Source organism: Phoenix dactylifera, chromosome 7 (genome assembly GCF_051530095.1).
Source record: "Phoenix dactylifera cultivar Ajwa chromosome 7, Ajwa_hap1_PhDact_Kaust_v1.1, whole genome shotgun sequence".
NCBI classification, from domain to species: Eukaryota; Viridiplantae; Streptophyta; class Magnoliopsida; order Arecales; family Arecaceae; genus Phoenix; species Phoenix dactylifera.
This window is the reverse complement of record NC_143196.1, coordinates 1,915,492-2,166,581: the sequence shown is the minus strand read 5'-3', so window position 1 is coordinate 2,166,581 and position 251,090 is coordinate 1,915,492. Positions and strand designations below refer to the sequence as shown.

Genomic DNA, 251,090 nt, shown 5'->3' with positions numbered 1-251,090 from the left:
TTCAAAGAGGGATTCGTTTTTCTGTTCGACTTGCATGATTTAGGTGAACCGGCCATATTTAAGCCTCGTGGCTCACTATCACAAGTTTTCGGCATCATCTTAACCTCCTACTAGCTCATTTATGCTGTGAGGGCTGGCCACATCTACAAGGTGACGATTGGAGGCGAAATGACCCTGGTGCATTTCGGGAAAAAGAAAAAGGAGAGCAAGTTAGTGGATTTCAAAGGCAATAAAAGGTATTAGGTGAGCGTCTACAGCCGACTTCGAAAAGAGCAATCATCTTAAAGAGTCTGAGATACGAATAATGGGGTTGGGCTCTTGTAGAGGAACATCTTTTATATGAAAAACTCTGAGTGGGCCAGGATTATAAAGTGGTCAGACAGGAAGATAAGGGGCATTAAAGGAGATATGTGTAATGGAATAAGGATTGTAAAGCAGGATCGGCAACTGACGGAGGTGGCAAAAATTGTACCTCAGTGCTTGAGTTTGATTTTAGTGCAATTTGATCATTGACAGCAGCTGCAGAGGCCCTTCTTTTTGCCCTGCTTCTCACTGGGGTGGGTTTAGAAAAGAGAGAGGGAAAAGGAGAGGGGTGATGAAGAAAAAAAAAGAAAAAAACTATTAAATTATTGTTTGATTAAATTTTTTTCTTTTTTTGGTTTTTATGTAATTTGGTTTACCCCACTCTTGATTATACATCCACATGGTAGGTCAATGGGCACAACTCTTTGAGGCAGGGGAGGCCGTAGGGGAAGCCGCTCGTGCGACACATAAGTTGCTGCGATCACTATCGCTACGGCTTTTGGCATTTATAGCAGAATAAGATGGTCTCGCGGTGTTGGTGATATGCGTCGTCAGCACTGCCATAGGCTTGCCTTATCAAGCAGCCACGTAGCCGCTGGATTTAAAGAGGGGTTCATTCTTCTGTTTGACCTATGTGATCTAGGTAAACTGAATATTTTTAAGCCTCGTGGCTCACCATCATAAGTTTCCAGCATTATCTTACCTCCTCTAAGCTCATTTATGCTGTGAGGGCTGGCCAAATTTACAAGGTGATGATCAGAGGCGAGATGACCCAGGTGCATTTTGAGAAAAAGAAAAAGGAGGGCAAGTTAGTGGATTTCAATGGCATCTAAAGGCATTAGGTAGTCGTCTATAGCAGGCTCCGAAAGAAGCAATCGCATTACAGAGTCTAGGATACGAATAATGGGGCTAAGCTCTTTCGGAAGGACATCTTTTAAATGGAAAAGACTGGGTGGGTCAAGATTATAAAATGGTCAGACAAGGAGATCAAGGGCATTATAGGAGATATGCATAGTGGAATAAGGGTGGCAAGGTGGGATCAGCAACTGACAGATGTGGCAGAAATTTTATCCCAATGCTTGACTTTACTTTCAGTATAATTTGGTCCTTGACAACAACCGTAGAGATCTTTTTGCCCAGCTTCTCGCTAGGGTGGGTTTAGAAAAGAGAGAGGAAAAAGGGAAGGGGTGATAAAGGAAAAAAAAAGAAAAGGAAAAAAATTCTTAAATTATTATTTGATATAATTTTTTTTTTATTTTTTCGATCTTTGTGTAATTTGGTTTGCCTCATTCTTGATTATACATCCGTGTGGCAGGTCAATGGGCACGACTCTTTGGGGCCAAGGGACGCCGTAGGGTAAGCCGCTCGTGCGACATATCAGCCGCTGCGACCACTACCGCTGTGCCTTTTGGCTTTTATCGTAGAACAAGATAGTCATGCGGTGTTGGTGATATGCATTGTCAGCACTGCCATTGACTTGCCTAGTCAAGCAGCCACATGGCCGTTGGATTCAAAAGGGATTCGTTCTTCTATTCGACCTACATGATCTAGGTGAATCGACTATCATTAAGCCCCGTGGCTCGCAATCACAAATTTTCGGCATCATCTTAACCACCTCTCAGCTCATTTATACTATGAGGGCTGACCACATCAACAAGGTGACGATCGGAGGCGAGATAACCTAGGTGCATTTCGAAAAAAAAGAAAAACGAGGGCATGATAGATTTCAATGGCAATGAAAGGCATTAGATGGGCATCTACAACCGGCTCTAGAAAAAGCAATCGCGTTACAGAGTTTGACATACGAATAATGAGGCTAAGCTCTTGCGGAAGGACATCTTTTATATGGAAAAGCCTAGGTGGGCTAGGATTATAAAGTGGTCAAACGGAGAGAACTAGGGCATTATAGAAGATATGCGTAATGGAATAAGGGTTGTAAAGTGGGATTGGCAACTGACGGAGGTGGCAGAAATTGTACCCGAGTGCTTGAATTTACTTTCAGTGTAATTTGGTCTTCGACAGCAACCGCAGAGGCCCTTCTCTTCTCCTGCTTCTCGCTAGGGTGGGTTTAGAAAAGAGAGAGAGAGAGAAGAGGGGAGGGGCAATGAAGAAAAAAAAGAAAAGAATTCTTAAATTATTCTTTATTTAATTTTTTTTTTCTTTGTTTGGTCTTTGTGTAATTTGGTTTGCCTCATTCTTGATTTTTTATCCGCATGGCAGGTCAATAGGCATGGGTCTTCAGGGCAGGGGAGGCTGCAAAAAAAGCCGCTCGTGCGACAGATCAGCTGCTGCAACCACTACCACTGTGCCTTTTGGCGTTTATAGCAGAACAACATGGTCTCGCGATATTGGTGATATGCATCGTCAGCACTATCATAGACTTGCCTTATCAAGCAACCACGTTGCCGCTGGATTCAAAAAGGGGTTCGTTCTTCTATTCGACTTGCGTGATTTAGGTGAACCGGCTAGCTTTAAGCCCCGTAGATCGCCATCACAAGTTTTTGGCATCATCTTAACCTCCTTTCAGCTCATTTATGCTGTGAGGGCTAGCCACATCTACAATGTGACAATCAGAGACGAGATGACCTAGTTGAATTTCAGGAAAAAGAAAAGGAGGGCAAGTTAGTGTATTTCAACAACAATAAAAGGCATTAGGTGGGCGTCTACAGTCGGCTCCGAAAAAAGCAATCATGTTACAGAGTCTGGGATATGAATAATGGGGTTGAGGTCTTGCGAAAGGACATCTTTTTTATGGAAAAGGTTGGGTGGGCCAGGATTATAAAGTGGTCAGACGGAAAGATCAGGGGCATTATAGGAGATATGTGTAATGGAATAAGGATTGTAAAGCGGATCGGCAACTCATAGAGGCGGCAGAAATTGTACCTAAGTACTTAAGTTTGCTTTTAGTGTAATTTGGTCCTTGACAGCAGTCGCTGAGGACCCTTCTTTTTGCCCTGCTTCTCACTGGAGTGGGTTTAGAAAAGAGAGAGGAAAAAGGGGAGGGGTGATGAAGAAAAAAAAGAAAAAAAAAGGGAAAAATTCTTAAATTATTCTTTGATTGAATGTTTTTTCTTTTTTTGGTCTTTGTGTAATTTCGTTAGCCTTATTCTTGATTATACATCCGCATAGTAGGTCAATGGGCACGGCTCATTGGGGCAAGGGAGGCTGCAGGGAAAGCCGCTCATACGACACATCAGCCGCTGCGACTATTATCGTTGTAACTTTTTGCATTTATAGCAGAACCAGATAGTCTCGCAGTGTTGGTGATATGTGTCGTCAGCACTGCCGTAGGCTTGCCTTGTCAAGCAGCCATGTGGCCGCTGGATTCAAATAGGGATTTGTTCTTCTATTCGACCTGCGTGATCTAAGTGAAACGACTATCTTTTAGCCCCGTGGCTCGCCATCACCTATTTTCGGCATCATCTTAACCTCCTCCCAGCTCATTTATTGTGAGAGTTGGCCACATCTACAAGGTGATGATCAGAGGCGAGATGACCCAAGTGCATTTCAAGAAAAAGAAAAAGAAGGGCAAGTTGGTGGATTCAATGGCAATGAAAGGCATTAGGTGACCGTCTACAGCCGGCTCCGGAAAAAGCAATCATGTTAAGAGTCTGAGATACGAATAGTGGGGCTGAGCTCTTGTGGAAGGATATCTTTTACACGGAAAAGCTTGGGTGGGCTAGAATTATAAAGTCGTTAGACGGGGACATCAGGGGCATTATAGGAGATATGCGTAATGGAATAAGGGTTGTAAAGTGGGATCAGCAACTAACAGAGGTGGCAAAAATTGTGCCCAAGTGTTTGAGTTTGCTTTTAGTGTAATTTGGTCCTTGACAGCAGCCGCAGAGGCCCTTCTTTTTGTCTTGCTTCTCGTTGGGGTGGGTTTAGAAAACAGAGAGGGAAAAGGGGAGAGGTGATGAAGAAAAAAAAAGAAAAAAAGAAAAGGAAAAGAATTCTTAATTATCTTTGATTGAATTTTTCTTTTTGGTCTTTGTGTAATTTGGTTTGCCTCATTTTTGATTATACATCTACGTTGTAGGTCAACGAGCATGGCTCTTCGGAGTAGAGAAGGCCGCATGGGAAGCCATTCGTACGACACATCAACCGCTACGACTACTATCGCTGTGCCTTTTGACATTTATAGCAGAACAAGATGGTCTTGTGATGTTGGTGATATGCGTCGTCAGCACTACCATAGGCTTGCCTTGTCAAGCAACCATATGGCTGTTGAATTCAAAGAGGGATTCGTTATTCTATTCGACCTACATGATCTAGATGAACCGACTATCTTTAAGCCCCGTGGCTCGCCATCACAAGTTTCTGACATCATCTTAACCTCCTTCTAGCTCATTTATGCTATAAGGGCTGACCACGTCTATAAGGTGACGATCAGAAGCGAAATGACCCAGTTGCATTTCGAGAAAAAGACTATCTTTAAGCCCCATGGCTCGCCATCACAAGTTTTCGGCATCATCTTAACCTCTTCCCAACTCATTTTCGCTATGAGAGCTAGCCACATCTACAAGGTGATGATCAGAGGCGAGATGACCTAGGTGCATTTTGAGAAAAAGAAAAAGGAGGGCAAGTTAGTGGATTTGAACGACAATGAAAGGCATTGTGTGGGCATCTACAGTCGGCTCCGAAAAAAGAAATCGCTTTACAGAGTCTGGGATGTGAATAATAGGGCTGAGCTCTTGCGGAATAACAACTTTTATATGGAAATGCCTGCGTGGGCCGGATTATAAAGTGGCTAGATGGGGAGATCGGGGCATTATAGGAAATATGCATAATGGAATAAGGGTTGTAAAGTGGAATTGGCAATTGACGAAGGTGGCAAAAATCATACCTGAGTGCTTGACTTTGCTTTCAGTGGACGTTTGTGGAGACAATCTATTAGTTCTACATGCAAGGGGGATGATAGAGGTGTTCTGGGGTAGCGCTAGACACCAAGTGTACTTTAGATACTAATGGGGAGGTTGCATGCCTAAACTCTAGTTTCGTGTTTGTCTTTGCAAGGGGTGTTTGCCTGCACTAGACTCTTCAAGTTCAGTCCCTGGGCACGCGCCAACTGGTGTATCAAGCCACTAAGGACTAGGATGAGGTGTCCTCTGTCGCAGTGGCAAATGATGAGCACTTGGCCTTCTGATCATCAGGATTGACTTTGTTGAACCTTTCAAGTATATGGCTCGGTGTATGCTATTAGATATAAGTTAACTGGATGCTAGCAGTAATATATACAACAACTTTTACTTCTTACCAAGGGTTGAGTTGGTTTCTTTCATCTTTTATGTTTTGTCTGCTTAGGTTCAGTTGTCCACTGACATATCCTGCATCAGAGGCCTCACCCTGTTATTCTGTTGTGGCTGAGCATCTCATTCGAAAATCAGTTGATTTGATCTATCCTTACCAAGTTGTTCTGAGTCCCTATCTCATCGCTGCAACTCATTTTTGAAACTAAAATGATTATTGTATATTCTACTTCATCATCTCTCACTTTGTTAGAAAATGAGGAAGAACCCTCAAGAAGGTGATAGAAACTCTTAAGAACAAAGTTCAGAAAAAGGATAATTTTTATTCAACTCACCCCTCTACAAATGGAAGAACCTTGTTGCCACTTTGACCATAAAATTTAAAAAGAAAATAAGAAACAGAAAAGTGAACACCCAAGCACTTGGATGCACTTGTAGCAATGACAGATGTTTGATAAGATTGTGCAAATTTTTACAGATACAAGCTGTGTTCACCAAGCACCTGGATCCATGTTGATGTAGCACCAGTGCGGGGGAAGAGGAGAAGAAGGAAGAACAAGAGAAGGAGAAGGAAGAAGAGGTTGTAGAGACGCAGGAAGAATAGAGAAGGAGAGGAGAGGAAGAGAAGAAAGAACGTAGGGAAAAGAAATTCTTAATCATTCATTAACCCTAATCAACATAAAAGTTCCCTATAAATAGGGCCCAATAAGAACACTTAAAATAAAACCCCTTACACAAAATAAAACCCACAAATAAGCCCTAAAATGCAAATGAGTCCAGAAATAAAATAAACCACAAATAAACCCCTAAATGCAAATAAACCCAGAAATAAAATAAACAAATATGCAAATAAGATGGGGACCTAGCTGATGTCCCCATCAACTCCTCCCGGGTGAGAAAAATTCGACCCCGTCGAGTGTATATCGGGTCGGCTGTCGTACTGCTCCAGAAGATCCGGGTCAAGGCGCTGCAACTCAGCTCGCGAAATCCACGACACATCTGATTCGGATCGACCTTTCCACCGAACAAGGTAACGTTGGTAGCTTCCTCTCCTGGTAGATATAACCTGCTCATCTAATATATGTTCTATGTGTTCTCTGCGTGCATGAAACTGTGGAGGTGGAGGCTCACTAGCATGTGCTAGATCAGGGTGATCAACAACAGTGGGTGTAGCAACAAAAGGGTCAGAAGGAATGAATGTTGATATTTTGTATGGGACTAACTCTTCAATATTAAATGTCGCACTAATCCCATAGGCTTCAGGAAAATTTACAACATAAGCATTCGAACTGATTTTCTTTAGGATTCTGAACGGTCCTGCACTACGGGATTGCAACTTTTTGAATGTTTCCGAAGAAATCCGTTCAGGTCTAATTCTCACCATGACAGAATCTCCTACATTCAACTCTTTATAACGTCTGTGCAAATCAGCAAGGAATTTATATTTTAAGTTATTAGAGTGAATACGTTTGCTGATTTCCTGATGCAATGAATGCAGGTGTGATGCAAATGATTGTGCAGACTCAGAGACTTTATGTTGATGAGACATGAGAATCAAGTCTATGGGTTGCCTAGGTTTATATCCATTCACCACTTCGAAAGAACTCATGCCTAAGGACCTATTGACCGAACTATTATATGCAAACTCGGCGGTCGGTAACACTAAATCCAAAGTCCTAACATAGGCCGACGAAAATTTTAATTTAGTGCCAATCATGTGCCTAAGAATTTTCCTAAAGGAGCTCACGAATCTAACATCTCTTTCATATATAATAGATTTTGGAAGGTCAGGAGGTCTAACGACTTCATTGAAATAAAGTTTGGCAAATCTAGAAGCGTTAGAAGTCTTAGGACATAGGAGAAAGGGAGCCATATTTGAAAAATGGTCCACAACCATAAATATGGAATCATGCTTGATATAGGTACTAGGAAGTTCTAACACGAAGTCCATACTGACATCTTGCCATGGGATCGTGACACTAGACATAAAATCTAAGAGGTCGTCCAGCCTAAGAATGGAAAAATGATACTTAACGATTTTATCAATGGCACGGCTATCAATGCACATCCTCCAAGAGTCATCTTTCTTGGGAGTGAGGAGTGCAGGTACAACACAGGGGCTCAAACTCTCACGAATATACCCTCGGGTGTGGAGTTCGTCAACTTGACATTGCAGTTCAGTGTGCTCGTTTGGGTTGAGCCTATGATGGGGAAGATTTGGCAAGGGTGCTCCGGGAACGAGGTCAGTCGCGTGCTGGATATCACGCATCGGAAGAAGTGTATCTGGAAGATCCTTAGGGAAAACAGAGTGGAACTCCTCCAACAGGGGAACTGTTGCTGGTGAGTGCTCAAGGTTCGACTCCATACTAATGGCTCTAGCCACAAGGGCAAACACAGATGATTGGCTTTCGATATCTTTCATTACCTCTTTCGAAGTAATGATGTGAAATGGTTCATCTTTTCGTAGAGTGTCACTCTTCTTTTCAGGGGTGGACTCTCGAGGAGGCAATGAGTTCAGTATAATTTTCCGACACTGGAACATAAAGCTACACGAATTCGAACGCCCATGAAGTGTGACGTCCATATCGTATAGCCAAGGCCTCCCTAGGATGACTTGACCTACATCCATCGGAATGCAGTCGCACCAGATTTCGTCTTTATAGGATAGGAATTGAATCGGGACGAGGCATCTTTCCGACACCGAAAGAGATGTCTTATCTACCCAAGCTACTTTATATGGATTGGGATGAGGGGTAGATTTCAGGCCGAGGCGGGAGACAACTCCGGAAGCAATGGTATTAATACAACTTCCGCTATCAAATAGGATTTTGCATGTTTTATCATTGATCTTAATGAGTGTGTAAAATAGGGAGGTCCTACGCCAATCTTGTTCGGTCTTAGTCTGAGTTAGAGTGCACCTAACCACATGAAGCCTAGGATTTTGGTTATTTGGATCAGTGGGCTCCTTTTGGGGTTCAGCCTGGAGAAACTCTAACCCGGTCTGTTCGTCTCCAAAGTCTTCTACAAAATCCTCAATGTTTGGCTCATAGACTTCTTCAAAACATTCATTCGCTTGAGTCCCAACTTCTAGTTCAGTCATGAGATAGGTCTTGGCATTACATTGGGATGCTATATGGCCAAATTTTTGGCACCTAAAACATTGGGTTTGGCTTCTAGAAGGAGGATTGGGACCTAGTATGCCCTTTTCTTTATCATTTGAATGGTTCTGGACAGGTATCGGGGATGTCCTAATCGGTGCTTGGCTAGGGCCGGGCTGGTTAAAAGGATTGGGAAACTGCCTGGGTTGTGCGGGGTAGTTTTGATTAGGTCGGGTTCCTGGAGGTATGAACCGAGAGTCGGTACACCTCACTACAGGGGCTTGTAAGAAACTATCTACATCTTGAGCCAACTGGTATGCTTGGCCAAGAGTAGTAATCTCTCGGAGGATTAGTTCTTTCTGGATCTCCTCGTGGAGTCCTGCCCGAAACCTAGAGAGAGTAACAGTCTCCTCTTCGATTACACCGCACCTCATATGAAACTCCTCAAATCGTGCAATGTAATCAGCAACGGTTGATGTCCCTTGAGTTAGTTTCTGCCACCTATCCATAAGGTGTTGTCGGTAAGAGAATGGCAGATACTTCTCATTCAGCTTTTCCTTCATATCCTCCCAGGTAGTGATACGAGGAAGCCTTTGGGTCTCACGCATATGTTCAACATTATGCCAGTACCAGTGAGCTTGCCCAATAAGCTTCATTTTAGCGAATCGTACTTTTCTATCGTCAGTCATTTCGTACCACTCAAAATAGTTATCCATGGCTGCTCTCCAATCAAGGTACACACTCGGCTCTAATTGACCAGCAAATGTGGGGACATCTACTCGTACGGTACGAAGTAGTCGCTCATCAAGATCGCGCTGGTGATCAGGAGGAGGTTGGTTCCTAGGGGGATGGGGAAAAGCTATAGGTGGTGTGGTCAAACCAAGCTCGGGATAAGCTGCAATTGGGGTTGACGGTTCAGGAGTCCTAGGGTGTTGCACTAGAACACGGATCTCTCGTTTGAATTCGTCACGATCAGCTCGTAATGCAGCTAATTGTCCCAAAATATCTTGTAGAACGCTGGGGTCCATGGTGGGTAAGGGGTCTGAGAGTCAGTGAGGAGGTACTCTCTACCACTACGGGTTGGCATGCAGGGACTACTCTAGTTGGTGATATGATATGCAATGCTACTAATGAACCCTAACTTACCAAATGCAATGCAAGACAACCTACTACTGCAATCTACTATAAATTCGGAAATCAACAAATTTTCACAAAGATAACTTAAAATTAAATATTACTAATTTGTACTTTGGTTATTTCAGAGTTAAAGTAGAAAATTAATCACTATGAGAAATTAGGTTGCAAGCACGTATTACAGTCGTTCTAATCCTAAAGTAATCTGATCGACGGATATTGAGAATTATCCTGTTGCCAAAGTGTGCTAATTTAATATTTAGATTTAAATGGTGGGTATGATGGGTGTGGTAGTAAATGTTCTAGGTTTTGCAGTTTGACAGGAAAGTAAGTTTTCAAAATAGGACCGTCATGCAAGAGAACTAGAACATAATTAGATAAACAAGCCCAAAAGAAAGAACAACCTGTTACCTGTGGTGGATACAGTCAACCGGAAGTTGTAAAGTCTCGAGCACGAAGTTGGCGCCGAGTGAAACTAGCTGGAGCTGTGGTCCTGGATCTGCAGCACAAGGGGCTCCTGGAGTGGGCTGAAAAATGGCTAGATCGGGCCTGAAACAGGGTCTGCGGCTGATTGGGCTTGGACCGCGCTACAGTATGGCGCACGGGCTGGGCTGGCGGCCTGCTGAGGACAACTGGGCCAGGCCGGTCGGGCTCGGATGTGGCCTGATGCACCTCTCGGCTGGCAGCCTGGCACACAGGGGTGTCCCTGTTCGCGGATGAGAGCTGGATGGGAGCGGCTCGGACGAAGGCTCGGCGATGGGCGCTGCAAGTCCGGAGTAGGCAGCGGCCGACGGCGCACGGCGGCAGTGGTGGAGCACGCGGGCGCGGGGAAGGATGCAGCGGTGGTGGCAATCGGGCGGTTGCGGGAGTGGCGGGGACAGCGATGGCGAGGCGGCGGCAGGAGACGGCACGGGCGGAGGCGGATCTCGTCGGCGGAAGGAGGCGTCACAGGCGGAGGCGGCAAAGGCGGAGCGGCACGGGCGGAGGCGGCAAAGGCGGAGCGGCACGGGCGGAGGCGGCGAAGGGTACGCAGGTGGTGCGGCTCGGCGGGGAGGGCGTCGTCGGGGCTCGGTGACGGTCGGCTTCGATCGTCGGCGGTCGACCGCGGAAAAGAGGCGCCCGAAGGAGGCGTCGCACGGCGGCGGGCGTGGTGTCGCAGCTCGGCGGAGACGCGGTGAGGGGCAGCCGATCGGGGAAGATGAACAGGTAGGGTTTTTTTTTTTTTTTTTTTTTTTTTACGCACGTGCAGTCACGTGCAAAGGTTTTTTTGTTTTTTTTTTTCTTTTTTAGGCGGCACGTGCGGTCACGTGCGTCTTTTTTTTTTTTTTCCTCCGGAACGGATCCGGGCTAGTGGGGCGGGCTAACGGGTCTGAGACTTACCCGTTGCCCCAACCTTCTTCAACCTCCCGACGGATTCGGGAGGGCGTCGATCTTCACGGCGGCGGCTGCGGGCCGAGGCAGGGATCACAACGGCGGCTCCGCGACCTGCGGCGGCGGCGAGATCACGGCCACGGCTTCGTGGCCAGCGGCGAAGGTCGGCGGCGGTCCCCTCTATGGACCCGACGCCGACGGTTGGTGGCAGACGCGAAGCACTCGGGGCAGCGGCGCTCTCGTGGGGACGCGACGATCTCCGGTGGCGAGTCGGTGGCGCTGCGAGGTGGGGCGGCAGTTGGCGCAGACACGGCGATGGGCAGAAGGGGAAATCTATGGCGGGGCCCTTCCTTTGTTCTTTGTGACAACCGAGAGGGAGGATGGGGACCTGAGGGAAATCTATGGCGAGCGGGAGTGATGGTGGTCGCGGGTGTGTCGGGCGGTGGAGGATCCCGCTGCAGGGGTTTCTTTTTTTTTTTTTTTTTTCTCTGGTGAAAACCGACAGAGGGGAGGGAGGGGGGGGCTGGTGAAAACCGAGAAAGAGAGCGCCTGGTGAAAACCGAGAAAGAGGGAAGAAAGGTAACGCTGGATCGTGGCTTTGGCAGCAGTGGCAAAGCCGAAGCTCTGATACCAAGTTGATGTAGCACCAGTGCGGGGGAAGAGGAGAAGAAGGAAGAACAAGAGAAGGAGAAGGAAGAAGAGGTTGTAGAGACGCAGGAAGAATAGAGAAAGAGAGGAGAGGAAGAGAAGAAAGAACGTAGGGAAAAGAAATTCTTAATCATTCATTAACCCTAATCAACATAAAAGTTCCCTATAAATAGGGCCCAATAAGAACACTTAAAATAAAACCCCTTACACAAAATAAAACCCACAAATAAACCCTAAAATGCAAATGAGTCCAGAAATAAAATAAACCACAAATAAACCCCTAAATGCAAATAAACCCAGAAATAAAATAAACAAATATGCAAATAAAATGGGGACCTAGCTGATGTCCCCATCACATGTCCTTTTCTTTTCTTTTTATATTTTTTTTTTTTGAATTGCAAATCAACATGAACAATTAAGCTGAGAAGAGCACTTGATGATTGATAATAATCTCATTAACCAATGACATGTTTAAAACTAGTTTTTTTTTTCCGCTACTAGTTGATGTCGTTATGCGCACATATATTGCACTTGGAGTTAAAAGTTTCATTGTTTTATGCAGCCATCACCTCGATGGGTTACCGTATTGAAGATTCTGATAAAACAAATAAAATTATAAAGAAACAAAATTAAAATGGCTGCTATTCAACAATTTATATAATGATTAATTATAATTCTTTATATGTATGTTCATCCCTTATTCAGGGAGCATGTTCCTGAGGAACTGGCATACTGATAGTTTACTATTTTTTTTTAAACAAATGGCGGAAAAATCCACCACTTATTTCATCGAGAGGATGAAATGAGTTCATTATGCTTTACGATTCTGGAAGCAATAAAACATGATAACCAATGATTTGAACTTTGATTAAAATGGATGAAATCAAGCTGAAGCACTTGGTAGTGACAAATATTACGCGGAAACATTGATATATAAACATAAGTTTCTTGTACCCTAATGCTGTTATATCTCCTCCAAGGGATCTGCGGTTTCCACTAAAAATAGCCATGCCACATATTAGTTCGACAAAAACTGACTGCAAATTGGATGACTAAGTGACTTCAATATACCCATTTCCTTGTGTTCGAATGGAGTCCTATTATGTTAAGGCTATTCTATACAGACTATAATTCAGCTGTTAAGCTCAACATTAATTCTCGCAGCATAGAAGGGGAAATGTGTGGAGTTTTAATTATAATTTAGAACTGGTGAAGCCGGAGGGAGGGGGGACTGGTGGCTGCTGTTGTTGCTGGTTCTGGCATGAGAAGCGATGAGTTTGTTGGAAGTTGGCGGAAAAAAGGGGTGTGCATGGGATAGGCATGGAGGTGGCAACGTTTGCGGTGGAAGGCAGAGACTTTCATGTCTCTCTTCCTTGTGCAGCTTGGAAAAGTGGAAGAATAAGGAAGACATGCGATGAACCCACAGCTTCAGGATAGGCTTCTTAACTTTTTTAGCGTCTAGATGAGGGACGGGTGGGTCACGGTTCTTTGCACCATCTCCAAATAAATATCCCGTCTTGTAGTTCTTTTGGTATAAACCTGCTGTTTTTCCTTTTGACTCCAAGAAGCAGATGATACTTTAGGAGCTGAAAAAGCTTCAGTACTTTACATCGACAGAGTGGTAAAATATCTGTGGTAGTAATGATCTCAGGAGTAGCTAAAGGGATAAGTGGATAAGCCTTGATGGGCCACAAATGAAGGATGAATTACTGCCTTGTAAATAACACTTTTTTTTTTTTTGCTAAGGGTAAATAACACTTTTTTGGGCTGAGGGAAGGATAATGTAAGATGAAAAAAGTCTATTATTCATGCTTGTGCAAGTTAACTTTTAAGTGTTCTTCATAATCACAATGGAGCTGTCCAGGGCATCTAGTTCCTTTGGGGGGTTAAATACAAGAAGCAGCTCAAGCCTAGGTGGTAACCGAACAACTCTTTGAAGAATTTAAAAAATTTAGACCTAGCTCATGGATGGATGGCCATATGATATTTTGAGGGACCATTTTCTTAGTGGCAACTTGATAGTTATTTTATTTTTAGTTCATAGTGTATTTGTATAAAAATAGAAATAACTTTGTATAGAAATACTCATCACTTATGGAAGCAAGTCTCATTATGTGCTAGCGGTTAAATATAAAATGCCAAATTTGGAGAGGACTATTTGTAAATTAGCAATCAAACAATGGATTGGATATTAAGTTTCCTTGAAAAAATAACCCACCTCTTATCTATGCGGACTCGATTTTGAAGGGATTTCATTATCAAATGCATCTACAGTTTCAACCTTCTCTCCTCTATACCTTTGCACTATATATTAGAGGGTGCTATATACATATCTCTTTCTTAATTAAAAAAATATGTTATTGCTGTTTTACAAAAAAAAAGGGAAAATGTGTATTAGCTACGGTGGGAGTCTATTATCAAATGGTGATACATTTGTTAGTATCTTCTCTTTGATAATCAACACCAAAAAGCTCTGGAAGGTAACTTCTCAACATGTTAAGTTAGCTAGTTAGCACGCACAAGGCTATACAAGGAGCCAAAATTAATTGTTTTGGAATAATGTTTGAAAAGCTTCTCATGAGCGTACATAAGAACTATTTTATTACCGTATGGCACGATACGATCCAAATGACTAACAAAAGATTAATGTCATACTTGAAGAATGGTTAAACATCGATTTGCCGAGCAAGTATTATGTGTGTCTAAAACGAATTTTAGCGTCTAGTAAAAAAAATGTAACGGATCAACCTGCCATTTGTACCAACAAAAAAAAAAAAGAAAACTGACGCAAAATGTATGCACCATGTCACAAGATCATCACGTAGGTGATTAATGATCATGTCAAGCGCTGCCATGAGACATGACCCATCACATTGAGTTGACAATCTCAGTAAAACTTACATCAGGTCACGTCGTAAAAAAATCGCCACCAATTGATTTCCATTTACGGTCGCCCTCGCATCATCCATACTTCGTTAAATCCCAAGCGCCGGGACAAGGCCTTGCTATGGTGCGCCGGGTGCGCACGAGAAGGGCTGGAGAGAGAGAGAGATTCCCTCCCCATGTCCCGCACCCACCCTGCATCGCACTTATTAATTTATTCAACATTTCAACCTCCTGAAGGAGAAGGGGAGAGAGAGAGAGAGAGAGTATTCTTCTTCCCTTTTTGTCGGTTGCCCGCTGCTCCCACTATCAGCATCATGCCCTCCTCCTCCTCCGCTGCGGCGTATGAACTCCCTTTTTAGCCTCCACCGGTCTTCCTCCTCCCTTCTTCTCTCCTTCTCTTCTATATGCAAGCTTGGGGAGGAAGCTAGAAGAATACGAGAGCCGACATCTTCTCCCTCGGCCTCCAGCTCCCAAGCCCTTAACCCTGTCCCCAGGTGGGCTCTCTTCGCTATCCTCTCTCAGAGCTCTCGTTTGAACTCTTGTTCTTCCCCGTTGGGTCTTTCTCCGCGGCGGACAAGACTCCCCCTTGGCTCGCCCGTTTACCGGCGGTTTTCGCTTCGGATGAAGCTGCAGAGGACCCCTGTTTGATCCTTCTGGTTTCCTCCAACTTTTTCCAAGGATTGGAGGAGACCCCAACTCTTGATCTTCTCTGGCTGGATTTCATCGTCATGGAGAGGTTTTTGCTCAATCTAAACCCTCTTCGGTTTAAGCAGACGGTGTTGATGAGAAACACAATTTCGCTCGGTTGACTTCTCTCGAAAAGGTGACGTTTTTTGTGGGGGAGGGGGGTTGGGTTGTTTCTTTGTTTATTTGGTGGTTCTGGTTCAAAAAATTGGTGTTTGAGCAAGCACGGTTCTTAGATTTTGAGGAGGGGGCGGGTGTTCCGTTTGAGTCAGGAAACCTTAGCTGCTGGTTTGAGCTCTCTGAGACTTTTGCTGGAAATCTCCCAACGTTATTGCCTGTTTCAACCTTTCTTCCTTCTGATTCTGATGAAAACCGCTGGTTCTGAGATTTTTGAGCTCGTTAAGCTTGATGTTTTATGGTTTTATAAGAGGTTTGGAATGCTACTTTGATCCGGTGTTGGTGTTGTTTGCCGCCATGACATCAAACTGTCCTGATTTTGTGAAGTGGAGGGAGGAGTTCATCTCACAGGAGCGTGGAAGCCGAGTCGTCCACTACTACCTGGACGACTTCGGGGGCGATTCCCATCTTGCCGTCATTGGCACTGAAAGGAGCTTGAGGCACATGCTCTATGTGGTTTCGGAGGAGTTCAGTCAGGCCTACGGGCCTGACAAGTTGGGGTTCTCTTGCCTCAAGTGGAGATCGAGAAGAGAGGTGGTAGATTGGCTGACTTCATTCCTTCCAGCAAAGACCTGCACCCAGAGTAATTCAAGTACATATTCTCTCTAAATGCTATTCTGTACTTCAAAGTTCAGTTTCACGTTTTTCTGGGCATTTGGATGTTGAGTGGGTTCTCTTCGCTTGTTTCTCTACTTGGGAAATTCACTTTTAGATTTTATGCTTGGTTTGGTGCGTTGATATGCATTTGTGGTATTGCTGGAAAGCTGTTTAGTATACCTTGTTTGCATTGTCCTATTTTTTCCATCATTTGCAAACCATTGTTTCTTATATTTGAAGTGTTCTTGCTCTATATCTTTTGTACCTAGTAGTTGATGGTAATTCACCATGACAGAATGTTGTTTTGATCAAAATGCCTTGATATATACAGCAGCTTTTACTTCTCACCAAGGTTTGATTTGGTTTTCTTTCTTCTTTTATGATTTTCCTGCTTAGTTGGTGAAATGTCCTCCAAGACATTTATCTTCTGCTTAGTAGTGCTTCCTCTAGTGTTGTTGTGATAATATAAAGGATATGAGAAGCATGATTATGGTGCCATTCCATTGTTCGTTTGGTGGGGAATAAAGAATACATACTATGCTGATAGATGGATTTCTTAATGCTAAACCTTCTATGCTTAGACAATTTTCAAGATTTCAAGCCATAGGTTTTTTTCATCTAGACATTAGAATATGTAGAGTGTTTATACCTCTGAAGATCCTTCCTTGTCCCTTCTTTTCTTAGAAGGTAACTTATGAGTTTGAATGATGTAAGGTGTTAACAAGTGGAGCTTGTCAGCTCCGAAGTCTGCCTCACTCATGCAACACATTTTTCTTATTAGAGTTACATGGTGAATGAGACCTGTTTCTAGCCTTAGGTCCCCTTTGTATCACCCAAACCTGAACCTGATGGTTGGAATTTCAAATTCAATATTATGTGTATATACACTGTCGTGAGATGCAAATATACTCTGTAGTCTAAATAATCAATGCAATTAAGTCTTGTCAAGATCTACAACAACCACAATATTCTATTGGTTGTTTTCATATAAATCTGCCATGTCAACAAAGCCTCTTCATCTGTATTCCATGTTTAATGCGATAACTAAGCCTAGGAGCTGAAAATCTTCATCTCTATGCCATGTTGATCACCTGAGGTGAACTTCATGATTGTCATTTGCACCAGAGTAAACTCTGTTCTTCAAAATCTTGTCCAGTCATTAACAATATGGCAAAATTTTTCTCTTAGGCTTCAGCCTTCTGGCTAACCTAAGCGTAACTTAAAGCATCGTATCTTACATCAACATACCAATGCCTAGTGGTCCACATGTTGGTTTTTCCCCTGTTTTTTGTGGTCCTGTAGTATGTGAATACCTTTTGCTCTAATCCACATTTATGTGTGGCAAGATGCAATATGCTAGATTGGCTATTCGGAGATGTTATTATTTTGGGGGAAAGGCTAGCACTTGAAACCAGTAATTTTTATTTTACTAAATTGATAGTGATATTAATCATTATGGAGAGTCAGTCTAGACTAATGCATTTCACCCATATAAAGATCTAAAACTTGATTAATATCTGAAATATAAATTTGATTTTCTGGTTATTCTCTTGATTTCTGTAGTCTAGGTTGCATTCATGACCAATGAGGCAACTCCATTTCCAAATCCTGAAACATCATCTTCAGAGAGAAGGATGAGGAAGATAGTTTTGAGTTCATTTTCTATGAGCAGATCCTCAAATTACAGAAGCAAGACTTATCTTAAACTAAATACCTACCTTCTCTTTCTAATCTTGGGCTATCCACATAGTGTCTTCCTGAAGTCCTCTTTCAAAGAAAAAATAGAAGAAAAACAAAGGTCTCAAGAAGTCAAGATCAAGGATTAGGGGTTAATAAGGACTCAGCCAGCAAGAGATTTCTCTATTATGACTGGCCCTGCAATGTGGCTGCCCCTTATATCTCACGCTGCACATAATGTATGGGATTTCTATTTATGTTCCCTGGCTCATTAAATTGTTTCTTTTGGTGAGAAAATAGGCTTCTTGATGCTCACATGGTGCTGTAGACTTAAAAACTAGAACCAAAAGGACATAAAAGGAGTATTGAGGACTTCTATTCTTTGTCCTTAATCAACTAAACATCTAAATTTGACCCATTAAAGTTCTTCAAAATTAATTTTAAACTGCTATCAAACTGAAATCTCAAAAATTAGTTCTTTTCTGCTGAAATCTCTTTCTCTTTTCATCAAGCATATGAAATCTTCAAACTAGTCTAAACTCCAATATCAGCTTGAATGCTTGATGGAGGGTGAGTGGTATTTTTTTGCAACTTTGACGAATTGACGTTGCTACCTCTTAGTCACCAGAATCAGGAGCTGGTACAGGAGTGGATACAGTGTAGGTTCAAGGAAGCAGATATTTTAGAAATACTTTCAGTAAGGAGGCACTTAGGAAACGGGTTCAGGCTGGGAAGATTTCTATGTGGGTGTCTACTAAGTGTTACTTAAATCTACCCAATTAAAGGACAGTGAATATTTTTCATATCAAACAATTCTTGCTAACATAGCTTTTAGCTATCACTTTGTTTTGAGGCATTGCAGTGCCAGGGAAGCTTTTCTAATGATCTACACCACATAGCAAGGTCATGCAACTAGCAACTGCTTCTCTTGTCAACTATATTTTAAGCACCTTTTTGAAAAGAGAGAAACAAATCTGTTAGTCTGCCTTGTGATGAAAATGGCATTGCAAAAAGCTTCCTGCTTATAAATCAGGATTATGAAGGTGAGGATGGGATCACATGATCAGCCTCTGGCAGATACTGAGGGAAGTCCAATATCAATAGTTCCTGCAAATACTGAACACTTTCTGACATCAAATATGACGTATAAACTAATACTTCTCCAATTTTACAAATGGCTAATCGAAGAATGAAGTCACATGGTTGCCATATCTTGACTGCCAAGTTGGATTTGGCATTAGTGGCAAAAAAAATATAGCTTTCTGGTGGGAGATGATACTCCGCATTAGATGGTCAATTAACAATTGGTACACATAATTTTCTTGAGTGTAAACACTATAAAATATGTCATGAGTCTCCTTAATGCTGCATATTACCAAGCACGGCAGTTGTTTCCATGACCAGCATGAACATGACAAGTCCTATGTGACTTCAAGGGTCTTGTTTATCCTATTAAGCCATGTGCCAACTGGCGCAATGTTAAACATCACACGCACGAATATAGGTGTACCTGGCGAATCTGCTCTTATATTTCCTTGTCACAATGTCGCCGAGTCATAGTCCTTGATATTCTAGTATTGAAGTTTATATTGGTGAAGATTTTGGCAATTTATGTATCTTTTCTGTTTTATTAAGTAATATCATACTTCAAAGAATAACTATGCAATTTATATTGGTGAAGATTTTGGGAGGCTTTTGTTCTGGCAGGCCATTTAATTGTTCTTGCTCAATAAAAAGTTTTACGTGATTCAATTGAGAAAACTTACTCTTCCTATTATGCTGTGTTTGGCAATATGAGATCATTACTTAACTGTCTTTTACCATGTTACATAGAATCAGCAAAATATGAGTCGCCACAATCTTTGATTGCTGATGTAGAGGTGAATGAATTCGATGAGACTGGAGGATATCTATTTAAACACATGGTAATCAAATGTTGGACAAATTTGAATATTTACATGTAAACTTTATTAGCTTATTTGTTGTAACTTCTTAATTCTTTTATCTTAGGATAAAATCCATAATTCAGATATTATGTGGTCTGGTGTTTCCTGGACATGTGGCAAGCAGCTCAGGCACTACCAAGCATTTTGTCGCAACAGAACCATAATAGCTGTAAGCACCATCATTTCCATGTAACTTAATTCCTACAGAAATATTTTGGTGCCAAACAAAGATTCTCTGCTGTGCAGAACCATTCTTTTGTTCATGTCTTGTCTGAGGAGGAAAATCGCTATCTTGCTTATTTAGAAGATATGTATGAAGATAAAAAAGGGCAGAAGAAGGTTAAAGTACGGTGGTTTCATCAAGATCAAGAATTTGCTTGTACAATACCGCCACCTACTCCACATCCCAATGAAGTCTTTATCACACCTTACTCTCAAGTCATCAGTGCGGAGTGTGTGGATGATATAGCTACTGTTTTAACTCCCGACCACTACGAAAAATGCTTGGCCTTGCTTCCATGTGGTTCTTTAGCTGGAATCTGTTTGTGCTTTCGGCAGTACAGTAAAAATAAATTCAAACTCTTTGACTTAAGAACTTTGCGTGGATATTTTTATCAAGCAGTTCTCATGCGCATGGATATAAGCGCTAAGTTTAGGAAGGAAGAAGAAGAATCTGGTCATGGAAGAATCATAAAACGTGCTGGACCCAAGAGAATTAGGTTCATCAAGGGGAATCAGAGATTTTTGGCAGACTGTTTAGGTGCAAAGATGTCAGGCCATATGACAGCCTGCAGACCAGCTTATGAAAATCTAAGATACCAGTTACCTGTTAGAAGATCACTATCAGTGAAGTTTGTTGGACCACACAATTGGCCTAGCCCACGTTTTAAGGTTGGTGAGAAGATAGAGATTCTCTGTCAAGATAGTGGCATCAGAGGCTGCTGGTTCAAATGTACTGTTTTGCAATTATCTCATAAGAAGCTGAAGGTTCGATATGATGATTTGCAGAATGTCGATGGCTGTGGGAACGTGGAGGTAAAGTATGGGCACCGACCCTGCGTTTTAAATTTTGGCAACCATATATTTAAGGAAAAGAATTTTTCATTTTTCAGATTTCATATTGTACAGATGAAGGTTGGATATCCAGATTTTTCTTTCTCTTGTTTATAGTTACAATATGATATTGTTTATGTATTACATGCATGGCTTTATTCATCTGAAAACAAATGGATATATGAACATGCCTACCAAGTAAGCTCAAACTACTATAGGGCCTCGAATTTTATATGCAAAGATTGGTTTACATAATTTATGAAAAAAGATAAGAAAATGCATTGAAACAGCATTTGGTATCTTCTGTATGGAACTTTGACTATATATTTATGAAAAGAACATACCGAATGGATTTCATATCATATAGGTGTGGGCAGATATTTTAATTGTTCTCTTTATCTTGCTTCCATCTAAAATTTATTGTTATGTATTATTACATATTCGCTGATTAGGATACAGATATACGTAAGTGGATATCTAATAATATGGACACTAAGCTGGAACTAGGCAAAATATGGAGCCTTAAATTTTTATATACACAAATTAATTACAAACTTGCAGCTACTATTATTCCTGAAAAATATTATCACATTGTCTCATGAACAAGAATTGCCACATTTATTAAAATACTTTCTATTAAAAATATATTTTTGGAAATATTTCTGACTTTGCTGAATATCCGAATGCTTCTCTGCTCAATTTTTCAGAGAGCTTTCTGGACAAATGGTCCCCGAGCCGCTCCACATAGGACCAACTGCCAAGATAGTTGCTTTATGTCGTATGGCCACCTAATAGGTGCCTAAGCAGCTCATCTAGGCTTAGGTGGCTGAGTTAGGTCAGCTTTGAACTATATCCTATGGTGGGTTGGGTATTAGTTGTGACAAAACAGGGTATTACGAGTGTTAGATGGTGTAATAACCTAGATTTTTGGGCTCGTGGGTTGGCCCAGAGTGGCCAGGCCCAGCCTGTGGGCCAACCTGAATTGGCCAGGCCCAAACCTAACCCGTGCTCGGCACGTGAGGGGATCAGGGAAGAAGACCCCGACTAGGAGTCTTCTTCCTCCCCGATTGTGGCGGAAACGACAACTCTCTGATGGCAATCCAAGTTCGATTCGAACTCAAGGATCTTGCCTATTTAACTCTCCTCCTCAGGCCGGCCCAAACCCAACCCGTGCTCGGCACATGAGGGGATCAGGGAAGAAGACCCCGACTAGGAGTCTTCTTTCCCCCGATTCTGGCAAAAACGGCGACTCCCCGAGGGAAATCCAAGTTCGATTCGAACTCAAGGATCTTGCCTATTTAACTCCCCTCCTTTGATTTTCTCCATCCAAATCACCGAGAATCGTCGTGATTCAAGCTCTTCTGTTCCAAGCCTCCTCGATTCATCGCCTAAAAGGGCTGCTGGAACCATGCCGGACCGAGAGGGAGAGTTGTCTATGCAAGGTCTTGATCGGGGTACTCTGTATCCCAGCTTATAGACTATGAGGCGAGTCAGTGATCATTATATTAGTCAATCTTCGGTAAAGGTAAGAATTCCTGTACCTGGTCACTAGTTATATATATATATGTTTATTGATTTGTATTGCCGGGTTTGCATCATGAGATTTGTATCGGTTTGGCATGTGACGATATGCTTTTATATAAATTTCAATAAAAATATATTTATGTGGTTATTATACACATTAGATATTGAGTATATGATTATATAAACAAAGATACTTTGAAATTGAGAGAAATTCATTGTATATGTGATAATTGATTTGACAAGAGTAATAAGTAAATCAGACAGATAAGATATGGTTTGGACTAACCTCGTTATAGCGCCCATGGGCTGACACATGGGAAGCCTCCACGAGCTTATGCGTGGAAAGCCCCTACGGGCTATAACGTGGGCCGGAGAGCCCCCACGGGCTTTAACGTGGGTCGGATGGCCACCACGGGTTATAACGTGAGCCGGATAAGGCTATAACGTGATACAATATTAGTCTTAGACTGAGTCATGATCTTGGTTAGTCCAAAGCCGGAAGTTAATTACTAAGAAATCTAGAAATCAAGTTAATGAAAAACGGATGACATGACTTAAGAATTGGTGTTAAACAATTAGTTACATTTGATATATATATATATATATATATATATATATATATATATATATATATATGCTTCTTTGAAAAAAATGATAATGAGAACTTATGTGCATGTTATTTATGAGCTTTCTGAGTATTGATACGATATTCATTTATCTGGTATTGTTAATTGATTATTTTTTATTACTTATGGTATAACGGTTTGGGATTTTTACTGGGCTGGAAAAGCTCATACTCTTCTTATTTTTTTCAGAGTCACAAGAGGCATAGTTTCAAATGGGAGGGACATGGAGTTCGTACAACTAATCATTAGTTAGTTAGTTATTTCTCTTATTTTACTGATACGGATGGAAATCGAAAAATTTGTAATTGAACTAGTTGATGATTTAATGTTGGTGGAGTGATTTAATTATACTTGTTGGTATTGTGTGAATTTCATTCATCTCAAGCCTAGCATATTCTCTATGGCTCTGCCTTAGGGAGTGTGTGCCCGTGTTACATGCCCGCACCTAGATGTTAGGTTCAGGGCATGACAGATGGATAGTTGAACTATTTTTCAATTGGCACTCAGACCAACTCAGTTATAGTTTCTAGCAATTCTTTGATTTTTTTTATTTCTTTGATTGAGTATTCAACATATACAGACTTGCTAGTTGCATGAACCCTCTTGAATAATTGATCATGTTTCTATACATGATAAACTAATACTATCCTATGGTTTGTGGGGACAACCTGTAATTTCACTAATTAGCATGCAATGTTATGCTGATTTAAGTGCTCCAATAAATGTGAATATGTGATAGTGTTTCCTTAATTCACTTTTTCTCTTTTATCATATTTTCTTATTTTATATATAATTTTTTGTTATTTAAACTGTGTTATTCTTTATCGAACTTTGGTGATCTTATAATCCATTGCTAGGAATCTGCCTTCTTCCTAAGCACTATATCCCTTGATTGCAAGATCTATTGCAAATGCATTATTGAACAGTGTCTCTGAATCTAGGAATTGATTGAAGGTTTATTTAATTTGATACACCTGTCTCGCTAGATTTTATGTTTGTCAGTTTGTATGCTGTAGGAATGGATCCCTGCCTTCAGACCAGCGGCTCCTGATAAATTAGGCATGAGATGCTCAGGCCGCCCAACAATTCGTCCTTATCCCACATGTGATCATTTTCTCGATAGTGTTGCATTTCTTAATGGAACCCCGGTGGATGCATGGTGGAATGACGGCTGGTGGGAAGGGGTTGTGGTTGGAACAGACAGCTGTGGAGATGATAGTCGGCAAGTATATTTTCCAGGTATGTGCTTCCTCATTTGTTTGAACTTTGAGTTGCTACACTGTTATTCCCCCTTTTTAAGACATTTTTGTTCATATGGTTGTTCTGTTCTAGCTGCCACCCATTCTATGTTTTAGTTGAGAATCTGGGGTGAGTATGGTAGTGAGACACATCTGCTTGTGCTATTGATTTCCAGTCTCCCATAGTGTCCCTTCTCACATGGTGATTTGAAATTATTAGTAAGAAAAAGGATTTCTAACAAAGGGTCATTGCCTTAGCCAAAAAAAAAAAAAAAAAACAAAGGGTCATTCAGGAGAAAAGAACAATACTTATGTGAATAGAGGTTTGCATGCAGCGCATACCTTTAACCAGTTATGTAGAAATGCATTATTTATTTTACTCAGGAACCTTGTCTGGAGTTGTTAGTACCTTTGCCATTTAAATTGTATTTTCAGATGAGGTACCACATAATTCTAAAAAAGAAATCCTCCTTTTTGGCTCTGATGATTTGGCTCATGCAGACAAGGTACTAGTGTAGGATGTGAACTAATTAGGCACCTTTATCACTCACCAAGGAAAATTCCTGGAATCTTAGATGAAAGTACATAACATAAAGATGAACAAAAACCTTCCATAACCTTTTAGTTTTTAACAAATATATACAAACCAACCATGATATGCAATCAAAATTTCAACGGATCAATATTGGAATTTTCTTATCGACCACTTGCTGTCTTCTTGCAACATATGCTTGATTTTGATAAGTAATATGCATCAAATGCTTGTCTGGGACTGTTCAACTGGCTCTCAGAGCTGCAATTTCTAGTTCTGTTTTTAAGAGCTCAATTGACAGCTCAGAGCGGGAGAAATGATATATGAATTTCATATGATTCAGGTGAAGATGTCTTCTTAATATGCCAGAGAAAAAAATTAAGAATTTCTAAAGACTGGGTGGGGAACCAGTGGGTCGATATCGTAGCTAAGCCAGATATCTTGTCAGCAATATCTTCAGTTAGCCATGGAGCAAAGGTAACTTCCTCCTCACTCTTCCCTAAGAGGGTGGAATCAGGTAGTTCTGCAATGTCAGACCAAGATGTCATCACCACACAAGCCAATTCAAATGAAGAAGATAAACAAGCAGAAACCAGCTTGAGTGATAAAACTGATGTAAACATGAAGCGAGTTAATTCAAGAAAGCGGCTGAGGGATGAAAGTTCTGAGGAAGACTCTGAGGAAAAGGCAGGCATAGGTGGTGACTAGAGTTGAAGGCTGGCAAATGAAGTTGGACCAGGCCTGCTTTAATTTTTTTTGTATGTAAACGTGTGCGTATAGAATATCATATATAATCAAGATGATGTTACTTTCTGGGGCCAAATTAACTGCACTGTAATTCGGACAATAATGGAGGTGAACTGACTGAAGACTTGGCGTTCTTTGTAACTTTTTTAGTTTAAGCTTTTGCCATCTTATCTAGCAATTTAATTCGAGATTTAGGCCTTGAGTATCTGGTAAGAATGGCCCCTCTTCCAGCTTTGTTCCAATTGTGCCACTAGTGCTTCCAGGTGCCCCTGTCATGGGTGCGCCGTGTTATGGGAATATAATCCAAGCCTACATTAATTTTTCATGGTAATTTTATATATGGAACTAATTATGTCTTGTTTTCTGTTGACAGTTTATGTATTCGTCTCTCTATGTGATCCTTGGTGCCATCTCATCATTTTTGGCCCTATCTGCAGCACTATGTAGCTAAACTAGGAAAATGTCTGAAGAACAACAGAGACCAATTTGTTATCTGTAGACAGGTGAAGTTTATCTGAACTTGTGGAACCTTGTAAGCTGCCACAATCTTTATCCCGAAAGCCTTTGTCCACTGTAGTAGTATGTTGGATGTTTGCATTAGCGGCTCAGCAGCTGTGACTGGATGTTATGGTCAGTGAAGTTATCACCTATGTTACTTCTCTGGTCACAGATGTAGTGGTAGTGGTGTTTGATGGTCTTTTTCACCTTCGAACCATTCCCCCTTCCATTTGAAGTCTTGCAATAAAGTCCCTGGCATTCATTTACTTCTACAAATCATTTGTCCTGCCACATGGCTTCATTCTTTATCTTCTTTTAAGGAAAGGCTCCATACTGATGTTATTACCTACACTAGAAAGGGTGTCACAGCATCCATGCTCTGTTCCTTCTTTCTTCCGGACTTACAACTACTCTGATTGAAATGGTTAACAGACCCATGATGAGCATTTTCGTTCATCACACTGAATGGTTTGGACTATGCTGCATGAGATTGTGAAGTCCCTTGTTGATGTCAGCAAAAGATAGCATTATGATGGCCGATGCATGATCTCGTCGATTGGCAACCATCATCATCAATTGGTATGGACTTGGTTATGGAAACGCATGAATGAAATATAAGGCCTCGTTATGGAAACGATCACCTTCTCTCTGCAAGAATCCAAGTTCTGTGATGTCAATATGTGGAAAAGAGGAACCTCCAGGCAATGAGACCGTGCTCTAATGAAATACAGAAATTAACAAAGGCTTCTCAATTGGGAGGCTGCTTTGCAAGTTTTTGACACAAAGGAAGGAGTTAAAAAAGTAGAACAGTTTGACAATGCAAGCTACTACGGAGAAAAGAGTCGCACATCACAAATTTAAAAAGCCTAGAACAAAACAAAGTAAAAACACTCAAACCAAGCTAAAAGAAAAGAAAAATGAGTAAACTACTGGCCAAAACAGAACTCGCTGACCAAATGACCAGCGCTCACTTATAAACCTAAATACATTTCTAGCTAGCTTGAGGACCTAAAGTTAACGGATAACATTCTTTTTTTTTCCCGAGTTTTGAAGGTATAAACAATGAGGACTGATGAAAAACATTACGTAATAGCATCCTAATCTCTTAAAAAGGATGAAACACTCAAGCTATAGAAAAAAAAACAAAAAAAGGATACAAAGATCATCAAGTACATTGCATAATCCCATAACGGTCTTCTGGCTTCTCCGCACTCACCTATATACAAAGAAATAAATATCTTCACTCTCTCCCTATTACCATCTGGAACCATAGTCACCGCTCCCTGCACCGTCGTCGAATCTCCACACCCATCCTGCGACACCAGGATGACCCGACTGTGAGCCCCGTCCTTAAAGTTGAAGTTCCCGGAGTAATTCTCTGCACTGAAGTCATCCCAAGAAATGAAATCCTTGTACTGCATCTGGGTTCCCGACAACTCAAGACCCTGCAACAAGCCACAACAAAAAGACTGAAAACAAAGAAGTCCCTCTCTCTCTCTCTCTCTCTCTCTCTCTCTCTCTCTCTCTCTCTCTCTCTCTCTCTCTCTAACGCACTGCTTTAGAGGCTGGCATTCTTCTGGGTCTTATCGAGTGTGGAAGTTATAGAGAGAGGAGGCGTTGAAGGGGTGGAAACGGATGATGGTATTAAATCAGTTTTTATTATTGAGGCTGGTATTATATTCGGAAAATTAACAAAAAGTGCAGTGGTCCCATAATGGAATTTTATAAACGAGTTACAGCAGCAATAAACATCGGGGAAATCTCGCTAGTTGAACCAATTTGGTAATCTAGCCATGCTATTGTGGTAGGTGAAGATCTGGTCTTCCTCCAGCGCGAAGCTCACATTGCTGCTGATCAGTGTCACCTCTCCTGTTCTCAAGTCGTGGCGCAGCACCCTCACTTTCTTCTCTATGCTATTCCCAGCCCTCACCCAGAGGTAAAGCTCGTCCCCTCCCTCGAATGCCAATGGCTGCATGAACCACCGCGAGAACAGCCGCTCCGACAGGCTCCTGCCCCTCAGTCGCATTGTGTTGCAGAACTCGGCGAGGACATGCCGATTCTTTTCAACCATCTGCTCCAAGCTCACTCGATATCTTCTCGACCACGCCTCGCTGCTACGGCTGCCATCCTCGATCACGTAGACCTCCACCGCATCCCCCACCACAACCGCGCAGGTCAGCCGACCCTCCGTCGACGCCCCGAGAGCATGCCGAGCTCGTCCTGATACCGCTGCTGGCAGCAGCCTCCAGCCTGCGAGGTCCTTGCATGGGTCGAACCATATCAAATACTCGACGCAGTCCCAGTACAAGACTCCTCCAGCGAACGCTGGAGTCCCATGACGCCACCGGAAGCCACCGACGGCGACCTTCTGGCTGGACTGCACCCACTCGCCCGTACAAGAAGAGAAGACCACGAACTGGTACTCGACTTCATCGACAGCGCCCTCGACGTTATCCCGTTTGGGGTAGACCAAGGAATAATGAGCCGGCGAGGTTGAGGGGTCGAAGGCCAGCCCGACACCATAGCGACGGCGCTTGCTTTGAGGGATGGGCTCGTACTCCTCGGTAGCCGGGTTGAGGACGCAGAGGAAGTTGAAGTAGAGGGCGTGGACGTAGACGCAGAGGAGGCCGTTCGTCGAGCCGACGAGGCTGATGCGATGGGAGCTGAGGATGGAGAGGGAGGGGTCGGGGACGCCGATCGGGGTGCCGGGGGGGGACAGGAACTCGAGGCCGCGCCAGCTGAGGAAGACGAAGCCGGAGGAGGTGGGGGAAGGGCGGCGGGACTGCTCGAGGGCGAAGAGCGGGCTGTTGGAGATGTAGCCGTGCCATGCCTTGCAGACGTTCTTGCACCTGGAGAGGGACTTGAAGGACAGCCTTGGGAGGATGTTGAACCGAAAGAGATCATCATATAGAACGCGAGAGCCTTTCGCTACTTCGCCGCTGCCGCTGTTGTTCTTCGGGGACCTGTTCTTCCTGGATTCCTCCATGTCCATGAAGAGAGAAGGTCGAGAGCCTGAAGACGAACGAATTAAGTAGCTATAGTCGTAGCGGCCGGGACCCCTCTATATGGTAGATTGTTTGGGTTTCCTGGTAATAGGAGTTCGAATTTCTCTAGGAAAGGGCCGGAGAATCCGACGCCCTGATCGACACGAATTCTGATCGTCCGAAGTCGACGCGGAGTAGGACTTTGGATATACTTCCCCCCCACGTCTTTAGGATTCGCGCTACCAAAGGTAAACGGAGGACGATGGTCCGTTTCAGAGCGGACAAGGTCTCTCTCTCTCTCTCTCTCTCTCTCTCTCTCTATCTTTCGATATTAACGGCACATCCTTCGCAATCTAGCATCACTTCTGGGAAAAGATTATTTGAACGTAACTGTCATTGTTTTGGGGTGTGTTTTTATGGAAGATGAGAATAAAACCTAACAACCAAATAAAACTCTAGTAGGATCCAATTAAACTTATAAAAGGATTAGTGCCAACTCGAAGTTAGCTGTGATTGAAAGAGAATCCTAAAATTTTTTGACTCTAGATTAAGGAAAAGATTGTTTGAACCAAAGTGCCATTATTTTCATGTGTTTTTTTATAAAAAGATTGAGCAGAAAACCTAACATCCCCCAGGAAAAAAAAAGATGGCTGCCAAATAGAAGTTAGCTATAATTGAGAGAGAATCCTAAGATTTTTACCATGATATTCATTCACCATCCACCAGATATTGTGATTGTGATATGTGATGATCGAAACCATTTTCTGTTTTATATCAATTGAGACAAAATAATAGTTGTCGCAAAGGCTAGCAAGCAGATTTTTCTCATAAAAAGAAATTGTTGAATGGAAACATAATTTCTCAAGCGTAGGATGAACTAAATTTAGAAAAAGAGATCAACTATCAAAATGTGCAAATTGAACTTTGCAAAGTTCTCTTTCCCCTTGTAGGGTTTCAATAGAATTTGCAGCGATACATAGTGAGACAGATTTTTTATCTCTTCTATAATTTTTTTATTTCTTTTCTATAATAGTTATCTCAGTAGCCATTCTAACTAGACAATGGCACCATTAATATAAGAGAATTATATTTTGCTTCTCTTTATAGCATTTCATGATTGTAATTTAGCCAGATAAATATATCTATCTTAAAGAAGATTTTGTTGGCAAAATTCTATTTTGTAGATAGTCCTGTATCAACATGTATGTGATGCACACCACCCATAACCCTCCAATTTAAACTCATCATGGTTGTCCATGTATGAAAAAAAAGGATCTCATACATAATCTGTAATAAAAGGATCTGATATGGAGCAGCCAGACAATGAAACCCAACTCTAGGAATAAAATAATCTCTCACTTTGCTCTGTGTCTCTCTTCTTCCCCAACCCACCCCCCCCCCCCCCCCCCCCCCCCCCCCCCCCTCTTTTTTTTTGCTACAAAAATGCATTCCCTTCATATAGCTGTAACTGAGTTGAAATGCAAAAGCTGATCTACAGGGGTTACACTGATGCTCTCACTTGTTGTACCAGGAAAGCAAACTGGAGAATCTAATGACATCAGAGAAGTCAAAGATTATAAAATCAAGTGTAATGACTAATGACTGAAGTAATTTGTAAAGAAAACAGGCTTCCTAATGCACTAGTTGTAAAATTAAGAGAATGGAGGTGCTGAGTATAAATGTGCATGCCGAGGAAGCAAAATAAAATTGGCAGGGAACGGGACATGCTCATAAAAAAGAATAGGTTCAAAATAAGGCTAAAACTTGACAAAGAATCTGGAGCTGGGGGAAAAAGATACTCAGGAGAAATCAGACACTGAAAGAAACTATCAAAGCATTATTTAAAGCTCGTGCAAAATATAGAATAAGTTTTAAGTCATCCATCATCCATGGTGCAATTTACTTTGAGCATTTGAAAGATACTAAAAATTTGCCCAAAACTTTTGATATGATACCTTTCGTACATTTATAAGTATATGGAGGCTACCTATATCTCAACTCCTAAACAAATTACATTTATGTGAGAAAGATTGCAATTTTAGTAAACTAGAATTTTTTAATTCCTTAAGTTTCTAAAATATATTCATCCTTAAATGATTGATCAAAAGGGAACTAACCTTTAGATGAACGGATAAAATAAAATTATTCTTCTATTTGTTTAAAACTTTTATAAGAGTCCGAATTAGAATTTGGTTTGCTTGATCAGCAAACGACAGAGGTAGAGAGAGAGAACCGGACCGGGGAATGGGCCGGTTTGCAGCGTTTCCCGTCCGACTGGTCGCGGTCGGGCCGGAAAACGTGGTAAAGGGTTCCCGCTGCCGACGCAAATCCTAGGGTTTTAGAGATAGAACATCAAAATCGCTCTTCCTCTTCTTCCCCATTTTTCGCAAATTTGAGCTTTGGATTTCGACTGCAAGAATGCCTTAGATTTCGCAAATCTTCCTCCGAGAGCATCGGATAAGGTATTATCTCCTCCATTGCACCATCTAATTCACCATTTTGGGAGGCAGTTGTCTTCTGGGTTATATGTAGTTTAATATATGCTAGTGAATCATGAGATTTAGATAGTTGATTCATTTGTTTCCGTATTTGGAGATTTTTCTCTCGAGATTTCATGTAACCCAACTTTTCTGTTTTCTTTTGAGTTTGGGAATTGGGGAAATAGCTTTGGGGTTTAGGAGTTCATCTTCTCTCTTTACTTACTTTTTATTTTATTTTTTTGAAGAGGGAGGCAAAACCACTCGGCCTTTGTTAGAAAAGAAAAGTTTACATTAACTAATCTTCTCTCTTTACTTAAAAGTGAAAGGTTCAAAGTTCAGCATCTTAGTAAAAAATTGATCTTTGGAAAAGAGTGGGCAATGAATTATGGAAAATTTAAACTATAATTTATCCATTGTTTTTTGTTCTCTTCACTTTCGTCTAAGTAATGGTTATAACAGTAAGTACTAACCACTCGGGTTGTCCACTTGATTGTTCTACTTTTCGGGGTTGTGATGTAAGTGGTTACGCGAAAGACTGCACTCTGATGACATTTCGTAGCATGTTTGCTTTTGTTTATTCACTCTTTCTTTTAATTTCTGGCTTCTAGATCATGAAGCAAATTGTATCAAGTACTTCTTTGTTTAGCTGATTGTCCACTCTCATGTGTTGCATTAGCTTTTAACAAACTTATGGATAATTCTAATTAACAAATTTCACAGCAGGTCTATGCTGCATTGACTTGCCAAGTTCTTTTGCCCCTTGCATCACTCTGAGTTTTGTGGAACAAAACTTTTAATTGTACTTTGGTTATAAATAAATGTTTTCTTCTAGGTGATTTGATAGTTTTGATTTCTTGCTCTAAATTCGGACTCCCTCTTATTTTTCTTTTTTTTGCATTTAATTGCTTTTTTATGCTTTGCACAGAAGAAAAAAAGAAGTCCTCGTAGTTCCAACAGTGAGCAATCCAACCCTCTCTATCTCATTCTCTTTTTTCTTCTTTATTGTTCTGAATTCTTCTTTCTTAACATCCCTACATATATCTATGTATATGGTTGAGAATATTTCTTATTATCGTTATAAGAACTTGATTTTTGGCTCAGATCCTAAACAAATCAAGGCTACTACCATGGATCCAATCCAAACTGTTCATGTCAAGCTTATGGCCTCTGATCTCCTCTCCTTAACTGTCTGGCCCTCAAACCCTCCCTGCTTCACCCGGAAGGGAAGGCCTATATCTCGTGCTGAAACTGTAGGCATGGTGGTGAGCCGTGAGCACAAGGACAAATTTCTGAGGTTCCTGGTGGATGATGGGAGTGGGTGCATCCCCTGCATCCTCTGGCTCAACCACCACTACCTCACTTTCCATGATGGTTCATCTAATCTCGAACTTATGGCTGAAATGGCACTGAAGCAATCTGAGATAGTTCAGCTGGGGGAGCTAGTTAGAGTCAGGGGGAGAATCACAATCTATAGGGGGATGCTACAGATTACAGTGAGGGATGTGGTGGTGGAGAGGGATCCAAATGCAGAGGTGCTACACTGGTTGGATTGCATCAGGTTATCCAAACAGTGCTATGACTTGCTGCCTGCTGCTGCTCTTCCTGGATCTGTTCTGAACCCACATCAAGATGGGTCTGACCGTAAGATTCTAAAATTTTTCAACTTTGATATTCTTCCATCAACTCCTACAAAGGCATTTGATTATTCTTTTCCCAAATTTGTAGGTTAGCTGCATGGTGCCCTTCAAAGCACGCCAGCCTGGATAATTTGTTACCTTCTTCAATCTTATATTATGTCTCATAATCTCTTCTTGCATGGATTATTTTTCATTCAAACAACTTTCAAGTGTTTCTTGTGGGATTCGTGCATCTCCTGGTGTTACGATGAATCTACTGAGCTACCAGGTCCTTAGGAAAAATGTCCATTCTTTTCAGTCAGTCAATGGAAGCGACTCATATAACAAGGAGATGTCATTGCTTTGTTTTGTACCTACATTATGGTTATGTTACAATCTGTGCAAAATTTTAATGTTGATTGCAGCTGATTTCTGCTATTAAGCGTCAGCAAGGTTCTGATATAACACCAACCAGTTTTTTCTTTTTTTTTTTTTGTGGGGTGTTTTTCTTTTTTTTGGGGGGGGGGGGTCTCCTTAGGACAGTGTTAGAATTACTTGTATTCTCTCTGATACAAATATGGTCAGGACAGTGTTAGAATTGCCTGTTTTCTCTCTTATACAAATATATGGCTGTTATTTTGAATGAGGAATACCCCTGGATCCTTTTCTCTCTTTTTACCCATTTTCCACTGATAATATTTTTTTGAAAAAAACATTGATAATAATTTACCATTGTAAATTGTGAAGCTTATGAAGCCATGTACCATGATGAATAGGTAATACCTCTTATTACCGATTGCACTCTATACTGCTAGCAAGAGGCAAAGAACACCAAGAAAAAGGGTAGGGCAAAGGGAAAAGATGGTTCGAGCCCCTTTAAAGGATATCAATGTAGTATGGAAGTTATTTACCAACATAACGAATGTTATTTATTGACAAAGACAATGATTTAGCATTTTGGCAGTGTGGGAGCACGGTATTCTGACAGCTCGATAAGCATAACCATAATTATCAAGCTTGTCCTAGTTATTTGGGGTTGGTATTATCGATCCCCATTTGCCAGGCCTTCCTTTGATGTTGTTCAAGCCACCTCATTTCATTTTTCACAACTACCACCTATGTCAAGACATCTTGTTACTTATTCAAATGAAAGCCACCAGAGCAACTTCAAATAAGAAAGTTGGGAAGGTTTAGGCAAATGAGGGCATGTAATGTGATAACGCAAATTGTTCCATGATCAAGATTATTTGAGTTGAGGGCTCAAATTGATATTCTGAGTAGTCATGAAAGGATACGGTATCAAGTCCTAATTCCTAAAGTAGAGTGAAGCAGTTGACCTGGAGAATGGGATCGATATAATGTGAGAAGTTAAGTGCATGAGAAAATAAGAAGAATACATATGATTAAGATTATGAAGGGTAGAGCTGCCCTCGTGGTTGGATTAGCACTGCTTCGATGCCAATTTGCCCCCATATTTGTTTGATGCCAAAGAATGAGATATCAGATCAAAGTAAAGACATGCCACAAGTAAAAAATTAAGACATTAAATTCCTGTCAAATGTACATAAATATTACTAAGAGATGTTTCACTCTTGGTTTCTAGCACATTGTAGAATTAACCCAAAAAAATGTTAGCTTCTTTTTGGGTGTGAAGCAGCGTCAAACCAAAATACCCAACAAGCATAAGCATTAGCTCTCCCTGAAAAGGAGGTGAGCTAACATAATGACACCGAGCCCTTATTGCAGCTGATGCTACTGAATCCGCTGCTTTAGTTTTTGTACGTTTGCTTTGTAGCAAGGAGCTCCGAATAGGAAAGGCTTCGAGAGACTGAAGAAAAGCGCCTATGAAAGGCCTCGACGAAAAGATGGAAAGGATGTGTCTGTCCTGGTTGACAAAAGTGGATTTTTCTATCAAAGAAAGGATTGGCTTGGAGTACGCTTAGCCCTTTTTTCTCCAGCCACTTTTTTCCAGCCATGTTTTTTCGCAGAAAAAAAATCCAACAAAAAGCAAAAACATAGCCATCCATAGAACATAGAGGAAAGTAATAAGCACACCATTTTAAGCTTAAGAAAGTTAAATCAACTTCTTGGAGGATAAAGAGAATGGGATTAAGCGAGTCTGGTTTCTAGAAAACTTAAAAATGAGCAAAGGATCTCCAAAAGCTAAGCAGTCTCCTGAATCGAGAAATACACAAGTTCGAATGAGCATTTAGAAGCTGGTTGTAGCTTATGTAAAAATTTCATGACATTTACAATTACAAAATTAAATCTGAGCCCAATACCAAACCCAAAATTTAAAAGTTGAAAAGAATCTGAAACTTTAAAACTGCAAAGCAAGAATTACAATGGCTTTATGTGAATGAGTGAACGGATACACACACGCAAAACAAAATTGTGATAAGGGATTTTGTAGCAAGTGATATGGGGAATCTAAACTTAATCTGTTAAATAGTGCTGAATCAAAGATATTAGTTTCTTGTATATTGAAAAGCCCATTCATCTCTAGCGCAACCTCAAGTTTTTGAATCATAAGACAACTTCTAATGCGGAGTTATTTCAATCTTAGGGATGCTGTATAGATAAAGAACAATTTCATCTCTATAAAAACACTCATCTCTATGCTCAATACCGGAACTCCTATGTTGGTTAAGAGCTGACCATTATTGCTATAATTTATTGGACTTGGAAACAAGGTCTCATTCACTCAATTTACCATATTTTGATGTCTGCGAATGATGATGGGTGGTTATTTCACATATTTTCACTCTTTGCATGTAATATATGGTGGCAATACACTTGTTCGACTTATCTGAACCCCTATAACACAAGAAATTCTGGCACAAAAATTTTGCTTTCCTGTTCAAAGAATTTTTTCTTCAAAGAACTATATAATTCAATGAGTTAGTGACAAAAGTGGATGATCAGGGAATGGATTAGTCTTTCTGATGGCTAACAGGTTTGTAATCACGTTGTTGGTAGTGCCTCGGCTTGTATTATTTTATTCCTTGTCGGTTCCTTCTTATTTCATTATGATACTAATTATTTAGGGCAGAAAAAAAAGGACTGTCAAGTTCTGCTTCTTTATACCATAGCTTTGCATTTGCTTATGTTGTTCATGTGCAAAGTCAATTATGGAAATGTTTACCATTTGATATTCCTGATGCCGTTAGTCACTAATTCTTAGCAGATGGGAAATTTTTAATAATAGGCTTGTGAGCTTACATCCTCCTAGTTATTGATGTATGGTCTTATGTATATTCTACTTTTGATTTGTTTATTGGTAGATATTGCTTGTTTTCACGGCATTATTTTTTAAAATATGCTTTATAAACATGAGCATATTTTTTACTTCTGCATTTGTAATAATCTTCTCTTTTCTTTTCTTGGAGTTTTTGAGGTATGTATTAGCTCCCTAATAATGTTCAATTTTATCGTATCTTTGTAATATTAATGTACCCCTGTTTTAGTCTAGTCACTCTAGTGCATTTAAGATGCACCACGATAGCTTGTCATTTTCTCAATTTATAATTCCTTCTTTTTTTTTCTAGTTCTTGACGAAATGAAGAGAACGGTTTTTCCAATGAAACTGTGGCACTGTTCAAGGAGGGAAAGGGAAAGGGGAAGAACTGAAAATTTATATAGAAGGACACTTGGTAGTGTTTTTTTAATATTGAGTTTGACTAATAAAATGTGCGGGGCCCTGCCAACTAAATGGAGGAATTTTGGATGCGAGATCTAGTTCCTTGGAAATGTTGGGTGGCAAGGAGGAGATTCTGCACTAGTTTCTTTTGAGGAAAGGGGACTAAGCCGTTTTTTTAGGATGGATATCTTTTATGGTGTATTTTAGGATTTTTAATAGAATTTGGCGATCCTTTGTGTCCTCCCTTCAGCCATTCCCTCCATTGGTACCCGGCGCCTAAATCCTCTCCCCCTCTCACATGAATTGCAACATCATATGGACATCTAATAGTTAGCAACATTATTTTAAAATAGAATAACTTTCTATTTATAATATTGACCAAGATTCTTTATATAATGTTATGTAAGAATTACTAATAACAAAACCCTCCATTCCCTTGGTTATGGAGATAATCAAGGCCTATAGGTATTATTTCCCATACGAGACATAAGACTAAGTTGAGTTTGTCTATAGATGCAGGGGTGTCACTAACCTCACCCATGATCCTCAAGGTGTGTGGTGAGGCAAGCTTCAGATAAACATGTCTGAATGATGCCATAAGCTTACATTTGACATATTCTTTCTTTTAAATGACTGACCCTGCTTCTCAAAAATCTTTGTATACAGATCTTTTTTTTCCCCGGGAGGAAGTTTAAACATGTTTCTTTGTTTGGAAAGCAGAAGTATCTTTATGTATACAAGCGGGGATTCGCTGCTCTTATTTACGGATAAATTGCTGGAGCTAATCAAATATCTTTTTCCCTTCATGATCTTTCCTTTTTAAAAAAAAAATTGTGCTTTCAACCTTTAGCCCTGTATTTGACCATTTTTCATTCTGCTATATCTGATTATTTTTTTTCGGATTAAGGCCGCGTCTCAAAATTCTGATCATATCATATGTAATTTTGTTTTTAATATAATCACATCGTAACATTTTATATATGGGTCAGGTAATGGATTCAAGCATCCGTTATATCCCAGGTATATCAAATTGGATCCAAACAACTGTGTAATATATGATTACTTTCATTTGGAATAATAGACATTGCTTCATTCTTAAAGATGAAATCGCAGTCTTCCATTCCTTCCACTTGGAGTAAGTTTTGAAATTGTTGGACTTTTAAGGAAGGCGAACAAAATATTGTGGTTACCATTTAACTAGTTATGCATAAATTTGTTTTAGACATGCAAGTATTGTAGGGTAAGTTGTTAACATTTTATTGATCATAAGCACACTAACCATAAGAGGGCAAGCCTTGGCGCAACGGTAAGGTTACTTCATTGTGACTTGGATGTCACGGGTTTAAAATATTGAAACCATCTCTCTGTACGCAAGGGTAAGACTGTGTATATCTAACCCTCTCCGAATCCTTGCAGTTGTGGGAGTTTCATGCACTAGCATGTCCTTTTAAGCACCATGAAGCATAAAGAAGTTATTTTCTTAAACACAGACCTAACAGAATTACTATTTGTTTGATATTTTCGAGAGGGCATGGAGATTAATGGAGAGTTGCGTAGGTTAAAAATTTAAGGGACAAAATCCTGTATGTGTAGATTGATTTTTCTGTACTAGGGGCCTTTATGGAATTTGGGAACTAGTCGTGATTCCAGAGAAGGCTAATGGTGTTTCCATGGCTGGAAACTGCACATTGCATTTGAAAGCTGCATTATGTTGTCCTGTAAAAATTATTAGACATGGCTCATGGCTATTATATATTTGTCAAAAGCGTCCAAATTTTGTATGTGAATAAGCTATCAAGCAGACTAGGTGTGAGAAAGCTTGCTGATATATTTAATTTATCTAAAGACAACTGGTTTTCTGTTTGCGTTTTTGGTTATTTAAGAAAATAATGAAATAGGATGCAGGTGACTTGGCTGATCCAGATTATAACTATTCAGATAGTGCCAGCAAAGTATTGTTTATTTGCAGTTTTAAGAATACTTCAAGAAATAGATGAAGGATATGTGAATAAAAGTTTCTGCTATTTAATATAATTCTGGCAGTTCTCATATATCTTGGACTCATTGGACCTTGATGTAGCATAACATGCAAGTATTCGACAATAAAAAGTGCAAATCATGATGAAATGGCAAACAAATGAGATTTTTTTTTTTTTTTTTTTTTGCAATGGATCTCTTGATTATTTATACTTTTACGGAGTATAGGGCTCTCTTTATGGTTGCCCAGCATTTTGAGGCTTTTGTTGTAACTTCCTCATGCTGAGAGATAATAATTGTTTATATCATATTCAACTGCAAGTTTTTTATCCCATCCTCTAGTTGGAATCTCTGCATAAAATTGAGCATTTTTATCTTGTGAGTTCTTTTGGTTGCTTCCTGCCTTTGAAGAAATGTTGCTAATGCGTGGGATTTTCATGATTTCCTCCTCTTTGGTATGGCCTGCATGAAGCTTCACCCTTGTTTTTTTGAGCTTATGTGTCAGTTTGAAGGTTGCCATATTTGAATAATTTGTGATATAGTTCTCCAATGAAAATCTGACCGTGGCAATTTGTTGCAGAGGAATCACGAGAATTGGGCTTGTTATTTCAAGCCAAAAGGTAAATTCATCGCCCTTCCTCTTTCTTCCTCATTCTCATGCAATCTCTGTTGACGTATTTAAAGGATTTAATTTATCTTATAACTTAATAAATTTACATTCTCCTCTGATTTCAAAAGTGATTTTACAAGCTTCATGAGATCAATATGCTTACTGACTTGTAGCCTGAATGAAGAGAAGCAATGAGTCCCTTGATTTTCCTGTCAAAGAGTGTACTTTCTCTAAAAGCTTTTGCATCCTTCAAACGAAGTAGGGGAGTTATGCATCATCTAGCAGAATGCAACTCCCTTACCGAGACAAGGCTGTGGAGGTTTATCTTACCTTCAATGCTGCTCAGGGATGCGCCTTCACCAAGCACCCTTATCCACCCACTCACCACCTTAATCCCGGTGACCCTTCCTTTTCACCCATACAATCATCATGTCCTCCCTTCCCTCAGCCACCAATGGCCATGGGTCCCCCACGGCATCCAGAGAACCCATCTTCCACCAAGATGTCCCACTCGTCTCCAGTATGTGAATTTCGACTCTCCCCTTTGCCATTCCGGTGCATATCTTACCATCCATCTCTCCGATCTCCCAACCTGACCATTCTCCAGTTGCTACTGAAGATGGAGTTATGACATGATGCTTATCCACAATAGGAGACTACGGTATCTTTGTTGGTGCCACCCCACTAACAGCCATGCTAAACCAGGAGCTCTCCGCAGCATTTGGGCCCTCTCTGGAAGTACAACATTTGATGTACGCCATTTGCCTTTGAGGAGAAAACTTCAAAGTGGTGCTTGGTGCAGATCAGGTGGTAATCGACACAGAAGTTGAACATAGAAGGTTGGAAGATGAGCACGAGGGCACCTTTCAGTTGTGGATTGGCTCTGAGAGGACGTGGGGTAGAAGAGGCCCTGCAGGGTTGGGACTGGGCATGGGCGAAGAGGAAGGGATGTGGTTGTTCTGGACTGCGGGGATCGAGCAGAAGTGGAGAAGGGACTGGACAGGAAGCTAGTAGAGGGCATGATCTCCAATGATGTCTGGAGTGGGTCGTTTTGTATCTTGATTATATCTTTGATGTATCTTAGCAGCTTCTCTCGGCCTAGCAGTGGACTACTTCTCTTCATCGATCACCGTCTTCACTGACTGTGTGGTCTGAGGAGACGGCTTGCTCAAGGACTCTATTTTCATGGTCATAGTAGCAGGTTGTGGTGGATGAGGTTTTGGAATTTTATAGCTGGAGGCTGGTTTAGGGTGCATCTTGGCGGGGTCATTCTCTCCACTTTCAGTTTCCTTTGTGGAAAATTTCACCAAGCTAAGCAAGGTAGGGTAAGTCCAGTTCGTTGACTGCTGACTTGGGAATTCCTGGATTGTCGTCACTGTTGGTTAGGGAATAACCACAAAGTGTTGTTCAGATCTTTGTTTTGTACTTTTGATCAGAAGAAATCTAAAGGTTGTTAAGTAGCAACCTTAATCCAATGTGGCATGTTCAGTGCAGTACTTTTGATTGGGGAATGCTTAATGGATGAACCCTAGTTACAAAAATATAAGTTTTTTTGTGAAAGAGGCCGTTGTGGATTAGTAATCCCAGAAAGCGGATTTTTTAGGAATTGATTGAAGGTTTATTTAATTTGGTACACCTGTCTCGCTAGATTTTATGTTTGTCAGTTTGTATTCTGTAGGAATGGATCCCTGCCTTCAGACCACTTGACACAAATCCAACACCCACCCGCCCTCCAAATAAAAAAAAAAGGGAAAAAAGGCCCTTTTTATGTCAACCTTCCCAGAAAACAGAAAAGTTGTATAGCTTTTGGATAGGAAATATCTTTCAGGAGAAGAGTCACGCAATCATCTCATTACTTGTGAAACAACTTTTACATGATGTTACTCGGCTGACAAATTGGTATTTCAAGATTGTAGTTACAGTATAGCTCTTCGTACATGCTTGCCTCAGTAATCTTTAACTTGAAAGATACATTTGAAATTTTTAATGGGCTAGTTTGAAACTTGACACGTTTACATTCACTTCACATATAACACAGATTTCTAAAACTACGAAACCAAGCTAAAACTATCTGAAATCAACCAAGACCAGTTGGCATTGGTGTTCTTCCTGCTGGGTTGTTTTCAACCTGTTTCGTCAAATGTTTCTGACCCTGTGCGAACTGAAACAGACAAAAGACCATACTTTCTACTTACAGTTTAATGTTATAACGCTTATCTGATATAATAACATTAAGTAATGATTTCAGCACTTCTTATCTTCTTCACCACATTCACATTTTTCAAGCACATCCTAGGTTGTTATCATCTAGAAAAATTGGACTGTCTCTCCCTTTTCACGCTCTCAAATCATTCTGCAGTCTGGATGTCTGTTAAGTCTGATTTGCATACTTAGCTAGCCAATTTGGTGAAATAATTATCTTGACTGCATTTATGTTTTGTTGTCTGGACTTTTGCATCAATAATTCGGAGGACATGTTGATCTAAGGCCAGTTTATGTAATAATCTGTACTTGGGAACAAGTTATCCCATGTTATCAAGGTTCAGGCAGCTGCACATTAGGATCTATAAATCCGAAACAAAATTGTCAGGACAAGGCTAGATGATTTATCAAGGTTCTGATGATTTGGCTCATGCAGACAAGGTACTAGTGTAGGATGTGAACTAATTAGGCACCTTTATCACTCACGAAGGAAAATTCCTGGAATCTTAGATGAAAGTACATAACATAAAGATGAACAAAAACCTTCCATAACCTTTTAGTTTTTAACAAATATATACAAACCAACCATGATATGCAATCAAAATTTGGAATTTTCTTATCGACCACTTGCTGTCTTCTTGCAACATATGCTTGATTTTGATAAGCAACATGCATCAAATGCTTGTCTGGGACTGTTCAACTGGCTTTCGGAATCAGGTAGTTCTGCAATGTCAGACCAAGATGTCATCACTGCACAAGCGGATTCAAATGAAGAAGATAAACAAGCAGAAACCAGCTTGAGTGATAAAACTGATGTAAACATGAAGCGAGTTAATTCAAGAAAGCGGCTGAGGGATGAAAGTTCTGAGGAAGACTTTGAGGAAAAGCCAGGCATAAGTGGTGACTAGAGTTGAAGGCTGGCAAATGAGGTTGGACCAGGCCTGCTTTAAATTTTTTTGTATGTAAACGTGTGCGTATAGAATATCATATATAATCACGATGATGTTACTTTCTGGGGCCAAATTAACTGCACTGTAATTAGGACAACAATGGAGGTGAACTGACTGAAGACTTGGCATTCTTTGTAGCTTTTGAAGTTTAAGCTTTTGCCATCTTATCTAGCAATTTAATTCCAGATTTAGACCTTGAGTATCTGGTAAGAAATGGCCCCTCTTCCGGCTTTGTTCAAATTGTGCCACTAGTGCTTCCAGGTACCCCTGTCATGGGTGTTATGGGAATATAATCCAAGCCTACATTAATTTTTCATGGTAATTTTATATATGAAACTAACCGTATCTTGTTTTCTGTTGACAGTTTATGTTTTCGTCTCTCTGTGTGATCCTTGGTGCCATCTCATCATTTTTGGCCCTAACTGCAGCACTATGTAGCTAAATTAGGAAAATGTCTGAAGTACAACAGAGACCAATTTGTTGATCTGTAGACAGGTGAAGTTTATCTGAACTTGTGGAACCTTGTAAGCTGCCACAAATCTTTATCCTGAAAGCCATTGTCCACTGCAGAAGTATGTTGGATGTTTGCATTAGCGGCTCGGCAGCTGTGACTGGATGTTATGGTCAGTGAAGTGATCACCTAATGTTACTTCTCTTGTCACAGATGTAGTGGTAGTATTTAGTTTGATTCAAGCGCTTATTTTTAGCATTTAAATTTGATGAGTCAGGATCCATTATACCCATCCTCATTGGAGTCACGGATTCCTTTTGTCAGGCATATATACTGTGGTTTGGGAATTGGTAGGGACAAGTTGTTTCTTTTTACATTATACCCATCCCCCTTCCATTTAAAGTCTTGCAATAAAGTCCCTGGCATTCATTTACTTCTACAAATCATTTATCCTGCCACATGGCTTCATTCTTTTTCTTCTTTTAAGGAAAGGCTCCATGCTGATGTTATTACCTACACTAGGAAGGGTGTCACAGCATCCATGCTCTGTTCCTTCTTTCTTCCAGACTTGCAACTACTCTGATTGAAATGGTTAACAGACTCATGATGAGCATTTCGTTTATCACACTGAATGGTTTGGGCTATGTTACATGAGATTGTGAAGTCCCTTGTTGATGTCAGCAAAAGATAGCATCATGATGACCGGTACATGATTTCGTCGATTGGTAACTATCATCATCAATTGGTATGGACTTGGTACATACACTTTCAGGGATATGCCTGGAAGGTGAAACAGCACAAAATTATAAGATCAGCTCAAAAATAAGGAACTACAATCGAAGCCATTGATTGCCATGAATGTAATTCCGATCTAGGAAAGGCCGTGCTTCATCGTAGTTGAGTGATCTTGCCCATTGTACCCTCTTTCTCAAATTGGCACCCTTACCACTGCAATTGAACTCTCCAAACCATGCTGTCCTGCAAAATTGAGATCAGTCAAGTCCTCTTAGAGTCAAAATTGGTTTCGAGTGAATGAACTAACATAAGCTGCCTCAAAGGCCTATTACACTAGTAAACAAGATTATCCTGTGGAGTTTTTAATGAATGGCAATGGCACTTTAATAACATGGTTGTTGCTTTTAACTATCCCTCTCCTAATTGCCGTTGGCCTCCTTTTTTATATATATAAGAGATGCTTATACCTTGTCCTTGATGGATCTCCCCAGTCACTCCATCCTTCAGGGATGATGATGCCTTCCAGTTGGCAGTAAGAATAGACCACTCTTGCATACCGTCCCCAAGCTCTCCCTAAGTACAGAATCCCAGAGCCATCCAGCCTGCAGTCCAGGAAAGAGAACCCGGAATCATCCTTTGGTGAATTCCTCTGAGAAGCTGCGACTGCTCCATAGCTCATTGCAACTGCATGAAGTGTGCAGCCCTGCTCCACATCAAGACATCGATGAATAGATAGATATCCAAGACCACAAGATCTAAGCAGAACAATTTGAGCATTTCACTGTTCTCCAATCGACCCGTACAACAGTGACAGATTTTTTTGATCTAAATCAGTATAAATAATCCTACTCAGGGTATGAAACTAGCAGCAACCATTCTTCAGCATACATTACTGATGACTTGTTGAATTTAAAAAAACAAAATCAAAATTTAAAAATCAAACTTGGAAGGAGAACATCCTGCTTTATAGAAAAATTTATGCCAACCAATTCAATGTCGAAAGAGTTAAGAGAATTCTGCAGTCGATGACTGAATTCACAAAGATAATGCGAACTTGCACATGCTAATATAGATGGCTGACTGAGAAAAAGTTGGCATAATTGAGAAAGAGAGAGAGAGAGAGAGATTTGTTGCTCGGACATAACCTGATACAAAGATCTTGCATTTCCAAATATGAAATCAATGGATCCTTGGACGTAGCATTCCAAGAAATAATGCCTGCCCATGTGATCGAAGAGTGTGTCTTGAGATCCCAAGATCCTGCATCTGTATACAATGGCCTTGTCGCCCGACAGTCTCAGCGCCACCGCTTGCATTCCTATCGCACCAGGCACTGCACCTTGTGCTGTGTTCTGTCACTCAAATCCATTTCAAGCTATCAGAACCAAAGAACGTCAGAAATTTTCCTTTGTGTGCATCTCGCATTGCATATCTAGCTTTCGCTGGGGATTCTGGGTACCTCAAAAGTAATTCCATTTGCGCAGAAGTAATCGGACTCCACGGCAACTGATGCAGAGTAAAAGGTCCCAATTATCTGGCCATTGTGATCTCGATCAGATGCCCTGGAATGCCACGAGATAACAGTTTCAGAGCTTCCGTTCCCAATGAATGAAATATAAGGCTTCGTTATGGGAACGATCACCTTCTCTCTGCAAGAATCCAAGTTCTGTAATGTTAATATATGGAAAAGAGGAACCTCTAGGCGATGAGACCGTGCTCTAATGAAATACAGAAATTAACAAGGCTTCTCAATTGGAAGGCTGCTTTGCAAGTTTTTGACACAAAGGAAGGAGGAAAAAAAGTAGAACAGTTTGACAATGCAAACTACTACGGAGAAAAGAGTCGCACATCACAAATTTAAAAAGCCTAGAACAAAACAAAGTAAAAACACTCAAACCAAGCTAAACGAAAAGAAAATTGAGTATAAAGCACTGGCCAAAACAGAACTCACTGACCAAATCACCAGCGCTCACTTATAAACCTAATTACATTTCTAGCTAGGAGTAACACAGCACTCACCTATATACTCCTGGAGAAATAAATATCTTCACTCTCTCCCTATTACCATCTGGAACCATATTCACCGCTCCCTGCACCGTCTTCGAATCTCCGCTCCCATCCTGCGACACCAAGATGACCCGACTGTGAGCCCCGTCGTTAAAGTTGAAGTTCCCGGAGTAATTCTCCGCACTGAAGTCATCCCAAGAAATGAAATCCTTGTACTGCAACTGGGTTCCCTGACAACTCAAGATCCTGCAACAAGCCACAACAAAAAGACTGAAAACAAAGAAGTCCATCTCTCTCTCTCTCTCTCTCTAACGCACTGCTTTAGATGCTGGCATTCTTCTGGGTCTTATAGAGTGTGGAAGTTATTGAGAGTGGAGGCGTTGAAGGGGTGGAAACGGATGATGGTATTAAATGTTGGGAGCGTGGTTCTTGCTCTACTCCTCTCTATCTAATGTTGGATTCTATAAGACTAACGGTTGGATAAGATAAGAAGACATACAAAGAGAGAGAGGGGGGGGAAGGTCTCCCATGACATGAAGGGATGCCTTCGGGTGGTTAATGAGTAGTTAGATTTTTTGAGACGCAACGGTTACGTCATATATTGTAACTGAAACAGGAATGTGAAAAACTCTAAAGCCCCGCTCTCTCTCTCTATGTGTGTGTATATATATATATCCATATTAATGTTGTAAGTTACGTGAAGTATATTTAGGCCATTCGGTCGATCCATGCATGATACGAAGAGCCTAAAGACTAATAGAAAGAGAGAGCGCACACATAGAGAGAGAGAGGGAGAGATTGTGAAATCCAATTAAACCACAAGCAAAGTTTAGCAGCATTCAACTTTTAGGATGGGAAGCAGAGTCTAGGTTCTAGTCAAGATCAATGTACATACAATTACATAAATGGATAGAAAAGTGAAAAAGATAAATTCCTTATAATGAAATCAGAGGGAGAACTGATGAAAAATTAGGGGACACGAGAAACACATGGGAATCTTCTTCAAAAGCATATATCACATCACTATTTTGAAGGATTTAAAGTTTGATGTGTGGTGGCAGAGGATTGGGTTCAAAATGAGGCTTAATTTTGTCAAAATCTAAATCCCAATCCGATTTACAACTCTACTTCTATACCTGGGTGGAACTCTCATGTGTACCATGCGTGCGGCTTAATTTACAAATAAGTATCAGATGGATTTTAATAAAATTTTGACTTAAGTGAGAAAATCATAAATTATAAGATAGACATAAATGATCTGATAGATTATAGATACAAATAATCTAATAAATTTTAAAACGATAAAGATGTCAGGTTTATTTCTAAGAAGCCCGATCATTTGACAGTTTTTATTCTCTCTCTCTCTCTCTCTCTCTCTCTCTCTCTCTCTCTTTTAACATTTAGAGATGTGGAGTTTATTTTTAGGAGCTTCACCCAACTATTAAACTTTTCTACACATTCTTTTTTAAAAAATAATAAATTAAAACTTTACTCAAAAAATAAATATATCAAAATACAAGCGACTTATACCGTCAAACGAATTTGATAAAGTTTTGATTTCAGTTTTCAAACCCATTTAATAGTTTATCAAGTTAGGATATTATTGTCTTTTATTGTTCCTAATCCTAAATAAACCTTGTAGCACTTCATTTTTTTTGAAGTTCCTCCTATGCTTTCAAACTTGGTCACTTGATACATGCTAGCCACCTCAATTAGAAAAAATCTCAAACCATAATCATAACATTGAGAAACTACTGAACAAAATATTTGCGTGGCTGGATAGGCCGGCCTTTGGCCTCACTAAGAGGTCACTTGGTCGAACATTGATCAAAAACATATCTAAATAATTAAAATAACTAAAATAAATACTTAAATATTGAAAAAATAAATAAATATCATGTTTGAAAGATGCTAAAAATATGACCATATTTTTTGATATAAATCCTTTTATACATTTATAAGTATATGGAGGCTACCTATATTTCAACTCCTCAATAAATTAATTTAGGGGTTGTTTACGTGAGAAGGGTCGTAATTTTAATAAACTAGAATTCTTTAATTCCTTAAGTTTCTGAAATATATTCATCCTTAAATGATTGATCAAAAGAGAACTAACCTTTAGAACGGATAAAATAAAATTATTCTTCTATTGTTTAAAACTTTTACAAGACTCTGAATTAGAAGTTGGTTTGCTTGATTAGCAACCGACAAAGATAGAGAGAGAGAGAATCGGACCGGGGCATGGGCCAGTTTGCAGTGTTTTCGGTCCGACTGGCCGCGGTCGGGCTAGAAAACGTGGTAAAAGGTTTCCGCTATTGACGCAATTGCTCTTCCCATTCTTCCCCATTTTTCACAAATTTGAGCTTTGGATTTCGCCTGCGAGAATGCCTTGGATTTTGCAAATCTTCCTCCGAGAGCATCGGATAAGGTATTATCTCCTCCATTGCACTATCTAAATAACCATTTTGGGAGACAGTTGTCTTCTGGGTTATATATGTAGTTTAATATATGCTAGTAAATCATGAGATTTAGATAGTTGATTTATTTGTTTCTGTATTTGGAGATTTTTCTCTAAAGATTTCATGTAACCCAACTTCTCTATTTTCCTTTGAGTTTGGGAATTGGGGGAATAGCTTTGGGGTTTAGGAATTCATCTTCTCTCTTTGCTTAAAAATGAAAGGGTCAAAGTTCAGCATCTTAGTAAAAAATTGATCTTTGGAAAAGAGTGGGCAATGAATTATGGAAAATTTAAACTATAATTTATCCATTGTTTTTTTTTTCTTCACTTTCATCTAATTAATGGTTATAACAGTAAGTACTAACCACTTGGGTTGTCCGCTTGATTGTTCTACTTTTCGGGTTTGAGTTCTAAGCGGTTACACGGAAGACAACGCTCTTGTTTATTCACTCTTTTCTTTTAATTTCTGGCTTCTCGATCATGAATCAAATTGTATCAACTACTTCTTTGTTTAGCTGATTGCCCACTCTCATGTGTTGCATTAGCTTTTAGCATGTACAAACTTATGGATAATTCTAATTAACAAATTTCGCAGAAGGTTTATGCTGCATTGACTTGCCAAGTTCTTTTATCCCTTGCATCACTCTGTGTTTTGTGGAACAAAACTTTTAATTGTACTTTGGTTATAAATAAATATTTTCTTCTAGGTGATTTGATAGTTTTGATTTCTTGCTCTAAATTTGAACTCTCTCTTATTTCTCTTTTTTTGCATTTAATTAAAAGAGATATTTATTTACTTTGGTTGTCCATGTAGTTCCAACAGTGGGCAGTCCAACCCTCTCTATCTCATTCTCTTTTTTCTTCTTTATTGTTCTGAATTCTTCTTTCTTAACATCCCTACATATATCTATGTATATGGTTGCGAATATATCTCATTATTGTAATAAGAACTTGATTTTTGTCTCAGATCCTGAACAAATCAAGGCTACTACCATGGATCCAATCCAAATTGTTCATGTGAAGCTTATGGCTTCTGATCTCCTCTCCTTAACTGTCTGGCCCTCAAACCCTCCCTACTTCACCCGGAAGGGCAGGCCTATATCTTGTGCTGAAACTGTAGGCATGGTGGTGAGCCGTGAGCACAAGAATAAATTTCTAAGGTTCCTGGTGGACGATGGGAGTGGGTGCATCCCTTGCATCCTCTGGCTCAATTACCACTACCCCACTTCCCATGGTGGTTCATCTAATCTCGAACTTATGGCCGAGATGACACTGAAGCAATCTGAGATAGTTCAGCTGGGGGAGCTAGTTAGAGTCGGGGAGAATCACCATCTATAGGGGGATGCTACAGATTACAGTGAGGGATGTGGTGGTGGAGAGGGATCCAAATGCAGAGGTGCTACACTGGTTGGATTGCATCAGGTTATCCAAACAGTGCTATGACTTGCTGCCTGCTGCTGCTCTTCCTGGATATGTTCTAAAATTTTTCTACTTTGATATTCTTCCATCAACTCCTACAAAGGCATTTGATTATTCTTTTCCCAAATTTGTAGGTTAGTTGCATGGTGCTCTTCAAAGCATACCAGTCTGGATAATTTGTTACCTTTTTCGATCTTATATTCTGTCTCATAATATCTTCTTATGCGGATTATTTTTCATTCAAACTTACAAGTGTTTCTTGTGGGATTCCTGCATCTCTTGGTGCTATGATGAATCTACTGAGCTACCAGGTCCTTAGGGAAAATGTTCATTCTTTTCAGTCAGTCAATAAAAGCAACTCATATAACAAGGAGCTATCGTTGCTTTGTTTTGTACCTACATTATCGTTTTGTTACAATCTGTTCAAAATTTTAATGTTGATTACAGCTGATATCTACTATTAAGCGTCAGCAAAGTACTGATGTAACATCTAACAGTTTCTTCTTATTGTTTTTCTTGTGGGGTGGGGTGGGGTGGGGGATGGTCCTCAGGACAGTGTTAGAATTACTTGTGTTCTCTTTTATGCAAACATGGTCAGGACAGTGTTAGAATTACCTGTTTTCTCTTTGATGCAAATATATGGCTATTATTTTGAATGAGGAATATCCCTGGATCCTTTTTTCTCTTTTTACCCATTTTTCACTGATAATATTTTTTTAAAAAAAAACATTGATAATAATTTACCATTGTAAAGTTGGGAAGGTTTAGGTGAATGAGGGCTTGTAGTGTGATAATGCAAATTGTTCCATAATTAAGATTATCTGAGTTGAGGGCTCAAATTGATATTCTGAGTAGTCTTGAAAGGATATATTATCGAGTCCTAATTCCTAAAGTAGAGTGAAGCAGTTGCCAAGTAAGAAAATTAATCTATTAAATTCCTGTCAACTGTACGTGAATATTACCAAGAGCTGTTTCACTCATGGTTTCTGTGATCTAGCACATAGTAGAATTAACCAAATGTTAAATAGTGCAGAAAATATATCCAGCAAAAAGCAAAAACGTAGCCATCCGTAGAAGATGAAAGTAATACCCAAGGGCACACTGAACTCGTTACTAAATCAGTTTTTATTATTGAGGCTGGTATTATATTCGGAAAATTAACAAAAAGTGCAGTGGTCCCATAATGGAATTTTATTAACGAGTTACAGCGGGAATACACATCGGGGAAATCTCGCTAGTTGAACCAATTTGGTAATCTAGCCATGCTATTGTGGTAGGTGAAGATCTGGTCTTCCTCCAGCGCGAAGCTCACATTGCTGCTGATCAGTGTCACCTCTCCTGTTCTCAAGTCGTGGCGCAGCACCCTCACTTTCTTCTCTATGCTATTCCCAGCCCTCACCCAGAGGTAAAGCTCGTCCCCTCCCTCGAATGCCAATGGCTGCATGAACCACCGCGAGAACAGCCGCTCCGACAGGCTCCTGCCCCTCAGTCGCATTGTGTTGCAGAACTCGGCGAGGACATGCCGATTCTTTTCAACCATCTGCGCCAAGCTCACTCGATATCTTCTCGACCACGCCTCGCTGCTACGGCTGCCATCCTCGATCACGTAGACCTCCACCGCATCCCCCACCACAACCGCGCAGGTCAGCCGACCCTCCGTCGACGCCCCGAGAGCATGCCGAGCTCGTCCTGATACCGCTGCTGGCAGCAGCCTCCAGCCTGCGAGGTCCTTGCATGGGTCGAACCATATCAAATACTCGACGCAGTCCCAGTACAAGACTCCTCCAGCGAACACTGGAGTCCCATGACGCCACCGGAAGCCACCGACGGCGACCTTCTGGCTGGACTGCACCCACTCGCCCGTACAAGAAGAGAAGACCACGAACTGGTACTCGACTTCATCGACAGCGCCCTCGACGTTATCCCGTTTGGGGTAGACCAAGGAATAATGAGCCGGCGAGGTTGAGGGGTCGAAGGCCAGCCCGACACCATAGCGACGGCGCTTGCTTTGAGGGATGGGCTCGTACTCCTCGGTAGCCGGGTTGAGGACGCAGAGGAAGTTGAAGTAGAGGGCGTGGACGTAGACGCAGAGGAGGCCGTTCGTCGAGCCGACGAGGCTGATGCGATGGGAGCTGAGGATGGAGAGGGAGGGGTCGGGGACGCCGATCGGGGTGCCGGGGGGGGACAGGAACTCGAGGCCGCGCCAGCTGAGGAAGACGAAGCCGGAGGAGGTGGGGGAAGGGCGGCGGGACTGCTCGAGGGCGAAGAGCGGGCTGTTGGAGATGTAGCCGTGCCATGCCTTGCAGACGTTCTTGCACCTGGAGAGGGACTTGAAGGACAGCCTTGGGAGGATGTTGAACCGAAAGAGATCATCATATAGAACGCGAGAGCCTTTCGCTACTTCGCCGCTGCCGCTGTTGTTCTTCGGGGACCTGTTCTTCCTGGATTCCTCCATGTCCATGAAGAGAGAAGGTCGAAAGCCTGAAGACGAACGAATTAAGTAGCTATAGTCGTAGCGGCCGGGACCCCTCTATATGGTAGATTGTTTGGGTTTCCTGGTAATGGGAGTTCGAATTTCTCTAGGAAAGGGCCGGAGAATCCGACGCCCTGATCGACACTAATTCTGATCACTTTGGATATACTTCCCCCCACGTCTTTAGGATTCGCGCTACCAAAGGTAAACGGAGGACGATGGTCCGTTTCAGAGCGGACAAGGTCTCTCTCTCTCTCTCTCTCTCTCTCTCTCTCTCTCTCCTCTCTCTCTCTTTCGATATTAACGGCACATCCTTCGCAATCTAGCATCACTTCTGGGAAAAGATTATTTGAACGTAACTGTCATTGTTTTGGGGTGTGTTTTTATGGAAGATGAGAATAAAACCTAACGACCAAATAAAATTCAATATAAAACATTGGGGTGAAAAGAAGAGAAGGATGGTGCATGAGATTCACAGGGAATGATATGTGAGAAACAAATTACTTGGAGATATTATATAATGCTCACAAAGTGGATACATAATTTCATGTCCTACAGAAGAGGATAATATGAAGCAGCCAGTCCCCAAAAAGCCAAATCCCCACTTGAAACGCTCTGCACCAACTACTACAACCGTGCTAAATTCTCAAGATGTATACGAGATTGAACTCGGAGCTGCACCCGAGAGCAAATCATGCACAACCCAACATTCATGATGTGGTTGTATTTACCGCTTCCGAGCATAGTTCGGGCAGTCTAACCATGCTGTTGTGGTAGGAGAATACTCGGTCTTCAAATGGTATAAGCCTGATCCCGTCGCTGATCGATGTCATCTCCCCCGTTCTCAGGTCGTAACACAGCACTCTTTCCTTCTCGTTCGGCATCCACGCAATGGGCTTCAGCGCTATATAGAGCTTGTCTCCTCCGTCGAGCGCCAGCGGCCGCAGAAACCACCGTGAAATCAGCCGGTCCCATAGTCTCCCGCTCCTCAGCCTCATGGGGTGGCAGAATTTAGCGAACACTTCCGGATTCCCTCCGACCATTGCTTCGAAGCTTGCCCGGTGCCTCCTCACCCAGTTCCCGCTGCTGCCGTTCCCGTTCGTCATCACGAACACCTCTACCTCCCCGTCCCAGGCTTGAGTGCACGTCACTCGACCCTCCCATACGCCGATCCAATGCACGCCCGCACTCGATGGGTCCTCCGGCAGTGGCGTCCGTCCTGCAAGGTCCTTGGAGGGGTCGAACCATATCAGATAGCTAATGCAATCCCAGTACAAGACCCCTCCAGCAAACACCGCTGTGGGCTCGCCCGACACGAAATCATCGACGAGGACCGTCTGGCTCGAGACGACCCACTCGCGGGTCTCAGAGGAGAAGACATGAAACCAATGCTGGGTCTTGAGACACCCCTCGATAACGCCATGGCAACGACGGAGGCAGACCAGAGCGTAACGGCTCGGGGAGTTGGAGGGGTCGAAGGCTAGCCCGATGAAGAAGCTGCTGTGACTTTGGGCCGCAGGAACGAGATGGGACTCCCTGGTTGCGGGATTGAGAACGTAGAGCAAGTTGAAGCAGGGACCCCCATCATTAAAAAAGTTGGAGGCCGGAGCGCGGATGAGGCAGCAGAGGAGACCGTTGGTAGAGGCCACGAGCTTGAGGCTATAGGCATGAAAAGGGATTTCGAGGGAGGGGCGGGGAACGCCAACTGGGGTGCCCGGCGCTGAAAGGAACTCGAGACCGGAGGAGCCGAGGTAGACAAAGCCAGAGGAGGCGGGGGAAGGGTGCAGGGACTGATCGGCGGCGAAGAGGGAATCCTCGGTGATCAGGGCACGCCAACTCTTGCACACAGACTCGAACCTGGTCAGAGACTTGAAGGAGAGACGGGGGAGGATGTTGGAGAGAAGAATGTCAGGTGGAACGTGAGACCTCGCTGCTACGCTCTCGCTCCTCCGGGCTTTCTTGCTCCTGGATTCCATGTCGATGAAGAGAGAAGATGAAGACCTCGCTGCTACGCTCTCGCTCCTCCGGGCTTTCTTGCTCCTGGATTCCATGTCGATGAAGAGAGAAGATGAAGACCTCGCTGCCACGCTCTCGCTCCTCCGGGCTTTCTTGCTCCTGGATTCCATGTCCATGAAGAGAGAAGATGAAGACCTCGCTGCTACGCTCTCGCTCCTCCGGGCTTTCTTGCTCCTGGATTCCATGTCGATGAAGAGAGAAGATGAAGACTTGGCAGAAGCAAGTGGCAGGGGGACCTTCTATATATAACAGATAGTGACGCTTTCCTGGCAATAGGAGTTCGAATCCTCCTGGGAATCCAATACCTGGACGAACGAGTATACCGGCAGCCGTTCGAAGTCGACGCAGCCTAGGACTTTGGATGCTTCGCCCGCGGCTTTACGATTCGCGCAATCAAGGATTGACGGACGACCATGGTCCGTTGCAGAGCGAGAAATCTGGTGGGGCCCGTTAGCCTATATCTATATAATTTAATTGAAAAGGTACTAAAGGTCTGGCAACGAACACCAAAAAGTTCGATTTGCAAACTAGGACTTCAAGGATCATTTCACAAAATTAGACTTCGGTTTTCATTGAAATAACTCATTCTTTCTGTACCAATGTACCTTCAAGCATTATTAACAACGTATTGCCAAAAAGCTTGATAATTCTTTATATTATATAGACTTCCAAGGATGAAAAGTGGCGCATGAGATTCATAGATTGACAAGCGTCAACGAAAACATATGAAGATAATATACTAATCCAATTCTCATAATCTGTTACAAGTTGGGAGCATAATCATGGACCAAACTATTAGAATTCATCATAACTATGTCTTCAAAACATCAAGTGAAAAAGAAGTAAAAATCAGCACGAGATTCATAGAGTAGCATGAGCCAAAGAAAACATGTGAAGATAACACGCTAATCCTATTCTCATAATCTCATACATAATCTGTAATAAAGGATCTGATATGGAGCAGCCAGACAATGATACCCAACACTAAGAATAAAATAATCTTTCAGTTTGCTCTCTGTCTTTCTTCTTCCCCCCTCCCCTCTTTTTTTTTGCTACAAAAATGCATTCCCTTCGTATAGTTGTAACTGAGTTGAAATGCAAAAGCTGATCTATAGGGGTTATACTGATGCTCTCACTTCTTGTACCAGGAAAGCAAACTGGAGAATCGAATGACATCAGAGAAGTCAAAGATTTTAAAATCAAGTGTAATGACTAACGACTGAAGTAATTTGTAAAGAAAACAGGCTTCCTAATGCACTAGTTGCAAAATTAAGAGAATGGAGGTGCTGAGTATAAATGTGCATGTGGAGGAAGCAAAATGAAATTGGCAGGGAACAGGACATGCTCATAAAAAAGAATAGGTTCAAAATAAGGCTAAAACTTAACACAGAATCTGGAGTTGGGGGAAAAAGATAATCAGGAGAAATCAGACACTGAAAGAAACTATCAAAGCACCATTTAAAGCTCGTGCAAAATATAAAATAAGTTTTAAGTCATCCATCAACCATAGTGCAATTTACTTTGATTAATACATGAAGTCGTGTGCCAATTTGTTTTAGTTGCATGAGATTAAAAGCAAAGTGCATCAGTCATTCCCAATGATATAGCAAGACCGCGTATCCATGACTAGTATGTCATATATGCCTATCAGGTTTAAAACACCCTTGAAATTTTTCATCAAACCCAGATATTCCAAATAGGTTTTGATTACACGTAAATCTCAACATTGCTGGTTGTCAAACTAAATCCCAAGTCATACCTAACCACTTTGTTCTAAGACAGCATAACAAGAAATCTCAAAGGCACCACATGCCACTTTGATTAAGGAATGTTTTAATTAAGCTGCTTGTTGCTTGGACTTTCTTTTGATCTCCTGCGACATTTACTGGAATATAGTATATTCAAAATCTTGAATGGCATGGACTTCTTATTCGATCCAATATGTTTTTATCTTTTTTCAATTCATTCTACCTAAACACTTTTATCTGTGCCCATCAAAATACTGAAACTGATATCCATGCAACAACAGCAAAGCAAGTTTGCAGATATGTTCGTCCATTAGTTACATTAATAAAGGATATAAAATTCAGAAAGCCAGGTGAAGGCTCCACAGTTACAACTACAGTAATGCCTATATAAATTCACAAAGCCAGGTGAAGTAGTCTTAAGAGCACTCACTTGGCAAACTCTACCTAGCTTCCAATACTAGTTAAAACGAGTTAAGAGTACAATAACGACTCATTAGTGTAATTTATAACTATGTGGCATCTTGCAAAAGCTTGCCTTGAGCATGCACCCAGAGCTAGAATTTAGAAAGCAGGAAAACAAATTTTTTGCATGATCCTGCTTAATAAGGAAACAACCTTGGCAAACTTCGGTAAGTCAGCTGTTTATAGAACATTGCTCAACAACAGAAATGTTGGGCCGAAGAATATTTGCTGCAACTTATTGGGCTCCCATTGATGAGAAGGCTGACGGCTTCGCCTTAAGCCCACTTCTGCCGTCCCTTTGAAAATCATGCAGCTCAGCATTCTGCAGAAAGATATTCAACATACCCGTTATATTCCTTTTAATTAATGCAGATGATCATCCAGGAAGAATTTGAGAAACTAGCACCCCAACAAGGACAACTGGAATGGTTCCAAATCACAATAATTGGATTTAACGTGTATATATATATATATTATAAAACAAAGGTCAATTACAGCAAGTCAATTGGAGGCCAACATCAACTAAACAGATGAAGCATAAGAACCATCAAAGTTACAATCTTTCGTTTTTTGGTCTTTTAGAGGTTTTGTTTCGAAAAATTAACTAACACGGAGTACAATTTCCTGACAAAAGTAAAAACGAATTAAATGGCACATTGATTTTGGATTCTGAGAAATATAATCACATGAAGGTTTAAGGCAAAAAAAAAAAAAAACATTTGTAAATTGAATCTAAAGCATACAAATGATTAAGCGAGCTAGAAGCTAAAACAACCCAAGTAAGTAGATGTCAATAACAAACTAAACACGTTAAAAAGAAATATTACATTCTGACTATTAAAACGCAAACACAAACAAGCTTTGATGTCATCTGTCTGCTGTCAGCTTCTTTTAGCTTTTTGCTATATTGTCCCCTGTTCATCACTGGAACCATTGCAGGACATTCCTGAACCTTTGACCAATGCAAAGACCATCAAACAAACTGAACCATACAGAAAAATCAGATCTAAAGGATGTTAAATGCATTAGCCTTCCAAACCTCGAAGAAAAGCAACATCATCTATAAGTGAACCAAAAGTTCATCTTATAATTGAGCTCATTCCTAATTCACACAATCCAACAAGTAATTTGTACATATATGACAAAAAATGAACTATAGAGTAGATATTTCATATCCAATCTCATCATTCTTGTGTCGATTTCATGGATTGCACTTCAAGAACAATCTCAGTTCTTTGAAAATTTCAATAAATAAAGTTTTCCGCAAAATTCAGCCAATACCACATCCCTCGAAATAAGTTAATTAACAGAGGATGAGATGAAAACGCTGAGGTGAATTTCCGAGTAATTCATAGGACCTCAAAAAGCTCGAATAACAAGAAACTGAAAGCTTAAGAATGAAGCTAACTCCTAACTCACATAATCCAAGAAGCTATAATAACACATAGAAAAATTAGAAGTCGTATAAGCTCGAACTTTCAGCTCTCATCTCATCTCTCTGGTGTCAAGTTCATGCATTGAACCTCAACAGCATTCTAAATTCATCATTGATCCCGCCACAAAATTTCCGCGAATCTTCTAACTGAATCAACAAAAGACACTGAGGGAAATTCCTAGGTTGCCGAATATATTCGAACAAGATGTTGAAACTTTTAAGAATCACAAATGCCACCAACGAACAATTTCACGAAATTAAAAAGAAACCCTAGCGAGCCGGGTTGGATTTAAACCTTGGGATGGCGAGGCGGGGGCTCGAGATCGACCATCCGCATGGACATCCGGGCGATCTCGGAGACGGCGGCGTCCCGGACGGCCAGATCGTCGCTGGCGAGCTCTTCGTAGGCCGCCTCAAAGGCCTCCTGAGAGAACCGCGGCAGCCGGATCCGGAGGCTGTGCGCGTAGATGTCCCACATGTGCCTCACAACCTTCTCCCTCTCCTCCATCTCCTGCAATAACGATTTCAAACAAGAGGAATGCTTGAGCGATCAGGGAAGAGAAGAGATCGTGAAGAAGAGATCGAGATCGCGGGCGAGGAGAAGATTGGGAATTTGCAATCGGACCAGGACATCGAGATCGGCGTCGCGGAAGGGGGCGCCGAGGAGATCGTCGGAGAGGCGGTTGAGGTTGCCGGCGGACCATTTGAGGGTGACGGTGCCGGTGAGCATTGACCAGAAGGCAAGGAGGATGATGGCGGCGAGGGCCCAGAACTTGTATCGGCCCTTGCCGAAGAGGGCGGCCTCGGCGGCGGACGAGGGCTTCGCCGCCGTCGTTAGCTGATCGCCCTCCTTCATCTCATCAGAGACCGGAGAAAAAAACAGCCTGCTTGCTCTCTCTTTCGCTTTCTATTTCGGTGGGAAGAGAACGGGAGCGGCCGCCATCGTTGAGTAGAAGAGCGGAGAGTAAGATCTGGGAGCTTCTGCGTTTCGCTCGTTGAGTATTACAGAGAGATGAAGGGACTTGGAAGTCCGCTTCGGCTTACAGAGATGGTAAAGTTGAACGTGGATACTCTTTTATTTGGTTATTATAAATTATACAAATTTACGTGCTTTTTTTTTTTTCTTCTGGCACAGGTAATTTACGCGGTTAAAATACAAAGTTCTGGAGCCGGTTATGCTTGGAGAACAATATTTATACTTGATGTATTCAACAGCGTTAGGCATGGGACGCATTTTACTTTCATGCGAGAGATAAGTAAGATGGATAGGAGAAAATTTGAAACCGCGTGAGCCAATCCTGCTGAAGTCAAATAGCTGGTGTGAAAGGGTACAACCCCCAATGGAAAAATTATACCCTACTCCAGGTGCGCCACCCGGGCGGTGCAGCAAGCGAACCACTTTTGCAGCTCATTTCGAATTGTCGCGTATCAAATTGATCCTATGGTGCATTATATTGCAATCTTTGTGCAATCCCAATCTTGAACAATACATGCTAAAGTGGGCCAGGAGGCTCTAACCCATCACTTGGGTTAGCTGATTCGTCGTCCCATGGTCCTTCGTTGTGAACTTTTTCAGATTTGGTAGACGGAAGTTCAGTGAAAAGATCAGCTTCCATTGAGATTCGTCTTCTTTTTGGTTTTTCTATGATCCGTGTGAGAACAAAATCCCCATTGCCATTGATAGAACCCTTGCTTGAGGATCGATTTCCCACATTCAGCTACCCTCTCCCTCTCACACTATCATTCGCCATCCAAAAGCCCTTCTCTCAACCAAGCAAAAACCAATCAAGCACTTCCATTAGGTGGGTGCTTTAAAAGCGGTGCACCACACCAACTATATGTCTCGTATATGCGGGCTCCATTCATCATGTGCCTTATCTTGGATTATCGCCTCGTCACCTCATCTCGGATTGTTTCTGTAGTGCACCGCTGACATGGTGCACCTGGCATATGGTATAATTTGCCCTGGGCCATGTCTATACTCTCTTGTATTATACACTAGGAAAATTAATTCATGTGAAAAGAAGAAGATCAGCATTGAAGATGACGGCAATTGGCACTAGAATCAGAGTTAACTAGAATAGTGTGCTAAAAAGAATTACATGTGCTACCCAATACTAAAATGCTACTCTGCTGCTCCGAAAGCCAATATCCTTATCCCGCAGGAGTTCAGCCATGGTGTCTTTGAGGACCAACCACCACATTAAAAGGAAAACTCTTAAAAGCTTCAGACATTGAGACATTCGAAACCCGCCATTTTCTGAGGGAGGGAATAGGCCAACACAGCAGGCCCACAGATGAATTCCTCCATTCCATTCTCAGCTGGATAGGGCCATCTCTTGCATGGATTTCTGCAGAGAAGCTGCAGTAATTGGCAGAACCCACAGATGACTTCATTAATTTTGGCACTTTGAATTGCTACACAAAATCTTGGAGTGACAGCCGCAGGGAATTGGAAAGAATCTTCCAACCGATATTCTCCAAAGAAAACAAATAATAGAATTCAAAAAAAAGAAGAAGAAGCAAGCATGGGAGCATATTATTAGGTATGGCTGGGAATTATTAGCATGTGGACTGCATTGGAATCAAGAAGCAGATTAGATCAAATTTAAAAGCAAATGCAATGCATAAATAAGCTATAAGGATTCTGCATACAAGCAAGATGTAACCATCACACCTAATCCATGCTTAAATGCTTTGTGAACAAATAATCCATTTGCAGTGGCATGGTGTCATATGTACATGGGTTGCTGGTGCTCTCTCAGAATCCGGAGGTGAAAGTTCTCCTTGGAATCACCACTAACAGAAAATTCACTTTTATGACATCGAGAAAGATTGCATAACCTAAAAAATTCAAGAGCGAACAGTTCATGTCTAATAAGAAGATTACTTTCAGATGCCAAAATCTGCTCAATAAATTATGGGTCCTTTCAGTTATTCCTTCTTGGACTAACAATATTTGAAAAGCTTTTATAATGGTAGCTATGATTGTTATGACAGGAAATAATGGACACTGAATAGAGAACAGAAAGTCTTATTTCCAACATCTCCTAAGGGACTTATGGCACATAAAGAGTACCATCCCCGACTGTCTTATTTCGCACAACGCACGCCTTCCGAGAAGCAAAACAATCAGCTGATTCGGTTGCTGGCAGGGGGCTTCAGGAGGATTTTCACTCCCATGCTGAGATTCCTCCTCGACTTTCATTACTTGCCAATGCTGAATTCATTGGTTGTATTTTTAAACACTGTTGAGGTTTTCAACCTCACATATTACCAAAATAAATAAATAAATAAAATACTTGGACCAACTGGTACGGAACAAAATTTGTTAAATGATCACTAAGATAGTTGTTGTTATGATGGAATAACAGACAAATTAAGGCTATTGTTTAAATTCCCATTATTATTAGATATAATATAACGTATGGTAGTTATTATTTTTTCAATCCTGGTCTATGCTCTATAGACAACCCATATCCAATGGGAAAATGCTGGGATGTTGAATATGACGACGACAACTTCTGGGACCAAAAAAAAAAAAAGAATGGATTGACATAACAAGAGGCTGATAGATAGCACCTAGGAATGATGCCAGCTGAGGATATGTACATCTATGGTAAAGGGAGGTGGAATCTAGTCTTGCTCACATGGAAGCAGGTCTAAGACCAACGAGAGGATCCTTTCATTGCAGGGTGCTGGATTGGCAGAATTTTTACTGGATGACTTGGGTCTTATAATGCAATCCTATATCCCATTAATCCAGTCTTTCCAAGGAAAAGAAGATAAACCCATCCAACAGCAAATCTTTCGACATATTGACATGGAAATGCTATAAAGGGAGACTAGGAGTGTTTAACTTCTTTCTACAGCTTAACCTCTGACCTATTTAGAAAAAGAAAAATAGCAGCATGCCTATTTTGTAAGTAAATTATGATATCTAAGGTACAACCACAGAAGGTCTAAAAAAGAGTGAAAAGGGGCAGAAGGCAAATATATAATCCAAATAGAGCTAAGCAGGATCCAACCAACATTACATTAGCATGGGGGTGGGGGAGAAGAATAGCAGCTAGAGGGACCACGATATTGTTTGCTAGAGGACATGTATATTAGGTAATTTATGTTAAAGAAAGGGAGTCCAATCGAAAAGCTAAAAGTAGCTGTCAAACAAAAGTATATGAAATAAATGGAGAACAAGTGCAATATCAAGCATAAATTGAAAGGTGGGGAGAAAGAAAGTAAATAAGCAATTTGACAAAGGTTGGATCAGAAATTAGTGATGGCACTAAACCAAAAGGAATGGCAGAAAATTAAGAAGGCAACCTGAGGACACCTTTTCCAGAAGGGTTTGTTACTGAAAAGATGACTTTCCAGTTGAGCTAGATAAGGACCTTTACGAACTAGTTTTGTCAAACAGGATGCCAGTAGAATTTCTTAGAGCCAGTTTTGTCAGGCCAAACAAGTAAACATTTTCCAGAAAAGCAAACAAAAAATGGCTGCATTAGAGTTGACTCTAATTGTGATCTCGCAGTAAGCCTAATTCAGCATGTCTGCATCTCCCACAAAAGCTGATGCTGTATTTGATAGATTGCATTAAAATTATGGATATCAAGGAACTGGATGAAACACAATGCTTCTAATATGACTCAGGTCTTTAAGATGGCTTAAGCTAAACCCTTCCAAGCAGTGACAAGGAGCTGTCAACATGGTGATGACAAATGAGTTAGGAACGATGATAATAACAGAAACCTCCAAAGCCACTGATTGCTATACGAGATTTTTTTTTTCCAGATTATTTTCTTATAAGAAACTTGAATCCATGTAATGAATGAGAAGAGTCTACAACTATGCATCTGCAAAGAAAGTATTATGATTCATAGGATATACAGAAAATCCAAGATAACAGTAAGAAGCTGTTTATAGTTTGTTAACATTGTAATTAGATAAATACACAATTTCAGGAACACAATTCATCTATTTGCTAACACTTCCAGCTGTATCTACTAAACAGAAAGCTTAGCGAAGAGAAATATAAAAGTGGTTCTACAAGCAAATGCAGTCGTAGGAAATTAGTGATTTTGCTTAGAGAATGGTGACAGAAATTTCAAAATCCTAAGTATTTACTTCATCACAACCTTGATATAGGAAGAGAAACGTAACAGCACTGGAATTTGAGCCTTTCACATTTAGATTGATCATTATGAGGACTAGGAGAAGGAGGGAAAGCTAGAAATAGATATGGAAGGAAATGTCAAATTTAAAGCTTAAAGCGATGGAACAAGCTGTCAAACAGTGATATTGAAGTAAACTGAAAAAAAATTGTAAAACTTAGAGCCGTCCAAATTTCTAATTGTTTACGCAGATATATAGACATCAGGCAATCCCAAAGTTGAGAATATTAATTTAAGTGAAAATGATTCAACAAGAGGTTGAATCTGTGCATAACAAGCTTTAACTTTGAGATTCAATCTGAGCTTTAACTGCCAGATAGGTCACAGAGGTAATGACTTGCAAGAATTTTTATTGTCTTCCCAACAAACGAAAATTTGTGATAAATTGAAGTCAACTGGAAAATACATATCCCAAGTTCTTAGTTGAATACCACACTGAACTACCTAGAGTGACAGGAATGAACATAATTAAATTAATGAGGTAAAGTCAAAAAATTACTAAGAGAAGAAAAGATTAAAGGGCTTATGAGGGCAGATATCATATACCAATATACCTTTTTCATTGGAGTCAAGGTTCATATTACTCCTATCAGGTTAGACATACCAAAACAGAATGGTGAAAAAACTTGTGTAACTCCCCAGAAGGTTGGTGCCACTAATGGCCTCTCCATTTAACTAGTGAAAATCTGTAATCTCCAGCCATAGAGAAGTCATTAATCTTATAAAAAAAAAAAAAAAAACTTAATCACAAATCCTTTCATCCCAGGAGAACTATTGTAGGCTGGGACATTAAAGCTATTGTTGGTGCCCCTGACGGTAAACAAGTGATCAAGTTATCAGGATGCTTCGAAAAAAGTTGCACTATGTTTAGTGTTTATCAGAATTAGAGCCAATAATTATGGGCTTAAGCTTTTGTCAAGCTAAAATACTCTTAAAGATCTTTAATGATTCAAATGTATATGAGTACAATAGGAGACTGTTGTTAACAAGAGAGCAGCCTATTTTAGCATTCAGTTCTGTTAAGTAGGTTAATGAACTATATATCAATGTCACTTCAGCTGTGTGATAGATAATGTAGATTAATCAAAAGACTATTCAGAAGTATGGTACAAGAGAAGCCAACCCAAGCAAGAGTTCTTTCAATCAAAAGGGAATGGGTTTTTTAGTCACAGAGATCTTGGCCACCACAGAAGGAGCCCCTTTCCAAGATGGACATATATCTTGGTCTATCTGCGCCGAGATAATAGAAATTAACCAAGTTTTCCAAAAAACTCAGCTGATGGTAGGGGAACTGAGATCTCAGTTAATATAGTAAACCTGGCTTAACTTCCATGTTAAGATTGTGATATGAATAATAAATAATTAAAACATCAATTTAAGATCCAAAAAGGCCGATTAGGAAGTCTTAGGCAATATTTGGATATTAAATCATCCTCTATAATAAGGGCCAAGATACATGCCTGTCATACAGGTGAAAGAAATATACCAGCACAAACCAATATCTCAGCCAAGATATAGGCCAAGATGAAAACCTTAAAGAGGGTTTGGTTGTTGAAGGCCGGACTATCAAATTCTATAGCTGAAGGGCCCATGTCGGCAGGTGTGTCAAGTGAGACTTCAAAATGCTCTTGAGATTGATGGAGAGTATTGTGATCAGGTTCTACTTAATGTTCAGAGAGAACGGGGAACCAAAAGAATGCTCATCCATGTTTTTCGTTCAAGTTTAAATAAGTATTTTTGGTGTATATAGGTTTATTTGAGTGTTAGTTGCTACTCGATCAGTTGTTTAGATGCTAAAGCTGGCCAAACTGACAGCTGACTAGGAATTCTGGATGCAGTTAACCATGATTAGCCAATGTAACAAAAGTCAATTAAGCCAAGTTTGGGATTAGTTTGGCAAATGAAGTTCTTAAACTAGGTTAAGCAAAAGAAATTATTTGGAATATAATCTGTAAGAGAATCAGGCCTGAGATAAAATCAGAAAACCAATTATACCTCCATTAAAAAAACAAAAAAACAAAAAGATGGAATACTCCAAAAGATTCAGTAAAAACCAATAAATGGTTTCACATAAATCAAGAAAATAGTTACAATGTTTCATGATTTTTTCTTGTTAAGCTACTAAGATTGTGATTACGTATTTTAATTCCAATAGCTCATATGAACTCACAATAGAACTTTCTATGACCCACTAAAGCACAGCTCCAACACATGCTATCAGTCCAGGGATCTACAACTTTACCTAGATAGGATCCTTGTTTTACACAATTTTTCAGTAAAACGCACTCTTGTAATACATCTCTGGATAATTCAGAAGCATCGTAAAGATAAACGTCATTTAACGATCCTTAAATGATATGATTATCAACAAAATAATCTCTCCGATGCTAATTAATTTAACATTCTTAGGTCTTCATGTATAAAGGAACAATCTTGAAGTCATACAACAACAATCCATAGAGGATCACACACCTATTGAGCTCCATCTTCTGAAAAGCGGGCATCGAAGGGGGCGGAGGTGTGGGGATGGGGAGCGGTCCCGGCGCCGTGCTGGAGCTCGATAACGAGCCAGCGGACGGCCTTGCTCATCTGCTCGAGGCGGACGGCGCTGATGGGCGGGATCCCGGAGGCGGCGGGGGGTCGGGCGGGGGCGGGGGCGGGGGCGGGGGCGGCGCCGGTGGCCTCGTCGACGAGGCATTCGGAGCCGATCCGCTGCTTCATGGACTCGACGAACTCCTCGGCCTGGTCGCAGGAGACGCGGAAGAGCTCCCATCGCTGCTTGAAGACCTCGAGGGCGGCCTCGGTGGCAGCGGTCTTCTGGCCGCCGGACTGCTCCTTGGCCTCCAGGACGCCGGCCGCCGCGGCGACGAACTCCTGGTAGGCGGCGCTGAGCGCCTCCACGGTGCTCTCCATGGCGGAAGTCCGAGCCAAGGATCGGATCGGAGGGTAGTCAACGGAGCCGGTAGAGTATTACCGCCCTTAAACGGATTTTTTATCTACGATTATTTTGCTCCCCCGTTGATTAATGGTAACGGAAGTAAAATTTGATAAAGACATTCATTAGTTGAAAAGTTGTCTTGTTCCTTTGTGCTGTGTGCCGACTAGGGTTATTCTTTGCATAAGGGGAGCGAGGCCCTTTTCTACTAACTCTTTTCTACCTATGATGGATGCTTGGAGATAGACAAATTAGTGGAGCATGCTTTATTTGGCTACTCTGGTGTGGCAGCTAATTGGAGCTGACTGATATTTCTTGCTGTCTTCGACTCTACCACGGTAACGACATACCTAGCTTACAGGAAGGGCTCTATGGAGAGACCCGCCAATGTGGCTAATAGTGTCAGATGCACTTATATAACTTATCATATTTGGTTGAATAGAAATACCAGAATCTTTGAGAGCAGAAGGTAGAGGTAGAGGGTTATTGTCGATAAGGCGCTCATCTATTCAGCAGAGTACATTCAGCCTGAAACTATTATGCGATATTTATGGGTCTTTCCCTCCCTTTTGTTGTCTTCTTCTTCTTAATTTTATCGAATGTACTCGTACTAGAATGATACATAGTACTGTGTGTTACCAAAAAAAAAAAAGGATTAGCACTTAAAATTTAGAAATATTTGAAGGCTTGGATTGCACCTAATTTGTGGAATGAAAGGTACGATGATTTACTTAGGCAAAAAAATTAATATTTGATGGAAGGGCATGATCATACTTATATTAAAGGTTTAAAGTACATACATGCTTTCTCATCCGGTCCATAATCATTTCTTGTAATCAACATAGAAAGGTACGTGTGCAACACTTTTTCTCATGCCTATAACCGTGATGTGAATCGGTCTGGGCCTTCGAATTTGTTCTCACCAATTTGCCCAAAGGATCCTTAATAGCTACGAAAATGTAGCTCTCTTGTCCAGCAACTCCTGCACATTCTCATATGAATTTTGGCCCCATCATCTGGCTTTCTTAAAATTAACTTTGATGGTAGCATGAAAAGGAATGGATCGGATCAGTGAAGGATGCTGGTTTTGTGATAAGAAATTATGGTTCCACCTTTGCAGCTGCAGGTGGATGTCAGCTTTTTGACACTAGCGTACCTCTCGTAGGGTTGTAAGCTGTTTAGGAGTATCAAATATAATAATGGAAGGAGACTCCAAAACTACCATTCTCATGGATTTGGGATTGGACAAACTAGAAAGACAATGCCATCGTTTATAGAGACTTATCTCTTCGTTAACTATTTTTGAAGCAAAACATATTTATAAAGAGGCGAATAGCATAACAGATTAGATAGCTTCGCATGTTACTAATCATTCGGGTGCAGGAATCATCTTCCAACATTCTCTACCTGGTAGGTGCAATTTTGGTAGCAGACTCCTGTGGTTGTACATATTCTAAGGCTAGATAATCATTGACCTCTTTATGGGCAGAAAGAGAGAGATTTATTAAAAAAATATATATACATGAAAAAACAGGATAAACCAAATATATGAATATGGGTTTCAAAAAAAGAAAAAATTGTGAAGATATGGGTGAAAAAAATAATATTTTTTTAACAAGTACTAGGGGCAAGACAAGATGGACCACAACCTAGAAATTTTAAATCATACTAGACAAAGATAGATAACCAAAACTATGCAAATACTGTTAATATATATATATTTTAATTTACTATATGCTATATTCGACCTATTGGATAAACAATTATTTTATCTAGGTTTTAAATCATAATAAACAAAGATAGATAGCCAAAACTATGCAACATATATTTGGGAAACTTTGCTCTTGAGCATGAAAATGCTGTTAATATGTTTTTTTTTAATTTACTATATGCTATATGTGAATATTGGATGACCAATTCTTTTAAGTATTTTTATACAGTCACACACCCTCAGAGCTACCTATAAAATGGGGAATATATACCATCTTACAATATCATGAATAGAGGTAGAGACAAATTTGATTAAGAAAGGATAAGCATAGCTACGTGGTGATCATATTAAAGAGCTGCTTAATTGTCACTAAGCTTTTCTAAAACAGATATTATAAAACATGATTTCTATAAAATATATTTTATGAAAAAAAGAAAGGGGATTATTTTTCATAAAATTTATTTTTTTTCAAATTTTATGACTTACCAATTTTGGCAAAAAAAAATTATGTAAAACAACCCAACAACAATTTTTGTAAAACTTATTTATTTTTAACTTTTTATTGTGTTAATAAAACTTGTCATCTAGTCTCTGGGAGTGCCCGAGAGCTAAAATTTTAACAATCACCTGAGAATGATTATACATGAGATCATTAAATTACAGACTGCTTCTGCTTGCTGAGTAAAGGCTTTGAATTTCTAAGCTCAGAAGTCCACTGGAGACAAAGGAGACAGCCAAACCACCAAACCTGCAAATTTTAGGGCAAGTCCACCACTTAAAGTGTGGAATGCCTGATCGATGAACTCTGACAGGATACCGTCTGTTTTCTAACTAATATTCTGTTTCCAACAGCCCATCAATAAGTCCAAATTCTAAGGCCTGAATGGAAAGCAAACAAGAATGTGAGAGCACTTCAACAACATGATGACATTAGTCAAAGGATTGTTATAAGTTATAACATATCTGTAGCTCGACATTCTCAAAGAATGCAAGTACTGAAATACCTCCGAAGAAGAGAAGAAGCGATCCCTTTCAGTATATTGCTGCACCGTCTCCAAAGGTTGACCAGTAAAAGCAGCATACATTTTGTCAATTTTCTGCATATGTTGTTCCATATGTTTAGATCACAAAGAATTTATCAGAAATGTAAAGAGGCGTTACAGGGGTTTTCCTTTGTTTTTCTAATTTCCAATTTTTCAATGCTCAATATACAAACTAATCTCAGGATCATGATTCAGATGAAAAATTTGGCATGGTTAAGTCCATGTAGCACACTGCACAAAAAGTCCAATGGAATGCCCTTAGCTCAGCTGGTAGGCACCCCTCCCAGGAGTGGTCCGTGGTGTTTGAACATAAGTGGTGGTGTCTCCACCATGTCTCTCAAAGAAAGAAATCCATTGAAACACGACCAGAGTAACTTGATTACAATTAACTCTAGACACAGTGTCCTCAATACAAGAAACTTTGGTAAAAGTGCATATGACATGCCTACTGACTTTACTCATTTTTCCAATTATTCAATTAGCTAGGCTTTTCGCTACTTTTATGCATAATCAGACTTCGATTTAGATGAGGGAGGAAAACAGATAGCCATCCAACATAAAATAACATGAGATTCCACTCAGGCGCAATTAGAACTTGCTTCTAAGAAACCCATAAGAGAAACTCACATGACGAGATTGAACAGCCTCTTGCACTTGCCGCCTAACATCCTCCACATGACCCTGAGATAAGATGGCACGGACAAGAGAATAAGAATAAATCCCCTAAAGGTCAGCAGCAAGAATGACATGTTAACACTTACTAAAATCAATTCTTTCAATATGATGCAATGAACTACAGGATGATATTAATGCATACCCCACATCCACTTTGTGGTTGATGTATCATTATGCGAGCATTTGGCATCGCATAGCGCATTCCCTTTTCACCCCCAGCAAGAAGAAGTGCTCCTTGGCTTGCAGCCACCCCAAAGCATACGGTTCCCACCTTAGGCTTTATCTGGTTATTCAGTGAGACAGAGATCCATCATTTAGTTTCTAACAGTTAGTGAACATTAATACTCTTAAAATTGAAGTTAAACAACTATGAAGAATATGAGCAGATAAACAACTATCTTGTGAATAGTAAAGTCCCCAAGATTAAACTGGATCCCTGCATGCCTAGATTTGTGCTACATCTGATCATTAAAGAACAACAAATGATACTATGTGCTACCTTGTAAAGTCGAGCAAAAAAGGGACAAATGTTATTGGAAATAATGCAACTATTTTGTTTTTTTTTTTTTTTTGAAAAAATGCAACTATTAAATTGATAGTGTTTCACAAAGAAAAAAGGGGGAGGGAAGGAACATATAATATGTACCCAAAATTATAAAACATTAGAAGATCCTCCAGTAAATGACTTTCCTAGATACTCATGCTGATATTCTACTGCCAAGTAATTTTAAAAGCTTCGGCACTGTATATGTTGGAGCACATTAGAAGAAAATGCTGTGAATATTATCCATTGATGCAGTAGTGAGATGAAATTATGGGAAGGTTATCTTTGTAGTTGAAGTCAGCAAGCAACAGTATCTCACTTCAAAGACTGACAAAACTTACCTTCAGAAAATTGATAGAGAACGAAAACAAGAATGTGTTATTTGTGGTATCTATCTAAAATATAGTTGGCATTGCACATAATTATAACCATCAAGCACTGGCACAAGTATTTCGGGTCAGCTTCAACACTGTATTAATCAACATTTTATTATTTTATAAAGCAATAATAATCGCTCATATCTAATAAATTTATACGGAACCATGTTCTTTCCCTATTAACAACTAGCCATCTCTACTATGTTTTAGATATTACATTTTTGTAGTTTGTATTACATACTAAAATGTTAGTATGCCTATATAATGTATGCTGCCATATATATGTGCATGTATTATGAAATGTGTGCAATATTTATCCTTCCATATGTGTAAGAAAAACTATTCTATGTATTTCATAGTTATTCGTATGTAGCATGCCTGTGTTTGTTTTATATAGAACAGGAGCTATGATTGACTCATCCTATTGATCTTCATTATATACTATGACCCTTTTTCCTAAGACTTGCAACTCAACACGGTGGTAGTGGGGGAAAGGGCCAAATGACAAAGGAAGCTACAATTCCTTCTCTCTTTTTACCACCTTAATTTTCCTTAGTTACGAAGCATGGAATGATGAACAATTGGGGACTGAGTCATGCTTGGGTCATATCAAAAATCTGGATGCAATGCCAAATTGGTTTCATGTCAAAAATCTGGATCTAGTTCAGCCCAGTTAGCTCATGGAATCAAGTTGGGCTTGGGTCAAAAACTCAAAATTGAAATTTGCAAGCTAGACCTTCCCTTTTTCTCCTAAGTGATGCTAGTCAACTCTAGTCTTTTGAATTTTAAGTACTCTGCTTCAGTGTCTTAAATAGTAGATGTGGGTGGTAGCAAAGATATGATTATTCTATGACTCACATGACATCTTGAATCCAAACAATCTAAACAAAACCCTAGGTACACAGGATAGTGAGCTTCATGAATATCCAAAAATTGATATATTTGACTATCATTTGGATGGAAATTTTGGTTGCTATTGGCATCACATCAAACCCAGAGCATATAAGCATGACAGAAAATATATTATATTGTCTATATGCCCCACATCGACCCATATAGACAATAATAGCAACAGTACAAAATTTGTCGAGTGCCAACTTGACTTGTGCTGCAGCCTAAAGCACTTAATATTTTGACAGTAAACTTCATGATTGTCATGGGAAACACAAACAAAAGTATAGAATTTAGAACAAGGTTCGCGGTACGGTACAAAATTATTTTGGCATATCGAGTATCAGTACGCCACCCGTACCAAGTACCAGTACAATATGGTATGCTCCGTACCACCCGATTCGGATTGATACAGCATACCATGATTCAAAACTTTATTGATAAATTCATACATGCAAAAGAGGCAGAGAGAGAGAGGGATAGGATATCCAGCTTTACACTAAAGATCTGGAGCATGGTCAATCATGCAAAAAATGATACCAAAAAATTGACAAAATTCAAGTTATTACCCATGACATACAGTCGTAAATTGCTAAGACAGAATAAGTGCTTCCACCGGGGCAGTTTAGGTAGACCTGTAAAAAAGGTGCATCTCCAAGTTAACCTCAGAAATTGAGAGAGGTGAGCAAAAAGGAATATAAGTCTGGTGTCGGTTAAAAGAGTCTGCTCAAAAATTTATATCAGTTAGTCCAACAAGAAAAGATGGAAAAAGGGTAGAAGAGGTATTGAAATATTCCTCACCAGAATATCGGCATCCTCATCAATAGAAGCTAGTGTTAAAAGCTGTGATATAACACGTTGTGCCACTTGTGAGCTAATAGGTTGTCCTATGAAGATAATACGGTTGCGGAACAATACAGATGAAAGATCCAAGGGTCCTCCTGGAGTCATGACAGCAGGCATTATAGGTGGGTTCCCCTTTTTTGCTTCTATAGCTGCATCATATCTGTATGCATAACAAAACTTCCTGACGAGAGAGAAATCCAAACAAATAATACAAATTCTAGTATGAGAACCTTGTTTCAGAAATTCATTTGGAACATTGCAGTTTTTCCGAATGGCACTATCATAGCTAGTAGACAATTCAAACAGCTGATGCCAGTTATTAATACGATGCTCTTCTTCACCTTGTTTCAGAAAGAGGCATAGTTTCATCCAAGAGACAAAGTCTCAGCTGTTTCAGATGAAAGAGACCAAACAAATATATTTGCCCAGAAACCTATGAAATAGAAGCTATCAACCCATGCTTAACATACAGAGTCACTTCATTCCACATATAAATATTTCATTCGCCAAAACATGGCCAGGATCACCAAAGGTAAGGAGACCTAGCATCTTTAATATATTGCAAGTTCAGATTGTTGAAGATGCACCACCCAAGACTTGAACCTAGGACTTCCGCTTATTAGGCGATATAACTGCAGCAATGTGCAGTTCACACCAGAATCACCGAATTAAATTAAGATAAGGAAATCTGACAGACCCTTTTTTTTATTGAGCATTCTACAGGATTTCCGGTCTGAACACATGATTCTTACACTTATGTTAGAAGATGTCTTAGATCTTTCCCCATTTGACTTTTCATGCATGTTCTCTATCCATTTTTTCTGGTTAATTTACCTTCTTTTAGCATAATTCATTTTACTTTCTGGTATTGTCCTAGCAATTCAGTTACATGCTGCTCATGTACGACCCAAGACCAACCCAGTGTTTCCGAAGATTAGATAAAGAAATACAAAAAAATTGTAAATTTTAAAATCAAAAAGAGAATTCCTTCAACTCAAGAGATATGACTAAATCATTCGACACAGGGAAAGAACCAAACCAGATATGCAATTCCATGACACAAGTTACCACCTCCACCATCAGAACTTTATAATCCAGGAAGTCCTAAAATAATAAATTACTCAGCCATTGTGAGTGAGATTGCATTGATTCTGGCCTTTTTGGTAGCTAAATCTAGTCTCTGCCAGAGCTGATGGACAGCTTTATCCTTTATGGTAAGTTCATGGCTTTTACTTGATGCAGAAAACTGTCAACAATTAGGCTGTTGGGAAGAATTAACATTGCAGAGGTGCATGGTTTTATTTGTGGCTCAGTCTGGTTTCTAATGAATGTTAAAAGGAAAAGCGATAAAATGCAGGTAGATTGTGCTTAAAGTGATAGAATATTTATACCCCATCTTCATTTTTCTTTACCTCAGTTTCACAACACTGAAATATATACATAATTATCAAACAAGTTACCATTTTTTGTCTGCTTCTTAACAGATCAAGGTAAATGGATTCTACAGATGCAAAGAAATAAGACATAACAACATCAAAATATTTGCCATAATAGTTAAGTAATTTTTGTATCTTCCATGTCCACTTCTTAACAGGTCAGGGTAAATAGATAGATGAGTTAGGATAAGACATAATGACATGCTACAAGACAACGATACATGCATCAAGGAGAAGGTTCTCTGACACAAATACAATAGGACCAAAAAGACAAGCTTGGAAGAGAATTAGAGATTCCCTTGCGATAGATTCTACCCTACCCTAGCAAGTAGGTCTGCAAATTAATTGAGACTCTATAAACATGATGAAAGGAAACAATACTCTTGAAGAGAAAAATGAAGAAAGAAAACTAAGTCATTGCTAACAATACTAATAATGTCATACAGTCCCCTAAACTATCCTTCTCCCATGAAGTAGGGTTCTATGAGTCACCATCTAAATATTATTGGACAAGTGAATTGTACTTGGACCATCTAAGAGCCTTCCAAATATTACCTCACTGGCTCACATACACAAGGAAGTACCCTAAAAGCCCAGTTTTGCTATTTTTTTGAGAGGCATGCATCCTGTTTCCTTCTGTAAGGCCTTGTATCCAAGATTCTGCATAGCTCTCAAGCATACCAATCAATATGCAGATATCTAGCTTCTTTCACAAGGTATCACCCCATGGAGATACCCTGCTATTTTCTTAAGGATTTACAAGGCTTTAGTTTTCAAATAGTCCTTTATTTCTTACAGGATTTATTTTACAATATTCCTTTCAGCCGAAACAAGAAAACAATGTTCTTTCTCTAATAGGATCTACACGAAGACTTACAACATGCCCAACAATAAGAGGAGATTGTTACTAACAGATCTAACGAACCAAACAAGATGAAGAAACTAAAATTCAAATCCAAAGTAATTAGCTTTGACTAGCAAGATATAAAATCATTTACCCAAAAAATTATGTGCTGAATTTAGTGGTTAAAAGTCTTGTATCCATTGATCTGCAGTTGAAGATGATGTTTCACCAATTAAACATCTGAGATAATGTTTTGGATTTTCTTGATCTGAAAAGGCTAGTTTTCCTCAATCATTGAAGTTTGCCCTTCCCAACATCATGCTGACTTCTATGTCTACCAGCATCTGGTTGCTTATTTACTTTGTATTCTATAATCTATAATCCATTGAAATTGAAAACTTTTCGTATTCACTGCCATTTCCAATTTCTATGTATGATTTTCTTTCCCCTCGGATTCTGCTACTGCATGCTTCCCACGTTACCGCAATTAGAGGAGCAGGTATACATGCAACATTATTTTGCCATATAGCAAGGTACAGTAATAGTATATGAACAATTTCTAACTTGACCAAGAAAAGAAAAACCGAGAGCAAACAAAGCTAACAGTGGACTTTAAACTTCCAAACTACTGTTGTAGATTTTCAAGTAACATGAAGTGATTCTCCATATCCAATTCTTTGCAGAGTGCAAAACATTGTGACAAATGACACCCTAATATTCAATGATCATGTGGAAGAACTTTTAAATAAACCTAGCCATCTAACCATTTTTTTTTTCTTAGAGGGATCAAGATAGACTAAGGATTTAAATCCTGTGGGATGGCGGTGTCCCGGTTTCTCCATGGAATGGGATGCCCAACTATCCCATCCCATCCTAATGGTGGTTCTAGTCATGCATCCTGATAGATATCCTCCGTCTCACTCCATTGTTTTTTCATTTCTTTCTTTCTTTCTATTTTTTCTTCTTTCTTTTCTTTCTTCCTTTTTTTTTCTTTTTCTTCTACCTTCCTTTATCTCCTTTCTTTTTTCTTTTTTTTTCTTATTTCTTCCTTTTTTTTCCTTTTTCTACTTTTTTCTCTTTCATTTCTTTCTTATTCCCTTCCTTTCTTTCTGTTTCTTCTCCCTTCTTTTCTTTCTTTCCTTTTTCTTCTTCTTCTTTCCTTTCACTTTTTTTCTTCAAATTTCATTCCTTTCTTTCTTTCCTTTTTCTTCCTCTTCCTGCATGGATGGACCCGGTCCGGTCCCATTTTCTCATAGGAACGAGATGAGACAGCCAGGATGCCACCCGTCCCATTGAGACTTAAAACCTTGGGATAGACAATGCCACCACCTATGGAAGCAAATATTCAGACAATAAAAGCCCCTTTTCTTTTCCAATACCAAATGTTATCATCATCTAGAGCAGCTCACATTTGCAACTAAAACTGCACAGAGAGCATGCCTTTTTATCAATATCATCCCTACAAAGAACTTAATTAAACTTAGGAAACCTAAGAACTCCATCATTGTCAATTTCAAATAACATCCAGATCTGCATCCAATCTGTCCAGTTAATGCACAGATAAGACATCAGTATAATGCATTTAGAGGAAATATATATAACAAGAAGAAAGAGGAGGAGGGGGGGGGGGGGGGGGGGGAGCGATGTAAATACTAAGAAGGATATACAAATAGAGAAGAATTAAAAACTAATTCTGGGATATACCTCAAAGTGCTATGGTGCTGTGTCTGCTCATTAAGCTTCAGAGATAGACCACGAATTCTACCATGCAGTCCTGGAGATAACTTGGAGTGGTGTTAGAGTATACCTTTTTAAACAGTTTGGGCTGTAAACCTAATATACTGTAACAGATTCTTGGGCTAAAATTATCTTTAAACAAGCACAGAAGCACCACCTATAACACATGAACATGTAGAATGGTAACAAGCAGCAGCACAAAGAATAAGGTTATCAAGCACCCAACATAGTTTCTAGATAAGTTGTGACTCATAAGCACTGTTAGTTAGTCTTTGACCAAAATAAAGGTCAGATGACCTTCAAAAAAAATAGTTGAGTACTGATATGTAAAAGATAAGAATAATCAAACATGAAAAAGGAATTGAGATATAGGTAGGCGTGCATTATTATTTGATCTCCAACTAATGGGATAAGGCTTCATGCCATGCAATAAAAAATTAGAAAGATGCTTGATTTTATAATCTAAGTTGCTAAAATAGTAAATACCTGAAGACTTCTCAGTTCTAAGAGGCAAATAACTGATTCTGTAAGTCAATAAGGGGCTGTTTGGTTGCCTGCTTTCCTAGATGTATGTAATCTAGATGCAGCTGCAGCTAAATGTTGAATTTGCATTTGCAAGTATAAGGCTTGCTTGCATCTAAAAATTGCAACTGCAATTCCTGTGTTTGGTTGTTTACCATGAAGAAAGTGTGATCACACTGCAACTAACATGGTGAGAACTAAGATTACCTCCAGTGATATTATTATATTATACTATAATATTACATAATTATTATAACATTATATTATAATATATCTATATTAATGTGATATAATATAAAATAATGTAATGAAACCTAATGTGATCTAATATAATATATAATACATAATATTATACCATAAGATATAATATAATATAATATAATAGATCATGATATGGTACATTGTGTTAAATGATATAATATAATGTAGTATGATATGAAATAATATTATCTTATCCTATAATATCATATACTAAAAATATTATAACATAATATAATACGATAATATAGTACGATACAATAGAATATTAATTACATAGTTATTATAATAATATATTATAATACAACTATAATATTATTAGATAATGAAATATAATATAATATAATCATATATTATATTATATATTATATACTATAATGAAAATTATAATATAATACCAATGCATATAATTATCATATTATTTAGCATGAATAATTGATTCGTATACCAATACAATATATTAAAATAGTTATTATCATATTATTATAATAAGTATTATAGCTGTATATCTTGATATTATAAATATATCATTATGTATAAATTATATGATATATTAGTTGTGATATTATGATATTAATTATTATTTTATCATAAAGAATTATTATACTAAGAATTATGATAATATTATGATAACTTTTATTGTTATAATTACAGTAATATTATTATCATATGATTATTAGAGGGAAAGGATGTGATGATAGCTTTTAATGTGGCATCTAGAGCCTACATTTGGGGATGCAGCCTTTTATGCTGCATCTCTAGATGCAGCAAAAGAGCCTTAAGGTGCAACTCAGTTGCCTACATCTGACTCGGTTACATGCAATCAAACATCTGCATCTATCCGCCAGCAACCAGAGTGCAGCATTTGAGGCTCAAATGTAGGTAACCAAACGGCCCCTAAGTGCAAAAATGTTATGTGTCAATGGGCACTCATCAAAGAGACTGGGTAATATTTAAGTTATTTTCTTTTTCTAGCAATTGAATTTTAAAACTCCCTGCCTTCCTCATTCTGGAAAGACTTATTTACTCTACTTTACACCAATTTGATATCAAAACAAGTTATAACTTTTATGAAGGATTGCCTATCAGAAGCAAGGGCTGTTGAATTCATGAATACAGTGGTTACACCCACTTCTAGTGCTTCCTTGAGTTGAAGCTCATAAACCTAGGGATAAATTTTCTACAACCAAATATATTTTAAGAGACTTGAATTTTAGTTTTCATTCTTAATTTTTTAGTATATACGTGACTGTAATTTTGTGGAATGCAGATTTGAAAGAAGAGAATGGCTGATTTGAAACTTCTTAAATCTAACTCTTCAGTTTTCAAAGTGATAAGTTTATTTTGTTTCTCAGCAAGGTAAAGTTCTTATATACCTAGGAGCCCAATTCTGTTAATGTCAACAAAAAGTTTTAGTCTAGTTGAAAGTTGGATTCACAAAGCTCGAATTCATTACTAACTTATGATCGTCTTTGAGAATGACTATCGCATCTCATATCCAGGAATCTATGGGGCTTCAAATTTGTATATAAGTGAGAGGAAAAAACATCCCTGCCCCCTTCCTCCCCTATCTTATCATAAAAGGGATAAACTGTTCCATCTTTTACTCTTATCTTTTCAAAAAGTGGAACTCAACGCAGGCTAGAAAGAGTCCTAGATCTGACACTTTGCTCGTTCTTATCTGTATTTCTTTTAATTATAAAAAAAAGCTAAGTAGAACATCTTCAAGAGTCATAGCCTTCTTACCTCTTAACATTGACACTTTTTTTGAGACATTTAGTTTACATATCTTTTATCATAGGTAACTACATCCTTATTGCATCAGAAAGCTCATCCAAAGTAAGTGTTATCAATTCTATAATGCTAGTTTGGTCATAAATAAGAGCAGGAGAGACTGTTCTATCATTCTTCCCTTATTCCAACTCTTCTCTTCTCTCTTGTCTCCTCTTTGTCCATCTCTGCCTCTATTTTAGTCTCTCTCTTTTTTTTTAGTGTATCTGTCTCTATTTTAGTCAGAAGCAGCCACTTGCTATCACTCTTTCATCCATTTATTTTTTTTATAAAAAAAAAGTCCTCTATTCTATAATCAATTTATCATGCTGATATCAAACCAAATGTGGTTGGAAAGAACCTGTTTCTTTATTTCATTTAAGTAGCTTCCTATAACTTCTTTGGTCCCATACCAACAACTTTCCACTTATTCTTTCATCGATTATTAATTCCCAAAACTTTAATGCCAGACTTAGAATTATGAAGTAGGAAGCTCGGCCAAATACTAACAGAATTTTTCTATGACATTCAGATAACAAACTCAAGATCAATTACCGTTCCATTTTCTCCATTTATTTCAAAACACATAATCTGCAAACAACTCACACTGATTGTACGAATCTTATCCGAAAGTAGAACTAAAGACAATATCTTGTCAGAAATTCATAGATTGGCATCAAAAAAGTTAATTTTTGTTGAAATCAATACATTAATAAATTAAGCGACCTAGGTACCGAAATCGATCGTCCATTATATTTTAGTTCCTCTCATACTAGAGATGGAGGGAACAGAGAGGAACTCACCCCGGCGGTCGAGCGAAGCGGAGGGGGCGAATTTGAGCAAATTCCTGAGAGGAAAACAAAATCAAGGAAAGTCGATTTACTAAAACGAACTTGGGAAATCAAAACAAGGGTGAGCGGGATTAGAGAGCTACCTGCAAGAAGACGGCGAAGGGGAGACGGAGGTGAGCGAGGCGGCCACGAAGCCGAAGGGCGCGGAGATGGCCATCGACGCCATTAGAGCCGCCGGCGGAGGAAAAAGACGGGGGAAGGGGAATGGCGAAAACGAGCCGGGCGAACTTCGGAGATTGGGAGGCGACGATATGCCAAATGGGTTGAGCCAGAGCGCGGAAAATGAGGCGGAAGGCTGGCCGGTTCGGGTTCGGGTTCGGGTTCGGGTTTGATTCCGCCCGCATCCATCTCCAACTGTGTTATCAGATTTGCATGATTAGTAACATATATATATCCATCAGATAAAAGAATCATAAAAATCCATAAGATTTGCATAAGACTTTTGATGGACTTTGGACATGTCAAAACCTAGAATGAAATGAATAATAGTTTCCTTGCATGTTGTTTTATTGTGTACCCTTCTATGCTTCTTAAGCCTATATAGTGATAGTATGATCATCAAATAGAATATAAAAATGAAAACGTAACAATTATAAATAGGTTATCATCTAGTATTTGCTTGGATGGTATCACCTCTTATCATTTGGATAAAAATGCTAAGTCTAATTCTAATTAGCATTGACCCTTGAGGAATGACATGGGTATAGAGTGGAAGTGAGGATTGACCTCTCCACTTGAAAACCAAAAAAAAAGGGTTCCTTAATTGTTGATTGAAATACGGTATAATTAGTTTTTTCTAAAAACATGTATAGCTATCGGGCTTGTGTATGCTAGGTCGTTTCTCTCAAACTAGTGAAGGAGAAAGATTTTTTTACTCTCTTTACAAGCTTGAATAGAATTTGAGCATAATTTTTGCAAGGGTTCGCAAGCATGAGGCAAGATTTAAAGTTGGCGACAAACAAAGATTGGGAGGAAGAGGGAAGAAGTTTGAGGAACCAACAACTTGCAGCTCTTGAGTTCTTAACAGTATAAATTCTTCCTGTTAATTGACTGAATCAAAAGTTTTTAAGTTAATGCAGAAAGAATCACGGGTGTATATCGGACAACAATCTGAAATGGCAACTTTTCAGCATCTTAAAACATTTGAGGTGGTAGAATTCATAGACTTCCAAAACCCTGGTTCTCTCCATCCTTTTGATTAATTTCATCATACTTTCACACTTATAACAGGCATTCTGACATTTTTTTTTAAAAAAAAAAGCGATACATCGTTATTCTTTTTCTTTTATTTGAGCAATGGCTATCACATGAAACATCACTCCTAACGGTCGACCTTGTTAAAGCTTGCATTAAGTGCAGGCCGCCCCTTTTGTACTCGAAACGTAATTAGCAGTTCCTTTTGTGATTTTTTTGTAAGAATTGCCAATTGGATTCGCCCAGGAAATCGTGCATGCGTTGGAAGTGGGTGGTTCTGTATACACCCCCCCTATTGCTCAGGACACCCCCCAAAAATTAAAAAAAAATTAAATACTCTCTACACCCCCCCATTTGCTAAGGACACCCCTAAAAAATTAAAAATTCCTAAATTACCCCCCACCCTTCCCACCCCCTCACCTAAGTTGCTCTCTACACCCCCCAAACCCCCCCCCACCCCGCTCTTCCCCTCCAAAACACCCGCCGGCTTCTTCCTTCCGCCCAAAAAACCTCGCCTCAAGCACCTCCCCGGCCATCTCCCGAGCAACGAGCACCTCGCCGGCGGAGGAGGAGGGGGGAGGCGGAGGAGGAGGACGGGGAGGCGGGGGGAGGCGGAGGGGGAGGTGGGGGATGGGGAGGAGGAGGAAGGAGGACGGGGAGGTGGGGGAAGAGGAGTGAGAGGAGGTGGCGGAGGAGGAGGGGGGAGGCGGAGGAGGAGGACGGGGAGGTGGAGGGGGAGGTGGAGGACGGGGAGGTGGAGGGGAGGAGGGGGGGGGAGGTGGGGGATGGGGAGGAGGAGGAAGGAGGACGGGGAGGTGGGGGATGGGGAGGAGGAGGAAGGAGGAAGGGGGGGTGTACTGAGAAAATTTCAAGGGCAATATGGTAATTACACTAAAGGTTAGTTTGGGTATTTTTTTTTGGTTGTTGGGGGGTGTCCTGAGCAATAGGGGGGGTGTATATAGAACTTCCCGTTGGAAGTTGACAGCTAATGCTTGCTCACAGAGCCAGTCTCCATTTCATGCAAACATGACCATCGATGGTTCAATATTATTCATAGAGCATGAAGATAATGTCATGACAGCCCACTCGTGATTCCCATGAATTAACAACTACAGGGGTCAAAAACTATGGAATTTTTGAATCGTCAGAATGATTAAATTCATGTCCATGGTACTGGATGTCATGGTCTAAAAAGCAAGAGAGACTACCCCTTGTCCTGCTTGATGTCCTTACGCAGAAAAAACACACAAAAAAAATTTAAATCATTGTGTTATTATCTTGGGCCCTGGTGACTTATAGACTTTCCCAGTAGCTATGGCTCATGGACTTTCACATTGGATTAATTAATGTGGTTGGGTGACGCGTCTATCTCACGTGCACCCCATGATGTCCAAGAAGGTGCATGGCAATGGAGGTGCTTCAAGTATTATTAGGCTTTTGCCAAGACCTGGATACTTGATAGCCCACGTAGGGTATCATGGCTATATACATAGGCAAACTAAAAAGTCTTGCCAAAACCGGTTTGATATCGGTATCTGATGTAGAAGACGTACCGACACTCGGTACATTGAAAAAATTTTGTACTGTACCGTATCATACCAACACAGTGCTAGCGTGTTACCGATATGGAGTTTGGTACCGAAACGACAAATCTTACTTAAAATAATGGATAGAACCCAACTTGAACTAATCCACGAGATCACAGGTATGGTTGTTTGCCGTCAGTCTGCGATAAAGCCTCTTGATAGATAGTAAGAGGCTTCATAGAAGAATTCAAGATGAAATATGAACAGCAAAGTGCAAATTTAACTGTCGTCAAAAGAGCCAGTTTACTTTCATGGATTAGATTAATGTTTTAAAGAGGGATTTTCCATAATTCTAGTGTACTCAAAAAAAAGTATTCCAATGAGAAGCATGATTAATAGTGTTTGGTATGAAAACATGTAAGTCATCAAATATAGATAGGCCCCAGCAAACTAGATTTCTTATGTGACTATTATCTGGCACGTGGCATGCCTATCCTTGTCTATTGATTATAGAATGTAGGAAAGGGGGAAAATGGAGCTTTTATGAAGGATTATTTTTGCTTTTGCGTGGATTTTGAGAAGAGGAACTACCCCTGCCCCCGGGAAAATGATGATGATGTGGAGCTTCAAGCGCTTATTGAGAAATTAAATTTATATTCGCAGCCACGCTCATTTATTTACACAAAATATTTTGAATCATGTAGCATAGCAAGTACAACATAGTATCAAAGATGTAAGCCGAAACATCATGGCTACAGGCTGAAACACCAAGATATGGATTGAATATATGATGTGCAAATCTAGAAGATAAGAGCTATCGATCTAAGACAAGATCTTTAGTAGAACAGGACATAATAGAACGGCTAGCTATTAGTTACCACTACCTAGAATGTAAGAAGAATAGTGGCACTATCTAGAATATAGAAATAGTGAAAGAGAGGCAAATGTCATGCGAGATAAGAGTGGCCCATTCAGCGAAAACTAGAAAGAATAAGTCTCAAAGCTGACACATATCTTAATAATTAATAGAAACCACTTATAAGTACTAAGTCATAACTTTAAGAAGAGACCTTTCATTGAATCAAGGATCAACACCTTTATTATTTTATATTTCAATTATTTTTATTGTTTATCCTTTTAATTTCTAGTTCTTATCTTTTTAGGTCCATACTCATAGCTTCCTTCCTCGAGAGTGCGACATCCTAATAGAGAAAGTATTTGACGGTCAAGACAGTAGAACTCAATATCATATATTTGTTCGAACACTGATGGCTTGTTCGAGCACTTATTCAGCCAGGTCATTGATCTATTTATCATTTATCTTTCTGCAATAATGGATAACACCACTCTAGAGAAATATTAAGCCAACAATGAAACAAAATCTTCACTTATTGGAGGCGGAGAAAATTTGATTATGAAAAGAGTAGCTCTACCCGAAAAATATTACATTACATAACATTGGACTAGCAAATTATTCTCGCTCAACATACTACTTTATGCTTACCATTAATGAAAACAATACAACGAAGCATGTTATTTGGGTAAGGATAGGATGAGTGAAATACGTTAGTTGGGTAATTATTGTTTGGGTAAAGATTTGGATAGGTCGCATTGCGTAAAACAACCAGGCCGTCAAGTCCACGTAACGGAGAGTTTACACACGATTTACTTTACACGGATACGCGTTATCCCCATAAATAATATTTTTATTTAAAAAAAACAAAGAAAAAAGACGGTCTGCCGCCATCCAGCGAAACTCGCTTCAGATAAACACAACGCATAGAACACCGCATCCACCGTCGGAATTGTCCACGTCAGCGATCCGCGACTCCTGATTGAACGGTCCCCATTGGCTCTGACACCGAAGAATAAAACAAGAGCGCCCCTCCCTAGCCCGTGTGGATCCGGTTCAACCCGCCCAACAGACGCCGGCCTGGAACCCGAGACGTCAGCTCGAATTCCCGATGCCAACCAAAAATTGAATAAATGGGATTAGAAATTCATTAAAAATTAGAAAAATCGAAATAAAAAGCCCAGGGAGGGATCGAAAGAGAGGAGAGAGAGAGAGAGAGGGGCCACGGAAACGAACGAAAAAAAGCATCTTGTGAGGGTTCTCTGGAGAACTCTGGGGAGAGAAGGGGGAGAAAAATAGAGAGAAAAAATTCTTAATTTCCCCAGCATCTGGAGTTAGGATTAGGGTTTCTTCTCTCGTTCTCTACTTCCTGAATCTAGGGTTAGAGTTTTCTCTTTTTCGTCTCCATATTTCCTTGCTTCCTTGATATTCGTTGACGAGCGGAATCGTTTGATTGTTTGGTGCCGGTTGAAAAGAGTTTGATCGATTGCTAGGGTTTGATCGGATTTTTTTGTTGTTGTTTTTGGGGGGTTTTTGTATTGGGATTGCGAATCTAGGGTTTGCGGATTGGTTACAGGGATGGACGAGGCCTGGGAGAGAGCCGTGGAGACGGCCCTCGAAGGACAGGCGGACTCGTCCTCGGCGCCGCGAACCCTAACCCTAGACGGGGCGGTGAAGTGCCTCCAGGGGCGGCTTCCGCCGCCGAGGCTGCTGGAGAGGTACCAGAGCCTGGAGCACCTCTCCATCGCCAACGTCGGGGTGTCGTCGCTGGAGAAGTTTCCACGCCTCCGGAACCTCCACAGGCTGATACTCTCTGACAACCGGATCGCCGGCGGCCTTGAGTTCCTGGTGGAGGCTGGGCTTGATTCGCTCCGTGATCTCGATCTCTCCAACAATCGAATCCAGTTCCTCGAGGATCTCGCGCCTCTCGCGCAGCTCCGGCTGGTGTCGCTGGATCTCTACGAGTGCCCGGTCACCAGGGTCAAGGACTACCGATCCCGGGTGTTCGGGATGATCAGGACGTTGAAGTATCTCGACAAGATGGATGCTGATGAGAACGAGCGTCCGGAGACGGACGACGAGGAGGAGGATGAGGAAGAGGAGGAGGAGGACGAGGAGGACGCTGGGAGCGGCGAAGTTGATGGTGGGGATCGAGCCGGGAGGTCAGTGAATGGCGTCGGGGGAAGTGCCAGAGGTGATGCGATTGTCGATGTGGATGAGGATGAGGAGAGTGACGCCGATGAGGAGGAGACTGAAACTGGTAGGAGTGTGGAGGCCAATGGACTGGGCCGGGGGCCTCATCACCATCTATCAAATGGGTTCCGGGTCGCGCCAGTCGGAGCAACTTCCATTGATGTCGAGGACGAGGAGGAAGAAGAGGAGGACGTGGAGGACGATGATGAGGAGGAAGAGGATTTGGTGGAGGAGATCGATGAGGAGGAAGGGGAAGATGATGATGTGGTTGAGGTGCATGATGTTGGGGATAGTGATGAGGATGCTGATGGGGTGGAGGAGGATGGAGAAGAGGCGGTAGATGAAGAGGAGGTTGATGAGGAGGATGGGGATGGAGATGAAGAGGAAGAGGAAGTGGAGGATGAAGAGGATGATGGTGAGCCAGGGAGCACGGGGAGGTTGATGAGCACGGAAGGGGAGATCGATGGGCATGAGCAGGGGGAGGAGGATGAGAATGGGGAGATCGGCGAGGAGGATGAGCAAGGAGTGGAGGAGGATAGGGAGTATGAGGAGGGTGATGGTGAGGATGAAGACGAGGTATATTCTCATTTTACCCTGTTTTCATTTATGTGTATATCTTTTTATTTCAGGCATACATCTCTTGATTGATTTAGAGATTTTGTGGGTCTTACTTTACCCTGTTATTCTTGTGTTATACATAAGAAAATTTTCTATATTTCATGTTTACTATTTTGATCTGTAGAAATTTATTTTCATAGTTTAGAAGCAGCATGATTTTGTCCTTTGATGCAATCTTTTGGCATAATTTCTCTGTGTGTATAATATTAAATATGCAAACAAATGCTATATCTAAGTAGGCTTGACATATAATTCCATGTTTTGGTGTTGTCTCTCTGATTCATTTATAAGTGGTACAAAACTAGAAGATGGTGCCCCATTTTTTTCCCCTAACTTTGGTGTTCTTAAATTTATTCCGCAAAATATTTACGGTGATAGCATGCTTTTATTACTGAGTAGCACATGAAAATACCTAGCATTGAGTATTTTGATTTATCTGTTGATGGAGCTCTAGTTGGGTTACTCATAGTCTAGCTGCAGAGTATGGATTGGCATGTCTATGGTCTGGCAGCAGAATTCTTTAGATATCCACTGCATGTATGCGTAACAGTATTTTTTTTTATGGATATATTTAAGGCACACAATGATGTTTTACTTCCTCACCAAGGGGAGCTTCAGTCTTTCGATTGCGATTGTTTAATGTTTCTAATCAAATCAGTGATCACTTATTTGTGGACTGCTTGTTTGATATTAACAGCATCAAACTTAGGAATATAGAGGTTGTCTGTAATTTTTTTTTATCTGACATATTTTTGATGATTTTATGAGTCATATGTTTTGGAAACTCACAAGCTCTGTTGGTTGTTGCTGTGGATATTAGTGCCTCTAGATGACTAGATCGGTTTAGGATATTTGAGTTCAGAAGAGTTGGACGAATATTGGACACATCTAACACATGTTTTTAGGAGCCTGTTGGAGCTACTCTTGGTTTTTAGGGCTCGATGTGAATGTCTTAATATTGGTTTTAGACTTTAGGGAATTTTTTATGATTTTATGGCTAATGGCTTTTACCTAGGTCATTGACTCTAAATATAATTCTGCTGTTACTTTTTTTTTTTTTGTTTATGTTGTGCGTTCTGTTAGTGCTTTCATTCATTTCTGAATCTTGTTTTTCCTACAGCTTTTGATGATTGTTTTGTAATGGTTTTATGTTGACAATTTATTTCAGCTAATTGGTCTTGGTTAATAGAGATCAGAGAAATTTGGCTGATCATGTATACTTTCAAATCAGTATTCTTAATTGATTATTAATTCATAAAAATAAGTAAATTGTTATTAATTTATTTTGTATAAGTCTGTTACTGATGTATGTGCTTTTGTGCATGTTATATTTTTTGTAAATTAAAAGTGTCCTTTCTAATCATGCAATTTTGCTTACATTTTGAATGCCATGCTGAGGAATTTTGAATTTAGTATAATTGTGCCTGATGTTTGGAGTACTTTTGTTGGAAGCATTAATAAAATTTCACTTCTGCTATTTCCCTGCCATTTGGGATTTCTTCACTCGGCTGGATGTTGATATGCATAGGTTCAACTTTGTCCTTTAATTTTTTAGAACTATATTTTCTATTTCATGCATTTTTTAAAATAAATCTTTAGTGGATGCTCTGCTGTTGTTTTCTTACTCCTTTTTCTTTTTGCCTATATTATGCTCTTTATTTATTGTTTTTCATGCTTTTTTTTCCAACCTTGCTTTCCCATTTTAATGCATGCAATAGCTTTTTTTTATATATTTATAAATTGTGATTTTATTTTTATTTTTTGCAGGAAGAGGATCTTTGAACAGATTACCTTTGTTTTTTTACAACTATATTTTCTATTTCACGTTTTTTTAAAATAAATCTTTAATGGATGCTCTGTTATTTTCTTACTCCTTTCTCTTTTGCCTATATTGTGATCTTTATTTATTATTTTCTTGGTTTTATTTTTTTTTCAACTTTGCATTGCCATTTTAATGCATGCAACAGGATTTCTTTTTGATATTTCTAAATTGTGATTTTTGCAGGAAGAGGATCTTGGAACAGAATATCTAGTGCAGCCGATTGTTCAACCTGTTGATGAGACTGGAGGAAGTGATTTTGATGCTTGCAGCGAAGATGATGAGGACGAAGTTGATGATGAGGAGAATAATCACAGCAATGGTGTCCAGCCACCCCTTCCCTCCTCTTCTCAACCCAACAAGAGGAAAAGAGATGAAGAAGATGATGACAGTGTTGAGGATCTGAGGTCTTCAAAGCATCACTGATGATGATTCAGCAGCATTGTACATGGATGCTAGTAGAAGTAACAAGGGTGGGTTTTTTTTTTCTTTTTCTTTTTTGTTTTAAGTTTGTGTAGAACTTGAAGTCAGTAGTTTAAAAACTTGGAGGGAATGCATTGTGTAGCTTGGTTTCTTCCCTCCTTATTTCAAAAGTTCGTTAGTGTTCTTGTCAGCGCACGGTTCCTTATTCGACCGTTGCATCCCTTTCAAGTGACGGTTACATATACATATACATATACAGGGTTTGAGTTTTCCTTCCAAATAGCTCAGGAAGTTCAAAAACAAGTAGCCGTTGGACACTGTTTGATTTTTGCGGACTCGGCAATTCGCAAGCTGTTTCTCTTGGTTAGCTTCTCTGGTATCTGCTTGGAGTCCCCTATCTCAAAGCATTTATTCTGACGCTCTTTGTGTGTGGTGTTGCGTGGCGTCGGTAGGTGCTTTCTTTTTCTTGCAGGTATTTGCGGGGCATACGGACGGGGGGAATTGCACAATTTGATGCCTTAATGAGGGGTGGTAAGCTTCTTTATTTTATGACTATCTTTGTTGCGTGTTTCACAGCTGGATACTTAAAGTTCATTTCTTTTGCCTCCTATCCACCAATCGCGAGCTAAAAATGTCACGTTAGAACAGTCTTGATGTATGGGATGACGTCTCTCTCTCTATCTTTAATTGTGCGGGCCTGGACGTTGCCACCCGTCCGCCATTTCTGGCTGGAGTTCCACCGCCCGCTCGTGCTGCCCAATCGGATTGAAAGGAATCGTCCAGGAGCTGTGTTTTGTCTGGATCTAGTGCAGGATACAGCTCATAGGCTCATTTGTGGTGCTGAGATATGAGGAAGAAAAAAAAAATCAATGTTTTCAGAGATAAGGTGGCTCCAATCTGGCAATTGACTGTTGGATACCCTTGGTACCCCAATCGTGGTTGATTGCTTTTGCTAGTTGGTGACGCATTTCTAAACAACGGTTGTAATGGGCCCGGTTGGAGCGGTGGTAAAGGGAGATGAGAAGGGGTTTTGACATTTTGCTAACATTGGGGACCAAGAAATGGACCAAAGATTCGATCGAATCCTGTGCTGCATCCCGTGATGGTTTCGCTGACAAGCTTCGTCCTCTGATTCAGGGTGTGATCTCTGGTTCACCCACATGAACGTGGGCTCAGATCCATGACATGACAGTTTTGGCCTTGGATGTATCTGAGACAGGTGGATCGCTCCACTGGCCTTTATCCAAAATTACCCTAATTTAAGCCCCTTTTTTTTTAATTTTGGGGCATGTGATTAAGTACTTAGAATTTTTCTTTTTTTTGGGCAGAAACTTAGAAGCATTGAACAAAATAATCAATAAATTTGCCCTCCTTAATCTCCTCTCTCTGAAAAGGAACCATCACGTGCCAGTGGGGCTTGCCAGTGGTCCCGTTCTATTAATAAATATATACGAATCCAACCAAACTTTATCAGACAAATTACCTCTGCCTTGTGACCTGCTCTGATTAATCGCCACCCTAACATCGACATTTGGTTATCCTTATCAAACGGGCGGTATCATCCTGTAAAGCAGATCATCATTCCGAAACTTCAATCGTACGGTCGGAGTTTGCAGGAAATGAGTGGCCACTTCCAAATACACACCGATGAGAGCAAAAGATAAGATGACTTTGTATGTCACCGGCTATTCCGGTGGTATGGGTTGGGAATAATGAGCTACCTACCTAAAGTGCTCTGAATCTTTTATTTTCTAGTTTTATTGAATATATCGGTACTAGAAATATATAGGTCATTCGTGTTTAGTATAGCTTGGAGCTCTAAATTTTTTATTTTTTTAATTTTATTAAATATATTCATACTGAAAATACATGAGTCATCCGGTTTGGAAAAAAAAATTATAAAAGATAAGCCGAGCATAAAAAGATAAGGAAAGATCGAGGGAAGGCGAGGCTGGAAATGGCGTCAGCTCTAACGACGCTTCTGACCTCGCCCGGAGCTGGGCCGCATGCTCATAACGGGAGGAATTGGAAAGGGAACGGTCACGTGCGGAGTTTGTCGGTCACGTGCAAGGCGAAGGACGCCGAGAGCGGCGAGAGCGGAGCGATAGAGTTTGCGGCGGCGGTGGGGGGCCTGGTGGCGAACCCGGTGATCGGAGTGTCTCTGTACGCGCTGAAGACGACCGGTTGCGGCCTCCCGCCGGGGCCCGGGGGTTCGATCGGGGCGGCGGAAGGGGTGAGCTACCTGGTGGTTGCCGGCATCGTGGGGTGGTCTCTCTACACCAAAGTCCGGACGGGGTCCGGCCTCCCCGCCGGGCCCTACGGCTTGCTCGGGGCCGTGGAGGGCCTCTCCTATCTCACCGTTCTTGCCATCGCTGTGGTGTTTGGCCTCCAGTTCCTCGACAAGGGTTCCCTCCCCGGCCCACTCCCCGGCGACCAGTGCTTTGGTTAAGAGGCCATGAATTAGTTCCTTGGTTTCTTCTTCTCCTCCTCCTCCTCCTTTTCTTTTCTTTTCTTTTCTTTTTCTTTGGTTCGGTCTTGTTCTTGCCGTTATCTGACTCCAGTAGTAATATCCATGGTATTCTGTGGAACTGTGCTTTTTCGGCAATATCCATAACCACGAAAAAAATATATAATCCTAAAGCCTATTTGAATTCAAACTAATACGAGTTAATTACTGCATCTGTGGCGTTCGCAGCATGGAGTTCAAGAGTACGAACCTCGTCAAAACCAACTTTCGTATTATTAATTGTAGCCGGCAATCGAAAACGATTCATTCCAGCAACCGCACATACGAACTTCAATTCGATCAATTTATCCAAGAAAAGACGAAGAAGAATTTGAAAAGCAAAGGGCATGCGGTAAAACTTTATCTCAACTACGTTCCTGTGCATCACTTGTTGGCAAAATGATAATTGTAGGTTTCTAGAGTGTTATTGTAAGGGCCATCCTCGTTTGCTCGAAGTATAACAATGTCATCAGCTGTATACTGCGCCCGAAAACAATTAGATAACTTTCTTAGTGATGGACCAATTGAAAAATGACAATATATCTTTTTAAAGATATTCTCTAACACGAATGGAAAAGGACACTATAAGGATCGAGGTTCAATTTACACATTAAAATTTGGTCAATTGAAGAAAGGCATTGTCAAATTATCGAAGCTGCAAAAATAATATTAACAAGCTCAAGTTGTTTGCTTCGAATTATTGTTGTAGTTTATCTATTCTAGTTTGTTGGCGGCCACAGGTGTAGTAGCTGCAACAATAAAAGATAGTGCCAAGATATCCACGATAACCTATTGGGTCAGCCTAAAGAAGCTCGGGACTATTGGATTTCACATGCTTTGCATATGCTAGCGGAGAGAAAGACTCCAATTAGTAATCTTCTTCCCTCCCAACTCCGACGAACTCCGAGAGTCCTAGAGTAAGGCAAAGTTAGGCTAAACCCTAGGATCTCATCTATTTAAGGGTCTCCTCCCCCTACAAACTCCATCAACGATCTCTCGAAAAATCACCGCTAGTTCCAAGCCCTTTTTGTAGATATATTTCTTGGATTGCCGCCGGAAGAGTCACCAAAACATCTTTTTAGACCTCGTCGAACTGAGTTGACCACTTTATGCCTCTTTCTCTTTCTTTTCTGGTCTTCTAGCCGTTGTCGACGCTAGGATTTAGACTAGCGAGCTACCGGATGGGCATGGAATAGAATATCCCCCATTTTACTTTCCTTCCTTTGCTTTTACCGATCACCATCGGGCACTCTCAGCCATTGTCGCCCCTTGACTTCTACTTGGCTACACGACAAGTGAATGATAATCGATCATGGGTTAAAAGAAAAGGGAAGGAGGAGAAGAGCAAAACCCCCCTTTATCTATTGTTTCTTGTTCTTTCTCTGATTTTCTTTCCATCGGCCAATCACCATAACCGATGATACCACAGGTGGAAGACCGCCCTTGGTTGCCATCACTACGGCCGGGCTGCCCTTGGCCACTACCACCTTGATGACTCCCGCCTTCTTCTATCTTGAGAAGAGATAGAGAGCTTTCAAAGCTCTCTTGTTTCCTCTCTCTTCTCTTTCTCTCTCTCCTCTCTCTATCTTTCTTTCTTTCTCTTTCTCTTTCTCTTTTCTCTCCCGCTTCTTTCTCTTGCTTCTCTCTCTAGTTGATCCAAGAGATTAGTAGAAGAAATTTGAGAGACCGAGTGACGGACACCTAGTAGACTCTAGTAGAAGGTCTAAGCTGCTAGTCCACTGTATGATGTTCTTTTGATAATTGGGTTTGACCGTTTGTTTCTATAGGGGAGAAGTCGTCCGCACAAGAAAGTTTTGAGCAGGGTACTCAGCATCCTGGTTCATAGATAATAGTGTGAGACTATACTTACTATGTCGAGTCTGTCATCATAGAGATAAGAATTCTTGTACTTGATCACTAGTATATAAATATTTACCGATTTGCACCATTAGATTTATATCGTGAGATTTGTATCAATGGATTTGGTTTTGCACTAGATAATATGCTGCTATATGATTTTCGGTATAAGCATATTTATATGTTTATTATATGTTGGTATCTACTATTGAATATACGATTATGTGAATTATGTTCTATTTATCTTGGAATTATAAGGAATACATGTATATGTTGTTTTGAATATGAAAACCTATTTTATAACTCATAGATTGGGGTACAATCTTGGTTAGTCCAAAGCTAGAAAATAAGTTATTATCAAACTTGAAATTAAGATAAAAAGAAACTGATGATATGACATATGAAATTATTGTTGAATAATGGCTAAATTTGTTAGTATTTGTGATGTATATTTCTTTTAATAAAATGGATATTGATAATACATGTATATGTTGTTTTGAATGAGTTTTTATAATATTTATTCCATCTGGCATTATTTATCTTATTATCTTTGTTATTAATTTATTTTATTTATATTGGTGTGGTTGTTGGAGATCCTTATTTGATCGGAAAGCTCATATCCATCAGTTGCATATCTTTTTTAGAGTCACAACATGCACACTTTCGGATGGATTGAGCATGGAGTTCAAGCATTGGAGCTATTAGTTAGTTAATTAGTCTTTTTTTTGATACTAATGAATATTTGAAAACTTTGTAATTGAACAAGTTGGTTATTTGATCATGGTAGATCTATTTAGTTGAATTATTTGGCTTCGATACTTTGGCACCTTTGATGGAGATTATGCCTGGGTTTTGCAGATCGTTTGAAAAGAGGGAGTAGTAGATGTAAGCAAATCATCTCTCCTCCGTTATTGGAGATATTCCTGAAGTCACGGATGAATTCTACTGTGTTTTGGTTTCACACAAGAGATTCCAACATGAGTCGGCTTACTCATTTATATAAAGGTAGAATTGGCTGCTCTTTGTATGTGAGAGATAAGATGAATTTTACCATATGATTATTCAATCTTTCCTGCAACTTAATAACCTACTACAGAAAGCTGGCTTTCGCACATCTGCTGAAAAAATTATATCCTACACCATATGCACCAATGTGGGCATACAGTAAGCATGCCGCCTAGTTTCTTTAGGCCAATCATTGAGACCAATGCACGGTAAATGGAGCCCACATGAAGGAGACGAGATGATTGGCATAGTGCACAGCTATATGGTGTAGAATATAATTTCTACATTTGCTGATTTGTCACTTTTCTAGAGGGATTGATAGAGTAGATTAACCTACCCTCAAAATATGATAGTAAATAGCATTACAAACTTGATTATTCAAAAAAGAATAAAAGAAATCACAACATCTTACTTTTGATATACCAGTACATGATAAATCGCAAGTTTTTGCTCCTGATATGATGGAAAATGCTCCGAACCGCCTTATCGTTTCCCAGCCGTGGCAATCACGAAGCACCGATTTATTTGGCGGACCCATGAGACGACCATCTCGGTGCATCCTCGAAGAATCAAGAGAAACTCTAGCGGCCAGCCTTGAGTAGATGATCCCGAGCATCACAAAGACTATCTAGGCCCTTGTAGAGGTTAACTCGGGCAAACTCGTTATGGGTCTAACTAGGCCCAAAATCTCAATTTGAGAAACCTACTAGCATTGATCTATATGACCATGAATTTTACAGCAATAAGACAAGCAAGGTGTATTAGAGTAGTGTAGAGGGACCCAGTTAATTAATGTGTGTTGGCTCGTGCTAGATGGGTTTACTGGAATATTTTACTAATATTTTTAAAATCGGCCAAGATCGGCCGTTCGACCGGTTTAACTAAGAATCGATCGCCAGTTCAGTTTGGTTCGAAGAATATCTTATGCGAGACGCACGCTAGGGGCTGCTAGCATATTGCTTGAGGATGACTCTTCTATGGTGATTGATTGGATCCGAAGAGTGGATAGGTATGAGGATGGTCATCCGCTGATACGAAATACACAGATTGGTGCGGAAGTTCATCTCCTTCCAGATACCTCACATGTATTGGAAGACGAATAATGCAGCAAACCGGGTCGCCTCCTATATATGTAGCTCGGAACTCCGAGGAGGCTATTTGGACGAGCTTGGTATACATTCCACACCCTTTGTATTGTTTACTGATCTGGCAGCTTGTACTCACGTTAGATTTGTTTGAAATGCAATGTTGTCTGACCAAAAAAATAAAAAATAGAGAGATATTTTAAAATTGGTCAAAGCTTGGTCAAAACTAGAGAGAACAGGACGAACCAGTTAAACTGGCTGGTCTAGTACAGTTCTTATAGGGCAAACCCCATGCTCTGCCCGTCTCCATGCCCTCCATGTCTATCACTGCCTCGTCCTCTTTGCCTGGCTCCACTTTGAGCACTATGAGGATTTTGAGCTTGACCCCTCCCCTCCCCTCTGCCTCTACTCTACTCTGCACTATCCTCTCTTTCGACCCCCTCTCCCCTTATTCCCCTTGCCCCTGCTGCCGGCCCTCTTCCAACTCCCTCCCACTGCTACTATCAAGCCCTTGACCACCAACGAGGAGGAAAGCAATGTCTGGTCCTATATTGGCGACGAGGAGCTAGCCTCTCTTGACGTAGCTCTACGACGACTTCGTGGAGGTCCAGCTGGAACATATCAACTTCATATGAGATTTTCATGGACACTATGCAAGTGATTAAAATATAAAATACTATAAATCAAAATAGGAAAGATCGAAGAGCACCTTGAGAGCCATGGCAACCCTTGATGATTGCTGCAGCAATATCCTGCAGAAGAAAAAATTACAAGAGCGGGGTAGATCTTCCTCTCCTTCTCCTCTTTGATGCTTGTCTCCTCAACGGAATAGGTACTCCTTGGAATGTAAAGACGTTGATATCCTAGATTTTCTCTATAGAGTGGAGTGAGGACCTAACCTAGTTAGTAGTACTAATAGATTCATCTCACCACACCATATGACTAAAATAATAGGGTCCAAAATAACGATATGGTCACAAAATAATTATGGGCACCTTAAACATTCATTCAGAAGATAATTTAACCCGTATTATGTTATAAAAAATCGAATTAAAACCAGTCCATTATCAGTAGAAACCTATCTTATAAGAAATTTCAATACTTCACCCACAGCAGCATCTCCACCTAAGACACAAAGGCTCTGAACGCCTAGAGCGGCATCGCCTGCCTTGACGACCTCCCTCAACACCGTCCTTGAGTCTCTCTCCTTCTCCCACAAGTTTTGCATCACTAAATGGATCGGCCGGTCAATTCAGAAATCGGATAGCTTGCCGATTCGTTGTCCGATATTTAAAATCATTGTGTTTTAAATGTAAACGATGCATGAGGTGATGCTGCACCATTTTAATGTGCACCAGTGCATGAATGGCAGAAGAGCCACATCCAGTGGGATCTGCCGTTGTAGGGTGGGCTTGTTTCCTTCTGATGCGAGTTGAAGCTGGGGGACGGCATCTCATGAAGTCCCCAAATAGGCTACGTGGTGTGGAATCGGCTATGAATGAATCTCTGGCTCCTGAGATGGACCAATTGAAAGGGTGCCCAAGTCTACTGCACCATAATTAGCAAAATTGTCGTTGTACATAGTTATCGACATGCAATCTAAGCATCGTTATTACAAAGATTTGTCGAATTAAATGGAGCAAATTTGGATAGATCAGGGCATGTAAGGGCGGGAGAGGATAAAACAACAAAGATCTTCAATCCACCAACAAAAAATACTTCAAACTACAGAGCCTAGAGGCATGCACCTTTCTATCCGCATTGAATCCAAAATCCAAGGAAGTGGAGGTTTGAATTGCTTCTATATTTGTATTTCGGAGCAGCTTATAAGGTATAACCTTTTTTCATGTTGCTAAAGGCTTGCCCTCGCAAAGAATCTAAGATTCAGAATCCTGGATATTTTTTGAAAAAAAAAAAAAACTTTGCTTACCCTTACCTAAAAATATCCAAAAAGCGAAGAATAAAATAGAATCAAGTTTTCAACGTTCCCTGGTTTCTACATGTTGCTTTCTGACCATAGCTAACTTCGACATTCGTGTTTCCAGGATGAATGGTGATGCAAGCGCAGCTGTGCACTGGACACGCATCTCAAAACATTTCAACGAAGTTTCGTGTGTCGCTTCTTCTCCCCATATCCCAGCCGTCCGATCAACCCCATCCACTGTGCTCTGATGAATGAGGGCGCCCTCCTCGGTCCTCGTCCTCGTACCGAAAACTACCCTATAAAAAGCCCCCGAAAGGAAAATAACTCCCCCTCCAACATTAATTCCACCCCTCTTTCTTCTTGCTTCTTACAAAGGATTTCAAGAGCCGCAGCGATCGAGCGCGCCATGGAGTTCGAGGACGGCGACTGGGTGATCACCGACGGCGCCGATGTCGACGACCCCGCCATCGACGGCGAGTGGGTGGTCGACAATGGCGACGAGGGGGCCGTCGCCGGCGTCTTCTTTCACGCCGTCTCCACTGCCGCCCGACGCCCCGCCTACGCTCCATTCGGCCACTGCCCCCGCGATCTCCCCGATCCGGCCCTCTCCTTCCTACCCCCCGCTGTCTCCGTCGGCTCCTCCTCCCACGGCCTCGTCCTCTGCCGCGGCGCCTGGTCCTCCTACTACATCTGCAACCCCGCCACCGCGCGCTGGACCCCAATTCCCCGCCCTCCCCGCCCCCACCCCTTTCTCTCTTCTCCTGCCCTCGTCCTCGTCTCCCGGTCCGATTCCCCTTCCCTCTTCCACCTCGTCTGCCTCCTCGAGTCAGGCACCGGCGGCGCCACCGCCTACCGTTTCGACACCTTCTCCTCCGCGACTGGCGAATGGCGGTCCGACCCGGCGCCTTTCCCCGCCGACCCGATCGTCCCCGGCTCCGGCGTCTCGGCCGCCGGCATGGCCTGCTGGAGGACGGCCTCGACGGCGGTGCTCGCCTACGATCCGGCCGCCGGCGCTGCCCGGATCGTCCCGGCGCCCCCCGGGTGCCGCGACGACTGGCAGCTCGGGGAGGCCGGCGGCGGGCGGCTATGCTGCGCGCGCGTGACGGAGTCCGCCGTGGAGATCCACGCCCTGGGGCCATCGGACCGGTGGACCCTTCTTGGGCTGTTCGCTGTGGCGGCGGGTGCGGACGGCGGGGACAAGTGGGAGGGCGGGGAGCCGATTGTGTGCCGCGAGGCGCCGCGGCCGCTGAGATTCCAGAGCGCGAATCTCGAGGTGGTGCTGTGGGTGGACGGGCGGTTGGTGGCGGTAGACCTGGGGAGCCGGTGGGTAAGGGAGCTCCGGTTCGACGGGCCGGCGCCGAGGCCGGACGAGGAGGAGTACGTGGCGCATGTCCTGGAGCCCGTCTCATGCTGACTGACGTCATTTACGTCTCCCTCCCTCTGTTTCATTCCCGGTTCCTCCCTCCTACTCTTTTCCCATCTCCCTTTTCAGGTCTTGCAGCGTAGTTTTGAGTTTACTGTCATTAGTCTGATCGTTAAATGAACTACTTCTGAAGACCCTTGGCAGTAATTGATGTGAATTCTTGTGCATAATAATAATAACAAGAGATTTGAGCTTAGTTTTGAGCTTACTGTCATTTTATTGCTAATTTTGCAGTTAATTTCATGTGATAGCGAGATATATGTCATGTGTGTCTTGGTTAGCGTCCCAATTTTAATAGTAATACCGACTTTATTTCTTCTTCAAATTTTAAGTAATCGATTTCTTGACCCGCATCTAATCGACATTTATGGAATTTTGGTTTCGATTTCAAAAACAAGAAAATGGACTTCTAACAATAAGCACTTTTTATCATTGAATAAAAGCAAATCCCTGTATCCTTATAATAAGTACGAAATTATCAGATTATAAGAATAAAAGTCTTACTCCTGTATAATTTGATCCGACCTAATTTTAGATCTTGATTGCTTGATTACTATATTCCCAAACTTAACACAAGTGTATTGGCTTTCTGGAATAAGCTTTCTTTTTTTATATTCAATATTAAAATACATGTGTCTGAATAAGAAACTAATTTTGGATTACTGTCTTCACTGTTATTTTGATGCCTCATTTTGAATCAGCTGAGGTTTTGGAATAGTCAATAGAACAAATAAATTATCATTGAAGAAAACTAAATCCTGGTGTTCGTATGTTAGAATTTAGATAGGGTTGGGATATTCCAAATTATCATTACCGTCCGAGATGAAATTTTGCTACTTGTGCATAATTTGTTCTGACATATTTTGCTACACAGTTGTGTAGTCATAATACAAAATTCAATATGAAATAAGTTTTCTTTAGTGAGAATGGTACAATCTTCTCTTTAATATAACAAATTCAAACTCTCCATCGGCTATGGTTTGGATCTGACCCATATCAAGACATAAAATTATTGACAAGACCTATAGGATATCTTGATGATTAAAAACTTGTTTGGAAAATGGAGCAGGATTAGACTGAATTTTCTATAGAAAATAAGCCTACTGATCTTCTCTGCCGATATTCTTCCAAAGGCCCGTCAAAATCTTAGTCTAAAGTTCCTACAGAAAATAAGCCTACTGATCTTCTCTGCCGATATTCTTCCAAAGGCCCGTCAAAATTTAGTCTAAAGTTCCTACAGCAAATGAGCCTACTGATCTTCTCTGCCCATATTCTTCCAAAGGCCCATCTTAATCTTTGTCTAAATGCTATCTGTAGACCTCTATGATTGCATGAAAAAAAAAACGCTCATGAGATTTGGGTTGAGGAGGGTATTTGTCTATATAGGCTCTATCTAACTAGATTGTCCACTCCATAAATCCAAGAGAAAAATCTAGCCCAATCTTATTTGATTTCCCAAACAAACCAGAGTTTCAATATCACATTCAATATGAAATAAGTTGTGTAATAACTAATAAATACAACATGATGCAGAAAATGCGTCTAGACTGAGATTTACCAACTTGAGAATGGTTACTCCTTAAGCACAAGCATACGGTTTTCACCAATCACTTAATGAGTATCATATTAAGCACCACCAATTAAAACAAAATTTAATTTGACAATCAGCAAGTTCCAATAGTTCTAACGGAGTTCAATAAAACAAAAGAAAATTGGTCCGATAATCCACCCTTAATTTTCATTCGCCTGTCAAGTTTAGAATTCTCAAATATCAGGCTGAAATCCTATAAAATCTTCAATTACATACATCTCGAAAGCTATTAAGTTTTGGGTTCAGTCTCAGAGTTCCCATTCCCTAGCTAGCACATTCACTATTGGAAACCTTGCATTTCCTTTTGCTTATGCTCGCTGTTCATGTCACAGAAACATTATGTAGTATATTACACAGTGTATTTTGCAATGTCGAACATGAAATAATCCCTAAGAGGAAATCAAGGCAATAGAATTTGTCAAGAATCTTCTTTCTGAAATAAAGGGAGGAAGGCTCATTTGAAGTTAATTACCCAAGTTCAAATACTTGAGGTTGCTGTAGAAGTCCTGATTGAATTGTTAGCCACCTGTGTCAGCATTGTCCAACCTCCATCGCAGCTGGCCAACTGGCATGCAATTTAGGATCAATTTGCCACTAGACAGGAATCTAGCATAGGAACTGGCTCTCATAAAGCTGCTGCAGGAAGCTGTGGCAATGATCTTATTGTGCATTGGGCTACATAGTTTGAACTTTGAAAATAAATAGCACTAAGCATGGAGTAAACTGGATAAGAAAAAAAAAACGACACCAGGATAGCACCAAACAAGAGGGATCATTGGTTTCTCACCCCCCAGCTCTTTTACTATTGCTGGAAAATTTGTAAGCAAACATTGTAAAAGGACTACTGAAAACTAATTCAACAAAACCGCTCGAGCTGGAAGCTCATTGTTACTGAAACTACATTCTACAGAGGGCACAAGATGAGATGAAACCTATAAAGATTTTGAAAGAAGAGGGGGGGCGTGGAAGCATTTACAGATGGTTATTCAGACAAATGTATGTACAATATTTGCCCTCTAGGCTCCTAATCCTCAACAGTTTTAAGGCAATTTATCTAAGTATTTTTTTAGGAGGCTACCACTCTTTCACAGCCATGCTGCTTTTTTTTTTTTTTTTTTTTTTTTGGTAAGAACGGCTACTCATTCATATAAGTCTAATTTGAGTACACCCATCTAAGTCACGAGAAAGTAAAGACAACAAAGCAAAAGGAACATCTAATCCGAAAGTCCAAAAAAAATCCCCGGAGTGCCGAGCGACATAGAAGGCGACCCAGTATGCAGCCCTGTTCGCCTCCCTAAACACATGAACAGCCTGAAAACCGCCCATTGACTGAGCCATCCTGCGTGTTTCTCGGATAAGGGGGTGACCATCGCCATGCCTGTCCACCCCCGGATCCAGTCGATTACCACCGCTGAGTCCCCCTCAAGGTGCACCTGCTCCACACCAAGCACCTGCCTGGCATAGGATAACTCCTCCCAGGCAGCTCGCAGCTCTGCCCCAACAACAGTGAACCCAGGTGTCCGGCGCCCACCTGCAACAAGCATCCTACCATAGTGGTCTCTGATCACAAAGCTAATCTCTCCAGTCACGCCATCCGCTGACCTGCTTCCGTCAAAATTTACTTTGAGATAGCTAAGGGGTGGGGGTACCCAAGAAACAAGGGCAAAAACGGGGCGCTGAAACAGCGTGAGTACCCCAGGTGTCCTTGGCTATCACAGAAGAAATCACAACGATAGCCGCAATAACCTCCCTCGCGTGATGCGCCGCTCTGTCTACCACCATCCACGGAGGCGACCGCCTCCCCTCGAAAATTCCATCATTCCTATCCAGACATATATGTAGGGGTGGCAAAATAGGACCCGACCCGCCAACCCGACCCGTGTTCGACCCGCCATAAACAGGTTTGGGTTTGGCCTAAACAGGTTCGGGTCGTAAACAGGTTGACCCATTTAACCTATTTATTAATTGGATCGGATACGGGTTTTAGATGTCTGACCCGTTTAATCCGTTTAACCCGTTTAACTATTGGGCTGATAGATGAGAGTTATAACTTATAACCCACAAGATAAAGTCCAGAGCCGGCCCAACTCTCCGCCTAGGCCCGATTTCACTCCATAGCCCGATTTCACTGTCTAGGCCCGATTCACTCAGCCCGATTCAGCCCGATTTTAGAATTAGGATTTAGGGTTTGTGAAACATTGAAATGGCCGAGCTCTATTCCCTCAGCCCCTCCCCGAGTCTCCTCTCCTCCGAACCTCAAGTCCACCTCCCCATGGCTATTCTCTCCTCTTCCTTCTCCTCCATCCTTTCTCCTCCTCTTCCAAATCGACAGTTCTCGCCCTTCTCCTCCTCCTCCTTCTCCTCCACCCTTCCTCCTCCTCCAAATCGATGGTTCTCGCCCTTCTCCTCCTCCTCCTCCTCCCTCTCCTCCACCCTTTTTCCTCCTCCAAATCGACGGCTCCGAAGAAGCCTTATTCCAGATCCAACGGCGTCGAGGTCGTCGGAGACGCGGCAAGGCGGAGTCCGCGGGTGGTGCGGGGTGGCGGCTCGGGCGCAACAGGGACGCCGCGGGCGGTGCGGGGTGGCGGCTCGGGCGCAACAGGGACGCCGCGGGCGGTGCGGGGTGGCGGCTCGGGCGCAGCGGCGACGCCGCGGGCGGTGCGGGGCGGCGGCTCGGGCGCAGCGGGGACGCCGCGGGCGGTGCGGGGCGGCGGCTCGGGCGCAGCGGGGACGCCGCGGGCGGTGCGGGGCGGCGGCTCGGGCGGTGCGGGGCGGCGGCTCGGGCGCAGCGGGGACGCCGCGGGCGGTGCGGGGCGGCGGCTCGGGCGCAGCGGGGACGCCGCGGGCGGTGCGGGGTGGCGGCTCGGGCGCAGCGGGGACGCCGCGGGCGGTGCGGGGAAGAAGATGAGCGGTTGTTTTTTTTTCTCCTTTACCCTACTGCCTCTCTCTCTCTCTCTCGGTGTCTCCTCTCTCTCTCTCTCTCTCTCTCTCTCTCTCTCGAGTCTCTTCCCCTCCCATCCCGCCGGCCCCCATCTTTTTTTTCTTTTTTTTTCTTAAACGGGTCTTAAATGGGTCGGATCAGGTGACCTGTTTATTAAACAGGTCGGGTTCAGGTTGTAATTCCTGACCTGTTTAATAAACAGGTCGGGTTCGGGTTTATAATTTTTTGACCCGATTGGTATCTGACCCGACCTGTTTATGCCTGACCCGACCCGATTGCCACCCCTACATATATGGTGGACAGGTACGCCCTGAAGATCCCATCTTCAACAGATCTAGGACTCCTTATGGAATCTCTCAAAAGCTGCATCAGGTCCTATGCTGAGCCCACCGAGTTTGGTAGTGGGGCCGATGACCTCTGCCATATCTCATAGGCCCTGAGGCACTGCAGAAGAACATGCTCGATGGTCTCCTCAGTATCACCACATGCCTCACAATACTGAGGGACTTGCATACCGCGCCGGACCAGTAAACTTCTGGTCGGAAGGCATCCTCAAGCCATCTTTCAAATGAAAAGTGTCACTCGGAGATGAATCCGTAGCTTCCATATCCAACCACCCGCATGCTGCTGCTTTGCTATGGTTCTATATTCTACAAGTAATTCACAACATGAGTCTCCTGCTTTCCTGAAAAGCCACATGGATCAAAACCAACCCTATAATTGCACTCGATGCGGCAATAGAGATTGCTCAAGGGGGCGTAGTTGCATCGCTAATCTTATTTTTTAGATCATATTTTCGTCCTACACGTGATAGATGTTTTGGCTTCTTATAATGCTACGACCACTATATACATGGGCAGGGACAAAATTTATTAGCCAGCTTCATAATTTCGGAATGAGAAAAATTCAAATTTTCAACCACGATGTCTCACCGATCACATGAAATAATTAAAGTCCGCAGAAATCCGAAACAGAAACCAAATTTTCAAAACCTCGAGATAGAAGAACCTATCGAAATAATGTGACGTATGATAGCAATAAACTAAACCCTAGAAAAAGGTAGAGATCGTCCAGAAGAAACCTCGGCAACACGTACGGTCTCCAAAACCTAGGATGAAAAAGAAGGGGAAGCACAGTAGAACCGCGACGAGAGAAATCGAAGAGGGAGTTAGGGTACACAAAACTACTGGCGTGGAGGAATAGGGGAAGGCCGGATCCGAGACTGGGGTAAGAGGGGCGGAACCTTTGGCGATCGGAGGCGGAGGCGGAGGCGGCGGCGGATACGTGTCCACGGCGAGGAGCGGCGGAAAGCGGCATTGGTCCTATCGGCCATCGTCGAGGGCAGGGGTAGTAGCGGAGCTTGGAGGCGGAGGAAAACCATACCCTTTTACTCGCTCTTCCTGTTCTGTGACGGCTCTCGGGGAAGAGAAGGAAGGTGGAAATGGGACGGTTAAAAAGAGCGCGATGATATTATCGTGGAGATACTTAAAAACTGCTGATTTATAAATCCGTCCTTTGCGGGGTCTCAAGCATGAACCAAAAACCAAATATACCGCATGCATTTAGACGACTTCTTTTTTTTTGGGTTTGCAGAAAGAAAAACTAAAAAAAAAAAAAATTATAGCATTTGGTTGATCAAAAAAAATAGCACATGGTAAAGTGGGCTTAAAAATAAATTTGAAAAAAAAACTCTAATTTCTAATGGTTGGAAAAATAGCTTTTTTATGTTCTTCATAATTTTTTTTAATGAAAAATTGAATCTTATTCACAAAGAAATGCTATTTTTTTTATTTCTTTTACAACCAAATAAAAAGTATTTTTTATTTATTTATTGACCATACTTTTTTTTTCCACGAACCAAACGAATGCTTAATAGATAGAGTTGGATAGTAATTTGAAGTCTTTTGCATACGAAAATGTTGTTACAACCTGGAACATTGCTGGAGAACCATATTGATTACATTTGAGCTCCAATAAGTAACCTAAGTTGGAACTTGCAGAACTAATTACGCTTTTTGTTTGTGAATAAATTAGAATGCAATCAAGTGGAAAAATATCTGCTCTTTTTAAACTTGTTTCTTGTATTTTGAGTATTCTTAGACTAATTACGTTCTTTATTTGTGAATAATAAGCATCCTATTTTTTCTTTTCTTGTGTGTGTGTGTGTGTGTGTTGCACGTGCTTGAGAAGAGCATTAGATTAGAATACTATAAATTTGTTTGAATCTCATTGAATGAAGAAGAAGAAAAAAAAGGGAATAAAAAAAGTGTATATCTCACGAAGACAAGAAAGAAAACTTTGGAGTGAATCGTTGTTCATGTTCTTGCTCTCAAGGGTTCCTTGGATTAAAGAACAATCAGAAGAATGAAAAGTTCTATCTACTCATAGCACAAGACTTGTGTCTTCTCAAACCAATGGAAGATGCTCTTCGTTATTCTATTTTCCTAACTCTCTCTCTCTCTCTCTGATCCAAAAAGTGGAGACGAGTTTTAATTACGTTGAGCAATTTTGGGTGGTTTTCCGCCCGCTAAAAAATGTTCCTCCCTTGTTTAAAATCAGATTGAGTTGAGTCGGGTCAACCCATCATGGGTGTCCAACCTCGACCAAATTCCAGCATGGTTGACAGCGCTCTTCAACTATGTGATTATATGTAATAGATAGCACTTGGTTGTAATCATCTTTCGCATGGCGAGTTAACTTGTTTCTCATTATAATATGGCATTAAGTGCTTCATTGCAAAATCCAATTGTCTGCCAGTAAACATGTTCATAAGTCCTAATTATATACTATACAATATAGATATAAGGAAAAAATTGTCATAGGCCATCATTATTTATCTGACATCTCAAAAGGAATAAACATGTTCAAAAAATTAAAGATTGTTAATCAATTCATGTGAAACAAATGCATTTGTTATATAAGAAAATGCTTTGTATGCTAAAAAAAATATGCTTATGTTTGAGGAGCAATTGGTATATTAGTTAGTCATTTTGTACATTATACATCATTCATCTGCAACCAAGTTATCCCTCATCTTCTAAATTCGCAATATAACTAGCTTACGTAACTGTGAGGATCCGTGCGGGCGTGTGTTTAGTCCCACATCGGTTATTCGCTGGGTAGATCTTGGGTATTTATACAGGATCAAGGAACCCAAATAATAACTTCCGGCTAGCTATTTTGGATGAGGTCTTGGGTTGTTACAAATGGTATCAGAGCGGACCCGGCCTATAACCTATGTAGACTAGGGGACACTGTAGCACGGATCCATTGGGGCTGATCACGGGCCGATCGTGGTGTTTGTGATTAGATTTGAATGGATATGAACCCTTAGCCTGACGAGGACGTCAAGGCTTGAACGGGGGAAGTATGTGAGGACCCAGCGGGCGCGTGTTTAGTCCCACATCGGTTATTTGCTGGGTAGATCTTGGGTACTTATACAGGATCAAGGAACCCAAATAATACCTTCCGGCTAGCCATTTTGGGTGAGGTCCTGGGTTGTTACAGTAACATTATTCGGTCCTCTTATAAATATTTTAATGCGTGTATAAGAACAATAGGGCCTCTCTCATGACACAATGTGTGGATTACTTTCATGTAGAGTTTAGAAGATTGTATAATCAAGTAAGAAAAATAATGGAAGGGTTTGCATACTTGTCTAATCTTGAACAAGGAGTGGTTGTCAGGATTGCATGCCTAATCAATAATATGACAAGCTTGAGCTAAGCCACTAACTTAGGTCCATTTTGAATTTGTTCATGATGTGCAACATATTAAGAGAGCGAGTGGTAATTGAGGTGCCTCATAGCAACAATAGAAGGGCACTTGAAGATGGAATGGAGAAAGTGAGGGCAGGTGAGCAATTGCAACAGGGCAAAATAAGGAAGTGGGTTTCAGTTATTCAAAGTTGTGTCATCGATGAAAATAGACTCATAATATGGTGCCTAAATAACATTCTCTCCCCCTCTCTAGAAATTCACCAAAATTTCAAAAAAAAGAGAAAATAGTTTCCTATCATGTTATGAAGAAACCATATCATTCCCAATTTTAGAAGTGGGATTTTTAAATTTAAAATAACCTATCTAGAGCTTTTCAAATAGATATAACTGTAAAAAGAATATAGGTTAAAAAAGAAAAATTTACCGTTTCTTAACTAATCAGAATTATTCATAATTGAAATTAATTAAAAATCCTCTCCACCTTATTTCTTGTTCAAGGAGTCAGATTTTGAAATTTAAAACTACGTGCCTATTAAGGACTTCTCAAATAGATATAAGCGAAAAAATAAATATTAATCAAGAAAGAAAGAAACTGTTGTTTTTAACTAAAATCAATTAAAATTCTCTGGGCTTCGATATTGTCTCAAAGGATAATAGCAATAAAAAGAGGGTAAAGATTCTTGATCAAATCGTTGCTCATAGAATTAAATCAAATCAAGCTCTCTTTGTTTCTCTTTATCTATTAAAAAAATTACTCATTATTCTTTTTATATTTTTGTTTGCTCATTAGACCAATCTATCCATAAAAATGAAAAAGCATAGTGCTCGATGAGGGCAGACTCTTTAAATGTATAATTCTTGATTTATTCCATGCTTTTATTAGTTTTCTTTGAATATTTTAAATTTCAGATTTTCGAGAATTGGAATTTGCGGATAAATTTAAATGTTGAACTTTTAGTTTTTGCTTGGTCTCTTGATTTTTTTTTTTATTTATTTTTGTTGGAGGACGACCATTTGCTATTATTCAATCATTAAGATTTAATTCAAAATTTACCTATTAATATTTTATTTTTAATATTTTATGTATTTATTTTTTTAACCTTCTTGGGCATTCCGTTTTTTTTTTTTTTTGATTGTTTTATGTTTAAAACTTTCCTCTTCTCCTTTTTTTTTTCCATTTTTTTTCTTATTCCACCAATTTTCATACTCCGTCCAGCGCACGATATCCCCCATGGCCATCATCGAATAAATAAGTAATTAAATAAATTAATTTCCGGGGGAAAAAAAAAGAACACCCAGAGTAGACACGGGAAGATTTTTTTTAAAAAAATAAATAAAAGGGGACTGGGGTGGTGGTTTGGGCGTGACGGCGGCCGCTCTCCCCACAGACGACATCGCGAGCGAGCAAAGGAGAGCAAAGAGAAGAAGCAGCCTCGAAGAGGCGATGGAAGGTAAAGGCCGCGACGTCCCGCCGGCTCCGGCGAATTCCGAGGCCGCGCCAGCGGTGGCGGTGGCCGAAACCCTAGTCGAAGGGCCTCGAAGGAGAGCCGGCGCTGCCAAGAGGAAGGCCTCCACCACGTCCTCCTCCTCCGCCGGTCCTTCGAAGCGCCACGCCAAGGAGCGGAACCCTCTCCATCACCTTCCCCCCGTCCACAACGGCCCCTGCACCCGAGCCCGCCAGTCCCCCAACAAGGTCGTCGCTGCCGTCCAGAGGACTACGGAGACATCGCGGCTGGCGGATTCCGGGGGAAAGGGCGGGTCCGCCGCGGCAGATCCAGCCGAGGCGGAGGTGGAGGAGCTGGTCGAGGAGCCCCTCGTGGATGTGGACTTCGATTTGGTTCGATCCCGTGGCGCCAATGTGCATGCCGTCCCTACTCCTGCTGGTGAGCTTCTAAACCAGTATAGGATCTTTCAGATCTATTTAGAAACCCGAGCAGGAGTCTTTGTTTCGGCTGCCTTCGTTCCATTCTGAAGGGTTTCTGGCCAGTTTGCTAATACTGGGGTTTTGGCCTTTTTGGGAGTGCAGTGCTCCTGCTTCTGTTTTCATTGCGAGAATCTTGTATCTCTTATGGTTATTTTGGAGCATCCAAGAATTCATCTAGTTTATTTAACACCATTCTTCTTATAGCTTTATGTTATGCTTGGTGGGAAGCCAATTCTCACTGGTGAATTCTTTCCATTTTTAACAATAAAAATTTGGATTTTTGACACACTTGCGGGAAATTCATATGTTATCTGTTTCCAATTATAGGATGGTTTTCATGGAAGAGGATCCATCCAATCGAGAATCAGATGCTGGCTTCATTTTTCAACGGGAAGTCGGAGAATCGGACACCTGAGATATACATGGAGATAAGGAATTCCATCATGAAGAAGTTTCACGCTGACCCACAGACACAAGTGGAACTTAAGGATTTTTCTGACTTATCTGCTGGAGATATGGATGCGAGGCAAGAAGTAATGGAGTTCTTGGATCACTGGGGTTTGATTAATTTCCATCCTTTCCCACCATCCAAACCTGATGTGGCCAACTCTGATGCTGATAGTGGAGCTAAAACACCATCCTTGGTTGATAAACTGTATCAATTCGAGACAGTTAATTCATTCCCTCGCTATGTTCCCAAGAAAGCAGAGCTGTCTGTACCCACTGCAACACCTTGTTTGCTTCCTGAATCTGCCCTAGCTGATGATTTGATTAGGCCTGTCGGACCTTCAGTTGAGTACCATTGCAACTCTTGTGCAGCTGATTGCTCCCGCAAGCGCTACCATTGCCAGAAACAGGTTGGTTGGTTCCTTAATGCTGATAGCTGTTCTGACTTCTTAGCATTTAAGTTACTTTACAACATTGAAGTTTGGGCTTCGTTTTAAGACCATGACATTATGTGAAACATAGTGCATATAGAATTACTTGTACCTTATTCTCTATAGATTCTCATGGATGATACAATTGTTTTCATGACATGCTGAAGTTTGTATGAGATAATTTTATTAGAAATTAAAAATTGCCATTTGTCGTGCATTGTGAATTTGAATTCGGAGTGTCATAGGTTGATTGATTACTCTCTACTGAGGATACTAATACTAGTTATGGAAGTCAAGTAAACCTACACGTTAGATGTTCTCATGCTAAACTGGAAGCACAATACAGGTTTACTTACCAGCTTATTGCCCTTCACTAATCACATGTGACCATGTATTGTTTTCTGATGTTGTCTCTAGTTTATGGAGACATAAACAAAGATAACATGGGTGTAACTTATTATCGGTACTCTATGGAGTACTTCATATGTGTTGCCTTCCGTACAGGTTTCAATGTTTTACAATGGCCTTTACATGTAGTCAAACTTTTGAAACAATGGGAACTATAAGTGATAAATGTTCACTCTTGGCCATTTGGAGATGTGGATAAATGTTCATATCTTGAAAAAATCACCACCATAAAACAAATAATATATAAAGTTTTAATTTCGACCTTTATTAATCAACTCCATGGTTTGTATATAAGTAGTGATTCTCTCCATGTGTCTTTAGTTTTGGATATTGTATGTTCCCTTCTAATTTACGTTCTGTTGCAAAACCTTTGAACACATCCATCACCTTGTTGATACCACTAGTTTGGCAGGGACCACATAGAGATGGTGAGTGGAGTGGTTTTTTTTTTATTTTTCTGGAATTGTTCTTCTTCTTTAGCTTTTATGAAGTAATATTTTGCATCAGGGTTTAGTGAAGCCTTGCAGAATCTTAGCAAGGCCTATATCCTTTTAGAAGCAACAATGAAGCCTAATGTGGGCCTTGAGAGGAAGGTCCCTTAGAATACTTTTGATGTTTGGGCCAGAGCTTCCTTTTCATCAAGTTCCCTTACTAGAATCTTTGGATCTGCCTTTTATGGATTATTATGTTAATCAAATCTGGCAGCTTGCTTTTGAAAACTTTGTTATGTTGGATCTAGACTGGCTTCTTTTGTCAAGTTTCTACGAAATGTATCATCTTCATGATTCGCACCCTTACAAAAGATTTTCAAACAACCCACACCTTGTACAATTGGCACGAAGGACTGCTACTATGTGGTGGGACCCTTGTTGATATGAGTTTTGGATATGTTGGAGCCTATATTGGCTTTGCAATTGGGGGCTTCTATCCCCCTTCCTTATGTCCCTTTTTATCTTGTCCCCAGCTACTATCTCTACTCTATTCATAGAGCTTATGTATTGGATTTTTGAGGTGAAGCGATATTCCTGTATAGCATGTTCAAGCAGGCATTATAATCTTTTGGGTTTCTAATATTTGTGATTGAGTAATTCATAGATCACCAATTGTTTTGCCCCTTCCCCTTCATCAAAATCCTAGTCTGCCAGTGCTTAAAAGAATAGAGAGGGAGAGATCAGTTGCACTTTGCTTGGCATTCTTGTTCAATTTACATGGTTAGCTTCACACAACAAGGATAGTTATCTCTTCTTTGAAATAGCAAGCAAGTTTGGATTATGGGCAAATGAGATGATAAGAGTCATATGACAGACAAAGTATGTTCTATGTCCTGCAAGGGTTTTGAGATGATGACACATATAAATGGTATTCATACCATTGCATGACTGATTATCCCTTCTTTATGGGATCATACTTATGTTTTGAGTAACTTGAAGGTCTTCACTTATCCTCTAAGCCAACTTATGAGGGCTAGAGCTAGTTTGTTAAAGGGGAGGGGGATAAAATCTTTTATCTCCAACGATATAGGCAATAGAGATCAACAAATAAGTAGTTCTTTTCATAAAGAATCTGCATTTAAGATATTAGGCCAGAATTAATGGTTGTACCAAATTGTTTGAAGGGTAAGAATTACATGTCATTCATAAGTTTTGAATTCCCAAAATTGTAAAGCAATAATTTCTCGACCTTTGCAAGGAATTTGATTTTATCTATCAGCTTGAGGGAATCCTTATTTTGGAAGTAACTCCTATGGACTTGTGAATAGGGCAGGATGGTGATCTTGTGTGATATGCAATGGTGACTGAGATGCTGACTGAGGTGACTAGGGCATGCCTTGGTTAAAGAAGGCTCTTTGAGTTGTACTTGATACCTTTTTTTTTTGTGTGTGTGTGTGTGTGGGCGGCGGCGGCGGCGGCGGAAGGGGTGGGGGAGTTATTATCCAAATCATGCTCTTGCATTTAATCATTCTAGCCAGGTTGCTCCTTCCGCCAAAATTTGTTTAAAGATGTAAGTGACAAAACTCAAAAGGTAAGGAGACAACATGTAGGTTGCTTGCTATATTGCACCTCAAAGAAGGTCATAAAAGGGTTATTCTAGCTTCTAGGGCCTGTTGTTTGTTCCCTTGTGTCCTTCCCTCAAAGCAAGTCATAGAAGTGTTATTCTAACTTCTATCGGGCCTATTGTTTGTTCCCTTGGTCCTTTCTACCTATTGGAAAGCAATCAAGTTGATCTGCATGGGCAAGCTTCACTTATTTTAGGAGAATAAACTCGATCGCATGCAGAGTATTAATAATTGTTTAACTGTCCTGGCAAGATTATAAGCAATCTACTGTTAGTGCATGGTTTGCTTGAAATTCCTCTACATGGTCCATTTTTTTCCCTTCCCTCTACCAAGATTTCACTTCTTAACTATATTGTACTGTATCAACCCCATATTGACGTGCAGGAATATAGTGGTATCTTCCAGTTTGGCACGTTATGAGCAGATACGGGGCATGTATCACCTCTCGTACCTGTAAGACTGGTTGCGCCATTCTTCGCTTCTTGTTTCCCTATAGGTGAACAACCAAAAATAAGGGATGACAAACAAAAGTTCATATGAAGAGACCAAAGAGTTTTTCTCTCTCTCTCTTTGTGTGTGTGTGAGAGAGAGTCTGCATTTGGTGAACTTGTCATTATTTAATCGATGTTTCTAGTGATGTCATAAATAAAGAGTGCAATTATCAACTTATGTAAATCCCCAATTTTGTCTTATCTCGAAAGGTTTAAAAGTAGAGATTGTAGGAAAAAAAGATAACCAAGATTAAACTCTTAGATTCCAACTATTTCTGTTTTCCTCTCTCCCAAGCTCCATTTGCTGATCGAGCTTTAGAAAAGAAAGAGGCATGATTGTTGTGTCTGTGGAGTTTCTTTATTGCCGTCACTGCCATGTCTTTTTTTATCATTGCTGATGCTTCCCTAACATGCTGTGGTGCTGCCAATGACTCACTGTTCTAATTTTATAGCAGTTAACTGTTGATTCTGATTTTGTGCTTACTGCTAATGCTTTAGATTTCAAAAGTAAAGGAAATGAGAAGGTGGGTAAAAGGGGACCGTAAAAGCCATATTTTCCAATTGCTTACTGTTAATCTACTTGGGAGATTTTTTGTGTTGTTATGCTCTGGCTGCGGGTAGGAGTCTCTTTCTAAATAATGCCAAATTCTGTCACTATTGATACAACTGATTTACCTGGGCTTCTTGCAAAGCGGCATTTTCCAATTCGCATCCATGTCCATGGTGTTCCTTGAGTCATTTTACTTTTACAACGTCTAATTCACCAGGCGAAGTGTTTATATTGCTGTAGTTCTAAAACGTGGATCTGAACTTAGTCAAATGAATGATTTTGATGAGGCTAATAATTCCAAATATCTAGAATTAAATTAAGTATGAGGGTCTCTTCAGATTCGGCAATCAGGGACACTAAAAGTGAGCTTAATGGGGGACCCTAAGGTTGAGTTAATGCCTAGCTTAATGGGGGACGACACGGGTGGCGGGGGTGTGGGGGTGCAATGTTGTTAAAAAAGAGGCTAGGAGGTTGCAAGGCCTTGGCCTTTCTTTGACGTCTTGCAATCATGGTAAGACTCTTTAATGCTGTGAAAGACAAGTCATATAGTGTGGCAATTTTTATAGTGGGTTTGGCAGAAGAGAGTAATATCCATTTGCAGGGTGATGCTGCTCTCATCAAAATCTGAGTTCTGCTATTAGATTCCAAGATCAATTTTAGTAATGGGTTTTTGTATATTTTTCATGATGACTGCTTGAACGATCAGCTTGTGAGGTTGGCTGAAATACTGCATTGCTGAACAAGGTATAATTGTTTGGAAATGTGACATGATTTGCTTTGCAAGCTTTTACTTCCTTTGCACTGTTCAAAACATTTTAGATATTGTAAAATGAAATAATAATTATAAAATGAAAATGTGACATGATTTGCTTTGCAAGCTTTTACTTCCTTTGCATTGTTCAAAACATTTTAGATATTGTAAAATGAAATATAACACTCCTTTTTCAGGGCACAGATTTTTCAAATGAAAGAGTGTTAATATTAGCCTGGTATTAAAAGATAATGCAATAGTTGGGATTTCTTTTGACAGGACTTGCTCATTAATAGCTCTACTCTAGAGCTGTGCTGATTATCATTTTGTTTCCACAGGCAGATTTTGATTTATGCGCTGATTGCTACAATGATGGGAAATTTGGTTCAGGCATGGCACCAGGTGATTTCATTCTTATGGATTCTGTGGAGGTTGCTGGTGCTAGCGGTGGGAGTTGGACAGATCAGGAAACCCTGCTTCTTCTAGAAGCCTTAGAACTTTTCGGGGAAAACTGGAATGAGATTGCTGAACATGTTGCCACAAAAACCAAAGCTCAATGCATCTTGCACTTTCTTCAAATGCCTATCGAGGATTCCTTTTTGGAAGGCGAAGACGATGCTGGAAACAATATCCAGGAGAATAGGGACCACACTTCAGCAGATAAAGAATTGGCTGCTGTAAATGTTCCTGAACCAATGGAAGATGAAAATGCTGAAGCAAAAGACCCAGCTGCTGTAAATGTTCCTGGCACGGCAGAAGCTGAAAATACAGGTGCAAAAAAAGAATCAACTGCTGCACATGTTTCCAGAACAACAGAAGCTGAGAATGCTGTAGTTAAAGAGGAATCGGCTGCCATAGATGATCTTGAAACAAAGGAAGTTGAAAATGCAGGCGATGCCGATCAAGCTATAACTTCTGCAACAAATGCTACGAAGAAAAAAAGTACTGTTGATGTTGAGATTTCTTATGAAACTGGTGTCAGCATTGCTCTCGATGCACTGAAGACAGCATTTCATGCTGTTGGTTATTTTCCTGAAGAAGGAGGATTAGGCTCATTTGCAGAAGCAGGAAACCCAGTCATGGCACTGGTAAGTGTGCATAGGTGACTTGGAAAATAATTTGGCATCTTTTTTTAGTCTGTGTGGATGCTAAACATGGTTCAACGTTCGCTTTGCAGGCGGCATTCTTAGTAGGTCTGGTGGAACATGATGTTGCTACAACCTCATGCCGCAGTTCCTTGAAAGCCATGTCAGAGGAGTCTCCTGGCATCCAGCTTGCCACAAGGCATTGTTTTATTCTCGAAGATCCACCAAATGATGGAAAGGATTCACCAGCTTGTGCAAGGTTTGTGAACTAGCCATATGCAATGGTATCCTAGTGTAATACTGTGATAGACAGCTTGCAGTGCTTGTCTTGATAAATAAAATGTAAAATGCAGTGTTGTTGCTGACATGGTTCACGAGGAGTCTCATAAAGATGTGAGCCAGACACCCAATTTGGAAGGTGCTGATAAATCGAATGATTGCACTGACAAGAATGAGGAGAATGCTGTTTCTCTGGAGAATGAAAAGAACTTGTCCATTGCATCACAAGATTGCTCGCAGAAACAACCTGATGCAAATGAATCATGTGATGTAGTTTTCCCATCAGAGAAAGCCCCTAGCACTATTAAGGATTCTGCTGATCGAGCTTCGTCAGGGGAGCCGATTATGTCTAGTGCTCCAAAGGTTGCAAGTGATTCTGTTTTGCCTGTAGTCTCTTCACCAAATAATACAAAAGAACTAGGAGATTTAGCTTCACCAGGAGAGAAGTCACCAAGTGCAGAGAAGAAAATAGATGATTTAAAGTCTTCAGAGGACAAACCTAGTATTATGAAGGAGACAGGTGACGTAGCCTCACCAGACAAGGTCGAACAACAGTCAGATACACTGAAGACTTCAGATATGAAGGCTATTTCAGCTGGTCTGGAAGAACAGGAGCCGCAGCAGACAACTGGAAATGGTTCAGCAGTTGAAATTGGGGAGAAAACAGGTACGAAATTGAAGTTCTCTGCTAGATTTCATATAGTTGCCCCTTTTTGTTCCTATATTGAAGACTCTCCAATGATATCTCTTCCTGAAATCTACGAGGGCATCATGGTAGAAAGAAACATATCTAAAAATTTAAGTAGCAATTATAGAAATAAAATATCTGAAGTCTAAACAACTCATTAACTCAAATAAACCTTAATCCCCAACTTGGGATTGGCTAGAAATACTTATCTGCAATAATATCCGCATTCAATGGACTGATTCCTTTGTATTGACGTTTCTGATAATTTTTGTATAGCATTTCTTAGTTACGATATTTTCCAAGTTTTTGACTGAAAGTTTTTCAATCCCACCTCCTTGATTCCCACTGCCATACAATCTCAGAACTTAATGCTGAGAATTATTGATGTGCTCTTTAGAGTCCCATGCGTAAACCTTGGAAGTCTATTTAATCTGGGTGTCATGCATGGCCAATCATGAAGCTTAAAAGTGCTCTTTCATATGGAAATTTATAAATTCTATCCATTCATCTTATGTGGTCCACTAAGATCCCTCTCATTTGTGGGAGATCTTGACCATCGATCTTCATTTATGAAATAGTTATTGTGTTATTATCAAAAGGAAGTAGTCCTATACCTAAGCATCTTCTATTATCTGAGATAGAAATCCTCCAGACCAACAAATCAACTCTCATTGTCTAACCCTGTACCTTAGCTCACATGGCTGTTCTCTATAGTTTGTTTTCTTTCTTTTCCCCCCTTCCAGAAACATGGTGGAAATGCCACCACTTGGATTTGAACCCAAGACCTGTTCCAGCAATATTGGGATGCCAACCAGCTGATTTTTATCCCATTTGCCAGGTGGAAACTGCACCATCTGGCACTCGTGGCATACAAACTCTCCTTGTAGCTTTTCTGCTCTCTATAACTAGGTGATTCTGTATTCTTGCTTTCCTAGTTTCTTTTGTTGTTATTGATTGGGACCTTTGAACATTTGATGCCGCACCAATTCTGGAGGAAAACTTCAGTGGGATTTTAAATCAGAACAGAAGAAGAGGGAGAAGAGAAAGAGGAGGAGGAGGAGAAGAGGGAGAAGAGAAGAAGAGAGGAGGAGAATAGGTGGGGAGAAAATTTCTTAATTCTTCATTAAACCCTAATCATGAAAATAGTTCCCTATATATAGGGCCCAAATACACAATTTGCATAAACCCCCTTACACAGAAATAAATCCTAATAAACCCACAAATAACACAAATAAACCACAAATAAGCCCTAAAATGCAAATAAGCCCAGAAATAAAATAGACCACAAATAAACCCTAGAATGCAAATAAGCCCAGAAATAAAATAATAAAATAAATATGCAAATAAACGGGTCTGACTCAATCCGGGGGCTCAGGATCATCTGGATGAAGGGCTCTGATGTCCCCATCAACATTTCATTGGAATCTGGCCTGGCTACAGTTATGAGATATGCAGGGTCTACCGATAGAAATGTGATACTTGAATGTGTTATCTTTCAGTTGGCTCAGTAACATGCAGATAAGTAGTAAAATATGCTTACTACTTCTTCTTCTTCATCTGCATGAATGTTATAGGCTTGCTATAACTTGCTTATTTCTCTTTAAATGATTCAGTCTGCCATTTTTCTGTAGTGCTTCAGCTTATATGCTGTATCCCTTGTCTTGATATTGGGGACTGTTGTTTTGTCTGACATTTCCGAAGGCTCGTAATGCACAACCTTACATAGCATAATGACTATGATGAAATGATAACCAAATTATGGGACAATTGCAGTTGCTTCTGCAATCATAACCAACTTTCTTCCTCCGTCCCAGGTCATTGGTACAAACATACCAATGACTTTACCAACCAAGCCAGTTGGCGCCCTCCATAAAATGACTTATGTATTGTCTTTTTTTAAAAATTTTACACCATCTCTTCCTTTTTTTTGCTTTCAAAAATTTGTTTGCTAGTTTTATATTAGTAGAGAATGGGAGGAAGCCTGGTCGGGATCAGGTGATGGCAGTATTCAAACCCTGGTCATTGGTATCAATGTTCCGGTAACTTTACCAACTAAGCCAATTGGCACCCACCATAAAATGGTGTATTATTTTTTCTTTTTGATTTGCCGGTTCCTCTTTTTCCTATTTTTTGCTTTTGAAATTTTTTTGCCTATAACCTCTTTAGCTAATTAATGTAATTTTCAGGTTATTTACATATCGAATATCTAGGAAATGACAATCTACTAATTTGCCTGGCTGAGGTCAGGTGATGGCATGATTTGGAACCAAGTTGTTGGTATCAATATCCCAGTGAGTTTACCAACCGAGCGAGTTGTCACCCTCTGTAAAATGACTATTATATTTTTTTTCCTTTTACATTATCTCTTTTTCCTTTTATTCTTTGAAAGACTTTTTTGCTAGTTTTTTATAAGTAGAGGCATTTCCATTTATACTTTTAAAGTTTTTAGCTTCTTAATGTAAAATTTAAGTTATTTTCACATTAGATATCTGGGGAATGACCAATCTATTATTTGCTTATAGCACAGCTCTGTTTACCTGCAGTTCACTTGACGGCTTAATCTTCTATCAACACTAACAACCAATTTCAAGCATCTTGCATATTTTCATGGGCCACCCTAGCTTTAGGCTTGTGAAATTCCCTCATTGACCTAGCCTTCTCTAGTCATCAATTATACCTCCGCATTACATCACATCGTGATTTCTGATTGCAATTTGCAAATGATTTAATGAGTTATGGGGAAATTTAGCATCCAATTCTAGCTCGACATCTCTTGAAATTTGATTTTGTTTCCTTGCATCTTGTAGATGAGAGTAATAAAAAAGAATCTCCGAGCAATGATGAGAAGAATTGTGACTCAACTGCAGCAAATGATGATCATAACATAGGCAGGTTAAAACGTGCTGCAGTTACAGCACTTTCAGCTGCAGCTGTGAAAGCTAGGCTTCTTGCCAAGCAGGAGGAAGACCATATTCGGCAGCTCGTCTCCCTTGTTATTGAGAAGCAGGTATTGTATGGGATCATGGAGGTGGAGATTCATACATTTTCAGGGAGGTTTATTTTTTTTGGGTTTTCAATGGATGATAGACAAGATAGTGTGAGATTTGATCATGAAGCTATCATGTTTCATTTTGTGACAAATTGCTAGAGTGATGTCACTGCTAAGTTTGGAATTGCATTTTCTGCAGTTGCAAAAGTTGGAGGCTAAATTGACGCTATTCGCGGACATTGAAAGTGTCATCATGAGGGTGAGGGAACAAACAGACAGAGCAAGACAGAGACTTCTCCATGAGCGTTCTCAAATAATTGCAGCTCGACTGGGCCTGCCGACATCCTCGTTCAGAGCAAATCCACCTTCCCTACCAACAAGCAGACTTGCAATGGGCTATGGTACTGCTGGTCCAAGGCCCCTTAACATGGCTGCTCAAAAACCACCACCTATGAGAAGGCCGTGAGGTTTGGCCAATCAAGATGTTCCTTTCATGATACCATGCATCGAGTCATTTTTTAAGCACATCAGAAGCATCGGGATGTGTTATTGCTCTTGGTATTCCGCTTTTGCAAATGTACCATACTGCTCCCTGCAGTAATTTTACATTGTAAGTAATCCTCTCTCCCCCTTTTAGCATGATCAAATGTTCGAACAGCTAATCTTTTGGTTTAAAGCTGACAATTTTATGATCATCAGAATTTTCAGGTTTTGGCATCATCAATGTATGATGGGCAAATTGGTGTTGAGGTGGTATTCTTCTGCATTTGTGAGCTTAACATATCCTGTACTCTTTGGGGGAAGCCTACTTTATTTTGTCGAGGTGTTCCTTGTGTCCTAAGATCCTTGTATACAGCACATGTTCATCGGATTCTTAGTGCATTCACCTGAAGATCTGAATGTTCTCGTATGTGCTGTTATTATCTGACTTTCACCATGTAAGCATTTATTTTTAATAGTGGAAAATCGTTGAAGGACTAGGTGCAAGCGAGCGTTGGAAAGTGACGAATGCTTAAAGACCATGTCCAGAGCCTGCCTAACTGCCTTTCCATATGTTTTGGCCGTGCAATTTGGGTTGTCAGATACCTGGCCGAGCAGAGAATTTTGCTTTCATCAGGGCCACATGCTTTAAGGCCGAAGAAATACAGTCTTGTCAGCTTCGTCGTGCATCATTAAATGAAGCAATTAACTGAAAAATCTTTGCTCTGTTTGCTGCCAACATGCTTGAAAGATCCTCCTCATAGATCGAGCTCAATATCTGCTGTTCTAAGACGCAAAAGGGGACTTCTGGAACAGTTGATTCATGAGCATATGCCCTTGTTTTAGACTTCTATTAAACTTACCCTTAAAACCGCCCGGAAAGGATTCTAGGAGTTTAGTAAATAAGGTGGTAGAACAATTTCCTCCTCGTCTTATCAGCCAGCTCTTGAGGAATGGGTTTGCCGTCCATGAGCAGGTTGCTCTCAGGCTTTGCTCATCATGGGAGGAAACCGCCAACTGCTTCCTGTGATATATCTGGGATGCTCTCCATGGAATGGCTGTGCTCTTACCAAGGTGTGGAAAATCTGAGAAAGCTATTACTAGCGAGTCAATTCAGGATGATGAGCAAGTTTGTTTCCATAAGCATGGTAGAGCTGTTGTTGAAATTCTATTAGTAGATCTTGGTTTGCGACCCACAATTATCAGGATCATATACAGTAATTCAATAAATATACATATACTATGTGTCGGACTACCTTCCTTCTGGAAGGATTGAGATTTCAATCGTGCTAATCTAAAATCAATGACGGAGAATCCATGCCATTGTTTATGATCTGCATCACAGTATTGAGAAACGAAATATCAAGTCTTTTAGAGGTTATTTACTTGTGTATCAAGAGGTCCAAACCTATTAAATTTTGGTAGGTACGTGCTCTATGAGTTGTAGATCATGATCAACAGTCAAGAACTTGAATTTATATGGCCAACAGTATAGTTTGATACAGTAATACTATTACAATATTAGGAGGTTACCAAAATATACAATTTTTAGTTTCTTGATATCTTTTATAATGTAGAATATGATTAACTGCGTGGATTCCCAATTTAGAATGCCCATCATCTATTTTGATCTGGTAGGATTGATTCAATCGAACTTTATCTATCTTCTCTTGGGGTGGTTGGTTTTGTTTCTTTTTTTTTTAGATATTCAATTTCAATTCCTATTGTTTTCCCATTTGAATCACTGCAAGATGGACCATATTAGTTAGATGATGCGAAGGTAATCTATAGTATTCCGAAAATTCTGTCCAAGGTTCCTGGCTGAAATAAAAATTCTGCCTTCATTAGGGCCAATAGCTGCTTAGCTTTGATGTGTATCATTTAAATGAAGCAATTTTTACCGAGAAAAAACTTTATTTCTGTTAACTGTGAAGATGCTTGAAAAATTCTCTCTAGCTAATTAAGTATTTAATTTGCTGGTTTGTTAGTTTTATATTTTATCCTCTCCTTTCCAAAGAGCAGAAACAGATTCCTGGGGCAGATTTGGAGAGCTTCAGCAGTTAATTCCTGCGTAGGTATCCATGTTGCAAAGTTTTTAATTATTAAGCTTATGCACTTGCAAAATTCTATAAAGCAAGTTCATATTGTTAACTGGAGCATTATAAAATTATAAAATTATTACATGATAGTCAGTCAGTATACAATTGAAGAAGTTTCTGCAAGCAAGAAGCAGCTGTTATTTCTTCAAGAGGAAAAATGCAGCTGCTGTCGAAAAAGGAGCAAAATATTAACTACTAGATGTTAGAAAGGAGAATTATGGGAAATATTGGCGTGAGTACAATTTGAATTTAAGAATATAATTTCATTCTAATGAACATATCATATAACAGCTTTTTTTTTCCTTTTTTTTGTGTGTAATTATTATAAAAGCTCATTATGGATAAAATATGGCCTTTAAAATCTTATTATAATTATGAATGTCACTACTATTATAAATCTTATTTCCGAAGGCTTGAAAGGGTCGTGAGTCTAAAATGGACAGGTTGGGGAGCAGTTGACAAATTTATTTGTTGAAGTCTGGCTGTGAAAGTTAATAACTTTGCTTAGCAAAAAAACAAAACAGAGAGGATTTCTCTATGGCCGAGATGCGGGCTTCTAAATAGGAGATGTTATGAACCCAACACCAGATCCAATCTCCTCCCCGTTTTCCCGTATAAACTCGGTTCCTTCGTCGTCATTGCGACTTTGCCACGATTGCGGCTTCTCCGGAGTCCGGACGGTGGGCGCCCTCTTGTGGCCGCAACTGCGGCACGTGTCCCGAAAACCGTGTATCGCACGGTCGCGCGGGAATGAGCTAACGACCGGTCAAGAATAGGTAAAAGCCGGCAACCAAAACGCCGGTGGAACCAAAAGGTCGGTTTTTTTTTATTATTACTATTTTTTTTCTTTTTAATCTTTTTAATTGCTAACCTCCCAATTGAGAACGAACACAACTAGATGACAATGAAATAAGTGAACAAAAATAGCAAGTCCCAAATAAAATCCCTGGAGGATGGAGGTGGTGGTTGGAGAATGGTGGAGCCAAGCCATAGTGCTACATTTCTTCCCCTTCTTCCATCTCTGAGAACCCTTTTCCTCTTCTAAGAGACAAAAAAAAAAAGGTTTGCTTGGCCTTGCACTCTCTCTTCTCTTCTTGTTATAAAAATTTATTGAGTTTCTGAAGCAGAATCAAATCCAGATGTGGAGGAGAGATTTTTCTCTTTTTACATAATATATAGAATAGCATAATTTTTGTTGCGCATTGTCGCCCCGAATTCATGGATTTACCTCCCTTCTCGTTATAAAAATTTTGTTCTATCTTGTAACACAATCAATTGGAACAAGAATTCTGGAAACTTTTAAGAATATGTCCCCCTTTGCTAAGGCTTTGTCTTTGTTTATTTCTCTTTTTACTTTTTAATATAGAAGTGCATCACCTTCTTTCTTACCGGCCTTTCGTAGCACAAATCCATTTTAAGCATGCTTGGATTCTAGATTTTCTCTACGAAGAATGAATTCAAGATATCTTAAAAGAATATTTGGCATTGTTGCAAAGATTTCCTCTTTTTTTACTAAATATGAATAGCATTCTTTTGCTGCACTTTTTCTCACCAATGCATGCACCAACGTCCCTTGTTATACAAATTCATCCAGTTTTGTAGCACAGATCAACGTAACTGTGTAGAATATTTCTTTTCTGAAAAGGAATTCTTGAATCTTAAAAGAATATACGCTCTTTTTTTTTTTCCGACGTAGAATAGCGCATGGCGTTTTGTCTTCCCATTGTTCTTAGCCATGCATGGTCTCTGTGAAGTGCAATCTTTTTATTTCTCCTAAACGATGAGTATAAAAGCAAAAATTTCTTGCTTCATTTATTTCTCAACCATCATAGTCTGCATCGATCTGTTTTAAATATTCTCGTCGCTTTTGCAAATTTCTCTAGGGGTTCTCAGTGGCGTAGAGGAGCAACGTCGAGCAGGGATGGGGAGGGTGGAGTCCTCTGAGCCGGCACTCCTTCGGAGAAACATGGCCGAGTCTCCCTCTTCTTCCAACTCTACATCCCCACCACCTCAGGCATCACCACCCCCAGCGTCTCCACCACCATCGCCACCACCCTCGACGCAACCTCCACCGGTCACCCGGACTGCTCCACCGCCACGGACTTCCCCGCCTCCGTCGTCGCCCCCACCTCCGCCGCCATCCCCACCATCCCCGTCGGAAAAGTCTCCCTCTCCGCCGGCTCCGCCAAGCCAGCCTCCTGCGACACCGTCATCACCGCCTGAGTCTGAGTCCTCGACGCCCCCTTCTTATTCTGGTGCAGTCCCGCCCCCTCCAAAGAGTTCCGGGAACGCATCACCTTCGTCGTCGATCAAGGGCGACTCGAAGCCATCGAAGAATGGCAAGAACAGCGGCGGCAGCGGCGGCGGAGGAAGCGGCAAATCTGACCCAACTGATCTGCCTCTTATCGTAGGGGCCGCAGTGGGCATCACGCTGTTCGTTATTGCTTTGCTGGCTGTCGCTTTATACTGCTGCCTTAAGAAGAAGAAGCCTCGCAATAGCATGCGGTATTATGATTCTCCAGCGCCCAAAGGTACTTTAAGCTAGTTTTAGCTCTATGGTTACCTATACTATATACCTGGCAAAAAGCTCTCAAGTTCTTTTATTGCAAGAATACCAGCATGGAAGGAATCTGAGCATTCCAATTAGATACTGAATTGATCATCTGCTGTTAGTCTTTTTGATCGCCTTTTCTGCTGCTGTGTCATTCATTAATGATGATGCCTGAAACCTCGCTGAGATTAATTTACAGTTCTTGTTAAAGATAGTTGATTTCAATGTAGCTGGACGGGCTATTGTGTTTGATGCAAACAAGTATATTGCATTTGACTAGTCCTCTGCTTCTTTCTATTAGAGAAAAGAGAGGTGACATTGGTAATCTAAAATTAATTTCCTAAACTATCATAAGAAGAGTTATGAGGAGCAAAGGATGGGAGAATTTGTTATTAGGTAATGAATGGCTTGTGAATTTTTATGATCTCGCTGTGTTATAATTGTTGATGTCTATGGTGTTTTATTACATGTTTCAAGCACTCTTGTATGTGGTTGTAAATATGGTCATCTTTGTAGGTGGTGCATACTATAACAATGGATCGCTTCCAAAATGGCAACCCCAAGGGATGGACCGCATGGGCAAGATCCCACCACCTCCGGGTGCAACTGCCCCAGGCGGCGGCGGGTGGCAACAATCACCACCTCCGGTGATGATGAGTAGTGGTGACATGAGCTCGGGCTACTCCGGCCCTCATGGTCCTCCATTGCCGCCCCCTTCACCCAACATCGCCTTAGGGTTCAACAAGAGCACCTTCACCTACGAGGAGCTGGCATCCGTAACGAACGGGTTCTCCCAGGCCAATCTCATCGGACAAGGCGGGTTTGGGTACGTATACAAGGGCGTGCTCCCTAATGGAAAGGAGGTTGCAGTGAAACAGCTCAAGTCGGGAAGTGGGCAAGGGGAGAGGGAGTTCCAAGCTGAGGTCGATATCATCAGTAGGGTCCATCATCGCCACCTTGTGTCCCTTGTCGGATATTGCATTGCTGGGTCGCAACGGCTGCTTGTCTATGACTTTGTTCCCAACAAAACCCTTGAATACCATCTTCATGGTTAGCTCTCTCTTTTGGTAGTTTTTTTTCATTTAAACATGCTCCAAAAGCACAGAATCTATATGTTTATGTTGCACTTTGTTTTAGTGGAAGTAGAATAGCTAGTCCATATAATTCCCTGCAGGATTCAAAAATTAATAGTTTGCATTCATCTTTTTCAGGGAAAGGCCTTCCAGCAATGGATTTTCCATCAAGACTGAAGATTGCTTTAGGATCAGCAAGGGGTCTAGCTTACTTGCACGAAGACTGTGAGTTTCATGTTTATATTCTTGTAGTCCCAATTCATTTTACTTGGTTGAATTAACATGTCCGAGTATTCTTTTTCTCATGTATCTACATAAAGGCCACCCTCGTATTTTCCATCGTGACATCAAAGCCGCTAATATCCTCTTGGATAGTAAATTTGAAGCCATGGTAAGATGGCCTACCCATAGTTTTTCTTGTTATTGCAAGTGCTTTGGGTGATAGTCTTTTGTTTCTCTCATCATTAGAAAGGACTTGACCAGCTACACGATTGCATATCCAGGTTGCGGACTTTGGACTGGCCAAGCTAAATTCCGACAATAACACACATGTTTCGACACGTGTCATGGGAACTTTCGGGTAAGCAAGATCATCCATATAGTAATTAATCGAAGATCAACAGCTAATCCAGATGAATTCCATCTTTTTGAGACAATCTTCTTCCTTCAATATAGGTATTTGGCTCCCGAGTATGCATCAAGTGGAAAGCTGACAGAGAAATCTGATGTGTTCTCATTTGGCGTGATGCTTTTGGAGCTGATAACCGGACGGCGTCCTTTTGACAACACTAGCACATTTATGGAAGATAGCTTGGTTGATTGGGTTAGTATGCTACTTTATAGGTTCATTATTTTTCGTATGCACCAACTAATAAAACCGCTGACTATGCGCATCTAATATGTTTGTTGGGAGCAGGCAAGGCCCCTCTTAAGCCGTGCATTGTCTGATGAAAACTATGATGAGCTGGTAGATCCGCGCTTGGAGAACAATTACAATGCAATCGAGATGCAACGTATGATAGCATGTGCTGCTGCTTGTGTTCGCCATTCTGCGAAAAGGCGCCCCAAGATGAGCCAGGTATGGAGCCTTTGCATCGCCTTGTTGCTCGATAGCTCGCAAGGAAGGAACTTTAATCTTTTTAATTCTAAAAAAAAAAAGTTGACAGGGCCCATAAATGATTGTCTTGAAACAGATTGTGAGGGCATTGGAGGGTGACACATCGTTGGAAGACTTGAACGAGGGGGTGAAGCCTGGGCAGAGCACTTATTTCAACTCAAGCTCAGACTACGAGTCAGGTTCATACAGCGCGAATATGAGGCAATTCAGAAGGGTTGCGCTTGGAAGCGAGGAATTCAGCAATGAGTACAGTGGACAGACCAGCGAGTATGGGCTCAATGCATCCGATACGAGCAGCTCTGGGGACTCGAATGCTCTTGGAAATCAGAGGCATAAAGCTCGTTAAATGTTCCTAAAAAATAGAAGAAGAAAAAAAAAGAACAAAAAAGATGATCATAATAGAAGATATGTACTCATTCATGAAAGCAAGAAGCTTAATGAGTCTAATGCATTGTAGCCTTCTTTTGTTGGTGGGAGAGATGATTTGGTTGATGTCCTATGAGTGTTTGTTCTTATTAATATCGTAATTATTGGACTTGGCTTCTACTATTTACTAACAGCATGGGCAACTATTGTTCGAATTAAGAAAAAGCTGGGGATATCTAGAATTGTCTTGCCCCACTGACTGCATGTTTTTGATTCTTGTTTACAGGAAAGGATGTGAAAAGAGAAAATTGGGATTCTTTTATTTGGCAGTAGTGTCCATGTTTGCAGCCTGGTTTTCTTTTGTTTCATATTTAAGTGGCGAGCCTTTCTTTTCTTTTTTTTTGGTTGGTTTCTAGTAAGCTTCTGGCATGGCCATACACACTCACACTAGATCCATCAACTAAAGAGCAAAGCGGCCTCTCTAAGTAGCATCTCATAGCACTTCCATACTACCAAGTAAAAGGAGAGACTGACCTTGGATAGATCTGTTTTAAGGGAATTTCATGCATTAATGTGTGGTTTCTTCTGTTTTAGATCAAACCACAGTCCATCCCCTAAAAAAATAAATAAAAAAAAAACATGTAACCATAGTCTAAGCCTCTCCTCTTGTTTGGTTTCCTAGATTTAACCTTTTTTTTTTTTTGAGAATAGAGGAAGCAAAAAACATCCATTATTTTCTAGAGAATAAAAGAATACAAGCAGAGTAAAATAACAGATGTGAAAATGAGAAGAATCACTTATTCTCACTCAGAAAAAAAGGCTTTCCATAGATTAAAGCACCTTAAAACAGCCACAAGGATCGAGTTAATGGAAGTTGTTTTGCTGGAGAGCTGTCTTGCATGGTGCTCTTTAACCTTTAACTTATTAAAATATAACAAATACACATTAGCTTATTTGGTTGAACCAATGAATCAGGTTAGGATGTATTAACCTCTTCTGACACCAAAAAAGACCCAAAAAATCTGAAAGGCTGTTAGCTGAAACAGCAACAAACTAGTCATCTCAGGATCTGATGGGCATTTATTCAATCTTGTGTGAGACAATAAGGGAATCATCTCAGGATCTGATGGGCATTCAGAGTTTAACATGCCATTTTGGGCTCTTATTAAGCTGACAAAACTGCATCACAGTCAGCAAGATGGCAGATATCAGATCAGGAATGCAGCCAATAAATCAAGTTAGATTGCAAGTGGTAGTCCAATGTAGCATACATAATGAGGAGGTCCACCCATATTCAAATTGGAGGAAGGTTTAGAGGAAGCAAAATGAAAAGGACGGATGAACTTCTACACTATGAGAAAAATGATTGGCAAAGACTACCAGCTCTTCTTGCTAGCCCTCCACCCTCACTTTCACTCCCAGCTCAAACCAGAACCTGCACTTCTTTTGTTAATGACTTGATGCTTAATTTTTTTGGGCTGTCTTTGATCAAATGATATGCAAGATAAGATGGCAAACACCGCAGCTTTAACAACTTTCAAAATTCTGCAACAATGGTCATGAACCCCAGCCATGTGCTGGTCCTGACATCCACAAATTGTTCTCAAAGGCATCCACTTATCTTGAACTTGATCATCAAGCCCTCTTCCATCGGTTTGGCTTCGGTCCATGCTAATAAGGGACCAGCTCGCAAATTACTCCAGGGTTTTCTAAATCCTTCACAATGTCCATCCAAGTCAACCTAGGCATTCCCCTTCTCTTTCTAGATCTTTTTTGACCCAGATTTGAGCATCACTCTTGAATCTTCAACTCTTCGTCGCATTGCATGCTCGAACGGCATTCGAATTTCCCCCTTTAATCAAAACCAGCCTTCCAATGCCGAAGAATAAAACAAAATCATGGCCTGATAACCCGAGCTAGACGTTTATGCCGGTCCTGCATCCTCAAGAGCTCTCTGGCAAATCCTTGGTTCCTGGTCAATAACAAGCCATTCAGAACACGATTGAACATGAACCTCCTTGGGAGATGTCCCCTCTCCACCATCTCCATCACCATCTTCCCGGCCACCACCATGTCCTCCGGCCTCTTCCTCGAAAACATCGCACTTATTAACACGTTGTATGTATCCAAATTTGGCAAGCAACCCCCTCGCTCCGCCATCCTCCCAAACAACTCCAAACCCTTCTCTATCTCTCCCTCCTCGCACCAATACCTTATCAATATATTATAAGTCTGCACATTGGGCTCGCACTCCTCACGCTTCATCCTTTCCAAGAATTCCATGGCTTGGTCCATCTCCTCGGCGTGGCAAAGCCCTCTGATCACCAAATTATAGGTAATGGCATTGGGGGTGTATCCCTTCCTCACCATCTCATCAAACACCAAGACGGCATCCTTGACGCAGCCCTTCTTGCAGATGACCTGAATCAACGCATTGTAGGTCGCCACCGAAGGGAGGCAGCCCTCGCCGACCATTTCGTCGAACACGTTCCGGGCTTTGTGGAGCCGACCGGCGAGACCCAGTCCATGGACCATGGTGGAGTAGGAGACCACATCCGGCCGGCAATTGGCCCCCGAATTCGAATTCTCCTTCCTCCCTCTCTTCTTCATCTGAGAGAAGAATGCCAGCGCCTCCTTGATCTGACCTGCTCTGAAGAAGCCCTTGAGCAAGATGTTGTAGGTGTTCAGCGTCGGCTCGAGGCCAGAATCGACCATCTCCCGGAGAACTTCCAGAGCTTTTGGAGTGCGTTTGAGCCGGCACCAACCGTCGGCGATGATGTTGTAGGTGATGGCGTCGGGTAGAAATCGGTTCTTCAGGGCTCGGAGGAGGGAGGAGGCCTTCTCGACGCGGCGGGACTTGCAGAGGGCGTCGAGGAGGGAGTTGAAGGCGGCGAGGTCGTGGGGGCAGCCGAGGCGGGGCATGGAGAGGAAGGAGCGGACGGCGCGGTCAGGCTTGCCGGCGGCGAGGTGGCGCTCGGCGATGATAGCGAAGGTGCGGGGGGTGGGGGGGAGGCCATGGCGTCGGCGGAGGGAGAGAAGGCCGTGGAGGGCGCGGGGGTCGCGGAGGCGGCCAGCGAGGTCGATGGCAAGGTCGAAGGAGGAGGCCGCGGGGCGGGAGGAGGGGAGGTGGAGGAGGGAGTGGAAGAAGAGGAGAGCGCGGGGGGCGTCGTTCCAGAGGCGCTTCATGACGCGGTCGACGAGGGCGGGGGGGAAGGCACTGGGTGAGAGGCGGGAGAGGGATCGGGCGAGGGTTTGGGGGTCGTCGTCGCCGGAGTGGCGGAGGACTGCGTCGGCGATGAGGACGGGGAGGTCATCTTCCTGGGGTGGTGAGGATTGGGTGGTGGGATCGTTTGAAGAATGTCTTCTGAGAGGAAGGAGGGATGGGAAGAGGCAGCGAGGGTTTGGGTTCTGGAGGGAGAGAGGTTGGCCGGCGAGAGATTGAAGGCATGACATCGGGAAGTATGGGACCAGCGGAGTGCTCTGCTTTCTGCACAGGCTTGCCATGCCAGACAAATGGTGGTGATTCGATTCCTTGTTTTGTTTTGTTTTTGTTTTTATTTTATTTTTTTTCACTCGCATCTCACACTAATCTCCCACTTAATCGAAGGCTAAAATACTCCATACTGGTGGAGGAACATATACACACCGGGTCCAAAAAATATCTCCAGAATGATGAAAAGAGGCGACCCAGTCAGCAGCTCTGCTTGCCTTCCAAAATACATGCACAACCTAAAAGACGTCACACTCCTACAATAACCATCAGATATCCTCTGAGAGTAAATGGTCGGAAACCCCCAACCCCTTCTGTAGAAATTAGAATCCACTCAACCACGTTCATCGAGTCCTCCTCCAAGATGATACATCGGGCCTCCAAAACTCGTCTCGCATAAAAGACGCCCTTATTTTGATTGCATTTAATTGGGTGAGCCAAACACAAGGCTGGATTCTTTCATTTCAGAGTCAAAACACCAACCCGTATCTAAACTATCGAGAATTCCTACCATCTGAATTAAAATTTGATGATATCATTACTTAAATTCTATCTTAAAGTATGTTATGTTGTATCAATTGGGCAGCATGGCGTGGCAGCCGCCGGTTGTTGTTTTAAGATTTGAGGGCGTTAGGTTGCTAGGAAATCTTTGCTAGTGTAGCTGCCCGCATTCTAATCTATATATGGATTTATCTCCACCAAGAAATATATGCGCATATCTGCAAACTAAATTATGTATCATTTCTACAGCACTAGAGAGATCTGCTTTATTTTCATTGATTTTACGATAAATGCAGAACTTTCATTGATGAATAATTAATTTCAGAATCTGTGATGCTGATATTATTGTAAAGAGTATATATTAGGGTCCGTTGATTCAAGTAATGACTAAAAGTTGGAGTTTGTTAATGCTACTGTATGAAATATGAGCTATGGCGTATCAGCAACATATTTATATCCATGTCCTGTACCTATATTAATACTTCATAGGCCACAAGTGAAGAGATTCTAGCAGAAGCTGAGTATTTGAAGTATCAGCCACCAGATCAGTAAGAAGTTATGTTTAAGGCTTTATTTCTTCATGACACATTATGGAAGATGACACATCAGACAAATTGTGTCATCAAGGTGCCAATTGCGGTTGGTGTTACATTGTATGAAGGCAATTGCCTTTACAAAGGAATGAGGACAATAGCCTAACATGGAGATGGTACCAGCTTTTTCTATACTGCTTCTGTGGTGTTGTAGCTAGGATAGTTGGAGATCTGCTTGCGCTCGGAGGCGGCTTCATCTGGGTCACATTGTTTCTGGAATTGGAGTCCATACTTAGGTTCTACTCCTCTCCTTACACCGATTAAGCTGGACAAAATGTTCACATTTTCCATACTAGAGTCACTTGTGTTGTATATAAATGTCAAGCACCACAACTATTGCCTACGCTTGCTGCTCGCTCAGTGTCAGTAGAAGGGAAGAAAAGATGGTCACTCCTTTTAGGCAAGAATGCCTTAGGAGAGCATTATCTTTGAATTAATGAACTAATATAGGTACCACAAAAGAGCAGATAAAAAGGCATTGTATTATGTCTATGACTAGAGAGTTCCATGACAATGACATCATATCCTATTGTCTAAGTATTTCTGTGAAAATACTATTCGAATCAGATTTTTCAGATTTGGTTAATGAATTCATTTGGATTTACTGGAACCAAAAATAAATTGAATGATCAATTTGATTGATGTAATTGACCTGCCAAATCAATACAGTCCAAGTCCTTCACTTTATTTGAGATGGATATCATAATTCTTGGGCATATTTCTAATGATTTACAGGAAAATATACCCATTTAAGTGAATCTTGAAGGTTCTTAAGGATTGCACCACCTTTTAAACTATTTTCTGCTAAGATTTTTTCTTAAAAGCTGAAGAATTTTGTATTTTTTTCACATAAAAAGTTTTAATTATATATATATATATATTAAAGCATTTTCATGGTACCCAGACCTTCCCACCAATAAAAGCAATTTATAGAAAATAGAAAAATTCAGAATGATACATCTTGAACATTCTGTGATGCAGTCTGCCAAGCTTTTCTCCTCTTTCTTAGGGCCACGCGCTAGATTTCTTACTGGATTCATCGATTGGGAAGTTTATTTGGGTCGGGGCCCATATCAACCCGACACCCCTCCAATCCAAATCTTGTGGACAGAAAAAAAAAAAAAAAAAAACCTCGGTGGATTTTTTTCCTCCAAAAGGATTCGGGCCAGTCTGGTGTTGGGTTGATATAGGCCATGCTCCAATGGGCTGCCCGATTCACGAAGCCAACAAGAAATCCGACCCAATCCTGCTGGATTATCCAAACAGACTCACAGAGATTGCCAAAACAACATCAACTTTTGCAATGATGTTCTCATCATCTATGTCTGTTATAAAATATTACCTGCTAGATCACTTCCTTGTTCCATATGGTGAGTAGCAGCAGCCTCCGTTCCACACCAGTAGCACTGCAATTGCTTGCACATATGACTGCTTCAAATTTCTTCAGGCAAAATCTCGTTGTTTTTGTTGCAGCTGCTTACCTTTTGCTTCTAACAACAATTGCTGCTTTCAATGATTAGCACATTGTTTGAAAGTTTCTAGTGATACGCATCATTGATCATATTCATCCTGGTTGTGAACATTTTTATGAGTATAATCTGTTTAGGTAACTATGACCTCGATTCCAGTTATGCAGTGAAGGTTATGACCCAATAAATTCCAAAACTAATATGATGCCTCACTGCGGTTGTATGGATATAGCAAACATGGTAGATAAGCTAGAATGGGAGGAGTATATGGGTTTTGAGAACCTCTCTTACCAGCCTAGGTTCTGTCAACTAAACTATCTTGTAGTATTCATTTTTTAGCAAGTAGTTTTTATTCCAGCTTTTTTTCTGCTCAGCCAAGAAGGTTGTAACTGTTCATGTAGCAATGGGAGCTGAGACTCAGAAAAGATTTTCATTGTATAAATTAGTAGGAAACTTCTATGTATGAAACCAACCGAACATATTATCTAAAAACAAGCCCAAATTGCAAATTAACCTATTGTTGCTACAATCTGAGATGGTTTAAAAAAAATAGGGGGATGGGATTATTGGGACATCATTGTCAAATATCACTAGTGATATGTACCATGTTGGCTAAGGAAGCTTCACACACTCAAAAAAAAATCTAAGTGACATTCATATACCTCTTCCATCAAACTGACTGAGAATTGAATTCACCAAACATGCTCATTGGTATTTCAACAACGATTGCATGTTAATCCATAACGAGTTAATGACTTGCAATGAAAGTGATGGACCAAAATAAATTGCTCAAAGAATGCCTTGGATGATGTTTCCAGCCCTTTCTCGCCATTATCAGCCATCAGTGATTTTCTGAGTGTATGACTTTGTGATTGTTTGATTCGATCTCTAAGTTCAATTTATGAATGGTAAAACTACAGCTTAGCAACAGTCTTTAAACTCTTTCTGATATTACCCGGAGCAGCTATTGCCATACCTATCTTAGTTGTTTATGAGTTTCTCTCATGTTTTGAAAACCCATCCCCTTGATTGTGATGGATAAAACTATCCAGCTAATGCCTGCAGGGTGATAAACATCACTTTTGCTATCATGACCTATCAATTCACCAAAATTTTCAATGAAAAACTGGTAAATTTTTAAATTCCTTCAGAATTTAAGCAAGAACATGAACACTGATATCTTAAGGAAGAGCCTTACTTATTCTAGCATTTGAGATGCTTGTAAGGATGAAGAAATGATTCGACGAATGATTACTTTTCTATAATGGTGGAATTCGTAGCATGATCCTTGGCAAATAAGTGAGCAGGAAAAAACAATTTTCTGTTTCAATTATAGACAACAGATATTTTGCAATCACAATCAAACTAGCAAACAACAAACAACTTTTTGTTAAGATTCTAATTCACCAATTTTACATAGACATCAGCAAATTGTTTGTTATAATATGCATTCCTCCATATATCCAATAAAAATCTCTAGTAAAACAGAAAAATAAAGGAAGGAGGACAGAATCATACTGCCTCGACATGCTTCACTTCCATTTAGCATAAAACCGCTCATCGCTCCACAACAGCATCCTCTGCAATGGAATTTGAACATTCCTCTGCTTCAAATGCAAGTGCCTCGGAATTATCCTCTTCTTCAAACTGAAAGCAAGGTACTGTGGAAACTTCTTCAGCTCAGCCACCGACCTCCCCATATTGTTCACCAGGTACTCGATCTTAGGTCTCAGGTTATTTTCCACACTGTAGCCAAAGATTGCTGGACAGCGGGCACAAAGACCAGCTGACTCCTCGTAAGAAAACCCCAGATTCTCTAAAAATCTGATCTTGGAGACAAGCTTCTCGATGGGGGTATTGAGGAGGTGGGCATTGAGATTGGTGGGGGAGTTGAGGTTCTTGAGCCCCAGCTCGTGGAGGAATTGAAGGGTCGGCCGAAGTCGATACTCGACGTTGGAGACAAGGAGCTCAGGGCACCGGAGGATGAGATCACGAGCTTGCTCGTGATCGGCTGAGAGGTCGGTCGCCAGGAAGGCAAAGACAGGGGCGAGGGTGCGATCGATGTCGGCCGAGGAGAAGATCCTGGGGCAGAGGAAGGAGAGCCGGGGGAAATGGGAGTCGGAGAAGCCTTTGGATCTGAGGTAGTCGACGATGGAGAGGATCCAATCGAGGGTTTCCAGCGAGGAGGAGGAGGAGGAGGAGGAGGTGTCGACGCCGAGGGTTTTGAGGTATTGGATCTTCTGGCGCCGCGAGGGGCGGAATCGTAGGAGGAGAGGGGGGTGTGGAGAAGAGAGAGGAGGGGAATTAGGGTTGGGGTTAGGATTTTGGGAGGAACAGAGGGTAGGGAGATGGAGGGAGTGCATGAGAGGCATGGTTCCTGCGTTCCGTTCCGTGTGGCGGGAGGAAGCAACGGCTAAGTCGACGGAGGCCAATCCGGCCATCATATGGGAGGTCTTTGGCATAAAACAACAATGACGTGTGGCTCTAAAATCATTTCTTAGTAGTAGGCTTTGAAGAATTATCTTGAAAAAAAAATAAAGGATAGAGCTCTACGCCACATCAAGGTCATCATTCTCCCACTCAGCTGAGTCAGCGGCCAGACTTGTCTTTGTTTTCTAAAAGCCCTCGCATCCTAGCTTTCTTAAAGGTAGATTTCGATGGTAATATTGCTAAGAGAGGTGAGTGGAGGGAGTGAACTTTGTTATTAGAGACCATTACTTTGAACTTGTGGCGGTCGGTAGACGGCACATCTATATATGACGTCTTTGCTCTCGGAGTTGAGTTGAGAGTGGCGTGAAAAGGCATCTCTTATGCGGGGCACACTCTGGGTGCATGCTGCATCCACTTCGAATAGGATTCGGCTACTGTGATCAAGTGGATCTGAGGTTGGCACACGATGACAGACGGATAGATTCTGCTCTACGACATCCAGAGGCTTGCTGGGGGTTGTGGCTCTTTTTGAGCTACTCATGTTTATCGAGAGATGAATAGTGCAGCTGACTGGATAGCCTTCTTTGCGGCGCATCACTCTCATTGATTTTTCTAGACGAGCCAAGTGGAGGTTCCTTACTCTTTTCGCCATTTTTTTTTTTTTTTTTTACTTTGTTGGCTGTACTTACATGAGTGTTGTGTGAGGCAACGGTGTACCAAAAGAAAATTTAAATTTAAATATTATAGTGTACCTAATTAATTAACCCACGGCTTAAATGGGTGCTCTTGTGCTAATGAGTGATTGGTCATTTGTGGATGCTATGCATATCATAGCACCATCTTAGACACACAAGAAGAAAAAAGTTCTAAAAAAGGGATCAAAGTGAACCTTATTTTTATTTGTCTTATGCATAGCATGTATGATAATATATATATATATATATATATATATATATATATATATATATATATATATATATATATATAATGGATGGAATCCGAATGTCTATAATACTTTGAGGTTCTGTTTGGTACATGATTGAAATTGAAATCATAGTCAAAATCAGAATGCTCATATTTTCCAATATATTTGGTTCATGACCAAAATCGAAATCTAAATTATTATGGAATTTGAATATTATGGAAGAATCATTATTGAGTTTTAGAGGATTGGAGTCTTCATATTCTATATGGGACTCTCTCCAACCAAGTAATTGGAATGAAAGTCACTCGTTTCTATCCCTATTTCAAAACCATCCTTGGGTGGATAAGTATCATAAAAAAAATTGGTCAACTTTTTCATCGACCAACTTACCCATATTTTTATACTTCTTTAAATAGCTAAGTTATTTTCCTATAGATAACATTTATCTATGAAATATGGGAAAGCTTTACTCACCTAAGAGATAGATAAATCATTTTTTCATTAGCCAAAAAATAACATTTTTTTTTTTGTTTTTAAAGTATCCTTAACCCTATAATAATATAATAATAATGTAATAACATAATAATGCTATAACGTATATTATACTAGTGTAATATAATATAATATATTATCAACATTATATTATATATTATTACTATTATATTAAATATAATATAATATGATATTATTATCATATAATGATATGTTATTACTATAATATAATATATTATACATAAGATATTATGATATTATGTTATAATATAGATGATCATATGTTATATTATAATATATTATTATTATATAATATAATATGATATATAATAATATTTATATAATAAAAGATATTATAGAAAATATAGATAGATCTTAGCAATATATCTAGGAAAACCAATGCATAAAAAAATATAAATAAAATATTTTTTTATCTGAATATTATCCAGAAAATATTTATCTGAAAAAATATAGATTTCAGCCAAGTTTTTTTAGTGAATCACATTAACTTGTTGTGCACCACTGAACCGCCTCTGACGTTGTAAGCCAATTTTGAGTCCAACCGTACTGAAAAAGCGTGGCCTGGCACATTCCGTAGACTATCTTATGCGTAGCCACTCACGAATCGAAATAAAAAACCTTGTCCCGACGCAGAGCGCCGGAGAACCAATTGCCGCAACCCACTAATGGACCCGTTGGGGCCTTTTCAAATCCCCACTCCCCTTTGACATTGCTGCCCTCACGACCTTCTCTAGCGGTCGGACCGCGCAGACCGGGTGAAATCTCAGTCAAATCACCCTCACCCTTGAAACGGCATTCTCGTAATTATGTTCGATCCCCAGGCCCTTTTGAGTGTAGCGCTTCGCACAGGCTTGCATTTTCCCGCTCAAAACCCAGGGATCTGCCCTAATATGTCAAGAAATCTAGCCAAGCGACGCCGTCCCTCCCCTCTTTCTTCCTCTCTGCTTCTCGAACTCATCTCGCTCTCCTCTCGCCGCTTAGGTATGGAGGAAAAAGATTTGTATGCTTTTATTTTTTTTTTTCCTCAGAGAGAGAGAGAGAGAGAGAGCGTGAAAGGAAATTTTCTTCCTTTTTAATGGATCGTTATTTATAGCTTTTTCTATGTTCTTTTTTTGAATTTGGGTTATTCTAACATGATTGATTAATGCCTTGTTTTATTTTTTCTTATTTTCAGGTTTCTATTTTGCTTAAATCTCAGTAGAAGAGATGGAGAGGGAAATGGAGAATGGGGGCAAAAACGACGGAACAGCGGATTCGCCCACATCCGTTTTGGAAGACGAGGTATCTTTCAGTGTTTTCTCTTGCTTTCTCTGTTTGTTTGTTTCTGTTGTCTATAGTTTCATTTGATCTCAAGTTCCTTTCTTTCTTCCACTGTACTTCTAATTCACGCTTCTATTAGGGTTAGGGTTTCATTTTTTTTAACATATATTTTTAACCATTGCCAAAGCACACCCCCCCCCCCCCCCCCCCCCCCCCCCCCCCCTGTTTTGAATAATATCATCTGATTTCAGATATTCTTTTTTCCTTCCATCATCTTTTCAATTCACTTGTCCGTCAAGTTTTTTTTTTTCCCCTTTACTTTTGCCCCTTTTTACTTTCTATTTGGTTGTGGAAGCGGGAGTTACTCCTTTTCTCGATGCTATATCTTATTTGTACGTTTTTTTAATGGGTGAAAACAGGAGATGTGCAACGGTCAGGCCACTGGTGGTGTTACATCGGAAGAGGAAGAAAAACCGCAAGTTGATGGCAATAGGAAGAACGGGGTGGCCTTTGAGGAAGACTCCTCGCTGCCACTCGAATTCGAAGCAAAGAATGGTGACACCTCCCTCATCACAGAAGCCATGACACAGGAAGAGGAGAAGTTGCTGGAGGCTCGAGTGAAGGAGGATATGAAGATAAAGCAGGAAGAGGCTCAGGATGCTCAAAATCCCAACTTTCGGTTCAGCAAGCTGGATGAGTTGTTGACACAGACCCAGCTCTACTCAGAGTTCCTCCTTGAGAAGATGGACGACATTACATTTGTTAAGTTTCTTGTGGCGTATCTTATTTTCTGCAGTCCTTCTGTTTGTTTGGATGCCTGTTTGAATTTTCGTATGGGTTTGGCCAGCAGAATGGCATGGAGAACCATGCTGAAGCAGGGGACGAGGGTAAAGGAAAGAAGACCGATCGGGGTCGAAAGAGGAAAGCCACCACTCAATACAACACTGTGAGTTCATGCAGTGATCCTTTCTCAACCTCTGTGCTTTGCTAAGATTTTAAATTTGATACTGAAGATTGGATGTGACTGTTGGAGTAGTATGAAAAGGATGATAAATTTCCTGGGTCATCTTAGGGCTTTGGAATGTTTTTATTAGTCGAAGGGAACTGCTTTTGGATGTGCTTCCTACTGAGTTTGTTAGATTTTTGTTGTTTTCTCTTAATACTTGATGAAGATGTTAAGTCATGGTGTTGCTTGAACATACAAAGGCTTGATGATTGGTGCTTTGTAGCTCAATTTGGTACCAAATTTAGAATTATGCTTGCTTCTTGTTCTTAAGTATTTAGAATTAAGCTAAAGATCTACTGCAAAGGAGATACCTGATTTTTCTTTAAATTTAGGCTATATTGGATGGCTCTCTAGTGAAGGTTTTTAGCTCTGCATTCTTGCATACACTTTTTAATTATTTGATGTCATACTCATGTTAGCTAGTGTGAAAGGGTACATGGCCTACATGCTTTCCTCAGTTCCTGTTGCCCCTCATAGTCACATGTTTCCTAAGACTGTCTTTAATATGACACTCCCTGAAACTCATTTCCTTTTTTCTACTTAGACAATACTTATTGGGTCTTTTAACAAATGTTGGGTGGTAACATTATTTTATGATTTCTTTACACATATTTCTTGCTTTATATGTTTTTCTAAATTGCACCATGCAAATTCTCTCTTGCTTATGTTATATATTCTGCTTACTAGTGGGATGCCTGAACTGCAAAATTGGGTCGATCATTTTAATTTTCACATCTAAAGTTTCATAATATTCTGTTCCCTTTAACTATTCTAGCATCATTATTGAAGCCATTGAATATCTTGCGTGCAATTTCTATTTCCAACATTTTTTTGTTAGACAACCTGAGATTATATTAGAACACAAAATCCCGGTGACTGCATTGAGGGGGCTACACCCTTATAAACCATTAAGTAAAAGGGCGGTTAACATTGATCGAGTTTTGAAAAATGAGAAGTAGCTTATGGAGGCAGTACCAACTACCAACTACTAACTTCAAGTCACATAGAGTAGAAGAAAGAAGAAAAGGGTCTTACAATTGAATGCCAAGCCAATACAGAATGGTTAGTGTTGTTATGCCCAAAAGCAGCACATTTTCAGAAGAAAAAGATTTATCTATCAGTCAGCTATATATATTTATATATTCATATCCTTGTGCTTTTGTCATGCAATTCCTTTTCGGTTCCCTGTACCTGACTAAGATGTATGTCTGCTTTGCTGTCTTTAGAGGAAAGCAAAGACTGCTGTTGCAGCAATGCTTACTAGATCCCATGAAACTATTGCTCCTGAAGATGCTGATCTTACAGAGGAGGAGAGGGCTGCAAAAGAACAGGCCAAACTTGTGCCTCTAATGACTGGGGGAAAGTTAAAGTCTTATCAAACCAAAGGTGTTAAGTGGTTAATTTCACTTTGGCAGAATGGTCTCAATGGGATACTAGCTGATCAAATGGGCCTGGGCAAAACAATTCAGACAATTGGATTTCTTGCACATCTTAAAGGGAAGGGTTTAGATGGTCCTTACATGATTATAGCTCCTCTTTCTACTCTCTCAAATTGGGTAAATGAGGTTTCAAGGTAAAACTCTGTCCTTTTTCTCATTCTTTATACTTGTAAAAATTATTATCTAACATGAAAATTTTCAATTTCAGGTTTGTGCCTTCCATGAGTGCTATTATATACCATGGATCAAAGAAAGAAAGGATGGAGATGCGGAGAAAGTTTATGCCTCAAGCGATAGGCCCTAAATTTCCACTTGTTGTTACTTCCTATGAGGTTGCACTCAATGATGCAAAGGTTCTAGCTCAGTATAAATGGAAATATGTTGTGGTGGATGAGGTGATGCTGAAACTAAATTACTGTTTTTTCTTTCCATTTTTTGCTTATCTTTCTTGCATCATATCAGTGATCTGTACATGGCATTTGATCATTTATTCTTTTTCCCTTTCACAGGGCCATCGATTGAAAAATTCAAAGTGCATATTATTAAGGGAATTGAGACGCCTGCCAATTGAAAATAAACTTCTTCTAACTGGAACACCTCTTCAAAACAACTTGGCTGAGCTTTGGTCATTATTGAACTTCATTTTACCTGATATTTTCTCATCCCATCAAGAGTTTGAGTCATGGTAAGGATGCTTTGGGGTTTCATTTCCCTTCTAAATTGAATTGCACATTGTTGAAATTTGTATCTTTTCACTGTCATCATCATTACTGTCATACACATTCTTGTTTGATTTTGTGAGGCTTTGCAAGGAAATAACGTTTCCTTTTAGTAAATAGAATGTCCGCATCAACACCGAAAGATAACTGTAGAAAGAACTGAAATCTTGCATGTGAATAGGTTGGAATTACTTTTGTGGTTGATTGTTAATATAGGTTGTCAATAAGTTAGCTATGATGATTTTGTCCACGTTAAATGGATATCTTGAGAACTGGTTTTCTAGTTAGTTTTATGAATCTCATAGATCAACTATTCCTTCTTTATTTTCAACCTTTGTGATTGTCATTGCTTTTGGTCTATTTAGATACTGCTATATTCTATTATCACATCATTTTTGGCAGTATGCTCTTAAATTCTAATATGACGGAATTGAGTATCGGTTTTGGGAGTCTTCTCTGTCCATTGATGTCCATGTTACATGGACACTCGTGTCTAACTCTATGTGTTGGATACATATTGGAATCAAATATGTGTCAGGCACTTGGATGTTTAGTTTTCCCCCCATCTTTTACAGATGGATGAACAATTTGACTCTTCTGATAATGAGTTCAGCTGACCCTAATAATGTCGAAAGTGATCTTTCTCTTCTTTTCTATATATTGGCCAAATATGTAGATATTGAAATAACTTTGCAAAATATCCCTTTTCCTGTATCTGTCAACAAATTAGGAAGTCTGGAAAACACATATAGTGAAAGACCTTAACAAATAATATATATTCTAATATTTTCTTTTGTTCGATGTTGAGAAATAAAATATATGATTTAATCATTATTTATGTATTCCATATTCCTTTTTTTCTCTCTCTTGCCGAGTCAGACGCTTGGACACGTGTCCAAATCTGATTCTCGAATCCATGTCCATTGAACACTGATTGATGTTGTCAGGACAACATTAAGTTTTTATGGATCTCTAGCTGGTATATAAATTGGTTCTTCTCCTTTAGTTTCCTATTCAATTTTTTTTTAACTTTCTTCAATTGGTAAAGCATATTTCTTGTACCAAGAGATACATGGTATGTGGCTCATGGACTGTATTTTGATCATTTTCTTGTTGTTGATTTGGGTATCGATATACATTTACTTTTCCAAGGTTTGATCTGTCTGGGAGGGGCAATGTTGAGAATCAGCAGGAAGAGAGTGAAGAAAAGAGAAGGGTTCAGGTACTTGACTTTTTTGTAGATATATGTTTTATGTATTCTGCAGTTACTAACTTCCGGTAGGTTTCCCTTGTATTTTCAGTAATATCTGATGAGTTGTTTTCAGGTGGTATCAAAGCTCCATTCTATTTTACGCCCATTCCTCCTACGACGAATGAAGGAAGATGTGGAACAGTTGCTCCCTCGAAAGAAAGAGATTATTTTATATGCTAATATGACTCAGCATCAAAAGCATCTCCAGGATCTTTTAGTCAATAAATCACTTGAAAACTACTTGCAAGAGAAGGCAGACAATAGTAAGGATTTTCGATATGTGGGATAAGTTTTACTAAATCTTGTAAAATGCTTTGGACAAAGTAAAGCCTGCCTATTTGTTTTGGATTGCATTGTTCCGTGTTTTGTTTTAATGTTTGGACTGCAATACAGTAGTTTGGAGATCTGGCATGAAAGGAAAGCTAAATAATTTGGTAGTTCAGCTTAGAAAGAACTGCAACCACCCTGATCTCCTAGAGTCTGCATATGATGGCTCATGTACGTGTTTTATAAACTGGTAAATTTATAGTCAGCAAGTGGAGATGAATTCAACTTCATAATGTTTTCTTTTGCTCCTCCTCTACAGATGTTTATCCTCCCATTGAACAGTTAGTGGAACAGTGTGGCAAATTTCAGTTGCTGGACAGATTATTGGGTTTATTACTTGCTCGGAAGCACAAAGTCTGTTTTTTTTAATATTTCTTTAATGGGACAATATTGACTTTTAAAACATTATGAAATCGGGGTTGTTTTCAGGTTCTGATTTTCTCCCAATGGACAAAAGTATTAGACATCATGGACTATTACTTCAGCGAGAAAGGCCTTGAGATTTGCAGGATTGATGGGGGAGTCAAACTGGATGAAAGGAAAAGGCAGGCAAGTGACATATTTTCTGGATAAAATGACTTTTTTCCTTTACAAAAAACAGTTTTTATATCACAAAATCTCCTGTTACATGCTGGTGCTTTCTGGGTTTGGTTTTTGCTAAGTTATGTTAGTTTTGATTTATGTCTACTTTTCTGATGGATTGTTTATATACTGTGTACATAACATCATTTACCATCCTGCAATTTGTACATGCAGCTCATGAAGTGGTTTGCCTCCATTAAATTGAATTGGGGAAATTCATGCTACTTCAACATTGACATGTCTTTTTAACTGACACAGGGGACAAGCAGATATATTATTGTGAACTGGATGATTGTATCAGTATTTTACTAGCGGTCGCAGTGTAGACTATAATACATATACTGATTAATGCATTTAGATAATATGAGGTTTTTTGTGTGGGACTGTGTATGCTATCATGCAAGCTGATTCCCTTACTGTCAGAATGGTGACTTTTAAGGAAGGAGGAAAATGTGCCTGGTATGATATGCCTTCTTTTGCATGTCTGTCAAGCATGCATACATAAAATGCAAATATGAAACTGACTTGTTTTCTTTTCTTTTGACCTTTTTCTTTGAATGACCATAATTTTGAGGATTGAACCACCACATTATTTTGGATTTTGAATTAAAGAAATAAAAGTTCGTTGGGAGGATATCATGTAAGCATGTTTCGAATATCATTTGGTTGAATTCACTCTTACATTTATATTAAAGGTTTTAACTAGGGCTGCAAATGGGTTAGGTCAGACAGGTGCATGCTTGGCCCCAACCTGACTGGCTTAATATTTGGATCTTGATTCTGGACCCAAACCCAATCCATTGGCCACTTGAATCGGGTTGGGCCAGGCCTATGGAAAATATTTTAGATGGATCTTGTAAGCTGGATCAGGGTCAAGTGTGACCCAAACTTTGGTTTAAACTGAGTCAAGTCAAGTCTGCATTTTGGATCAAGAATTTAGCTATTATTTTATAGCTAAACATATAGTAATTTATAATTAAATATAAATCAGTAAAAATTTAAATAAAATTAAAATCACCTTGAACATAAATTCTTATTCATTTTTTAAGTTTTATGGAAGAAATTATCTTTCTTGAGGTACAAGTTTACACACTATAACTTTAAAATCATATATTAATATGCTTGAGAACATTATAAATAAGAATTCTCTAAAATAATTAATGAGTGTTTAAATATAATTAAGAGAAAGTAGGTTAGAGGAAATGTGGTTGTTGAGATAAACAAAGGGGGATAGTTTAAATGAGGGTTTGTTTAATGAGTTGAAAAAAAAATACATATATGGTAAAGGAGGAGGGTTTTTATATGATTCTGTTTTTCGGGTTGGGTAGGATCGCTTATGAGTTGGGTCGGGCTCTTTTTTTGTTGACCCAAATAAGGCCTAGATGATTTTTGAGCCAGGTCCAATCGGGTTGGATCAGAAAATATAAAACTCAGAGCCAACCCAGTTTTCAAATCAGGTCCAATTTTGGACCTGACCTGACCCATGAGTCTTCAAATACAAGTCATGCCAGGTCTAATTGGGTTGGGATCGTGTCAGGTCATGGATCCTCTGGCCTATTTGCAGCCCTGGTTTAACTATTTAAATGCAGGTTAAGTTGTAACTAACAGAGCATGCTTTTGAAACATTTTCCTTCTCATGTGGTCAATGTGTTCCTTAATTCTTAATTTTTATGGTTTTATTAGCAGTGTTCGGCTGTAGTTCTAAATAGATTATGCCTTGTTCTTGTGGATGGCAGATAGAGGCATTCAATGATCCAAATAGCGATGTCAATGTCTTTCTTCTCAGCACTCGGGCTGGTGGGTTAGGTATTAATCTTGCTGCTGCTGATACCTGTATATTATATGATAGTGACTGGGTAAGCTTCTTTTCTAGTTGATATTTCATACTTGCATTATAATGTAGTGCAATATTTGGGAACTGACTGATCTTTCATTAAATACAGAACCCTCAAATGGATCTGCAGGCAATGGATCGATGCCACAGGATTGGGCAAACACGGCCAGTGCATGTATATAGGCTGGCAACATCACATTCTGTAGAGGTTGATTGTTCTTGAAACCATTTATGTTTTTGAGAACCTATGCATCACAGGATGAAAGCTTATACCCTTCGTGTTGGCAGGGACGAATCATAAAGAAAGCTTTTGGGAAATTAAAGTTGGAGCATGTGGTTATTGCAAAAGGACAGTTTCAGCAAGACAGGGTGAAGCCCAACACATTTGAGGTCAGTATGGTTTTTCCATTTTCCTTTGTGATGTTTGAAATTGAAAAAACCGAAACCAAAATTGAAATCCACTGCCGCCCCCGAAACCGAAACCAAAATTGAATGATTTTGACATAAAAATCCATAACCGCCACCGGAAATGACCGCAAAATCGAAACTAAAACTGAAAAACCGAAAATTGTTAACTTTTTTTATTCGTTTCAAAATTTTCACATATAAGTAACTAAATTAAAGATATTGTCCATAATTTTCATAATATAATCCATAATATAACCAAATTAATCATATAATATTTTCGGTTTACACAAAATATAAAGGGTTTTAAGGGTATTAACTATTAAGTATCGGGTGTATTTGGTTTTGATTTTGGTTTCGACTCAGGGAATCATCAAAACTATAACCGAAACCAAAACCAAAACTGGATGGTTTTTGATTTTTAAACCCATCACTGAAATCATCCCCATTTAATTTCGGTTAAAACTGCTTGGTTTGGTTCGGGGACATGTAAAATATTTGGGTATTCATTCTTGTTGACATCTCCAGCATAGCGATAGGTTGGTTACATAGAAAATCCTTCAGCCCATAATTCATACTCGAGCTTTATAATCCTATACCTGACCCATTTATTTTATATGGACCCATATCTAACCCACCAACCCAATTAGTGGTAGTCAAATCTTTTATTCTGTTAAATAGAAATGAAATTGCGAAAAATAAGGGGACTTGGGCTAATCCTAGATACACTGTCTGATTGCCCCCTCCACCTTTCTCTACACATACTAGCTGTTTGATGATAAGTTTAAAGGTTTGTTCAACCCACGGTGACTTGGCAGGTTGGAGGCTCAAACCCATAACTACAATCAGTTTGCTAACCCCCAAACCCAGCTTGATTATTTTGGGCTGGTTGGCAGGTCTGGGTGAGAAGTTACCACCCCTAGCTGCAATCCTCTTGGCTGAATGCTTCTGAAATTTGAATAGTACTGTGCTTAGATTTCTAAAGATTTGGAAAGAACTAAAATAAATAATTAGAACATAGATATTCTAGTATGTATATTTTTTAATGAAATCATGAATAGTAGGAAAATGCTACATGAATGTTAACAAAATTCAAGATAACAATTAAATATGAATAAATGGCACACAATTAAGCAGGTCACTGTGAAACTGTATTAATTGTCATGTGAAGGTGTTGACAGTAGCGGAATGGGCAAGTATTAAGTCTGTTTCATGCTAGAAAGTTTGGTCTTTCAATTGAGCCTTTGAGAATTTTTGGGAATTGTAATAGTGTAAAGGAGGTCCTGTTTGTTTACGACAAGTGGTCTGATTCTATTTAGGGTGTAGTTTGGTTGGGTTTGGTGCATACTTGCGTCATGCCTAAAGTCCTAATATATGACGGTTCTGGATCATGCCTATACCCAGGTTTGAGCCATTTGCTTAACTGGTTTGGTCAGTGGTCATGCCTATACACAGGCTTGAGCCATTTGCTCAACTGGTTTGGTCAGTTTTGAGCAGTATGAGCCAATCTGATGTTCTTAAAACTCAACTATTTCAGGTCAACTCTGGTCACATTTTATTATTTTGAATCTGAACTAATTGGATGATGTTTTGAGACCAAACTTGTGGGTGTAATTTCCTGTTTTGAGTTTTTCCTGAACTCCGACTGACATGGTTTTGGGAGGTATCTAGGTGTACTCAATCCAGTTGCAACCCTAATCTTTACAGAGTTAATTTGATGGCAATGACTTAAGACATACTTATTGAAAGCATATGTCAAATGGTTTTTAGGACTTGAATAAGGTGGCAACAAGGGTCATCGATTTTTTGTTTATCTTCTTTTACTTGATATAATTGAATTAACTGTTGGGATTCATAAAATCTTGTTTTTTTGCTTGTTGCTTGGCCCGATCCTTGAAGGAATTAGAAGAAAGACAACCCTCTTGAAGTCTTTTTTTTCCCTTTCTATGGGAATTGGGCCCTGCTATATACTCTCTCTTTTTCTCCCTCACCTGCTCCTTCTCTTGCCCCCCTGCGCCGATATCCTGCACTTATCAGTCTGGATCCTGCGGGTTAGCCCAAACAGGCCCTTATTTTTTCTCGTCCAAGAATGTTATGTTCTACTTGATATCTATACTCATTGGGGCAATCATGGATTTTTTGCTTTAAAACCTTCAGGAATCAGAACTATTGGCACTGCTTCGAGACGAAGAGGATGAAGAGGATAAGCTTATTCAGACTGACATTAGCGACGAAGATCTATTGAGAGTCTTGGATCGCAGCGACTTGACAGGACCAGCAGATGGTGATGCAGCATCAAGTAGTTCTCTTCCTCTTAGAGGACCTGGTTGGGAGGTGGTGATAGCAGCTAAAAGTGGTGGCAGTGTGCTCTCTTCACTCAGTAGCTGACTCTTGAGTGCAGTGAACGAACCCTTTTTATTTTTGGGTGGTGATCATTCCATTGGATTCACACTATGGTAGTCCATGGGATTGGTTCATGGAACTTTTGTATAGGAAGTGCAAGAAAAAGCGAGGGCAGATCCTGTAGTTTGTTGCAATTTTGACAAGACTCTCCAGGGAAGCAACAAGCTGTGTTAGCCTCCATCCCATGAACGTAGAATTCTTGTTTGTAAGCTAAAATGATATGGCACCGTGTCCCTTGCGCAAATTGGCTATAAGATGATATGTGCTTCTGCTCATAATATATTTAGAGATATTTTCTTCATGATTTGTTAGTGTTCCGTTGCTGTGGGATTCTTTAAGATTAGGATACCCATTTTGCTTTGGAGTGAGCTAATAGGTCGAATCCAAACTTCTCAGTGTTTTATGTTTGCTTCAGTGCCTTTTCAGCATGCAGTAGGACGCCTGAGACATTTAAAGTCAAATGAATTTGGATGGCAATGGTGATTGAAAAATAAGGCTTCCATTTTATAGGAATGTTCCAGAAATTGGATAGCTTCTCTGAGTAACAATTGCCCAACAATTGTAGTTTAAAAATAGCCTTAAGCTTTTACACCTGGTTATATTTTTAAAGAAACTTGGATATTAGTCTCTCGGATTGCCATATTCCGGCTGTTTTTCTCTTTTTTTCCCTTGTTTTTTAAGAAAATTAAAAGTATTAAGTGCTAGCCGTGGAATTTTTCACAAAATTGTAGCCGGTAACAATTAATAAAGCGTGGAATTTTAGGGTGGCCTTGCCTCCCTTTTAGTCAAAAAAAAAAAGAGGAGTCATATTCCATTGCCGAGATTTTACCAAAAAACAATTCCATTGCCGGGATTTGAACCCGGGTCGCCTGGGTGAAAGCCAGGTATCCTAACCGGACTAGACGACAATGGATTGCGAAAGGTTTAATGGTATCATTTATAACAGCAGCCACAGGGCCGTACATACAAGAGACGTAACTCCTGACGAACAAGAAAATTCTGATCAAATTGTTACGATCGAAACTGATTGACGTTGATGCTGCTAAAAGTCAGGGGCTTTGGGTCAATAAGTTAATAATACTATCTTTAAGTCAGAAGCTTCTTACTACATCAAAAAAGAGTCAGGAGCTTCTAAAAAAGTATTGGCATCAGAGGCAATGGAGCTGAGGGGGAAGAGGTGGATGCTATTGAAGCAAGCAACCTTGTCGTTGGAGCAGTGAGAGCCATGAAGGAACAAGCAAGAATAAAAAAGTTATGAAAAGTACCGTAGCAAAACCCTTATCTATATGTCATTATATGGGTATAACATTGTTTCATCTTTAAAATATTGTTTTTGGTTTATTTAGTGACAAGATCGAGATATAAGGGCCGAGAAGTAACAAACATGCAGGATTATTGAAATTGTTGATCTGTCAAATTATGTTTTTTTGAATGGCAAATGTTATTTCTTCTTTATATGTATATATATAAAAGGTTGGTGATGCTACTTTTCACCGTTATTAAGATTCTTTTTCGGACATATTGTTCAATTTGATTGTTGCATAGAGGCATCTCGTTATTTAAGAGACTATTGCAATAATGGTGTGTACGAAAAGTATATTAGAATATTTAACTCTCAAGGTGCCAACCGGTTGGATTAGATCCAACTTATGTTTGATCCCACCTTTGTTCTAATTTTAATGGTACTTCCTCCTATCCTAGTTTTTTTGTTTTTTTTTTCTGTAATCAATAATGGGCCTAATCATGTTTTCATTCACAAAAACAAATGTTATAATGATGATGTTACAAACTTTTGCATTTCTTAAATGAAAAACGAAATAATTTATTTTTTGAAATATTAGCAATCTAACAAGTGCAAATGCAATATACGTCTACAAAATGTATTAATTAAATGTCATAATTCAGGTTTGTTTGTGGGCCTGGGGATGTAATCGTTTCGGCTATAGAAAGAAAGGCAAATAAGAAGGCCCGTTGGGTGGCTTGTTGAGCCGCTCGCTTTTCGTGGTCGCAAGTCGCAGCTTAATAAGACCACGGACAGCCTCCGGAAGACCGGTTAAGGTAGGAGCGCCTCAAAAAATAGAGCGCGCGCTTTGCCGTGCTCGCCCACTGGGGAAAAACCACAAACAGGTCTCGGCTCCTTGGCCCCACCCTTCTTCCAGATTTTCTTCTTCCATCCCTCTATCCAACTCAGGTAAGCTCCCACATTACGCCTTTTGGGGAAAAACAGTTTCCACTTAGATATCATCATCTGCACGAACCCTAGTACTCTGCACTTCTAAGTACTGCCCCCCTTTCCAAAAAGATTATCATCGATTAAAACGTAGAATTATCTGCTGTTCGAGTCATGTATTTTCTCCAATGCTATAAAATTTTGCAGGAGAAATGCCCTCTTCTATTGTTCTCGACGTGGTGAATTCTACGCTGTAAAAAGTGACAAGTTTGAACTGAAATGGTCTTGCTATGGCCTGCTGTCGGCTGTCTTACAATCACATCTCCTCGTTTTGGAGAACTATTGATGGGATAGGAGGGTGGATTTGGGCGAGTCCAATGGTTGGAAGCAAGATGCTATGTGGCCGGTTGCCTATGCATCTCCGTTATGGTTCGATTACCTTGTCCAGAAAGGTCCTGATATAACTTTATTTTTATTTTAAATTTAGTTGAGTCTTATGAGATTGTGCCATTCAACTTCCATATTTTGATTTCCATCCTCATTTTGCATAGTCATTTTATAGTCTTCTTCTCATCCCGGACTTTTCCCTAAAAAAGGCATCAGACCTTCAATAGATGTGACTAGCCAGAATACGTCCAACAAAGAAAATTTAAAAGCATCCTTGAAATAAAATCCTGTGTTTGGTTGAAGTATTTAACTAGATGCTCATCTACCAGGGTTGTTCCAAGCTGGCTATTTTTCCAAAATTCGAGCCACTTATCGCTGCTCAAGCAAGGCACTTGCAAAGTGATCCACTTGTTTCTTCGGAAGATTTGAGAACCACAAGGCCCATAAAAGCTGATTCTTCAAAACTTAGCAAAAGTGATGCCAGTGTAGTTCTTTTGAATAATCGAGTGATGCTTGTTGACGGAACTGCAATTATGTACAGGTCTTACTACAAACTTATTGGTATACTACTAAACTTTACCGTTAGTTACTCTTTCTATTTAATTCTTTGTTACAAATGCATTTATGTGCCTGTATATTCTTGGCATCTTTCACAAGTTTCTTCGGATGCCATTATTCTTTCTTTCTTATTCAATTGACATAGATATGCATGTTTTACTTGATAAAGCTGTGTGGTTTTTGCTTTATACAGTTTATGTCTTGATGGGGTGGGTATTTATCTGCATATGCATCCAACAAACACAATCTGTAGTCATGTGACAGGGGTGTGACAGAAACTTGAGCTGTAGAGAGATATCTTGAACAGTCATGATACTCTTGATTGTTTAAGGTCATGATTGAAACTTAAGGTTCTATATGCCCAGCAATTCACAGAAATTTCATTATAAATTTTTGCATTTGGTTACAAGCATCACATGGCAGATGAGATTTTCTAATTATGATTCCGTTTATGCTCCTTAATCTTTGCTGAAATGCTTACAAAAAGCTTTGAATTGCTTTGCTCACCATTTGTTTATTAGTCTAACATAGCTTAAATAAAGGCCCAAAAATAAATACTATGACCATTTTTAAATTTAACTTTCCATTTTCTCGTCTAGCTATCCTAAATGTAATTTTATTATAAAAATCCTATTCATCATAAAGGCACTGCATGATTTGTTGCAAAATACATTGTTACATTCTCTTATCTGTTCAATTTTTCATGTTTATTTCTTTACCGTACCGGTAAAATAACTGCTTATATTCCCTTTATTTCACTATTACCAGATAGTGAATCTTAAACTCTATTAATAAATTTTGATTCAAATGTCAAATGTTTCTAGTATGGGAAGATGGAACAGGACTGATATTTGGCACTTACTCCGACAGGCATTATTAAGATGTGCTTCAAATCATTGAATACTACTAATAGTTGCGAATAAGTTCTAGGGCATGGTTCTCCTACAACAAGCAACTACGAGTGAGGTTTGACAAAGGAGGATCAAAAGAAAAAGGTAGTGGCTTGTTATCAGTTATCTTAACAAGCTTTAGGAGACCTTGGATCTCATCCGTTTGTTCATATATCAGCGGCTAAAGATATTGATGAAGCCATCATGGAGGACAAAGACCACAAGATTACTTTAGCAAGTATAACCTGATCATAGAATCGTTAATATCGACATTGGAGTGGTGAATTAAGTGTTTGGACTGGCATCAAAATCAACTGATTGGACAATATTGCTGTCTGTTCAGGTTGGAAGACACCTTATGAAACTCTGGATGTTCTAACACCATGTAAGTGAAGGAGAAAGAAATCAGGGAAATGCAATGATACTCTTTTGTGGGTTCAATAGCCCATTAAATACATTTTTCGTGTGGCCCAAAATAGGAATGCTTGATGAATGAGGATACCTGAAGCCAACACCAAGTAGTTGGCTGAGGCTGGATTGTTATGGTTGTCCGCAGTCATGAGAGTCATAGACACTCAAATACAGAATAATGCTGTAAATGCACCATTATATACAATTGCTCATGCATATGACAAAGGTTTCTTTATCAAAAATATCTAAGAACTGTTAGGCGACTGTGCATAAAAATGATCTTTGCAAAGTAATATCTGTTCAACACACTGAGCATTCTCCACTATACTGGTTTGGTATGGGCACATCTACGGTCAATCGCAACACTATAGGTAGGCCACCTTACCATATAATGAAAAAACAATAACCAACGTATTACTAGATATTGAGACATAGGCCTATTAAAGTATGCGTTCTTTGAAAGATTGCAGCTACTAGCTTATATTGCAGGGTCTAAATATTGCATGTTCTATCCTTCTTTTTAACTGTTAGAATATTATTTCTTTTGAAAATTATTTTAAAAAGTCATATATATATATATATTTATTTTTTGACAAGCTCAAGTTGCTAGCATTTTTTGAATACATGCATATTGGTGTATTGCTTGTAATACATTTTTTGTTGAAATGATATAAATGTAAGCAATAGTTTACATGTCATCAGTTTAGTTTGGTAAATTAATAAAGTAAAAAAAACCCTCTTTTGTCATCTTGTAGACATAAGAAAAAGTTTTTTGCTCAGGTTGTGTTGAAACTATGGGTTATAGCCTGTTTTAGGTTCCTGCTTATCAAAATGTTGTCCTTATTTCAGATTATCACTGTTACTGAACTTCTGGTCACAGAATCTATGGTCGGTATAAAGCCTATTTGATGGGATTAAATTTTTTTTGAAGGATGAAATTATGAATCGATAGGCAGGTCTTTAATGATGTTATCCTTGTCCATAGTCATCTCATGAAGAAAATTGGTAGTTGAAGTGCTTGTGCTGTGTATGACCACAGCTTTCTTGGATGGTTAGTTTATAGCTTGGGCAATTGGATCAATCAGGATTCTTTTAAGGTAGACAATTTAGTTTTACCACTTGGAGCTACATATATTTTTTAATTAGCTGTTACAAAAATTGGGTCTTTTGGGGCCAGTGCAATATAATTAGGAAAAGGGTTATGTGGTGTATTTTCCCATCTTAATGTCATTTTGTTCCCTTTCTAAATGGTGGTAATATGGCAAACTTATGCATGTCCCTCTTGCTCATTGATTTAATGATGGGATTCTAAATTATATTACCAGCTTTTGCTTAACTATTTGCTTTTCTAAAGCTATCTGTTGAATTATTCTGGATCCTCATCTGTGATTTCCCATTAATAGTTTCACCATTTGCATGGTTCTAGCAAAGTTGCATCGTGGGCTTTTGGAGCATGCTGATGGCAATGGAGATTGGGTTTTAACCATATTTACAGCTCTATCGCTTGTAAGCTATACCATTTTTTTATTATCTGGCCAGTTTATCTTGCAAGCTGAGCTCATTTTTTGGAGCATACTTAATCTTAATTTGTGCATGTTTTTCAAAAGCTATAATAACCTAATATGCTTACTTTTCCCATTTTCTGTTTCAATTAACTATATTCCTATGAAAGTTGTAAGCACAGTCAAGTCTGGCTCTTGTTATGTTGAACAATTTCAAGAACTCCACAACATAACAAGTCTGAGTCTTGTTATGCACAGACAAGTTGCTGTAGTTCAAGTCCTTGTTCATAAGTTGCAGGAAGTTGCAAGTTATTTTGCTGGGCCTTGTTATCTTCATTTGATGGCAAGGATTTGATCAAATCCTGGCATATGGAAATGATAATCATATTTATATGAAAAGAATTTAAATCTAATCTCATCCTAAGAATATTTATGTCCATGCATCACAACCAAATTTATGAACCACACAGGTAAATTATCTAAAGACTTCAATCTTTATTCCCAAGTCCCAGCTATATAAAGGAGATTCGATACATCTGTTCTATTATATAATGCCAACTCCTCTAATGTGTCCATGGATGAGGCATGTCTGACTGCCTGTATTTCCCGACCCCACTTTTTCCATCCCTCGCGTTTCCTCACCTTGCCTTTACCTATCCCACATTCTATCTGAATGTTTCTCCTTTCTCTATGTGGCTTTTAACCATAAGATCAAGGATTTCTGTCCTTCTAGCGGTTATTATTTATTACATCAATTATTTTTTTAATCAAAGCAATAAAATAACATGTGCATTGCACATGCCACATTCTAGTTTTCTCTTAATGACAAGTAGAAATTATGGCTACCTGTGGTATATTGTACAATTTCAGAAGCTATTGCCACAATCTTTTATCGCTCACTAAATGCTACTTCTTTGGCTATGCTCATCAGTCATCGCTAATGATTAATAGATCTGTTCCTGTAATTGTGGTTAATAACTGACTGCTCAGTACTTGTGGTTAATAACTGACTGCTCAGTACTCACTAGCAGTTCCCCTCTCCACGAATTTTGGCTACTTCCATATTTTTTTTTTAAAATTTTTTACCATATGACATTTTTTCCTGTATACATAATGTTGAGAGGTTATTTTAGCATATATCCGGTATAAGTATCAAATCATGCAATGACACTGGCTTCTCTCTCTTAAAAATTCAAAGAAAGCTGAATGACACCTGGGTATTAACTAGGGCTGCCTAGACCATTCAAAGGTTGTCTGTGGCCTGTTTCTAAAAGCAGCAACCAGCCAGACCTTGTCTGGGCCTGAAAAGACAAGGCCCAAGCCCAGCCTGCATTTGCCACTTCCCCAGCTCAGTTTTGGCCTGAGCCCAGTGATAGAGAGGGAAAGGGGTTTGATTTATTCTAGGTCAGGTTACCTAGTTTTCCATTTGTTTTGCTTGCTTTCACGCAAACAAATATTCATCAAGCAATTAAGTTGTGTATGGATAAGTACGTACTGGATGTTGTTTCTTAATTGTATTTTGTTGATTCTTACAACTGCATTTACTCCAGACAAAAAAGGTATGCTAACCATTCTAGGTTTTCACCATTTAAAAATTTCTTCTGCATTAGCATGGATGGTATAATATCAGCTTATGATTCTTTTGCTCATTGGTTTATTAATTCTTAACTGGCACCTATTTTGTTGCAGCTATTTGACGTGTTGGAATTCATGCCCTCTCATGTTGCAGTATGTTATCAATCCTTATAAAGTTAGCTTAGTCTTTTTTTATAATTTTATGCTTTATTACAAAATCTGACTAAATATGCTTTTCTTGCATTGGCCTTTATATGCTTTTCTTGCATTGGCCTTCAAGTGAATTGGTTTTGTTCTAGATTTTCAATTTGTTCTTCCACTGCTTCTTATTTGTGAGGACATTTTTAATAAAATTTTCCACTGAATTTGTTGATTCTTTTTTTAATACATTATATCTGCTTATAGTCCTTTTCCCCTTGCTTTCTTTCTTTCTGGTTATTTGTACTGCTTGTGGTCATTGGTGATAACTTTAATTCAAATGCTGGCTGTTACTGCACTGCATCAATCTTACTTGTGATAGACTTACATGGGAGCTAAAGAATTAGGATGGTGCAATGTCTCGCAAATTTGGTTTTCAAAAGAAATTATTTGAGCTCTATGTGGTCTGTAGATACTTATGATTTAACAAAAAGAACTATTCATGCCAGAGAAAAGGTCCTTTTATATTTTCTTTTTTCTTTCTTTTTCCATGATATAAGGTAATCTTATGTTGAAATCTAAAGCGACTTTTTGTATTTACTTGATGGATGAGTCAAATGATAAAATAGTCCCATGCATGATGGACAACAGAGAAAAAGGAAAAAATGGAAAAGAACAAAGAATTTATACATATTGGCAATTACTTCTATAATTAATGTTGTATCTTAACTAAATACTCAACTGCGACACCTCCTTAGGGTGGGATCAAACACTTAACCATTGTAATAAAATATGCAGCTATTGGAATATCTCAGGATGCATGTGAGTGAGTTCGTGCATGCATGTCTTATCCTTTTTGACTAAAGAAGATCACAACTCTACTAAATTATGAAAAGGCAAAGTTCTAATGTAGTGGTTTCCTTACAGCATGAAAGACACGGTAAACGTTATGACCAAGTGTTCACATAAACATGCAAGTTACAAGATGAACAGTTGTAGGGTTGGACAAACTGAACAGTCACTTTGCAAAGGCTATTTTCTTCTTTCTTTCTTTCTCTCTCATGTCATTATAACAATTCAAATTTCTTGTTTGTAAGGCATTATACAAACCTGCACTACCTGCAAGAAAATGAGGTGGTGACTCTGGCATCCCTTTGAATGTTGTGAAATAAGGTACTGTAGCTCCGAGGAGCTGTTTAGTGGCGGCCTTTTTGCCTCCATGTGCCATTTAGGGGCAAAATGAAGGTGAAGAGGGTGAATCTTCAGAAGAGTGACTAGGCCATGGAGATTTATTAAAGCAAGGGAATAAATATAGCTCAAGCTTGTGGATTAGTGCAATTATAAACCAGTGGGTGACTTTGCTGGTTTTATGAACTATGGCATGGAAAGGAGCAACTGAGATGAGGCAGGAAAATGATGGTGCATAAGCAAAGCTAAGTTTTGTAGAAGGTTGGGATGTATGCTGCTCTTGGGTATATTGTAGTGATGGAAGCCAAGCAGCTAGCGCGCATAAATAATTGCGACTTATTTATTTTATAGTACTTACAAAATATTCCAGCATTAGCAAATCATAAAATCAATAATTATCTCGTAGTTTGAATTACCACTTTAAGCAATTGCCTATCTTTATGAATTATGATAAAGTCCATGACCTTGGCCTCAGACCAGCAGTTTTGTCAGGAAAAAAGTACTGTTTTAATGGATGATTGGCAAGAATTTTGCTTGAAGGCCCTAAAGTTTAACTCCTAACCATACAATATCGCACTAAGAGGGTGAAAAAAGAATTGTCACTGATTTAATTTTGCCTGTGTTGAATGATTTGGGCTCATATTTGTTTTCTTGCCTTAGCAATTCCACTTACTGCACTTATTCCTTTTAGGCTTCTTGTTTGTTTTCACCTTTGGTTAATATCATATTCACGATGAATCTAATTCTGATTTTTTTAAATATATGTTTTATATAACATTTGCTTTTGATTAATGCCCTTACCTTTTTTTATACTGTACTTGCTTTGCTTATATTTCAAGTAAAGGAATTGATAGAACTCTCTTTGATGCAGGTGATATTTGACCATGATGGTGAGATGTATATGTCAGTGAATGTCTTGATTCACTCTTATGCTATCTTCAATCCTGTTATAATACTTATGTATCACATCTAGAAGAAATCTTCTTTTGAAAATGTGGTACATGACTTATACATTACATTTGCTGCCTCATTTGCGCAGCTTCCTTTTATTTATACGTATATAGTCCTGCGTCTTTATTTGTATCAAATTAGAGAAATTTATCTGGGTGAGACCTGATTGACTAATTTATTGGATTTGAATATATATTGTCAGAAAAGCCTGTGGTATTAACCTATTCTATCTTTTCAAATTTCAAGTGTAACAATGGAGAACCATAAATAGGTGCATAACCAGATGATGAACTTTCATTGATAAGCATGCAACTTCTGATTGTCTTATTTTGTCTGGACTTACAAAGTAGATGAAAGAATGTGTATTGGGAGTGATAGAGTGGATTGAAAGAACATTGCAAATTGCAATCATATTGTTTACAATCCAAGGAAGTGGTCGACAGGAGCACAGTACAGACATGGAATTGATACTCTAATTTGGCGATCCTTGCTTTCTAAGTCATGAAGAAGGATTTGAATATAAAGTGGAACTTTGAAGTTCTTGTGGACTTACATATTTTATTAGAAACTGGGGACGTTTTAATAATGGAAATTTCTAAAAGCTTGCAGCATTCTTGTAACTAAATTATCCACAGATGTGTTCTAAACTGCTTAAGTATTTCATAAGTAAAAACATGGGAGAGCATCATTTTGCCTTGCTTCAAAATCAGGATCTAACCACAGTATTATCTTCTCTGATAAAATTTCACATGTATAAGAATTATATGATCTACATATGATAACTTATAATAAATTGTCCCATATATAACCACAGAATGTCTTATACTTAAGACGTGGATCTTTGAATCTTCATGATTTTTCTGCATACTCTTCATTGGAGGCAATTGATATACATTTCCACAATGCTTGCTTACGGATGATGCCATTTTAGTTTCTTGTGGCTTGCCATGCGGCGGCAGTATAACCAATCTTCTGATATCAATTGCTCCCTTCTTTGACCATATTGCTATCTTAATTCTTAGATGACTAGAATATTACTGCATTGATGGCTTTGCATGCAGCATCTAACGACCAGTAATATGGTTTGTTACAGATGTCTGATTAAGATTCATCTTGTTTGTAAGTTCATTTTTTTTGCCTCTTTCAGACATCTGAATTGCTGATTAATATACATATACACGTCTACCAAGGTTAGACACTCGAAGTTGCAAACCTGTAGTCCTACTATATCTGAATCTGTATTTCTGGAAGTTGTGAAGTCCATATTTCCATATAGTCTTCTCAGTTTCAAGTTATGCTCTCTAGTAACTCTATGTTAATGAGAAGAAGGTTTGGTTGATTGACAATTTTGATTTATGATACTGAAAATGTCTGATAACAATTGATCTATAAGGGAAAAAGAAACATTGTTAAGATGGAGTGAACTGTCGTTTGTAATCATAGATCTGCCATATTTTATCTGCATGGCAATTCTCTTATCAGTTTGCAAGATATATTTAAGGCTTCACTTGTACATTGCCGCTGCAACATAAAAGGGTGAAATGCCAGAAGATCGCACAAACTATATAATATATATATAATTGTCAAACTTTTGGCAGGCCATCCTGGAGGATGGATCTGTAGCATCGGACTAGTTCTTTTTCTACATAATGGTCTTTTTTGATTTTGAAATTTATAAGAATATTGCAAATGTGTGACCTTAAACTGCAGCTCATGGATGTGTCAGGAAGTCCTCTTCTTCCCTTGATTTATTGAGTTTAATTTACATTATCAGTGTGAATGTATAGTTGTCCACCATTATCACTCAATCAACATTATTGCAAACAAAAAAGAAAACCATTTTTGTATAGTCTGATTAAATAATTTGCTGCATGTTATTGGTGAAATTTACTTATGAAACTGCATTACCGATATTACCGAGCCTTCCTTCCTATTGTCAAAGTTATTTGAGGAGTTGGGTAGTTTAATTCACAAAAGTTTCAAATTAAGTGATACAAGTGGTCAAACTTTCTTTTCAGGAGTTCCATTTGGTCACACTACTACCATGCCATCCAAAGAATCTTACATGGCAAAAGGTAAGAGTTATCCTTTCCATTTATGTTACGTGGACTGGGGTTCGTGTGTCGGGTGCTGGTGCATGTCTAAGTGTTGGGTCCTTTCAACATCTAAGAAATTCTTCTTATGGAGCCATGCGCAAGTGTCATACCAATGTCTGAGATTAAGTGTTCGTTGCTGATACTTATAAGCTAAACCAAAGGGTCTGGGTAACATAGCTTTCCATAATTCGGTAGAATGGTTTGGACCAATGTTTTTATGTGATATGAGCAACTGAGTACAAGTCTAGTTGGCCTGAAAAGCCTAAATATGTTGATGGAATTGTCTAAATTTGTAGCTATGTCCTAGTCATCTAGTTTATTCTCTATGTTGGTGGTATGATACAAGCTTGCAGATTGTGTGTAATGTTTTTTCCACTCTTTGTTTCTGTTGTTCTAGCTGCTCATCCTCTCCTCTCTCTCTCTCTCTCTCTCTCTCTCTCTCTCTCTATATATATATATATATATATATATATCTATATATATATATATCCAAAAATTAGCCTTTTTCACAAGGAGAAGAAATTGCCTAAAATTTAAGTTTGTGGTTTTGTTAAAACTTTTTTGTTCAAAAAATTAAACTAAGTAGATTACTGTAGTCTGTAGAATGTAGAGCATTTGAGAACGAAATTTAGCATGCAATACTTAAACTTTGGGTTCCTCGATTCCAGATTATATTCAGCCAACCTTATAACCTGTCCAGTCATAGTTTAGGAATTGTTTCTGCACTTACAGTTGTCTAAAAATTGATGCTAATAACTGCCAAGGTCATGGTTACTCTAACTATCCTTGGTGTTTAATTCTACGAATACAATTCATCAATTATGCATTAATTTCCTTGTGTAATCATGTTTCTTGTTGATAGTTCTTGGACATTTATTAATGCACCAGTTCTTCTATAAGTATGTTCTGTGATTGATGCCACTTATCCTAATGCTGTTAGAGTTTTATGAGCTATATTATAGTTCTGCATCTTCTAACCATATTGTTTTTTTGCCTGAAGGCTTGACTTTCCGTCACATGTTATATCCCTCTTACAAAAGCAGCCGCATTCCGACCCCTGATACTGTTGTTCAGGGTCTTCAATATCTGAAAGCATCCATCAAGGCTATGTCCATTAAAGTCATTGAGGTAAATAACATGGATGTATTGGTTTTGCATAGAATGTTGCAGCAGTTTTCATCCTAAGGCATTGATGCAGGTTCCAGGTGTTGAAGCTGATGATGTAATTGGAACTTTGGCTGTAAACAGCGTTTCTGCTGGGTACAAGGTTATTTTCGTAGATTGTCATGTCCTTGTTCACTAATATAGGATAAATAGAACTTTGATTGTTTTTTCTATATGTTAAACACTGTGGTAATCATATACTGTTACAACTTACAAGCTTCGAGGAATACAGGGTGACACCACCATGAGAGTTCGAACCCTGGACCTCTCCTAAGCAGAGAGGGGTGTCAACCAGCTGAGCTAAGGCTGGTTGATGCTTCCAGGATCTACCTTGGGCACTTGGTAACTTGAATATAAAATACCAACACATCATAGAAATTTAAGCAGTTAATATGATTGATCATCATACTTTGGGCATTCAAGCTTTAGAGTTTCTTGAGAAGGCCAAGTTCTATTCACAAATTTTATATTACTTGTTGGCTCCTGATTGTTTAGACTAGAATATCGTATTATGCACATCAAAGTTTGATTAAGCACTTATTGTATTTTATGCTTCTTCTTATGTAATTTAGTTACTTGGGAAATGTTCTACATTTCTACATTTTTGTATCTTCCTGCCCTTCATCCGAAAGTTTTGGCACTTGGCGCAATTTTTTTTGGGGTTTCCTTGCACACTAGTTCAATTAATGGCATTTCAGTTCTCAATTCTATTAATGGCTTACCTGTATTAATTAAAAGAACCAAGCACATCTGACTAGCATGGTATTTTGTTCTTCTTTTCTAGTGTGCAATGCAGCTTGAGATGCATGTTTTAAAAGAAGACGCTATTAACAGCCAACCAATTTTAGTAATCAATACATTTTGATGTTATTCATATTTTTTCAAATATTAGAATTACATAGCAGTGTCATAAATCAAGTTTCTGGTGGCTGAATTGTCAGACGCTGTGGGGTTACCTCATTAATGCAGTAATGCCAAGTCTCATGGTAACTTTGACCAATGAAAAGAGAGTTTACAATTAGAAATAGAAGATTGAGGCATCTCTTAAATAAATTTTAGCTTATCTCTTATTCTACTGGCCGCCTATTTTTATATTCCTGATATGAAAATTATCAATCATAAATCTCCCTCCAAATGCAAAACTTTTAGAGTGTTCTAAAGTGTTGGATGTAATGTATAAAAATTATATAGTGTATCTTTAAATATCATATTAACCTTGTATTTAAGGGATCCTTCATTATGTGGTTTGTTCACCACTGTAGCGAGAATATGTGTTGTATAAATATATTAATTTAGGCTCCTTTCTTGATGAGATATGCATTTTTCTCTTTCATACTTGCTCTCCAAGTTACCATAAAGTTGAATGTTTATCAACCCACTAATTGTGCTTGGTGTGTATATCTGAGCAAGAGCAAGTAGTCCTAAAAACATTAAAGAATGTGAAAGTGGGTATGAAGTCCAGGCGATGGAGGTGAATGGATTTGAAAAAAGACTTGCAACAAAGTAAAAGTTGATCACATGTTTCAGGTGATTTGCACATAGGAGTTGCATGTGCACCAATCTAGAATGACTAAGGACTTGTTTGGTTCACAGGGAGGGGGAAAAGTGTGGTCAACATAAAAATAGAGAAATGCCTCGTATTTGGTTGGAGTTTTCAAAGGAGAGAAATGAAAAAGTAGCTTTCCTATAAGAATAAGATTCCCACATTTCATGGAAAAGAAAAATCCATCTAGGACATCGGAAAGTGACTGTCCCATTGGCTAGGAATTGGGATATTTTTTTTTTTCAAAAGTACCCTTAAGCTTTTAGATAGAACGGGCTAAGATCTTTCCCTTTATTAAGGGCATAACAGAAATTTTATAATTTTTCTAGAAAAATAGATGTTTAACCAAATATAAGCTACTCTAGAATGTGCCACTTTTTCATAGTCAACCAAACATGAAAAAACTACTTTCAGGTATCAGCTTCTCAGAAAAAACATTCCAGTGAGAAAATTTTTTTCCAACAAACCAAACAAAATTTTGATAACTTGCAAGGCAAGATCCCGGAACATGCATAGGGGAAAATTAGAACACGGGAGTGGAAAAGCAAATAGCTTAGGTGAAAGGTTTGAGCAAAAACTTAGAGATTCTAGTTACATAGATTTAGTCCTTAATAAGAATTAGTTGCAAAGGAATCAACAAAATCAGCAAACAGTGCTTGTTGATGTCTCATATTGCATCATTATCCATGCAAATATTGAAAGAAAAACTTACTATTTGAGCATGATGTTAGGTCATTTTACTGTCAGTGGAAGCATGTATGTCTTTGTGCTTGTGTGCCTATACAGGTTCCTGGATGCATTTTGCACACATTTTCATGTGCCCACATGTGTCCCAGTGTGCTGTGTGTGCTTGACAGTCTTGTTCACTTGTCCTTGGGTGTTACTTTATGTTTTCATTTTCTTGATATCTTTTTCACAGGTACGGATTGTCTCTCCAGACAAAGATTTCTTTCAAATCTTATCACCTTCATTACGTCTTCTACGAATTGCATCACGTGGGTCTGGGTTAGTATAGCTACCATTTGAATCTGTCATGGATTTCTGTATGTAACTCTTATTCTCGAGTATGAATACATATTATTATATACTTTTTGCTATGCCCCTCCTTTGCATACAAACATTGTGCATTAATTTTTGCATCTCGCGCTAGAAGAACATCTCATCCTGCAAGTCACCCCATTTGGATCCTAATTCAATATGTTTCATGTGTTCATGTCATAATGACATGAAATTTCCTTCATTGTAGTATGATTGAGTTAAAAATCGGGGTCCCAATTCTCTGTGTAGATAACTTTATAGGGAACATGCTAGCATCATGAAATCAGTGGAATTACTCAGAGATATGACTTGAACCTAGACTTGGGCTTGTTGGTCAGTCCAAATGTGAGGCCTGTCCCTGTACTTTCTGGTTACAGGCCTCAGAACTGGATATGACCTCATCCAGATCAGCTTAAAGAACTTATTTTAAAAATGTAGGAGAATCAAGTCTTGTTCTCCTTGAACCATTTCGCTGGATCAGGAATGGTCCCAAGATTTGGACCTTTTTCCAAATAAAGCTCTTGCCTGACCCTACAACCCAACCAATCATGCTTGCATCTGTGCTTTGACGGACACCTGTCTCCACGGAGAGAAATTTGACACCCATTATTGTTTTGATTGATATCGTTTGTCCAAGCATGGATGCTGTAACAATTCCTATTTTTTAACCAATGAAAGGTGAAAACTACAATTATAATCTTTTGAATTGTTGTAATATGATAGCCATAGTTCCTTTTCAGATTTTCCTAGTTGGATGAGAAGTGGTGAAGAAGCGTTTCTTTCATCAAACATAATTTACCCTTTTTTTTTTGTTTCTTATGCTGTCTGATGGGTAATCGAACTATGACGAACTTTGATTCTATTTTATTATGCCTGTAAATTTTTTGGTTTTAGTGTAAGTTAATGTATGAACTGCTAGCATTTGTTCTTTTTTTTGAAGGGAACTGCTAGCTTTTGTTATTCTGATCCAAAAGGGTTCAATCTATTGATATAGATGGGGTTTGTGTATAGGATGGTTTCTTTTGGATTGGAAGACTTTGCCAAAAGATATGGAGCATTACAACCTTCTCAGTTTGTTGATGTTGTTGCACTTGCTGGCGACAAATCTGACAATATTCCAGGTTATAGTAATATCTTATTTTCTAGTACCCTGTGGGACTTGTTGATTGCTGTATTACTCTGTTTTGAGGACTAAAACATGATTCTCTGAATTCTTTATTTTAGTGCAAGTTCAGCCTCATGGAATGTGAATCCGAACTTGATTCTTGCATGGGACAGTTAACAGCATACTTTAAAAATAATTTCCTGCATGTTGTTGGAAAAAGAGGCCTTGGCATTAAATCTGTGGTTAAAGGTTGCTAAATTTCAAAATTGAGCTTCTCTCCTTTTCCTTGATTCAAAAGTTTAGATTTTGAGAATTAAGATTTTCCAGGAACTATTTGATTGTTGGAAGGACATTTTGGGAGTGGAAACTTGTAAAGTGAATGAAGAAGAAAAAAATATGAACTCGACAAATCTATTAAAACTAGAAATTGCCAATTCCACAATGTTCATCTTATGAGTTCTTGTGGCACAATAAAAAAATTAGTACTGTATAAATTATAACTTGTAACTTCAAAAAGATCATGCAAAATCGCAAACTATCATGATTTTATAGTATCTTCTGATTCTAGAGTTCATACAATCTCGGCATTGAGAAGTTGCTTGTGCCTTAATAGTTGAAATATATATAGCCATGTTACTATTTTTTCCACTCAGCAATTTTCGCATTATAGCTTTTTAATATCCTTTGGATTCTCCTAGAAGATGTTTCTTTGGCAGATGGATGGCTTTTTTCTTTTTCATTGATTTCTGAAAGGAAGAATTTTTATGCTGACTTTGCTTTATGATTGCAACCATTGTTTGGACAAACAAAAGTTCAGTGTTGGTGAAATAAGCAGTAGAAAGAAAGGTATTGAAATAATGTAACAAGAACATGGAATTGGAAGAGGTAGTGGAGGGAGGACCAAATATGACCAGAAATGCTAAGCTCTCTCTCTCTCTCTCTCTCTCTCTCTCTCGGTAAATAACATGATTTTTACCCACTCTACATTGTAATTTAACTATTTTTTTAGTTTTTCTTCTAAGTGGAACTGTTATTGATAGTTAAAAACACCATATAAAGGGGAGTGAAATGAAATTTGTAAGTTCATAATTTTAAGATGGATTCTTTTAAGTTGTTTAGGGGGTGTGATAAGTTGTTTCAAGATGCTCACAAGTTTGACTTTGCTTGATGGTGCTGCCACTTTTCTCTTGATGGATGATGTAATCTTTTTGTCACGCCACCTTTTTATTTAAGTTTCTGCCAGAGAATTTCCCATATTTATTATAAATTTGGGGGAGTGAAATGACCTGTATATGTTGATAGCCAAACTTTGCACTTATTTTTGTTGAATTATTCAATTTCCATATTTATAAAATTGTCACTATCATTACCACCAAAACCATTTCTCATCAGAAAGAGGGTCTGTAATGAGCACATATCTTAGTGGAGGAGATTATGGAAGGATTGAGCAAATTTATGTGAGTAGCTGTTAAACCAACATTGATCCTCTAAACTATACTATAATTAAGTCATATTACAAGGAACAATGTGGTCATAGAAATCACACTATAATGAACTTCAGCGATAAATTATTCCTTGGAGTATCACATAAATTTTCTCATCAAATCTAACTGTTTTCTCTTCCTTAAAGGTTACGTAAGGAAGTCGCTGGGAAATACATTTGATCAAAGCACTTTGCATCATAGTTATGTTAAGTCTTTATATAAAAATTGCAACTTCAATCCTCAATATACACGATATTGTTATATCTATATTCTTTATTTGGTTAATAGGCGTTTTGAATTGCCTCTCAGTGAAAGTTCTACTGCATGTTAAGTGCTATTTTTTGATTGCTTTTCATTTTATGCAGGAGTTGAAGGCATAGGACATGTAAATGCTTTAAAACTTATCACTAGGTTTGGTACGTTGATTTCTTTTGACCTTCTTTCCCAAAAACTTATTGGATTATGTGTTATGAATGCAAAATGATAAGCACTGCTTGTCTGGTATGGATAGACAGTGGTGCAGATATAGCTTGCTTATTGATGGCTATGAGTTATCGTTGTTTGATAAAATTTGAGTACCTGGTATATTACAGACAGCATTTATATATCCCGAAATATTGGTACTCAAGCATTTCAGATTCAACCATGACATTTGTTCTGCTACCTTGACATATATCTCTTTTGGTATGTGCACCAGGACTGTCAAAAGATATCATAATTCAGTAAATGGAAGTTTTCAATCATCAACATACACTTTTCCTTTTCTCAGTCGATGGTTAAAGTTTGGTAGGCAACCTGGATGGATAAGGCTAATAAATTGTGGACGAACCATCGATTGGTAATTGTCAAAAAAAAATAAAATTGGAAAGCTTACATTGATCATTTACCTTTAGGTATGTAAGAAACTTATATTATCATATTCATACGTTCAAAGTTCTCCACACCCCCCACAATTATACAGATTATTAATGGTTCAAGCATATTGGTTTTCACTTCATGACAATTCATTGTTACCGGTATTGGTGTTGAACATTTGCATGACATGTTTGATTTTCCCAAGCTCAATGATATTGTCCTTATAACAATATGAGCAAACATGCACAGGAAGCTGTATAATTTAAGGAGGTAGATATTGGTTTTGAGTTGTATGTGGGGTGAGTAGGTTAGTAAGTTGAACTAGGTTGGCTTCATTAATAGATCAACAAAAATGTCCAAAATGTTGTTGTGTGTGCCGGACTGCTGAATAAAATCTAGTTGATATGTTCTTCTTGCATCATTCGCATTGTTCAAGAAAGGAGTCCTTGAGTTCACTCTAAGGTCATGCCTATGCTGCTTATTAAATTTCAGCAATACTTTAGCAAGCTCCTCACATTTCAAAGTTAATGCACCCTTCTAGCATAAATGTCTCGTGTTATCCCCAAAATGAGTCGTAACACAATGTTTTTTCAAAGCATAATGAATTCTTGTTTTGGAGCAATGCTAGAAAGGTGCTTTATTGATAGTAAAGATACAAGCCATCAATCTTGAAGACAGGAGCAGGTACAATTCATCTGGCAATTATTTATGGTATGCGTTAGGCTCCAACTTTTATAGCTGAAAAATCAATTGGTTCATATGGTGCATGATCAATAGCCAGGTACAGGTGGCTTAGTTGAACATGGGACTATCAATGTGATTTGGTCCTTGCCTCTGAAATTATGGAAGGCCCAACTTCTTTTATTGCAGCTTGCTATAAGTGCTAGTAGGATATCTCTCTACAGTGGCATGACATAACAAAATGCTTTTGAAGTCTCCAACTTCGAACTTTTCCTAGTAATTCTCTGCTTTTCACATATTTCTTGGACTCATCTCTACATTCTTCAGGGACTACGCTTCGATACTGAATTTCAGTTCATAATTTGTGCATCAAAGATGAACAAAGTTCCCATTGTCAAACATTGCCGTTTCTCTGTCTTCACTCTTACATCTGGGAGAATCTGGGTCTTTGTTTTTGTGGTCTCAAGCTGCAACTAAAATAGTAGGCATCTTACCCTCCAATTGGCCTTACAGGTTTCATCTTAGGCCCCCCTCTTGTTTAAAGTTGTCTTTGCAAGGAAATGGCACCAATTCTTGGAGGACTGACTTCAACTCAACAGTCAAATATATGAATTTGCTCAGTTCTTTGTAGCCTTCTCTAATTAGAGCTGTTCTCCATAGTAAACCATATTTTTTGTCAGAAAATCTTGGACGCTAATTTACTTTTCTTTATTTTGTTTATTTTTCTTCTTTTTGGAGCAATATTATCTAGTTGTTCCCCGTGTCTACATTTGCTTTCTATCTTCGCAATGTTAATTTTCTTTTTACTCGGAGTTGGTTGTTATAATCATTATGTAAGTTGATTCTTCAATTTTAAAAATCTTGTTCATATCCAGATCACAGTAATGCACATGCATTATGTTGTATGTACACCCAGGTTCCTTGGAGAATTTGTTGCAATGTGCTGATCAAGTTGAGGAGGAACGTATCAAAAAGGTGCAGTCAATATGTAACAATTTTCTTTAGTATGTTGAGTAGTTTGCTTAGATGCCTATTTATCATAATTTATGTTTGTTCTTTTTAGCTTTACTCCTTTTGTATTATTAATTCTATTGGCCTTCCTATCGCTACGTAAGTGATAAATCTTTGCGTGTCCATTGCACTTACGTGTTTCTAAATCCGGTCCTGCAGGCATTGTTATCAAGTGCCGATCAGGCTCTTCTTTGCAAGAACTTGGTAATATTCTTGCCTTTTTCTGTCTTCTACATACTTAGCTTTTAAAGCATTATCATGTACTAACCTTTTCCTTTTCCCATCAATTATGGGTCTTCTCCACATCGCAGACAATATTTTGGAGCTTGTTACTTTGTTGATACATGATTGGCTTTATAAAATTTATATCTTCTAGTCACGTTGATCCCGCTTCCGTGTAGTAGTAAAGGCTGTTATAGCCAGTGGAATTTGAATCATAAAGCATTTGATGAGAAACGGCTTGATTGATGGTGTGTGTGGTGGACTTGTCAATGATCCTTTCTAAGCATTAGATTTACTGCATTTGCAGCAGAGCTGTGAAACCCTTTTTGGTGTATAATCTTTGAGTCTAATGAAAACTGAACTGCCAATGTAGTCTTATTTTAATATAATAACTATCTGGAGGGTTTATTTTATAATACCAGCAAGAAATCTAATTACTGGAAGCTCATTGACCATTCCTGTAGTGCCTCAGAAATTGCCATTTGATGAGCAATCCTAGCTTCCACATTTAGTAGATCAACGTTAATGCATTCGATGATAACGAAAAGTCATATCCAACTAGTACTTGGTAAAGTTGTAAAAGCTACTACATTGGAACATAATGCTACTTTTACATGGATAACTTTTGAACATGTGCTATACTTGAATCTTCTGAAGAGTAAAGATGTAGATGATCTTTATTGTTTTAGATGATAATTCATCAAATGTGCATTTTCGGATGTGCATCCAGATTATATTATCATAGATTAATTTGGTGATACGAGGCCTTAGCGAAGACTTGTTGAAGGCTATTAATGTATTTTATCTTGACTCAACTATCATAATGCTTGCTATAAAATAGTCAGTTATAAGTTTCTGCAATATTGTCATATTACCGGGAGTCTCTCTCTCTCTCTCTATCTGTGTTTGCGCGTGCGCATGCATGTGTGCGTGCATGGGCATGTGTGACAAGGGCGTATCATGTAGAATCTTTAGTTATTATAAAACCTAGCTGAGAACAAGTCAAACAGAGAAATTGGTTCTCAATCTGCTGTGCATGCTCGATGTTTCTTCTGCCTTTCCTCTATTGAACTGCTGTTTTTTTATATGCGAATTGTTAATTAGTATATGTAGGTCAGAGTTCTCAAATTTGAGACTTCCATTAGTTCAATTCTTCAGTAGCCATAGTTGAGCATTTTGTGATAATCATTCAAGCTTCTAGAAACTGGTCCTTACCGAATTCTTTTTTCCCCCCAAGGCAACTTTGCGTTCCGATCTTCCATCATACATGGTTCCATTTGAAACATCTGACCTCGTGTTTCAGAAACCGCAGGTTTGTGTTATTTTCCAAATTATCTTGACATACTGAGTTTCTTAGAAGAAGTTTGGTGCGTCCATTTCTCAACCATGTACTTCTTTATCTGTATGCAGGACAATGGAGAAAAATGGATAACCCTCTTGAGAGCTTTGGGAGCATATGCAGAAGGTTTCTCTGCAGATCCTATCATCAGAAGAGCATCTTATTTGTGGAACAAACTTAGAACATGATTAATTTGTGCTGGTCATCGAGAATATCAGAAGTCCCCAGAGAGATTATCCTGGCCAAGAAAGGGCTATCTAAGTGAATATCTTTTATCATTTGAGATACAGTGCCCCTTCTGTGATATTGCTGCTGTTGTAAATCGAACTGACAGTAGTGCTCACATGCGATATCCAGCTTGCCAAAGTTCCCACTGTTTTTCCTACACCACGAGGTATCCCCTCGTTCTCTTTTGCTCAAAGGCCATTGCTATTGTTTTTTTTTTTCTTTTTAAATGTATTGGAAGAGTATTTTTTCTTCTTCCTAAGATCCCATCCTGAAACACCATTGAAGGGCGGCATTAATGCTAACAAGTGATAACGATTGCACCCTAATAGCCTCTTTCTGTCAGATTTCTAATTGAATATGGAGGGGGCATATATGTATGTGTGTGTGTATATAAGTATATATATATATTAAAAGCCTATGCTGTATGTTGGAGGTTTGTGGCCCTCCGTGGATGTTGGACCATTTTGTCTCAAGTTGCCAGCCCTCATGAGTGCACCATTTGCCGAAGTTTAAAGACAGGATATTGAAGGGTGGGGGCGTCTGATTATTTAGATCTTCGATCGCAGTGATTCCACACTTGCATTGTACATTGCATGTATTTGATCTAACTTAATTATCTAAATCATTTTAAAGGCAAGATGTTTTCACTATGTTGCAATAGATGATCAAAATAGTCCAATGTACTGGAACCACCCTGCTCTCCTGGCAAAGGTTCTGGGAGGTCACAAAGGAAATCCCCCAAACTATGGTAAGTCTGTCAAGAGGTAACTTCCTATGGTCCTTATCGTGTCTTCCTGCCTCGTTTCCGTCTCTCAACCTCCATGCGGAGAGATCACAAACATTATTGTGCGATGTTTTATAATAATCTAAGCGGGCCCATAAGAGCTGCTAGCTGATAATCCACATCCTATTAATTGCGACGTTTCATAACAATCTATCTTCAAATGATCATTCAAACAAATGTGTATTTTGTGAAAGGGTTCATGCAGTTCAATGCTTCTTGTGTCTGGTATCACACTACCAACCCCTTATTGCACAAGCGTATTCACATTGTTGCGTTGTTCTTTGTAAAATAGCATGACACGCTTCAAGGACATGACTTCATCCTCCAAATGCACGTCATGGTTGGTGTCATGCATGTATCAACCAGTGAAACAAAGCTCATAAAAAGCATCCCACCTAGGTCACCATGTGATAACGAAATTTTCTTACACAAAAAGGCACAAGCTAGAACACCCAGCCCCATAGACACACCTAGCCCCAAATGAGGAAGATGAGAAGATAACACGATTCTATAACCACAAAAGCTGCATCACAACCTTTTAACTTCTTTTTGTTCCACTCGTGCGATTAAAGACGAACACGTTGACGCACGTCGTCTATCCGTTCTCCTGCAACCCAAAATCCAATTGCCTTGTGGCTCCCACATTAATTAAATAAAAGTTGGCTCCCCGGATATGTACACGAATTATAATAAACCAATGCTTAGGGTCAACTGGAACATCCACTCGGGACAATGCTATTATCTATACCCCTGAAACGCGCATAGAAATTTACATAAGGGACCCTCGATCCGCCGGGTATCTGACTTGAGGCTTGCAGCTAGCCTATGAGGACCACCCATCTCATGGGACTCAACCATACCCGATTTGGATCATGGCATTTGTCATGACACAGTCCCCCTCATGTCCCTCGTTTCTAAAAAAAGGGGCAAAGAAATGATACAAAATACAACAGTGGAATTCATTGTGGAGATTACTTATTTAATAGAATGAATAGGTTTGGATCTGAAATTTTTCCATATTTAAAAAACAGATTGGATTCAAATTGATAGATTCTTAATATGACCCGTATCCAACTTGACCCGTATCTTATCTAATCTAACCCGACTTGTCCCCAAAACTAGAATCCAAGTTCCCATAATATTCAGATCCTCATAAGAAGAATTGCACATCTTCCTAGGAAAGAAAGAAAATTGTAGAACATCGAGGACAAAGAAAAAAGATAGGCAGTTACAGGCCATCGAGAGAATTGAAAGGGGTTCATGTCATTGAATAATTTCTCTAATGAGGGGTTCAAGAGAGTTCACAATGCCTATTTGATGTTCTGTATCAACTACTAAATGCATCTATCATAATGATCAAACAACTATAATTCATCTTGCTTACTGATTAAATCAAGTAGTGGCTTTATCGACATACGGAACTATGGGCATGCCCTTGACTACTCACACGTCCATCCCAATACACTTACGAATCATGAGAAAGGCCCATCTCATTTGTTTACACAAACAAATGGGCCTATCTGCCTCTGTTGATATACAACTGGGGGATTCCAACATGTACCACTACAATACATATAAGCAGGATCTTTTCATGAGAGATTGTCGTGCATGGCACCGGGGATGTTAATAGGCAATCACCATTGCAAAATGTGCAGGTCAAGTATCTATGAACTCCTATTGTTCAAATTAATAGCAGAACACCAACAACAAAACCATGCATATGATAAAGAACGAGGAGATAGAAAATGACCACTCGGGCTGCTTTTCATGTACACAAGGTAAACAAAAAGCAAAAGAAAAGCTTTGCATCTTTCCAAACCAAATAAATCACAAATCGGCAAAAATAACAAATCCACAGAAATGAAGAGGGAACGAAAAAGGGCTGTTTCAGTTGCAGCATAAACTTAAATGCAGACTTGCAAAACCCACTAACACGACTGTTGGTCTTATTTCTCTCTGCCATGGAATAATGCTATTAGACATAGATAGGGATAAAGTTGGTAATAAGCACAGTTACCCGCCAGAGTGAGAGACTGGAGATGTTGTGAACCGGCCATCCTTGAAAGTATGGACATACTGCTGTGGCAATGCATGCTCCACCTGCAATCATCAAAAGCAAAAAATTTCAATTAAGTGACAAAGCGTTTTATTCATTATTATCCACTCCCAAGGTTTTTAAAGGCTGAGATCACCGTCATCTTAGTGGGTGGCCGAGGCTGAGATGAACAGAGATCTTGGTTTATCTCAGCCAATATAGATATAGACAAAAAAAAAAGAGAAAATTCCAAAGAAACTGAGATATTCTGAGATCTCAATACGGTATATCCAATATTACCAACTATTTTAAGGTACTGGTGCTGAAACTTATACTTAAAAAACCTGTTTGAAAAGGCAAAAAGATGAAAAATATTAACTGATAGATTTATGTCGTACCAGCCAATATCTCATGATTTCTTATATCAGCCAAGATATTTGGATCTGAGATAATCTATCTATCTATCTATCTACCTATCTATCTATCTATCTATCTATCTATCGTATCAAGGAGAGGCGCCTGATACGGATACAAACCGACATCTCGACCGGGACAAAACCTTGTCTACTAGTGAACTCTGATGCAGAGATGGCGACAAAACATGACCTCCTTTGATATCAATGCAAATAACAGGAATAATTCCAACAAAGCTGATAACAACCAAATAATGAGCTGCCTCTGAAACTTTTATTTCCTTTTATCAAAGAAATAGTCACTGTAGTTCAGCCTTGGGCTCAGTTTATTAGGAATGAAGATAATGGTTGTTGCTACAAGCTTTCATTAGCTGTTAGAACAGGAAATAAGAAACAGGCAAATAGCAGCAACATTATTTGCTCAGCTGTCATGGAGATCAGACTATAATAATATTAATTTATTGAGATGAATGCTTAAAATGTCCAATTACAGCTGTTATCCCCATTACACAATGGCCGTTATAATGGAACAACAGCTAAATACCAATTATTGTGCGAACCCCATCATATACATTTAAAATATCCCCCATTGCATGATGTGTTAATTTCTAAACTTTAGTAATGACTTGGATCCTTAGATTGGATTTGAGGTCTTTCTAGGATTTCGAGATACAAAATGATTCATTGGTTTCTTATTCCAGATCTTATTTAACTAATCTCTTGCAGGTCCCACAAAGTGCATTCAAAATGGTATGCATGTAAACATCAAACATCCATTTCCTACCTACAGGAATGCCCAATAATAAAGTGGATTAGTCATCCATAGATCGCTTCTTCATAAAAAACACATGTATAACTCGCATTTTTGTAAATGGCAAGTCAGGCAATCACTTGTTCTCCGTGAAGAAGTTACTACAATAGTCAGATCAAACTTTTCTACAAATTGCCATATGGCGGTTCCAAAATGGCACTGAAGCTCCATTTTTGCATGAGAGTCAGTCCATCTGGCTCAAGTACAGGGCTACAGGACCTGACACTAGGTATGCTAATGAGGATAGGAGTTTGTAGTTTTAGAAGTCTATTCTAGCTAAAACAAGTCCTACCCACACTGAATTCTTTTGACATGTTAAACTACCTTTAATTAATGACATGATTAGGCAGCCAAATTTAAGCATACAACCAAGAAAAGAAATATTTTTCCATGTTTCCTTATCTTTCAGAGAGGAATGTGAATATGGGTCATAAATTTGCCTACCTGGTTCAAGGTTCAAGCCAGAAGACAAATGGAGTCAAATCTAATATTCTGTAGAGCTAAAAATAAAATTCTTTCCCAATTCTAGTTTGAAAAACAAAAGCCTGTTTCAGAATGATTTCCTCCATCAAATGCTAGTTTCCATTTACCCTTCCATCTGGAATCCTGGTTCTTTGACCTAGTGCTATTTCTCAGGCCAATGCTATATGGATGAAATAAGGACCATAAGGCTTGTTTATGGTAAAACCCCATAAACATAATTCATCTTGAATCATGTCATAGGCTCGCTTCTAAATCCCATTTTATAATCAATTAGCTACAAAAAAGATGAAAAAAATATAAAAATGTAATGATTTATTAGAGCATGGAAACTCATATTTAAACGATAAAGATGTTGACTCAGCCACTAATACAACATAAGTAATTTCCTAATCAAACATAAATATACTTTAGGAAGGCAAAATCATAAACAAAAGAAACCAAGCCTTCAAGGTAGACAACGACTTCATAAACTACACCATCGTAAAAGAAAAAGGATAGGCAGCAAAATTAACTCCGCTCAGGTCAGATGCATTCATCTGTAAAGTATCAAGTAAAATTCTGCTGAATCGGTGAAGAAAAGGCCAGACTCACTATAATCTAAAATGATATTGCCATGAGGCTTTTCTGGAATTTCTATTTATGTTCGTTTCATGAAGATTGAATTCACATTGCAAGGAAACATAATGCAAACATAATTTGGCTACCAATTTGATTTCAGAAACTAAGCATAAGTCTAAATGTCATAATGTAGCCATATCCAAAGGAGTCATCTTGATGTCCAATAAATTATGCATGCACTCGAGCACATTCTTAAACAAAAAGGAAGCTTTCTATTATCTGATAAATAAGAAGTGAAAACTGAAAGACAAGGTACTCTTACCCAGTCATCATTTGGGCCTGCACCAGGAATCATTACATTAATTTCACTTGATTTAGCTGTTGTTATGGAAGCCTCCAATGAATCTTTGCTTAGGTACAATTGGCAGCCTGATGTGTTGTCTATTGATATTGTCGGTGCTGAACCCTGCACATATATGATAACAATAGCAACAAAGTAAATGAAGCAAAAGATGACAAAATACACAGACTTCTAAACTGTAGATACTCTGTTAGGAAATGCTTCTTTTGAATACTGGGATTGGATCATCAAATAACCAATTCGACTAGGTTCGACTTAAATCACCCACTGTGTGTGTGTATATATATTATGCATGTATGTATATATTCCCATAATATTGATTCACTAAACCAAAACTGGTTCACTAACTTAGATTAGTTTAGAAATTTTATATATGTGGAGATGCTGATCATGTTGTATGCTAGATAATTAAAAATAGCACAAGGGGAGAACGAACTCCTTTGCCTTATATTTTGTTCCCCTTTCTATGAAACATATCTCCATATTCCAAGCCTGAATCCCCGAGCACTTGAACATTGAAGAGTCATGTTTTTAAACCAGAATCTTTGGAACAATTCCAAGATGCTCACATTAAAGCTGTTGTCATAGTCCTATTATGCAGCACAAGCTACAATGACTCCACTTAAAGGGTGTTGGATTGAATGTGTGTGCTGACTTATGCCTTGAATCAAGTCTTTGGAGTGAAATGAGAAGCAGAGCAGCATGGGTGAAAGATTTCATGCCTTTCTCTAGAAAAAAACAAGGAGATAGATACTCCCAGAAAAAAATGAACAGAGCACCTCTTCAGCTCAACCGTTGGTTAAAACAAGGAAAATACTCCGGATGGCTCGTATGCTATATGGCAATTACCTTTTTTAATCGTGGATACCTCAAATAACAGATTCCCACAAATACAAGGTTCTTAGTTCTTTTCTGATTCTATGTTCCAAATCAGAAACAGCAAGATACCTGACATTGCACCTCCACACCATTGCAGTTCACAATCTCGCAAGCTGCGACCACATCCTGAGTCACAATCATGAAGAGGATGTGTTGTTATATTATAACATGATTTTATAATATATAAGCATGTTATGAAGTCCTTTACAAAATGCATGTGGGCACTGACCGTAAACACGATTCCCATTTTGGTGCACTTGTCAACAGTTATATTGTTCACTTTTCCTGCATATTGTGAAATATATGAACCGCATTCAAGACTAGAAACAAAGAAAATAAATACACAGACTATATAATTGTAAAGCTTGAGCTAGAAACAATGAAAATAAATACACAGACTATTAAATCATAAAGCTTGAGATTACCTTTGACTTGCAAAACAGAATCCTTGCACCCAAATACATATACAGATTGTTTTGAGTCACAGTCATCAATTACCAAGTCCTTCTTTCTGATCTGATTTTCAACTGCCCATCTGCCAAAAGATGTTTGAAAAAATGAAGAGTTGCAAAATATTATCAAGATAAGGAAAAGCAAGCCCGATCTTCCAATAAATAAATAAAGTAAACTAAACATTCGAAAGAAAAGTGAAAATTTTCTCACTTGCGACCCATTTGAAGCTCCAATTTCGGAGGTCCTGTTTTAGAAAAGGAAAAGGAACTGGCACGAAAATCTTTTTCAGTCGTACTGACAGCACCAGTTCTATCAGTTCGATTCTTGGTCTTCATGTCATCACTAACCTTCCTCAAACCTGAGCAGCATGACTCTGGATTACACCCTATCCATTTCCCCCAAAATGAAGAACAGAAGTGTGATCCATTGTTTTCAGAAAAAACAAGCACGGATACCTGTAGTCACAGACTTGCCCAAGTTTATTTCCTGAAAGACAGCAGACATCCCTTGTTTAGGTTGCGATGGTGCAGTCTCAGAACTGACAAGAGATGGTGGAGGGGCAGGGGCCTTTGCTGGGGGAGCTTTTGAAGTGGAAGAAGCAGATCTAGGTGCAGAAACAGTTGACCCGGCAGGACCCCAAACAGGGCCCAAAGGATAAAAACCTTTGACATAGTCTCGTAAGCCAGGCAGATAGAGCTCCTTCAATGCTTTTGCCCACTCTACATGGTCTGGATCTTTATTTCTGTATGCCACAAGAACCTGAATTTGAAAGGAGGAAGTTATTCATTGGTTTATGAACTAGTGTAATTCGTAAAATTCTGTATATCTTTCATTGAATTACTCAGATAGTTGGAAACTCAGGATTTAAGATTATATCAAGTGCAAAAGATTGCAATACGACCAAATTCTGCAGGAGCTTCAATTCGAAGCCCTAGGCGGTGCGCCTCTTGGTGCGACCGGCGAGGGAGGTCCAGGCGATGCTAGTGATGTTGCACAGGATGAGGAACTTTGGGTGGGGGGCATCTTCGTGGTGGTGAAACAAGGGAGGCGTCAAATTCGAACCCTAATCGTGGGACGGCACGATGAAAGGACGGAGGGGAGCAGATCTCGATGGAGAGGCGCGGATCATGGCATGGGGCTTCTACTTTCTCATGAGGGCAGCAAAGAATTTCCCACGACAAAGGGGGGCAAAGACGATGAGATGGCCAAAGGCAGTGATGTAGGCCACAATTGACTGTGAATGGAGAAGGGATTTGGGAGGCGGCTGTTGTTGGAGGCTACGAAGACCGGCACTAGTGCAATCGTGAGCAGTAGGGCTTCAATGAAGGGCTGGCAGCCCACTGGCGACTGATGGACATGAGGGGGCGATGGTGAACAAGGGACCCCCCCCCCCCCCCCCTCTCTTTTTTTTTCCTTTTTCTTGGGTGTTAGGTGGGGTGCGGCCAACGGATCTGGAGAGGGTGGTTTGAGGGGTTGCTAGAGCTACAGTGATGGAGCTGCAAGGTACAGTAGTGGTTGTTGATCAAACTGATGCAGGACAAGCTTAGGAGGCAAGGAGAGTAAGATACTTTGTTACCAAATTGACGTAGCATAAAAGAAGAAGAAGAAGGAGAGAGAAAAGAAGAGGAGAAAGAAGAAGAAGAGGAGGGAAGAAAAGTGAGGGAGGAGGAGAAGGCAGGGGGGAGAGGGCAACTCAATATTATCAAATCTCATTAATACAAACTTATATTCTCAATTAAATAGCAATAGATTTATATAGAGCCAAAATCCTACTAAGAGTCTGCATAGAAATAAAATAGTAGAATCCTCATAAAATTCTAGTCCTAGAGCCCACATAAAAAATAAAATTCAATAATTCTCTAATAAAAAAATTCTAATTTCTATAGTTGCATCCAATAGAAGTGCACCTAGATTTTTTATTAGATGGTCCTCCATTACACAATCGTTTGATTTTTGCGTTACAACAAGAAATCAATAATTACAATAGGCTATGGCCCATCTCATGTAACAAACAATGCACATGTTTACCTATATTATCGTATTTACATTAAGACCCTAAACATATAGAAAGATAGACAAAAAGTGTAGCTTCATCTGTCAATGCATAGTATCCATAAAAGAAAGACTTTACACAACAAACCAAGGTAAAAATAAGAACTGATGTTTCAATTAGACCGCCAATCATCTTGGTAAGAAAAAAACTGACATGCTGCAAAGTACTATATATATATATATATATATATATATATATATATATATATATATATATATATAGGTTATAATTATGCATTCAATTAAGCTTACACAAAAAGTCAAAGGATACACCACATATATTACATGCAGCAAATAACAGGTTAATAAACAAGACCTAGGAAAGTATTATCAACTTAGATTACTAGATGCAAAATTGGGCACACTGAAAGGTAAACCAGGCTCCAGTCAAAAAATATAAATTCATAAAATTTTCTAAGATTTTTAATCATTGCCACAGGAAAAATCTTTACTTACCTATTTCAGCAGCAAACAGTAAAAACTCAAACAGATGATATGAATCATTATGCACACTCCAACATTTTTTTAATATCATTTTTCTTTCTAATGGACTACCAAACTATTTGGTCACCTAAATATCCAATGTTGCATGTACCTTGTTGTTGTAGAATTCAGCCATCTGCCAACATTCTTCGACATGTGCAGTTGGAAGACTCATGCCTTCAAGAAAGACAGGGTATTAAGAGGGATGAAAAAAGAACTTGATTCAGGCACTAGCATTTCCAATAACAGGAAAAAGATGATTCACCAACCGCAATCTTTTCCTGAGTAAGCAGTCCATGCCAAAGCTGTAAGACTGTCAGCAGCTGCCTTCAAATGGTTAAAATAATCAGAGCGCCTTCCTTCAGTCAAAGTACTTGCGTTGAGGATCACCTCATTGAGTGGTTTCAGAAACTCTTGCAAGCCCACAGCGTCAGGTTTCTGCAACATCAACAATTGGTCTTGATTAGATTCATAACCACCTACATATAATAGAAAGAAGAAAACAGGAAGAGGCATTCTGATGAATGCTAACTTATCAGCAACTGAAACCGTTTTATGAGAGCAAAAATAATAAGAAAAAACAAGATGAAAGAAACCTATTGAAAAATATCCTAAAGTAAAGCGAACAACAACCTGCAATAAGCATAATAGAGTCCGAAAATGGGTAACTATGACCATCAAGTCTTGTTCAAGTATTTGGAGCTGGCTTCATAAATCCTTATTAGCAAATGAAAGATAAAGTGGCAGATTATAAACTGGAATCTCTTCAATGAGGAATTGAGAAGATAAATGTGATTCCAGCTGATTTTAGATCAAGCTTGCAGTATTAGTATATCTGCATGTTGTCTACACTGAATGGCGTCATCCTCCATTAAAAGTGTGAGGGAACGCCAAATTTTGGGTACAATTAAGCAACAACCTATGGAAATCGTACACAATTTCGAAAATCTAGTTGCAAGAGAAGGTATACGTTTGCAATCAACCATTGGTTAAGATATATAAAAATGATTCGATGTGCCCTTGCATTTTAACAAGCCGATCCAAATCTCAAGCATTAATGGAATCACTCGGCACTGACCTTCGATTAAAAAAATGCGCAATAAAACGAAAAAAAACAGATAATTCAGTGATCGATCATCGAAATGAACTGCTCTCTTGTTTAAATTGTTCAGTGCCCCTTGCTAATCGCTTCCAAACCATTTTCATCACCAGATAACAAATCACGTAAATCTAATGCATGGCCGATGCTCCGGCATTACAGAACATAGAAAAGCAACCACAGATCATCGGGAAAATGCCACAATAACGTGGAGATCGGATCGAATGACCAACCTGGCATTGCTTGGCCTTGACGAGGAGGTCCTTCTGAACCGCGAACGCCTCCTCCACTATCTTGGTCACTTCATGGACCTGCCCGCCGATCTTCCCCGCGGCCGCGGAGACCCGGGCGAGGGGTCCGGACATGAGGTCGTCGATCGCCGATATCGCCGGATCTGCGGCCGCCGCGTCGGCGAGATCGAAGGATGTGCCTGCGGAGCGGGATCCGGCGGCGCCGAGCGCCTCCAGGCGCGCGACCGCGGCCTCCAGCCTACCCAGCAGCTCCTTCTCCATTCCTAGGGTTAGAAGACTCGCGCGCACCTCGCCTTCTCCCGCTCCCTTATAGAGCCCACTGGTTTCCACCGTGTTCCCTTTAATTCGCGATGATGAGATCAAAAGACTAATGGCTCGGCGGTTGGCTCGCCGAAAGGCGAAAGGAGCACCGCCCCCTGATAGCTCTGAGACATCCATCACCTTTTTCTTTATTTTATGTTGATTTCGATTTTTGAAAATCCGTTATAATTATTTTAATGCGAATAATATGTCTAAGGTTTTGCTACCCACCCACATGCACGTGATTTCTTAGAGAGAAAAATGATTGCAATTGCATGGGTATGAATATTTTAAATTTAATTTAATAGATATATCTTTGTTTGAGTTCATGCCCTTGAGTTGATTTGCTGAAAAAATAAATAGCAATTTGATTACCAAACTAGGATAAATAACAATTTCAAAAGCGCAAATGAGCTATCACTGTACTGTATTGTATATATACATTCTTTGATTATTGTGCTCACATTTTGGTTAAAACAGCTATGTGTATCACCACTCGAACTATAAAAACAATGAAGAATTATACTTAGAAGCTTAGGAAAAGGTAGCAAAGTATTATTTGTTTTTTTCAAGCAAAAAGGAGAGGCGCATAAGAGCAAGAGATAAGAGGAATGGTAGCTCAGCTAAGGTACAAGACACTCAGATGCGCTTCCAGTCAAATATGCAATCAAGCAAAGCATTTCTGAAGACATTGACGTCTTCTTAGAAAGTTCCGCTCCAGTAACACTGGTTTTGTAAGAGTTATCTTCCTAAAGAATTTTTCGATCACTAGTTTAGAGAGCTAAAAAACAATATTTGGATACCTACGTAGTAAAATTTCTAAGATACTCATGTCCAACAACTATGGTAGAAAGGGATTGAAGACGTAGAAAGCTTGAGGATTAGAACCTTATGTCTTTTCAGCAACAAATATGATCATACTCTTCATGCTTTGGAGAGACTAGTTTGAAAGGTTATTTTGGTGTGTTAGTATGTCGAGGACTCCTGATTTATGCTATTTGAGTTAGTAAAGAAAATAACCAATGTTGCTTCGGAAATACTTGGGGGAAGAAAGTGAAAGATATCCGAAAGCATAGTGAATTGAAGCAATCAATTTTTTAAAAAAATATTTGTTGAAGCATAAACATGGGTTGGAAGGTAATTGATGTGCTAAGTTTCTCTATGGTTTTAAGCTAAGGATCAATCTTTGAATTGGAAGGTTTCAAATTATTATTGGGCTATATCAATCTTGTTTGATAATTCTCTTCTTTACCAATCACCAGTACAAAAGGATGGCTTATTCACCATCAGCAAAAGACATGGTGCGTCACTTTGGTTTTCTTGCAAACTCAATCACGCAAATCTTTTCTATCACATTGTAGATGACTTGTCTTCGGTGAGGATAGCGGAAAGTTGTCATAGAATTTTGGAACCTGGTTTCTGCAAATGCTTTTCATGATAGATTCTGCTTACAAAATGGTTTTCAGTCAACAGTTGGCTCATTTCGTTCGATGTTGGTTCGACCAATGGAACAGGTTATACACCTAGAATCTCATGTTGCTATAAATTCCCAAATACTGTCGACAATTTGGTCGAAACACTGTTTTTAATCTAATTTTAGGAGATGTATGAACCATGAGCTTTCGCCTGAATGTTGTATCTGCGGTCTAATGTAACACAAGATTCCAAGAATACAGCATTTCATAATGCTCTCTTTCCAATTACACTTCCTAGCATGTCCTAATGGAAGTTTCTCAAAGTGTCATGCTCTTTCATACGCCTTGATATTTTGTTTCCTCATATTATCTTCCTACGTGACACTCGATTTCAAATACTTCAGACTATTGGATGTTTTTTTACGTCTCAGAGTTCTTCTCTTTACATTTCTGAAAATTTCTAGGCATAGAAAGCTTTCAAGGAAAAAAGAGAAAAGAATGTTGTTATCTTTGCCAATGTGAATATTGGTGGGAGATCTGATAAATTTTTCACTTGACAACTTGGCTAAATAGTGGAGAGTCATTCAACTCATATTACTGTATTGAGTTTGCGCATCAAAGATTCACATTTGCTTCTCACTGCATATGCCACCACTTTTTTTTCTGGGAGTCATCATGGTATGGCTTTTCTCTCTGTTCAGTCTTGAAATACCCTGTACTTGAGATATTACCTTCTGCACTTCATGCTGGCGCCGATATTAAAAGCCTTATAGACTCTGCCGCTAACTTGAGTATGTCATCAAATCGATTCCAATTTTCTGTACCTAGTATTTGTTGGGGTGTAAAATATCAACATTTATTTATTAAACTGATCTATCAGTTCCATTTCTGAAAGGTTACTTTCAGTAAGATCTACACCATAATCATAAGAAGCCTTATTGTCTATTTTAGGATCGAATAACTTAATCATTAGGCTTAAATTGATAATATTTAATGTTAAAACCTTAAAAGAAAAGGGATTAAGATGCTTGCCCCTTTTGGCTTTGTCCAGCGAAATCCAGGTTAGGTCGACAAGTTTCCTTTTCTCGGATAAGTCATGAGAATTTGGTTATGTTGTTTGCTTTCAAAATCATTTGTCGTGGGTAATTGAATCTTTCTTGAAATGTAGTTGTGCAGGATGTGTCATTTTCACCTCCTGTGTTCTGGTTTACAGATTAGAATTAATGCTTGGCTTTGTTGAATCTTGTTTCTCAGAATTTCAGTCTTTTAATGTGAAAGCAAAACATTTGGCTACTTGCTGATATTATACTGAAAAATGGACAAGAACACTATAAACCAAACTCAAATTATCTGTATGATCACAGGCTTCATTAGGTTCCACTCAACTCTCGATGCTATTGAATTTCATGTTGGTTTACCTTATCTAATAAGTGCTGATCTTGGACTTTGAATTTTAAAATTTTGATAGGATTTTTTGTGGATTTAAACAATGCAGTATTGCATTTTTTAAATTTCAGTCTTTGAATGTGAAAGCAAACTTTTGGCTACTTATGGCAGAAAAACTGGATGAGAACACTATAAACCAAACTTAGACTTGCTGACCCCTAAATTGATCTGGATGTCCACGAGCTGCATTAGGTTCCACTCAACATTGAATGTTCTTTCAAACTTCGTGTCAGTTTTCCTTATTTAGTAAATTACATGTTCGTTGATCTCGGGCTTTCGGTTCTATGATATTGACGGGACTTTTGTGGATATGAACAATGTGTTGCGTTTTGTAGAATTGTTGCCATCAAATTCAAATGTGTTTCCTTGAACTAAAGAATGGCAATGCTAAAGTCGTAGAAAGACCTGTCTCTGTATATGCATTAGGTTGTGTCACCTGTTGAAAAGAATAGCACAAAATGATGTTAATGAGCCTTCAGATGTTGTACATATCACTCCCTTCCAATGTTCTAATTGAATCTTGCATTTTACCCCTTCTTTATAATAATTTTACAGTTATAATATATAACTTTATGTAGCAAATTAGTTCAACCACATCTATGATACTTAGGTGCATCAAAATGTTATCTACTTGGAGCATGCAGAAGAGATTTTGTGCCTATTACAAGAGAAATTGGACTGCAGGGAAAGGATTTTACAGTATGACTATTCATGCTGAGATCGGTATTTGTTGATAATAGCTAATCTATTCTTTTTTAGCAATTATCAAAGAAACTATAACTTGTACTTCGTGTAAATTAATTTGGCCATTATTTAGAAATGAAGCAATAAAAGAATGTAAGAAGAAACAAAATTTCAGAAAATTGCTTGCATGTTCTATAGTTGCAGGATAATATCAGTTTCGGAGTTGAGAGAACTGATCATTGTAGATGTGCCAATAGTGCCAGATAGGAATGCTTAAACTGTGGTTACCTGATTGAAGTATATCCATGATATGCACTCTTAACTCTTGTGGTTGATGACTTTACAGTGAGCTCAAGCACATAACAATGACTAAGATTGAATACTTTCACTATGATGTATGAGTATAAATAATTTCTTGTGATGCATGTAAAAATATCAATGAGAGGCCTTGTCTCATATGTTTGTGGTTGGCTTTATGGATCCTTCTCTACCATCAATTTCATCAGAGGCCAAGTCCTGAAAATCGGAATTATCTTCAAACACATCATTTCTGCTGATGATAAAGCATCTGTGTATCATCATATTTTGTTATAAGCCGTCATATCATGTGATTAATGTGCTAAGCAATTTGGTGTAGCTATTTCTAACCCCAAGAAGTATATAAAAATATAGTAGGGGAACCAAGAATGTAATTTATGTTGTTGAAACTTGAAACAAGATTTAATTAGACACAGCATGCTCATCTTGCACTTTAAAGGAAATCGACCTAATATATGCACAAGATACAAGGATCTGAATACCTCAGTGGTAGATGTGGCACAATAAAGAGAGTATGTATCTACAGTCTATATGTGGTGCAACATGTGGGATATGTTTGACCCTCTCAATCAGACTCATGATGGATCATGGAGAAGAAAGAATATGCATCTTGTAAGACTGATTGTGGAGGCTCATGAACGAGAGATTTTATGGAAACATGAGGCAAATGGTAATCGATCTAGCACGTATGATATGAAATGCCAGACTCTCAGATGATTGACTAACCTTTTGATTGTCATGATGCATGTAATGATAGTATAACTAATAACTCTATGCTTGCAAGAAGATGTCAAAGGCCAAACAACAATGGAAGAGCAAGAGCAGGCTATGGTGCAATTTGACACTCTACTTATTGATATCTCAATAGTGAAGAAAGAAAAGTGGGGAATGAGAGATTATTTGTTATGTTAATAAATGTATAAAGATCAATCTAAAGGATTGTTCAGTGTTGATTTCTGATGCTTTAAGGAGATAATTTGATTAGGAATAGGAAGCTCCAGAGGATTCAGATGTCATCAGTTTATTCTAGTCTAAGCATGAGTGCATCTCAGCCAAGGAGGGGGAAGATTCATTAAAATGACGATCTAAGCAAAGTTTAGAAGAGGTGAAGATACCAAATTGAAATTGGTTGTTAGCATCACAACTCATTCTAGATGGTCAAAATGTATTTATAGTTTTTTTGGTAGTGCCGGAGAGGAGGAGGATGATGATGGTCAAGTAAGAAGAGGAGAAATGATAGTGAAGAATAGGGGTGGCATCATGACTAAATTTAGGCCATCTGAAGATAGATCCATTTGGACAATCAGATCGGGCTTGAGTAGTATTTCAGTTTAGTTATCTGCCTAGACATTTGCGTCTGGCTTCAAAATTCCATGTTAGATACGTATCTTAGATACTTGTGAAGTTCTACAATTGGTCCTTATAAAGATTGGTGGAGAATTGAACTCTTCTACTAGTAAGTTTGGCTCTCCATTTTCACGCTAGCAGTGAGTATTTTTTTTTTAATCCTTTTAGTGATTGACCAAGGGCGTAGATACCGAAATAACTTCGGAATTTTTTTTAATTTTAATTAATTAGGAAGTTTGAACGAGAAACATGCATATTAAAAGATCTTAAAAATAATGATCAGCATCTCCTTTTTTTTTCCTTCTTGTGCAGTCAGACATTTGGACATGCTCGAATCCAATTTTCATATCCATGTCCATGCAATGCTGTTTGTTTTCTGCTTGCCAGTAGTAATAAACCAACATGGAAAGACCCTTCCTTCAGTCCAACCTGTGAATAATTTGGGCTAGATGCTAAGTCAAGATGAAATTTGCATGCATGAGAGTTATATTGGGAAAATGGCATGCGAGCTATTAATGCTTCCAATGGCTCCAAGTAAGGGAGACTTTTTAAAAACTTCTGGCAGGAACAACTGCTAAGTGTAAGTAAGGTGTTTCAAAGGCATATGCTGAGAATGGTATGTTCTAACTGAGATGAAGACCGCCCGAGAAAATCAGACAGCTCTTAGAGAGGGTAATCACCTCTTATGATCATTTTCTCGATGATACTCTTTGCAAGTAGGATATATTAGATGAGAGGGGAACTTCTATACTCACATGTGTCAGGGATGGGGTTGGATGGCATTTCCATGAGTCACTAGAGAAATTTCGACAATGTTATTCTTTAATGCAAAAACAAATGTGTGGGTCATTTGCTAAATATGAAACCTTTTTGCCTCTCCACTCAGGGATGATTTCTTGTTTAAAAAAAATTGTATTTTTTTTATTTCACCTTTTCTTTTGTGCATATGAACTTGCAGCATTCACCAATTTCCTCTGGTGTTTGTGATGTTCTGAATTAATCATGTACCTTTTTTTCTTTTTCCATCTCCTTTAATCAGTCCAATTTATTAAACCAACAGTGGACCTGAGAGGCAAAACATTGAGTTAATTTGATAATGAATAGTAATGGCACTTCTAGCATGGTGATATGGAAGTTAATGTCATAAGTTCACAAAAAGTGGCCTTAGAAACCTGACTGCTCACAATTTGTGCATGTTGGCTGGCCTGTTAAAAATGCTGATCTAACTTGGTAGTGATTAGAAATGGCACTTTTAACATGATTCTATGCAATCCAATACCACTGTCGATAAATTCGCATGAGGTGGCATTAGAAAGATGATATCTAAATCAATAATTAGTTATCAGAATGAACCATGTAGCTGTGGCTGCACCTTGTGGCTTGAAAAGCCTTGATTTCTTTTGGCTCTATATCTGACTACTTATTTTATTCTTTGCTGAATAAGATTTTCCTTATTGATCAATAAGAAATATCTGTTGTTTTGCAACGAGTGGCAAGAGTTGAAGTGCTAATCAGCAAGTTTGGATCAACATTTTGGGCATGTACTTTTTTTTTTTTTTTGAAAAACATTGTTGATGTTACCTGTTGTACCTTATCCTGGTCTTTTAAGTGTTAATATGATTATAACATGCAAATATGCAGTACTGGACCATCTAGATTCTATATGCATTTTGTCCATAAATGCTCACCAGGGCCTGTTCTAAAGATTCTGTGAGATGGCAATAGCGTAGGAGGTTTCAGAATGGTTGCTTGTATATAATGGGTGGTGCCATTTCACTCCCCATATTTAAGAGAAGCAAACCTTGAAATTAAGATTCTGAAACTATGACCAGATGGAACTTGTTAACTAGAACGAGCATGTTGTTTATAGGGAGAGCAGTGTCAGGTAGCCTTGGGATGCTTAATGTGAAACCTATTAGATGGAAAATTTTCCAATCAAGTTCAGAGTAATAGATAAGAATGATATTTATGCAACTAAAGAGAAGCTAGCCAGAGTTCAATCTTAATGCAAAAAAAAAAAAAAAAAAAAAAAAAAAAAAAACAACGAAGTTCCCTCTTTACATTTGGCTGAACTGAAAGAAGATTCTTCGACTTGAGGATCGTGAGGCATAGTTTAAAGACAGATCATCCTGGAGCAATGGTCCATGTATTTTATGGAAAATGTGATCCCAAAATATTCTTAGTTGGAACCAGTTTATGCTCTGAGCTTTTGCTTGTGCTTTGAGTATCAAGAAACAGGGGAATAATGATTTCAACTCTCTTATCTGCTTTAAATCGGTACATCTTGCCTCATGTGTGATGGTCTGACTGAAGTTTGCAACTTTGAGTTCAGGATTTTGGTTCATGCCTATTTTATCTGCATTTGTGTGGGGAATATAAACTTTCGACAAGCTGGAAATTTTAATTGCCCATGGACTTGCACTGGCTTGTTAAGCATGTATCAAGTTTCTGGACCAGTTACAGTACTCACGTTAGTTCCAATTTATGGTGCTGTCTTTTATAATCTAGCTTTTCAAAAGTACCCATGAAAGGCTGTGCACATGGTGAGATGCTTTCACTACATGAAATCCATGTTTTTGCCAGCTCTCTGTCGCTCGCTCGCAGAGCTGATCTCTCCATTTTAAGTAAAGCCTCCTCCAATCTTCACAATAGATGGTTACACCATCTTTTGGCTTGGCTTGTTATCTTTTTGTTGCCTGGTTCAGAGAATCTAGCTCATTCACATCGATATCTAGCTACATCCTCCTTTTTTTATTCTCTTTCAAACATGTAGAAATTTTCATCATTCTTCATAAAAAGGGATTATTATGTTTGGTGATGTATGGGGATTAACTTGAATGGTTTCTGCACAAGATAATCAGTTCTTTAGTTGAAAATTTTGTTTGATCTTTAAATAATTTGCTCTGCTGATTAATATTATGGATATTGATGTTTGCATTCTGAACTTATATGCAAAGATCTAATTCAGGATAACCAGCCATAAATTACGACAGATTCTCCGCTGACAGTAGTTTCTTCTTTGTTTGGATGGCGCAAAATCTTATTCTAGGCATTTTCTGAGATATATTCTGCTCGTGCTCTTGAGTGAATTTTTCCTTGACTAATGTTTACGCTCGAGGATTTGTATAAAAGCATATATTTGCTCTCTATTTTTCCCTAAGGGCAGACAAATACAAATGTGCTCATACAAAGCTGAAATCATTTGAAGTCTCAAATCAGATGTGACCTTCACCTGAACTATTTCTTTGGTGTATCATTACAAGCATCTTGAACAATCCATGATTTTAGTGGCAAGTGCTCCTTGTGGCTAGGGGTGGCAAAATATGACCCGACCCGCCAACCCGATCCGTGTTCGACCCGCCATAAACAGGTTTGGGTTTGGCCTAAACAGGTTCGGGTTGTAAACAGGTCGACCCGTTTAACCTGTTTATTAATTGGGTCGGATACGGGTTTTAGATGTCTGACCCGTTTAAACCGTTTAACCCGTTTAACTGTTGGGCAGGTTAAACAGGTCTAAACAGGTTAAATGGGTTAAACAGGTTAAACAGGTTAAACAGATCTAAACAGGTTAAACGGGTCTAAACAGGTCTAAACAGGTCGGGTTGGGTAGGTTAAACAGGTTGGGTTGGACAGATTAAACAGGTCTAAACAGGTTAAACGGGTCAGGTTGGGCAAACAGGTTAAACAGGTCGGGTCGGGTTGGGTAAACAGGTTACCTGTTTATTAAACAGGTTAAACGGGTCGGATCGGGTTACCTGTTTAATAAACAGGTCAGGTTTAGGTTTGTAATTCCTGACCCATTTAATAAACAGGTCGGGTTCAGATTTATAGTTTTCTGACCCGACCTGTATATGACCCGACCTATTTATGCCTGACCCGACCCGATTACCACTCCTACTTGTGGCTTTCCATTTGAAACATGTACATATATCACATAATCCTCATTCCAGGGTTCTATAATGCCAAAAGTCATGTGAATGGAAGACTTGGTGCAGAGGAAAGCACCTTTTGTGCAAAAGTCCATAGAAGAGAAGGGCAGCTGCAAGCTGCAGGAGGAACCATCTTCCATAACATAAAAGATCCAAAAATCTCTTGCCCCATGTATTGGGGGGCCAACTTCCCTTCCTTCTCTGTCAGGCTTTCTATTGTGATTGATAAGATTGCACCCAATAGTTGCTTTTAGGCCAAGGTCACATCCTAGCCCAACACCTAGATCAGCGCTCCATTAGCATTCTTACTGATTGTCTCAACAATTCATAACCTTCCCCCAGCCTTCAGCCGATGGAATTGGGTGCACAATGATGCCTTCTTCCAGGGCCTTTCTCTCTCCCTTTCATCTCCCCCAACTAGATCTTGATCTGAATCCTTTTTGCCCGCTAAGACACAGGCAAATCTATGTGTTTCCAAGTCAGAGTAAAGCAAGGTTAATGGAGCTTTTCGGTTTCCTCTCTATTGTATTAGCTTGTTCACCCATGATGGTGACTCTTCATCTTCATGCTGGCAGCAAAGTAGTTCTTGTTATTGGTAAAGTTTAGAAAAAGACCAGCGTTATGCTATCCTGCTTTGGCATGCTTACAAAAGGTTCAGCGGTGGAACTAGTCCATCATTATCTGAAGAAAAGGGAATAAACCTTTTTTTTTTGGTATTTAGGGTGCTAATGAGTCATATTGGGACCAAGAGTTGGTGCAGGATGACATGGACTCGAATAATCTATGGTTTAGGATATCAAGTTCAAATATTATGGGCTAGACATGCCTTCGATCGAATTTTGGTTGGGTCCGGTTTTTCTAGGCTTAGATGCTTGCCCAATCGAAAACTAGATCTAATTCCAGGGCCCGATCATCCGAATCGAGCCGGGAGCGGATTCGATCTTGGCCTAGCCAACATACTTGGATCCTGACCTAGATAATATGTTCATAAAATAAGCTGGAGTCAAAAGGGGAACGACCTGTTCAAAGCTATCATTGAAGGATTCCCATCTCTCCAGTGCTCCAAGGACCATGCTCCTTTTTTTAAGAGATTTTTAGATGGGCATGAGCAATGATGCCAGAAGCTCTTGGAGGCACTATAGTAGTCCTATTGTGGGCTTTTCGCTTTCCACGCATGTCCCTGTGAGCTCAGGGTACCATGATTGAAAGAAGAGGCTAAAGGAAGAGATATAGAAGGGAAAGAGTGGCATGGCCAAGTGACAAAGAGCACATCCACATCAAGTCTGTGTGTTCATGGGGTGCCAAATAGACCCAGGCAATGATAGCTATAATCCTTGCCTCTGTGTTCATTAGAAAAAGAGGGTCCTTCAGAACCCCTAGAAATAAGAAAGAAGGGAGAAAGACTTGTTTTTTGGTAAAGCCCAAACGTCACTAAAAGATTGCCAGGTCTTAAGATAACTACGAGATGTCAGCTCTCTGTGCATGGGCAAATGCCTCGTGTCCTAATCATCAAATCACGATCTCTTGGTGTGGAAAACATGCTAAGGTTGGGAGGGCCTTCTCTGGAAACTTATGCAAATAAGACATCTTCAAGAGGGTTAATTACTGGTTTGAGTTTGATTTAACTTGTGGTTTTTTTCCCCTTCTTTTCTTAGAGAAACAAGGTCATCTCTCTCTCTCTCTCTCTCTATGTGTGTGTGTGTGTGTACAGGAATTGTGCATGGATTAAAAGTTTTTCCTTTCCCTGTTTTTTTGGAGAAAAGGGAGGGGATTATCGCTCAAGCTGAAGGTCATTGAGAAGCTTATTGAGAACCATAGCTCAATGACTTCACCAAATATACTATTTTGGCTCTCATTAGCACTATTTATGTACTGATATTTGGATTTTTTTAAGTTGAAAAAAATCAAGATCTTTTATTCTTTTTTTTTTCCAACTAGTGCCTTTAATAGGGTATTAATTATTTCATGTTTCATCAACATACCCCTTAGTAAGCTGTGGATTCTTAAATTGAAAAAACATACCAAGATTTTTTTCCCCCTTATCTTCTTTGTTCAACTGGTTTCATTGATAGAGGGGAAGGCCATGGAGCATGGACAAATGAAATACTTGTCCATACCTCTTTGGAGTTATTTTATTATTTTTCTTAAATTATTTTATTATTTTATGCTTCAATACCTCCTTGGAATGCCTGGTCTCTTCCTATATTCTTTGATATAATTCTTCAACAGAAGGGACTATATTGATTTTAAATATTTAGAAGTAGAAAATACTTAGACTATTATTCATCTTTCTTTTATTTTCTTGGAGGCAAATCTTATGTTGCCAAAGTCTAATAAATTTCTGTTACGACATTTAAAACTTTTGAATTGATTCAACCCCTTCTATTTCTGAATTGGTTTCCATGCACTCTTTTTTAATCCACTAGCCTTCAATTCTTTTGGTTATGAATCCACTTTGGCCTTCATCCTGTGACCTTTGTAGCACAACGCTGACCATTGATACCTAGTCGTCCAAGTGGGACAAATAAATAAGATATCCAAATCATTATACATGCAGTTTTGCTAGAATTTTATCATTCTAAGATGTTTTCAATGTAGAGCTCCGACTAGATGCAACCATCAGAAGAGAAGAGGCGACAAAGATCACGAAGTATCTATACATGGTCTAATTATTTTCATTAAATAAATAAAAGATTGCAACGAATAGCTACAAGTATCGAACTAGCCCCGGCTATTGAAGATTGGCTAATAAATTGCCGATAAACAAGTCTAATTTAGGTATCAACTAAGTCAAATCTTACTTATAGGCTATCTCAAACAATGCACAAGCAAACAAGAAACTTTTTCTAAAACATCTTTAACTTGTCTTACTTCTTAAAAATCTAGAGAGCATCCACTTGGATGGTGATATGACCAGATACCACACATGACCAAAGATATGAAGCCTTACACAGTAGCGTTAGGTCTAGAGCTCACATCCTTGAAATTTTACCAATTGGCATCATCTCCACCAGTCAAGGTAATGCACTATTTTTGTAGCATAGAGTTTAATGTACTAGCCGACAAAGGGAATATAAATGAGCTCGCATCATTTGTTTCTCTTGCATTTCTTACATGTGCTTCCATTAGCATTATTAGTTTTCCTCTACTACAGTAATCACTAACAGATGTCTCCCTAATTCTATCATAAAATTACAAATCAGGTGACCTCCTAAAATGTATCAAATTAATGATTTACTGTGCATGCCTTAGAAGGTTTCTCCATTTCAAGAAAACAATTTTAAAGGAATTGACCTCATACATGGGTAGCATGACAATCATCAAAGAGCACTATGAAGTAAATAAATTGCACACAAAAGGCTTTTAGATTTTAAATTTTATATAATTGCACTAAAAGTAAATAAACTTCTCACAAAAGATAATGCGAAGAATATAAAATATCATGAGAAGATAAAATAAATAACAATATTATTGAAATTGCTTTTATTTTCATATAGTAGATATCACGAAAGAAATTTTACGCGACAGCACCAAAAGTAATCGATAATTGTCAGCTCGGTTGATACTCTCCTCTCCAACTATGACGACCACTATATTTTTTTTAAAAAAATATAGCATCACTCATAAATTACAAATCTCATCGGTACAGTTAAGCAATCATTTTACAAACCTATCCCATTTTTTTGCAACCCATGCACATACATATACAAAATGTTAGCAAACAATATCTATACTAGCAATTGGAAAAGCATCTATTTATCTTGTGTAAGCAAGACATGCATATTAATGGCACATACTCAAACCTAACAAAAAGTACATCTGGTTTGGAGAAATACCTACAAATTTGAAAGCAGTGACTAATGTTATCGAATATATAATAATCTATGTGATCAGTATATAGCTATTTTGGGCAGATGCTAAAGTTTTTCCCTGAGCCTCACATTTTGGCACAAAGGAGAGTGGGATGCCCAACTTGCAGGGGAAGTCCATCCTTTTTAGATCTTGCAACAGTGATGCCGAAGCACAATCTCTATATGCGTGCAAATGTACCTCCCCCACATGCACGTCACTGTGCTTGACCGGTCAAACGAGAACAGGAGGCCACTACTGTTGATAAAACTAAAATCCAGACCGTCACATCCGTGGTCCCATCTCCCAAGATCTAGTCCCTGTAGCCTAACAAGGCGCTGTATTAAATACGCTACCGTCCAAAAAAAAAAAAAAGAAAAAGAAAAGAAGAGAAAAAGAAGATACTCCTTTAAATGAGATGGTACCAGTTTGGCACACGTGTGCCCTCGCCAGGCGCAATCATTGGCTCGACACGTGCCGACCTTTGGGCTCGCCACCCGCAAGGGTAGTTGGGTGATTAACTCAACTCAACCCATTGACTCGAGATGAAGACCGAAGGACACGTGGCGGTTGCAAAGGGCAAGGCAAGGTGATTGGGAATTGATTTATTAAATTTTTTTTATAAATACCCTCTAAATATTAAATTTTACATAAATATACTTTCAAAATCGATATTTATATATATATATATATATATCCTTCTAAAACACTTATTTTGCTATTTTATTTTTTTTTATTTCTATTTTTGTATATGTACTCATATGTTAAAAAGTTAACGATTTTAGATTAAAATAACTAAAATATTTTTAACGAATAGATGTGCAAAAAAAATATATTTATAAATATGGTTTTTATTAACGGTGTTGAAGAACCGTTATATTAGAGGCATTTGTACAAAAATAGTGTTTTATGAGGTTATAGAAATAAATATAAATTTTTAAAAAATATTAAATTTAAATTTTTAAAAAGATATTTATAAAAAATCTAGTTATTAAATCGTATATAAAACGAGTTAATGATTTAATGGAAGTAGTGCTATGGGGCATGGACACCGGTATTATGGAGTACATCTCCGTCGTTGGCCCGGGATTACGTGTCACTTTTGGGGGTTTTATTTTGAGTGTTTTTTTTTTTCCTTTCGTTTCGGTCGGCAAAGATTTGGGTTTGTTGGTTGGTTGGATAGTGGGCGGGTGGGGTCCAATAATGTGTTCACACGTGGATTGGGACGTGAGAGCTACGGATAAAAGGGACAGCGGCCCGGACGGTGGAGGAGCGGGGGAAGGTTAAGGGAAAGGAAGCCAACAATCTCACTCATTAATCATTGATCATTTAATGTAACAATTTCTCGTTTGGTCATTGAACTATAATTTTTTTAAGCTAAATTCAACTATAATTGTGTTTAATAAGTATGGTTGTTATCTGATTTGACTATAGATGTCTTCCCAAAACAAAAAAAAGCTTAACAAATTCTTCAAATCTCTTCCTAACAATTAATAGTTGTTTGTTGCTGGTTGTCCTTTTTTTCTCAAGACTAATGCTAAAGGGCATCGATTGGCTCAACTTGCAGGATTTATTGGCGAAAACAATCTTGTCAATTGTAGAAAAAACCAGATCAATAATTATGCTTTTTCATATGCACACCGGAGACACCTTGAAGAATTTTTTTTATTATTTTTCACCATCACAATTTGTTTTAATGGAAGGTGGTCACATAATAAGTTGATGAAGCATTTCAATGGTTGTGTTAGGGACTTGGGTTCAAAGTCAATCATCAAAAGAAGTTGGGAGTTTGGAGATATGCTAGGGAGGGCCACCTATAATTGTGTAGCCTATTATCGACAGACCTCCTTAGCTAAATCTAGAAAAACATTAAATATTTGTTGTAATAAAATTTTAAAGTTGTTAAAATTTGGAAAGCATATTGGATTTTTTTTTAGTTAACGTTGAATATTAATGCTTTTGGATACCTGTGAAAGAATCCTCAAAAGAGGAGGAGGAGGAGGAGGAGTTAGGATCAATATTTGATAACATATAACATCTTCTCAATCAAGAAAAAAAAAATAACGTAAGAGATTTTTTCACAACTAAAGGTTGAGAAGGAACATTGGGATACCATGTCATCGATAAGCATCAAACGTTTCTTTTTCCTTTTAGGGTTTGAGGTTTCCTAATAGCAACATAATATAATAAACAAAAAGATTGATTGCTATCTCAAATTAATTTTTCATTTTTCCACTTATAATAATCTTTACTTTGTATTAACAAGGTCAAACTTAATCTATAGATATGATGATTCAACGCATAACCTTCATCTCAAATTATAGTTATGGCAAAAAGCTATAGGTGGCATGTCCTGAAATAGATGAGTGAAGTTAAGGAGCCTTTTATCAAAAAGGCCATATATGTTGCCCTAAAACACCATGCCCTCAACTGATAAAGAAACATGTATTTCTAGATCTTTTATCAACAATACCTTAATCCTTCAGTCATTATTTCGTACCTATTTGATATTCCATAATAAATAAAAACTATGTTATAAAGCAACCAAGTGGTTCAAAATCAAAACAAGCTAAGGAAGATGGAAATTGAAGTGATTCAAAAATATTTGGGATAGGCTAATCCATCTTAAGATGGTTTTTCTTAATTTCAAAAAATGTTAATTTTTTGTTGATATCATGAAAATCTTAGAATTGCATGACCAACTCCAATTTCTCTCTACCTCAGCGAGAACAATAATATTTTTTCCTTGTCTTTTTAATTACTTTCAAAGTTTGGTTTTTACGCACTAGAATTCATATAGAAACATATCCATCTAACGATCAATTAGAGAAAGCTATTTAAAACTCTGTTGAAAGGGTCCACAATGTCATGTAACAATCACATTTTTGTGTTTGGGAACAAAGTTATGGATGAAAGATAATTTATATTAAATATATTTACACCTACTTATTTTTGCATTAGAAGGACGTGACTATAGATCCATTAGACACCTCATTGAGTGGCTCAATTGGTTTCGAGAAAATTTCTTACCCTCTTTCATAGGTAATATGACCATAGATCCAATTAAAAATTATGCACTTTTGCTAATCACTTGCAAATTTAATTAGTTGGGGTTTACTGGTTAACCAAGTGGATAATCTTCTCATTAATTAAGTCTTATGAATAGATTAAAGACAACTTTACATTGCCGACCTACATTCACATCTACCACCAAGTGTAAGTGTGATCTTTTCTTGTGGCAAGTCTAGAATAATGCTTAAGGTTTAAAAATCCAATGAAACAAGTTCACTTGACCAGTGGGTCACTCATCTTAAGATTGTTTAATTAATCCTAAGTGGTTTGAAGGGAAAGTCATTCCAATTGCATCACTAATCCCAAATAGCCATTGGGTATACAAAGTGGAGCATCATGTGCAACAGATCAAAATAAATGGATGGGAATCATTATCAGATATTAAACCACATCTACCTACCAAAGAGCCGCAAAGGAGGCTAGAGATTGAGGTGCTTTGATTCTCCCGAATTATAAGAATGTTTATTTGTTTAAGAAGATTTTATATCTAAATAATATCAAACTTTAGTTTCATCCTCTGATTACTTAGATAAAATTGAGTTTTCCAATGGCAATGTCATTATGATAGCATGAATGACGTAAACTGATGCCATAATCTCGATTTTTTTCTATGACACAAATGTGGATGTTGTCAAAAAAAAATTATCAAGAATAATATCATTGCATCAACTAAAATTCTATCATTTAGCTAGAGCATCAATACAAAGAATGTAAATTAAATTTATAAGCTTCAATCTATTACCTACTACAAAATTAGGGAAAATAGGTTCTAAATTTAAATAAATAAATAACTAAAATCTACCTAAAATAACAAAGCTCCTAATGATCTTGAAAGTAAGAATAAGAATGCTTTAGTAGGATGCACGTTACAACATGAAATGTATAGAATCATATCTAGAAAGCAGGCTAGTATTATAGGACTTGTTGAAGAGATTGGAGAGAACCAGTGCTTCTCAAGCATCAAAAGCCTTCATTTCGCTAATGACACTCTCTTATTCTATACTGAGAAAATAAGTAGTGTGGCTATCATAAAGCTATCCTCCTAGCATTTGAGAAGCTTCAATCCTCCGATGACTCAATTTCAAATTTCAGCAAGAGTTCAATTATTTACATCAACATGGAGGAAGAAGAAGCTAATTACTTGGCTGGCATGATGAACTATAAGAAAAGTTGTATTCCGATGACCTACCTTGGCCTTTCCTTATGTGACACCAAAATTTCGGAGCAAGGGTGGATTCCTCTTATTAAGAAGATAGGAGCTAGGCTCACATCATGGAAAGGCAAATTTCTCTCCATAGGAGGAAGGCTTACATTGATCATTGCAATCTTGTCAACACTTCCATATTGGCAAGATGAGAGTCCAATAAAATTGACCAATTGAGATGAAGCTTCTTATGGAAATAGCAAGACACCATTAGAGGATTTAACTACCTAGTAAACTGAAATTGTGTTTGTAGAGACAAGAAAAGAAAAGATTTAGGGAATAAAAACTTGCTGAACATGAACCACTCTTTGTTGGCAAAATGGGCTTGGAAAATGCTTAAAAGTTCGAGTTCTTCTTGGTCAAATCTAATTTTCTCTACCTACTATACTAGAAGAAAACTTCGTATGCCCACTAGAAAATTTCGAACCTTCCTATCTACTATTTGGAAGGATATTAGTAGACATGTTAAAGTCTTCTGAAATTACACCTCTTTCAATATGGGGAAAGATAGTTACTTCTACTTTTGGGAGGATTCATGGATTCACTTTACCCCTTTGACAACTTTCTTTGAAGATTTGTATGTCAAAGCTTTAAAATGAAATGCCACTATTGCATCATATTGGAATTGACGTACTCTAAAGTGGAATGTCAAAATTCAAGGTCCTCTCATCCTGGAGGAAACTAATCAAATGGAGCTTCTTGAGGATCTTCTTTTCCCAATCAGACCTTCTAGGGCTTCAAATGAGCCACCTTGCGATAACTTCTCAATTCAATCATTTACAAATTCATTAACTTTGGTGGTATTCTCTCTCCTTTTTATAAAGTCATATAGAAAGTAGCGGTATCTAAAAAAATGAAGGTGTTTCAATGGTTGACGTTGAAGAACATATTTCAGAGAGGAAAGTTTCTTGTTAGAAAATGATGGACTGTGAGTTCGTATTACCCTTTGAGTGGAGCAAATGTAGAAATTGTTTTCCATCTTTTCATCAAGTGTCCTTTCACAAGAAGCATCTAGTTTGCATTGAAGTTGTACCTAAAAATTCAAAGTTGGCCACCAAGCTTAAAAGAGTTGTGGATTTCATGGAGGCATAAAAGGATGCATAAATCATTTAGGAGGGCATGGGATCAACTTATCATCACCCTTTGCTGGCAAATTTGATGTGAGAGAAACTCTAGAGTCTTCCTCCAAAAGCAATCTTCAATCAGAGTGGTCCTATGCAAGACTCTCCAAACTTTTAAGCTTTTGGATAATATTTGTTCAAGCAAACATATAGACAGTCACCAAAGAATGTTCATGCTCCTATCTCCTCTTTAGTGTACCACCTTTTCATAAATTCTGGTAAGCTTATCTTCGACCCTCTTTCTACCCTCTTAAATTCCGATATTTTACTTGTGTGTACCACCCATTGTTTGTACATTCATAAACTTTACATATTTTAATTCTCATAAAGAGGAAGCATCTTTCTCCCTCCATTTTCTCCAAAAAAAAAAGTTTGTCCAATTAATCTACTCTTAAGGTGATGCTTTCCATCACCATCCACATTTAATGCCATTAATCTACTCTTAAATTTTTTTAAAAAAATATGATAATAAAAAAGAAACTCTTGCTGTGAAGGATTCAGCACCATTTAATCAACGCTTAAATAAAACAATAAATATGAATAGGATAACCGAAAAGAAATAAATAAGTATTCGATCCTATTTAACCCATTCTTAGATAAAAAATAAACATGAATATGGTAACCAAAAAGAAAGTCTTCATAAGAAGGATTCAACTCCATTTAACCAACTCTCAAACAAACAAACAAAAAAAAAACTCTTGATAAGAAGGATTCAATCTAATTACCAAAAACAAGAAAGAAGGATTCGGTCCCATTTAATCCACTCTTTATTTCTTTTTCACAAATAATTTAGAAAAAAAGATGTTAACAATTTATAATGCATTTAAGAACATTTTAGTTAATTCTACAAGAAGAAAATTTCTTATTTGCTTCTACTAGTAGTATAAATTATGAAAAAAACAAAGGCAAATTATCCTTTTCTCTTAGGGATCTCGAGAAAAACAAACTGATGGGGGTTTGTCCCAACACCCAGATCATAAGCCTACAACCCCATCTGTTTATTATGGTGGGCCCTGCTCCCACCAAGAAAAACAAATTCAAGGATGGTTTTTCTCTTTCTTATGTTTTCTAGCATTACCACAAAACCAAATCAAAAGCACATCCTGTGGTCAAATTCCCTAATTTTTGTCCTAATAACTTAAACACCCCTCCCTTTATATCATATCACAGCCTTCCCCACTGCAAGAGCGCTACACCTCTCCCCCGTGAATGAATATTGGTCTCCCCTTTCCATATACAAATAGGAACATGGGACTTTTAGGCCAAAACCAAACAGAGGAGTTTTTTTGTTATTTTGCCCTCCAAAAGAGGCCTTTAAAGCCAGCCTCAGCTTTGCTCCAAAATCTCATTTCCCCTCACTCTCCTCCAATTAGAGCTGCAGCTAGAGGTAGAGATAGAGGTGAGCTACTCTTCTCTCATGTCTATAATAAAAGAGCTTCTCTTCCTCCTCCCTCCAGCTCTTCTAGCCCTCTTCCTCTATATCAACCTCATCAAATGGAAGAGAAAGAAGCCCAACCTCCCCCCTGGAGTCTCTGGATGGCCTTTTCTCGGCGAGACCTTCTCCTATCTCAAGCCTCACCCTGCCACCTCGGTAGGCCAATTCATGGAACAGCACATATCAAGGTGGTCCAATTCCAACACTAACAAGATGGGCTAAAGGTTTACATATTGTGCCACGCTTTTCTAAGAACTCTTATGTAAGCTACCATGTAGGTATGGGAAGATCTACAGGTCCAGTCTCTTTGGCGAGCCAACGATAGTATCGGCCGATGCAGGCTTGAACCGGTTCATACTCCAGAACGAGGGGAAGTTCTTTGAGTGCAGCTACCCAAGGAGCATCGGCGGGATACTTGGGAAGTGGTCGATGCTAGTTCTCGTCGGAGAGATGCATCGAGAGATGAGGATGATCTCACTCAACTTCATGAGCAACGTGAGGCTCCGTTCGCAACTCCTCCCCGAGGTGGAGAGGCATGCTTTGCTTGTTCTTAGGTCTTGGAAGGAGAATTCAGTAGTCTTCTCGGCCCAGGAGGAAGCAAAGAAGGTATCGCCATCTATATCAACGTTTTTAATTTGGTTTAAGCCATGATCGAATCATTTGCTGCAGATGAGTTCTAAGTGCGTTTATTGGATCCTTAACCAATTGCAGTATACTTTTAATTTGATGGCGAAGAATATAATGAGCATGGATCCAGGAGAGCCCGAGACCGAGAAGTTGAGGCGAGAGTACATAACCTTCATGAAGGGAGTGGTGTCTGCCCCACTGAACTTTCCTGGGACTCCATATTGGAAGGCTCTAAAGGTTGGTCGTTAGATCAAAATCTACTTCCTTCTTTCTCTATATTAATAAAAAGAATTCTAAAACAAAATCATCGGGAGTTAATCGGCTAAATCTTCATCATGTGATTAAATCATATTATATGCGAAAACAGTCCATTGCTGCATGATTGTGTAAGATTATTTAATTAAACAACACTCTAACCTTGATCGAATAGTGTTTATTTTTTTCTACTTGAACCATGGTGCTGAGCATATATATAAGATGTTTCCACCTCTAATTTTATGCAGCCACCTTCTTATATTCATTCCTCCAGCTTCCTTTATCTATGCTGAATCTATTTAACAAATAACAAGCTAGATGACCCGCCTCATAATTAGCCATGATTGTGGGTTCTATTCATGATTTTTTTTTTTTGACTGATCATTGATTATACCATGCTTTACACCGAAACCAACCAATGTCCATTTGTTATTTTAGGCAGTTGCCCGTGCCCATTACATTATAATGTGCAACAATCTAATGATTGGTAGGCGATACAATAAACTACTTTTAGCAGCTAATTACCATGGTAATATGAAAATCAAACAGTTTACACATCACTTCTATGTTATCTTTATTTTTTAATAGGATTGATATTAGGTGAAAAAGATTCATTTACTCCTAATGTTGTTGTCACTAAGAGCGGCATTGGTACTACAGTCGCGATCGACGATCCTTGGGGTGATCGAACGGAAGATGGATGAAAGATTCCAAAAGATGAACGAGGGACAAGAAAGAGTTGAGGAAGATGATCTCCTTGGGTGGGCTCTAAAGCAATCCAATCTCTCTAAAGAGCAGATCCTTGATCTCTTGCTGAGCTTGCTCTTTGCTGGCCATGAAACATCATCGATGGCTTTAGCTTTAGCCATCTTTTTCCTCGAAGACTGCCCAAAAGCCATTCAAGAACTGCAGGTAAAAACTTAACAATAATCTCACCTTTTACAATATTTTTTTCTAGGTAGTAGGTCTTTACGACGATTACTTACAAATTTATTTGGCTTAATTCTTTAGGAGGAGCACCTTGAGATTTTCTCCGGAAAGAAACTAAAAGGAGAGTCTGGACTAAACTGGGAAGACTACAAGCAAATGGAGTTCACCCAATGTGTAGGCTCTCTGAACACCACTGAAGAAACAAAGCTTAGAGTTAATGCTTCATTTTGATCACCTATAGCTTAGCATTCTATTTATAAATATTTGGTTCATGAAGGTTATAAATGAGACACTACGGCTGGGGAACGTGGTTAGGTTCGTTCACAGAAAGGTTCTTCAAGACGTCCGGTACAAAGGTAAGTTATTAATGTCTCCTGGAATATTCTTTCTCAGAGGGTTATCTGTGCGTCTGTGTGTGTATATATCTATGTATGTATGCATGTATATATATATGTATATTTATGATTGTTGCCATGTGGAAGGGTATGACATTCCATGTGGATGGAAGATTCTTCCTGTGTTTGCGGCAGTTCACTTGGACTCTTCTTTGTATGATGATCCTCATCAGTTCAATCCTTGGAGGTGGCAGGTTAGTCCCCTATCCTCTCATATCATGCATCTTATGCATAAGTGCTTATATTAAGTGAAAACCCTTCTTCTTCTAAGCCTTAACTGATATCTTATTGCATATATTTATTGAAGAAGAGTAGTTAGGTCCTGATCATTTGATGGGATTACATGAGAAGATGCATGAGACTTTCTGCTCTTGTTCTTATATGGTTCATATGACGTGGATAATAGACCCTACGCCTTGGTAGTTCAGCCCAGAAAGTTGTATCCTATCTAAAGAAGGTTGACGAATTGCTTTATGTACTGTTCTTCATGTGAAAATTATTTAGGCGTGCGAACAACGTAACCACACACCAAACGAGACACCAAACGAGATACCAAACGACATCAGACTTACGTGTTTTCCGACGAGAATTGATTTGATTGGTTTAATTGATTGCTCTTGATTAGTGCCAATGTGTGAGTAATACACTTGCACTTCTCCCACCTAAGATATAGACGCCAACTTAATTTGCCTTTAAGCCCAATATGTGAGTACTATATATAGCTTCCTACACCGTCAACTTGCTATATGCACTTGATGGCCACCCTGCTTCTTTGATTTTAATGCCAAATGACATTACCACTTTAATCCCTATTTCAAAGATTGATAATTTCGTATCTAACTGTATAAAGGTAGGTGCAGATCCTCGTTACTGCCCATAAGAGAAGTAATAAGTACGGATGACAGGATTTGAACCCGTAACATTTTGTACCCAAAACAAAAGCGCTACTAAGCTGCGCTACATCCCTTTTAGTTGTCTTCGATGTCTCGTGTTTGGCTAAATTTTACTAGAGTGTAACACGCATTCATATCGAAACCCTTAGAGGTTAGGAAGTGTCATCGATGAACCATACATAAATGCAATCTTGTCATACATGGCTCGAAATTTGCATTGCATTGATGGCATGCTTTTAGATGCTTGTTAACCTTTCACTTAGGTAATCAATATTGATAGTTTGATGAGACATTTTATTTGCCAATCACCCCAATCTTCGATAACGAGGTGCTAATTGTCACATGGTGACAATGGCTTAAGTTAATTCACTTCCGTACTAATTTCACATCACAAGCCCGATGCTTGACCAAACATACATGACATGGGCTTGAACCTTGACTCATCATGCGTCTCGTACATTTAGATACATGATGTGAAGCTGACATTGCATTAGATGGGATCGTCCAAAAAAAAAAAAAAAACAGACATCGCATTGGATTATCAAATGGTCCCATTAGTCTCAGACGATGGTCACATACACAAGGCTTGGAATCATGCCAATGTCGCTATTCTTTACTTGTCCTTGGAAATACTGTGCCTGTACTTATCCTTTCTGATTGAGAACTATTGCAATCAGAAGGAAACTATTACGTTATAGTGATCCTAAGAATTCCAACAAGTGCCTTCAATGGAGTAGTACTTGTCAAAGGGCTCGTCAGTAGTGACCTGACTGAATTATTAAGATTTTACTTAATCTAAATAAATATCTTGTAAGTCTAATAGTAGCTTTAACATTAAATGCCTGCTTCAATCATTCACTAGTATGGCCACTGCCAACAATTCAAGGCAGATGGGGAACTTGGATCTAGTCCCTGGTCCTCATGGTATCCATCACAAAAATATCTATTTTTTAGGTTGACAGGGCATCTCCATAGCAGCCACAACTCTATTTTGTGGCCTTCCATATCTTTAGCCATCAAAAACTCTTAACTTTCAGATTACGTTCTTGCAAACAACTGGTGTTCATAAACCCCTAGACTTCTGCTGGCTTGGTATTTGGCCAATAGACATTTTGTTTCAGCCCAAGCAATCTGAACCAAAGGCAAGTGGGCTTACCACCACAACATGGACGGCCTTCATGGCCCAAATGTTCTTCTCCCAAGTTAAGCTCCACTCTGAGTTTTGACTTATATGCCATCATTCTTAGCTAATAAATTGGGGTTGCAATAGTTTTCTTTTGTAAGGCAAGATTGTAGAATAAATCCTTGGTGAAGGTGGGATTTAAATCCATATCATTGGTATAATCACATTAGGCATACTATTGAGGTTTATCTTCTGGAAAAGTTCAGAATAATGTGTGTGACTTACAAATTAAAAAGTAATTCGCAATTCTAAAAATTAGAAACAAGTTATTTCTGTGATAATAATTTCATTGCATGAAAAAAAAAACTATTTAGTTATTTTTTATCATATGGGTGGGGCAAAGATCGAACATGGCCATGATATTCATACTGTGGAGCATGGTGGATGATGATGTTGACGAGCATGAGTTGGGAACGCTCATGGTCCCACGTACTGATTGGGTTGGCCATGCACGTGCATGCCTTGCCCACATCAAAACTTTAGTGAAAAGGACTCAACATTTGATGGTGATTAATTTCGCGGACCAGCACCAAGGTCCATGAATGGGGCTCCCGAAACTTATGCCATGAACCCATGGGACCATTTATTTTTGATGGAGCAGCGAAGCTTCGCAAGGATATATAGATTCAAAGAACATTTTAGTTAGATCCATATGAATCATAATAGCTCGTGTTTCGTTTACTAGCAGAAGGTGCAAGATTAGTGCATCAACTGCTTGCTTGTGATGTGTTCTTGCTTTCGATGCTTCAAGTATAGTAGCTGGTTGATATTGAATATTGAGGATATATTTGCAAGGTTAAATGTCACACATTTTCTTTGATGTGTTAAAATGGAGAAGAGTAGAGTATCCTGAGAATTTAGAACTAGTCTGAAAACCATTTAGTATACTGTACTTTTTCATTGATAAGATAAGATGCAGGAACTGAGGAGTGATTTGCTGGTGGTGGGAAAATTGTGGTGGGTTTCTTGAACTGGATTATAAATGTATTTTGGTAATAATTGGACTCTATATTGACCTAACCTATTGCAAACTATGACTAGATAATGACTTTACCTAACAAAAGAGAAAAAAAGAAAAAATCTTTTCTCAAACATGGCGGGTATCCATTGCACTCATTTATCTCTCGCCACACACACTCCCTCTACTCAAACCTAACCCATGTATTGTTTGATGTCTAGTTCAATCATGCAAACAAGGTATGGCATAAATCAGAAGTGAATTAAAGCACCACAGGTTATTAGAATAGTCTAAATTACTGCAAATTAGCCAACAAAATAGGACAAACCACAATAGCAAGTCCTGTCCATTAATGAAAGCTATTTCAGTTAAAAGCTTAAATATTCCTTGTTTGATCTTTTATTCACTGCATTTTTGTTGGCATTTTATTTTAATTTTAAAAGTTATATAAGAGCTATGAAAAATTACAAGGTCCAATAATGTAGGACTAACACATATTTTTCAAAGAAATTCTCATCTATTACTTTTTAATTTTCTTGAGCAAAACATGGATTAAAAATTTATGATGCTATTGCTCTCTTCTTTTTTTAGCATCTCTTAGATTATTTTTGCGTGAATGAAATATGATAGATATAAAATTCATCATTTTGAACTCGAACAAGCTTTCCACAAATTCCTTCAAAAACTTTGAATCTTCATCCCCAGAGAAGAAAAAAAATATTTCTAAGCTCCTGTATAAATCCTATTGCTGAAACACTCTAATCAAAAATATCCAAAGGAAAGCAGAGAAAAAAAACACATATACTTGAGAATAATGTTAAATCACTTAATAGTAAGAAGAATGACCAAAATTTTAAGATTAAGTTCATCATTTATGAAATCATTAGTACTTGAACAAGAAGATAAGATGAAGTTGTTGTGTCTGTTTTTTTTTTTTTTTTTGGCATTCAGAAGATCTCTCTTGGCGCAACAACAACAAACAACTTCATGCCATATGGTGGCGGCCCCCGTCTATGTGCAGGCTCCGAGCTCGCCAAGCTGGAGATAGCAGTCTTCATGCACCACCTTATACTAAACTATCGATGGGAATTGGCGGAGCCTGACCAAGCCTTTGCTTGCCCCTTTGTAGACTTCTCCAAGGGTCTACCAATAAGGGTCCAATCCATAACATGACACAGTTTTTCTAGGAGTTGGAGAGAGATTCGAAGTCCATTTGGGGATCAACAAGAATGTAAGCAAAGGAAAAAAAAAAAACAAAAAAAGATGCATGCATAGGTGCTAAGACACATGCAAGCTTGCATTAGAGCTTCTTCTGCCTATGGTGTATATGTTGGCCAAGAGGGATAATAGGCATTAGTGTTTCTTAAGCTTTCTTTTTGTCATGCATTTAACTTGTCCTTTTGCCATTGACCTTTGATGATTACAGCCATTACAGAAGAGAAGCAATTGTGTGTGGAGATACATATATGTATATATACATATATATTGAGAGCCATTTCTCATCCACGAAACAAGAAGAGGCATAATTATATGTTGATTCATTGTGCTACACTATGCTTGGGAGATAAGCAAATTGTCGAATTGCCATGGCAAGTTGGTTTGGATCCATACTCCTGACTTCAACTTCCCATTTCGCATCAATTAGAGTGTTGGTAATCACTAGCCTATTGATTTCAGTGGTGGACAACATTGGCTTATGACATCTTGGATATTTTCAGCCCACATCTGACATGCTTTCATTCTAATTCTTAGAAGGAAAAATATATCACCCATGTAAAATATATTTGGATATGGCCATATGCCCTTGGTTCTGGCTCTAGAAATAGAAAACCACATACGACCAAGCCCAACTGGTCCAGTCCAAGAAAACTGGTTCAGGCTTCCAGCTATTTGACCGTTATTTGGGCCTGTGGCTAAACGGGCCGCTTTTTATGAAAACCCCCTCCAACTGATCCATTTCTTTGAAGCTATCAATAAAAATATCGAATTTTGCTTGTGCTGTATCTAGTTTCTGCCGCAATAATTCGATATCGGATATTTTTAATGAGGACTAGTTGTAACAGGTCACATTTACCAATAGTTGAACCTCTGCAATCCAAATGATTTCTTCTAAATAATTGTGTTCATATAAAGTCCCAGATGTCTTCACCATCAGCCTTTCGAACAGACCGATGATCTTGTCCTCTTTTTTTTTTTCTTTTGTTGGTATGGAATGATCTTTTCTATTCTATTTCTTTTATAATCCCAGCCATGCGGTAGCAGGAAGCAGATTTCATCTCGCCTCTTACAAATCCATTCTTTGATGTGGTTACCAGCTCAATATCGACTGAGACCTGCTAGATTCGTACTTTTGCAACGATATCTTCGACTACAATCAACATACGCAGGATCAAAGACCACAGTAGCCTTCTAAAAATGGCTGTAAGAGATTTATTGAGCTATAAGCTCCTTAAAACAAGCTAGAACCACATCAATCGAATTCAAGGATACCAAACCAAAAGAAAGGGAAAGAATCGCGCACTATAACTCATTTTTTGCTAGAAACTGTGAGTATTTATACTTCTGGTGAGGTGCGCATGACTTCTCTTTTTTTTTCGAATATTGTTGCTCTCTTAATCCCAAATCTTTTAATGATACGGTTAGTATTCCATCCACAGAGTTCCTGAGCAGTGTTTTCTTTTTTTATCTTTTTGCTTGCGATGAGATTTAATTTCACTCATTTGGATTGCAGTGTTCTCTAGGAGTTGGAGAGAGATTTCACTCAGTTTCATGTCTCAGGGCCTATAACTCCATCCATCCATGCAAGTAGGTCACTCTAGGACAGAGAATAAGGATGATGCAATTATGACAAATAGAGAAAATAATAGGGGTAGGACAATGGTTCGACGATAACGTGAGGTAATGTTGCTGTGCTTCTGTATAAAGACGTGATACTTGGGCAAGATGGCTATCATTACCACATGAAACGTACGATAATGGAGGACAGTATACAAAGATGAAGACCATACGCAAACATTGCTTGAAGGATATAGATCTAAAATAAACAAGAATTTATAGACTCGTTTCCATAATTTATGTCAGTTTGAGTACCTTGCCTAGAAGAAGCTTTTATATATGGATGTGTACAAGTGAAAGAACAAGCATCGTCTAGAATTGAGTTGCAGAAGGTGCTATATATCCTCATTGTAGCTGTTTATGGATACATCAAAGGCAAGAGAAATCCCATGATTCCTCATGCAGCACTCGCACATATCATGCCATTTAACATATTCTCCATATCAAATAGAATTCCCCGCCATTGAAATCAAATAGAATTCTGTTGGCTTCTCCATATACGTGTTCAAAGTTCTGGTGAAGTGGTTAAGTGATGGCAAGCCAACATGTTTATAATACCTTGATCGAGTCGAAGATCCCGCGGATCCTCAAAACAAATTTGAAAATATATCTCCTGATTAATCCTCTGCTTGCGAGATTGATCTCTGTGATTCACACCGCCTCCAGCTAATGGCCAGCTGATCACAGCTCGGCCTGAGACTTCAGGTAACGGCCAAGACCCTCACCATATAAAAAGGGAGTAGGAAAAGACCTTCGATAAGCCATTATAATCCATAAAAAGCCATGAAAAAGCAATTCAAAACACCCAGAAACCTTTCAAAAACTCTGCTAATTTAGCCATCGAAGGGTCTTCGCCGGAATTCCCAGCTAAGGCTTTTTGCAGGTACACCACTGTGCAGGAGGTGGCTCCCTTTCTCCATCCCGACCAACGTCTTCTCGGCTTCCGCCGGTGTGGTCACCCTCAGGCCAAATTTCAACCACAACAATATATATATATATATATATATATATATATATATATATATATATATATAGTATCTTCAGACCATATATAATAACATATTTTAGGTGTGCAATTAATAAAATATTGTACAAAGCAATACCCTCTAGAATAAAAAGCATAGAAAGACATTAGATTCATTATTTCCCACTCAATTATTTGTGTTATACCTCAATGATTCTTTAGCATGTGCGCAAGGTATGTGTTATTGTCATCTTGCATATAATTTTTATGTTAGCATAAATGGCACAAATTTATTATGGGACAGGAAATTCATGTGCAGGATGTATCTAATCAAATAATGGTCTATCTCCCCAATCTTTAAGCTTTGGCACATAAGAATCTAGGGTTCTTTCCTCTTAGGGAGAGATTGACTAATATCAAAATGGATAGTATTGTAAATCTATACTTGCGTCTAATAGATTGCCAAAGTTATATGATTTCATCCACAATGCTGAATTGATAGCCGTCACCAACATATATTGGTGTTGCATGGCATTAACTGCACCTTACAAAGAGTGTATTATCATCTAGATAGAAATGAAAACATATGTTAATAAGGGGAAAGAAGAGCAAAAAGAAAAATGAGAAATGAATAGTATTAAAAAAATATGAAAAACTAGATAACTCCTACTTCCTTACTGTTTTAGTATATAAAAAAGAATATATATACATGTAATCCATGATAAATTTAGCAATACCTAGAACTATATAGATGTAAGTAAAGCAAGCAATACTCATACTAATAATAAGATATTTTTTCTAGCTAGGATGGTGTCATCAATCATAATATTCTTTTTTATGCTATTATACGTGTAGATCTTGTTGAGCCAACCCATAGCTTGGTTTTTCTAGTCACAACATTATTGCCATGTTAGTATATTATCAAAACATGTTGGGCATGGAAATAATTTTGATCGTAGTAATATTATTTAATTATTAGATTATTGAACACTTGTGCATTACATTTATGGATGGAAGCAAATTTGATATAAAGGTTGTATCATATAAAGAACTTTTCTAAGGATATTTTAATATTCTTGAATAGTTAATGAACATATACCATAGATATTTATTTGGCTGGGAGTGTTGGCTCAACATATTGCTTTTCTAAAAAGTCCAAGGCACCGATGATGGCGATCATATTTCAACTCCATTGATGAAGAAGAATTTAGATAGCATATATAGTAGATAATTAATGTATCCATAATTCCTTGCTTTTCAAAAACTCATATACACAAATATACAAATACATATATACTTTATAAATTGTTCCCATTATAAATACAAAAGACCCAAAATAATAAACTATCCTCTATTTTCATTATTTTTTCTAAATAACAAATCTTTTCGCACAAGATATTATAGTAAAAACATTGCATGCATGCTGGGATATCTTAGTACATCTTAGTACTTAGCACAGTAAAACTTGAAGTTAAACATTTTAAGAAGTGGCTACAAACATCAAAATTGAAAATCATCGCATTATTACTAAAATACACAAGCATATGTTTGGCCAGATAAAATCAGAGCACCTGCAAGGCTAAATACTGTTGTTAAATTTTAAAAGACAAATTGAGAAAAAAAAATTCTAGTAGATAAATGAAATTACTTTCATGACATTTTTTTTACTAAAGAAAAAAAAAATCTACTTACTGCAAATGATGCATCCCTGGTCCAATTCTTACTGCAAGTCTGGCTCCAACTCCAACAAGCCATTGAAGTGATGCAACCTGTCCACGTAACCAAACTAATCAATCAAAGTTCCCAAAAATGCTAAAGTTACAATATTTCCAATCTTGCACAACTTTCGCAAATATATAGCTTCTTTCATCCCTTGCAGCCAAACAAGTCTTAGAGGAAAAGTCCCTGTCACATGTTCCCTACCATATCCACTGAAAATTATATATGGAAGTGCATCAAGATATAATCTCAAAGAACCCTTTATCTAATAAAGGATAGATGAATTAAGAGGACTCCATGAATGGAGAGACGTCTGGGACATCAAGGGGTTCTAATGTGAAAAAGATTGAGCTGAAGCAAGCAATCCGAATTGACCTTAATCCCATGGATACCGACCTTCTTTTGTTCCCTCGTGGATTCAAAGAAACTAACTAAAGTGAGCGGATCAAAAACTTTAGGTGTTAAGCGATCCAACTTTCGGTCCGGGTAGAAAACGACACCCTCCCTCGTCCGTTCTAAGGAGCTGATCACATCCGTGTGAATGAGCTTTCGCGGAAGCAGCGACGATCGGAGACGTCTTCCTCCCCGATCCCTATCATTCTGCACGCAACACCACAATGTTTTTATTTCATTATTATTATTATTATTATTTTACACCAGCTCCTCACACTATACGTATATGAGTACAGCTATACATATCAGAGAAAAAAACTGGCTAAACAAATAGAAAGCATTCGTCTGATTCACTCAAAAAAAAATTCTCGAATAATGTACCGCATAAGAAGCCATCCAGTCAGCAGCTGTGTTGGTCTTTCAAAAAACATAGGTGGCCCTGAAGGAGTCATAAGAATTGTCCGTCCAACTCGGAATATCGTCCACAGACTCTCTTGATCACAGAGACCGAGTTATCCTCCAAATGGATGCACTCGGCACTCAAAACGCACCTCACATAGGACATGCGCCCGCAGCTCTTCAGTTTGACATGGTAAGAGCTAGTTACATTGATCAAACAATGGTGGCTGCTTTCTTCTCAACCTTGTCTTCTTCCAGATACCCACGAGCCAACAACATTTATATCAACTATTATCCTGATTCATATAGATTGAAATATTTCTGAGAGATTGTCTGATACGATGATATCGGTTTTGCTGACCAACTTTTTTTTTAAATTTATCAGCAAAACTCTTTCAAAGATTTAAAACTATTTCATTGTTTTAGTCTCGTATCCAATATAAAAGCAAATCTTCTGGCTTATAAGAAATTTTTTTAAAAGAAAGTTTGAGTTGTGTTTTGACTTTTGAGGGAGTGTGCAGGTGATAAGCTCACTGTATATATATATATATATATATATATATATATATATATATATATATATATATATATATATATATATATATATATATATATATATATATATATATATATATATATATATGAAGCTTGCTATTCGAGTCAGGTGAGTTAACTCAGTTACCTCCTAAAGGAAGCTTGCTCCTGAACTGGGGTTTTAGAGATGGGTGCTCTTTTTCTCAGCCCATCGCTTTCCGTGGGCCCTCCACAGATCAATCACGGCCATATTGGTGGTCCACATCTCATCATGCGGCCGTCCAAAAGGCGTGGCGATTTTGCTGGCTGGATGACAACTCGGCCACCTGCCTCTCCCTTTAGCGCGCTCTTATCCTACGGAAACATGCGTAAATTTTGTTTTATGCCTTAAAGCCCTATCGACCGTCCGTTTGATCTGGAGACGATATCTGGCCTCTGAGCGCACAGGAATTTCTATGCGGTCGTGCCCGCTTCGACTGGATCGTGGTTGTCTGCCCTCAAAACGTCTCGTCCTCTCAGTCAGCGCAACTATTGCGCACTATTAAAAAGAGAGGGACGGGACGAACTTTAAGGGACCCAAATTTAGACCCATTTATTATACGGAGACCGTGTGACCGTAGGATGTGCAGATAATTTAACGGCGGATCAGATCTACGGCTGTGTGGTGACGTGAGGAGTCAGGGGGGACGCAAGAGAATTGCCGATGGGAAATATCAATCCCGGAAGAGGCAGCGAGGACAGCGGGGCCCACCGTTGGCGCCAAAAAGTATCCGACGGCTTTCATCGGGTGACGCCAGCAGGGGAGGAAGCGTCCTACTACCACGCGGCGCGCTACTGCGGGTCGCTGCGTGGGCCCCACCGGTCGGATCGGATCGGACGTTTTGGGTGGAACACGCGCGCATCGGACTCGTCCAGTGGGAGAAGCCATTGAAATCGACTCACGTGAGAAGCACCTGCGATTTATAAGCAAAAGAATTAATAGTTCATGCGATGGTATGCACCTAAATGGAAGTATTTGATAGGCAGGGGAGTCCACATTCAATGTGGAAAGCGACGGTGCAGATAGGTCTGCAGGACACATTGGATGCCTCGAAAGGACACAAGCCAAGATAGCAAGCTCGCACGAGCTAACCACATCATATTAACAAGGTTGCAATAAAGCTGAAATCCTTCTCCTTTTTTTTTAAATTATGATTGTGATTATGAATATTATTATGATTATGATTATGATAGCGGGAGGGTGTAGCCCATTAAACCAGAAAAAATTACAACGTATAAGAGAAAAGGGACACAATAGTTCTTCCAAATAAAATCTTCATAATGATAGGCCACATAAGATGCCACACAATCCGCAACACTATTCGTCTTCCTATAGACATATGTAGTCTAATAGGATGCACACTAGCCCAAAATACTGCATATGTTATGGAGCAGCTAGATCCCTGCCAATCTCTGACCCTAAATCCACTTGATCATAGCGGCAGAGCCTCTCTCCAAAAGAATGTTGTCTGCACTCAACACATGCTTTGCATAGGTGATGCCGTCTCATGCTGCTATAAGCTCATTATCCATCACGAACTAATCAAAAATCCGTTGGTCCCCAACCGTCACGAATCTGGCCTTCTGATCTCGGATTACAAATTTCGCACTACTGTTACTCCCTCCCACAGAGGTGGGAGCTGAAATCCTTCCTTAGTAGCTCATTTTCAACACTATAATTCGTGGACTATGTACAAACGCACTTTCTATAGCCTTGCAACATTAAAAAGAAAAGTTATTTTACCAGCCTAAACAAGCTTTTATATTTACTCTTATAGTTGGATTTTTTTTTGAAAATAAAATTGTGGTTATTACGGTGACAAAATATAACAGCAACAGTGGGTAGCCATGACTATAGCGGGACAATGATTAACGATTTATGTGCTCGTACGCATCCACAGTGGTCGCCTCCATCCACACTTCTTTAACGGCCCGTCAACTAAGCCCAGTGCTACGCTCCAATGGCGACTCACGTGACCCGTGTGACATGGTTAATTGGTTCCCTCCCTGGGGCCCAATAAGGAGCGCAGAGTGGCTGCCGCTGGACTCGGTAACATCATCTTTAAACCAATCCCCATTCCACGTGTCGAGTCAAATTGCGGTTGGTGTCTATTCCAGTGGGGACCACACAGCAGACCCACCACGTCATGCATGGCGCACCCATCGTCCCAGTGCTCCCGACTCCACTCTGCCCTCTCCGCTCCCCATCTTTCCTCCAAAATTAGCACCACCACTTCTACGGCCAGAGCGAACGTAACATAAATGAGGGAGAGAATAGAGCTGTGGCCCCTTCCCTCCCTTTTATCGTCTCTTCCGGGCTCTTCTCTCCGCACTTTTGGACAAATTTCGCACCCCATCTAATTTCTTTTGCGTTCTTTCCTTGCATAGCTAATTTTCTTTCCCCACTTTGGGTGGTGGGCTCCTGTAGACCCCACCTCCGTATGCCTGCCTTTTAATTTTCCCCCTCTCCTCCGCGCTCCTCGAGAAGTCTCTCCCCAGTCCCCAGTCTCACCACCGCGCTCTCTCATCCTTTCTTTTAAAAAGCCCACGGCTCCCCAACCCTCAAAGCCTTCCACTCTCTCCCTCAAAGTACCGACTCCAAGCTGCTGTTGCCTGCCAGCACATACACTGACATACCTTCCATCACCAAGACCTCTCTATCTGGGCCTCAGTGCTCTCATGTGAGCAGAAGAACAAGCAGCTGGAAATACTTTCCGAGGCCAGAGAAGGTGGTAAGAGAGGAGAAGAGAAATAGAGTAGCGGGTGGAGAGAATGGCTTACATGTGCGCTGATAGCGGCAACTTGATGGCCATCGCCCAGCAAGTCATCCAGCAGAAGCAGCAACAACAGCAGCAACGGCAGCAGCAACAGCAGAACGTCGCTGCTTCCGTTAACCCACCGCCGTGGGGGGCCCACCACCACCCTCCCATCCCCGAACATTTTCCCTTCGTCCTCCCCGACTCCGCCACCTTCCCGGACCCATTCGCCTCCGACTCCGGCCCCGGTTCGGTGCTCGGCTTCAATCCCCCGGTCCACCTCGACCATGGCCCCTTCCGGCTCTCCGACTTCGGCTCCTCCGCCTCCGCCGCCGCCGCCATCGCGGGGGACTTTGACTCCGACGAGTGGATGGAGAGCTTCATCGGGGGGTCGCCGGCGGAGAGCTCCGATCTGATGAGCGACGCCTGGCAGGGCGGTGGGGCGGCCGTCGCGGCGGAGCTCCCGCCCTTGTTCGCTGACCCCTTTGCCGCCTGCTCCGCCGCCGCCATCAGCGTCCCCTCGCCCGCCTCCACTTCCGATCTCAACCGCGTCGTTTTCTCCGACCCGGTCAAGATCTCTCCCCCGCCTCTGGCTCCCCACCAGGCGATAGCCGTTCCTACGCCAAATCCGCCGCCGCAGCAGGTTCAGCTCCAAGCCTTGTCCTTCGATCCGCCCCCGCCGGCCCAACCGAAGAACGATGCCGTGTTCCGAGATCCGGCGGCGGCGGCGGAGAGCAACTCCCCTTCGCCGTCCCCGCCGCTGCTCCAAGCCCTCCTCGAGTGCGCCCGGATCGCCGACTCCGAACCGGATCTGGCTGCCAAGTCCCTGGTCAAGATCCGGGAGTCGGCGTCCGACCTCGGCGATCCGACGGAGCGGGTCGCCTTCTACTTCGCGGAGGCCCTCTGCAGCCGCCTCGCCGCCGCCGCCGCCGCCGGAGGTGCTCATCTGAAGGATCGCTCCTCTCCACCGCCTTCGTCGTCGTACGATTCCTCGCCGGAGGACTTCACCCTATGCTACAAAGCCCTCAACGACGCGTGCCCTTACTCCAAGTTCGCCCACCTCACCGCGAACCAGGCGATCCTGGAGGCCACCGAGTCGGCGTCCCGGATCCACATCATCGACTTCGGGATCGTCCAGGGAGTTCAGTGGGCGGCGCTCCTCCAGGCCCTTGCCACCCGCCCCGCGGGAAAGCCGGCCAAGATTCGGATCTCCGGCATCCCCGCCCTGGCGCTCGGCGACTCCCCTGCGGCCTCCCTCGTCGCCACCGGCAACCGCCTGCGCCACTTCGCCGCCCTCCTCGACCTGGACTTCGAGTTCGAGGCGGTCCTCACCCCGATCCCGGAGCTCACCGAGTCGACGTTCCGGATCGAGCCGGGCGAGTCCGTGGCGGTCAACTTCATGCTCCAGCTCTACACCTTACTGGGCGAGTCGACCGAGCCGGTCGAGCGAGTACTCCGGCTCGCGAAGTCGCTCGGGCCGGCCGTTGTGACGCTGGGGGAGTACGAAGCGAGCCTGAACCGGTCTGGGTTCGCGGAGCGGTTCGGGACGGCGCTGGCGTACTACGCGGCGGTGTTCGAGTCGCTCGAGCCGGCTTTGGACCGGGAGTCGCCGGAGCGGGTCCGGGTGGAGCGGCTCCTGCTGGGTCGTCGGATCCGAGCGGCGGTGGGGCCCGGGGAGGGGGCGAAGCGGAGGGATAGGATGGAGGGGATGGAGGAATGGACGGCCATGATGGGGCGATGCGGGTTGGGCCCCAAGGTGTTGAGCAACTACGCGGTGAGCCAAGCGAAGCTTCTCCTCTGGAATTATGACTACAGCTCCCAGTACAGGCTCTTGGATTCCCCGCCGGGTTTCCTCTCGCTCGCCTGGGAGGACCGCCCCCTCCTCACGGTTTCCTCGTGGCGCTGACGACGATGTAAGCAGTTGAAAATTGAAGTGGGGGGATTTTAGAGAGAAGAATGTTTTTGTGTTGTTCCCAAAATCTCCACTCTTATGCTCTTCTTTCTTTTTAGTTTAATTGAAGTATTGATATATGTGAGAAAGTTAGGCTTGGTAATGGTGGCGTTATGGGAAGTCAAGTCACCACAACCATTTGTGGACTGATTGCTTGGTGTGCTGCGGCGCTAATTGCTTGTTGATTTAGACTTGCTGTTTTGGGGGTTTTAGTGGTTTAGTGTGAAAGGTTATAATACGTCTGATTGTAAAGATGAAAAGAGACGTTACATCTATTACGAGTAGTCTTTTTGACTTGATTCGATTCATCTATAAAGTATTAAAAAGTAAAGAAAGTGGATTTAGAGTTCTGACTGCCATCATTGTGACAATATTACAAAAACTGGCTTTATGTTATCTTGCTAATTAATCTTTGATTAGAGCTAAGTGCTTGCCGGTTGGGGAAAAAGCAAATGTTGCTGTTCAAAGGAGATGATATCAAGTGGTTGGTGGCAGCTGGGTCCTTTTGATCTTGCAATTTTTGTAGTTGTGAATGGGGAATCAAATTATATTTAACGTGGAAGCGAGGTGGAAGTATAATGGAAGTAGGTATCGAGTCTCAGCTTGGAAAAAGATAGAGAGAGATCGGTTGTAACAATCTACAATCTCATCCAAAATAATTAGTAAAAAAATATTATTTAAATTTTTTTAATTTTATATAAATATTTAAAATTTTAAATATATTCGTATTATAGTGTTTTTTAATCCACATAGATCATAGGTCGGACTCGCTCTAATATCATTTACCAGAATTCAAAATTTTATCTAAAATAGCTAGTTATAATGTATTTTTTGAATTTTTTTTACTATATAAATTATTGATATGGGGCTAAATATGCAAGTTCTCACATTGGTAGCGATTAATTCCGGTTTTATAAGCACCAAGTAGGGAGGTTTGTCGTAATGGTGATGTGAGCTTGCTAATAGGGAAGTGTGGGGATTTCTAACCCCTTCTGCCTTCGTTGAGCAGAAAAGGGCTGCAAGAGAAATGAGACAAGCTTATCTCGGGATGCAGGTACGGCTGTGATAATATTATCCATCTGGACGCTTTTATTCATGCGAGCTGGTCACTTTTTAGATGTTAGCATAAAACCCACAGGCAATTGCAATTCCAGAGTTCATGAGAAGAAGAACATCTTCTTCGCAATGCTTTGATCCTAGAGTTCAAGCAAATTGTTGCCACTGTTTTTTCCTCCTCCACTCCCCCTCCTTTCATTGGGTGCTCAATCTAACTTCTTTTGCCTTTTCTTTTTTTTCAATCCGTCTTTCTCTGGAAAAAAAGAAAAAAAAAAATCTTAGACGATTCCATTCAACCATCTCCATCAGATAACTTACTAAATTCTTCTCTCTTTTTTTCAGTAATGGACAACATAAAAAGAGAATAGGAAGAAATCCATATATTAAGTTCCCTTCATTCATAGCTATAAAGAAAAATCTCATTGATTCATACAACAACATAAAAACTAATAATAGATGATATTTGTGTGCTGAGTTTGTGAGGTGATAAAAGAAAAATACCATATTTTTAGTTAATTGATTAAACTATGTTATTCCTGAAATTACATGAAGAAGTACATCATGACTGGGTCCGTAACTATAGCTGTTGTGAGAATCTGTGCGGGCGTGTATTTAGTTCCACATCGGTTATTCGCTAGGTAGATCTTGGGTACTTATAGGATCAAGTAATCCAAATAATAACTTCCGACTAGTTATTTTGGATGAGCTTCTGGGTTGTTACAATAGCTTTTTCTTCTCTCTCAAACAAAAAAAAAACTTAAATATAACACATTTTTTTGGTATCAGCGCAACTAGCAGTAGATAAAATCAGAACTTTGCAATAGTCTGAGGTCTTAAATGTCGAAAAAGAAAACAGAGCTTTTTGATGCAACTGAAACATTTCTCGCACAGACATTGTTTAAAGCTGAGTGTCCAAGGGAACATTTCGTAAGCTCATCTGGAAGGGCAAACTACGGTCCGGGTTGAAACATCTATTAACTTAACGTGCCGTACCTTGAGTCGTTCGCAAGCATTCGGCTGGCATTTACTCATGTTGTGAAGAAATCGTACGTGCATGGGGGTTTTGTACTGTGTGAGTTTTTTTTTTCTTTTTGGGTACGATCTTGGGGTGGGTGATTTGAAGGAAGGGAGGAAGCGTAGGGGAAGCAAGCCTAGATCTTAGGCTTGGGCTCCTCCGACATTTATACGATGTGAGAACTCTTTGATGAGTAGTACAAGAATTGGAAAACGTGTCAACTGCACAATTACTTGGTCTTAAATGATGTCCGCAACTTTTTAATGAGCAACAACGAGGGGAGCAAGCAAAATAAATTTTGAAAAAAATAAATTTATTTTAGATAATTAATAAGTTTTTATTTTTAATAAAAAAATGAATATATTTTCTCCTGAATATTAAAATTTGCATGAAGACCTTTCCAACATTGATATTTGCATGTATACCCTTATAAAATATTTATTTTATATGTATATATTTTATTTTTCTTTTTTTGCATATATGCCCATTCCATTTAATGCGGTTAGAAATTAACGGTTTAAAATTCAAAATGACTGTAATATCCTTAATAGATAAATGTGCAAAAGATATATTTGATAAGGATATATATGTAAATAATACTTTGCGACAGCAGACAAGTAAATATCAATTTGGAGAGCATTTGTGCAAATTTTAATATTGAGAGGAAAATTTATGCAAAAATCTAAGAATTTTTTAAATATATTAAATTATACGGATACCCTCTAAAATTACTATTTTCATGTATATCCTTATAAATATTTTTTTTTGCATGTTTATCCATTAATAGTATTTTCGTCATTTTAATTTTAATCCGCTAAATTCTTAACGGGGTTAAATGGCATGAGCATACATACAAAACAAGTATTTGATGGGGGTATACATACAAATATCAATTTTAAAAAGGTATTCATGCAAATTCTAATATTTAGGAGGGTATGTACGAAAAGAATCCAAAAATAAATGCATAGAACAAGTAGGGCTGATAAGATATAATTAATATGTATTGGATTTTGAGATATTTTAATTATTTTATGAAAACGAAATTATTTTTCATATTTATATATATTTATAGAATACAAATGGATAAAATATTAATTGTAGGGAAAAGAAGCAAGCTTATTTGGTATCATGAATCCATTCCATTAAAATGGTGGAAGGAAAATAGACCGGGGTCTCTGTAAATATCCTCACCGATTGCAAACTTGGATATCCTCAAATGTAGTACAAAATTAGATTTAACTTCGAATCCAATCCAGTATTGTTCTAAAAATTGATTACTTCATGTTTTAATTGCTAGATGATAAATGGAGCAGAGATAATCTTCAAATAATTAGTCCAAGAAGAACTTATCCAGCAAATTGAAATGAGTACAAATGCGTCGAGACTCTAGCACTTAGGAAGCTCAGCGCTCGTTTATACCGCACCATATCATTCTAATTAGTAAATACTCACAAGTAAAGTATATGGTTGTCATTTTAGCTACTATGTCAAGCAATCTACTCGTTGGTTCAGAAAGGAGTTTGAACCTTCAAGGCGTGACTTTTGCAACATAGAGACGTAACCCAAAGCCACATCATTCATCTTCGATGGCAAGTAGTTTTTATTATTTTAGAAGATATTTATGAGCTTTTCAGTGTGATATACAGTGCATGGGGTTCAAAAGAAGAACCGCTTGATGAACATAATACCACATTCTGTGGTGCAAAAGTTGAACCGTTAAGGATTCCATTTCATCGCAGAACGGCCCCATTTACACTGCAGCTGCGTCTCAATGATAGCCTTGCAGCCAATGCGAGACTGACGATAGCAGTGTAGGCGAGGGAGGGACCTGCGAAGGTATGGCTTCGTCATTAAAGACTATGATCCTAGACTGGTGGCAGCAGAAGAACGACGAATCTTTGACGCGTTTGTTGTATGTGCCAAACTCAGAACTATATGGGAGGGTATTTTCTATACGAGATGAATGCTGAGCGCAGACAGCATCCTTCTCGAGAAGGACTCGATCATAGTGATCGAGTGGGCTGGCACTGCTGAGGAGAGGCTGTTGCTACACAATATTTGTAGCCTACTAAGAAAGTATGACTTCCTACCAGACCATACATGTTTTCATAGAGGCAAACGATGCTGCTGACTGGATTGCCTTTTTTGCTGCTCATCACGCTGAAGGATTCATCCAGACGGACTATGTATATGTGTCGGAGCCCATGAGTACTTTCTTATTTTCTAACTTTGTAGGCTGTATTCACAACCATTTAAGCTGCCGTTATATATATATATATATATATATATATATATATATATATATATATATATATATGCGACCGTGACGGAAAGAGACGATCGTTAAGTTATTTTTCTTCTTCGAGTTGGGCCCCGCCGCACGTATTTCCAGAAGACTGCCGCGAACCCGGACCAAGTTTTATACCTGTAAACGTTCCGAGAAATACCAGGGAGATGGGGACCGGGTGTTTCTCGAGGATTTTATCTTTTTAAATCACCAACGGATGCTTGAATCCCTGCCCAACGGTCGAGTGGTCCCGAGTGCTGCCATGTTGCGCTGGGAATGGTTTGCCACGAGTCACTGTCACGTGTGAGGGAGATTTTTCTTCTGCGCAAAAACTTGACAACAATTAAACACGCTTTTCTACACTCTTCACGTGTATATGGGCCCCATAGCGTCTCCTCCCCAAGTGGAATTACTTTTTTAAATCAAGGCGGAGATAATTTTCCTTTATTATTTATGAGATCATATTCAATGTATAGAATGAAAATATAGAATTTTTAGGAATATTATTTATATTTATAGAGTTTTTGATCTCTTTATTTATGAGAACTACAGGATCTACCCCGTTGTGGCTGGGTAATGCATGACGTGACTACACCCTATGGTAATTTATTATAGAGAAAAAATCTCTATTGTTTGAATGGACTTTCTATCCACTGTATTTTGGTTTAATTAGCTCCACTTTTTTGTCACTCTACTATTTTTAAGGGCAACCCGGCCAGGCTGAATTCAAGATGAATATAGTTATGTTAGTGGAGGCTATTCTCTGCTTCAAGATATTCGAACTATGGTGAGCAATAGAGTGGCTTTTCAGACCAAGCATCTATTCAAGAAGGCAAATAGGGTCACAGATTGGATAGCTTGGCCAGTCACTCCGAAGACATTCTGTGGGTTGGAGAGAAAAAGTTGTATTTGTACCAGATATGTTTCGTTCTAATTAGATATATCAGGTGGTGATAACCACCACAATAGAATTTATTATCGGATTCAAGATATTCTTTATAGGCAGGGCTGGCCCAACTCTAAGGCAGTCCTTAAGGCCCTGGGCCAAAAAAAAAAAAAGAAAAAAACCGCAGCATCTTGTAGAGCTACAGTAAAAGTAAAACAGTGAAAGCTACGAGCTACCGATTATCTTAGCAATACGCTTCTTTCCATAGCTCGACGTGACTCTGAGGTACAAATAATCCGTCCTCGGACGGCGACAGTGGATTAATTGGTGTTTTCTTCTTGGACATAGCATTATATCAGGTTCGCGTTAGATAAAGAGCGGAACAAGAACATATTAAAGGACAAAGGACATACAGCCTTTTATATATAAAAAAGAGTGCAAACTACAATTCCATTCAATTATTCAGTTTTTTCCTTATTTCTTTAAGAAAGACAACTCACGAGAATCAGCAATATATTATTCATTTGAGCTCCGGTCTGATTTATGAATAATGATGTTGCGGAAAAGATTCATATCCAATCAAAACATAAATTTTTATATTATATATATATGAATTATATAAAAAAATTTGCCAATTAAAAAAGTAATATCTATATGCAATATTCAAATTACAATAAAGCAATCCACCATAGTGCCAAGTTCTTCCTCTACGGCGAGTTCATTTAACTGCATGAGGTGGCCCAAGTTGCGGAGTGGCCAGAAGAATCCAGCTGCTTCTTATGTCTCCTCCTCCTTCTCTTTGAGATTCCCTCCACTTTTTCTCCATTGCATATTCCATGTGGTTATTGAAGAAAAGAAAAATAAAATTGTTTTTTAAAAATGAAAAACTATAACAACCACCTAAAAAATTGCAAAACAAAAACCAAAACTAAAGTAAAGAATTTTTACATATAAATATTAAAGTAAAGAAATTATCCATAATACATATATTCAAAACTAATAACCCCATCATTTAACAAACTCAATAATTTAAAAATAATAATACAACCAACAAACAAACATAATAGACTAAGTAAAATGAGACCAACTACATTAAAAAAAAGAAGCATAGTGATAAATTTTTCAATACAACAGAATTTTGGTGAATATTTTAATCCTTCTATTTTACCTTCATCAATCCACAATTATATCATGCTTAAGAAAGAGAGAAAAAATATATAAAAAATAAGCTCGATTAATAGGATGGTTGATAATATAATTTACAATTATTGATTTAAAGTTTCTAATTTTATTAATATCGAGAAAGATTCTATAAATTATCTTATCAACAAAAGAGTCATCTTCACTGTTATCTTCTTAAGTTTCTAATTTAGATTTACACTAAATGTAAAAAAAAAAATAATGATAATAATTATTGAGTATTTTTATTTCAGGTTCAGTTTTGAATCAGGTTCGGATTGAAAAATTCACTAAAATAAATACTGAAATCAAACAGTATTTGATCAGGTGTTTTGGTACAGAACTACATAATTTGATGGCTCCAGGTAATAAAATAATTTGATCAATTGCACAAACTTTTCTCTGAGTTATTTTTTGTATGTGTTTCATTTGTTATGCGGACCTGTCAGGATAATCCAATCTTATTAGGGTTTTATTATGCTCGGCGCCCTCATTCACCAACCCAAAGACATGAGCGCCCTTTTTATAAATTTGGTAATTTTGACATGATTAGGGTCGCCTAGAATATGCAAAATATTTCAATGGAGCTTACTTGGAGAGGCAATTAATATTATGTGAGGATCCGTGCGGGCGTGTGTTTAGTCCTACATTGATTATTCGCTGGGCAGATCTTCGGTACTTATACAAGATCAAGGAATCCAAATAATACTTTCCGGCTAGCCATTTTGGGTGCGGTCCTGGGTTGTTACAAGTGGTATCAGAGCCAGCGGCACGGGTTCGATTTCTAGGATAAGCGATAAAAAAACTCCCTTGCTATGGGAGGGAATTGTTGGCGGAGGCTGGTGTGGGCAAAATCAGCAGGGCTCGCTTGCTGGGGGATTGTTGGCAGAGGCCGGTGTGGGCCAAATCAGCAGGGCTCGCTCGCGGCGGAAGCCGGTGGGTGCCAAATCGCAATCGAACGCTGGGGGGCGCTTGGGATGGTCGGTTTAAAGACCATGGTTAAGCATTCAGTATCACTTGCGGGTTTTAGTGAGATGGCAGCGCCTACGGCCCTAACAATGGTATCAGAGCAGATCCGACCTATAACCTATGTGGATTGGGGGACACTGCAGCACGGATCCATTAGGGCTGACCACGAGCCAATCGTAGTGTTTGTGATTAGATTTAAATAAATTTGAACCCTTAGCCTGACGAGGTTAATGCTAGGGCTTGAACAGGGGGAGTATGTGAGGATCCGTGTGGGCGTGTATTTAGTCCAAATCGGTTATTCGCTGGGTAGATCTTGGGTACTTATACAGGATCAAGAAATCCAAATAATAACTTCCGGCTAGCCATTTTGGATGAGATTCTGGGTTGTTACATATTTCTCATTGAGTTGTATCAAGTTAGGATAATAACATAAAATCTTGATTTATATTCCACATAGTCTAATTTGACTCTCATGACTCATAATTTATTAAATTTGTAAAACTTAAGCTCAACCAATCCAGCCCAATCTATTCAATTTAGTTCAACTCATAATAACTCAAGAAAACTCTTGATAACTTATTTCCAAAATAAATTAAATAATTAGAACTAAGATGTACAATAGAATTTTACTAGCATAACTCCAGTCTGGTGGACACTATAATTCATGACCAATTTGTTAAAATCTTTAGAATTTAAAAAAATTATGTACGATAATTAGAATTAGGAAAATAATAATATACAATATTTAGAGATACTTCCTCATCTTTAAAATTTTCAAACTGGCCCTTGAAGTTTTCAAATCGGCCCTCTCCACCTTCTCGAGTCTGCCTCCTCCAGCAGCGAGGCCCAGACCAAGGAGTTGGCCTTCGATGAGGTAGCAAGGAAGGTCGGCGAGGCTTTAAATGTCCAAAAGGGGGAGGTTTTTATGGCGGGCTCAAAGAAACTTAGGCAAGAGAATCGGAGAGCTTTTACGGGCCAGTTCCATTATTTTGGAGAGAAACTTAGCCACGATCATCAACTAGATTCGAGAGGGTCCAAAGAATAATAATTGTGTCCACCCTTAGCTTCGAAATATCTTAATAATGGTGAGGGATGGAGGGGTCTTGCAGGCTAACCATGTTTTCTGTGAAGTTAATGGGCCCGCGAACTAGGTGGGTGCTCATGTAGCCAATCACTCGGATAGTACCATGTGGACTGGAGATGGAGAGTTGCATCTGACACTCCGAGATATTTTGTTTTTTAATTTTATTGGGTGCATATATATTCGTCTATTATCCATCCGCTTTAGCAAAATAAATAAATAAATAAATAAATAATAAAAAGAAAACCACAAGAGCGGAAGGCCGTGATGGTTTATTAGAATTTATCATGGAATTTACCAGCTTTTTTGAGATTGGATAAAGCGAAAGCATGTAGAGACTTGAGTCGGAGAAAGTGTAAGAGTTTAAATGAATAGCAATAGGAGTGATCCGAATTGGCAAATTTTTTCGCTATATCACACCTCGAATCTAGAGTATAACATATGCCGTATATATGTATGGCAGATCATACAAGCATAAAATGCTATATACTATATTAAAACAATAATAAGTTTTAAAATTTTATTTAAATATTTTTTACAAAAAATTTAATATGACATAAATAAATATATGCTAACTATTTATTTAAATTAAATTAAATATTTTAATTAGTCTGAATAGTCTAACTCAAGATTTAGCTCGTTGGTGTCTTTATTTGGTGACGGATCGGGCCAACAGGCCGGCCTAGCGTGTGGCTGGGCCTCATAGTAGCAATGAATAAGTTTAAGAGAATAGTAATAGGAGTGATGTGACTTGACAAATCCTCCCTCCCTACAACCCTCCCCTCATCCTATTGCTTTCTTTTCTCCTCCCATTTGCTATCCTCTCCCTCGTTCTCTCTCCTGTTATTCTTCTCATGTCTCTTCTCTCTCTCTCTCTCTCTCTCTCTCTCTCTCTCTCTCTCTCTCTCTCTCTCTCTCTCTCTCTCTCTCTCTCTTTTTCTTCTCTTTTTTTAACTTTTATATCGACAACTCACATTAGTCTCATATAAATATTACCATTAAAGATGAGAGACAAAATATTCTACAGAAATAAAAAAACATATACAAAATGGGTCCAAAATATTTCTTCAAAATGGTGAGCAGTAAATAAGGCCATCCAATTAACAGTTTGATTCGCCTCTCGGAACACATGCACAACTTGATAGGCATTGCAATTCCTCAGCAGCCTCTAGATATCATTTAGAAATGGATGATCAAAAACCCCTGACCTCTTTTATAGAATCCGCTTAATCATTTTTACTAAATTACCCTCCAAGATGATGTGCCCAACCTCTAGAACTCGTTTTGCATAGAAGACTCTCTCTTATGCGGCTCCGAGCTCCGCTCCACCAACTAAAGTCTCAAAGGTTTACCACCTCCCACATAAAGGTCGGATTGAAGCAGCGGAAATTAGGGACAATGAAAAAGATATTGAAAGATGCCTGAATTTAATAAGAGTATTTCGGTTATTTGGAACGATGGGCTAATGGTGCTGGCTAATTGATGAGTTAAATAGCCATTCTGATATGCTTTGGAAACTTGCAGTATCAATTTAAAAATACTTAACGATGGAAGGGTGTTTCTGATAATCGTCCAATTTTTATTTTTTCATATAATATAGGCATAAAACGGGCTGGCTTCAAAATTGGATCAAAGAACGAATGTGGTTCGTAGATTGCATCACCTACACGCCATAAAGTTAGTTGCCGTGGAAGGAATGCAAGCAAGAATAATTCTACCCGTCTCCAATCTCCTAAATTTGTGCATTAGTTCAAATCGATCACAGCAGAATGCGATAATGGCTCCATAACTGAACGGACGAGATTGCATCCAGGTCCAATTCGGACGGCTGATGATATCCCGCATAGACGTTTCGTATGAGGACGGTTGCAAGAACGCAACGGCCAGCCTTGCCATTCCCTTAAGGAACCGCCAAAGGTGGTTTCGTAAGCAATGACGTCAAATTGGGGATAAGGACTCGCATAAAAGTCGAGTCGGTATACGCCGAGCGTGGCCCGCCATTGATGCCTGCCTCCACCGCCTTAGCTGGCACGACCAATACTGTCCAAACACGTGGACGGATCCTAGCGCCTCAACACTAGCACCGCTTTAATCCGGCCGTCCATTTTCTCCAAGCGGGTCAATAAATACCATGCCCCTCTCCTCCATTTCTTCATCCCTAGGGCTTCCTTTTGTTTCGTGTTCGGCGGTGGATGCCCGTTCGTATTTGCGTTGTTTCGATCATTCTTAATGCTTGTCTAGCTTTTTCCGTTTGGTTTTCTTCCATCTTGTGTGTGTGTTTTTTTAAATTTATTCTAGACTCGACTCTTTTTTTTTTCCGAGCTTATTTTGAATAATTGAATAACTCTTCAGTTTGTAGCGATCTAACTTTTTATATGGCTTTTATTTTTTGTCTGTTGCATATATTTGTTTTCAAATTATTAGAAACATTTCCTCCAAGTTGTTAAAAATATCGCTGCCTTATGGTTTTTCTTTTCATTTGAGGAGGTTGTTGGCTGGCTATTTTGTTCCCCGATCTGCTATCCTATATTTCTGTGTTTATTTGATTTTTGTGTAAGTTTTGCTTATTTTTTGAGAACGATTTCGGTTATCCTTGCTGTTCTGGCAACCATTATTCTTCGTTTTTACGCATCTGTGACGGTTTCAGGTCAAGCGGTTTGTTTTTTTACTCCTTTATTTGGTTCGGATTTTATCTGGTCTTAGATCTTCTTCCACTGATCTACGTCCGAAGGATGGGGCTCCGAACGAAGGAATCGAGGATCGAGGTTTTCTTGTTTCAGATCTACGGGATTCCATGGGATCGCGGTTCAGTTTTGTGGATCTCTGCGCCTAGGGTGTGATCGTGGCGATCTTCGTCCTTCGATCGGATGTAAACAAATGAGGGTATTAATCACTGAATCTCCACCTGATATCTCTTGTTTTGAGAAATTGAAATTAGAGATGTTAAGGGGTGGGTTTCTGTCTCTTATGTAGAGCAAATGGAAGCCAGGGAACTCCATGAAGGGGAAAGGTAAGGGGTGGGATGTGGGGTATATCTCTATTGGGTCTGTTTGTCGTTGTTATTACCGACCTTTGCCATGTTGGGTGCGCTCGCATGGCAGGTCACCAGTCCCTAATAAAATTTTTTTTTTCTTGGTGTTGTCGGGGGGGATCGCACGGGGTTGTTTTTTTTCCCCGGGTTCTCCCCTTCTGCTGTCTTCTTTCCCCTTCTTCCCTCTGTCTTCTATCCTTTTTTATTCCTTCTCTGCTTGGGCGCAAACTACGCCATCATATTTTCCTATCGTCCATCCTCGACTTATCATTACGAAAGCATTGACGGGAGCTCTCTGGTGGTCGTCGTCAACCTGCGAACGCTGAGGTACAAATGAATTAATATCTAATATATCTTGAATTCCATTTTATAAAGAAAAGAAGGATATTATTGGATATATTTTCTGAATAATTTATTTCAGCCAATTTTATCGATAATCTGCATGCGAAAAACTATGGATGTAAATTAAATTCACTTTGCCCCCCAAAAGCAAATGGTATCATTTCATTCAGTTGATTTATTTCCTCCAGTTTGTTCAGCACGTATCCTTTATAAAAATAGGGAGCAAGCAAAGGTATTCTTACATCATGCAATTCTTTCCCTCGGTTACGTTTTGTTGTGGTTGCGGTCTAATACCCGGAAAAATTCCTCACTTAATTATGAAAGCAAAGCACAATCATATCATTGCTATGCCGCGGAGAGTTCCATTTTGATATATTATTACTTTCTATTGGTTATTATGTGTTCTTGCTGAATTTTGCTCCTCTCTCTTTTTTTGCTATCGTACATTCAAGAATTTCTTTCTTATTGTGTTATTTGTTGTGTTCGAAATATTGTTGGCGGTGGCCTTCAAAATTTTAGTTAATTACTTTGTTGTAAAGTTTGTTATTTTCTGTAGAGGGGAGGTTGTTTGTAATGTTAGCCTCTTGGAGGCAGTTGTTGCTCCATGTGAGCGTCTGTATGGTAATATTATGGTGTGGTCGCCGGATTTCGCTGCAACATCCAGACCGCCCAGGCTCATGGTTGGTACGAGGATTCTGGATTTGAGGAACTTGTTTTGTTGCCGAAAGCCAGATGAAGGCTCTGGATGGAACGCAAGATATGTGAAAGGCAGGAACCTTATCAGCTTTGCTCGGAGAACGTCTTTTGCAGAGATACTACGACTTTGGTCGGCGAGCTTCAACATATCGACGGGAGCTCTCTACTACTATAAAGAGGAATTGAAATCTGTTGATGGAACACGGTTATTCTGCGGAACTTCAATTCTGTTCCAACTTGCATGTTCTACAGTTAGCTCGACTCATGATCTACGTTCAAGTATAATTCATCACGCTTGCGATTCTTTGCAAAATCTATTTTTAGTCGTCCTTTACGTTGTTGGAACTTACATGTGGCTACAACGCTTAGTTTCCTTTCTGAGGATGTATTATCTCAGATCAGCAAGGGATCGACCTCGAAATATGGTAATCAACTCTTGACAAGTTTCGACCTCTCAATTCATTTTTTGGCTTGTGCCATTTTGAAGCTGAATTAAGTTTGTAGTTTGGAATAATGTTTTTAAGTTTTTGAGTATGGGATACGTTAAATTTCTCATCTTAGACGGTATGATGCTGAGATGAATTCTTTATATGCTTCAATGGTCTTTTCTAACTTTTTTAAATTATTGGGTGTGTGGTGATGGTTTTGTTGGATATGCTATAGTGGAGAAAGGCTAGTTCCTGTTGTGGCTTTGTTGTCTTTATGTCGTCATATCGTGCCCTTATGGTCTTTTGCCATCATATTGTGATTGGATAGCTGTGAGGCTTTGATTTTTTTTTTTTTTTTTGAAGCGTTTGGGAGTTATCGATGTGGACGACGGGGGGATGCATGCTTTTAGGGTGTGGTGGATCGATTTTTTTAGTCGATGGGCAAATCCATGGAAGAAAAATCAATTGCTTTTCGGGGGTCTGTGTTCAGCGAGTCCTGGAGGGCGGGCGGGGGTTTGGTTTTGTTTTATATTTTTCTCATTTAAGCTCTTTGTTCTGACCTTATCGTTTGGTTGTTTTATTTTTATTTTATTTTTTATGTTTTCGCTTTACCTGTTAACTTTGTATGCATTTGTTCTTAAAAATTCTTTTACTATTAATTTTCATCTTTTTTCGTTGTTTTTCGGTTGATTGTCTTTGAAGCCAGAAACTGCGATCGTTTATTTGAACCCGTTAGGTATCCCGACTGGTTGAATTTTAATCTGTTTTAGTGACTTTGTGCTAATTCTATTTGGATTTTTTCAGCCGTTTTAAATTTTTATCCACTATGCATCCTCTGCACGTTTAGTCTATTAAATCCCTCAGATTCTCTAGTAAGTTGGCGGAGGTTTGTCTCGCACGCTGATGGCGTGTAGGGTCCTCGGTTTACATTTTGGTTAAATTTCTTGTAAATTTCATAAAGAGACCCTGTTACCTCTTTATTTTTTGTGTTGGAAATTTTTTTTAACAATATTGAAGTTTAATGCAGGAGGGTTATGTTGGACTATGGGTTATAGATGTAAGTTTTTATTTCATTGAAGGATGATTAGTGGTTTTTTGAGTTCTGAAAACATTTTTGATTTATGTGGCTTTATTTTGCTTGTCCGAGCCTGGTTATCACACTGGGTATTCACACTGTTGGATAATTATTTGCAGATAAATATGGTTCAGATCTTTAAAGTTCTATGGTAAATTTCGTTGTATTTTGTATTCTGTGGAATTTCTCGAGATGTGATTGGTCGGTCGGTGGTTAGATTGTCCCGAGAGTCGAATGATGTTTAGCGAGTTGTCCTAATTTAAGAAAGCTTTTGTGAAACAACCTCAGACGACATTTTAAGATTTGGGATCTTTTATGACGGGTTGTTGCAGGTTGTATGTCTGTCCCGGAAAGGTAACCTTGCTTTGGTAATTGGAGTTGTATTTTTCCCACTTACCGAAGGATATTTTTAAAAAAAATCTATTCACGTATTTTGGGTTTGTGTGGATGGCTATTTAATCAGATTAATTTTAAATTTAAAATCCCTCGAAAATGTCTCTTGCCTTTGACTGACGATCTGATGGTCTTTATTGCGAGAGGCGAAGCTTAGAGCAAATTTTATGCGGAGGTTACAATGGTATGTTGGATGTTTATTCACCAAGTTTGCCTAACCTGGCTTGCGGATCTTTAAGCTCTAAATGGTAAGAGCGCTCAAAGCTTTGAGGGTTGTTGATGCTCCCAATTGCTTGAGAGGATGGTGGTTCGAATCCACCAAGATCCTTTGTGTATGCTTCATTACGGGTCTTTCTCTGTGGTTTTGACTGATGGTACTTTAGATTCATAAAATTGGGGTTCCAGGTGCAGATTTTGAATTTAAGTACGGTGTCTGAATGCAGGGTTTGGGTGGATCGGGTTCATGTTGACAAATATGTAAATATTTGGATGGGTAAAGGTGCATCTAAAATTTTAAATGATCTTATTAAATGACATAAATTTTTTTCGAGAAAAATCTGGAAATATTATTTTCTTATCTTCAAACAAGAAATATTCAAAATCAAAAGTAAGAATCAAATTCAATATAAATATTAAATCATTTGAATCATCTTATAAAATGTTTAGGAATGACATGGTCATGATATGGTTGGGAGTTTTACCTCCCTTTAAACTTGATTTTTTTCGTTTTTTATCTTTATTTTTGGGGATAGATGTAAATATGGATGTCTGGTGCTTTCACCTTTTTTTTTTTTTTTGCTAAAAAGAGTTTGAATTGCACGGTGACATCAATGGACTGCTCCTAATTTTTTTTTCCTAAAAAAAGTTTAAACCTCATGGTGACACCGATCAAGTGTTCCTAAAATCTATTTCCATAATAGACAATTGGTTTTTTTCTTTTCACTAGAAAATGAAAGAACGAATGCACTTTATTTTGTTCTTTTGGATATTTCAAAAAATTATTCTTTTTTCTAAAAAATATTGATAATTTTAAGCCTTATTGACATGGCGACTAATGAGTTGATATTTAGCACCTTGACGAGGTCAAATTAGGTTCAATGACCATGGGGATAGATGAGTTTACTTATTATTTATTTATCTTGAGATTTTTTTTTTTTTTGGGGGGGGGGGGGGGGTGGGGGGATTGTATATTTTGTGCGAAGGGTTCAACTTCTTTTGTACAAATCCACCATTAGATCACTTGCCTATACAAATATCAAAGCAAGCAATGGATGATCCAATGGTGGATTAGTGCGATATAAGGTGGATATAAGGTGAATCCTTCTTTTACATGGAAGATATAACCTGAGTTAATGCTTCCGATCGTCCCCTACCTTGCTCTCCCAAAGCTGGGCTAGACCTACATTATGGGGCAGCCCATGCCTAGTGCTCCCAATATTTAAAGTATTAAGGCCTTCCAATATTTAAAGTATTAAGGCCTCATTTGGTAAATCTTTTGATGGACTAGAAAGTATTTTTTAATTCTTCAAAAGTACTTATGGATGGAATAGAGGTGTTTGGTAAAAAATTGGAAAGCTATTGTAGTTTTATCAGAAATTTGAAAACGTCTATTTGGAAAAAGTTCTAAAATACAGTTTTTTTTTTGAAAAAGCATTTTTAGTATTTGTCGGAAAGCTGTTTTAGATTTATAATTTTTTTTAGAGCAAAATACCTATAATAAAATCATATAATTAGAGAAAGTATTTTTTTTTTAAATTATAATGCATGAAGAAAGAAATCTATAGGTGTCCCAATAAACAAGGAATCATGGTCGGCCTTGGCTTTCTCCCTTGCGGCGTGATTAAGGTGTTATTTCTTTTCTCTATTTATTTATCCATCATTTTGATTTTTGTTTGAGGAAAATTTTTTTTGTCTACATTCTTTATTTTATTCCAAAGAGTCTGATGGTATTATAATATCAAAATATTATTTTATATTATAAATATAATATTATATTATAATACTTTGATATGTTATGTTATAATATCAAATTATATTATGTTATCATGCTATAGTATACAATATTATATTAACTATATTAGATTAATATTATATTATATTATTACAATATTATACTATATCATATATTTATATGTTAATACATATTTATTTTATTATGCACCGTTGCATAATTTTATGCAATATTTTTTATAATCTTTTTGTAATGTCAAAAGTAATTTCTTAGTTTGTTTGACAAACATATATTAAAGTTCCACAACATTTTAAAAATTTAGTTACTAAATAATAAATAATTTTTTTTATAAAAGTTCTATTTTAAAAAAGCACTATTTCAAAATGTTCTACTTTTAAAAGTTCTACGGGCTCTTCGAAACAAAGCCTAAGAATGGTGGCTGAAATGGGATCAAATCCTCGTTGAAACAAGAGCATCATTTTTAGTCGGTAAATATTTTACCATCTAAGAAGTTATGCATGAGAATATTTAAATTCTCTAAGAACATGATTCTCAGGCCAAAACAATCCTACATTTGAAAAATGTTTAATTGACTTGGAATTGCATGATCCAACCATCAACTTTTCATTAATATTGCTCTTGGAGGAAATTTCCTATCGAGCCTACTCACGAATCCAAGTCCAGCCAATGCAATACCAACACCCATAACCGACCTTGAATGCGTGTAAAAAAACAAATACTTCTTGATTGGTTCATGAACGTTTTCGGCTCCGCCTGGTCATCCTTTCCGGCGTGATAAGACAAAGCGACGCGGTCCACTGCGACGTGTAAGACCATGCATGGATGCAGAACCAACCCAAACGCTACGTGTCCGAGCCACCCTTTACGATGGCCGCGTGTGGCCACCCGTGGCGGTAAATTGGCTCCTGAAAGGTTTATAAAGGGGTACGAACGAGGTCTCAAGCAAAGAGATCAAAAAGAAAGAGAGAGAGAGTAGAATGCTTCTACGAGGCAGCGGGGTGGTTGGTGGCGGAGCTCTTCGTCGGAAATCGCCCGCAGTTGAGAGTATCAAGGCCATGAGTCGGAGTCCGACGTCCACCTTCTGCGCCGGGGGTCAAGCAGCTCCGTCTCGATCCGGCGGTGGGAGCAACGACGATCGCCAGAGTCTGCAGCAAGAGCCTGTGACAACCGGCGGTGGGAGCAACGACGATCGCCAGAGTCTGCAGCAAGAGCCTGTGACGACCACCGGGTAACTTACTCATAATTTATGGCTTTGTGATGATTACCATAATCTTGGATCATCTCTCTCTCTCTCTCTCTAAAAGATATCAGCATCGTTTTGATATTTATATATTCTCCTAAGAAGAGCTTTGGTTATATAATAATTAGTCAGTTCAAATGTAGGGTTAAAAAAAAAGGAGAAATTTCAACCAGATGCGATCATGTTACATTCTGGTCAACTTATAGTTACTTTGCTTTTTTTAATTAATGAATGCACCTTCTCTTAGTTGATGCAGGTCTACTTATAGATTACTATCTTTTATAATAAAATTTAATTACTTTTTTATATTTTCTTATTTTGTAATTTTTTTATAAATAGTTTTTGTGAACTCTGTTTTTCTAATAAAAACGAGATGGCTTTGTCTCTCTCTTTATAAAAAAAAACAAGACATCCTTTCTCCACTGGAGATGATTGAGAACAGAACAATAAGAGGTGCTGATCAAATTAATGAAGATGGTGTCGGACTTAGAGATTGCATTATTACAAAAAAAAAACTAAATTTGATAATTTACCATTGTCTAAGTACAACCGGAGCCTTTCAAGTCTAGTCTGTTTATTACAAAAAGGAAAAAAAAAAAAGAGAAAAAAAAGGAGATTCTGATTATGATATAATCATTGAATAAATTTCTGCATGAGGGAGATTATGGTCGAGTTGAATTTATTGAACTGATGGATTTGATTAGCAAAATAATAACAGCTTCGAGTAATTCAGGCGAAATTTTCTTTTCTATTAATTATTCCAACATTGCATTAGAAGTTTTTGTGTCTTGTTACAGGGATGCGATGTCCCATTCTTTTGGGGAGGGGTACTCCACGCGCTCGGACGAGGAAGGATTTGGGGGGATTTATGGACGGAATCAGTCAATCTCAAGACCTGGAGAGCTTGATAACCATCCGGGTAAAATATCTCGATCAAACTGTTCAGTGACAAGAAATCTCGGTTTATAGAGTTCCTTTTTTTTTTTTTTTAATGCAGCTTCGAATTATTAGAGTTTTGAAAAAAAAAATTTCTCTCTCTTCGGCCGCATGGAATGTCTTACATTCTTATATTGGAAAACGTCATCAATTTCCAAACCCAGAAAAAAATGATAGTATTCTGGTGTCTGCCTATAAGAACTCTTCTGGTGCTTCTATACTCTTGGATCCATCTATCTAAAAGACCAAGTTTTAAATAAGATCTTGACATAGTATCAAAGTCTGTTGATTCTTCTTGCCTATTGAAATCTCTCCACTCCTACTTACTAATGTACGTATCATTCCTCAGGCTCTGCATATGAGAAGGAAAGTTGAGGAATAATAGTCATATAAAGAAGAGGTTTAAATACTCTTGGATCCATCCATCCAAAAGCTCAAATTTTTGGATAGGATCTTAACAACCTTGTTGCTAACTCTGCAAACCTTAAAATTAAAATAGCCCATGTAATGTTTAGTAAACATGATAAGATCGAAACATATAATAGAAATTGAGTACACACCACATATAATACCTAGTTGAAGAGCAAATAATGAACACGATGATATGTATTTTTCCTTTTAGGCGACTCCATTACTAACTTCCTGTTTTCTTCTTCTTCTTTCTCATGCGAAAAGACTATGATAAATCGCAGGGGAGCGAAGTCAAAGAGAAGGAGAAAGGTCGGAACCAACCATAGCCATGAGCCAATTGAAGATCTACTGCCCGGGGTTGTTTTATGTTCACTTGTCTTCCATTCCATTAGTAGTAATTATGTCCCAGAGGAACTTGATGTCTTCGTGTTTGTCCTTTGTACGAAATCTTGATGTTGCTATCTTTCCTCACCGTGGTGTATTATTAGTGCTTTTGTAATGCCAAACAGTAGCGTGTGATTTTTAGCAGTTGAAGTCGGATATTTCTATCAATATTCTTCTTACTGAGATATATGCTTAGATTTTTTTTTTATACTCACAAAAGCAGAGAGAGATGGATAAGAGGGAATTGCAAGTATATGCAGAGTAATATATAAGGATTTTTGTTGGAAATGTCACACCCCTTCCTGCGCGGGGCATGTAAGGCACCCAATGCCCATGCGGGGGCTATATGAGGGGGTAATACGGGACTTTCCTGCCAGATATTGTCCGGTTTCGGGGTTCACACGCACTGCTCGGATCTTTTTTCAATTTTGTTTTCCATCTAAAACGCGTTTGCAGGATTTGGAGACACCTACCTTATATGCTTAGACTCTAAAACTAGTTTAGCCGATGTGAGATCTTTCAAAAAAAAGGCTACCATGACCTTGTTGGTATATAGTGTTTCAAGCTTTGACTCGGTAAAATATTAATAATTCCTGCAACATTGAATCTGACATAATTGAGGTCATTAGACTGCACTAAACTTTTAATGTATTTTGCTAACAAAACAGTCCATTTCGAGTTCCCAGCTTTAGGCCCCAAGAAGAGGTCGAAATGGCATTACATGCAAGATGTTAGTTAAAATTTATTTGTTAAATAATCAAAACATTATATTCTGAAAATCATTTTTGCTACGTCATAAAAATATGTTGGTTAACGGCTTCGTGTACTTCGTGATTGTGCTCTCTATATATAGATATATATTTGTGAACCATTCTCATGTATACTCCTCATTTTCAAATTTATCTTCAAGTATAGAGATTATCTTGCTGAGGACCAGGAGGAACTCTCACCTAAATTAAGGTGAGGGTGCGATCAAACCTAGATCATCTATTACTTGTATCCGACAATATTTCAATGAGTTGGTTTTCTCATCTAAATGTAATTTTCAGTATTCCGATATAAAATTTCACCTAGTCTTGGTAAAAATTACATGTTGTGCACATAGATAGATTATTTTAATTATTCTCGTATGAAATTTCAGATCATATAAGACTGATGTTTTGCCAAACGATGCACACGTCCAACAAAGCATCATCCATGAAGCCGATCCCAAATTGGTAGAAAAAAAAAAGATGATTGTGATTGGACAATGACGTCCATGAAAATTGAATGCATGTAGGCTGGCGCAGCTGGGTAGAAGAAGACTCAGAGAAGACTGCAGTAGGCTCAGGGCGGAAAAGGGTTGGTGGGAACTGAAACTATATTCAAGAGTGCTGCGCTGTTGTTGCACAAAGAGAAGACATTGTGAATGCCACCACTCCCATGTACATGGCATAAAAAGAGATGAATCTGGGTGCAATCTGCTTATACGCAGGTGAAAAGAGCAGTTCATACAAACAGCTTAGAAGGATATATGAATGAGAGACAATGACAAATGGTATAAGCAATAGCTCGAAGTAAATTTGCTATAATCTGTCATGAATTTGAGAAAGCTGACAAGAAAGAGATTTATGATGATGGAATTTGGCCTGAGCCATGCCTAGTCTTAATCTCCATCATCTCAAAGAATGTTGGCTGCTGCGGATTAGAGCTTTATAGCTGTCTTGCAGCCAAGCAAATTATCATCTGAAACATGCTACATTATTGACTGATGATCGCTGATCAGAAGCAGGATTTGACACTGCAGTGGCCGGTGAAGTAGAACATGATGTTTGGCCCTGCAAAAAATTGGAAAAATGCCCTCGCATGAGACTATGTAATGGAAGAACAGGAAAAGAAATTCTTGTTTACAAAATGAGAAAATCATGCTAGGTACTGGAATGGAAACAAATATTATAAAAAAATGTACTTTCCTATTACAAAAAAAAATCGTAAGTCTAGATTAAAAAAAAAAAAATTGGTGGGATAATGATAAATTCATTTGTGCAGAAAAGTCTGACTTTTTTATTTTTCATACTTGAGAAAACAGGACATCTGCATCCTACTTTCTGCCCAGAAAGGCTTGGTTTTAGACTCTCTAATGGACCATGATGCCTCTAGGTAAATGACATCTCTAGCTCAATTGATGCACAATATTGGCAATTAATGCACACATAATATATCCTGATGTACATGTACAAATGTTCTTATAGTAGTCATAGGGGCAGAAATGGTCTAGAAAAGTTTTAGATGGACCAAGTTGTGCAAAGAAAGTGAATATTTACTGCAAAATTCCTTAATGACAACCAAATTAGAAATATAACTCAAAGTGAACTAACAATCCAATTTTTTAAGGAAACAAGCTATGCATGGCAGACTCAGCGATGGATGTGAATTTATGGAATATATATTAGTCCTGAAATATATTGGTCATAGCTCAAATAGTAACTCGAAAAAGTTCTGAATTTGCCAACACGGTCATACAATAATTTGAGTAGTTTGAGCAGTAGTTTTTGTGCTCCAGTTTTAAAGGAGCAGGTAATTGCAATTTGTGACTTGCTTTTCCAACAAGGAATATATATATTTCTCATATATCTGAATCCTGAAAATCATAGCATGTCAAAAACATTGGAATATGCAAAGAATGAGAAAAATAACAAACTAAATATGCTCCATTTTAAGCAGTTCCAGACAGCCAAAAAAATGAACTTAGATCTTTCATGAAGAAACAACAATTAACAGGTTACAAAGGTCAAGTTCCTTCTTATGTATCTACCTGGCTCATCTCCACAACAACCTTTCTTTCTGAATCAGCAGCTATGACATTCTCAAATGAAAGTGGGATTGACTTGAGGGCTGCATTGGATGTATTCAGCTTGTTTCTTGTGCGAATCGGTGTTCTTGCAAAGCATCATTAGCTTGCATTTCCTTTTTTTACCTTTTCCACTTTATTTTTGGCAAGCTTCTCTCTCAAATTTGTAAGTAGATGGCTGCTCTTATCACCAAGCAATGTGTAATAGTGGTAAAATTCAACAATCATTTCACTTTCTTAGCAGCAAGAAATGTTTTTTACTAATTAAATTCAAACAAAATGGGGGCCAGTTGAAAACTTCATATTTCATAAAATGATGGTGAGTAAATGAATCTCTGCAGGGAGAAGGTAAAGAAGGAAAAGAAGTGCAACAGGCAAAAGAAAAAAAAATTAAAAGATAATCTCTCAAGGGCCATTCTCTGATTAAAAAAAGACTCATTCCCGACAAAAAGGAGAGAAAAACACTCTAGTCTTACTCTCCTTCCAATTAGCATCAAAATCCGAAACCTGTTTAATTTCTCTCCACAGATAGTGTACTATTTGTTAGTAACTTGGTAAAAAACTTTCAATTCTCATGTTGAAATATGGGGATTCCATATTCCATCTAGGTGGGCCAAAATCACCACCAGTGCCATGAAAAATCACAATGATGAAGCAGGTGACTATTGCAATTTAAACTATCTCCATATTCTTTATACAGATCGAATGTCTTAGCTCTTTTGTCTCGCCTTTATATTTGTATCTCATCTTTGCTTCTTTCTTAATGATATATGTAGTCTAATTCATATTATACATCTGCAACACTAGCATTGCAGAGCATCATAGTTTCACTTATCTCCTTGATAATTTGTATCAGATCCTCTACAAGGAGAAGGACCATGTGCCATCAAATCAACAATTCAACAGTATCATCCCGTTTAAACTTTAAACTTCTTACAGGGTTTAGGTTATTAATGGCTGCTACGTGCTTTAACAGCTAACACACTAAAGAAAGAAAAAGATAAAAGACTTCCCCAGAATTGTGCACTTAAGAGAAGTGTGCAGGTGTAGTTAAGTGAACCAAGGATTTAGAGGTATAAGCCTACTGTACGAAAAGGAAACTCTTATCCTTCAAGCATGTGTACAATTTGCCCCATCTTCGGCCGCTTTTCAGCATCTAAATCTGCACATCGAAGGCAAACCAGCAACACCCTCTTCCACGCTCTTGGTGAAGGCTGAATTTCCATTGATGGATCTACTACCTCCTCTCCACGTCTACTTCCTACCATCCCTTTAAACCAAGTTACCAAGTTTACCTGCAAACAGATCCAATCACTTTCATGGTGCCAGGGATAGCTTAATCACATTTAAAGTGATCTATGTAAACTCACCTCTCCAGGTGGTCTGCTATAGTCTACTGGACATCTTCCTGAAATTATTTCCATCAGTAGAACCCCAAAACTGTACACATCACTACTCTCATTAAGCATGCCTGTGCATGCATATTCAGGAGCCACATACCTGTGCAGGAATTTAGGAATTCTTTTCAGAACAATTGGAATATACGAGATGTCTGGAAGAAGGGTAACAAGTTCTTCCATTAAGAAGCGCACTTAGTTCATCTACTCACAAGTGATGAACTGCCATCATACAAATATCATAGTAGAACAGGACAAGCATTCCCAGTGTTGACTGATAGACGTGTAAAGGTGAAAGAGATAAAACATACCCAAATGTTCCCATTACACGCGTTGTTACAAAGCTAGAATCAGTGCCCAAGAGCTTAGCTAATCCAAAATCTGATACTTTAGGGTTCCAATGCTTATCCAAAAGAATGTTACTGGACTTTATATCTCGATGCACAACTTTGGGCTCTAATCCTTCATGCAAATATGCTATTCTGCAATACCATTTCAATAAGATTAGATAGCATCACAAGTTCGGCAAAATCTCTCAGGAAGAACATTAGAACAGCGTGAAGATGGACTATAAAAATGCACTTTTCTCAAATTTATGAAACAGAAACAAAAATATTAACCATGTCTTAATCGCCTCAAAACTTGAGTGCTTAAAAAACACTTCATGCATTAAGTATCAATTTAGCATTACCGAAATTTCTTGAGGGTTGGTCTTTTAGAATTGCAATTGAAACGTATCACAATGATATAAATATAATAAACATGAGAGAAAAAATGTTTGGTAAACATACTGAAACTCTCATTTCTGTCACAGAGTAATCTTGAATAGGAAGAGACATAACAAAATTAATAACATGGAGATCACTAAAGGGAACCGACCCTTTCGCTGTTCCAATGGCTATTTTCATTCTGATATCCCATGTCAGTGGACTGACAAGGCCAACATCTCCATGCAACCAGCGCTCCAGATTGCCATTATCCATGTATTCGTATACAAGCATCCTGAATTGGAAACAAAATTTTAAACAGCGATTATTTTACACACTGACTGCATTTCCAGCTAACATAGATTCAGGTGAGAAATTAAGATTACCTTTTAGCACCTTCTGCACAGTACCCAACCAGACCCACAAGGTTCTTATGCCGTACTTTTCCGATGGCTTCGACCTCCACCTTGAACTCCTCCTCTGCTTGACCCCTAGAGAAGCCTTTCGACGATAAGTAACAAGAGTGACATAAAGAAAATTACAGAGACACCCATAGTTTCTTTCTTGCACCTTACTTCCTTCCAGTAAAAAAAGGAGGAGGCGGCCCTTTGATTTGCAGAATTAGGAAAATTTCGTCTGACAGGGATTTTTTTACTATCCATTTTCCTTGCTTTAGGATAACAAATTGCATTCTTTCCTCCACTTCTAACTACCATACCACACCAATTTTAGAAACATGACATATAATTCTCAGACCAGGCAAAACAACATCAAAATTGAGCGATAGCTCGAAGCCAAATTTCGGGTTTTAACAAATTGCCAACTTTAACAATTTGTTACATCATAGGATAATCTATCAGTGCCTCCTCAAACATACAACACCATCATGGATCACAGGTGTGGATGTTTTTATTCTGAAATTAAAACAGTAAAATTATCCCTAAAAAAAGTCATCTCCAAGAGAATTCCTTTTTTTTTCAATCTCCAACATATATAAATCCAGTTATAAAAGACAAAAACTTGAACAAAAGCTAAATTAATTCGTGTTAGTTTACTTCTTCGTTGACGCTACTTTGATGACTACGAGCAATAGCTTACAATTATTCGAGGAATCAGAGGAACAGAGCACCTACATTCTAATATGGAGACAATGCCGAAAATTTCCCCTGGTTTCGTTTAGAATAGAATAGAATGGGACCATACTCACTTGTTATTAAGGAGATTCTTTACGGCGACGACGGAGAGGTCAGGCAAGACACCTCTGTAGACGACGCCGTAACCCCCCTCGCCGATCACATTCCCGGCGCTGAACCCCCCCGTCGCCGCCTCCAGCTCCGCTACCGAATACCACCGCCCCCACCCGATGTTCCCCATCCTCTCCGCCGCCTCCAACGACGACGACGACTCTCCCCACCCCTTCCCTCCGTTTCCCTTATCGATCCCCACCAACCCCTTCTTCTCCTCCTCCACCTCCACCTCCCCGGCGCCGCCCTCCGGCGCACGATCGGCGGCGATCTCCTTGTTGGAAGAGGGGATGAGGCCGGACGCGTGCTTCACCCGCGCCGCCGCCCGCCGGCGCAAGAAGCGGAGCGCGAGGATGACGCAGGCGACGAGGAGGGCGGCGGCGATCGCGAGAAAGACGTAGACGGGGAGGCCGAGCACGCCCGTCTTCTCCGCCAGGAAACCGCCGGCCATTTTCCCGCGGAGCGCAAGGTGGGCAAGCCGCTCTTTTCCTTTTTCCCGTAAGAAGGAGAAAACGTCAGTCCGAGAGAAAAGAAAGAGAGCTCTATAGAGAGTGTGGTGTCACTCTTCTCTTTTGGGGCGTAGCTGGCGAGAGGGAGAAGAGAGCGTTGCAACGAACGCCTTGTGGCTTCCGGGAAAGCAGCAACGAAGGCCTCGTGGCTTCACTGCCGGGAAAGCGTCGGTGTTTCGAAAGCTTCGGGAGCAAGCGTGGTTAAAAAGTTTTATCTTATTGTTTTTGTCTTTTTTGAAAACAAAAAGGGGGTGGTTCTATATACACCCCCCCCCCCCCCCCCCCCTATTGCTAAGGACACCCCCCAAAAACCAAAAAAAAAAAACCCAAACTAACCTTTAGTGTAATTACCATATTGCCCTTGAAATTTTCTCATACACCCCCCCTTCCTCCTCCTCCGTTTCGTTTTGAAAAGAAAAAAAAAAACACCCCTCAAACCCCCCTTAAACCCCTCGATCCATTTACATCGTTTAGGCGATCTTTGAAGGAGATTTAAGCCCCATTCGAAGCATGGACAAGCAACTAGTGATTTGGGACGAAGAATCGGCCGCAAAGGTACGTGTTCCACCTTGTTTCAAAATTTTTTTTTTTCACGGTTCGTGCTCCGTTCGGCACTGGATCGCCGAACAAAAGGCTTCTGTTCGGCTGAACAGTGCCGAACAGAAGCCTTCTGTTCGGCAACCCTCAACCGAATAGATCTGTTCGGCTGCACAGTGCCGAACAGAAGGCTTCTGTCCGGCACTGTTCAGCCGAACAGAAGCCTTTTGTTCGGCGATCCAGTGCCGAACGGAGCACGAACCGTAAAAAAAAAATTTCGGGAGAAGCCGGCGAGGTGGTTCCGGGAGAAGCCGGCGAGGTGGTCGGAGATCGGGAGAATGCCGACGACGAGAGGGAGAAGGGGGAACGGGGGGGTTTTGGGCGTTGGCGAGGTGTTTTGGAGGGGAAGAGCGGGGTGGGGGGGGTTTGGGGGGTGTAGAGAGCAATTTAGGTGAGGGGGTGGGGAGGGTGGGGGGTAATTTAGGAATTTTTAATTTTTTAGGGGTGTCCTTAGCAAATGGGGGGGGTGTAGAGGGTATTTAATTTTTTTTTAATTTTTGGGGGGTGTCCTGAGCAATAGGGGGGGTGTATATAGAACCACCCACAAAAAGGCTGTAGGCTAGTAGAAGGAGGTGGAAGGGTATGGAAATGGGGCTTACTTTGGGGAAAACTACGAAACCGTGCCTTCTTGAAGACCGGAGAGGTAACGCTTTTCTAAAGGGAAAGGCGTGGCTTTTTACCGGCGGTCAGAGGCGAGAAATTACCGAGATGGCCTTGCGCCGGATGAAACTCGGTAATTCGGGCCGAGTTATGGCACCTAGGGCTAGGGTGACTAGACGTTGGACACGATCAGCCGGATGATCATATCTCAAGGTGGAGAGGTGGAATTATCAGCTGGATGATCATATCTTGTTATATTATTTACCATATTTGGCTATCTATAAATGCTTGCATCCTTGAATATATTGATTAGGGTGCTCTTACAATTCTCATGAAAGCGCATGTGGCAGCTAATTATGTCTAGGCCCATGGTACTTAAAGAGTCGAGACAACCGAAAAAAACTAGATCTTACGCACATCATCTTTGCAACATTTAGGGTTGCATAATTTATTTGGAAGCCCCTACTCCTTAGTTTTAGTATGATTACCACTCTAAGATCATTCAAGGCTACTTATGTTTATAAAGAGATGAACATGATAACAGATTGGGTGGCTTCCTTTGCGGTTAACCATTCAGGTTCTTCCAGGAGTTCATCCAATTAATTCTATTTTAGTTACATGATGTTATATGTACTGATGCAAATTATATGGAAACATCTTTACTTCCTTCCTCATTGTTTGTTTTTGTGCAGATAGATGCTTTTAATTATACTCATATTGGATTTCAATTTTGAGACCTACCTTCCCCAATCGTACCAAATAAATAAAATAAATTTAGATAATTGAACAAGGTATAGCACAATAATTGAAGTATTCATACTATGCTGTAATGATATATTGTGTACTTTTGTTACCACATGTTAAAACAAAAAGTACATCAACATGGCAGATGCATCAGTATCCATAATTTACAAGTATTATCTAGTATAATTTGTACATCGATACATATCTATACTTAAATTTTAGCAACACAGTTAGTTATAGAAGTTCCTAATTCCAGTACATATATAATATCACACAATGCATCTAAACTTCTTAGTTGGGATGTCTAAGCATTTCACAAGAGTTTTCTCTATAATTTATAAAAATTCTACTATTTCTAATTAAAATTGTCAAACTCGCAATTTTGTGAGCATCTCGTGCTTAATCTTCCTTTGAAAAAAACAATCTAGTTTTTGTGAAGAAGCCTAAATTGATTTAAAATTTATAGAGCTTGATCAATCTTGTTTGAAGAACCATGGAGTTATTGTCACCTGATGATCCAAGGATGGAGGATATTTACTTGCCCGCTCCCCCTCACATGAGCATTTGAGTAATTTTCTGCATGGGTTCTTTATTGGGATCTTTGGGGGTATCTTTGCAATTCGAGTAACCGGAACGGCCGAGGGCACGCTTGAGTTCCGTTGAGGTTTGAGTGTCAGAAACGGGACAAGGCGGACCTGAAGAATTTAAAAACCGTAGTTATGGTTTATTTCGAGAGATACGTGAGCCTCCCAGTCTCCGGATGACTCCTGTATAGTTCCGTTTGTAACGAACTATGGTGAGCGCGTCAAAACGAGACACGTCACAATCAAAAGTGGGTCCCATCGAAACAACAGCAGGGAGAATAAATTTTCGGACACATGGCAGCGAGCGGGGGTAAAGCCAGAACACGGAAAGTTCGAAGCCGCGTAGCTCATCTGTGGCGTATTTATCAGCAGCCCAAGTGGAGCGTGCCGGGTGAACGTTTGAGAATTGGCGTCCACTGGATTCAAATTTAGCAACAGCAACGGCAACAACGGGTTCGGTTACAAGCAAGTCTTGGGGCCATTCTCGACTTTATGCACAGCCCCTATATTTGATAACCGGAAGAAGCGAATCACAGATGCAACTAGATGCTTTAGAGGGAGGGAGCTGTGTGGATATGTTTTCCTTCCATCAAAGGTGGGCATTGGGCCAGGCCGCCTATAAGGGCCTGAGCTGGCACGATTCGTGGGCCAAGCATGGCACGGCCCGCGGGCTAGCCCGGAACGGCCCATAAAGGCCTGAACTGGGCCCGGCACGGCCCACAAGGGCCTGGGCCAGGCCAAGCACGGCTCGTCCCCCTTAAAATAAATAAGAATAAAATTTTTTATTTATAATTTTTTTTAATAAATTAATAAATGTTGGGAACTAAGAACTTATTAATATAAAGCCACCTTAATGGTCGGGGGTTTGGCATAGACCCCTACCAATTTATTAATTAAAATCAAAATGGTACATGAAGGGAGGTTTGGTTTGACCTCCAGAATACGATAAGAAACGAGAAAAAATAAAGATGACTCGCTTTAACAATTTAAAAAATAAAAATGTACAATTATAAAAAAATAAGAAATAAAAATAAATGATCAAAATCTTACTAATCATCAGTATTCACTATTCAGTAGTGTTTGTATCATTATCATCAGAGGATGTTGTATCATGTCCACCTTTATCTTGAAGTCTCGCCTCAGCATCCAACCAATCTTTGAAGCAGAAAAGCACCTCAACCATTTTTGAGATGATACAAAAACGGATTCCGATGTTATTGTGGACATCAGCACAGCTAAAATATCGCGTGCAATTGCAGACATAACAGGATATTGATTTTTTATAGGACTCCATTTTCCCCCAAAATACCCCTCAAATTAGTCGTTTTATTGCTGTTGGGAGGGGCAAAATGGGTAAAAAGCCACAAATAGCCGTTATGGGCCAAAAAAAATAGCCGTTATGGGCCACCCATAACGGCTATTTTTTTTTTTGGACAGACGGGCCGTGCCAGGCACGGCCCCTCTCGTGCCGGGCTAGGGCTGTGCCGGGCTTAGCCTTTAGGTTAAGCGGGTCATGCCAGGCACAACCCATTTAGTAACAGGCCGGGCCAGGCACGGCCCGTTTGGTCTGTGGCCCAGTGGGCCTAAGTCGGGCCGGGCCCGGCACGGCCCGATGCCCATCTCTAGGTGGTGCTGGGGTGATGTACTCATACGTGGATGGCCCAGTGAAGTTTTCCACGGATTGAGGAGGGCATGTGGAAACTTACGACCCGCATCGAACATTCTCTGGTGGAAGGGGGCCTAGTGGGGGCTGCTATGCGGGTGGGGTTCTGCCCTTCCCCCTCCCCTCCTATTTTTTACCACAAAAAAAAGAATGATTTACCTTTCCTCGCACCAATCCACTTTGGATCATCCACCGCGCAGCTCTCAAAGCACTTCAAACTTCGTCGTTCGTCCATCTGTATAGATCTCAAAGCGATCGGTGGATGATCTAGCGGTGGATTCACGCAAAGAAAGGTAAATTTTTTTTTTCATGCAAACAATACAACCTTGCTCCTATTTTCCAATGCAAAGTCAAGTGCTAATCTTGTAGCTACATTCTCCATTGGGATGTGTCCTTCTTGACAACTACTAGCTCTCAAACAGATAATGCACAAAGCTAATGGAGCTCATGTCCATTGATTGTCAACCCTCGTCTTCATGTTTGCACTAGAATGGTGGCTTGCCATTGTATTTTGAGAAGAAAAGAATTATATAAAAAGTATGCCTCATTCCTAGGTTTTGTCTAGAAGACAACCAAAGGAGGGAGGATTTATTTATTTTTTTTAATTATTGCTTTTCCAAATGGAAAAGCAATAATTAAAATAGATCAGTGGTTTATGTTGACGTGTGCTATATAGTGCCGATCTATGAGCAAAATATGAAATCAAAATTAGGGCAATCTAGCTTAGCACATTTATAAGTAAATGTGGCGTGCAGTCGGAATATGGCAAAATATATGTGTCATCTGCTTTGAACATGACTAATGCATGTATGTATTAACAACCCATACATAGGGGCAAAAAATTGTTCTAGAAAGAAGAAGAAGAGGAGCAACCATAAGGTAACTTTAATCCTTTCATATTCATACAATTGGGTGCTTTGATAGTCATAGGAGATGTGGGTCACCCTCCTTTTACTTTCTAAGCTCGTTTTACTCTTTGGAGTGGTCAATCTAACTTAGGGCTTCTAATAAGATTTGATCAGCCAGTGTCTTGACAAATTTGATATGGATATATAACCGTGACTATTCTGGAGTCGAAGACAACAAGGTTCCTATTGCGGGGACGGCGCTTTGGCCGGAGCCTCGCGCAACAGCATAGCCCACATTAAGCTAGCAGAGAAAGAGGACCACGTTCCTCCCGAGGTATTGTCCGCTTTGGGCGCTCTGGCCCGCGCGTCCAACGCTGACGGGGGGAGACTGGTGCCCTCACGGGTTTGCCCTTCAAAAGGCGCCTCGAGAGGAAAGAATTTCCACCCCCCGTTTAAGGCATGGAACCTTTCCGCTACTAGCCGATGTGGGACTAAATTCAAGGCCCCCTCCCCTCCCCACAACATAGCCCCCCAGCGGGAAGGTTCCTTGCCGGTTTTTAACGCCGGGGGCCCCCACAGTCCTGAAGGGTAGTCAATGGAGGGAGGAGGCGCCCCTACCTGGCGCGCCATCTATTGCGGGGACGGCGCTTTGGCCGGAGCCTCGCGCAACAGCATAGCCCACATTAAGCTAGCAGAGAAAGAGGACCACGTTCCTCCCGAGGTATCGTCCGCTTTGGGCGCTCCGGCCCGCGCGTCCAGCGCTGACGGGGGGAGACTGGTGCCCTCACGGGTTTGCCCTTCAAAAGGCGCCTCGAGAGGAAAGGATTTCCACCCCCCGTTTAAGGCATGGAACCTTTCCGCTACTAGCCGATGTGGGACTAAATTCAAGGCCCCCTCCCCTCCCCACAACAGTTCCAAATGGTGATTCCGCAAAGAAGTTACCATTTACTATATTGTGGGTCACAATGACCATAAAAGAGTACCTTTTCCCCCACTGTGAATGGAGACTTCAAACAGTTATAGAAATAATAATATAATGTGTGTTTACTAACATTTCTAAATATTTCATTACATGATAAGATTTTTTTTTTTTTGGATGGAGTCAATAAATTAAACGAATTATTTGCTTACTTAAACAATTTTTCTTAGCTAAACTTGGAAATATTTTGGAGTGATCTTGTTTTTTTTCCTACAATGGATGAATCATACAAGTCTAGTGTGAATATATTTAAAAAAATCAAAGAGTAATAAGTCTTGAAGCGCATTTTTTGAACTAGATGTAGAAGGCTGCAACTTGAAGAAGATTTTATAATTTTCTCAATACTTTATCTAAAAAATATATATCTCAAGAGAAATTGTGTAATTTGTTGGATGATATCTCATAAATATTGTAGACAAAGCTACTTATTCCTTCGGCTCAAATGTTGAAATGATTGGGTTTAGAAATTTGGCAAATTTTTTTTTACCAAAATGGTTTTATCATTAGAAATGTCATCTTTTCTTATAAAATTAGATTTTTTTAATTACCAAATAATATAATGGCTTCATTATTTATGATTATTACATTATGTTGATCCTTGTAACTTTTTTTTAGGACTAATTGGCGCCTCACAGCGTATAAGTTGTTACAAATTTTTCAATTAGAGGATAAAGAGCATGGAGCAACATGCAAATGCACCAAACCTCGGACCCACGTTAAGACGCGGATTCAGACCCTTATCCGACTCCGACCCCCCTCCTTCCGAGTTCCGGTCCCACCGTCGCCTCTCCTTGAATCTCGGCAGCAATTCCCACGCGAATCCCGCTACTTCTCCGCCCTCCTCTCCGACGGATGGCAGCCGCCGGGCCCCGCCGGAGACGGGATCCGGCATCTTTCCCTCAAGATCTCCCCCACCGGCGACCGCCGCTGCCGCCCCTTCGACCACCACGTCGCCGTTCTCCGCCTCCTCCACACCCTCGACTTGGCCGGCGCGATCCGGTCCGTGGCCGACGCCCTGGAGTTGCTCCTGGTGGCGCTGGAGCTCCTCTTCGATGACTGCGTCCGGTTTGTCGAGGCCGTGCCGTGGACGGAGGAGGAGGAGGGGGTCCTCAGCTTGATCCCCTTCCTCCACGAAGAAAACTCCCGGGATCTCGTCGCCGGGGTTTCACCGAAGGCGGCCGCCGGAGATGGGGATACCATGCCGGAGGAGATGCTCCGCGGCTTGATCCACTCGGCGATCCATGGCCATCCGAATGTGGCCACGGGGTAGGCCTTCGTGGCGAAGCTATTGAGGGATTACCCCAGCCTGGGTTTACCGCGGAGGGTGTTGGACCAAGCCTTCTTGTCGAGATCGGAGACAGTGAAGGAACTACTAGGGAAGTATGCGAACCCGGATTTGCGGGTGGCAGGGGATAATGATGAGAGGGAGGCGATTCAGAGGCTTAATCTGCACGCAGCCATGACGAATGCGAAGCACCTGCATTGGTTGGTAGAGAGGATGTTCGAGCTGAAGGTGGCTGATACAGCGGTCAGAGTGGAGCGAGCCGGCTGCACTCGCTGCTGACTTGCAGAAGACTTTTAGGGGTGACACATGGAAGAATATAGCAGCAGGGCTTCCGTCGCTGGTCACAAAGTGCACTTGCCGGCTCGCCTATTCGGTTGCTTCTGGGTCTACTCTGGCTCCTCGAGAGGTTTCATCTCTGACATCCTTGTTACATTACTTTGTGCCTTTCATTTTAGGGAAAAATTAATAGTATCAAACAAGTTTAGTAGCATAGGAGTGATGAAACTAGAAATGGGAATTATTAAGTTTTGGAGTGGATTGATATAGGAGTATAGTGTTGAATGGATGCAGTGAAATGTAAATCTGAAGATATTTTGGGGACTTGGCTTTGGATTGGGAGTGATGCTAGGTAGGATCAGTATAACCGACTAACACCAAGCCGATAGGATAAAGGATGTTCATAATTTATGTCAATGAGAAAA

The 251,090-nt window shown here is 39.5% G+C and overlaps 22 protein-coding genes, 1 long non-coding RNA gene, 1 other non-coding gene and 2 pseudogenes across 59 annotated transcripts in view; 15 read left to right on the top strand and 11 right to left on the bottom strand.

Annotated features, from left to right (window-relative positions):
* Positions 1–14,810: 14,810 nt before the first annotated feature.
* Positions 14,811–25,612, top strand: LOC120111112 (uncharacterized). The gene is made up of 6 exons (XM_039127609.3): positions 14,811–16,142; positions 19,658–19,749; positions 19,835–19,939; positions 20,017–20,805; positions 23,990–24,212; positions 25,087–25,612. The coding sequence occupies exons 1-6, from the start codon at positions 15,782–15,784 to the stop codon at positions 25,449–25,451; spliced, it is 1,935 nt and encodes a 644-aa protein (XP_038983537.1). The 5' UTR covers positions 14,811–15,781; the 3' UTR covers positions 25,452–25,612.
* A 5,583-nt stretch (positions 25,613–31,195) lies between these two features.
* Positions 31,196–33,718, top strand: LOC120111114 (CST complex subunit STN1-like). 5 transcript variants are annotated; one of them, XM_088700931.2, is made up of 4 exons: positions 31,196–31,434; positions 32,381–32,408; positions 32,554–33,093; positions 33,178–33,718. In XM_088700931.2, the coding sequence occupies exons 3-4, from the start codon at positions 32,580–32,582 to the stop codon at positions 33,180–33,182; spliced, it is 519 nt and encodes a 172-aa protein (XP_088557057.2). In that variant the 5' UTR covers positions 31,196–31,434; positions 32,381–32,408; positions 32,554–32,579; the 3' UTR covers positions 33,183–33,718. The 5 variants fall into 5 exon arrangements, with proteins under 5 accessions (XP_088557057.2, XP_088557054.2, XP_038983547.3 ...); XM_088700929.2 differs by having other exon boundaries at positions 31,197–31,434; positions 32,378–32,408; XM_088700928.2 differs by having other exon boundaries at positions 32,381–33,093.
* A 9,756-nt stretch (positions 33,719–43,474) lies between these two features.
* On the bottom strand, positions 43,475–46,198 carry QRT1 (Pectin lyase-like superfamily protein). Of its 3 annotated transcripts, none has more exons than XM_039127615.3 (5): positions 45,653–46,198; positions 45,093–45,282; positions 44,779–44,985; positions 44,101–44,336; positions 43,475–43,871 (listed from the first exon to the last, which is right to left on the bottom strand). In XM_039127615.3, the coding sequence occupies exons 1-5, from the start codon at positions 45,928–45,930 to the stop codon at positions 43,841–43,843; spliced, it is 942 nt and encodes a 313-aa protein (XP_038983543.1). In that variant the 5' UTR covers positions 45,931–46,198; the 3' UTR covers positions 43,475–43,840. The 3 variants fall into 3 exon arrangements, with proteins under 3 accessions (XP_038983543.1, XP_038983542.1, XP_038983541.1); XM_039127614.3 differs by having other exon boundaries at positions 43,477–43,876; positions 45,093–45,195; XM_039127613.3 differs by having other exon boundaries at positions 43,478–43,876.
* A 2,873-nt stretch (positions 46,199–49,071) lies between these two features.
* On the top strand, positions 49,072–50,035 carry LOC103707643 (CST complex subunit STN1). Its single transcript, XM_026804836.4, is given in 2 exon segments — positions 49,072–49,414; positions 49,416–50,035. Coding segments are annotated over 2 exon segments (564 nt in total). The 5' UTR covers positions 49,072–49,091; the 3' UTR covers positions 49,657–50,035.
* A 550-nt stretch (positions 50,036–50,585) lies between these two features.
* Positions 50,586–51,983, bottom strand: LOC149753095 (uncharacterized). Its single transcript, XM_089924153.1, has one exon. It carries the CDS (start codon positions 51,976–51,978, stop codon positions 50,752–50,754), a length of 1,227 nt encoding a protein of 408 aa, XP_089780279.1. The 5' UTR covers positions 51,979–51,983; the 3' UTR covers positions 50,586–50,751.
* A 496-nt stretch (positions 51,984–52,479) lies between these two features.
* On the bottom strand, positions 52,480–55,897 carry LOC103707583 (F-box protein At5g07610-like). Of its 2 annotated transcripts, XM_039127611.3 has the most exons (2): positions 54,267–55,897; positions 52,480–54,180 (listed from the first exon to the last, which is right to left on the bottom strand). In XM_039127611.3, exon 2 carries the CDS (start codon positions 54,120–54,122, stop codon positions 52,701–52,703), a length of 1,422 nt encoding a protein of 473 aa, XP_038983539.3. In that variant the 5' UTR covers positions 54,123–54,180; positions 54,267–55,897; the 3' UTR covers positions 52,480–52,700. The 2 variants fall into 2 exon arrangements, with proteins under 2 accessions (XP_038983539.3, XP_038983538.3); XM_039127610.3 differs by having other exon boundaries at positions 52,480–55,897.
* Positions 55,898–56,044: 147 nt separating this feature from the next.
* Positions 56,045–58,978, bottom strand: LOC103707584 (uncharacterized). 2 transcript variants are annotated; one of them, XM_008792120.6, is made up of 3 exons: positions 58,277–58,729; positions 57,947–58,162; positions 56,045–56,538 (listed from the first exon to the last, which is right to left on the bottom strand). In XM_008792120.6, exons 1-3 carry the CDS (start codon positions 58,505–58,507, stop codon positions 56,452–56,454), a joined length of 534 nt encoding a protein of 177 aa, XP_008790342.4. In that variant the 5' UTR covers positions 58,508–58,729; the 3' UTR covers positions 56,045–56,451. The 2 variants fall into 2 exon arrangements, with proteins under 2 accessions (XP_008790342.4, XP_088557058.2); XM_088700932.2 differs by lacking the exon at positions 56,045–56,538 and adding an exon at positions 56,851–57,168 and having other exon boundaries at positions 58,277–58,978.
* Positions 58,979–59,662: 684 nt separating this feature from the next.
* LOC103707585 (mediator of RNA polymerase II transcription subunit 32 pseudogene) lies at positions 59,663–67,902 on the bottom strand (annotated as a pseudogene). 2 transcript variants are annotated; one of them, XR_015967148.2, is made up of 2 exons: positions 65,295–67,902; positions 59,663–60,013 (listed from the first exon to the last, which is right to left on the bottom strand). The product of XR_015967148.2 is annotated as a mediator of RNA polymerase II transcription subunit 32 pseudogene, transcript variant X1 (transcript). The 2 variants fall into 2 exon arrangements; XR_015967149.2 differs by lacking the exon at positions 59,663–60,013 and adding an exon at positions 60,110–60,129.
* A 95-nt stretch (positions 67,903–67,997) lies between these two features.
* On the bottom strand, positions 67,998–79,524 carry CLPP6 (CLP protease proteolytic subunit 6). 2 transcript variants are annotated; one of them, XM_026804844.3, is made up of 9 exons: positions 79,346–79,524; positions 79,215–79,258; positions 75,829–75,898; positions 71,800–72,025; positions 71,568–71,633; positions 69,329–69,469; positions 69,139–69,192; positions 68,473–68,565; positions 67,998–68,347 (listed from the first exon to the last, which is right to left on the bottom strand). In XM_026804844.3, the coding sequence occupies exons 1-9, from the start codon at positions 79,426–79,428 to the stop codon at positions 68,300–68,302; spliced, it is 825 nt and encodes a 274-aa protein (XP_026660645.2). In that variant the 5' UTR covers positions 79,429–79,524; the 3' UTR covers positions 67,998–68,299. The 2 variants fall into 2 exon arrangements, with proteins under 2 accessions (XP_026660645.2, XP_008790347.2); XM_008792125.5 differs by having other exon boundaries at positions 71,800–72,004; positions 79,346–79,523.
* Positions 79,525–83,914: 4,390 nt separating this feature from the next.
* LOC120111111 (Leucine-rich repeat (LRR) family protein) lies at positions 83,915–90,545 on the top strand. 3 transcript variants are annotated; one of them, XR_016395853.1, is made up of 4 exons: positions 83,915–85,604; positions 87,652–87,938; positions 88,148–88,251; positions 88,341–90,545. XR_016395853.1 is itself a non-coding variant. In XM_089924152.1 (3 exons), exons 1-2 carry the CDS (start codon positions 84,414–84,416, stop codon positions 87,889–87,891), a joined length of 1,431 nt encoding a protein of 476 aa, XP_089780278.1. In that variant the 5' UTR covers positions 83,915–84,413; the 3' UTR covers positions 87,892–87,938; positions 88,341–90,545. The 3 variants fall into 3 exon arrangements, 2 of the variants coding, with proteins under 2 accessions (XP_089780278.1, XP_088557052.2); XM_089924152.1 differs by lacking the exon at positions 88,148–88,251; XM_088700926.2 differs by lacking the exon at positions 88,341–90,545 and having other exon boundaries at positions 83,916–85,604; positions 87,652–88,188.
* LOC120107845 (anti-muellerian hormone type-2 receptor) lies at positions 89,846–90,545 on the top strand. Its single transcript, XM_039121334.3, has one exon. It carries the CDS (start codon positions 89,846–89,848, stop codon positions 90,335–90,337), a length of 492 nt encoding a protein of 163 aa, XP_038977262.3. The 3' UTR covers positions 90,338–90,545.
* Positions 90,546–96,597: 6,052 nt separating this feature from the next.
* LOC103707590 (uncharacterized) lies at positions 96,598–98,502 on the top strand. The gene has a single exon (XM_008792128.6). It carries the CDS (start codon positions 96,672–96,674, stop codon positions 97,677–97,679), a length of 1,008 nt encoding a protein of 335 aa, XP_008790350.3. The 5' UTR covers positions 96,598–96,671; the 3' UTR covers positions 97,680–98,502.
* Positions 98,503–107,214: 8,712 nt separating this feature from the next.
* On the top strand, positions 107,215–119,018 carry CHB3 (DNA-binding family protein). Of its 3 annotated transcripts, XM_088700924.2 has the most exons (9): positions 107,215–107,822; positions 108,191–108,720; positions 113,336–114,085; positions 114,175–114,341; positions 114,436–115,028; positions 117,857–118,056; positions 118,238–118,593; positions 118,630–118,648; positions 118,738–118,948. In XM_088700924.2, the coding sequence occupies exons 1-7, from the start codon at positions 107,384–107,386 to the stop codon at positions 118,502–118,504; spliced, it is 2,946 nt and encodes a 981-aa protein (XP_088557050.2). In that variant the 5' UTR covers positions 107,215–107,383; the 3' UTR covers positions 118,505–118,593; positions 118,630–118,648; positions 118,738–118,948. The 3 variants fall into 3 exon arrangements, with proteins under 3 accessions (XP_088557050.2, XP_008790351.2, XP_089780277.1); XM_008792129.6 differs by having other exon boundaries at positions 118,238–118,648; positions 118,738–119,018; XM_089924151.1 differs by lacking the exons at positions 117,857–118,056; positions 118,238–118,593; positions 118,630–118,648; positions 118,738–118,948 and adding an exon at positions 117,236–117,428.
* Positions 119,019–122,441: 3,423 nt separating this feature from the next.
* LOC103707644 (proline-rich receptor-like protein kinase PERK15) lies at positions 122,442–125,824 on the top strand. The gene is made up of 8 exons (XM_008792215.5): positions 122,442–123,148; positions 123,685–124,218; positions 124,380–124,466; positions 124,562–124,632; positions 124,745–124,821; positions 124,917–125,064; positions 125,158–125,319; positions 125,435–125,824. The coding sequence occupies exons 1-8, from the start codon at positions 122,539–122,541 to the stop codon at positions 125,702–125,704; spliced, it is 1,959 nt and encodes a 652-aa protein (XP_008790437.5). The 5' UTR covers positions 122,442–122,538; the 3' UTR covers positions 125,705–125,824.
* Positions 125,825–126,747: 923 nt separating this feature from the next.
* Positions 126,748–129,418, bottom strand: LOC103707645 (pentatricopeptide repeat-containing protein At1g74900, mitochondrial). Its single transcript, XM_008792216.6, has one exon. The coding sequence runs from the start codon at positions 129,301–129,303 to the stop codon at positions 127,621–127,623; it is 1,683 nt and encodes a 560-aa protein (XP_008790438.5). The 5' UTR covers positions 129,304–129,418; the 3' UTR covers positions 126,748–127,620.
* Positions 129,419–130,442: 1,024 nt separating this feature from the next.
* On the bottom strand, positions 130,443–134,250 carry LOC120111110 (Mitochondrial transcription termination factor family protein). 3 transcript variants are annotated; one of them, XM_089924150.1, is made up of 2 exons: positions 133,296–134,250; positions 130,443–130,573 (listed from the first exon to the last, which is right to left on the bottom strand). In XM_089924150.1, exon 1 carries the CDS (start codon positions 134,237–134,239, stop codon positions 133,310–133,312), a length of 930 nt encoding a protein of 309 aa, XP_089780276.1. In that variant the 5' UTR covers positions 134,240–134,250; the 3' UTR covers positions 130,443–130,573; positions 133,296–133,309. The 3 variants fall into 3 exon arrangements, 1 of the variants encoding a protein (XP_089780276.1); XR_016395851.1 differs by lacking the exon at positions 130,443–130,573 and adding an exon at positions 131,216–131,554 and having other exon boundaries at positions 131,651–134,250; XR_016395852.1 differs by lacking the exon at positions 130,443–130,573 and adding an exon at positions 131,439–131,557 and having other exon boundaries at positions 131,651–134,250.
* Positions 134,251–136,431: 2,181 nt separating this feature from the next.
* Positions 136,432–147,173, top strand: CHR1 (chromatin remodeling 1). 5 transcript variants are annotated; one of them, XR_015967147.2, is made up of 17 exons: positions 136,505–136,626; positions 136,820–136,926; positions 137,325–137,666; positions 137,753–137,851; positions 139,138–139,484; positions 139,559–139,745; positions 139,860–140,035; positions 141,222–141,291; positions 141,395–141,584; positions 141,715–141,819; positions 141,908–142,002; positions 142,078–142,197; positions 143,967–144,086; positions 144,174–144,272; positions 144,353–144,454; positions 146,369–146,520; positions 146,627–146,697. XR_015967147.2 is itself a non-coding variant. In XM_039127603.3 (16 exons), the coding sequence occupies exons 2-16, from the start codon at positions 136,852–136,854 to the stop codon at positions 146,855–146,857; spliced, it is 2,355 nt and encodes a 784-aa protein (XP_038983531.3). In that variant the 5' UTR covers positions 136,432–136,626; positions 136,820–136,851; the 3' UTR covers positions 146,858–147,173. The 5 variants fall into 5 exon arrangements, 4 of the variants coding, with proteins under 4 accessions (XP_038983531.3, XP_038983533.3, XP_038983532.3 ...); XM_039127603.3 differs by lacking the exon at positions 146,369–146,520 and having other exon boundaries at positions 136,432–136,626; positions 137,756–137,851; positions 146,627–147,173; XM_039127605.3 differs by lacking the exon at positions 146,369–146,520 and having other exon boundaries at positions 137,756–137,851; positions 141,718–141,819; positions 146,627–147,173.
* A 538-nt stretch (positions 147,174–147,711) lies between these two features.
* On the bottom strand, positions 147,712–147,785 carry TRNAE-UUC (transfer RNA glutamic acid (anticodon UUC)). Its single transcript has one exon. It is a non-coding gene; the product is annotated as a tRNA-Glu (tRNA).
* Positions 147,786–148,862: 1,077 nt separating this feature from the next.
* Positions 148,863–169,870, top strand: LOC103707593 (5'-3' exonuclease family protein). Of its 12 annotated transcripts, none has more exons than XR_015967145.2 (16): positions 148,863–149,063; positions 149,250–149,494; positions 149,759–149,990; positions 152,715–152,794; positions 154,480–154,518; positions 156,563–156,581; positions 158,661–158,717; positions 159,739–159,866; positions 159,937–160,005; positions 162,365–162,450; positions 163,495–163,604; positions 165,219–165,488; positions 167,525–167,583; positions 167,779–167,823; positions 169,079–169,153; positions 169,252–169,734. XR_015967145.2 is itself a non-coding variant. In XM_039127598.3 (16 exons), exons 2-16 carry the CDS (start codon positions 149,333–149,335, stop codon positions 169,366–169,368), a joined length of 1,329 nt encoding a protein of 442 aa, XP_038983526.3. In that variant the 5' UTR covers positions 148,863–149,063; positions 149,250–149,332; the 3' UTR covers positions 169,369–169,870. The 12 variants fall into 12 exon arrangements, 10 of the variants coding, with proteins under 10 accessions (XP_038983526.3, XP_038983528.3, XP_088557044.2 ...); XR_015967146.2 differs by having other exon boundaries at positions 162,365–162,488; positions 165,438–165,488; XM_039127598.3 differs by having other exon boundaries at positions 165,438–165,488; positions 169,252–169,870.
* A 2,061-nt stretch (positions 169,871–171,931) lies between these two features.
* Positions 171,932–180,500, bottom strand: CAP1 (cyclase associated protein 1). Its single transcript, XM_039127597.3, has 10 exons — positions 180,053–180,500; positions 178,990–179,158; positions 178,833–178,897; positions 176,641–176,944; positions 176,396–176,543; positions 176,158–176,267; positions 175,962–176,017; positions 175,802–175,858; positions 174,815–174,958; positions 171,932–172,292 (listed from the first exon to the last, which is right to left on the bottom strand). The coding sequence occupies exons 1-10, from the start codon at positions 180,329–180,331 to the stop codon at positions 172,206–172,208; spliced, it is 1,419 nt and encodes a 472-aa protein (XP_038983525.3). The 5' UTR covers positions 180,332–180,500; the 3' UTR covers positions 171,932–172,205.
* Positions 180,501–200,003: 19,503 nt separating this feature from the next.
* On the top strand, positions 200,004–206,972 carry DWF4 (Cytochrome P450 superfamily protein). Of its 2 annotated transcripts, none has more exons than XM_008779916.6 (8): positions 200,004–200,378; positions 200,469–200,796; positions 200,902–201,054; positions 201,733–201,984; positions 202,084–202,176; positions 202,280–202,358; positions 202,485–202,591; positions 206,383–206,972. In XM_008779916.6, the coding sequence occupies exons 1-8, from the start codon at positions 200,173–200,175 to the stop codon at positions 206,602–206,604; spliced, it is 1,440 nt and encodes a 479-aa protein (XP_008778138.2). In that variant the 5' UTR covers positions 200,004–200,172; the 3' UTR covers positions 206,605–206,972. The 2 variants fall into 2 exon arrangements, with proteins under 2 accessions (XP_008778138.2, XP_026657243.2); XM_026801442.4 differs by having other exon boundaries at positions 200,031–200,378; positions 206,386–206,798.
* Positions 206,973–214,058: 7,086 nt separating this feature from the next.
* On the top strand, positions 214,059–217,378 carry LOC103707594 (SCARECROW-LIKE protein 7). The gene has a single exon (XM_008792136.6). The coding sequence runs from the start codon at positions 215,087–215,089 to the stop codon at positions 216,974–216,976; it is 1,890 nt and encodes a 629-aa protein (XP_008790358.1). The 5' UTR covers positions 214,059–215,086; the 3' UTR covers positions 216,977–217,378.
* A 10,107-nt stretch (positions 217,379–227,485) lies between these two features.
* LOC103707595 (uncharacterized) lies at positions 227,486–230,152 on the top strand. The gene is made up of 4 exons (XR_016395850.1): positions 227,486–228,377; positions 228,468–228,504; positions 228,805–228,852; positions 229,424–230,152. It is a non-coding gene; the product is annotated as an uncharacterized LOC103707595 (long non-coding RNA).
* Positions 230,153–234,267: 4,115 nt separating this feature from the next.
* Positions 234,268–236,570, top strand: LOC103707596 (uncharacterized). Its single transcript, XM_089924148.1, has 3 exons — positions 234,268–234,659; positions 235,469–235,590; positions 236,283–236,570. Exons 1-3 carry the CDS (start codon positions 234,409–234,411, stop codon positions 236,342–236,344), a joined length of 435 nt encoding a protein of 144 aa, XP_089780274.1. The 5' UTR covers positions 234,268–234,408; the 3' UTR covers positions 236,345–236,570.
* Positions 236,571–237,937: 1,367 nt separating this feature from the next.
* LOC103707648 (putative receptor-like serine/threonine-protein kinase At4g34500) lies at positions 237,938–243,307 on the bottom strand. 2 transcript variants are annotated; one of them, XR_015967141.2, is made up of 7 exons: positions 242,544–243,307; positions 241,723–241,827; positions 241,509–241,631; positions 240,941–241,111; positions 240,603–240,732; positions 239,197–240,527; positions 237,938–238,219 (listed from the first exon to the last, which is right to left on the bottom strand). XR_015967141.2 is itself a non-coding variant. In XM_017842936.5 (7 exons), the coding sequence occupies exons 1-6, from the start codon at positions 243,029–243,031 to the stop codon at positions 240,336–240,338; spliced, it is 1,209 nt and encodes a 402-aa protein (XP_017698425.5). In that variant the 5' UTR covers positions 243,032–243,307; the 3' UTR covers positions 238,097–238,219; positions 240,318–240,335. The 2 variants fall into 2 exon arrangements, 1 of the variants encoding a protein (XP_017698425.5); XM_017842936.5 differs by having other exon boundaries at positions 238,097–238,219; positions 240,318–240,527.
* Positions 243,308–249,708: 6,401 nt separating this feature from the next.
* LOC103707650 (BTB/POZ domain-containing protein At1g63850-like) overlaps positions 249,709–251,090 on the top strand; it is a 6,588-nt pseudogene continuing 5,206 nt past the window's right edge. The window contains exon 1 of the transcript XR_015988453.2: positions 249,709–250,795. The product of XR_015988453.2 is annotated as a BTB/POZ domain-containing protein At1g63850-like (transcript). The remainder of the gene's footprint in view (positions 250,796–251,090) is intronic.

Bases quoted from the DNA above. Each gene is read 5' to 3' on its own strand.
- LOC120111112 (XM_039127609.3), top strand. From the start codon at position 15,782: ATGTTTTATGGTTTTATAAGAGGTTTGGAATGCTACTTTGATCCGGTG. The intron at 19,750-19,834 runs GTAATCAAATGT...CTTTTATCTTAG, and splicing joins GATATCTATTTAAACACATG to GATAAAATCCATAATTCAGA. The intron at 20,806-23,989 runs GTAAAGTATGGG...TGTATGCTGTAG, and splicing joins ATGGCTGTGGGAACGTGGAG to GAATGGATCCCTGCCTTCAG.
- LOC120111114 (XM_088700928.2), top strand. From the start codon at position 32,496: ATGTATATGGTTGAGAATATTTCTTATTATCGTTATAAGAACTTGATT.
- QRT1 (XM_039127613.3), bottom strand. From the start codon at position 45,930: ATGGACTTCTTTGTTTTCAGTCTTTTTGTTGTGGCTTGTTGCAGGATC. The intron at 45,283-45,652 runs GTGAGTGCTGTG...GGATTCTTGCAG, and splicing joins ATTTCTCCAGGAGTATATAG to AGAGAAGGTGATCGTTCCCA. The intron at 44,337-44,778 runs GTTATGTCCGAG...GATGTGGAGCAG, and splicing joins ATGCAAGATCTTTGTATCAG to GGCTGCACACTTCATGCAGT.
- LOC149753095 (XM_089924153.1), bottom strand. From the start codon at position 51,978: ATGGACATGGAGGAATCCAGGAAGAACAGGTCCCCGAAGAACAACAGC.
- LOC103707583 (XM_039127610.3), bottom strand. From the start codon at position 54,191: ATGGAATCCAGGAGCAAGAAAGCCCGGAGGAGCGAGAGCGTAGCAGCG.
- LOC103707584 (XM_088700932.2), bottom strand. From the start codon at position 58,507: ATGAAGGAGGGCGATCAGCTAACGACGGCGGCGAAGCCCTCGTCCGCC. The intron at 58,163-58,276 runs GTCCGATTGCAA...TCGTTATTGCAG, and splicing joins ACGCCGATCTCGATGTCCTG to GAGATGGAGGAGAGGGAGAA. The intron at 57,169-57,946 runs GTTTAAATCCAA...CATTGGTCAAAG, and splicing joins CCCCGCCTCGCCATCCCAAG to GTTCAGGAATGTCCTGCAAT.
- CLPP6 (XM_026804844.3), bottom strand. From the start codon at position 79,428: ATGGCGTCGATGGCCATCTCCGCGCCCTTCGGCTTCGTGGCCGCCTCG. The intron at 75,899-79,214 runs GTGAGTTCCTCT...AGTTATCTCCAG, and splicing joins CGCTTCGCTCGACCGCCGGG to GACTGCATGGTAGAATTCGT. The intron at 72,026-75,828 runs GTATATCCCAGA...CTCTCTCGTCAG, and splicing joins CAGCACCATAGCACTTTGAG to GAAGTTTTGTTATGCATACA.
- LOC120111111 (XM_089924152.1), top strand. From the start codon at position 84,414: ATGGACGAGGCCTGGGAGAGAGCCGTGGAGACGGCCCTCGAAGGACAG. The intron at 85,605-87,651 runs GTATATTCTCAT...TGATTTTTGCAG, and splicing joins ATGGTGAGGATGAAGACGAG to GAAGAGGATCTTGGAACAGA.
- LOC120107845 (XM_039121334.3), top strand. From the start codon at position 89,846: ATGGCGTCAGCTCTAACGACGCTTCTGACCTCGCCCGGAGCTGGGCCG.
- LOC103707590 (XM_008792128.6), top strand. From the start codon at position 96,672: ATGGAGTTCGAGGACGGCGACTGGGTGATCACCGACGGCGCCGATGTC.
- CHB3 (XM_008792129.6), top strand. From the start codon at position 107,384: ATGGAAGGTAAAGGCCGCGACGTCCCGCCGGCTCCGGCGAATTCCGAG. The intron at 114,086-114,174 runs GTAAGTGTGCAT...TTCGCTTTGCAG, and splicing joins GAAACCCAGTCATGGCACTG to GCGGCATTCTTAGTAGGTCT. The intron at 118,057-118,237 runs GTATTGTATGGG...CATTTTCTGCAG, and splicing joins CCCTTGTTATTGAGAAGCAG to TTGCAAAAGTTGGAGGCTAA.
- LOC103707644 (XM_008792215.5), top strand. From the start codon at position 122,539: ATGGGGAGGGTGGAGTCCTCTGAGCCGGCACTCCTTCGGAGAAACATG. The intron at 123,149-123,684 runs GTACTTTAAGCT...TCATCTTTGTAG, and splicing joins TGATTCTCCAGCGCCCAAAG to GTGGTGCATACTATAACAAT. The intron at 125,065-125,157 runs GTTAGTATGCTA...TGTTGGGAGCAG, and splicing joins AAGATAGCTTGGTTGATTGG to GCAAGGCCCCTCTTAAGCCG.
- LOC103707645 (XM_008792216.6), bottom strand. From the start codon at position 129,303: ATGCGAGTGAAAAAAAATAAAATAAAAACAAAAACAAAACAAAACAAG.
- LOC120111110 (XM_089924150.1), bottom strand. From the start codon at position 134,239: ATGCCAAAGACCTCCCATATGATGGCCGGATTGGCCTCCGTCGACTTA.
- CHR1 (XM_039127602.3), top strand. From the start codon at position 136,852: ATGGAGAGGGAAATGGAGAATGGGGGCAAAAACGACGGAACAGCGGAT. The intron at 137,852-139,137 runs GTGAGTTCATGC...TGCTGTCTTTAG, and splicing joins CCACCACTCAATACAACACT to AGGAAAGCAAAGACTGCTGT. The intron at 141,585-141,714 runs GTAAGGATTTTC...ACTGCAATACAG, and splicing joins GCAAGAGAAGGCAGACAATA to TAGTTTGGAGATCTGGCATG.
- LOC103707593 (XM_039127598.3), top strand. From the start codon at position 149,333: ATGGCCTGCTGTCGGCTGTCTTACAATCACATCTCCTCGTTTTGGAGA. The intron at 149,991-152,714 runs GTATACTACTAA...GCATGGTTCTAG, and splicing joins GTCTTACTACAAACTTATTG to CAAAGTTGCATCGTGGGCTT. The intron at 159,867-159,936 runs GTAAATAACATG...GCATTGATGCAG, and splicing joins TGTCCATTAAAGTCATTGAG to GTTCCAGGTGTTGAAGCTGA.
- CAP1 (XM_039127597.3), bottom strand. From the start codon at position 180,331: ATGGAGAAGGAGCTGCTGGGTAGGCTGGAGGCCGCGGTCGCGCGCCTG. The intron at 179,159-180,052 runs GTTGGTCATTCG...TTGATGTTGCAG, and splicing joins TCAAGGCCAAGCAATGCCAG to AAACCTGACGCTGTGGGCTT. The intron at 175,859-175,961 runs GTCAGTGCCCAC...ATTGTGACTCAG, and splicing joins AAATGGGAATCGTGTTTACG to GATGTGGTCGCAGCTTGCGA.
- DWF4 (XM_008779916.6), top strand. From the start codon at position 200,173: ATGTCTATAATAAAAGAGCTTCTCTTCCTCCTCCCTCCAGCTCTTCTA. The intron at 200,797-200,901 runs GTATCGCCATCT...AACCAATTGCAG, and splicing joins CCCAGGAGGAAGCAAAGAAG to TATACTTTTAATTTGATGGC. The intron at 201,985-202,083 runs GTAAAAACTTAA...TTAATTCTTTAG, and splicing joins AAGCCATTCAAGAACTGCAG to GAGGAGCACCTTGAGATTTT.
- LOC103707594 (XM_008792136.6), top strand. From the start codon at position 215,087: ATGGCTTACATGTGCGCTGATAGCGGCAACTTGATGGCCATCGCCCAG.
- LOC103707596 (XM_089924148.1), top strand. From the start codon at position 234,409: ATGCTTCTACGAGGCAGCGGGGTGGTTGGTGGCGGAGCTCTTCGTCGG. The intron at 234,660-235,468 runs GTAACTTACTCA...GTCTTGTTACAG, and splicing joins GAGCCTGTGACGACCACCGG to GGATGCGATGTCCCATTCTT. The intron at 235,591-236,282 runs GTAAAATATCTC...TCATGCGAAAAG, and splicing joins AGAGCTTGATAACCATCCGG to ACTATGATAAATCGCAGGGG.
- LOC103707648 (XM_017842936.5), bottom strand. From the start codon at position 243,031: ATGGCCGGCGGTTTCCTGGCGGAGAAGACGGGCGTGCTCGGCCTCCCC. The intron at 241,632-241,722 runs GTAATCTTAATT...TTTCCAATTCAG, and splicing joins TGTGCAGAAGGTGCTAAAAG to GATGCTTGTATACGAATACA. The intron at 241,112-241,508 runs GTCGGTTCCCTT...ATGGTATTGCAG, and splicing joins GCCATTGGAACAGCGAAAGG to AATAGCATATTTGCATGAAG.